The sequence below is a fragment of the Pituophis catenifer genome, unplaced genomic scaffold (genome assembly GCF_029215685.1).
Source record: "Pituophis catenifer annectens isolate HBS135680 unplaced genomic scaffold, rPitCat1.0.hap2 SCAF_2, whole genome shotgun sequence".
Taxonomy (NCBI): domain Eukaryota; kingdom Metazoa; phylum Chordata; class Lepidosauria; order Squamata; family Colubridae; genus Pituophis; species Pituophis catenifer.
In genome coordinates this window covers 70,667,402-70,955,759 of record NW_027256882.1, presented here as the reverse complement: position 1 = coordinate 70,955,759, position 288,358 = coordinate 70,667,402, and the positions used below count along the sequence as shown (strand labels likewise).

At 38.7% G+C, this 288,358-nt stretch overlaps 3 protein-coding genes across 5 annotated transcripts; 1 reads left to right on the top strand and 2 right to left on the bottom strand.

Moving 5' to 3' along the window:
* Window positions 1–21,401: 21,401 nt before the first annotated feature.
* SEC61A1 (SEC61 translocon subunit alpha 1) lies at window positions 21,402–33,852 on the bottom strand. Its single transcript, XM_070936915.1, has 12 exons — window positions 33,826–33,852; window positions 31,077–31,144; window positions 29,997–30,062; window positions 29,826–29,904; window positions 28,368–28,499; window positions 27,983–28,092; window positions 27,365–27,518; window positions 25,495–25,655; window positions 24,792–24,989; window positions 24,165–24,356; window positions 23,495–23,571; window positions 21,402–21,978 (listed from the first exon to the last, which is right to left on the bottom strand). The coding sequence occupies exons 1-12, from the start codon at window positions 33,830–33,832 to the stop codon at window positions 21,792–21,794; spliced, it is 1,431 nt and encodes a 476-aa protein (XP_070793016.1). The 5' UTR covers window positions 33,833–33,852; the 3' UTR covers window positions 21,402–21,791.
* Window positions 33,853–71,009: 37,157 nt separating this feature from the next.
* KBTBD12 (kelch repeat and BTB domain containing 12) lies at window positions 71,010–171,134 on the bottom strand. 3 transcript variants are annotated; one of them, XM_070936912.1, is made up of 7 exons: window positions 171,060–171,134; window positions 147,524–147,607; window positions 121,590–122,763; window positions 119,563–119,833; window positions 108,942–109,092; window positions 95,388–95,585; window positions 71,010–71,596 (listed from the first exon to the last, which is right to left on the bottom strand). In XM_070936912.1, the coding sequence occupies exons 3-7, from the start codon at window positions 122,657–122,659 to the stop codon at window positions 71,427–71,429; spliced, it is 1,860 nt and encodes a 619-aa protein (XP_070793013.1). In that variant the 5' UTR covers window positions 122,660–122,763; window positions 147,524–147,607; window positions 171,060–171,134; the 3' UTR covers window positions 71,010–71,426. The 3 variants fall into 3 exon arrangements, with proteins under 3 accessions (XP_070793013.1, XP_070793014.1, XP_070793012.1); XM_070936913.1 differs by lacking the exon at window positions 147,524–147,607 and having other exon boundaries at window positions 171,060–171,079; XM_070936911.1 differs by lacking the exons at window positions 147,524–147,607; window positions 171,060–171,134 and adding an exon at window positions 146,211–146,328.
* Window positions 171,135–171,624: 490 nt separating this feature from the next.
* Window positions 171,625–275,607, top strand: MGLL (monoglyceride lipase). Its single transcript, XM_070936914.1, has 8 exons — window positions 171,625–171,687; window positions 172,312–172,450; window positions 196,903–197,009; window positions 248,833–248,969; window positions 253,254–253,364; window positions 257,434–257,523; window positions 268,026–268,241; window positions 270,559–275,607. The coding sequence occupies exons 1-8, from the start codon at window positions 171,678–171,680 to the stop codon at window positions 270,691–270,693; spliced, it is 945 nt and encodes a 314-aa protein (XP_070793015.1). The 5' UTR covers window positions 171,625–171,677; the 3' UTR covers window positions 270,694–275,607.
* Window positions 275,608–288,358: the final 12,751 nt, after the last annotated feature.

The following is a 288,358-nucleotide window of genomic DNA, read 5'->3' as shown; positions in this document are numbered from 1 at the left end:
TGCCCCTTTTTTCCATACAAGGGATGCTTATACACCTCGGTCATGTTCCCTCATCCCCAAACCAATCATTTTTGAAACTGTTGACTTTCTAATTGTTTGTCATAGAAGAAATATCCAAGCCTCCGGATCATTTTTTCTTGCTTTCTTCAGCAATATTTCCAGCTCTGTTTATATCCTTTCAAATGAGATGAGAACGGTACCATATGTTCTAGATGCAGATGTACCATAGATGCTCCGTAGAGCACTGTAATATTGGCAGTCAGATTTCAGTTTCCCTCCAAATGATACCTAACACAGGATTTGCTTTTTCATAATGCTGCACATTGAATCAACATATTCACTAAATTGTCTAATTATTACCTCCAAATATTTTTCCCAATTTCAAACCATGTCACGATATAAATGAAGTTTGGGACTTTTGCCCATGTGCAATATCTATTAAATTCACACATTTAAACTGAATTGTAGTTGGTTTGATTGCTTGTTCATCCATTTTAAAACAATCCTGCTGGAGATCCTGAGAAACATTTTCAGTTTTCACTTCTCCACCCAGTTTGGTATCATCTGTAAACTCAGCCAGCTCATTGCATATCCCTAAATAAACAACATTTATAATTAACTTAAAAATCACTGATCCTAGCATAGATCCTTTGAGGACTTTATTTCTTAATCCTTCTACTGAGGAATTTGCTTTTTCAGTTCCTTGTGTTGCTTTCTATTTTCAAGTGTTAGCAATCGATAAAAGGACAATGTCTCTTATCCCACAATCATTGTTTACTCAAGAGCCTTTGATTAAAAAAAAGTCTAAAAAGTGACTTGAAAGTCCAAGAAGACAAATACAACAGAGTCATCTCCATACACGTAACTGTTTTTTTAATGCTTCCACCATTTTGCTTTAAACAAATATTTTAAAACTTTTAAAAAATTGGAGTCACAATACAGTAAATATCTTACTCTCTCTCCCCGCCCCCCCCCCCCCCTTAGTACTGCAATGTATATTTGCTACGAAGTCAGCAATTTCAGCAATAATTTGGGTTGAAGGACTCTTGGTTACATGCCATTAGGGAACCACGAGGTAATACTTTGTAGATTCTGAAGTTGCCTGAGAATATCTTCACTCTTTACCTCAATCTGCATTTTCTTTCTTCTGATTCCCTCCTTGGAATGCATTTCAGCATACAATCAGTGCATTCAAGGTATGTATCCTGTAGCTTCTGTTGAGAAGACATACAAAAAGAAATTTTTCAGTTTCTCGATTATCCTTGTATCCTCCTTCAACAGCTCTTTCATTCTTTATCATCTGATGGACTGCTTTCGTTTTCTGCTTTGCATATACAATGTATATATTTTTGAAAAAGATCTGTTTTATATTTTATATATATATTTATATATATTTATATATAAATATTTATATATATATATATTGAAAAAGATTTGTTTTCCTTTTCTTTCCTTTTTTTTTTTTTTTTGCCATACACTAATCTTTTTTTTTTTCATGCTTTATTATCACCTTATATTTTTTCCTCCAATGCATGCATCATTCCATTTTCTGGCTGAAGGAAACCCCTTTTACTTTTCAGTTATTTTCCCAGCGCTTGCTGGTGTTTTCCTGGAGATGGGTGTTCTTTTGTGGTATGCTTTCCAATTGATGCTCAATTATTGCAATTTTAAATAATCTAAGGCACGGGTGTCAAACTCACCGCGTCACGTTGCCGTCACATGACATTTCACAATGTTTTTCCCATTTGTGGAGCTGGGGTGGGCATGGCCTGCACATGACACATCCAGCCCACAGGCCACCAGTTTGACACCCCTGATCTAAGGCAGGGGTGGGCAACTGTGGCCCTTTTACAACCTGTGGACTTCAACTCCCAGAATTCCTGAGACAAGCTGTCTCAGGAATTCTGGAGTTTTATTTTATTTTATTTATTTTATTTTATTTCGAATTTATATACCGCACCTTCTCCCGAGGGACTCAGGGCGGTGTACAGCCAGATAAAAACATACAATACAAACATTAAAAACAATTAAAAGGATATATATTAATTTGGCCCCAATTTAAAATGACAAACCAGTTAAAAATGTTTTTTAAAAATGTTATGTTAAGCCAGCCCAGCTTCCTGGAAAAAGAAAGTTTTAAGGGCACGGCGGAAGGCACCGAGGTCTTGAATTCTCCTTATCTCTGGGGGCAGCTGATTCCAGGGGGTAGGTGCCCCCACAGAGAAGGCCCTCCCTCTGGGGGTCACCAGCCTACATTGTTTGGCTCATGGCACCCTGAGGAGGCCCTCTCTGTGGGAGCGCACAGGTCGGTGGGAGGTCATTGGTAGCAGCAGGCGGTCTCGAAGATAACTAGGTCCTATGCCATGGAGCGCTTTAAAGGTGGTGACCAACACCTTGAAGCGCACCCAGAAGTCCACAGGTTGTAAAAGGGCCACAGTTGCCCACCCCTGATCTAAGGCATTGTGAACAGATTTCCTTTCATTGTTTTCTACCTCAGCTCTCACTTTTTCTCCTCTTAGATGGGACTCTTTGGATCCTACTGACTCCCTCCTATTTATATGCATGTTGAATAAAACATCACAATGGCCCGCATCAATTCCACAATACTCCATCCCTCAGCAGATGACCATTTAGGATTAAATCTACGATTGTCTCTAATCTGGTCTGTGCAAGACCGCTATTCTAAGGCAGAGACAGTGTTAGAAATTTGTTCTCTCCTGAATGTGAATGACTTACACAGTCATAAAATAATCTTCAGCATTTTGTTTAGCGGGTTGGTGGTAGCATTTTTAATGCATGTTTGTGGCCAAATATTGTCTTCCAAAGGAAGTCTAGGAAGAAATCTGGACTTCCAGAGTTTTCTATAGGGCAAAGTGAAACATATATTGTATCCCAAATGTAGGAATAACGATATAGAATCTGCAATTGCTAAACTATCAAAGCATAATTTATCTTTTCATTTAGTCTTAACGTACAGGTAGTCCTTGACTTAAAATCGTTTAGTGATCGTTCAAAGTTACAACAGCACTGAAAAAAAAAATTATGACTGTTTTTCATACTTACAACTGTTGCAGCATCCGCATGGTCATGTGATCAAAACTCAGATGCTTGGCAACTGGTTCATATTTATGATAGTTGCAGTGTCCCAGGGTCATGTGATCAACTTTTGCGACTTTCTGATAAGCAAAGTCAATGGAGAAGCCGCATTCACTTAACAACTGGTTTACTAACTGAACAATTGCAATGATTCACTTACCAACTGTGGCAAGAAAGGTCATAAAATGGGGCGAAACTCACTTAACGAATGTATCATTTAGCAACATAAATTTTGGGCTCAGTTGTCGTAAGTCGAGGACTACCTCTCTATATATTGTCTATGTGCCAAGGAGACACTCAACTCAGCTAACAACAAAAATGCACCAAAATATGAGCTTTTCTAACTATTAAACAAACCCAAGCCCTAAATGACAAACTATTGTTCACCAAAAGTAGCACTTTACATGGAAATTAAACTTCAGAGATCACTGCGATGATGGGGCTGAACATTTGGAATAACATTTGCCAAGAGGAAGCAAGGCACAGATGTTGAAGAGAAGGCATTCTTTCTTGCTGGACATTGCTCAACCATCATTATGAATTACAGAAAAGAAGCCAAAGAGAAAAGAATGGTCTTATGGTCAGAATCCAATTTGTATCGCAATTTGGGGAGCTACTGCATAATCTGCTCCCCATCAAGTATTTCTTAGATTATTTTGAATAATTGCTTCTCCAAACAGAAGAAAAATGAAGTTTGCAAAGTTGATACATTCAAGAAGTGGAAGGAGACCGTCACTCTTTCCTCCCTACCAGGGGATCATCAGTGTGGGGTGGCCCAAACATGACAGGAAGTTTAAGCCCTAAGGTCCACCTGCAGGCACCCAGGCACCCCTCACACCACGTACTGATGGTGCCGTCACTCCCAGACGCTACCATCACCTCCGGCTTCACTTTTTGATTAATGTTCTTCCAAACTTTCCTTGGCTCGCTTCGCTCCCACTTTCTGTCACCCTTCTCATTATGAATGTATCTTTGCATCGAGAAAAGCGGGAGGAAAAATTGTTCTTTCAGGGTGACAGCTGAGCGAGGGCTATATTATTAAAGGTACCAATCATAGGTGCCCAGCTATCATCTCACGATGAATGCACTTGTCAGGAGACCGAGGCAACCGAGGGGGGGGCGAGGAAGGAAAGAGAGAAAGACGGTGGTGGGACTGCCTGCTTGCCTTCGCGCTCCTCTCACTCCCCCCACCTACCCCGCTTCTCTTTCTCCTTTAATGCTGGCCACCTCTGCTAGTCTGAACTTGGACCTTCAGCGGCGACAATTTCTCTGGCCTCGACAGCACGATTAATTTCTCCTGCCCTCCGCAGGGCCTGTGAGTGCTGTGGAAGTCCAGCTGGCCTGCTGCTGATAAGATGTACCTTTTGATTTGTTTTGTCTTTGATTGCCTTTTCTGTCACCTACAATGGCTGGCCGCCTAGAGACCTTCACATTGCCTGACTGACGGATCTATTTATCTGTAGGCCTCTCCCAGCTTCTCCTGTCTGGCTCTTTTCTCCCCCCTCCCCCCAGGCTCCCCCCTTTCCAAACCTCCACCTCCCTCTTTTTCCTTCTCTTCCCCCCTCCCCCTCCCAAACCACCACCTTGTACCACTGAAGTCCTAGCCTAATAGAAGCTGTGAAGGCTCATCCACCATAAAATACATCTGCCATCCTCCTTCTCTCCAAGATAAAAGCCTGTCAGTGTTACTTTCCAATTCCAGGCAGCTTGATTAATGGTGAAAAGCCACTGCGAGATCGACTTCTGGTTTTTACAAGCGCTGTCAGCTGGCCCAGGGTTACGCGAAACACACACTCATACAAAACAAAACAAAATGAGAAAAGGTTGGGTGGGGAGGATAGAAAGCTGGGGAGGAGGTGGAGGGGGGGCAGAAATGTAACCAAATCATATGAGGTTCAAAACTAAATAAAGTAGAAGCCTAGAGAGCCATCAAATGCCTGTCACCCAAGTACAGAAATATGTTCGCTGGCTCATTGTATCAAGGCAAATTATGCCAATAATAAATCATTGTTGAAGGAAGATGCTTGATAAATTTCAGAAGGTGGCATGCAGCGTGGGTACTAGGACACCTGCTACTGGGCTCAGCATGGGCCTGGAGAGATTATTAGTCTGTCATTCACACAATGCAAAGAAGAGATAGAGACGGTGGGCCTGGAATTAACAAGTATAGAAAGAAGGAGTTTGGAAAGAAAAACTACTGTTTAAAATAATAAAGCCGATATGAAGGTGTTTTCTACAGCAATGGCTTGGAGGAGATCTTTTAGTATTAGAAACTAGACCGATGTTTACTTTTGAAGAGGCTCTCTAATGCTGTGTTTCTAAGCCTAAAAACCCAATTTGAAAGCTAGATTCAATCCCTCTATAAATTTGAATCCCGCCCTTTAAATCATCTGCACCAATAGCTTTTGTCTTGCCTCAGTGGATCAACTGTCCAATATTTTTACTGGCTTACCCAAGTCCTAATATTATGTAATATTCAAGTCATGCTAAACTTCTGATGACCTCACAGGCACATCTATGTTGCTTTCTTGATAACATGGAAATAGTTTGTATTCTACCTTTTTTTCTCCCACCCTAACCTACAGCAGTAGTATTTCTTGATAATCTTCCATCTACCTATTAACCAACTTCAAAACTGCTTGCTATATTGTGAGAGAGAGGAAGGGGACACGGGGGAGGGACAAAATCTCTACTGACTTTCTTCCATTTGTATGTCTTTCTCAAATTATAAACTTTCCAAACGATTTCATCTTTCCAGAATAGGAAAAATATACTGTGTTTATCTTTATTTTGGTTTTTTCTCTTCATTTTTCAGAATTCGATACTTTTGGAAGAGGAGCAGAAACATACACTCATTTTCACGTATATTGCCAGGTCTTGTTGTTATATACTTTGCCTATTTTTTTTTCTTTTCATGTGGTGGCCATAAAATACTTTGCTTTGCTATGTCTCTTTTCTGTACTTTATTTGGATCTTTCTTGTACTAGCATCTTCTTCACTGTCCTTCAGATATTTTTCCAATGCCCTTTTTATTCCTTCAACTGTCTGGGCTACTTGCTCTTTGGTAAGTAGGTCAGTGAAGTTTTCTGCATGGATGAAAAACATAATTTATTGTCATTATTTTTCTGGTTTTCCTATCCAGAGCTTTTAGTTCTGCTTGATGCCAGATCACTATTCCAATTGTGTATCTAATGACTGGAATAGCCTAGGAGTTAATTGCCTTGATGGCATTTCCTCCACTGAATTTAGACATTAAGATCTTCTTTACTCTCACAATGTATTCACTTCTAATCTTCCTTACTTCAGTATGCTTCATTTGTGAGCTTGAAGGATGCCCAGATGTTTGCAGTGATTAAACATCACTATTTGATCATCAATAGCTCATCTAGACTCTTGTTGTTATTTTCATTGGTCACCTTGATTCATTCTGTTTTCACTATTTCCCCCAACTGAGGGTGGCACATTTGTCCAGCCCAAACTCCACTGTAGTATTTTGGCTGTACAGACATTGTTGAACAGCATGACTATTTCAGATGGTGTTTTTCCATAAGGCTTCCGATCATCCATGTAGATGAGGTGAGATAACTTGGCAGATGTTATTATTAATGCTGTAAGCAGTATTGTAATTTGTTCTGAGAATGGAAGGCAATTTGCTATAAAATAATAAGTTTTATCTTCCTATATTGGAAACCATGTCTGCTTTCAGGATCTTTGAATGTATCCATTGTTCCTTCTTTCTCTACATCTAATGTAGCCCTTATTATTCTTTTTGGTCCATCTGCCTCTATCAGCTTCTGTAATCTAAAATTTTCCTGCTCCTTAAAAGTCTTTCATTTTCTTTCCTTCTTTCCTATGCCACATTTATGAAACTGCCTGCCAGGATTCTAGCATAAGCCATCTTCTCATACTTTTTTCAAATTCTTAAACCTTCACTGTTTTCAATGAGCATTTGTTCATACAGATAGTTCCCAAGTCTTGCTACAATTAAAGTTAACAACAAAGCTCACCCCCTCTACTGTATACATGAAACAACCGAAGCAATTTTAAGAGTGTAAGGGTTTTTAACTAGCAATTTATAATCAACAAATTGCCATACATACTGTATTAGTTTCATAAATTCTATTTCTAGCCACCTGTCAAGATTTCTTTCTTGGAACCTTTTCTTCAATCTTCCAAACATTCATAGTTGTATTGAGACAGGCAGAATGTTAAGTCTCTGTTTACCACTGGGAATACATGACACCTGCCCCGACTCCACAAAGCACCTGGAACATTCATGCAAAGAACATTTATATGAAAGTATGACTTCTAAAAAAGTGTTCAGTGTGAATGCACATCCTATGTATTTGCCTCAGATAAAATAATTGAATTCCATTCTTCTGAGCCCATAGATTTGCAATACTAATCTCTCTGGCTATTTCATCCCAATGGACTCTGGAGGGTCCTTTTTAAGTTCTTCCTCATTTACTTGCTTAATCCAAAAGTGCCGATGTCATGATGCCCCTTGAACTAACTCAGTTGGGGCTGTGACTGATAAAAATCTTTTATTCCTTCCATATTAGTATGAACAGCTCGAATCTGCAGAGAACTGGAGAATGGTGAGTAAAGAAAAAGTGAATTAAAATAACCATTTATTAAAGATAGAATTGAGGTTGTCAGTTCATATGATACTGAAATTTTGAAAGGAAACATTGTTAGAGATGTTCCTACTACTGAAGTGAAAGATGGGAAATGGAAGATATAGCCAGAAGAAAGAAGGAACAGGATGAAAAAGGGAAGGGCCAGCACAGAGGTCTTCAAACTTGGCAGCTTTAAGATTTGTGGACTTCAACTCCCAGAATTGAAGTCTTAAAGCTGCCAAGTTTGAAGACCTCTGAGCTAAATGATAACAGCCCACCATATTTTTTAATCTCCTTCCAAATTTTCTGAAATTAAGACAACAATTCTTGGAAGAGAATTAAAGTAGTAGGAATAGTGGCAGTCGGAGGTAAAACCTACAAGATACCATTTCTTCCACCATTGGAGACAGTAGCTACCAAGAGCAATAGGCCAATGGGAGGTTATTTATTTCACTTTATAAAATAAAACTGTTATGCCAAGAATAGTTTACAAAAGGACTAAGTAAAGGACTCTTACTTTAGTAAGAGCTATCTAAAATAAACCAGCAGTAAGACGAACCATCCTTAAATCCATACATATTTTTAAAAATCCCAAAAAATAAAACAAGACAGTCTTAAAGGCACTCTAAAGTGGCTGCACGAACAAGTATGTTTTCAGTTTTAATCTCAAAACAAACTGGCATGGCAGTCAATAGACACATTACCTTTAGAAGGCAGTTCCCTTAACAGGTCCTCTTCCACTGAGATATTCTACCTTTGACTACCCCACTGTAAGTAGGGTAGTAGAGTTGTTATGTCTTGGACAGCATTAGGGAAAATTACCTGTTAAATTCCTAGGTCCTAGATCCTAAAATTTCTAGATCCTAAATCCTAAATCACTTAGGCCTTTATAGACTTAATGCCAACATCTTATATAATGGGTCCATTACTGTATTTAATAGGCAGTCTGGACAGTCCTTTCAGGATTATGATCTCACTTTTTAAATGTGGAAATTTTAAATTTTTAAATTTTAAATTCGTCTTATTTATAGGGGCATGGGTAAGGCGTTTTAAATTGGGGAGCCATTTTGGATTTAATTCTGTTTTAAACGTATTTTTAATGTTTATATTGTATGTTTTTTAATTTTGGCTGTTCACCGCCCCGAGTCCTTTGGGAGGGGGCGGTATAAAAATCTAATAAATAATAATAATAATAAATAATAATAATAATAATGATCTCACTTAGTTGTCCCACTTAAACATTTGGATAAATTGCAACTTTGAGGCCATCTTCAGGGGCAGCCTCCTTCACTATTGCAAACATGAGATTATTAGGTTATGGATCACTGGGGTTAGACAATTATCTTCCAGGTAAAGTCATGACTGGCTCACCAGTCAAAGCAGCCACTTGTGCCTTTGGACACAGACTGGACCAGGGGAAATTCCAGTGTGGCTGTTCCTTTCAGAAGAAAAGCTACCTTGTCCATTGAATGATGGTCCAGTTTGAAACAATCTTAAAGGAGGAAGAGTACGTGGCTGAAATGATCAAATTAAGCCTTAACAGTTGAAAAAATAGGAAATCACAAGATAAAAAGAATTATGTGGCAGAAAGGGAAAGGGAATTTTGTACCCCAAATATCAACATAAAAATCAACCATGGATATAATGTATTCAAGTGTAGCTCCAGATCATTAGATTGTTGAATGTTCCTGAATGTTCCTAACTCTGAAGAGAGCTATGTAGACCAATACTTATGAGCTACAGATGAAACTTGCTTTAGCTATAAAGATCCTCCTTGTGTGCTTTCAGATTCATTAGAAACTCTGCATCTAACAGCCTATTCTTCAAACTGAGTGTTATTGTTATTCACTTAGCTTCAGTCATGTGATCTGACATATTGTAAGTTGTTTTAGTGATTCTTTGTTCATGACTATAGGCTATATCCAACTGCCTGTTGCAGCTCTGGAGGGAAATGGGGCCCTTCACATCCGTTGACAAGGAAAGGGTAGTTTTGACTTTGTACCCTCTCTCGCACATAGATGAGAAAATACAGCATAATGGCTCTCATTGTCAGAAAACTCTTGATCTTCCTGAGATGAATACAAATGAGGACGACAGTTTGGCAATAGCTACTGCACTGGGATTGTGCTGTAACCTACACAGAGTTAAGGAAGGATAAAGACTGGAAAAAAGCTAGAGAGGTACAAACATTTGTTTTCCCTATAAAATGGGAATCATTAAAGCAGCCGCCTTTTGAACCAAATTGCTTGTTGAATAGAGATAAACAGAAGTAAGAAGCTTCAAGCATCCTGGAAAATCACAAACATACCATGGATTGGATTAATGCAGACTAGAGTAAAAGATGAAGAAAATACTATTAATTATAATAATATAGTGACACTGTCAGGTTCACATTAGCTCGACATGTATTGCATCTCTTTCCAAGTTTGGCCTTTTCAGCAAGTCAGGTTTAAGATTTTATGACAGAGCAATTAGCAAGACTAGTCATTATTCCTGGGATATTAAAAAATCCTTCTTTTGTGCAACTCTGGGGGCCTACTTAGAGATTCTGTAACTTTGGCTTTATTTTCAGTAATTACAGTAGCTTAGGCCTATATTGAAACTGTATCAGTCTTAAAAACTGCTGTACCTGTTCTAAGAGGTTGCAGGTTATTTGGAGAACTACACATTCTACCAACAAACATGTTTTTTCCCCAAACAAGTGGGAGAGATGTACAGTAGGTGGGTTTTACGTTGATGCTCCCCCAATTTCTGAATATCCTTTTTAACAAATCCTTCGCTTTTGCTGGCCAGTTTGTGATGAAGTACACTTGTCACTAGGTAGGGCAAAACTATTTTACTTAGCTTGGAAGCACAATGGAGCAAGTTAGTTTTACTGGTCTCAGAGTAACTAAGAGCAAGTGTTCACAAGTGTATTATTACAGCACAGCAAAACTTCTAGATTAGAAATTGTCATTGATGAATTGTGGTGACTCAATGGTTAGAATGCAATATTGCAAGCTAACTTTGCTCACTGCCAGGAGTTTGATTCCTTTGATCCTGACCGGCTCAAGGTTGACTCAGCTTTCCATCCTTCCGAGATCAATAAAATGGGGACCCACATTGATAGGGGCAATATGCTGATTCTGTAAACTGCTTAGAAATGGCTGTAAAGCTCAGTGAAGCAGTATATAAGTCTTAAGTGCAATTTCTATTGTTATTTTATATGAAAAATCTAAATCTGCAAATTGTATTAGAGTCAATCAGTCAAGAAACAAAACATCCTTACATTTTTCACTTTCCTTGGTAACAATTCATGATTTTTCAAGTCATTAAAAATTGGCACTCAGGGACTTCCGGTTTGCCTTCCGGTCCCGTTTTTGGACCGCCAGCCCCGCTGCCTGTTAGAGCCGCTTCGATCAAGAGAAGTGGCTCGGAAGTTCCAGGATCCTGCAGGAATCTTGGAAGAGAGTGGGTGAGAAGCAGGTTGAGCCCCTGTGAGCCCCCAGAAAGCTACTGTTTGCTTCTGGGGAGGAAACAGGCGCGGCTCCCTTTCAGCTTGCCGAGACTCCGGACAGCATGGGACGAGTCTGCCTAGAGCAGAACAAGGTGTCAAGAGCAACTTCTTTTTACTGAAAATAAAGCGATCCAAATTACCAGGGTGGAAGAACAACTTGAACCTCAAAACTGCAAGTATTACTAGCCCTGTGTTTCACTTTAAAAACGGAAGAGTGAGTGAAAGTCCTTTGAAAATGGCGCCTGGCTTCAGCGTTAACGAGCTGAGAGTGAGAGTGGATTTCAACTAGTTACAAAGTTGCAGTGTCTGCAATAAGTGGAGGAAGAGAGAAGAAAACTTTCTTTAAAATAAGTTTGATCTTGCTTTAACTTCACCCTTATTTTGATTAAACCTGGGGGAATTTTTTAGAGGACTTTGTGGTGGAAGAAAGGGAAAAAGGATTTCTTTTTTTGGAAAAGCCAGCTTACGTGGCAGGATGGCTTCCAAGCAGACCAAACAGGAAGGAAAGGCGGCAGGGGGGGGATCCCCCACACATAAGCCGGAACAGCAGCCTCCTAGCCAGCAGAGCCAGAAAAAAGAATTTGATTTTGAAAGCCTAAAGGATTTTATTACCCAGGTTTTGGATGAAAAATTTAAAGAATCACAACAGGAAATCAAGCAGGAGATTAAAGAAATTAAAGAGGTGGTGCAAGAAAAGTATGATAAGGTGACTAACAAATTAATGACAGTGGTGACTGGATTATCAGAGGCAATTATTAAAACGGATGCTAAGGTGGAACAATTTAAATTGGAAATGGATGTCAAAATGAAGGAGACTGATTATAAAATTTATGATGCTGATAATAAAATGCAGAGATTTGAAAATGAAATTACAATGATGCAGTTCAGGTCAATGGAATTTGCCATAAGGCTGAGAGGCATAAGAGAGAATGATAGACAAGATTTGAGACAGATTTGCTCTGATGCTCTTGCTGTGCTTTTAAAGATTAGTCCTGAAGAGATTTTTTGCAAAATTGATAAAATTTACAGAGTGAATTCGTGGGTGGCCAGACAAAGACAACTGCCTAGAGATGTGGTAATATACTTTACAGACAGAAGAATGAGAAATGATATTCTGCAAAAGTCTTTTCTCTCTGCTGTGCAAGTGGAGGGATCGCAGATTGGAGTTTATAAAGAGCTACCACCTAAGATGTTAAAAGATAGAAAAGATTTTGGATTTCTAGTGAATGATTTAAAAAAAACAACAAATTCCATTTCGGTGGGATGCTCCAACTGGCATAATTCTGAGGTACAATGGAGAAAGATATCGATTAAACACTGTTGAGAAGGCGGAAGAATTTTACTCTAATGTCTTTAAAAAGAGTTCACCATCCCCACGTACATCTACTGTGTTGGAGATAAAGGAGAGTGACAAAGACAAGCAATTTCAGAAAGAGATGGAAGATCAGCTTAAGCAGGTGGAGCCAGAGGTAATGGAAATGCAGGGAGCTATAGGAGGTTTTCTGGAGGAGCCCCTGCTAGACCCTCCTATGAAAATTGCGACTGACCCACTTAAGACTACAAGAGATGTGGCTTTGGACCTAGCCCGGATGGCTGAAGCTAAAGACTAGCGTGTAACTCGAGCAATTTCTAAGCAACTTAAAGAAAAACAACAACAGGAAAGGCCCAAGCCACAACAATATAAGAAAGGAGCCAAGAGCTATATACAAGAATGTGAAGCCATGGGGGGAGCGAAGCCGAAGACCACCGAATCGGAAGATCTTCGGCAATTTTGCTTGTCGCTTCAAAAAAGTGTACATGACGATTAAGATTTTATCTTGGAATGTGAATGGACTGAACTCACCACAGAAAAGGAAGAAATTATCTACATACCTGAGACAATTTAATAATGATATAATCTGTTTACAAGAAACTCATGTTAAAACACAAGATCAAAAATATCTGATAAATTCAAGATTAGGAATACATTTTATAGCTTCAAGTCTGGAAAAAAAGAATGGTGTGGTTATTTATATAAATAAAAGACTGTCAGCTAAAATTATAGAAGCAGATGAAGGTGGTAGGTTTATAGCAATTGAACTGCACACAGCAAGTGGCCCAATCTTAGTGATTGGAATTTATGCTCCTAATCAACAACAGGATAATTTTTACAAAACTTTGCATTCTAAAATATTGCAATGGGACTATAGATCTATCTTAATCATGGGAGATTGGAATGGAGTAATCGACTCAAAAATTGATAAAAAGAGTTTGGCGAAGTCAAGGATTAAACTGCCACAGACTTTCTTTGATATGAAAGAAGATTTGGAATTAAAAGATATTTGGAGAATACATAACCCAAAGGAATTGGATTTTACTTTCTTCTCAGATAGACATAGATCCTTCTCTAGGATTGATTTTATTTTATTATCAACCGATCTACTTGTAAAAACAAAAAGAACAAAGATTTTTCCAAGGACTTTAACTGACCATAGCCTGGTATGGATAGAAATTGAGCTGGAAAAGAGTGAGAGAAGATCATGGAGATTAAATGAAAATTTGTTTAGATATGAAAAAAATATAACAGAACTCAAAAAGCAGATGAAAGAATTTTTTGAAATTAATTTGAATAAGGGTACCCCTATTGAAATTGTGTGGGATGCGAGCAAAGCGCATATGAGAGGGGTACTCATTCATATGAACTCTAAACACAAATTGAACAGACAAAAGAAAAGATCTGAAATCGAATTAGAAATAAAGAATAAAGAACAGCTACTTATAAAAAACCCAACAGATGAAAGAATACGAGGAGCTATAAAACTTTTGAAAGATCAATTTCAAATGCTTATGGCGGAACAAACAGCAACAAATTTACAATTTGCGAAACATAACACATTTTGCAACGCCAATAAACCGGGCAGATGGTTGTCTTATACATTAAGGAAGAAGCAGAGTACACGGATTATTGATAGTATTGATATTGGAGGGAAGGAAATTACTCAGCAAAAATTAATTAAAGAAGTTTTTGTAGATTATTACACCAAATTATATGCTAAAAATGACACACAGAATGGACTTATAGAAAAATATTTAGAAAATAAAAGAGTAACAAAAATTACCAATCAACAAAAGGAGAGAATGAATTATCCTATAACAGCTGAGGAGATTATTGTTGCAATTAAACAATTGAAAACAGCTAAAGCTCCTGGGACGGACGGTCTAACGGCGGTGCACTATAAAACTTTACAAGCAGAAATGACTGAACATCTTAAAGACTTATTTTCTAGTATACAACAAGGGGGTAAAATACCCCCATCATGGAAAACAGCTTATATTTCATTGATACCGAAAGAGCAAATAGGTCCTAAAAAACCTGAGAATTTTAGACCAATATCTCTTCTGAATAATGACTATAAAATATTTGCAAAAGTATTATCCAATAGGTTGATGCCAGTTATTCAAGAGGTGATTCATAGTGATCAAGCGGGATTTATAGAAGGCAGATACATGAAGGATAATGTAAGGCAAGTTATAGATTTATTGGAATATCTTGAGAAGAATAAACAGATCCCTGTAGTGCTGGTCTTCTTGGATGCGGAGAAGGCCTTTGATAGAGTGGATTGGAATTTTCTATTAAAGACTTTTAAAAAGATGGACTTTGGGAATCAATTTATACAGGCGGTTTCAGCAATTTATCAAGAACAAAAGGCACAGATTATTATTAATGGAAGTTTGACAACAGATTTTAATATTGAAAAAGGGACAAGACAAGGTTGTCCGTTATCCCCATTGTTATTTATTTTAACATTAGAAGTCTTGTTGAATACAATATGGGACTCAAGCACCTTGAAAGGAATAGTGATAAGGCAAGAGGATTACAGAATAAGGCATTTGCAGATGATCTGGTTGTTACCCTAACACAGCCGATGGAATCAATAATCCAGATGAAAGACATTATAAAAGATTATGGTACAGTATCAGGATTTAGATTGAACCAGAAAAAAACTAAGATGATAGTCAAAAATATGACACAAGATCGAAAACACGAACTTGAAAGCAAGGCAGGTTTTGAGATAGTACCAAAGGTTAAATATCTAGGAGTTCAGGTTGCAGAATCAAATATGAAACTGTTTCAAAATAATTATGAGGTGTTGTGGCAAGATGTACAGAAAGATATGGAGACTTGGAAAAAACTGCAGCTGTCTTTACTTGGAAGAATAGCAGCAGTTAAGATGAACATTTTGCCAAGATTTCTTTTTTTGTTTCAAATGATTCCGGTGCTTAAAAGTGATAAACAATTGAAAGAATGGCAAAGTGGACTGAATAAGTTAGTCTGGAACGAGAAAAAACCGAGAGTGAAATTGAAAATTATGCAAGATGTTCCAGAAAGGGGAGGTCTTAAACTTCTAAACCTACAATTATATTATGAAGCAGCAGCTTTGACCCAAGCAAGTGATTGGTTTGGAAGGAAAAAGACTGGAATATTGAATATAGAAAGTTTTGATCTTGAATTTGGTTGGCATGCTTACTTATTTTATGAGAACAAAGTGGATAAAGTATTTAAAAGCCACATACTTAGAGACTCTTTGATGAGAGTCTGGAAGAAGCACCGACTCAAATGGGATTATAAAATACCGCTATGGCTGGATCTTGGTCATATCATGTGGAATACAAATATAATGTCACTCGGGGGGGGGGTTATATAAAGAAGTTCTTTTTGCAGATGCGGGCAGATGGCAACTGAAGACCTTAGAAATGCTGTTGGAAGAAGGGATTAATTTAACTTGGTTACAGTATAATCAACTTCAACTGAGGTGGAAAGAGGACCAAAAAACTGGTATAATGATGCATGAGGAGGAATTGGTTAGGCATATAAAAGAGAAAGGTCCAATGCATATTAAAAGGCTTTATAATGTTTTGTTAGAAAGGGATTCAGAAACTGAATTGGTTAAAGATTGCATGATTAAGTGGGCACAAAATTTTGCAGAACCAGTGATGTTGGAAACATGGGAAAAATATGGGTTCAGAATGTTAAATTTACAGTTGCAGAATTTGAGGGAAAATTTTTATAAAATGTTTTATAGATGGCATTTAGATCCTAAGAAATTGTCGTGCATGTACCCTAATGTTCAACCAAAATGTTGGAGATGTGAATGCTTAGATGCTACATATTATGTGTGGTGGACTTGTAAGAAAGTGAAGACTTTTTGGATAAAAATTTGGTGGGTTATGCAGAATGTTTTAAAGAAAAAAATTCAGTTTTCTCCACAATTGTTTTTATTGGGTATAGTCAAGGGTTTTACATTGGGTGAAACAAAGTTGATATTGTATATGGTGACAGCAGCGAGATTACTGATAGGTCAATATTGGAAAAATGAAGCTATGCCTACTATTGAGGAATGGACTTTGAAGATGGCCAGCTTTGCAGAGATGGCGAAGATTTCAGCATATCTAAAAGATCGCTCACAAGAGACTTATGAATGGGAGTGGAAAAAGTGGATAGATTATGTGCAGAATAAATATCAAACTAGGAAATATCAGATAGCTTTTAATTGAAAGTACTATATAAAGATAGAATACTTGAATTTTGTGAAGGTGTGAAAAATATACAGGGGGTGGAGGGGTTCAAGTTTTATAAAAAGGGGATTTAGATTTGGATTATATTCTGTGGAAGTCCGGGGGGGAGGGGTGGGCTGGGGGGGGTTAGGGAGGGTTAGGGAGGGTTGGGGGGGGGAAATTGGGGAGAAAATGTAATTGTAAAACTTTTTCAATAAAAAAAAAATGGGCACTCAGGGTAGCTTCTTTGCCCTTATTAATGGTTGTCATTGGTTAATTCATGCATACAATTAATTGATGAATATGATCAAGAATTCCTCAGGCTCAGAAAATATTTTGTTCATTAAATGCCAACTTGCTTAGATCTGTGTAAACAATGGCATAGCTGGTAGTAGCATTTGACTGATCTTGTTCAGTTTGAACATATTTTTTCCTCTTTCTAGGAAATAGAAGACATTTCTCGGTAATAGTTGTGCTTAAATGAAAGTTTGCGTTGGGTAAGCTTTTAGCGAATTCACTTACTGACTGCAATTGGGTTTGGCAACTGTCACTAAGCGACATGGTTATAAGGTGACAAGTCGTTTCTACATAGGAACTGTAAAACAACTGAACTAGAACTCATCAACAGATTTAATACTACATCTGAGTGATTAAACAGATTTCTGTTTATATTACAATGGTAAGTTATGAAAAAACTTATGTTTGCATATTTGCATTAAATCCAATAATGCTATCAATGATCAGGATTTCCCCCCCTGCCCACTCTTTCCCCAGCAACAGTAGGTGGCTTACACATTTTATGCGCCCCTCACTCAGAAGTATTCTGTATATCTTATAAACCTTTATTCAGAAGGGCTATGCAACAATGCTTTTGCTTGCTTGAAAGATTTTGTAGAAAACAAAGAAGTACTTTTGTGGCAACTATTCCAAATATATATTTAAAACTACAGGATAAAAGTTCAAGTACATATCATAGGATGTCTAGTATTTTTCCATATGTAACTTCTATGCAAAAATAACTGCATACGGTTGACAAGTTACTTTAATTCAAATAGCTTAGATCTGCAATAAACAGCATCCTCTAGTGGATACTTAAGTGTTGCAATTTGAAAGTTTCTTTCATGAATACATTCTTAAACCATGTTTACTGTATTCCCTTTTCTGAGGTACTGAGTGGGAAAAAAAGGGAGACCACTAAAAGTACTGCTTATTGAATGTTTGTTGGTGATCTTTCTCTCTGTGCCTTTATGAGATGAATGAATCTTTAAACTCATTGGGCAAGTTTGTGGGGGCAATAAATTGACTTTGTATAAATATACAAAAGTATGAAGGCTATTGCTTAACGCATTGTAAGCCGCCCTGAATTTCTGGAGAAGGGCAGCATATAAATCAAATTAAAAAAAAAAACATAAACATGGGATTTTATCTGGAAACAAAACATGAAGCAGGCACACATTTCAGTCACAATGTACCATAAAAGATATTAAGAACATTTAAAGTATCTTCTATCCTAGGAAAAATTAAAACATGTAGGTTTTGTTTTTTAAAAAAACACTTTTTTAAAACTGAAAACTAGAAGCACCAGAAACTGGCAAAAAAAAATCTAAAATCAGTCATATGACCATGGGATGCTGCAAATGGCTATAAAGGTGAGTCAATTGCCAAGCTCCAAAATGCAATCATGTGTCTGGAATGTGGTGGTGCAGGTGTCGTAACTTCAAAATTGGGTTGTAAGTTTTGTATGATTCCATTGTAATTTTGGTCACTAAATTTGTAAATCGAGGACTACCTATAATTCAAAATGCTACATAAACCCAGAAATGACCATTTTAATTTTTGTTATAGTTTTAAGAGTTTTGTTCTGGTGATAAACAGAATATTTTACTTATCATGGCAACCAAGCCTGGAAATGGATTTGTAGCTAAAGCCATTTTATAGCACACTTTTCAATCCACTGAGGCTTAAACTATTAGCTTCTGATACAGCATTTAAAATGATATTTCATATCTAAGGCCAATGGAGTCTCTTCCAACTGACAAGTGAAGAGTGTGAGCACATGTATGTATTCATATATACCCTCTCAGGTAACCAGTAACCATGGCAAGTGTGTCAGCAAATGAATCCCAATTAACTGCTGTATGTCAATATGTCTAAATACAGATTTTACATTTTCATGTTTAAATATGCATTGTTTTTTATGTTATAAGCCACCCAGTTGTCACTTTTCGTGACATGGGCAGCCATATATGCTTGATTAATCAGTGGAGCATTCAATTAAAAGAAAACCTTGCCCACTTTTTTTTTTTTTTTTTGCCTTTCAAAGAAAGGCTAGATTAAATTACAAAAGGATTCATCTCAGATCACCATAGCTTATCTCTACTAAGAACAACTGAACCAAGTAGCAAAAGGAAACAATTTTATTCTGAAGTTAAAATGTTATTCAACTGAAATAGAAGAGGGACAGTGGTGGACATCTTAATTTTTTATTGCCTGTGCAAATAAAAATAACGGGACTTGTCTGTAGTGCATAAAGTTAATGGTATGTTAATACCATCAATTAAAATACTGGTTTGGCAGTCATCTTTCAAAAGTGAGGCAAAACCTACAATATTTGATGCAATCCTTGAAGAATGCTTTATGGACAAACAAGATACTTTTGTTTCAAACCAAAATTCAGTTCAAACTCTGCGATATGGCTATGCAAATCAGATTAAGTGGTCCACAATTTGTAAATTACAGCCGAGGTTTGGGGGAGGGGGGGATAGTTTCAGTAATGCACACAATCTATCCAAAGGTTCTGATCTGACATTTCAAATCACTTCAATTTGATGCTTTGCTGTTCCAGTTCTGAAATTGAATGGAACCTTCTTTGATTCCTTTAGTACATAGGATAAAATGTATAGGAAGGGATGGATAAAAATGCAATATACAATTTAATATTCACCTATGAGTTACCTTTAGAAAGTTTTATATTTCATGAAGTTAAGGATCGATTTGCAAGTATTTTCAAAAGGAGTACTAATAAAAAATGCCTTGTAAATTCAGATTTGCAATTGATCCAGAACACAACTTTTTCCTTGAGCTTTGCCTGCTAGAAGACTATACAAATAAATTGCACTACAGCACCATAAGATATGTTTTTCACTTGTTTTGGAATTAAAAATAGCCCAAAATATATCCATATCACAGCAGCGTATTAACTGAAGAACCCACTCCAGCAAAGCTGGGTTTGGAGACCATATCAGTCAGATTTCCTTAGTATCTACCAATTCTCCCATCTGTATCTGCTGTTGTATCTGATCCTATGCTTTTTTCCAATTTTACTGAATTACACTCAGCTTCTTCCATGCGGTTATTATTTGCATTTTCTTGGTACTGGGATTTTGTTTCAAATTGCTGGGTAAAATGGCAGAACTGCCAGAGGTTTGGCACTTCCATCTCAGTACTAGTTTTTGACCTGATTTCAATATACGATATGTGGTGTCTTTGTCAAGGCATATATTTCTACATTTTGAAACTGAGAAAGACAACTGGCCAGTAATGTGGTCCCAGGACTTCATTGCTCTTTTCAAGAGCCAATACGACCAGTAATTCTATCTGCATGCTTCTCATTATACCATGTTTTAATTTGCTCTGTACAATACACAAAACACCTTACAACCAATGATATATCTCAACAGATGTCAAGCCTTCAAGGAATTTTATAAGAAGTGGATCACCCTTAAAAATGTTATGGCTACTTGTCCTATTTGGTAGGTGTTACCCTGAAAGCAATGGCTACTTGGTATTTAAAGAAACACCCTCACCTCAGCTTCGAAAAACATATGAAACTATCTGGAGATAAAGGGGGTCCCCCTTAGGCAGACAAGAATTTGCATGGCTTGTAGTCACTATTCCAGAGCAATTGGTGAGGAGACAATTAAGCATTTGAATCAATATGCAGGTTCTACTGTAACTGGCTTCCATATACTTATCAAGCAGTAATTTAATAGTTAACATCATATCTCCTAGCTTAGAATTTATTTTGATCTCATGACAATTAAAACTTGTTAGGAGTACAGTAACTTCCAAGAGAAATACTGCATTCAACACTTGTCAAGAGATAAAAATAATAAATACAAGAGAAACTATAAGCATCCATTTGTAAGAAATTTCAGGCTTCCTTTATGGCACTGTTTGCTGCCTCTGTTCAGTACAGCATTGCAAGACATGATCTTAATTCTTCCATTGGAGCAGGGGTGTCAAACTCAAGTCGTCATGTGACGTATCAGGACTTTTCCCCTTTCGCTAAACCGGGCGTGGACGTGGCCAGCACGTGACGCATCCGATCTGTGGGCCGGGAGTTTGACAGCCCTGCTGTAGAGTAACATGACCTGAGATTTCTATCAACAGATGGAGCCTATTATCATCCCAGGCAGAAGTAAAGAAACAGTCAAATGGCAGTAGTCAGCACTGAAAACAGACTCTGCTTGACTAGATATCTGGATGTTCTAAGTGTGGTATCCTAAAGGGAGAAATAATGTATGTGCTTATCAAAAGAACTCCCCCGCCCCCCAAGTAATGGATAATTTGGGTGGTGATTTTGAGAAGGGGGGAAGAGTCTCAATTTCCCCACCCCGCTCCAGGGAAAGAGACAAATATCACACTGCAACAAATAACTGTCCACTCTTCATTTAAATAATGAACCAAAAAACCTTCAAGCAACTTACGGACAAAATTCTGCAGTTTAAAGTAGGGAAAAAAGGCTCTCAGATTAAGCCAATTTAGAGAATTGCTTCAAACAATAAAAAAGAACAGAAGACCTTTTTTTCTAAAAATGTTTTTTTTACACATTTTCCAGCTATTTATAAAACAGCAACTAAATACCAATAAAGTCTGAACCGAAGGAATGTGCTTCAGAAAAAAATTCACACATTTAAAAGAAGTGTTTCTATTAATGCAGTATGCCCATGTGTTTTTGTGTAACTGTTAATCTCTTTCACCTGATTTTTAAAAACTTAAAAACACTCTTCGCAGGTCCCTAGGTCCATGAGACAATATTGCATTTAGAAGAGAAGTGCTCCCATGCTGCCAACTTCACTCTGCTCTTTTACGAAGATTTCAAAATATTGGTAAATGATGGTGACAGCCAACAAGATTCCCGTGCCTGATCCTATTGCCCCAAGGAAGTCTGCCAGCACAGAGAGGGCACCAATGCAGAGGCCACCAAAGGCGGCAGCTGTTGGAATGTATCTAAAAAAGGAGGAGCAACAAAATACAAGTTAGGCCAAAAGATTTAACGGAAATTGTCTACTGCAGAAAATACTTGGGCAAACTACAGGCAATCCTCAATTTATGACAGTAATTGAGCCTGCCCTTTACACTCTTACATCATTGCAATCATTAAGCAAGGTGCCCATGTGATTGTCTTGCTCAACAACTGCTCTCTCAGCCCTCTCAGGTGCAGCTGCTAAGAGATTGTGTAGGTTAGTGGTCCCCAACCTTTCTGGCTCCTTGGAGAGGTGGTAGGGGGAGGAGGGGATGGTTTTACACATGCAACCTAATTTCACGATTTGCATGCGTGTACGGCCTGCAGACCCCCCTGGTGTAGGTTGTTAAATGAATAAAGCAAAAAAACTGCTTGCCAAGAGAGCAGGTAGCTCTCCTCCATGTGCAGAAGGGAATTCCTGTGCAGACCTTCCCCTCCCCTGCATGTGAGAGGGAACCCATGTGCTGCGCTGGAGAAGGGAAGTTCAGATCCCGATGATCTAAGGGCCCCATCTGCATGCAGACTAAGCTTTTAGTTTCCATCCGGGCGAAAAGTGTTTGAGCAACCCTGGGGCGGTTGGAAATGGAGCGAATTGTTCTGTTTCCAACAGTCCCAGGGTCGCTCAAACAATTTTCGCCTTAAGACTGGAAACTTCTGGGGTCATGGTCTCTCGTGACTTCAGGCACCCATCTGCTTTTGCAGAGAATGGGTGCTGGACATCCCGCGAGATCAGGGCACCCAGAAGGTTCCAGTCTTTGGGGGAAAAGTGTTTGCACCCTAATGAGAGGCCTGAAGTGACGCAGGTTTGCTGCCCCAAAGCCTCACCTGGAAGCCTTTGGAGAAGACTCACCGAGGCTGCCCACCCCTCCAGAAGTGGCAGGCAGCCTCTTGTCCTGGAGAGGAGACACCTCACTAGCTCTTCGAAAGGTGAGTCTTCACAGGCTTGCCTGTGGAGACCCGACAGGGGGAGGGAATAGGCAGGACGAATATTGCAGTGCCTCTGCAGTCATTCATAAGGGTGAACGACGGCCTCATAACTTCGGGACTGGATCTTAAGTACTTGTGGGGGGGGGGGGGTGGCGGCTACGTCTTAACTTCAAATGGTTGCTAAGTGAACTGTCATAACACGGGCATTACCTTTATAAGCATTCTTGTATTCAACTAAAGTACAACCCAGGCTGCATGTACATTTTATTTCTGTGTTACATACATGAAAGAGATTATTTACTTCTTTTAACATCAGCATCAGTAGTGAAAAAAGTTGCCTTTTTAAAATAAGCAAACCATGAGGTTTATTGCCTTTGCCTTACCAAATAAAGCAAGCATTCTCAGGAATATTATGGAGAACATTTTCTAAGGCTAGAATTTCAGTAACAAGGATAGAGCACAGCAAGGGCATTAAATCTGCAAGGTACTTTATTTCCAGTTCTGCTTCTCTGAAACAAATGAAAGCTCAAATAGCAACACAGATTACAATAACGCTACAGATTTATAACTCACCTGTTGAGTTCATGAACCATGGAGGTTTCTCTGTGACCCCTCATAACCATCTGTTGCTCCTTCAGTTGTTTAGCAACCTGTACTCCAAAATAAGTAAAATTTTAGCATTTTGTGAAGAGAATCACTACATTTGGTTGCTATAAAAATGTAAGAACCTCAATAGTTTTTAAAATTAGAAATAGTACAAGGATATGGCAACTAAACAGAAAAAAAGATTTAACTTATTAAGGCATATTGCCATCTTCTCAAGTAACCCCAGGGAATAATTTCTAGAAAGGAGTTATAAATGTTTATAAAGTCATACATGAGATATTTTGGTGCCCTGAGAAGAATGAATGGCTATACAATGAGCACCCAAGATTTGGCAGGATGGGGGGGGGGGGGTTGGAGGGTATTTTGGATGTTAAGTAACCAAGGGTAAGCCTATTTTCTAGCAGATATTCAGCAAGAGACCCAGATTAAATCCATAGCATCTCCAGATGCACAGGGGAAAGTGCTTGGAATGCCACAGTCTAAACAATGCCAAATTTAATAGAGCAGCAGTGTGACTTGCTATGAGGCATATCCTATAGTTCTGATTGAATTTGACCTTTCCGTGAATTTTTTCTTCAAGTGCTTATGGCAGCATGTTGATGCATCTAAAGATGTGAGATTTACGCGATTTACTTACGTCTTTTGCAGATGAGCCAGAGACTTCAATCCAGGTTTTGGAAAAGAAAGCACAGGAACCCAACATAAACACAATATAAACAACTGCATGAACAGGATCATCTAAAACTGATGTAAAAGACTCAGGAGGCGACAGGTAATAACAAAGACCACCAACAGGATATGAACGGGCAGGACCTCCAGTTGATGTATCCTACAATGAAAACAGATTGCTTTCAGCAAAATTGGATTAAACTTTCTTGAGTGAATAAGTATTACACAATTGCTAGCAGCCAATTTAGTCAATTTAGCCAATAATAGTGATGAGTCTTTTGTTGTATTGCAAAGATGTTTGCATGCATTGTTAGCATAATATAATAAAATATACTAAAGCTAATATAATATGAAGGAACTGGTAATAAGACAAAAAATTAAGTAAGGCTCAATATGAAAGGCCATCTCACTTTTAAGACAAATCATAAGTAAAAAAAAAATACAATGCAATTCTGTATGTGTCTACTTAGAAGACAGAAGTAGAGAAATTATCAAGTTTTTAAAAGTATAGTACTGTAAATCGGTCTTCTCTGGGGTGCCTTTGCTAGAAGAATTTTTAAGTACAGTTATAGAGAAGAACTTTCAAAATACTTACAGACCAAGTACCCAGAAGGCTAACCAATATGTTGCCACTAAAACGAGCAGAGAGCATCTGAGAAATTACATACAAGTTGGAAACCAATGCAGACTGAAGAATAATGGGAATATTGGAGGTATAGAATAATTTGATTGGATAGGTATTGTACTGGCCACGGTAGCGAGCAGATTTTATAGGGAGGTCCACTCTAAATCCCTGTGAATCACAAAGGGAAAGAAATTAAAATGTAAACACAAAGAAATTGTAATTCACAGAAGTACTTGCCCCAAGGGTCAATCAAATCAAGGTTATTTTTAAAAAAGTAATCTCAAACAATAAAATGTTATTTTTTTCTCTTTATTAGGTAATCCCTCTTTAGCGACCACAATTAGGACCAACAACTTGGTTAAGTGAAGTGGTCACCAAGTGAAACCACAATTCTGATTATGATCTTATTTCTGCTGGCAGGAAATATCCAGTGTTTCAATTAGCTTTAAACCAAGATAAAAGGATAACTCACATTAACAGAGTATCACTTCTAATCTATGGTACATCTTATATTTTGCCAATAAACCTTATAGAAATATTCAAACTTCATATTTTGGTGATGTATTTAATAAGCATTTCATCAGAAATTATATGGCCTTAAACATCTTCCCAGGCCTGAATAGAATATGAAAATATGTTAAACTCTAAATCGTCATTCTATACTTCTACATACCTGGAAATAAATGACAACAGCAAAGACAAATATGGTGGAAATCAAGTTCATAAGGTTGGGGAGATTCTGCCGATAGAAGGCTTCCCTGAGAGCTCTAACTTTGTCTGTGCGAGTAGCTAGCAGATGGAACAGGGCAATGATGGCGCCTTCAAACTCCATGCCTTTTAATGAACATTAAGAAGAAATTATTAACTACTATATGAAAAGCTGTTGATGCTTTACAGTCCTTGCCTTTGAAAGCTGGCAGTTATCCCGTATATTCCAATTACTCCTAAGGTTATTGATTCATGCTCTAAAACTGAGATTAAACCCCATCATTTCCTTCTTCTTAGTCATGTGACTACTAGTATTAATGTAAATTACACTGTAAAGATAGCAGTAATTTATTAAATTTATTTTATAATATCAGATTACAAGGACAGTAAGAAATTAGCTAAAACTGATAAAACAAAAATATGTTAAGAATTATATATAAAACAGAGAGAAAATAAATAAAATGGCAACAATTTTAACAATAATAATAAAAAGCAACCAAAGGTCTATAAAGCTACATTAATCATTGTCTGCTAATTCTAATCATACAGAAATAAACAGCCCCTCTGTGAAGGACTGAAAAAGAACTATAAACATATATGGAGATAAATTCCCTGATTGAAGGGAATGTTTTTCAAGCATTCCTGATCCACACAGAATTGGTTTGCTGCATACAGCTAACAATTTTCTGAAAAAACAACCTGGTTGTTTTAAAATTAAAACAGCATACAATAATATACTGTGCATATCTTGGTTCACTGCCATATATGAAACTAGCTGTGGTTTGAGGATTCTATGTGAAATAGGCCACAATTACCTTTTCAATAAATTACAATTAAAACAAACTACAGTTTAATCTAATATATTAAGAGCTGCGGTGGTGCAGTGGTTAGAGTGCAGTACTATAGGCTACTTCTGCTGATCACCGACTGCCAGCAGTTTGGCAGATCGAATTTCACCAGGCTCAAGGTTGACTCAGCCTTTCATCCTTCCGAGGTAGGTCAAATGAGGACCCAGATTGTTGGGGGCAATATGCTGACTCTGTAAACCGCTTAGAGAGGCCTGTAAAGCACTATGAAGCGGTATATAAGTCTAAGTGCTATTGCTATTAAGTCTGCAATATATGCATTACCAAAGAGTCTCATTTGCACAAGTGCTGGGGAAATACCTTTGAAAAAACCAGTCATGCTGAAGTGTAATATACAAAATAGTCAATAAGGAGTCAACATTATTAGCACTATGCTATGTCTGCTCAACAGAATGGAGTTTCCTTACATGCAAATATAAATATAACACCCAAGTTTGCATTATAATGTATTTCTTGTTTCTGGGCTATATTTTTTAAAATCTTTCCATAAGCACTTTTAAAGATCAACAGTGCAAATTATAAGATGAATTGTTCAGGACCTTCATAGAAGTAACTACTGGATTTAAATTGCAGAAAAAAATGCTTTGCTGCATGGTTTTCCATTCACTCACTTAAAACTCCCTGGGTTTCCTATTAGTTCTGCTGATAATGAGATACAAGCTTTCCTACTCAGCCAATTCTTGCATGAATTGCCAAACAAGTGAAATTTACCACAATACACACATTTTCACAGAGGTATTCAGGGTTCCAGGCAGCCATGTTTCCCTAAAGATAGCATAACACATAAAAACTCAAGCAAACCAGTACACTGCTCCTTATCCTTAGTAACTTGCAATTTTTCTTTTTCAGGTGATACTCAACATACTATGCCAGTATGCCTGTGGATATTGGACAAATAAGAAGATCTTAGATTTTTTTTTCTTGTTTCCTTCCAAAGGATTGATATACATCTCTTTAGAGAATGATTACCTCGGCCAGTGTTCACTGTAGTTGGGCTGAATGCCTTCCATACAATTGTCTCACAGATATTAGTAGCAATGAAGAGAGAAATGCCAGAGCCAAGACCGTAGCCTTTTTGCAGAAGTTCATCCAACAGAAGAACTATCAAACCGGCAACAAAAAGCTGCAAGGAGAAATGTATATCAATCAGTTCAATTAAAAATTACTAATTAAAAACAATACCAAAACAATTAAATAGGCACAGCAATTTCTATAAATCCTTGTCTGTGGAGATCTCTTATTAAGGAGGGCAGCCCTTTGGGGTACTATGTTTCTGTGTCAGCTTCATCCAAGTTGATTAAGTGTCTAACCTTTTCAATAGTATTACTGGACGGGTAAACATACAGTTATGAAATGTCAGTTCTTTGGTTGTGAAATTAATATACCCAGAAGAACCTTCCATAGTAAATTTCCTGCCTAAGAAGGAAGCTTCCAGGTGACTGTCAAGAGCATTTAACATTCTTGCAGAGAAAGGGCTGGGCAAGTTTGCAAAAGGGCCCAATTTCGATCTTTTAAATTTTAAATATTTACAGATCCTAAATATCTACAGATAAACATCCAGAAGAGTTTTAATAACTTAAAAGTTACCTGAATGGTGATAAGGAGACAGATTCCTGCTCCCATCTCTGATGGGTCTCCATACATTCCAGTCATTACATAAACAATAGACTGTCCAATAGTAATAATCATGCCAAACACTGGAAAAGAATTACAGGACAAAAAAAGTGAATGCAATTTAACATTCCAAATTTCCTGAGAGGTCAATTTATATTGTCCACTGTCTATATCTGCACGAACTAGAACATGGGGGTCAAACTTGCTGCGTCATGTTACCGTCACGTGACGTTTCACAACATTCTTGTTTGCGGAGCTGGAGTGGGCATGGCCTGCACATGATGCATCTGGCCCACAGGCCGCCAGTTTGATACCCCTGAACTAGAATAAAAATTGTTTAAAATTTCTTGTTCCTTACATTTCTGTGCCCCATTGAAGAGAGCTCTGTCTTTTGGCGTATCCCCAACTTCAATTATTTTGGCACCAGCCAGTAACTGCATGATGAGACCAGATGTGACAATGGGAGAAATGCCTAGTTCCATCAGTGTGCCTGTTGGAAATTAAAAATAGAGTGAAAGACAGGATCTACCAATTCTTTCCTGCTCAGCCCTACACAGATAACTGGCCATCTCAAGACATTATAAAGATATAAATAGAGATTTAAATTTTCAATGGAACTTTATTCTTTGCCATTTTGCAAAAAATGATCATTCTGTTATATTATCAAATTAGGAGAACCTGCTTTAGCAAGGCAAGCTGAAACTACAGTTCATTTAGAAGAGGCTTTAAAAGCCTCATCCTTTAGAAACAGCATTTTCCAACCTATTGAAGCATAATAATTTGACAGAACTTTTTAAACATACAAAAAATGCTGGTTGTAAAGATTTTGCACATATGCTATTATTTCCAGGTAAATCAAAATTTATAAGAATAATCAAAAGAATTCTGAACTTTTGAAATTTGAATTATGCTTTTTATCTTTGTCCCTGTGTATAAATTTGCATTGCCAACTAGTAACAAAAAGTGGGAGTACAAATTTAAAAAATAAAACGTTCAAGATGATATTTGTTTAAATGACCTGCAGAACAGAGTTAAAATATATGAACTAGTATTATTCTAGCATTACCAACTTTCCCTGTATGCATGTTCAAACTGCAGAGAAGAGAGCTTTACCAGATTATGTGAGCTAAAAGGTGCTGGTTTTCAGCAGTTCATCAAATTAAGGGTGGGGAAATAAAAGGAAAACATGACCTCTTTTAGCTCTGCTAAGACACCAGTAACTTCTGATTCATTCTCTCGTTCAATTCCAGGCAGTCCATTTAGCTATTAACATATAGCACTCTGCATGCGCATGTACACACACACACCTTCAAGTCAAGAGTGACTGGCCCAATGTCAACCAGCTTGCTTTTTGCCTAAGAAAGAACTAGAATTCACAATATCATGGTTTCTATCCTGGTGCCTTAACTATTATACAAAACTGACTCTCCTATAACATTGAGTTGACACAAAGTAATGGAAATCCCCAATCCTTTTTTATACTTAAATCAATCAATTTCTCAGCCTCAGTCCCAAAGGTAAAATTAGTGAAATAATATATGTGAACTGCTTTAAAATCACCAAAAATATGCTTCTATCTTCTGTATTTGTAATGACAGCATCATTATGGCCAAGCCACAAAACCCCATTTTACAATCACAATATACAAACCAAAATAATGCATATTTAAATCCTACTGATTAGATGGAATATTATTACTGAAGTCAGTGGGAATGCAAAGTGCTTAACTCACTTAAAGAAGAAACCCAGTTTGCTATATGATAGACAGAAATGAAATTTAGCAAAAAAAATAAATTATTAAGGTGAATTTCAATACCTCTGTTGGAAGCCAGAATTACTCTTATCCAATAAAAGGGATCAGCTGAATCCGATGACATAATACCAAAAAGGGGAATCTGTGTTTAAAAAAAAATAAGCAAAATTATCATAGGTTTGGCTCTCTAGCTTTGGTTTTAAAGAAAGGCTTCAAAGAATAAACAGAAAATACCTGGCAGCAGACCAAAAAGATGAAGAGAGTGATAGCTGTCCATAGCACTTTTTCTTTAAACTGGATCTACAGTAAGAGATGAAATTGTTAAAATAATTGTCATTGCCAACATTTGGCTAGAACAAGCATGACATTTCCATGAGAAATACAGCTAATATTATACATGACTTTCAAGAAACTCAATCCTTCTTTCCCTCTTTTCCCTGACAACTCTCCAAAAATGCTAAATAGAAGGCTGAGGGACCCTCCAATTGCTGTGATACAGGATTATATCTGTTACTGTAATTTGGAAACCAGAAATGGAATATGTTTAATATATTTAAATTTCCAACATTTCCACACTACTTTTACTAAAACACACACACACAACATGAGCAGAACTTTAGTAAAAACAAAGCTTTCCAGTTAAAAGTATCCTTTAGTTAACCCCAAAGAAATTACTGGTATCATAAATTCCTATATTCACCCAGTTAGAAATCACAAGTAGAGGCTTGTGATAGTAATGCTAATATCTTTAAGTAAAATGCTATGTATGGTAGTAAATGTTATCAAAAGTGATAGCCAGCACATTTCCCACATATACTAACTAGGCAAGGACCACTGTAAGAACAGTTCTCTGATGCCTTTCAGGCAGGATATTATGGCAAAATGAAAACCAACTAATCCCATTTATTGAGGAGGGGACCATTTTAAGAAACAGTTTGTTTTCTCTTCCTTTTTTAGAAGCAACATTTAATTCTGCCAGTTGGACTGGCAGCTGGACTGTCGAAATGAGAAAATTGTATCTTGCATTCTGCCATCAAGCAAATGATGCATCATTTTATTCAAGCTAGAGAATAAACACATTATATTTTAGTTAATCACACTATCATTCGCCCGACAGATACTCCTTTCTGCCTTCCATTCAAACCCTACAATTTTGTTCCTTTAAAAAAAGATGTTAAAAGGGTTTAGAGGTTTAACTGAATAATTTTGGAATACATTAAAAAAAAAAAATAGGGAAAAGGACAAAAATGTTTTTTCCTATTAATCTTTTATAAATATTCTGCCAAAACTATAATTCTATAATGCATACATTACCTTCCTTTCTGGTTTTTGAATTTCTGGCAAGATAACGCAGAAGGGCTTGATTACTTCAAGAAATTTAACTGTGAAGAAAATTTTGAGAAATTAAGCAGACATTCATCAATTAACAAAGATTCATCAAAAAGAAAAAACTTAGCTTGTTCAAAATCTACTAATTGCTAATCTATACAGTTATCTATGCAATTCTTTATATTTTGGGGGTTGGACTAGAAGACCTCCCATGTCTCTTCCAACCCTATGATTCTATGATCTTGAACAAATCAAATATAGAAAATGATCTGGGCAGATAGACACATAATCTGGGAGTCCTTCTGGATACGCAGCTGTCCTTGGAGGAGCATCTGACGGCTGTGGCCAGGAGGACTTTTTGTCAGGTTCCCCTGATACGCCAGTTGCGGCCCTTTCTTGATCGGGATTCCCTGCGCACAGTCACTCATGTCCTCGTCACCTCTTGCCTGGACTACTGCAATGCTCTCTACATGGGGCTCCCCTTGAGGGGCACCTGGAGGCTCCAACTGGTCCAGAATGCGGCCACGCGGGTAGTTATGGGAGCTGCATGGCGCTCCCATACAACACCTCTCCTGCGTGAGCTGCATGGCTCCCAGTGGTCTTTCGGGTGTGCTTCAAGGTGTTGGTTATCACCTTTAAAGCGCTCCATGGCATAGGACCTAGATATCTTCGAGACCACCTGCTGCTACCGACGGCCTCCCATCGACCTGTGCACTCCCACAGAGAAGGCCTCCTCGGGATGCCATCAGCCAAACAATGTAGGCTGGTGACCCCCAGGGGGAGGGCCTTCTCTGTGGGGGCACTTACCCTCTGGAACCAACTGCCCCCCAAGATAAGGAGAATCCAAGACCTCGGTGCCTTCCGCCGTGCCCTTAAAACTTTCTTTTTTCAGCAAGCCGGGCTGGCTTAACACTTTTAAATGTTTTTAATTGGTTTGTCATTGTTTTTTTTTTTAATTACGGGGCCAAATTTATATATATCTTTTTAATAGTATTTTAATGTTTGTAGTCTATGTTTTTATTTGGCTGTACACCGCCCTGAGTCCTCAGGGAGAAGGGTGGTATATAAATTTGATATAAAATAAAATAAAAATAAATAAATGTTTAGTCCTGTTTGAAGAAAAATAAATTGAAGACCATCACATCATATACAAATTAAATAGCTACCTCTACTAAATCTGTGTTCTGAAGTCAAAGACAATCAAAACAGGGAGTCTGTAATAACAATGGCATACCTAATTTGCATTCCCTTTAATTTCCCAACAAGAACAATTGGTAAGAGAGCACTGTGATGATTGCTGTTGATTTCAGCATTACCTGCGATGTTCCACAAATATTAAAACTACAGGGCTTCCTTCAGGTCACCTTGTGCTTATCATGCAATTACAAATGCATTGCTGGTAATATCAATCTACATGAGGCATGTTAAGATTATTTTTTATCTGCTTCTAAATATCTTAAAAGGAAGCCAGTAAGGGGAAAAAAACAAATGCAGATTAAAATCCTAACAAATTGTAAGAAAGAACATAAGGTAATATTTAGGACTAATCAACATCTTTCATGCTAGCTGTGGTCTAATAGGTTTGGATGTCTGTTATGAGAATGGGCCAAGAAGATTATAACAGTTCACATCCACTGATGGGATTCAAGTAATTTAACAACCAGTTCTCTGCCCTAATGATTTATTCCAATAACCAGTTTGCCAAACTGCTCAGAAAGTTAACCACCGGTTCTCCCGAAGTGGTGCGAACTGGCTGAATCCCACCACTGTTCACATCAAATGCTCAAATACAACCCATGGGGGAGGGAGGGACTGTAGCTTGTCTCAAAACATTGTCAGAGGGGAACTTAAGAAGCGCATTTCGTGTGGGATCTAGGTTTTCTGAAACAAGCACAAGACTGACAGCAGTTGTAGATGGTCGATCAGGATGACCATGGTATCATTTTCTGTGGATAATTGCCTTTTAACTTGCAAAAAAAAGTTATAATCGGATGCAGTTCGGTTTGCAACTACAACCAGCTCCCCCCCCCAAACACAAGAGTCAACCCCATGTCTATTTGTTGTTATGAAAGCATCCCCCGACAAAGCAGCGAATTTTATTTGTGATTTCCACAAAACGTTTCAGATTTGACCTCCGAGAATCTCTGGTGAATAGGCTCCTTTGAAAATCCGAACCTAGTCCGAATTTCGGGGTTTTTTTTTATTTGTTGTTGTTTCGTACTTCCCATTTTTGCAAGGTAAAGGACACTTAGCCTCAAACTGTTCCACCTATTGACGGACGGACCTCGAAGACCTCACCTGAACTATTTTTGAATAGTTAACTGTCTCGGGATAGTCGCCCTTCAATCACCAAGAAATGACCCCGATACCACCTGTCTCGCCAACCCACCCACCCCTCACGAGCCCGATAGCCTAAGCGGGCGCACACGGCGACCACCATTCAGAGAAGTGATCCCTCAGCTCCACAGCCTTCCCGTCCGTCCCCCCAAGACCACCACCGTCTTCCCGCATCTCCAGGCCAAGGACACCCGTTACCTCCTCCGAGCCGCCATTTCGCGTCTTTCACCCTCAACTTCCCCACCCCGTAACTGGTCGTCTCCTCCCAGCAGCTTCTCCGTTCCTCCTCGAGACCATCTCGACGAACGGCCGACTCCCTCCCGCTTTCCCTCGCCCGCTACTCCGCTCCACAACCGTCTCCCGCCAGCGCCCTACACCGCCGTCCAGCGATACTTACTCCCCATCTCGGCGCCCTCAACGCGGAAAAGGAAGGGCCGAGCAGCAGCAACAGCAACTCCAACTCTCCCCTCAGAAAGACACGTCAGTTGATGGAAGCCCCGCCCTCCGGCTTCCTTCCGGTTCCTGCCACGCACTGGTAACCGCTACCGAAGCCTTGTGCGTCCGCGCAAGCGCACTGAGGCTTTTTTGTTTTTAAATCTACCTGCTGAATATACTTTTCTCTAGGACTACAATTCCCAAGAGCCCTTGGAGAACGGGACAGGCTCTCTGGAGAAAACGGGTACGGCGGTCTCAAGTTCGTATTGACGGGATGCAGGGAATACTTTCCCACTTGTTCGCGCTTTATACCGCGAGCGAAGAAGCAAAAGTGGTTTGCTTCCTGGTCGCCAACGTGGCTTGAAAAGGGTTGGTTTTTTGTTTTTTTTTTTTGGTTTTGGGTTGGTTTGGGTTTTTTTTTACAGTATTTGGGTCTACGAAGAGTTAATTTGCCACGTGTTATTCACAGTCGGCAACTTTTTGTGTGTGTGAAGCCGTTATAAAACAAAATGAACCAGATGGATAAATTGGATGGAGAGGGAGAGAGAAAGAGAAAGAGAAGCAAATATTTTAGAGATGACGCAGCTAATTCAAAATACTGAAAACTGTAGGTAGAGGATCAGATCTGCAAGAATTGGAATTATTCTGTTGGAGTTATTCAGCGCTTTCTGGAAGGGCTGGTGGGCAGAAAGCCAGCTTTCTTCCTAGTCCTGCTAATGTGAATGATGTAGGAATAGTAGAGGGTCAGCTATATGAACACTGAAGGACCCTCCTTATTCACATTATTATAAGAAAGAAATGTGCTTGTTTAGAGATTACACTAAGTCAGCTAAATTCCATTCTTGGTAATATATATCTTCTGAGGGGCCTAGTTGTCAAGAATGCAAGGACATCCATATGAAACAAAAGTTACTTATTATCCAAAGCAGCCATGAATCTACGCATCAGCAATCACAGAACTGAGGAAGGTTGTTTAGCTAAGATAATCTTATGAACTGGAAAATAATGTAGGAATTTAGTAATTTAGAAAGTATCAATTATCATGTAACAAATATATGTTAACCATATATGGAAAACTACTGTGCTCACAAAATCCTTTGTCTTGGATATGTATAAAAGCAGTTGTATCAAAGCTCTTCTTGGTTCAGAATTGCAGATACAAATCTGATTCTGAAACTGCGCAATAAACTGTCTCTGGCTGACTCAGGAATGTTGTTCAGTTTCATCATTCCATAACACTGCAGCAGAACTTTGCCAGGCAATGCTGCACATTTTTGAGCGTCCTGCCTATTCCCCTGGATTTATAAATTGGTAAATCAAATGCCATGTGATCTCTTGTGTTTTCTGCAACAGCACCCACAGACCTTTCTTTGAGGAGAAAACTGGAAAAAAAAAAACAAATCTTTCTGCCAAGAGTCAACATACAGAGGCAAAAACATAGCGGTTTAGTTTATACATTGCACTAAGCCATGTTTCCTTCTTACCATAATTTATGAACTCTGCATACATCACATAAAACCAAAGCAAATGACATTAAGCTGGTTAATACAGTTCATTAAACTAAAATGTGATTAGCCTTTCTATGTCTTAGCATGTATGAAGTTAGTTATTCTGATTTGCAAACTTTGGCTTAGTTCGGGGGTGTCAAATTTGATTTCCACATCAGGATTGTGTTTGACCTGGGGTGTGGTGGCCAGTGGGCATAGCCATTTTTTAAAATATATTATTAAATAATTTTATTAATAATACAATTAAAAACATTGGACATGGTGTCCAATGTTTAGACATTTCCATCAAGTTTTATCTTGCAACAAATACAGTTCCCTTTTTGCTATACAAGTATATACCATCTATCACAGTGGTGAAATGTAAAATTTGTTATTACCGGTTCTGTGGGCGTGGCTTGGTGGTGGTGGAGGGTAATGTGACTGAGTGGGCATGGCCAGCTTTTTTTTTTTTTTTTACTTTTAAAAGCATTTTTTCCACAACCTTAGGAGAAGAGGTTGTAGAAAAAATGCTTTTAAAAGCCTCTGACGATCCCAGCTGAGCTGCGCGATCATCAGAGGCTTTTTTTTTTAACTTTTAAAAGCATTTTTTTGGCCGAAGAGGTTATAGAAAAAATGCTTTTAAAAGTAAAAAAAAAAGCCTCTGATGATCGCGCGGCTCAGCTGGGCGGGGGGGTGGCAAGGGATTTTTGCTACCGGTTTTCTGAACCACGCGCCGCCATCGCTACTGGATCAGACGATCCGGTCCGAACTGGGAACATTTAACCCCTGATCTATCACAATTCAAACACGTAAATTCTTTCATATATAAAAGTTACATCAATACCAATTTCATTCCTATCTATTGCAGAAAACTAACAAAGATTTCTAAACTTTCAACTCATCAATGATGCTTTATCCCAGCATTCCTCCTCCTCTCCAGCCAATAATACAATTTATTCCAGATTTCGTAGTATTCTGTTTCGCTCTTTGAGTTCCAAAGTCAACCTGTCCATTTCAGCACAAGTTAATATCTTAGCTAATACTTCTTCTTCTGAGGGGGTCTCTTTATTTTTCCAGTTTTGTGCAAAGGCCAATCTTGCTGCCGTTAGAATATGTAACATCAGAGATATTGTTCCCTTGTCATATTTGTCCACTGTAATACCCAGTAAGAAAAGTTCTGGCTTTAACTCTATATTTTGCGTTAATATTCCTTCCAGCCATTGTTTTATCTGATGCCAAATGTCTCTTTCGGGCATTCCCACCACATACGATAAAAAGTCCCTGGCATTGCCTCACATTTCCAACACATTGGTGAATGATTTTTGCTCATTTTGGCTAGTCTTGTGGGTGGGAAGGGGCATGGCCAGCTTGATGTCACTCGTGTCATGGGTACCTGTGGTGGCCTGGGCGGGACTGGGTAATCCATTGTCTCCAATGGAGGAAGGCAAGACCAGGGAGAGCTCAGTTTTCAACTGCGATGGCCTCCTGCAGCCCTCTGCCAGCGAACATGGAACTCCACTTTCGCTGGCAGAGGCACTGTGAGCCGGTCCTTCTCTGTTTCCAGGGTGGTCCTGTGGGCCAGATCTATGCACCCCGTGGGCCATGAGTTTAACACCCTTGGCTTAGTTTATGCAAACCTTGCTGGGAAATTCTGAGAGATGAAGTCCACAAGTCTTAAAATTGCCAAGGTTGGAGACTGATGGTCTAGACAAACTGAAACATACTTTGTTTAAACCATAGTTTATTGGATTAGCTATCACATTTTGCAAAACTTTAATATATTTTGTTGGCTTAGTACAATGTGTAAATCCAGTTTGTAGGCATGGTTAAACTAAGGGCAACCATAGGGTGGCTGCCCTCACCGAATAGGATATTGCAGAGCTGTCAAACTCAAGGCCCACGAGCTGGATGCATCACACGCTGGCCATGCCCACAGCCAGTTTAGTGAAGGGGGGAAAAGTCCCAACACGTCATGTGATTCCACCGTGACAACGGGAGTTTGAAACCCCCGGGATATTGGATAGATTCTGTATTTGTGGAAAATAAAAGCACTTGTTCTTCCTAAGATACAATTGCAAGAATGCAGAAAAGCGCTTAAAAAACTCTGGGCAATTCTCTTTTGCATTTTAACTGTTACAGCAAAGAGTAGTCAAGTAGTCCTTGACTTATAACCTTTCAATTAGTAACCATTTCAGCACTGAAAAAACTTACAAGCAGTCCTTGCACTTACGTCCATTGTTGCATCCCCACAGTCACATGATCAAAATTTAGGCACTTGGTCAGTGGTGGGATTCAAATAATTTAACAACCAGTTCGCTCAGGGTCAGGTTGACTATTGTGGAAGGTGTGGCCCATCCCCATCCTCCAGCTTTGCCGCACATGCAGGACGAGCCTCTTGCGACAGCCAACCTGACCCTGGGTGAACCGGTTGTTAAATTTCCACCCTTTGCCAAAAGGCTGTTTCCGAGGGTGCTTGTCTGTACATTGGTCCCACAGCTGTTTCAGCCTTCTGGGCGTGGCTCCTTTAAAAGGCGAGGTTTCCAAGGAATGAGGAGGGGGGGTACTATAGAGACAAGGAGTTGATGCTCCCGAGAGATCACGTGGGAAAGTGAAGAATTAGGGGGAAGTGGAGGGAGGGATCCCCTCCCCTCCTCTTTGCATGGAGCTGCGTGCAGGGGGTGTTGGTCCGTCTGCGGGTAAAAGTGAGAGGGGTGAGGAACTAAGTTGGCAGCACTATCGAAGCTGGGTCCAACGTAGGGAAAACTGGGGGGTTAGTTTGGCCAGGCAAATTATTACCCCTCTATTATCTAAGTGGATCCTGGGCGCTGTGCTGCACTGCACTGAAACGGATAACGGAGCAACCAGCATGAGGGAAGGAGGAGGAGCAGGGAGAAGAAAGAGAGAAAGCGGCCTTCTCCTTCCCTTGCACCGGCCGCTCTGTTGACCAATTCTCCATTGCAGCGCAGCACCCAGGATCCACTTTGATAGCGTCTCTCTCTCTCTCTCTCTCTCTCTCTCTCTCTCTCTCTCTCTCTCTCTCTCTCTCTCTCTCTCTCTCTCTCTCTCTGTGTGTGTGTGTGTGTGTGTGTAAGTGTAATTTAACAACCAGTTCGACTGAACCAGTGCGAACTGGCTGAATCCCACCACTGCACTTGGTGTGCTATCCCACTCACACACACACATAACCATAATTTAGTGGGTTTATAAATATTTCCCAGCAATCCCCTTCACCAAAACCCCAGAAACGTCCCAATTAAGTCCAGCCACAAGAAGACCAATGCTAGTCCACAGAGTAATGACCAATGAGTCCACAAGGTACTTGAAAATTTCCCAATCAAAATAAACCCACCAGGCAAAATTAAATCCACAACACAAGAGAGTTCACAAGACATGATGCAAGTCAAGGCATGGTGTCAATTCAAAGCGAGGAAGGAATCACAATGACCAGAAAACACACAGTTAGGAAATGAACATATTGTTCCCAGCATCACCTCCATCTGTCTACTGAACTAAATAGCTTCTAGTGCAGTCCATCAAGAAGGGCGAGGCTGACCTTTACTGCACCAGCCTTTTCTCTGCCATACATGTTCTTGGATCAGGTGCAGAAGGCAGTTCCTTTTCATCATCCCTGACTGGCTGCAGCTACATGCTTTCCCCATCTGACAGCTCAGGGCTGTCCTGCTGCAGCTGTGCTTCAGCCAAGTCACTCTCAGATGGCTACTTGGAGCCATTGACCAATTCCCCTCCTGACATGCCAGGAACTGGTTCATCCTCCCCCAGCTCACATCTGAAGAGGTGTCTGGGGGAGTCATCACACTTTGCAATTGGCATCTATTTATTTATGATGCTTGCAGATCACACGATCGCTTTGTGATTTTCTCAGCCAGATTCCAACAAGCAAGGTTAACTGGGTTCACTTAACAATTATGTGATTCAATTAACAACTGTGCTTTGCTTAACGATCACAGCAAAAATGATTATAAAATCGGGCGTGACTCATTTAACAATTGTCTTGCTTAGTGATGCAACTCTAGTCTGAATTATGGTTATAAGCTGAGGACTACCTGTATTGCTTGTGTTTTACCCTCCTCTCACCCAAAATGTAATTTTTGTAAAAGAGCAACCTAGGGAGCTTCATACATCCAGGCTATGATCCTGTAAAGGTTAAGTCTTTGTGTTGAAGCTGAATGCTAGCCCTTGTCAACAAAAACCTTGCCATGTGCAAGGATCACTGTTTACTCCATATGCAGAAAACAGAAGAGAGGAATAGAAGGACAATTCAAGCAACAATATTTGGAAGACACATAGAGCAAATGCAGTGCTAAAGGGATGGAAACAAACAGCAGCTATGCATTGCCACCTGATTATTATTTATTAGTTTTTATGGCAGTTTACAATTAAAAGACAAAATCAAAATAACCAAATTAACACCAGACGTATTAAAGATGTAATGACATCGTCAGTACTTAAAACACATTCAACAACTGTGCTTTTAAGTCTTTGTTAAAAATGAAGAGTTGGAATCCCTCAAGAACTAGGGCATTTACAGAAGAGAAGTTTCAATCATGAGTTGCCTTTCCCTTCCTTGTCCATTTGCTATTTTCGCGCAGCTCTAGCTGAGATAGTATTTAAGATTAATAGCAATTGCCTTATGTTTTCATCTCTCATTCTTCTTCATTGGGAGCCAGCTTCATACTACTGAGAGGCTCAGAAGCAGAGGATTTGATAAATTGATAAATATTGTGTATGAAGAGGGAACTTCATTGTATACTTATTCTCCATTAATAGGTAGATGCAATGGTCTTGGAGATGATCCCTAAAAAAACATCCAGTGTTCAGAGTCAATGATGTGTGGAATAGTTTGAACAATTAGAGAACTGGAGGATGAAATAGTCAATGAACATAAAAAAATGGCACTCTTCAATTTCAATAATAAGCCTATCAGAGTTTCCTTGAACCATTAGATGAGCAGCATATAAATTTCATAAATAATATCTAAATAATGCTATTTGTTCTACAATAAAAAAACATAAACAGTTGAAGTGAAAGCCTCATCAGATCATGGCTTACTGAAGTAAACAAACAGTATCTGTTGTTTCTTAAGAACATATAGAATATGCTGTTACGTGTTGTCCAGTATCTGAAGGAAGGTGTGTACATCTGGTACTGATTGAACGGTTCTCTCTTTGACACTATATCCATGTGTTGCTTGAACACATGGATACAGTGCCGCCATATAGTCATTCAAGAAATTCTCTCTGCTAATAACTGCACTCCTTGTGCACAAAGACAATGATCTACAATTGACAGTGAACAAATTCTTCAATGCTGCTATGCTGTATCGCAGGGGTATCAAACTTGCAGCCTGTGGGCCTAATGTGTCACATGCTGGCCATGACCACCGCCAGTTTAGCGAAGGGGAAAGTTGTGATACGTCATCTGATGACAACATGTCATCACAAGTTTGATACCCTGCTCTATGGCATCACCCTCAGCCTGAAAAAGACTGAACCCCTGCCAGACACCAGGTCCATAGAACCAAAAATCCCTGTTAACAACACCCAACTGACAAATTTAAACAGCTTCAAATACTTGGGAAGCATCATCTCAAGTAATGGGTGGTCTTTGGACAAAGAAATTGACTCCAGAATCAGCAAGGCCACCCAGGCACTGGGGCAGCTGTGTACTAGATAACTCAACACAACGTATCTTCACAAAGCTGAAACTCTACAGAGCTGGGATTTGGATTTCATCCCTGATTATCCCTTCTGTCCTATGAATATGAATCCTAAATTCTGTACTGAAAGCACATCAAGCAGCTGGAGAAATTTCACATGTGCACTCTCTGCTCCATCCTCAGCATTTGTTGGCAAGGCTATGTCTCCAACACAGAAGTCTTGGATTGAGTCCCTGATGATCACAGCCCACATGAGATGGGTGGGACATGCCATCAGGACAGATGACTATTGTATGCCTTGCCAGTTGGTCTATAATGTACTGGAGTCTGGGAAGAGATATTGAAAGCTACAAAGACACTGAAAGGAACACTACAACACTGTGATATCCAGCCAAGGGAACTAGAAACTGCAACTGCTGAAAGAATTTGCTGGCTTGCCCTGTGCTATGACACCAGCTTTGAAGACAGGCACCACCAAAAACTCATGGAAAATCCTGAGTGCCACCCACTGTTACCAAAACAATGGACTTCCTGGGTCCCCATTGTACTAGATACTGCACTTCCAGCCTGGGTCTGCAGGGCCAACTCCATGTGCACAGATGAACTACACAAGTGTCTTATTTGAATCTGAAAGACTTACCATATCTAACATTTCTGCTTCCTGCAAGTAATATGGGCAAATAGATGATTTCAATTTTTGAGACTTGAACAGAAAAAGAACTTCTAGGTTCTTCTTTAGGTCCTAACTCAACTGTGAAAGATGATTGTTTTTCCCTCAAGAAGTGCAGCTCCTTCGTTCAAACTTTCTTTTGTTTCTTTTCAGATGGTTTACACCAGTGTCCCATTTCTTCTGTACTTGGGCTTCTTTTTTTCTCTCTCTCTCTCAGAAGTGGTTTCCTGCTTCCTAAGGCTGAGGGAAAGTCATTGGCCCAAGGTGACCCAGCTAGTTTTATGCCCAAAGTGGGACTATATTCCATTTCTGGGTTTCCCGCCTGAAGTCTTAACCACTGCACCAAATTGGCTCTCAGCATGATATTACCAGTTCTGAAATGACAAGGGCTGCCAATTCCTCTTTAAGGGCCATGGCGAACCTATGGCCAGGGCCATGATGGCGAACCTATGGCATGCGTGTCACAGGTGGCATGCGGAGCCCTATCGGTGGGCACGTGAGCATTGCCCTAGGTGGGCACGCTAGCGTTGCCCTAGAATATCAGTGGGCATGCAAGCGTTGCCTAGGGCAATGCTCACGTGCCCACTGGGCATGCGTGCGCCGGCCAGCTGATTTTCGGGCCTTCCGGAAGTTGGCAAACGGGCTGTTTCCAGCCTCCAGAGGGCCTCCTGGGGGGGGAGGCTGTTTTCGCCCTCCCCAAGCTCCTAGAAAGGCTCTGGAGCCTGGGGAGAGTGAAAAACGGGCTTTCCGGTCCCACCATGCCATCGCGTGCCAAAAGCAAGGGGAGCACAGGGGGTCATACACACATGTGCAGGGTGTGTGTGTGGTGCATTGAATTATGGGTGCGGGCACATGTGTGCACATGACCCCCCGAGCTCCCCCACACTTTTGGCACACAATGGCAAAAAGGTTAGCCATCACTGGCCTAGGGATATATCAACATTGCCACTGCATCAGAAACTCCGGTGTCAGATTATCTGTACAGAGCTCATCTGACACAAATTTTATTTATTCATTAAATATATACATTGCTGATTTTGCATTTTGAAGTGATTCCTGGGTGGCAACTTAATAAAACTTACACATATAAAAATCATTATAAATATAAAAAACAGATTCCATAAGTTTGGGGCAGAGAAGTGTGGATGCCTTCTTTGTTACTGCACCAGCCACCCCCAGCCAACAATTTCTCCTTTAGAGCCCCATGCCAACTAGCATAGCTAAATATGGCCAGATATTGCAGCTGTACTTTATCTAAAATACATCAAGAGGACAGTGATGATGATCAGAAATAAACAGAAAAGAATCAGAGTGGAATAACTCTGGATTAACATGTCAGATTCAGAAAGAATGCAAACTAAGCTATTAAAGGAGCTACAGATAGGGGAAAACACTGGCTATGTGTGAGCTCTAATGTAATTAAAATATTGGGAGTAGGAGTTAATAATGAATAAAATTACAGATAGGAGCCATAATTGGAAAACTGGTAAAAATAAAACAACTGCTTTATTCAAATTCGCTGAACAAAAACATGCCAGTCTCTTTAAAATAAATTGAAGCTTATGTAGTTTCACGCCCACTGAGGCACACAGACTTTTTCACACATCATGTTAAGTTGTGATTTATTTAACTAAAAGTTGTTGAGTAAGTTACAATGTCTGGGTTCACACATTGTGTTAGGTTGTAAGTCATAGTTTACAAATCACAAAGGCTGGTTCACACATTACACTCAGCCAAATTACACTCAGGGCAATGTGTAAACTCAATGATACATATAGGACAGCTATTTTTCTTGCTCCTAACAATGGCTATCACAAAACAACTCTTGCTTAAGAAGCACCATACGACAAGCATTTTTCATTTTTCCTACAATATATCTGGCCCAGGGGTGAAATCCAGCAGGTTCTGACAGGTTCTGGAGAACCGGTAGCAGAAATTTTGAATAGTTCAGAGAACCAGTAGTGGAAATTTTGAATAGTTCAGAGAACCGACAAATGTCACCTCTGGCTGGCCCCAGAGTGGGGTGGGAATGGAGATTTTGCACTATCCTTCCCCTGGAGTGGGGTGGCAATGGAGATTTTGCACTATCCTTCCCCTGCCACGCCCACCAAACCACGTCCACAGAACCAGTAGTAAAAAAATGTGGATTTCACCACTGATCTGGCCTTTGTGTCCTACCTATATAATTTTATTGGATATAAGACATTAATAAAGCTTTTTGTTTCTTTTGCTGGTAAGATGCATACAATACTGAAGCTTTAATTATAGGTGTGGAACTATATAATTAATTTCACTATGTACTGTAAGTACGCTGATAAAACACTTTAAATATTATATGCATCAAGTCCGCGTCAGTTCTTAGCTATCATATAGATCAGCGGTCCCTAAACTTTCCTGCTCTGTGGACCAATGGCGGTGGCAGCGGCGGTGGGGGTAGGTGGGGAGAGGGGATGGTTTCATGTGTGCATCTGCCACTTGCATAAACAGAGTTTCGCACGCTCGCATGTTTGCCTCCTATTTGCACAGCCTGGTTCCCAAGGGGCTGTGACCTGATACTGGGCCATGGACTGGGGTTGGAGACCCCTGATATAAATAATTTTTCCCAAGAAGATCTGTTCCCAGGCTGGCCTTTTCAATGATGTTGAAATTAAATCCATTCATTTGATGCTTGTTGTTCTCCTTTTCTCTTTTCTGCTCTCTATCCTAGCCGTGGTGGCACAGTGGTTAGAGTGCAATACTCTTCCAGGCTACTTCTGCTGACTGCCAGTTGCCTGCAATTTGGCAGTTCGAATCTCACCAGGCTCAAGGCTGACTCAGCCTTCCATCCTTCTGAGATGGGTAAAATGAGGACCCAGATTGTTGGGGGCAATATGCTGACTCTGTAAAACCGTTAAGAGAGGGCTGTAAAGCACTGTGAAGCGGTATATAAGTTCTAAGTGCTATTGCTATTATAGATGCCTCAAAAGAACTAGGTCTTCATTAATCTGTCCAAAATATGTTAATTTGAGCCTGGACATCCAAGGCCCTTTGGATGGTCTGCTTTAACTAACTTATTCAATAATTCATTTGTTTGTTTTCTTGGGTATTCAAAAGCATCAATATTCTTTTTGTTCTGCTTCTAAAGTGTGTGCACACACACAAAGGAGATTATGCCAGTTCAGAATTTTGTTATTATAATTATTTATTACTTTGATATTTATATTTATTGCTCCAATTAAAAATAAGATTATTAGTTAAGCATTCTATGTAATATACGTTAGGAGTAAACTACTTAGTATAAAACTCTTAGAAGTAATATTTAATTTAGCCACCAGGTGGGAGAACTGTTTAACTTATGAATTCATCTTACTAAATCTTAGCAGATTGTACAATTATTAGCATATTCAGGTTACTCTAATTAAAAATGCAAAATGATGGCATCCAGTGAGCCATACATATAAGCCTGAATTTTCAAGAAGCAAACTTCATATAGGAAGTTGAGGTTTTTTCACTGAGTATTCACAACTGTGTTGAGAGGGAGTCACAGAAAATTCAAGGTAAAGACACACAAGAAGGAAAAATATGTGTTTTGTGTTTTTCAAGTCCCTGTTCTTTGCTTTGTTCAAATTATAATTTATGTCTCTCCCCATTATTATATATACCCCTTTATGTATGTAGTTTTAAACTTCAGATTGAAAATCAATGCAAACTAAAAGCAGTTTAAAAATCATTCTTAAAATACCGAAGATTACTATTTAACTGAGTGCAAGCATTTAAAAGAAATATGTCAACTATCATAATAACTGGTTCCTGGATAAGAGCATTAATAATTACTATAACACGAAAGGTTTAACATGATGAGTGAATGATTTATTCAACAAAATATACTTAAACAAAAGGTTGGAACTGAGTCTGCATAAACTAAGCCAATATTTTAAAATAAGCGAGTATTTTAAAATTATAGTGGCTAAGTTCAGATAGTAAAGTAAGCCAATATTAACCAAACCACATTAGGATTTACAGTAGTGGGCCAATACTGTCAATCACTAGAACAAGTTAAGATATTGGGCTCATTAATAGGTGCGCTTTTCATATAACATTTAGTTAGGGCTATGACATTTTGCTTACCAAAATCCATATGATATTGCTCAATGACAGCAAAGAAATACATACAACGAACTCCTTCCTGTCATCTAGAGGCCATAGAGATTTTTGCAGCCAAGTCTTGTAACCAAGTCTAGACAAAAGGAAATGGAATCTGTGATCCTCCAGAGATGCGAGCAGCACCTCTCCTCATTCATTGTATCAGGTTCCCTGATTCTGATCTGGACATTATTCTGAAAGGTTGCAGCTGTGTTCATTCTTCACACCCATATGATGAACTAAACTCCAGTTTCATTGAATTTACTCAGATTTGCTTCCGAACATGCTATACATTGCAATTGCACAATTGCAATTGTAGCCTTTTAAAGAAATTTTCCTTTTTTAGGAATATGACCACCAGCAAATTATATATATTCATTTATATAAATATGTTCCTTGAAAGGCTTTAGAGGTGAAATATTCACAGAAAACAATGTGCCTTCAGAAACTTCTTTTGGTATGCCTAAGACTCCTTGCCCCACCCCATCTTTAATTTTTAAGAAATAAATAGCAAGCTGGTGTATTGCAAAGCAAAGCACTGCACTCTAGCATCACAGTTGCTTGTTTTAATGACTTTGGGTCTCAGAAGAGTCCCACTGAGAAGATACAGAACATCCTGGTGGGCTAATTAGTCTTCTGGTAAATGGATGCTTTGTGATAGCTTGCCCACAATACCTGCCATTTTCTGAATAGGCAATATCCCCATGGCAACCACTTTATGACTATGTCCACCAAATGTTTTCAAAATTCACCACTGCCCCCTCCCTCCCCAAAGCACATTCCTGTGTTATCAACTAGGAGAGCAAGTAATTTAAAACCTCACCCAGAAATCTTTTGCTTATGAGTGATTGTCATCTATCAAGCTGACCTTAGGCCTTTTACCTAAAAATCACATATTGTCTGACTTGTTTACTGTCTTGATTTTATTAATTAATTAATTAATTAATTAATTAATTAATTAATTAATGACTGTTTTCACAACAATAATCATTGAAAGTTTGGTGTATTGTGACCTTGTAAATGTACTGCTTCTTTCTTTCCCTTGTTCATTGTCAGAGTTGATAACTTAGATTTATGTTATTTAATTTATTTCCTGATTCCAGGAATTGGCTATAATTCAGACTCTTCAAGTCTATGATCACTATAGAGATAGTCCTCACTTATTGACTGTAATTGGGACTGGCAACCGCATTGCTAAGTAGCCCAGGCATAAAGTGAAAAATCATGTGACCACATCTGACTTACAGTATCAGTTCTGGCTGCAGCAGCCAATAAGGAAATCACTCTGTTCATTAAGTGGGAGGTTGTGTCACTAAAAATTGTGACTTCCTGCCAGATTCCTCATACACTTTGCTTACAGGAAGCTGACTGCAGAGATGGTTGTGAATAGTGATCCTCCAACTGTGAGAACTGCAACTGTTATAAGTGTACACCGGTTGCCAAGTGCCCAAATTGTAATCATGTGACCATGGCGACTCTACAACAACTACCAGTTCAAGAACCATGCATCTCCTTTTTTTCAGTGGTGTGACTCTGAATGATCCCTGTCAGCAGTCAGCAAGCAAAGGCTACCTGTAGTCTTTAGATCACATGACTCATATGTTTATACGATGAAATTTGAAAAGCATGACATCATCACTTCTATGTTGCTAGCATATGTTCTTGAAAATAAAGCTTTTGTTGGAAAATATCGTGATTGAAAAACCAGTCTTTCTATGGCTGGAAAACGTAATTTCATATACGTCTAAACCTAAGTACCTTTTTTTTTTGCAGTTTCTTACTGTAATTTCTGTCACTGATGCTAAAATTAAATATTTTGCGTGTCCTCCTGTCCTCCATTTGTTTTCTTTTCCAGTTGTCTCTACCTTCCTTTCAGTGGTGAAATCCATTTTTTTTTTACTACTGGTTCTGTGGGCGTGGCTTGGTAGGTGTGGCAGGGGAAGAATACTGCAAAATCTCCATTCCCACCCCACTCCAGGGGAAGGATACTAAAAAATCTCCATTCCCTCCCCACTCCTGGAGAAGGATATTACAAAATCTTCATTCCCAACCCACTCTGGGAACAGCCAGAGGTGGTATTTTCCGGTTCTCCGAACTGCTCCAAATTTCCACTACCAGTTCTCCAGAACCTGTTGGAACCTGCTGGATTTCACCCCTGCTGTACATATATCAGGGTTTCTTTTTGTCTTCAACCTCTTCTTCCTTTCCCCCCATTCCTTCGATCTTGCCTTTGACCATTGTCACTGAATTCATTTTTTAATGAAATCTTTTCTTGATTTGCCCAGTCAAACAAAAGGATTCTCTGATGACCTAATGAGAAAATCCAGCAAATAAGAAATTATCTGGTTGATGAACCTCCTTCCTGAAGATCCTGTGGCTGAATAATAAAGATGCCAATTAGTTTTTATCACTATTGTCTTTGAATACAGGGATTATAAGCAAGGATTCTTGTGGGAAATAAAAGTTGAAATTGGTTGATCTATTACATTTACTCCCCTGTGAATGGGTTTAAATTCACTGTTATCATATTTCACTCTGGCTATTTCAACTTCCTTTTAAAATACTTTCTTGGGACTCTCTTGCGATACAACAAAAATAATATTGGATTTCTTTCCGTCTCTGTTGGGTTCTTAAAAGGCATTTGATATAGCAGGAAATCTTATTTCCACAATGTGCCGATATGGTCTAAATATCTCTTTGTATTGATTTAGATTTAGGCTTAAGTTAAAGAAAGTCAAATGGAATATTTGGCTAGCTAATTACCATCTGGTTTTTTCCTGATAATTATGAATGCTTAGCATAGATCAAAAGGCCGGCATTAAAAGTTAAATTACTTGCCAGTAACAGGAACTTGATTTTGGAAATGGAGGGCTATAGTACTTTAAAGTTGTAAACAGACTTCCTGTTTGTAGGGCTTATGACACATTGCATCTGCAGTGATATACTCAGATCAGGGAGAAAAAAGTACCTGTTTCTTCATCAAATGTAGACATTCCAAAAATAGCTGATAAGAATTCATTAGATACATCAAGACTAGGTAGATATTGTGCTAAGCTTTATATATCAGTAATATGATTTGTTTGGTTTAGGGTTTGCCTGTTATATAAACCCAGTCATTGCAGATTTTGTAAACCAAGAATTTTACTTTTGTGCCAAGTGTAATTCTACCCATTATAGCTTATTCAACAAAGCATAATATATTGGAATGCCCTTCTCTGCCCCAGCTGCTTGCAAAATGATATCTGTACCATAATGTACAAGGCACAATACATGTACTAGATTTTGCTTGAACCACATTTATATTTCCTAAACTAATGAATGGGTTTGAATAAAATTTCTCTTCAGATTGTCCACAGCTTTGATGATGCTGTGGCTGGGACAACTTTATCTGTCAAGGTACATGGAAAAGTAAATTTCAAGTAAAATAAAATATATTTGGAAATATGTACTGTAGGAGAAAATTCATTCAGAAACCATGGTACTCACTGCATTTTCTTGTCTGAGGTTGGAGGGAGAAATCCAATTTCAGATTTCCCATCTCACTTCCTCATGAACATCTGATAGCTGTTTTTATGACTAGAGGTCCTCAGAGCTGGTCAGCACTGCTTGATAATAAGCCTCCCAAACTTCTATTCTTCTCCAGATGCTGAGTAAATTTATACCAGCTTTAGTGGTGATATAAAATGATTCCCATATATATTGCTCATAAAGGGAGGAAATACTTTCATGTGCACACCCATGTACGAATAGCATTTTTTTTCCTTTTCATTTCTAAAAAATGTATGCCCCTCCTTAACATCAAAGAACAAAGGTTTGTTTAGGGCACCCTACTTTTCTAATTAAGGGACGCGCTGGCTCAGTGGTTAAAACGCTGAGCTTGTTGATTGAAAAGTCGGCAGTTGAGCGGTTCAAATCCCGAGTGCCGCCTAACGAGGTGAGTTCCCGTTACTTGTCCCAGCTTCTGCCAACCTAGCAGTTCGAAAGCACATAAAAAATGAAAGTAGAAAAATAGGGACCACCTTTGGTGGGAAGGTAACAGCATTCCGTGTACCTTTGGCATTTAGTCATGCCAGCCACATGACCACGGAGATGTCTTCGGACAGCGCTGGCTCTTCGGCTTTGAAACAGAGATGAGCACTGCCCCCTAGAGTTGGGAATGACTAGCACATATGTGCGAGGGGAACCTTTACCTTTACCTTACTTTTCTAATTAGATCCCACTACAGGAGTCCTTTGGAAATGACCTTAGGGCAAAAAGAGAGACGCTGTCTTACAATTTAGAAAACACTGGAGGAAACATTTATAAGTAGGCCTCAACTTTCAACAGTTAGCTTAGTGGCCATTTGAAGTTATAGCAGCACTGAAAAAGGTGACTTATGGCCATTTTTCACATTGACAACCGTTGCAGCATCCCTATGGTCATGTGATCAAAACTCAGACGCTTGGCAACTGGTTAATATTTATAATGGTTGCAGTGTCCCAGGGTTATGTGATCATCTTCTATGATCTTCTGACAAGCAAAGTCAACGGGGGAACCAGATTCACTTAAAAATCATGTTAGTAACTTAAGAACTGTAGTGATTCACTTACCAATCATAAAATGGGGCAAAACTCACTTAGTAATTATCTTGCTTAGCAACAGAAATTTTGGGCTCAATTGTAGTCGTAAGTCAAGGACTACCTGTATTCAGATACTGTGCCCCCTCCACCCCACATGAAGGCTTCATAGGTTAATACATCTTAAATTGGGATTGGACATGCACTGAGAACTGGGGAAGGTCATGGTATCATATGCTCATATGTAATGCCTAATTTCAGTCAGTTCTCTGTTGCTATAGAATTGAGCTGTCCTAATTATGCTGTATTTAAGAGAACATCTATATTTATTTGCCTATACGTGAATTTTCTGTAGGAAAATTTTCTTTCATGCAAAAATGGGAGGGACTGGAGCTGTGAATGAAAATGTATATGCACTAAATGGAATCAACTATTTATTCCAATAAGCCCCGAGGGGATTGTTTGCTAATATTTGCTTTATGTTAATTGAACATAAACATCCTTTTATTTTCCAGAGATGTTTTTGCAACTTTTATATGTTTGGGGTAATGTTTTCAAGTAGAGGAGTATGAATTACATATTAAAACTGAGATCATTCAGTTAAAATCACTGGTAGTAAACCAAAGAAGTTAGAGAATGGTAGCGATTAATGTTCTTTCTCCTGCCTCATTAGGTTTAAATCAGGTGACTGTATGGTCACTGGGCTAATTATGTAAATCTCCCCTCCTTCAAATCTGCTCCCATTTAAACTAAAGCATCTGGTGATCATATTATAGACCAGCAAATTTAATCTCGTAGGGTTTATATAGGCAGGTCCTTTTATTTTCAAAAACTCCTTTGCCACAAGTGGATAACATAACCTTCCTGTTTTTTAAACAAAAATCTAGTGTCATTCAGAATGAATTAAGCACTCCCAGTTTATGATTCATTTTAGCTGTTGTCTATTCACTGCAGAATGAAGGCTTCTTCCACATGTTTCCAGTCAATACAGTCCTGAGCTTTCTTTTGCCAATTGGGCCTGCAATACTTGCTGATGTTTTCCATCCATCTTGTTTTAGGTCTCTTTAGCTGGATGCTTTTTATTAAGTTTAGGGTCTCCTGCTTGAGCATGGGGCGGGTTGGACTAGATGACCTATAAGGTCCCTTCCACCTCTGTTAATTTGTTAATCTGTTAAAGTGCCATCAGCTCTTCTTGCTATGTGACCAGCCCATTTTATGATTATGATTAAAATACACAGTATTTCAAGTATCAGGAATTGATGCATAAAAATTCAGAATAGTATTTATAGAGCTATGACCTTTCCCCTCCATCTTCCAGGGTTCTGGAGGATCAGTATCACATTATTGCCACTACTATAAACTTGTGTTCAAATATTTGATGGGTCAAAATACATTTGTGTGATGAAGGAATGTGGGGTTTCCCTCCATTAACACCTTTGATTAAAGACTGCCCCCAAACCCACTTATCAATGTCGCTTATCTATGAGGTTAACCTAGTTTTTCCCCCCAGCCAGCTTAGTCCACTATTTTCTGTACTGCTAAACCTCAGATTCTTCTTCCTTAAACCATCATGATCCTTTATCCCACAACAAGCAGAATTCATTTTCTGCACCTTTTGGGGAAATTGCATTCAGGCCTGTTCTGACCTAGGCTTCTTGAGACAGTAAAAAGCACACAATTAATCCCAAAAATCCTATTTTTATTTCAACCGCTGTGAATTCTATTCATTCACCCACCTTTATCTCCCTTGACACGCTGCCAAAGACCTAACTGGCAATTAGCTTTGCAAGGCCATACAGAGTCAAAACAGAGCTTTAGAATTTAAACCGGCCAGAATGAACAAAGTTGCTTCCTGCAAAGACTCATGTGCCTTTGCTCCTCCTTTATGTCTTATGGGAGGGGCCAATCATCTCCAAGCCTTACTCCCAAGTCGCCCTTTTTGTCTTAACTATTCTTGCCTTCTGGCAGCTCTGCGCAAGCGTGCACTGGGAACAGGCTCCCCCTGTTCCTCTGCCTCGCTGATGTCAGACTCTGGAAGCTCAAGAGACAGCACATAACTCCCAGATGGCCCTGACCCCATCTCTGCCTCTGACTCAGAGCCCTCATCCAAGCCTTCCTCAGACTCCAGGACTGGCCCATGTTCCTCCCCAGCCTCCTCACTGTCTGACTCTGCTGCCAGCTCTGCAGGCTGGCAGGACCACAACAAGGCCCAGCCTTAATTGTGAAGAGTAGATTCCAGCATCAAGATGATAGCACTGTAAGAAATATGGTTATGGAGTTGGCTATTTGATCTGCCAATCAGCCCTCTCAAAATATTCATCTCCCCATCTATGCTATTAACTAGCTGCCAAATTCATAGGATAACAACAGGAGTCATCAGATAATAAGAAATTATCTTACTACAATAAGGTAGGCTACTTGGTCTAATGACAGCAATCCGTATGACCCCAGGAGGGCAAATGCTTTCTGTATAATTTTGTTGCAGCCAAAAAGATAGCCATAATAGAGCCAGATTGGTCTAGTGGTTAAGGCACCAAGGTATACACCAGGAGACTGTGACTTCTAGTTTTGCCTTGGGAATAAAAGTTGGCTGGGTGACTTTAGCCCAGTCATTCTCAGCCCAACCCATCTCAGAATTGTTGTGAGGAAAAGGAGCATTAGGAATGTTTGCTACTTGAGTAATTTATAAAAATAACAAAGGTGGGAAGTAAATAAATAACTAAGTAATAAGCTATGTTACCAAGGAAAGTCTGTTTATATCTTTCCTACCTCTAGCAATAGTTTTTTCAATCAAGATATTCCCCTTTAGCCCATTCAGTGGAGGCCCCTTCCTCCTCATGTAGTAATATTCCTTAAGCAAATAAACTAATATTAAGCATAGGGCATTGGTACAAATTATGCCGGTATCACAATGTTCTCTTTCTTTCTTTCTTTCTTTCTTTCTTTCTTTCTTTCTTTCTTTCTTTCTTTCTTTCTTTCTTTCTTTCTTTCTTTCTTTCTTTCTTTCTTTCTCTTTCTTTCTTTCTTTCTTTCTTTCTTTCTTTCTTTCTTTCCTTCCTTCCTTTTCCTTCCTTTCCTTCCTTCCTTTTCCTTCCTTCCTTCCTTTCCCCACCGTTATTGTTTTTATAAATCATACAAACGTTACAAACATATTTAATGCTCCTTCCTATTTTTGCCATAAAAACAACCCTGCGAGGTAGGTTGGGCTGAGAGAGAATAACTAGCCCAAAGTCACCCAGCTGGCTTCCAGAGTAGAAGAGTAGAACTCCATGGTTTCTAGCTTAGTGCATCAAACATTAGAGTAAACTGGCTCTCAAATAATGACAAAAATATGTCAGTTGAATGCCATTCCTTGCCCTCCTGAGGCCCCTCCATGGTATTCCATTGTGGCTTATGTAACAATTTGTAATTCTGCTTTGTTTTGGCTTAGTATGTAGGATGAAATCAGCTACTGTGGTTATAAATCATGGATGATGATTTCATGTGCTTGCTAAATTGTTGCTTAATCTCCAAGTCAAGATTGATAAAAAGTCCATGTCAATCTTGGCTGTACTGTATTGTGGACTGGGTATTTCCTTGTAGAGTAACAAAGTCATATGTGATCACTAAGAGTTGATAATAACTTGATGGCATCTAATCATCATAATCATCAACAAAGTCCTACCAGTATGTGAGAAGGACCTCATGTATTTAAGTGATACAGCAAATTCTTTTTCTTTGATGTCCTCCTATTTGCAAAGCAACTAATGGAAAATTCTATTTAAATTTCAAGTGGAATGGGCTCCAGTCTCTAGTTTAGAAATTTCTGTCTAGGCTAGGGTCTGAAAATTACATTATCCTATCAATTAAAAAGAAAAAAAACCTGTAATAGTCTGTCCTGATAAAGAGTGACTACCTCTTTATTTGATTGTCTGTGGAGATTTAGAACTCAGATTGTGAAACAGATCAGCTGACAAATGAGTTTACAAATTTACTTGAACAAATGCTCTAAATCCCTTTTGTTTCTGAAGGAATTAGCAGCCAGGAATTGAGGAGTTTTTGCTCAGCCACAAGAATATACTCACGTATTGGTAGACATTTCAGAACACTTGAGGTACTGTAAAAGCTTCCTTACTGGTTACTATTTTATTAACAACAGAATTGAAAGCATTTCAGGGAATTGCAAGTGAGAAAGATGGAATTCCGTTCTGCAATTCATTTCATAGCCGCTGCTGTTGGCTGTAATTTTGACTGAAGTAGGGGCAGCCAGGAGGGAAGGACTCCCCAGCTGAATTCCTTCCCCACAAGTTGCCTTTGGCCATCCTTACAATGAAAGGGGAGAAATACCAACGATCCCAGCACGGATTTCCATTCATCCTTCTCTGACAAGTAATTATGATTCCACAGGCAGCATTTAAAATCACTTAACAAGCATTATATTTTTCTTCTACAAGGATTGTGGTTTTTATTGCTTATCTTGGATAGTAGAGTATTCTGTTGACAGAGGTATATGATAAGAATTAATTTGGTGTTTCATTTTAGATCCAGCTTTAGATTTATATTGACTTTACCAACTGAATTTCACACAAATCAAGAACAGGGAATAGCTTCCTGGACTGACAGTTGAAGCTCTCAAAGTGACTGTGTAAAGAAGATGCTGTGGAAAAGGCACAGATCTCCAGGCTTAAAAGCCCCCCCACCCCCCTGAAATTAAAACTACTTTTTCTTTCCCCAAATGATCCCATATAACTCTTTGACCCAGTTCTTCCTTCCTGCTTCTAGTCCAGTTCTGTGGCCAGTAGCAGAAAACAGAATCTTGTCACTCTTACTACACAAAATATTCAACAGCATCTGAATTTTAATTTGCTGCCCTCAAGTTTAAGTAAACCAAAACTGCAATGAATATTTCCCCCAGGTCAAAAGTCCAGAATCGATCTGGTTGATTCTGCTGATTAAATGTTCTACTTAGTAAATTCAAACTTTATCAAAAGCTTCCTAGAATGAATGACTTTCAACATATGAACTTTTGCTTTCAGTTGTGCTTTGATCCTGTTTCCAGGAGTTGATGGGAGGCTATGGTATCAGTCTGAAGGATACATGATTGGGGAAAATTTTGAGTACTGCAATGTGCTCTACATGGGGCTGCCCTTGAAAAGTATCTGGAAGCTTCACTTAGTTCAAAATGTGGCAGCCCACATGGTTTGTGCAGGTCTAGATTTGCAAATAGGTCACCTCTCTTATGGAAACTGCATTGGTTGCTGATTTGCTTCCAGGTCCAATTCAAGATGTTGCTTATCACCTTTATAGCCCTACATGGCCTGGGGCCAGGTTAGTTGAAGGACCATCTCTTTTTCTGTTATATCTACCTCATCCACCAGAGTGAGGAGGCAAGGAATGTTATGCATCTATTGGGGCCAAGAAGAAGGACCTTCTTTCCAGTGGCACCTTCCCTTTGGCACATCATCTCCACAGTAATAATATTGGCCGCCACTTTTGAATGGCCCCTAATTTTACCAGCAGTCATAGAACACCAGAGTGATATGGACCCCTTCAAGTCGTTTATTTGATTGTTGTCACCCTGGGGTGGGGGTGGAGGAAATGAGGGCTTCTTAGGTTTTGCATTTGATGTTTACTTCTGTAAGCCATTAGAGTCATCATAAATGAGTTGGGCTGTCTTACAGGGGTGGGCTTCAAAAATTTTAGCAAGGGGTACTCTTCCCTGTTGCTGGGTGGGCATGGCCATGGTGGGTGTGGTTTAGTCAGCCTCCTGCACCATGGGGGGGGGAGGTTTGCCCTCCCTGGGCTCTGGAGGCTTTCCTCGAGCTTCCAGGAGGGTGAAAATGGCCTCCCCAAACTCCGAAGGCCCTCTGGAGGCTGGAAATAGACCTGTTTCTGGCCTTCCCGAACTTCCAGTAGGCCCGTTTTTTGCCCTCCCTGAGCCTCCATGCACACCCTGCACTTACCTGCATCAAAAACAGGCTGCGTGGGGATTCCTGGGAGGAGCGAGGCAGGGTGAGCGGGGCCAGCCAGTAGTGGGATTTGGGGGTTCTCCAAACTGCACAAAATCTTAGCTAGAGGTTCTCCCGAACCCCTGAAAACCCCCAGCAGCCCACCCCTGTTGTCATATAAATTTTCTAAACCAATAAGTTTTAATTGAAAATCTGTTCTGCCTGCCTAGTATCAGATTATGTTTGACAGAAGCATAAAGTGACAGAAATAAATTGGAAAAGACTCTCTTAATGAAAGAGGTCTCATATCTGAGATTCCCACCATCCTTTGATAGAATGGTTGAATATAGCATCAAATCTGTTAGCACCTCTGCTTACAAGGATGTTTTAGGTCTTATAGCTGATGTAATGTTTGTTTTACATACAGTATGCATTATATTAATCAGTCCCCCCAATTGCTTCTCAGTTCATTTGCCTTTTATTCTTATTGAAAAGACACCTCTTAATCTTATGACTATATTCACAAAAGATATAGAAAGGCAAAGCAATCAGCCATATTTTAGGCACGTGTCTGATTTATGGTTCAAGCGGGCCATGTAGTCCCTGAACATTAAAGTTAAGTAGCACAGCCATTGTTTTATGTAGGAACTGCTCCATTTATTTTATTGCAGTTGAGTTCTCATCCGTTTAGTAAGAAAAGGGTATTACCATTTGGGCCAGATCCTTTACCTGGGAGAAGACACTGATCTGACATTATAATAAATAATCTTCATGCTATTTACTAATATGCTTAGTTTTTAATTTGTTCCTCTTCTCAAAGAATCTTAAATGACAAGGCACTGTTTCTTTTTATCTTTTCTTTTGCAATGGAGGGGAGATGAAGACACTGAGCTATAGAGTTTTTGATTTAACATAAGACAACCAGTCTTCCCCTACTTGGACCAAAACACAGCACAAGTGCGGGAGGACAATATCTCTTCCCCCACCCCACCCCAACACTTGCTGTACTCATAGGACATCAGCTTCATCTTACTCCCAGCTTCTGAGTGAGAGATGGCCATATGTTGTCCTTAGTTGTACTCATGTTCAAGTATCAGATAGTCCTTGACTTACAACCATAGTTAGGACAAGAATTTCCATTGTTAAGCAAAGCACTTGTTAAGTGGGTTGTGCCCACTTAATTATAGTTCATTTTACAGCCTTTTGTTTTTTTTTTGCCATGTTAAGTAAATTGCTGCATTTGTTAAGTGAATCACATGATTGTTAAGCAAATCCAGCTTCCCCCCCCCCATTGATTTCGTTAGAGGTCAGCTGAGAAAGGTCACAGATGGTGACCGCATGACCCTGGGATACTGCAACTGTTGTAAGTACACGCCAGTTGCCAAGTCCCCAAGTTTTGATCACATGACTGGGGGGGGTGATGGTCCAATGGTTGTAAGTTACTTTTTTTCGGTATCATTGGAACTTTGAATGGTTGCTAAATGAATGGTTGTAATCGAGGACTATCTGTAGTCATTCTGACACCATCTAAGGGCAGCCAGAAGGTCATCAGTTGGCCTTTGTCACCCATTGGTTTGAAGTAAAATCAGATGACAGCAGGGACTTCACCCAGAGGCAACGGAGGCAGGATCAACAAGGGGGGTTGGGGACAGTAAATTGCCTATGGGTATAATGTAGCTTTCTTCTGACTCAAGGATGAATGGAAAGTAGTTCAGCTCAGTAGTGGCAAAAGGCCCATGTTTTTCTCTATGGCTGAACTCCATCTGAGCCCTACTTAATACTCTCAACCCACTGTTAGCATCTACAGTTATACTGATGCAGCTTTATGCCACTATTAGGCCTTGAATATTCACAGACATCCAGCAGCCTTGAATTTACAAGTATCCCTAATAAACTGCCATTATTCTGTGAGAGTACATACAGAGAAAGATACTGTGAATTTCAAATTCAGCTACTTGAAAAGTCCCATTTTCATGTTTAAACATCAAAATTGTAGTGTTAAAGTATGTGGATTGATTGATGCTGTGTGAGAATATAGGGATATATGGTAAAACAGAGGTTAGCATAGCTAGGAAGGGAAGTTTTCTATCATATGGTGCAGGTGTAATTCAATAAACAAACAGAACACCCCCTTTGTTATGAAATTTAATTATTAAGTGCAAACGCTGTGTGGAAAAAACTGAAAGAATGGTTTGGGAAAGCATATTTGCTTGTTTAATTGTGTGCTCGCTCGCTTATTTATTCCCTGCATTTGTATCGTGCTGCAATCCAATGACTCTTGTCAGGAGACTGAAGGATAAAAAGGGAATCAACATTTGGGAGGCAAGAAAAGGAAGCCCCAGGAATGGCTATGCTCAAAAAAAGAGCAGCGTAGCAGATAAGGAGAAGCAGAAAGGAGATATTAAAATGCATGGGAGCTATGTGGAAGCATGAACCCAAGAAAAGGTTGAATATTATTAGCCGGAGGAAAAGCAGCCTGGGGAAGGACCAGAAAGTCAGATCAGCTTCAAAAGAAAGAACTGGAAAAACAATGTCTGGTGGGGATTTGGACAGTAACAGGATGTGCCCAGGAGATACTGAGTGAAGAGGGTTGGCGAAAGAAACAAAGGGTAGAAATGCTATAAGTAGATAAAGAGAGGTAGGCTTAAGATGCAGACTTCTGCTGTTTAAGAATTATGACAGAAGGAGTTTGCCAGTTCTGGTTTCTCTCTTCCTCTTCCCCTTAGGCAGCCATGAGGGCCTAATCAACAGGGGGTACAGGGGGCGCTGCATTCCCCACCTGCTGATTAGGAATGAACCAGCTGACCTTCTAGCTTCCTTCCTCCTCCTCCTCCTCCTCCTCCTCCTCTTCTTTTTCTTCCTGCAAGTTAGGCTCACATATGTTCCCAATTCCTTTTCAAGAAAGGAAACCGAACAAGAAAGAGGATTTCCTAATTAAGATCAAATAAGCCTTGTTCGGTAATCCCCTCTTTCTATTTATTCCTGTAAACAGCCAGAAAATAGATGAGGCAATTCGCTTTTGTTTTTATTAAAAGTTTTTTTTAACTGTACAGTCTTTGTGGGTAAGGCTGGAGCTTGTAAACCCCAGAAATGTCTGCCTTTTACAGTTCCTCAGACTGCACAGCCCACATTTAGCAACCAAAAGTTCTACTTAAGCTGGGGCAAAGACAGGATGGAAAAATTCCCCTGTGGTGCTTCAATGAACAAGGGGCGGTAGATGTTTTAAAACCTCACACTGCCTCACAAGTGCTCTTTGCACAAATGTCTAAGTCCCAGCAGTGGGTAGATTAGGAAGTCTACAAGTATGTATTTCTCAGGGAATTTCCAGGAGACTTTCACCATCTGCTTTCTTAATCAAAGCTGAAGTAGCACGTAAACTACATTAAGCTCAGGTATCTCTTAACCATCTGTGCCTGCTACGTTTCTACAAACCAGTTTCTGGTTTCTGTCTATTACAAAGAATCGGTTCCTGCCCCTATATATTATTATGGAATCTTAAAAGTCAAGGGACCTTGACATATAGAGAGAGCATACCCTGCTGGATACTGGATTGCCACAGGGAGGTTGGATCAACTGTAGATTGTCCACTTTCTGCTTGAAGAATGAACGCAAGGGAGTATCATCACGTAGTAATGTTAGCAATCGGCTGTGTTATCGAATTATTATAACTGTCAAGTAGTTTTCTCAAGGATCAACTGAAATCTATGTCCCAGAGGTGGGTTTCAGCAGGTTCTGACCAGTTCTGGAGAACCGGTAGCGGAAATTTTGAGTAGTTCGGAGAACCGGTAGTAAAAATTCTGACTGGCCCCGCCCCCATCTATTCTCTGCCTCCCGAGTCCCAGCTGATTGGGAGGAAATGGGGATTTTACAGTATCCTTCCCCTGCCACGCCCACCAAGCCATGCCCATCAAGCCATGCCCACCAAGCCATATCACGCCCACCAAGCCACACCCACAGAACCGATAGTAAAAAATTTTTGAAACCCACCACTGCTATGTCCTCTTGTTTAAACCAGTAAGTATCAACCTGTTCTCTATAGTACAGTAATAGGACAAATTTTCGGTGTAATGGAAATCCAAATCTCATAAGAGCGCTACAGGTAGTCCTTGATTTACAACAGTTCATTTAGTGACCATTCAAAGTTACAACAGCACTTAAAAACATAACTTATGATCATTTTTCACACTAACGACCGTCGCAATATCCCATAGTCCCATGATCAAAATTTGGATGCTTGACAACTGACTCCTCTTTATGACTGTTGCAGTGTCTGGGGGGGGTCATGGCATCCCCTTTGCGAACTTCTGACAAACCAAGTCAATGGGGAAGCCAGATTCGGTTAACAAGCATGTCACTAACTTAACAACTTCAGGGATTCACTTAACAACTGTGGCTCAGAAGATCGTAAAATGGAGCAAAATTCACTTAACAAACATTTCACTTACCAACAAAAATTTTGGAGACAATTGTGGTCGTAAGTCGAGGACTACCTGTATAGAGCCCCAATGTGGTATTCTCTTATCCAAACAAAGCATAATAGCTCCTTCAGTATTTCTTTATAGGAACCATTTCCCTTCTTTTCTGTCCTCATCTAATCCATCTGAATTGGCCTACATTTTTTTTGTAAAGTTCAGGTCCCCAAACTGCACATAATCATCAAAGGGTGTCATCTTCTTTCTTACTGAATATGTTGTTTTCAATAATTTTTAATATTCGATGCTGCCTAGAAGCATTATGGTGGTTTTAGAAATGTGACAAATAAATAACATTCTTTTTAAAATAGAACTAATAGATACATATTCATTATTTTCTTCTAAAAGGAGAAGAATTACATTATAATTTTTAATCAGACGTTACATTATAATTATAATTATAATGTAATGTCTGATTAAGAATATCATAGGCATGCTGATAGATGCTTTCTTTAGCTTGGATCAAGCTGGTGGACGCTGCAGGAAAGCACATTGGGATGGAAATTCAGTTGAACTTTTTATTTTTATTTGTTTATTAAATTTGTTTGCCACTCATCTCACCACAAAATTTAAGGATTGTCTTTAGCAATGTATCCGTTCATCCCTCACTACACATTGGCATTGGCATTGGCATCCTTCAGTCTCAAAAGACTATGGTATCTGAAAAGAGGTCCTAAAACAGCATCTAGTGTGACTAAAAAGGCCAATTTGAGAGTGGCAATCCTTTCCACACTGAGGACAGATACATTCTGTCCCCTGTCCAGCCCCCAGACTGCCTCTTTGCCTCAGCCTGCCGAACAAGTGTCTCTTCGAATTGGAGAAGGCCATGCTGTGTCTTTAGCCTCCAAGCTGAACGATCAGAGGTCAAGGTTTCCCAGTTGTTAATGTCCATTCCCAGGGCCTTTAAGCCCCTCTTGCAGATATCCTTATATCACAGCTGTGGTCTCCCTCTGAGGTGCTTTCTCTGCACTAATTCTCCATACAGGAGATCTTTCGGAATCTGACCATCAGCCATTCTTACGACATGCCCAAGCCAGCGTAGACGTTGCTGTTTCAATAGTGTATACATGCTAGAAATTCCAGTACGTTCCAAGACTGCGCTATTTGGAACTCTATCCTGCCAGGTGATGCCAAGAATACGTCGGAGACAGCGCATATGAAAGGTGTTCAACTTTCTCTCCTGCCATGTGTAAAGGGTCCAAGACTCAGTGCAGTACAAGAGTGTGCTCAGGACACAGGCTCTATAGACCTGGATCTTTGTATGTTCCGTCAGCTTCTTATAGCTGGACGTCACTAGACATCCTCAAGGCTTTGTGTAATGCAGTTGTATAGATAACAACGACCCCCTTCCCAGATCCTGTTTTGCATAGATTTGTGTGCAAGACAACCAAGCAATAAATTCTAATAAGGAATTAAATATATGTATATTTTTATATCCATAGAGCTGTATGGATTATATCCTAATCTAGTTATGTAATTTGGGGATGATAGGATTTAGAATTCAGTAATCTGTTATGAGAGATGTACAGAACAGTTTAGAGAGGTCTGCCCGAATCTAGACATAAAAATACAATATAGAAGAGGAAAAAAATAATATATATCTTCTGAATGAAAGGTTTCAGTATTTATTGGGTCACCATTATGTATCATAGTACACAAACATTATTTTTGTAATTTAGAAGTTCTGTATTCATAGAGTCTCAGACCATGAAGTGGAAACCAGTTAAAAAATACAAGCCAATGGAAATAAAGGAGATGAACCAAAAGACACAATACATATATATTTGCCAGGAAATGTTATAAACACTTTTTCTATTTCCAGGTTTAGAAGGATGATAAAATGTTAGCCAGTCAGCTCCAGCTGAGCACAGTGGTAAATGAATGGCATCTATTTGAAAAGCATTGAAAACAATCACACACCTACTTAAAACTTGCTGAGAAGCTTCAGAGATGCAAGAGAAAAGAAATATCTCTTCAGGGTTCTGGCCCACTGGGGGCTTAACAGTGTCTTGTTCTAGTGTGAGGAAGGCCTATTATACCGTAGTGTGCAAACTCACTTCTTATGGCTCTCCATTGTGTACGAAGCAAGCCACTGTGTGTCTTTCAATAAATCATAAGGTAAAAACCCTGGTTTAGATTATATGTAAATCCTCATGCCAGTATATGGAACTTTAGCTTTTCTCTCTTTTTACATAGATACTTACATTACACCTGCAGTGGGAGACATACTACTTATTTATTAAATGAGTTTGTCACCCATCTCTCTACCAAACAAATCTGGGTGGTTTAAAGGTAAAGGTTCCCTTCGCACATATGTGCTAGTCATTCCCAACTCTAGGGGGCGGCACTCATCTCGGTTTCAAAACCGAAGAGCCAACACTGTCCGAAGATGTCTCCATGGTCATTTGGCCGGCATGACTAAATGCCAAAGGCACCCGCTGTTACCTGCACACCAAAGGTGGTCCCTATTTTTTTACTTGCATTTTTTTACGTGCTTTTGAACTGCAAGGTTGGCAGAAGGTGGGACAAGTAATGGGAGCTCACCCCATTATGCGGCACTAGGGATTTGAACCACTGAACTGCCGACCTTTCGATCGACAAGCTCAGCGTCTTAGCCACTGAGCCACCGCGTCCCTGTACTGGGTGGTTTACGATAACATAAACAATAGGATAAAACAATTACAGAATTAAAACATTAGGGCATCAGATATTCAAAGTTAAAACATTAAAATTAATATTACAACAATGAAAAAGAACGAATGTGTGAACTGGTAGAGATGGGGTCTTCCAGTAATCTATTAACTACCTCCAAAATACAACGTCCCTTTTGGGAATATTAAAGTGAGGTTTTCAGACTCAAGAAGATGGGGATGTATCTCACTTCAAGGGTGATGATAGTCCAAATGCAGGAGCCATGGCAGCAAAGACTCTTTTCCTGGATGCCACCAGATACAATTTCTTGGCCGATGGGATCCAGACCATGCTCTTTCTTCCAGAGCAAGTGGGACTGGCTAATATCATTGGGATGAGATGGTTCTTTAGGTAACCTGGAGGAATTTATTTTTCTTCCTACTGTTGGAAGAAATATCCATCTGGTTCAGTTCCAAGCAGGGAGAAAGACACTGGAAACAGAGAGGCTGATCGGAAATATGGTTTAATGAAGCAGAACCATCAAGCACATGGTCCTGGTGCAGTTGAACACATGGAGTGAAGAGTGAGGGTTATTTATACCCTCTCTTGGGCCATGCTCTTGAGCTTCCTGTTCCTGTGCAAGAAATGCATTCTGTTGGCTGTAGTCAAGCTCCCATGGGGCCATGTGGGGTCAAGTTTGTCTGAATCAAGTTTGGTTGAAGCCTGGAGGGTGATGCAATGTCTCCAGGTGATTTTGCAATGCAGTGAGCTCTGTTGATAGATAATCCTATTATATCCTGGAGGATTATGTCTTAATCCCATCACCCTGGAGCTGAAGGTCTTTTGTCTTGTAGATAGGCTGGCCCAGTCCTTCATAATAGGCACCAAATATCTGCGGGGGGCAGGGAGATGAAACTCTGAGTTTCTGTCTCTGTTAAGATTTCTCTTTTAGGGGAAATATAATATTCTGCCTTTTTAGTATTTCCTAAAATATTTCATTCTTCTAGGAGAGGTGGGTGCTAACTTTCTACACTATTCAAAATATCCCTTTGTGGCCTTGAATAAAAAAACAATAATTTAAACATCCTCCATAGAAAGTTATAACTTAAAGCTCTTAACACTTCTTCGTGATACATGGAAGGGTAAGATTGGGTAAGATTCAGGGGTGAAATGCTCCCGGTTTGAACCGGCTTGGGCGAATAGGTAGCGATAGCAGCGGGCAGTTCGGAGAACCGGTAGCAAAAATCCCTGCCCCCGCCCCCCATGCCCAGCTGAGCCCCGCGATCATCAGAGCCTTTTTTTCCTTTTAAATGTCACTGACCAGCCAAGCTCTGACATCCCAGCTGAGTTGCCTGCTAATCAGGCAACTCAACTTGGATCCCAGAGCCATGTAAAAGAAAAAAAGTTTCTTTTTTTCTCCTCCCCCCCCCTCCCAGCCTCCAGCTTGCTTACCTTAGCTGCTGATCGCATGACGATCGCAATCCATGCAAGCAACTGAATCTCCCTGCCTGCAATCAAGCTTGTCGGTCAGCAGCTCTTTCTGCCTGCCTGCCTGCCTTCCTGCCTAGACCTGTAGACTTCAACTCCCAGCAAAGCTGACTGAGGAATTCTGGAAGTTGAAGTCCACAAGTCTTAAAGTTGCCAAGGTTGGAGACCCCTGTTCTATTGGATAAGTTTTTTTCCCCTTTGGGAAAAAAATAGTTAATTGGTGTTTTTTTTTAGTTGTTCTTTTTTTTAGACCTAGCCATTTAAAGTTTAGGAAATTTTAAATTTAGCTGCTTTTATATAAAAATAAAAATAAATTAAAATAAAATAATATTTGTGCTGCTTTCTGAGATTTAGTGTGTTTCTGTAGTATTTCACTCTAACTACACAAACACACAAAATCTCACAAAGCTGTATGTGGAATTTTGTGTGTGTAAAGTGTGAAAGTTGGTTTTTTGGGCTTTTTGTGGCTGTGTGAGGTTCCTGCTTATTGCAGGGGCAATTTTGGGTCTAGCACAACTGCTTTTACATTGTGGGTGAGCCAGTTGTGTTGTGTTGTGTTGTGTTGTGTTGTGTTGTGTTTTGTAGGTTAAAAAAGGACAAAGAAGTGACATTGACTTGGCCACGCCCACCCAGTCACCTTACCACCAAGCCCCGCCCATTAATTAAGCCATGCCCACAGAACCGGTAGCAAAAAATTTTAGATTTCACCCCTGTTAAGATTTGATAAGATATGGAAGGGTGGCTATATCTGGACTTTTTCTCAAGAAAATATCAGCTTCAGAGATCACAGTCATGAGCCTTTTCAGATATGGCCCCACTTCTTTCAAACAGCATTTCCCCTGAAATTAAATTGGCCTACATCCTGTTGGTGTTTTCGAAAGCCATCAAATCATAGTTATTCCAGAGATTATCAAGAGCAGAAACCTTGAGAGGCAAATCCTCCTGTCTTGTTCTTTGTCTGATGTCTGGTGATTCCTCACTGCTATGGTTGTGGTTCCGATTGTTTTGTAGGTTAAATCTTTTTAAATTTTTAAAAATCTTATTGCTTTTAAATCTTATTGCTGCTATAGGGGGGAATATAAGTCATTCAGAGGCCTTTTACCTTGAAACAGCATATCAACCTTAATAAAAAATTGGTTAGGAAATGCCTTAAGACAGCTCTTCTCAATTTCATTTCCTCCAGGTCCACCAAATTGATCAGGAATTCTAGTAGATGCAGCCAACAATTTGAAGGAGATTTGTTCAGAAGTACATTCCCAGACATCTGATTAGAAACCTAAACTTAAACACCTCTGTGTAGAGACATGGATTATGTCTTTTTATAAAATCATATAAAAAGATGGCCAGCCTTGCTATCAGAATGATTTGTGCAATACAGTCACATGTTAAGGCCAGTTTGTTGGCATGCAAAGCAAATAAACAAACAAACCACATTGGCTAGTAACACAACCAGAATATGCATGTTATTTTCCCTTTTCATATAGCTGAGCTAGCCCAGATGTTCTTAATCTTATATCCCCAGTTGTGCAGGTCCAACGCCCATAATACCCAGCCACAGTGGTGAAATCTAAAATTTGTTACTACCGGTTCTGTGGGCGTGGCTTGGTGTGGGGGGGTAATGTGACTGGGTGGGCTTGGCCAATTTTATTTTTTTATTTTTACTTTTAAAACCATTTTTTCTACAACCTCTTCGGAGGAGGTTGTAAAAAAATGCTTTCAAAAGGCTCTGACGATCCCAGCTGAATTGCCTGATCAGCAGAGGCTTTTTAAAAAATCCTCGGCTGATCAGGCAACTCAGCTTGGATTGTCAGAGGCATTTAAAAGAAAAAAAGGGGTTTTTTTCTTTTAAAAGCCTTTGTGATCCCAGCTGAGCCGCGCGATCATCAGAGGCTTTTTTTTTTTACTTTTAAAGCATTTTTTTCAGTTGAAGAGGTTGTAGAAAAAATGCTTTTAAAAGTAAAAAAAAAAAAGCCTCTGATGATTGTGCGGTTCAGCTGGGCATGGGGGCGGGAGCAGGGATTTTTGCTACCAGTTCTCCGAACCACCCGCCTCCATCACTACCGGATCGGGCGATCTGAACCGGGAGTATTTCACCCCTGCCCAGCCAGTGTGACTGGGCTAACTATACTGTATACCATCTCAAGGAATTTTGGAGTCCTAAGGCTTTGTTTTATTTTGTTTCAGCTTGATTCATTCTTTTGTAAAAACATATTGGTTTCATTATTTTTAAAACTTTGGTTATTAGGCAGATGTAGGTTATGTTAACTTGTCTGTAATGACAAGAATTCAGATCAAATTAATTGGTATTCTTATCAATGAAATATACATTTTCACACTAATTTCTATAAATCCTAGTTTAATTCAAAAATGCTGATGAAACTGCTAGTTCAAATGGGGAAAAAACATTGAAAATAACACGTTTCTGAGTATGTCTTATGGGTTTCTGAAGAAAAAAATTGCATTGCATTTGAAGACAAAGTTGTGATAAAGTCTGTCTCCATCCTGTGCACAAGATAGTTTTCACAAGCTATTTCTCCACTTGTAACTTAAAGCAACTCCGTAACATCACCAACCACTGATCAAATAATAGACAATCTAACCTCATTACTATTATTTTTGCCACAAAAATAGTTGAATGACTGTAGAAAGTGCTGTAAATTGCTAGTGGGGAAATAATCACTGGCACCAATTCCACTGGGGCGAAGGTTAAGTGGAAGATGTTTTTGTGCCCACTAGATCCTTGGAAATGATCTCTACTGCACTCCACATGTACGTGATTTGAGCCAGAGATATGAAATACTGCATTTGAGAACTTTGAAAATTTTGTCCTCTAATAAATAGGTTCCCCAAGAAAAAAATTGTTTTAAACTTCCCTATTTTTTTCAGAGTTGAATATTCTGTTGTTTGTATGGTTCTCCAAGAACTGGGGTTTTGCTGTTTGTTTTTCAAAAAAAAAAAGCATGAAAAATAGAATGTTGCAGAGAAAGATGACTTGAGATCATGAAACAGACAGTTGTATGGAAAGCCCCCCGTTTACTGAACAGAAATTTTTCCTCCATTGAATTATTGGGGTGGGGGTTGCAGTAAACCACTAAATCTTCCTCAGTGCCATAACTCAAGAATTACACATAACAATGGAAATCTTCAGTTATGGCAACACTTCTCCCTTTCTCTCTCTCTCAAAATGGGAAATTGTTGCAGGAAATACAGAAGATCATATGCATCATTTCATAATAGAAAGCCAGATTCCACAAACGTGGCTGGCAGTTATTCAAGTGATGACAACTTGGAGGTGGAGAGAGAGCTAGAATACACAAGAAAAATTAAGAAATATATACTAAGCCATGTTAATTATAGACTCATGGAAATCATGCTCAGATTGCAAAGGTTCATGAGAAAGTATTGTGAAGGAAGGGGCACTGGAGGAGCAATGGGGGAAAATTTTGGCCAAAGCTTCCCCAAAGAGAGGCCTAGAATAAGAGACTGTGCTGTCCCAAGTTTAATGGGGAAGAGGTTCAGGATAGCCAATCCTAGAAAGGGCACCAGGATAGATCTGCTAGATTAGAAGGTTAAAGGTTTAAGAGGAGGAGGAGGAGGAGGAGGAGGAGGAGGAGGAGGAGGAGGAGGAGGAGGAAAGAGAAGAAGAAGAAGAAGAAGAAGAAGAAGAAGAAGAAGAAGAAGAAGAAGAAGAAGAAGAAGAAGAAGAAGAAGAAGACTTCTACAATATGACTAGTTGCGTTACTGCAGAATACAAGGACTGTAGGTTTTTGCTGCACCAGATACATTTTTATATATCTCTTTGGGAAGACAGCACTGGAAATGTATGTTGTTTCTAAATATCTGATTATTTCCAAACATACAGATGCCTCATGAAAGAAAGAAAGAAAGAAAGAAAGAAAGAAAGAAAGAAAGAAAGAAAGAAGGAAAATTATTCCGGAGCATCCTCGGAACCTCTATTTCAATCTTGTTGGCTTGTCCCTGTCCAAAGCAGACCTAACAGATCAGTTCTCCACCTCCTTTGTTCCCTACTGGTGGGCGTGAGTTGACCACATAAATGGCTGAGGTGAGCTGCTGCCTTGATCGCTCATTAGAGCCCATAGTTAAATTTGGAAAGAAGATTGCTATTACCAGGGTACCATGGAAACAAACCTCTCTGCTAATGGAGGACACTCCCTCTTTCTCCCTGATTTGGGAGGGGAGTGAATGGGGGAACAGTGAAAAAAAGCATGGGGGAGAGAGAAACAATCTGGGGGGGAATAATGTAGCAAGGAATGTGTGTGTGTGTGTGTTTTGTACAGGTCTATACAAAAGACATCAAAGAACTGTTCCGTATTTCCTAGTGACTTGGAAAGTCACTTGGAACTTATGTAAACAGTTTTTATTTAGAACTGAAAAGCACACTGATAGCGATACATGGGCTTAATGAATGCTTCTTGGAAAAATAAAAATACTTTTCCTTTTTTATCTATTTATTTGCTACAATTCATCTTGCATATAGGACAAATTTTATTTTAAATACATCAAAAAGGAGGCTAAGAATACTGTGGCTTTGATTGGATGAATCAATAAATTACTGGTATCAAACTTAGAATATTTATTGAAGGAGGCATTGGGGGAGAAAATTCTCAAATGCTGTTGATTCACCTGAATACTTCAATAGAACAAATGAAGTGCATACATTTCATACATCTCAATGCTGGGAGCCTTTTCAGGACACAAGAACAAAGATTCTATGCTATTGTCTGAAGTGTCATTTTCTGCAATACAGGCTAAATGGTAGGTTTTCTGGTATGGACAGTACAAAACTTATATGTACAAATACATCTAATTGTATACGATGCCAAAAATATTCTGTTTAGGAAGCATGAAGAAAAAGTAAGGTTTATGACAACCAGTCTGCTAAAGATCTATGAGTAATGTACAAAGTAATTCAATCTTAGAATTTGTTTCAAGAAAATTCTACTGCTTCTTGTGCAGCCTTTATTATGTTCTTTCTAGATCTTTTTATCCCTTTATTATTTTTTATAAATAACTTAGGTTGGAATACATACCCAATACTTTTTCCTACTCCTATTTTCCCCACAACAATCCTGTAAGGTTAGTTGGGCTAAACATGAGTGACTGGCCCAAGGTAACTCAGCTAGATTTTGTGCCTAGAATTCCCAGTCTCTTGGTTTCTAGCCTGGTGCCTTAATTAATAGACCAAACTGGCATATTTGATATTTAATGAAAGTTTGATATTTCAGTATAACTTTGATAAGTCATCCAAAGTGTATTTAAAAAAACCTTTTAGTTTTCCAAAAGATTTGTATTATTCATTTTAGGCCTTTCCATTTATATGCTTTCTTAACTACTTCCTTTCCTTCGATCGCATCACCACTTTTCTTTATTCTTCCATGGCCCCTGTTGATTCTACATCTGCCATAACAATTCCTCATTTTCTCTTTTTTTCTGTGTTGGCACAAATATTCAAATTTTCCAATAGATAAAAGAAATAGCAATGGCATTTCTCCTCAATACACTGATATTATATTATAGGAGATATCATGGGCCAAGAGAGGAGTAGTAGATCAATTTTGGGGGAAAGTTATTAAAATCTGGGAGAAAAACAACAATTTTGAAAGACGGGTGAAAATCTCTCAGTTTGAACATATTTAGCAGCTCAGTGAAGCACACAAAGTAGAAAATGTACTTTGTGGCATCTCCAGGTGGGTTTGAAAAAGATAATTTTGTTAAGCAGTGGACAGTTGCAGCCATTACTTTATCCAATTGAGAGTAAACAATACTGAGTTAGATAAATCAATGCAGCTAGACCTTTATAATGCTTCATTTAACCTGTTAAAGTATATTCTAAGATCCCAAATAAAACCAAGCTTTGGGGATTTGAGATAATCAGACCAGAGCATCAAGGGGCAATTGGAGAGTACATGCTGATAGTCCTTCTATATCTGATCTAGATTTAATTTCACATCTGGATTAATTTGAATCTGCAAAAGACCACAAAACAAAAGAAGAAGAAGAAAAGATTCTTATCTGCCAATAATACACAATCAGCTATATGATTGTTCAAGCCAGTTTAATGAGATTAAGGCTATGTTTTATTTTCCCTTTTGCATTCCATTAAAAAAACAAATAGGTTCCATGGTATTCATGTCAGTACAGAATCAAATATTTAAATTATTTCATTTTTAAATACTTACTATTGCTCTGTCTTACTTTTAATGCCATAAGCAACATTTTTAGCATTCCTATTTTGCAAGGTAAATTGAGTTTTTACTCTTGAATAGAAGAAAGAAACAGTTTGGCACACAGAATAAATTATTATGAGAAGTTGTGGAAAAGAAAAACATTGCATAATCTTTGAATTACTGCAGTAGGAATTTGCTATGTTGAAGCCAAGCTGTATGTCATCTTTCAAAAATTCATTATATGGAATTCTCTTTTCTAACCATCCATTGAAATTGCCACATATCAACATACCGTACTTGTATTCCATTCAGCTGGCTTATTTATTTTCCATTAAAATTGCACACCTATTGTTCCATTAAATCAGAAGGAGGAGGGATGAGATCTCTTGGATTCAACTGAGCAACAAGACAGACATCATAGCTGTCGTGCATGAGGGCTTTGATTGCAACAACATTCCAATTATTTTCCCAAGTGTCCAGCTCTAGGATCTCTTTGGTGATAACTTCATGCCGAGCTGAAATAAAAAAAGAATAAGGCTGGAGTATAAATCAGATGAGCTCAGATAAAAGCCAGCAAAGGAATCTAGAAATTCAGTTCTGTCTGTAAGCAACATTTCAAAAATAATTTGGTGCTGTATTTAGATGAAAAAGAGAGATGGCTATAGTTAAAGCCCAGTGCCCTGCCTCTCCTGGAGTATTTCTCTTTGGAAGAAGGCATCATCCAAGGCAGGCATGATTCCTCACTTGATATTACAAAATATACAGCTATGTATAAAATTTCTATAAAATAGAAATTCTATTCTGTGTTGATTAGGTGGACTTCCATAGGCCATTCCCCTCCACTGTCCACTCATCTGGCAACACAAAATAATGCGCTCATAATATTTGTTATCCTGATGGCCAATCCCTATCCTTCCTGTAGTGCATCTGTCTTAACTCACTGCCAAATAGGGGAGTTGTCTCGATCTGGGAGCACAGTATTTGTATCATCCTAGATGTGTTTCTTTGCTAGATTTACATCCTGCCTTTTCTCCAGGAGCTCAAACAATGTAATAGCATTTCTTGCACACATTTTGCCCAGAATTACAACTTTGCCAGACAGATTGGGCTGAAAAAGAACAATTGGTCCAAAATTACACAGGAAGTTTTCATGGCTGTAATGGATTCCTTCACTACCCCAGATCTCCATCTGGTTTTGCTGCCCTTCCCCCTTCAGCAGATCACCAGCCAGTGTGAAAAACATCCACCAATTTGGGCATCACAATAGGAATGGGATCATTTTATTAAACTGGTTTATTTTCCCTTTTCCTCACTTCCAGCTTGGATATTGCACAAGTTAAATTTATGTAAAATAAAATTATCCATAGGGAAATATCCAGAAAGTAATAGCCACTCTCAGAGAAGAGAGAGATGGACCCTAACTAAATCAGCCGTGTAGACCCAGCAACTGAACTCTGACCAGCTGCTGGGCAACCATGTTGACTTAAAACTGCAAGTAATAAACAACAACAGCCCAATTCAGTATTTCTCATTATTTTCCACCCACTGCTACGAGGAAAAGCAGGAGTGCTGCATCTTATAGTAAAGATAACTTTTTCAAAAATATTGTAAAAGTGGATTAGCACAAAGGCTAAACTTCTTCCCCAGTGGGAAGTCTATTTTTCTTCCTGTATGCTGTTGAAAAGATGTAGTAAAAAACAGATGACAGATATGAAAGCACTTCAAGAAACAAAGTGGTCAGAGAGGACAAAAGCTGGGAAGGAAATGGCTGCAGTGGAGGCTGGCTAGCGATTGGGTGGAGGGCCATGCCCAATTTCCCCAACACTTCCAAAATATGTATACTCTGATCACAGCCACTGATGGTTTTCTGACTTCACCTCTGAGGTGATGGGCGGGAAATTATTTATACTTGGGGCTACCCCTGGAGGGTATCAGAATAAGTGAGAAAATACTATTATACCTTACAGCTCATTAAGTCATAGCATTGCTTGACTCATGGACTGGAGATGAGACAACATAATCAGGTCATGGGGGAAATTTTGTGCTATTAAAGCATGATTTCTTTTTATTTATTTAGTTATATTTCTTCAATTTATATCCTCCCAGGAGCTCATAGTGGCCTACATAGCATTAACACTTTCACTACACTTATGGTCCCCACAATTCTTTGATACAGTTGTACTAAGAGACAGCAATTGTCCCAGTGAACCTCCACAGCTAAGGGGTGACTTGAACATGGATCTCCCTGGCCATGCTCTAGTACTTTCACTGGGGGATGACACTGCCTACAAATCATGGCTAAGTGAAAGGTAAGAAGAGCTTTAGGAGTCTTCTGTCAGTCATATTAAAGCAACCAAAAGTGCACAACATACAAAGAAGAAATTTCATTAAGACTTTTAAAGGACATCTTTGCATCTTTGTTTTTATGCATCACACTTCCCAACATGCCCAGAAAGTTTTAAAAACAGAGGAGGACAACACAAAACACAATTAAGATGAATGACCTAGTACTCAGAGCATTTGGAAAGTTACCGTATTTTTCAGACTATAAGATGCACCGGTGTATAAGACGCACCAAGATTTCAAAGAGGTAAGTAAGAAAAAAAAAGAAGATTTTGCCCTCCCTGGCCCTCAAGAGCACTCTGCAAGCCTCCCAAACCCTCTGCGTGCCCCCTTTTTTTGCAAAAACAGGCAAAAAATGGACTGTTTTTCGCCCGTTTTTGCAAAAAAATGAGGCGCGCAGAGGATTTGGGAGGCTTGCAGAGTGCTGGGGGCTGGGGGAGGGTAAAAACACCCCGGTTTTTGCAAAAGGGCGAAAAACGGGCTTGTTTTTTGCAAAAATGGAACAAGCAGGGCGGGGCTTCAGGAGGTCAAAAATGGCTGTATTTGGTGTATAAGACGCACCAACATTTCCACCCTCCTTTAGGTTCATCTTATACTCCAAAAAATACGGTAAGTGGCAAAAGATAGCAAATCTATAGAAAAGGGTTAATATGGAAAGACAACTTGAAACAAAGTTGCAGTTCTGTAATATAAATGTATTTTATATGTACTTGATATGACATTTTATCTTTTTTATGTTTAATAAAGTTTTTTTTTTTTTAAAAAAAGGGAAAGACAACTTGAAATTAAAAAATGTTTGCATTTGTCTTCCAAATGGATGTATTTACTTTCATACTCACTTATAAATATTGTTTGCAAGTTAAGTCATCATCTAACATTAGTCATATGTATAGTAATGAAACAAATATGATGTTATATTTACTACATGTAAAATTCCTGAGTTCCTTAACTATACCACAAGAAGAATCTAGTTCATGTTTCTCAAGAAAGATTCCCTCTGAATGTGGTTGTCTTGTCATTCTGACTATATTTTTGTATCTTTTCAACTGTTTTTCCACAGTAGGTTGTTCAGCTTTGTACACTGTAATTAAATTGTTTCTTTTAGGAGAAGAACTTCAAGAAATGGGAACATGAAAAAAAAAAGTGTGACTGCGGCTAAGATTAATAACTTTGTAGAAAGCAGCAAACCACACAGAACTGAAGCAATGAGAATATTAGTATTAGACTTGGTGCAGAGTCGAAAAAGTCATTTGGCTTCATTATGATGGCATTTAAATATTCTGATCATCTTACAATTTTTATTTTTCATACATGGGGCTACATTACTTTAAATTCACTTCAAATGTAATTTTAGAATTTACATTGTTAAACATATCTATTCAATTTATTTTCAAATTTCTGTCTAGAAATAACAGCAAGGAAACAATAGAGGCTATGCATGTTTTTAGGGCAAATAAGAAAACGCCCTCCAGGCTTCAGGAAATGCTTTAAAGCAAACAGCAGTTTAATTCCTCTCTTGTAAGTTTCCCTGTTTGGAACAAGTAATGAATGTAGAAGAAGCCGTTCCATTCAAGCAAGCCTACGAAATCAAAGCCAAGACTTCACAATAAGCGGCTTTTAACGAAGGCTGTAAAACTGTGCAGTAACTGAACCATCAAACAAGACAGAATTTTGGTTCAGAATCCCTTTTTTTCTTCTTGTAAAGATGGAGAAATGGAAGAATTGTTGATTTGAGCTTTCTGAAACCTTTTACAAAACATCAAGTTCTTTGCTGTAAATGAGAAGTTGCTTTCATTTCCCCTATTTGTTCCTTTTTCTTTTTAATGTTTCCCCCCCAACCAATGAAAACCTTGAGGCTGAATGTTTCTTACTGTTAAGAGAAATAGATAATTTTCCATTTTTTCTACACACACTGTGGGATCTCTAAATACTCTTATTGAATCTTGAGAGCCTGTAGGGCGAGAAGGAACAAAACTATAACCCAAAACTTGTTCACATCTTACTGAACTATATAGTTGCCTTTGTGTTTTGTCCCAATTCAAGAACTAGGCTCCTGATTGACGCACACTTCCATTATCAGTCTGGACATAGTTTTGACAAAACTTCGTATCATAAAACTGTTTTTATGTAAGCAAAATTGATAATTTTTTGTCAGCTTCATTCTCAAGGTTTAAATCATGGAGATAATCATGCTTGGTTTGTTGTTTTCTTCTTTATCCTTTATGGAGGAGCTTCTGCTGGATCTTTTTCTTGATGAAGGCCCAGCTGGGATAACCACACATCCCGAGGGCTTCCTTGAAAGAGGGAGGGCTTGAAAGAGGAGGCTTGAAAGAGGGGCTTGAAAGAGGAGTAAAAGAGGCCATCACTGGCTCTTAAATTTAAGAGCCATCTCTCAACAGAGGGGAAGGGATATGACACCACCTATCTCCTGTCTAGAATACAGTCCTTTCAGCAGTTCCAAGAAGGTTCCACACCCATTTGCACTCTGATTCAGGTGACCCTGAAGTAGTGGTGCGATTCAAATAATTTAACAACTGGTTCTGTGCCCTAATGACCAGCTGGGTGGGCGTGGCCATGATGGGCATGGCCAGGGGGTGTGACAGGCAGCACTTGGCCTCATGCACTCCCCTGGGAGCAAAAACGGGCCACGCGGGGCATTTTGAGCCTAGGAGGCTTCCCTGAAGCCTCCTGGAAGCAAAAATGGGTCGCATCACACCATCCCCCCTGCAGCCCATTTTGGGCCTAGGAGGCCTCTCTGCACTTACCTGGGAGGCAAAATGGGGCACATGGGGACTCCTGGAAGGGGTGGGGCAGGAAGGGGCAGGGCAGGAAGGGGCAGGACCAGTCAGCAATTTAACTACCACCTGAACCAGCCTGAACAGGCTGAATCCCACCATTGCCCTGAAGGTACAGATAAACCCCAAGTGGCCTCAATGACTCTCAGAGAGCTTCAGTGTGCTAACGACCCAATGACTGCAAAGAATATAAATCCTTCCATTCCCCATCATTCAGTCAGAACTGAAGAAGCTTCATAGATGCAAAGTCCAGTTGCCTTTTGAAAAGCACCTTTGAGACAGCTATGACCTGGATGTTTGAGAATCTCCATAGATTGGCTAGATGTCTCAGTTTAGCTTTTTCCATTTCTGTGTACTCTGTCTCTAAAATGAGAATGGGAGACCTGGCCAATGTGGCAACTATTGGAAATGCTATATGTTATAGTCCAAATCCTTCTGGAAGACCATAGCCAGCCTACATCTTTTACAATATAGTCCAGTCTCCTTAAGAACCATACAATTGTAATATAAAAGCAAATGATTCAGTGCCAGTTAAGATCAGGGAAAGCTCAAATCCTTATTAAATCCATCGTAGCTAGTCTTCCAATTTAAAAGCAGAGCCACTAGCTTCTAGGGGGTTTTTGGAGAAAATTTCAGGGCCTCCCCAAATGACTTTGCTGAATGACTTGTGTCAGTTTCTCAACTTAACCCACATCACAGGATGGCTGCAAAGATGAAAAGGGGAACCCATTTCTCTTACCATTCCTGAGTGACCAAAATGAGAGCAAGATTCTTCCTGTTTTTTCTGGATTGTTTGGGCCCAAGAGAGAGGCACGGGAAGCAGCAGCAGCAGAAACCAAGTGGGTCATTTAGGGAGGCCCTGGAATCTTCTCCAAGCTAGTGGGGGGTCTGCTTTTAAATCGGAAGACTAGCTTTGTGCCATTGAGACAATGGCACAAAGCAAGTTGCTTCCTCTTTAAAAAATTATATCGTTTCTTGTCTTGCCGCAACTCTAGCGAAAATAATCTCCCCTGAAACTGTATTAGCCCCAGGGAAGAAAACTCTCTGGCATTTTGGTATCTGGCATTATTGTAAGCTCTTCCATTTTTGCAGCCTAATCTATCCAGCGCTACTAATGAGCTCTCCACAAGACGCGCTTTTAAATATCGCAAGGCGTTCATAAACCTCCACCTATTTTTGCCATTCAGCCATAAAAATGGGCTGGGGTTTGCTGTTAATGTTGTGTGACTTCTGTAGTTTACCTGACACCATATTGCCCTTTGCATGCACAGGCTGACAGATTGCTTTAGGGTATAGAATAAATATTTAATCTGTTTTTCTATTTGTTTTAAAATTGCATTTTATATATGGTAGAGTTAACAATCATCCCTGTGCTTCTGTATACTGATTGCTTCTTCTTACTCCATTTTTTTAAAATGGCAAGATGCAATTTTCAATAAAGATAATTTTGATTTAAAAAAAAAAACAACCCTTCAAGGTTTCCTTAATTCTAGTCAACTGTCTGCATATTATGCTTAGGGTTTATATAAATATTTATATATTTATATACTGTTTTCATTTCAAATGAATAGGAAATAATGGTGATTAAAACATGAATTTTTAAAAAAGTTTTATATCTGAGCTAGGTGGCTGCTTTCAGATTCCTATCTGGTGAAAAGAAAGCAATTTTTTTAAAAAAGCTCAGGTTGTCAAAAAAACTTGGATATAATGATGTTTAAGTATGCCATTGAAAGAATTGTACTATAAAGATTGTCTATGAGAAGGGAATGGGAAATTATATGGGAAATTATAACTGAAAACGATTAGCTCTAGTTCTTAAACCGCTGAAATATTCTGTTTCTATACGACCAGTCAAATAGCCCCCTTCCTCTTTGAGGTTTATTATTTTGTCTTATCTCCCCATCTGATTGACCCATTTTTTCCTTGGCATAGGGGTTGTAAGGAAGGCAGTCCTGGAGCAGTGGTGGGTTTCAAAAAATTTTACTACCATTTCTGTGGGTGTGGCTTGGTGGGCGTGGTGTGGCTTGGTGGGCATGACTTGGTGGGCATGGCAGGGGAAGGATACTGTAAAATCTCCATTCCCTCCCCAATCCAGGGAAAGGTTACTGCAAAATCCCCATTTCCTCCTGATCAGCTGGGATTTGGGAGGCAGAGAATAGATGGGGGTGGAGCCAGTCAGAATTTTTACTACCAGTTCTCTAAACTACTCAAAATTTCCGCTACTGGTTCTCCAGAACTGGTCAGAACCTGCTGAATCCCGCCTCTGCCCTGGAGTCTCACTGCTAACAAAACTCTATTAGTGAAGGCTGAGAAGAAACCATAATTTGGCTCAGACGTATGTAGGTGTTCTTCTTGTATACTGCTCAGAAAGAGTTAGCACTGTGCTGTACCTTCTGGCTGCTGTTTATACCCCGATACAGGCTACCAGAACAAACAAAGAGCATTTGAAGTCCTAACATGGGAGGACAAATATGATATCCTTTCATCATATGGGTGATAGTTTTGGAAATGTTTAATTAATTAAATGATTAATTAAATGATTAATTTTTAAGAAAACAGATTTAGGAGAAAGGGAAAGGGTGTTAATAGCAATTTCACTTAGACTTATATACCACTTCATAGTGCTTTCCAGCCCCCACTAAGCGATTTACAAAGTCAGCACATTGCCCCCAACAATCTGGGCCCTCATTTTACCGACCTCGGAAGGATGGAAGGCTGAGCCAACCTTGAACCAGTCAGGATCAAACTCCTGGAGTGAACAGTGAATTAGCTTGCAGTACTGCATTCTAACCACTGTGCCACCATGGCTCTTATCTGTGCTACCACGGCTCTTATCTGTAAACTGTACACATGTTAAGCTGTATATAGAGGAAAAAAATGTATAGAAATTCAGGAATCAGAGCATGAAAATTCTTATTGAGAGTGTTTGGGTAAGAATAAAGGGAGGGGAACTGATATTGTTATAAGAGTTTATTATGGACTGTCAGAAGAAGCATAAGATATGGATGAGGTCTTCCTATGTCAAATGAACATATTTCCACTTCACACTATAGTAACACTAGATTTCAGTCATGCCAACTTCTGCTAGAATTCTAACTCTTCAAAGAATTAGAAGCCCAATTAATTAATTTTTTCCCCAGCTGAGAGTTTCGTTTTACAAAAAGTAGAAGAAAAAGGAACTTTGATCTAGAAATGTGACCTTTGCCACAGTTGTCTTGCCATATAGGTCACATGGGGTGCATTGATTTCCCGACAAATTTGTAGATGAGCTGCAGAAATCATCTGCCATCCTCAGAGTGCCTTCCAAGAGGCACTCTTAAGGTGGATGATATTGAATTTGAGAACCATCTGCTGATACTTCTTTCTTTTCCTCCTTCCTTTCCATCTCATAGATACTTTTAATAATCCTCCACAATACATTCCTGAGCTTTGTAAGAATTTTAAATGAATATCCTTTCTTGATAGCCTGAAAAGCTAAATAGTTCAGCAGTCATGGTAACAAAGGAAATTGGCGAGGACACTGATTGAGTTTGCAGTGACCAAAAAACATCTAGAATGGTGTCTAAAACTCAAGAATGCCACAAGAAGAAAATATCTGGATTTCACATGCACACAGAATGCAGTGTATATGCCATGTGATTCAGGATCCAGAATCTAACAGCACATCTTTTGTGTGGGGTTTGCCATGGGGATTACATTCAGCTAATGCTGTGAAAATAGTATTGGGGTTTCCCCCCCCCCTGATTTTGCCTTAAGTTTCCCAAATTCAAGGTGTCAGCTTTGACTCTGAAACTCAATGAACTTAGTCCCAGGAAATCTTGGGCAGCAATTCCCTTTTGCCTTGTTTCTCAATGAATAAGAGTTTGTTGTGGCCCGCCAGTGAGGAGGTTTGGGAGGAACGTGGGCCAATCCTGGAGTCTGGATCCAGGCTTGGATGAGGGCTCTGAGTTGGAGGCAGAGAGGGGGCCAAGACCATCTGGTAGTTCTTTGCTGCCTCTGGAGTCTCCGGAGTCTGACGTCAGTGAGGCAGAAGAACAACATGTGCCTGTTCCCAGTGTGCATATGCGCAGAGCTGCTAGAAGACAGGAACAATTAAGAAAACAGGGTCGACTTGGGAGTAAGGCTTGGAGATGATTGGCCTCTCCCATAAGACATAAAAGAGAAGCGAACGGGACGTGAGCTTTTGCAGGATGCAATTAGTACATCTGGTCAGTAAAAGCTCTGGAAAAAATTCTGTTTGACTCTGTGCTAAGTTTGGCCTTGCTTTGCGTGTGGCAATTAGTTCTCTGGCAGCATTCCAAGGGAGATAAAGTGAGTGTTTGTAAACACTCCCCAGACAGACTGTTTGAGGAGCCTTTCGGACTGGGAATGACAATAATTCACAGCCATTTGAATAAAAGAAGTTTGCCGGGACTAAGATTGTGCTGTATACTTTCTAAGGAAGCCTAGGTCAGAACACAGTTGCCCAGGGGAAGTTTTGCTTCAAGTGTTAAAGCTCTTAGTGAGATAAAATGCAGGTTTTCAGAGATACACTATACAGGTGAAACTCAAAAAATTAGAATATCATGCAAAAGTTCATTTATTTCAGTAATGCAACTTAAAAGGTGAAACTATTATATGAGATAGACTCATTACATGCAAAGCGAGATAGTTCGCTTGATTTGTCAAAATTTTGATGATTATGGCTTACAGCTCATGAAAACCCCAAATTCACAATCTCAGAAAATTAGAATATTACATGAAATCAATAAAACAAGGATTGTACATAGAACTATACCGGACCTCTGAAAAGTATAAGCATGCATATGTACTCAGTACTTGGTTTGGGCCCCTTTTGCATCAATTACTGTCTCAATGCAGCGTGACATGGATGCTATCAGCCTGTGGCACTGCTGAGGTGTTATGGAAGACCAGGATGCTTCAATAGCGGCCTTCAGCTCTTCTGCATTGTTCGGTCTCATGTCTCTCATCTTTCTCTTGGCAATTCCCCATAGATTCTCTTTGGGGCTCAGGTCAGGCGAATTTGCTGGCCAATCAAGCACAGTAATCCCATGGTCATCGAACCAGGTTTTGGTACTTTTGACAGTGTGGGCAGGTGCCAAGTCCTGCTGGAAAATGAAGTCAGCATCCCCATAAAGCTTGTCTGCAGAAGGAAGCATGAAGTGCTCCAAAATCTCCTGATAGACGGCTGCATTGACCCTGGACTTAATGAAGCACAGTGGACCAACACCAGTAGATGACATGGCTCCCCAAATCAACACAGACTGTGGAAACTTCACACTGGACTTCAAACATCTTGCAGTGTGTGCCTCTCCATTCTTCCTCCAGACTCTGGGTCCTTGGTTTCCAAATGAGATGCAAAAGTTGCTCTCATCAGAAAAGAGGACTTTGGACCACTGAACAACAGACCAGTTCTTTTTTTCTTTAGTCCAGGTAAGATGCTTCTGACGTTGTTTGTTGTTCAGGAGCAACTTGATAAGAGGAATACGATATTTGAAGCCCATGTCCAGGATCCATCTGTGTGTGGTGGCTCTTGATGCACTGACTCCAGCCTCAGTCCACTCCTTGTGAAAGTCCCCAACACTTTTGAATGGCCTTTTCCTGACAATCCTCTCCAGGCTGCAGTCATCCCTGCTGCTTGTGCACCTTTTTCTTCCACAATTTTCCCTTCCACATAACTTTCTATTAATGTGCTTTGATACAGCACTTTGGGAACATCCAACTTCTTTTGCAATTACCTTTTGAGGTTTTCCCTCCTTATGGAGGGTGTCAATGATGGTTTTCTGCACAACTGTCAGGTCAGCAGTCTTTCCCATGATTGTGATTCCTACTGAACCAGACTGAGAGACCATTTAAAGGCTCAGGAACCCTTTGCAGGTGTTATGGCTTAATTAGCTGATTAGAGTGGGACACTTTGAGCCTAGAATATTGAACCTTTTCACAATATTCTAATTTTCTGAGATTGTGAATTTGGGGTTTTCATGAGCTGTAAGCCATAATCATCAAAATTATGACAAATCAAGGCTTGAATTATCTCACTTTGCATGTAATGAGTCTATCTCATATATTAGTTTCACCTTTTAAGTTGCATTATTGAAATAAATGAACTTTTGCACGATATTCTAATATTTCGAGTTTCACCTGTATATGAGTAATTTCAAGTTTTGGCACCAATATGCATCACTTTACTTTTACACTTGCTCATATTGAATGATATTCACCATTTGATGGTCACTCTCCTAATGTGCAGAGGTCCCTCTGGAGATCTTCACAGTCCTTTTTTGTTTTATCACTCTGAAAAATTTAGTGTCACAAGTATTCCACCTACGGTAGTTATGCTGATTCCACATCTAAAGCTAGTGCTTTTTATTTCCTACAGAGATAAATGCTAAATGTATAGCTTGAAGTAAGCCACCATACTCAACAAGGTCTCTTTAGGGTTTAGTTCAGGGGTGAAATCCAGCAGGTTCTAACAGGTTCTGGAGAACCAGTAGCAGAAATTTAGAGTAGTTCGGAGAACTGGCAAATACCACCTCTGGCTGGCCCCAGAGTGGGGTGGGAATGGAGATTTTGCAATATCTTTCCCCCAGGAGTGGGGAGGGAATGGGGATTTTGCAGTATCCTTCCCCTGCCATGTCCACCAAGCCACACCCACAGAACCGGTAGGGAAAAATTTTGGATTTCACCCCTGGTTTAGTTTGATAGGAAAAGGCATCTATAATACCTGTATACTGCCAATCAACAACATTTGACTTATCAGTAGATTCATGCCAAAAGCTTAATAACACAGCCTATAGGAAAACCACAGGTGACACTTGCTTACTTATACATAGTTCTGGAAGTTCATTTTAAGAAAACTGCTTCTCAGGGTAATAAGACCGCATACTACAAAGTGGATTGACACAAAGATGCAAATACAAAACAGGATTGCTGAAATTTTCATGGGTGAACAAGATTACTATCAACTGGAGAAGATCAGTACTTGTGATACCAGGCTGTAATTGGGAAGTAAGATGAATAAGGAAATGGGGAGAATTTCATCTTGCATTAATGTTATCATTAACCCAATATTAGCAGAATCAGCACACTTAAGAGGCAAATTGTTGCCTGACTGCTTTGATGGGGGAAGCCTTGCCTGGTTATCAGCAGATTGGCAAAAGGAGGTTAGCTCTTTATAATGAGCTCTCTTGATGCTCATTATGATTAGCTTGAAGGGAGCAATATTAAGAAGTAAATTAAGGACAAAACTTCATGATTGCAGCCACTTGAGTTCCAGGAACAGCTTCATGCTTAGCGTCAACTGGGTCTCAAATCTCTCTAACTATATTACCCCAATTTTGCTTTAGGGAGTTATTTAAGAAGTCATATCTTCCTTTCTGAAATGGACTTCAGAAGTAATTCTGACATGGGACCATCAGATAACATTTCTTACTAAAGAAGTTGTCCTTCTACTTCAGAAACGAATAATAAAAGTCTTTCCTGATTGCAGTATTGTAAAATGTAATTTATGTTTTTATCAGGATTAGATTGGAGAAAACCCTTCCAGAATTTGAAATGGGCAAAACTGGATTAAGATAGGAAGCAACAATATCATTTGCAACCAGTTCCTTTTGAAAAATTTTCCTCAAAATATTGTGTGCGGTTTTAGCTAAGAAGCCAATACAAAATTTTAATTTGGAGGGAAGGAAGAAAATGTGAAGTTTTTTTGGGTAAGCTCATCAGACCTTTCTCCAGAGAATTCAGACTTTGAGAGACCAGTTCAAGGTTTAGCAGGCTGCCAAATAAATTCTCGACTTCAGTATAAGCAGAAACGTTATTCTCTACTTAAATGTGAAATTTATCTGAATATAACATTCTGTAGCTCCAGCCTGAACTTAAGTATTCCAGCAAATTTGAAGATCCTCCACTTCCACCTGCCAAGATGTAGCATGGTGGATGGGAGAAAGGGAGGAGGAAGAAAGTGATCAAATTCAGGAAAAGGAGAAGAGAGTCATCCCAAGTAACCCATCTCTCTTGCTTTCACTATTTATATATATACCTGATTTTCTTTCACCAGCAAAATATTTGCTTTTTACCAACTCTTTCACTTTAGAATTACTCTTCATTTTAATTTAGTCTTTCACATTGCTTGTATGGCATTTTCTCTACCAGGCCATATTTCTTTTCTTTTCTTTTCTTTTGTTTTCTTTTGTTTTCTTTTGTTTTCTTTTCTTTTGTTTTGTTTTGTTTTGTTTTGTTTTGTTTTGTTTTGTTTTCTTTTGTTTTGTTTTGTTTTGTTTTCTTTTTTCTTTTCTTTTCTTTTCTTTCTTTCTTTCTTTCCTTTATCAAACATGTATGAGATAACAGGAATAAGTATAAATAAGTATAAATAATTTATATAAATATAAATAAGTATAAATCTTGTTTTCAAAGGTTTTAAAAATGACCTTTGGGATTTTTGAACCAGTGTCCAATATTCTTTTGCAATACTGTGGGTAGATGGTGAATAGAAAATTAGGTCAAATATATAAAACTTAAAATAACTGGCACAATTTAATTGCTATTGTTCACATTATTTTGCCCAGACAGGTTCAAAGAAAAGCCAGCAAAAAAACCCGCAAACAGTTCCATTGTTCATTCTTTTAATGTGAATTTGCAACTCTGAAACTGCCTAGAGAGAATCCTTGTAGTTATTTGCTGGCTAAAGGGAATAATAAAATTAATTTAAATTTAAATCTGTGCAATTCTTGATGTCAAGTTCATAGTTTTGGAAAATTTTGATGACAATTTCACACCATCCTTTCTCATATGCCAGTCAAGAGGCACAAAACAAAACAAAAAAAATCACCAAAACCTCCACTGGGGTAGTAGCAAAAAAGTGGAAAAAAGCTGGTGTAAATTGAACAATGAAAAGCAAAATGTTTTGCTTCTTTAAGCTTTTAAGTGATTTTCATACCAACTTCATTTGCCGTGGGTTTAATTATAGTTCTATAATTAAACACAGTTCTATCATTATAGAACTGTGAAAAAACAATATGAAACTTGGCCCTTTCCTTTATCTCCATATTCTTTCAGGTGCTACTCAAGGAAAGGATTAAACTGAGCAATCCAGTCCAGTGTTCCAATGGAGATGATCTGGTAATCACCAGAGAATGCTTGCTGTCTGGCTTTCACTGTTCACTATGTTTCTGCAACAAAATTTAAAATGGCAATAATATGCTTCAATACATCTTTCCAGTATTTGATTTCTGGCTCTCAGTACATTCATTTATTGTACTGTACATGCATCATTCTTCTGTAAAAAGTCATGCTCTTTTGGTGTTGGGTATTTTCTTTTTTCATGCTTCTTGACATTTTGTTCATATTTATTCCAGTCTGAAAAAAAATACTTTGCATATCCATGGATAAATGAAAGCTTACAGGCAAAGCAGAAAATATTTCCTGCTAATACAGATTTCCAACTGTATATATCTCCATTGGATAATGCGCTGAAGCTTCCTTGTTTTCATTAATGTTCTGAAAATATTCATTTCCTCTGTCTGTTGATATAGTTGAAGGATATTTTCCAGTAAATTTTGAAAGTCCTCCTGTCTATAAAGGAGTAATAGGGTAAAGAGGTCTGTTGGTATATTAAATTCTTTGTTGGTCTTAGATTGAGAGCTGAGCTAGAAGCAAGTACCTGATTTTAAGAGGATGATGACTCTGATGGAATCCTGATGGAAATTAGAGATTTAATCTGTAACTATTGTTACTTTGTTTTTCTGAGTCTGGCAATGAAAACAAGTGTATAAGTTTAGATTGTGTTTTTATGGCTTCCTTTCCTTACCTTCTGTCTTTGATGGGGGAGCTGCCTCTGGGGTATAATAACTACACTGTTTCTGCATTGCCCTTTTTGGATCTAATGGGCTACTAGGGTTGTATTGTTGTAATGCTAATGGGTAACATTTATTCCTGCATGACATTTATGGAATGAATTGCCACCTATCACCACAGCAACAAGACAATTACAGAAGCCCAATAACTGGAAACAATACTGATATTGTTTGTTGTTATTGACAGGTTAGTATGTTTGTTCTGTTGCCTGATTCAGTGCAGGCAGAGGCAGTCAATCAAATGTCAACTAGGATTTGTCAGAGGTGTTGCAAAGAATATGTGGCACAATAAGAATGAATAAATATACTTTATCCAGGAACTAAACCTGAACTAAAATCTACTTCATCTAAGGCAGGGATGTCAAATTCATGGCCTGCGGATCAGATGCGTCCACACCTGGGTTAGCGGGGGGGTGGGAGTCACGATGCGTCACGTAATGCCACCATGATGACGTGAGTTTGACACCCCCCCATCTAAGGAGTGAGTGAAAGAACTAGAATCACAGAATCTATAATATCTATAACTCCCTAGGCTAGCTTTTTTTACACCTCAGAGCAAAAAGATAGAGTTGTTTATGATGGAAGAACTAATAGCTTTTTTAATTGCAAAATTATTGGAGGATTTGATTTCATCTACAATCTTTCCTGATTTGCACCAAATCACAACACAAATGTGCCCATATTTTTTTTAGCCATGTTTCCATGACATTGGCTTATCTCACCTCCAGTCCATGAAAGATACTTAAGTAGTCCTTAATTTCCCCAGAGTTAAATGTAGTGCTTCTCCTCTTCAGCTAAAGCTTCATCAATAGCTGAAAGAGGTATAAAATTGATTATGCTTTTCTCTTATTTAAAGCAAAGAGGTGACCAGGTTGGAGAAGAGACAAGGGGACGGGAAAAGATCACAGAAGGGTGTCTTGTCCATTTCAGGGTGACTTTGGGCATGGCTGTCCCTTCTGGTGTCAGGTTTATCTGTTGTCATTCTTCTAAATAACATTTAAAGAATGCTAAAGATTTTAGACAAGTCTTTTTTTTCCTAGCAACTCTGCTTTTGTTGCATGTAAACAATTCAGCATCTTCAGTATCTACTAAGAAGATACGTGCCACAGGTTAGAAAATCAATGATGCTCCAGAAGACTAAGGAGAGCAAATGTTCAAAAAGGGGAAGGAGGAAGACTGGGAAAACTTTAGATCTCTCAGTTTGACATATATACTGGGTAATGTCCTTGAACAGATTATCAAGCAGCATGTTTGTGAGTACTTGGATAGGCATGTTACAATTGACAGGACCCAGTGTGGATTTGTCACATACAAACGATGCCATACTAAGCTGATCTTCTTCTTTTGTAATAGTATTTAGCTCAGCAGGTCAGGGGAATGCTGTAAAGATAGCATACCCGGACTTCAAAAAATTTTTGACAGAGCTTTTCATGGTATTCTCCCTAATAAAATGGTAAAGTATGTCAGTTAGACTTACAGTGGACTGAAAAAGTACATGTAAAGAGTGCTCATTAACGGCTCTACTTTAGCTTAGAGGCAAATATTGAGTAGAGTTACAGAAGGCTCCTTCTTGTTCCTTGAACTATTCAACATTTTTTTTAAATCAATGATTGGAGGAGGGAGTTAAGGGAATTTTTAGATAATCTTCAGATAACATAAAGCTAGGAGGCTGGATAAAATGTTAGATAATAGAAGATTCAAAAGGATATAGGGAAGCTTGAGCTAAAATGAATAACATTTAATGTAGAGGAAAAAATATTCAGTACTGTATTGGATAGGAAACCTATAAGGTATTTGTATAGGATGGGGAAGATCTGGCTTGGCAGGAGGGATCTGAATATATTTGTCAGCCACATGTCCTAACAGTGTGATGCAGCTGCTAAAAAGTCAAGTGCTTTCTTGGGGCACATTAATAGATGCATTGAATCCAGATTATGGGATATAATTGTTTCACGATACTCTGTCCCAGGGAGATCCCATTTGGAGTACTGGATCCAGATCTGAGCCCCAGAGTTCTAGTACAACAGTAGCAAATTGGAACAAGTTCAGAGAAGTACTACCAAGATTGTAAGGAATCTGGAAACCAAGCCATGTGAAGGACAGTTAAAGGATTAGGGTATGTTTAGCCTACAGGAAAAAAAAACCTGAGGGGAGATATAATAGCAGTCAACAAAAATCTGAAGGGTTATCCCAGGAGAAGAAATGGACTTATTCTACATTGCCAGGGGACTGGACCAGAACCAATTGTTAAAATTATGAGGAAGCAACTTCAGATTAGAAATCTGGAGGAATTGCCTGATAGTGCAAGCCGTGCGGAATGGACTAGCACATGAAATAGTGAATTCTCTTTTCTAGAGGTATTTAATCACAGGCTGGATTGGCAGCTGTCAGAGATGTTTACTGGATCCTGTGCTGCTCAGGAAGATTGGGCTAGATGTTATTCAAGATATCTTCCAACTCTATGATTCTATCTCAAATAATGGATTATATTTTCATGCAGTTCTCCATGTGTGCAGTCCAGGACAATCCTCCTCTAAATCAGACACACAGGCAAATAAATTAATGTATTTCTGAATAGCCCAAAGGCAGAGTAGGAAATGAATTCGGTCTGTGCTGAATGGGTTACACCATCTCTCAACTTGCCAGTTACGGCTCTTCTGAATCCATCCGTGAGCATATCTCAGCAGGGAGCAGGAATGTTTTTGCCTTGCTGGTACATTACATATGCCTCTTAATGGAAATAGTCATTTTAATCATACTGACACATGCTTGGAATGTTTTAACATATTCTCAGTAAACTGATTTTGGATTTAGACACTTCGGCTGCCCCAGAATGTTGGTGGCCAAGTCAGTCTAGCAATCAGGAGTAATTATAGAAATCACATGATCTCTTTGTCAAAATAATTCCAGTGGCTACTGGTCTGTTAAAATACATGATTCAGAATCCTGGTTCTATATATATCCTCATACTATTTGGGATTCTTATTTGAGAAGCCAACTTTTCCAGGCTGTATAATTGTCTGGATCTTGATCTTATCAGCACTGAAGGAATATTTGAGGAAATTTGAAAAAAAGGTCCCGTGACTTTTTGAAACATCCTTTCGCAGTTTGGAGCTAACAGCCAAGGGGACTCAAAACTATTTCCCTCTCTGCTATCTAGCATTCCTGGCAGGCAAAATGTTTTTATTTAGTCTGCCCTGCAATAGTTGACTGTTGAGTCAAGTCTGCTCTATTAATATATCTTATGATGTGTATTAAGATCTTTTCTGAATTTGATTTTAATCTCATCAGTTGTAAGTTACTTTGAATTGTAGGCTGTTTTATTAAACTCTAACTAAATAAACTGGGAAGCAACAGTCAAGGACTTTGGCCCTGTTTTGGTGACTCTGCAGTGCAAACACCTAATGAATCTTGTACGTTCATGCAAATATTGTGGTCCTCAGACGCATCCAGCACTAATTCAGATACTAGTCAATTTATTACTGCACTGTGTACATTAAGTGCAACAGATTGCAATACTTTTATGCTGGTATCACAGATTTAAATAAAATCAAACGCTGATGGAGAAAACAAGAAAGAAAAGAGTCAATATGTTTCAGATGACCAATCTTTTGGAATGTGCAGCATATAAACGAAGTAAGTAACTTTTCTACTTTGGAATCACCTTCACTATCTTCCCAGAGTTGGAAAGGGGTTGAAAACTATCTACTGTAATAGTGCAATATTGTTTACTAATAAGACTTCTAGTGATCATTTAGAACATAGGTGAGTAGGCGAAGAAAAGGAATGGGAAATTGTAATAGCTCTGCATTTTCCCCCTGCAAACCACTGATTTTAGTTTTACTGAAATCCTATGGACATTTGTGAAAGCTATGTATTTATAGTCTACAAATTTTCCAAGAACAACATGTAATTTACAGACTGAAGGAATGTTTTCATGAAGGATGTCCTTCAAAGGAGATATTCCAGAAATGAAAAGACGGGTGCAGAAGTGAAAGCTGACTGCAGAATGGAGAAATCAATAAGGAATTCAAGAGTTCCTTCAATAACTTTCAGTAGTACATTTGGAGAGTTTATTTTCTTACTTTAAAGTATTCTTTTTTCCAGAGGAAAAACTCTTTCAGGTAACTGGAAAACAGGCCCTTCGCACACATTTGAGTTATGCCAATCTGAGCTATGGGCCACATTCCTAAATCACCATGATGCTCTCAACCTCATGGATATCTATAGCAACTAAGTTTTGGTGCACAGTCAATGTCACAAAAACAATATTGTGATTCTTGTTGTAGGGCTGTGAGGCAGATAGTTTTCCACAGGGAATCTCTTACTTTGTCTGTCTCTCAGATCCTTAGATCGTGCCCTGTAGTGAAGGAAGGCATTGCTGTGCTTTAATCCCATTTTTCGTCTTGCTCACTGGGTTTTGGAGGTAGCATTTTTGCTCTAATGCACTATAATCCTTTTTCACCCCTCGCTAAGAAAAAACCAAATGCAGCAACAAGAACAGTAAGAACAGAATACTGGTGGAGCACCGATTTTTGTTACATTCCCTTGGACACTGGGTAATTTCTCAGGAACAGTGGGGAAGTTTGGTGGGAAAGCAAAAACACTAGCCTGTCGAAGTAGCCAGTTTGGACACAACATTAACCAGAATCCAGGACTGTACAATAAATGTCTAAATGATGTGAAATTCAGATGACATATAGGATAGCAGGAATCATTGCTGAAGAAAATATGTAAAATTTAAAGCGTTTGTGACCAAATCGTCTAACCTAACCTGAAACTTGTTGGTGCAAGACAATTTACCTTCCAGAGATTTCTATTAAGGGCATGTCAAAAAAGTTGATATGGCAGCCACATGATCAAAGTCACTCTCCTTTTTCTCCATGGACTTCAGGTACTAAGCTTTGATACGCACACAGGGGGAAACACACTGGACCTGGTTTTTGTCTCTGGACAGTGGTTGAGTGATCTTGAGATAGGGGATATAGTCATCGAGCCCTTGTCATGATCGGATCACTCTCTCCTTCACCTTGACCTTCGAACCGTGGCACCCCGCCGCAGGGAGGCGGAACCAATAAGATGGTACCGCCCCAGGCGCCTGATGGAACCTGATAGGTTCCAGACAGAGCTTGGGCCAATTCCGGAGGTTCCGGGATAGGGTGGCCACTGGAGCTCTGGATCGAGTCGTGCCTTTGCGGCCTCTGACCGGCGCCGATCTCGCCTGGCTCCTTGGTTCACCGAGGAGCTGAGGGAGATGAAGCGCCAGAAAAGACGCCTAGAGAGTAGTTGGAGGGCTAGTCTTTCTGAATCGGACTGGACACTGGTAACATCTCATATTAGGAATTATCTAGTGGCGATAAAAGCAGCAAAATGTGCTCATTTTGCTGCTCTTATTGCGTCATCAGATAATCGCCCCGGCCGCCCTGTTTAGGGTGACCCGCTCCCTGCTCCACCAGAAAGTGCGGGAGGACCCCTTGGAGGGAAGAGTCGAGGATTTTGTTCAGTATCTGCATGACAAAATCACTCAGATTCGGGAAGGCCTGGACTCTGACTGGGTAGATCCAGCAGGGATGACGGAGGCAGGTCTTGAGACTGTTATCTGGGATGAGTTTGATCCTGTGACCCCAGATGACGTGGACAGGATTCTGGGTAGATTGAATGCGACCACATGTTTGTTGGACCCGTGTCCCTCCTGGTTAGTGCTGGCTTCCCGGGAGGTGACGCGAGGCTGGCTCCAGGGGATTATAAATGCTTCACTGGGTGAGGGTGTCTTCCCCGCCGCCCTTAAGGAGGCGGTGGTGAGGGCCCTCCTCAAGAAGCCTTCCCTGGACCCAGCAATATTGGCTAATTATCATCCAGTCTCCAACCTTCGTTTTGTAGCGAAGGTTGTTGAGAGTGTGGTTGCGGGACAGCTTCCCCGGTACCTGGATGAAGCGTCATATCTGGATCCATTCCAGTCAGGTTTCAGGCCTGGGTACAGCACGGAAACGGCATTGGTCGCGTTGGTTGATGATCTCTGGAGGGCTCGGGACAGGGGTTGCTCCTCTGTCCTGGTCCTGTTAGATCTCTCAGCGGCTTTTGATACCATCGACCATAGTATCATGCTGCACCAGTTGGAAGAGTTGGGGTTGGGAGGCACCGTACTAAGGTGGTTCTCCTCCTTTCTCTCTGACCAGTCGCAGACTGTGTTGACAGGGGGGCAGAGGTCGACCCCAAGGCCCCTTATATGTGGGGTGCCGCAGGGATCGGTCCTCTCACCCCTTTTGTTCAACATTTATGTAAAGCCGCTGGGTGAGATCATCCGTGGTTTCGGGGTGAAGTACCATCAGTACGCTGACGACACCCAGCTGTAAATCTCCACCCCGGACCACCCCAACGATGCCCTTGAAGTGATGTCCCAGTGCCTGGAGGCCGTACGGATCTGGATGGGGAGGAACAGGCTCAGGCTCAACCCATCCAAGACTGAGTGGCTGTGGTTTCCGACGTCCCGATATAGTCAGCTGGTGCCATCGCTAACTATTGGGGGCGAATCATTGGCCCCCACGGATAGGGCTCGCAACTTGGGCGTCCTCCTGGATTCACGGCTGTCTTTAGAAGAGCATTTGACGGCCGTGACCGGGAGGATTTTTCATCAGGTTCGCCTGATCCGCCAGTTGCGTCCCTTTCTAGATTGGGACTCCCTACACACAGTCACTCATGCCCTCGTTACCTCTCGGCTGGACTATTGCAATGCTGGGGGCTCCCCTTGAGGTGCACTCGGAGACTCCAACTGGCGCAGAGTGTGGCCGCGTGGGTGGTTATGGGAGCGACGTGGAGTTCCCATGTAACACCTCTCCTGCGCGAGCTGCACTGGCTCCCGGTGGTCTTCCGGGTGCGCTTCAAGTTTCTGGTTATCACCTTTAAAGCGCTCCATGGCTTAGGACCTGGTTATTTACGGGACCGCCTGCTACCACCAATAGCCTCCCACCGGCCAGTACGCTCCCATAGAGAGGGGCTCCTCCAGGTGCCGTCGGCCAAACAATGTCGGCTCTCGGCCCCTAGGGGGAGAGCCTTCTCTGTGGGGGCACCTACGATCTGGAACGAGCTTCCCCCGGAGATACGGAGGATCCCGGATCTGCACACATTCCGCCGCGTGCTTAAGACTCTTCTATTTCATCAAGCCGGCCTGGCCTAAATCTTCCCCCTTTTAAATGTGGAAATTTTAAATTTGTTTTAATTATAGGGTTATGGGTAAGGCGTTTTAAATTGGGGAGCCATTTTGGATTTAATTTTTCTTTTAAATGTATTTTAATGTTTATATTATATGTTCTTTAATCTTGGCTGTTCACCGCCCCGAGTCCTTCGGGAGAGGGGGCGGTATAAAAATTTAATAAATAAATAAATAAATAAATAAATAAATAAATAAATAAATAAATAAATAAATAAATTGGCTGCCATCTTGACTGTTTGAAACCTCTTCTTGACTGCCTTTTTCTGATATCAATTGTCATTATAAATGAACATGTATCAATAACATGGTCCGTACCCCAAACATCTAGAACTATAATGTTGACACTAACACCTGAAACTGCTCGATTTTTTTAAAGTAAGCATCAAATACAAATATACTGCTGCTTTAGTAAAGTAAGGACAATAATTGGTTCTATTGTTGCTGCTGTGACTCTGAAAATGCAAAATAGTGGGCTGATTGCTCCATATTGTTTGTTGTTTGATGGGAAAAGCTTTCCGTGGAGGACTATGGACTAAGATTTAGAGAAATAGGAATATATTGCCCTTAAGTGATCATTAACGTGTTAAGATATTTAATGTAATAGCTGGAAAAATAAAGTGTATAATGGGTCAGATCACACAGTTGTAATTGATTGGTTGGAGAGTGTGGGCTCCTGCATGAAGCAATCTACGTTATGATTGGTTGCTGGATGAGAAGGGGGAGTTTTCTTTTCCCCCACCTTTTTCTTCTGTGTGCCCTGTATGGTGTTCTGTGATTTACCTGACGATTTACCTCATGATGAAGTGATGTGCCTGACTAACTTGTTTGCCATAAATATAAATGTAAAATATATTTATTTATATAACACTACAAATTTGTATCAGTGTCTCTGACTCCATTTGGACACCGGCTGTGCAATTCCCTGACATAATGTTGTCCTATCTCTGAAAACATGAATGCTGTCCTATTTCATGAGCAAATTTACATCCAATTCTGCAGTTGTTTGTACATATATGCAAAGAAAACTGTTATTTGTGATAAAGAAAATTGAAGTTGGGAAATACCCAACCAGGAAGGGAGGAGGACTCAAGCAAGGAATTAGCCTTGAAACTTTGTGTAGAGATTCTTTACAAAGATTCTGAATCTTTGCAAGAGATTCAGAAGTGAGTCATCCCCCCACCCACCCAAGCTTCATGGAGTATTATCTATCTGTTTCCAAGAAAAAACAAGCAGTCAGGGAAGATTCCTGTATTATAGGAAGACTATAATAAAGTAGCTAGCTTCAACTCAGCACATGTGGATCTTGTGGCTTGTGCCTGGCAATTGGTACACAGATTATAAAGTAGCACTGATATTGGCGATATCCCTAACCCCACATAAAGCTTTTTAATTAACTTTTTCCATAATGTTAGTCTAACCTATGACATTGTTCTGATGATAAAATTAAGGGGGGGGGAAGAAAACCATATACGATGCAAAAAATTCTCTGAAGGAAAAGTGGAATTGTAAATGTAGATAATAAATTAAAGGGACTGAGACAATAAGCATACCGAAGAATTTATATCATGGTCAAAGTTGTTTAATCATAATTGCTATATGATTATAAGGATCTATTTCCAGAAATGTATGAGACTTTGAACTTTTTCAGTAAACTGATATAAATTTGAGATATTCTCAGTTACTATCACATAGGACAAGTAGAGGTAGAGGTCCTATAAAACTAAGTTTTTTGTCAAAATGATGATAGATAGATAGATAGATAGATAGATAGATAGGTAGATAGATAGATAGATAGATACCCCTGATAGATAACCCTGAAATAAGCGCTTGGCCTTTATTGCCATGCGCTCAAGAGCCCGATTGGGCTTATTATCGGGGATGTCTTATTTTGGGGAAAACAGGGTAGATAGATAGATAGATAGATAGATAGATAGATAGATAGATGGATGGATGGATGGATGGATGGATGGATGGATGGATGGATAGATAGATAGATACAAAAATTCAAATAGGGATGGGATGCAATTTAAGTTAGGATAGTGATATTTACAGTGATTTTTGAAGCACATTGCAAACATAACAACATTGTCTTTGGATTTCTCCAGACCTGTTCCACGAAATCCTCCGCAGACATAGAGTTTTCCTTCCACAGCACCAGCACAGGTAGAGTTGGTTCTTAGGGAAAGAAGAGGGTAAGGCATAGGTGGTCCTTCTCGCCAATAGTTCCCATCAGGGTTATAGATCTCCACGACATCAAGACATTGCCGTGCTTGTCCTCTGTCACGCTCAAGGCAGCCAATTCCACCTGCAGAGGGAGAGAGAAAGAGAGATTCCAAAGAGAATAAAAATGGCTCATCAGAATGAGTCTTCTCACTTTCTGGGAGCTAAGTTATCTTTTTCTCTCCAATGTCACTGCTTCAATGTTTTTTGCTGTTTTGCAATGTTTTGCAAAAAGAAATAATCCAATATTCTATGAGGAAGGAATAATCGTGCATATTGGAAAAAAATCCCCTTCCCCTTAGAAAAACATTCTAAATTTGTATTCCAAAGCAGAAGACTCTCTAAAGCAGGGGTGTCAAACTTGCGGCCTGCAGGCTGGATGCGTCAAGCTCTGGCCACACCCACCTCAGTTTAGCAAAGGGGGAAAAAGTCACCATACATCACATGACGACAGCATGATACCGCAAGTTTGACACCTCTGCTCTAAGGTATTCAAGATTAATAAATAAATAAACTAGAATCACAAAATGATGGAAAATAAAATGGAAAAAATTGAAAAATCTCTTTGAATATTTAATTTCTGGGAAATGCAGACTCTGAGGAATCCATTTATCAGGATCGCATTCCTCCTCATTGTCATATAAAAACAATGAACGTGTTATCTCTCTCATTTTCACAGATACAGAATAATGTGGTTTTATCTTGTAAAATATGATATCTGCAGAACAGACGTGAATTGGAGGATGTGATTCTCATGCCATGGGGCAAAAAATAAAAGGACATTTGTCACACACACATACACACAGAATTTGTTTTTCAAAATTGTTAATTAAACATAAGAACAAAAGAACTCACTGCTTCCCTGTCAGAAACTTCCTACAATCCTTTGACAACTGCAGCTAAAGCAAGAAGTTTCTTTAGAAAACAACAGAAATAAACAATTTTTTAGGGTGTACTTAAAACATTCATCCAAGCTGCTCAGATGATAACTTAGAACTGCCTCCTGGGATAAAAAGGGGAAAAGAACCTTAATGGTTATACATTATTAAACTCTCCTAACATCAATAGAGGGACCTAGATGGTTACGCTATGTACTTGGGTCATATATGAATTCCCACAATTCTATAGAAGAATTTCATAGGATTATGTACTTTGAAATCACATCCAAGGACGAATACAAACATTTTTGTATTTTTCTCAGGAAAAGTTGCACATAACCCTTTCCAGAATATCCTAGTTTTAGATAGAGAGTTAATTTGGAAAAGAAAATGAGCATATACCTTATCTAGTTTTTTTACAGATACATTTCAATCCCTAGTAAATGTAATTAATGTTCACACCGCCTACAAACATAGTAATTGTGAGTTGCGACTTATCATTAAGGGAAACAAGCCATTTTTTGTCACACCCCTAAATTCCATCTTGCACCCCCTGGGGGTTCGGGGACATCAGGTTGGGAATCCCTGACCTAGTTGGAAGAATGGGTGTCACATTCATTGTAATGGATGAGCTAACTTATGACTTCTTCTATTGGAAAGAGCAGGACTTGGAAAGAATCTTGAGATTAAAACAATATCCTTGAAAAACATGTGTATGTATAGTAAAATCCTCAGCAGCAATAGTTTTAACTAGCTTACGAAACACTTTTTTCATATTTGCTGCTGGGGTACAGAATTCATCTCCCATATCAAAACACAGACAGATTTGAGTTAGGATGGAAGGAAATGTATTTCGTGGAATATTTGCACAAAAAATGCATTTATGTCAAATGGGAATTATCTGTGTGAGCATTTGGTCTAACAAAATGCTTGATGAAACATTATTTGGACTTGGATTATAATACTTCTCCATCTATAAAATTCTCATTTTGATGGAAGCCATGTGTAAAACTTGCTACTTGGTTACCCAGAAATGCACAAGAAATGAAATTTCTGATAAATCCTTTGCAAATGTTCATATAATGAAATAAGGATAAATGTTTATGTACTGTAATCAGAACCAGCAGCAAAACTTTTAACTGATTCTGTTACTTTGGGCCAGTCGCAGGCTCTGATCTTTCAAATAATTCACCGGAACTGATGCTCACAGATTATAATGATATTCAATTTGAAGTATGTACAGTATAGGAATCTAAAGTTATAAATACTGTGCAATTGGATGATGTCTTAATTCCTGTGGTTAGATTATCATAGCTATCACAAAATGGCAGCTATATTAGATATGGAGAATTAAAGGAAAATAATTGGTAAAATATTAAAGTTGTTCCTGGTCACCCATTTTAAGCCTCCCACCCTCCATATCACCCAACCATCCCAATTATTTTTATTTTGTTTTTTTGCGGCAGTTGGACAAACATCTAAAGAAAATGTTGAAGTATAGTCTTTGCCAATCCCACAGTTATTTTTTTTTAAACTTTGGGTTTTTTTTGTATTAAAATATGCTACTTTTTTATTAATTAAAAATACATGATAGTTTTCTTTAAAAGACAAGTAGTGTATAACAGGTAAAATAGAGAATCTGACAGGCTCTAGAAGTTCCTCAGGCACTTTGATATTTAAAATGCCATTCTAGAGACTCCACGTTTGAAAGAGGAATGGATATATTCATGGCCATGGTTTGTGCCTCATAACCTTCCCTAACTTTGCTCCTTCCAGACATGCTCAGATTGCAGCTCAGGTTGCTGGGAATCGTAGAAGTTATACTTTTGATACATGTGCAAGCCCAGTCCATTTAGCTGGAAAGTTTAAACAAGTTTAAAATCCAAGATTGAAGGATATTGCCAAGCCCTTCAATTCTTTGCGAATGAGAGCTATTATAGTATAGGACCTATTTATCAGAGAACTAGAGAACTATTTGTGAAAATTATTACAGTATACTGTAGGACTCAAATAAAGTATGATGCTATTACATTTTTAAATTTTATTTTACTTAATGACCTTTATATTTTATTTTCTCTAGCTGGCCCTTATGACTCTCGGAACACCAAAATATGATAAAGCTAAGATCAAGTCTACCTATCTAATTATTTAAATCAGATTTTTAGGCCAGGGGCTGATGACTATGTGTTGTAAAAATTCTTCTTTGTATCCAACAGGCTTTCGGCTTGCCCTGATTTTTTTTAATGTTTCCCTCATTTAAAAATACATACATACATACATACTATATATTCATCGATATACAGAATTTTGCCCCATTTTACGACCTTTCTTGCCACAGTTGTTAAGTGAATCCCAGCAGTTATTAAGTTAGTAACATGGTTGTTAAATGAATCCAACTTCCCCATTAACTTTGCTTGTCAGAAGGTTGCAAAAGTTGATCGTATGACCCTGGGACACTGCAACCTTCATAAATATGAGGCAGTTGCCAAGCATCTGAATTTTGATCACATGATCTTGGGGTTGCTGCAATGGTCATAAGTGTGAAAAATGGTTATAAGTCACTTTTTCAGTGCCATTGTAACTTCTAACAGTCACTAAATGAACTGTTGTAAGTTGAGGATTACTTGTATTACAGACTGTATATGGAAGAATCCACAGTAGTAGGCAGGGATTTCTAGGGTGGCAGCAGAGGTGGGTTTCAGCAGGTTCTGATCAGTTCTGGAGAACCGGTAGCGGACATTTTGAGTAGTTCAGAGAACCGGTAGTAAAAATTCTGACTGGCCCTGCCCCCATCTATTCTTTGCCTCCCAAGTCCCAGCTGATTGGGAGGAAATGGGGATTGCAGTAACCTTCCCCTGGAGTGGGGAGGGAATGGAGATTTTATAGTATCCTTCCCCTGCCACGTCCACCAAGCTACGCCCACCAAGCCATGCCACACCCACCAAGCCACACCCACAGAATTGATGGTAAAAATTGTTGAAACCCACCACTGGGGGGCGGAGGGCGGCGGCGTTGATTTGGGTTAAAGCCCTTGCATTTAGAAGCTCTTCCTAACCCAAGATCTTTAATGTGTATGTGTGTGTGTGAGACACTAGAAAGTGACCTTTGTAAATGTGGGTACACAGTTCTGCACTAAGCATTTATATGCATAGCTGTACCATTGACCTACAGCCTTTCCTCTGCTAATACAAGCAATTTAACCATGCTTCGGAATGTATGTTTCCGGATTCTCTGTGCATGTCCTGAGATAATGAAAGTTGTGTCATTTGACAACTCCACACTAAATCTGACATAACAATATTTCTGAATTGTTTCAGCAGTTCAGTAAATGCTAATTGGCATCCTCGTTATAATTCTCTTGACAAAAGGAAACTCTACCAATTATAAATGTACTGAGAGGCCTTAGTTGTGTGTCTTGACATTGATTGGTTTAGCATCCCAGGGGTACCTTAGTTAAACTTATGTTGTGCCTTGTTTGGAGTAGAATGTCTCATAAGGCATCCAGATTCTCATAGGTACCTACAAATTTCTCCAGGACAGAATCTGCTATAAAGCTTTTCCCTTTCAAAACTTTAGTGATCCATCCTTTCCACATACCCATTCAGATTCCAAAAATATATTCCTGGATTTTGATCCCACAATAGGTAAGTTCATATATTTTTGCACAATTATTCATGCAATTATTCATGCATTGATTCAACTTTGTTTTAAGATTTGTTTTTTGGAGGACAGGAAGACAATGCCAACACAGTCATTTCTTTGTGGTGCAAGACTGAGATCTCTATCTTCATAGATTCTACTTGATTTCCCTGTCATAGTGTTCTGTACCCAATTTTTATTTGTTTAGCTGAGAAACATTTTTCAATCCAAAGCAACTTCAGTTATTTATTTAAAATGTCTCTGCATTACATCTGAGCCACTTAACATTCCCCTTCCCCAAAAGCAATTAAAAAGTTTGCAGGGGATGTGAGTGGACAGTGGAAGATGGAGAATGACAGTAGGTTGGGAATGTTGGGAAAGTGATGATGGGAAAAGGAGAAGCGAAAGACTTCCGGGAAAGGAATGGAGGACTGAAGAAAAGCTCCATGTTTATCAGAGCCAAAGACCAAAGTAGAACAAGGAGTTGGGGACTCATCAATATTCCTCTCTGTATAAAGAGATCAACCTGGGATCACCCCCAAATGCTTCATACAAAGGCTCCCTACAAGGAGACAATGACAATTAATTTACAGATAAATAAAATGGACATTTACTTGGTTTAGGTTAAAATATAAATGTTGTAATTGCTGGTAAGTCTTAATGGACTTTTGCTAATTAGGACCAAATGGTGAGGCTTTAAAATTTGATAGATAGATAGATAGATAGATAGATAGATAGATAGATAGATAGATGATATAGAATGAATGAATATGGGAGAGAGAGATTTTTTATTTTTATTACAATATTAAACAAATGTGATAAGTTCCAAAACTGTTTATTTTGATAAAGGGAGAAATCATTTTTACATATCTTTTTTCTTTTTTAATTACTTTTTTACTATATACTTTTATTTCTATTTCTGCACTTTTTATTTTATTTTATTACTTTTTTATTTCTTTAATTTGCATTAGTTTTTTATCCTTATAACTATAATACAAATTAATATGAAAAAAGGAAAGGGAGAAGGGAGAAAGATGGGGGACAGGGTGTGCATGTGAAGTGATTTATTGAAAGAAACAACAGGATCCCATGAGTAGCTTTATGTTCTCAGATTCAGATTCTACCTTTGTTGTGTTATTGTGTTCTCAGGATGAGATTCTGCCTCTTTTCTGGTACTCAGTTGCTTGTGCAAGTTACTTGGTGGAGGTATTGTTCTCCCACAGAAGTACATTTTATCAATAGTCTCATCCACACAGTAGCCATTTTCTCACAGGCCATCATGCCAATTAGAGTTATACATATTAAGTTAATGGAACTCTTAAATCATCTGCATGTTTTTCAGGCTTACGAGGAAATTTGAATAAAGATTTGTGCACTTTCATGAGATGCCATGTTTATATAAGGTGGGATGATTTTCATAACACAGGCCTAGAAAATGTCGAATTAAGTCTAATTTCACAATGTGTTCGAGATCAGATTGTAGAACTCTGACACATTTTTTTCCTATAAATTACGTAGATAATTTGAAATCTTTAAATCATGCTGTACATGACCCAGAAGCTCTTGTATCTATATTACTAGAAAAAAATATGCAAAGAGCCAACCAAGAGCTGACAATGATCAGTGGTCAGTTTTAAATGTTAATTGACAGACAAGTTCTCAGTTGGCTTCAGCAAGGCCAGAAAATCAACAGGTCGTCAAATGTGTTTCTATTTAGTAGATCACACATTTTGGGTGAAAACAAAGCAGAAGGTTATTCATCATTGTCTGCAAATATTGTAAGCAGAAAGAGGCCTAGCAAATAAATAGTGTGCATACTGTAGATTCAGAGAAAATACAGACTCACTTTTCAGAATCAACTTATTTTCTCTCAGTAAGAACTATTGCACATTTACAATTAAAAATAGATTTATTCTTTAATTAAGTTCAACAGCATATGGTGATCTTCAGTTTTAATTTAAAACCCTCATACAAATATTCTCATTTATATATCCATATTCTACCCATCCTCCTGAGAAACTTACATAATAGGTAAAGAAACTGTTTTCTTATGCATCTTTGCTTTTTAATTGTGATGATTTGTGCTGGAGCTGCCTCTTCAATGCAATGTTTTCTGATTTTTAATAGCTTTCTCTGAACTCTAATAATGCAATGAATTCTAAGAGTTTGCAAAATTATTTAAATGAGATGGGTAATAAGTACATAATTATGAAATCAAATTATGGGTAATAGGTGTTTATTTTAATGATAGTATTATATAACATTGAGAGTAGAACATATATGTCCCAAAAAGTTATAGAAAAGACTTGTTTATTTGTTTTGTGAAGAACTTCAAGCCACCAAACTTCAATCTGGTGAGCTGATAGCTTAGGCAGAACCTCCCGCCTGTTTTACTACCGGTTCTATAGAACCAATGCGAACCGGGGGCAACCCACCACTGATATATACACAATAAATAAATAAATAGTCTAGTTTATCCAGCTTATTCCACTGATTGTTTTGTGTTGATTGATTTAGAGTATAATCATAAAGCTCCATTTTTTTCAGTTCCAGACATTGTTCATGGCTTTGTCAGTGAATATATCTGCATATAATCATAATCTAGAGGTCAGGGACAGAAGCTGGATAATTGCTTTGCATGTGCAAAGCTTACTCAAAATGTAATTTGGTTTTAATAATAAAGTTTAGCAATCACACAAACGCACACCTGGACTATAATCCTAGTCTATCAGCAATGGCACTTAACTTTCTTTAAGAATTGACAGATGCAAAATATCATCCAAGAGATCTGATTTGTGCTTTTGGGTCCCTGTAAACAAGCATACTGCACACACATATACATACAGAGGTTCAAGTATGACTTCAATATTCTTATATTTTCCTTTTTACTTCCATGTGAGAGAGGAACATGATACAATATAGTGCTGGTGTACTAGGAGTTAGGAGAACTAGTCTCAAATCAGTGCTTTTTTATTATATAAGAGGGCTTTTTGATAATAACATGTGGAATATGTTAAAACACAATTAGGTCGTATATTTTAGGGCTCCATTCAAGGTCATTTAGTGTTCAACAAATTTATAAATGACTTGGATGTCAACTTTGCAGATAAATAATAAAGGGAGTAACAAACAATGCAGAATGATGGCAGAAACCAGCAAAATTAATTTCAACAAAGACTAATGCATTTAAGTAAGAAAAATCAAAGACACTGATATAGAATAAAAAAGCATATTGGGCAGCGGTACATGAAAAGGGGGTCTTGATCAATCACAAGCTGAACATGAACCAGGCAAATGTAATCAAGATCAAGAGAAGTCAACATTCCTCTGTACTATGTGGTCACACCTAGGAAATTAAATCCAGTACTGGTCATTTAATATAGGAAGGATATTGACAAACTGGAGGAGGCCCAGAAAACAGCAACCAAGCTAAGAAGAAGCTGATTTTTTTTTTTAGGAACAATGTTTGAAGGAGCTAGTATGATTAGCCCAGAAAAAAGAAGACTGTGGGAAGAAGTGATATCTGTCTTCAAATATCTGGGTAGTACAGAAATATGAAAAATAAATAAGAATAAATCTGAATGGCTATTGTGTAGAAGAGAACAGAATTGTTAAGATTTTTTTACCAAAGAAAATACTGTAGGGATTTTACAGTATAATAAAAAAACTAGATTTTGGCAGAATACTGGGTAGACCTTTCCTAACAGTAAGAGCTGTTCAACCATAGAAAGATTGCCTCAGGAGATGATGGAGTCTCCTTCATTGGAGGTTTTTAAAGAGAGGCTAGATGGCCATCTGTTAGGAATACAGTTGTAATGGATAATTTTACTGAGCAGGCAGATTCACCTGATGATCTGTATAGTATCTTTCAAACTTTACATTCTATGATACTCTGAAAGTACTTAAGTATTTTTGCTGGGTTGAAAAAAAAACTATGAGATGGAGACTAGTTGTCTGAAAGAGCCAAATAATATCCACACTCATATCCACATTCGTTTCCCTGCTAATAATGGACTGGACATGTGAAGTAAAAATGTTATGGAGAGGTATCTATCTTTTTCTGTCCTAACACATGTAGCATTCTAAGTCAACCTGCCACATAGCTGCTCTAGTGCAGGGGTGTCAAACTTGTGGTGTCACAATGGCATCATGTGATGTATTGGGACTTTTTTTCCCCTTCACTAAACCAGGCGGGGGTGGAGCCAGCATGTGACACATCTGGCCCGCAGACTGCAAGTTTGACACCCCTGCTCTAGTGCTACATCATCTGAGAAAATATATTATCTGAAACAGTAGTGGGTTTCAATTTTGTTTCCTACTGGTTCGCTTGCAGGTACGAGCGCGCTTGCACGCATGTGCAGAGACATCCCGGAAGGTGGGCGGAACCTCCCACCGCCACCGCTACTGGTTTGTCTGATCCGGGGCAAACCGGTAGCAACCCACCACTGGTCTGAAAGCAACTTTGATTGGAGAGAAGTGGATTTTATACCCAGAGTCTTAAAATGCAATCCCAATGTTCAATAATACAAGTGTAATATTATTTTGTTTCCTCAAAATATATGTTAGGAAATGGCTTGTTGGAGAATATCTTTGCATTAAAACCTCCACTCATTTGGAAACTTTGTAGGTCAGTAGAAATAACGGAGGAATAATGCTAGGAAAAAGAAGTGATATATCACAATTATATGCCTAATTTGCCTAATATGACCCAAATAGTTTTTAAAGATGTAACCCATATCAGTTCCTAGAATTCTTAACTAAATTGTAGTAGTTAGGAATTCTAGGAATTGGAGTTCAAGAACATCTGGAGCATACAGGGAAGGGAATGTAATGTATCTTCTATTTGAAGGTACTGTTTTATTTTTCCAAATTTAACTCTTATAATATTACTGACTCATTATCAGAACTGAGCTGATTTCTCTTCATTCTTTAAGAACCCTGAAAAATCTAGGAATCAGTTTATTTTAGGTGTGTAATTAATTCAAAATAACTCTTCAGGCTAAAGTAATGTGGCTTTTAAAAGTCTCTTCCTGTGTCCTCCCTATTCTACTGTTTTTTTTCACAGAGCTCCTTTGGTACCCCTTCAATAAGTATTTTATGAAGGTGATTTTCAGAATTTAATTGAACCTCACTTAACTGCTTAAAACTTTGTAAAAAGCTCTCAGCCAGAGCTGTGGAGAAAACACATTTTTAATGAGATGGAATTCCAGACTGAGAAAGATAAACAGAGATTCTTTGATATTCCAAATCTTTTATAATAGGATTTCTCGTTTAATGCTGCCTGCATGTTCTTATTTATAAAAATCAGGGATTACATAACAGACGAATAATGTTGCAGGAACACCCTTCTTAGATAGGCTATTTCCCTTGCTGAAGTCTTATATTTCACAGAGTACTATTCTTCTGGAAGAGTTTGAGCTGGTGCCCTTGGCAAAGCCTCTTCTAATTTGCCAATTGTTGGTAATGAATTTCCAGAGATTCAGCTGTGAAGGATTTTTGCCTTTTCTTTTTAATGCAAGAGATTAAAATGCATGACCTCAAATGGTGCCTTCCCCATCTGGTTTTCTTCCAAAAGTAGCTGAATTCAATGGGCTCTGTCATTAGGAACACAATACCACTCTTTCTTGGGCTTCTGAACAAATATAGTTATGTTCCTGGGAAAATATGGGGAGAAACAGCTAAGATCAGTCAAATACTGTGAGTAGAATAAAGAATTGAGATCCTCAGGAAATGTCTTGGTTCTTCAAAAGATTATTTATCATTTAAGTAGCAAGGGCGTCTCAAGAAGTTTTAACTAGGGCATCAAATCATGATGTGATGACTGTTGGGGGGAAAAAAAGAGTGGGCAATTTTTGGGAAAAACAACTAATTCCAGTTTTCTTCTTATCCTTTTTCTTTGCAATGGCACAAAATCTAAACTACATGATATGGTAGATCTGCAGCTTGCAGCTGACCCACCATTTTTTCCCTACCAATATGTCCTAAGGCCTGCAACACCTCTGTGGTCTTCCTTAAAGCAACCTGACTTCTTTTGGACTTCTGTGTGAGTTTGGGAAAAAGTGGTTCCTGCTTTAAGATTCTATAAATGGCTCATTTTATTTTCGCAAGGCACTTTTGATAAAAGCCTGAAAAAGTTAAGCTACTTTAATGAGGACCAAAATGATGCTATAAGACCCCTGTTGGAATTCTTCCAAATAGCTTTCAACTGTGCAGGGCCTATTGGAGTTATTCATTGAATATATTTTCCTTTTTCTTCTGAGGTCTTGCTCTTGTATGTTAGATTATGTTAAGCAGGCTTTATTCTGCAGGTATTGTTGTTAGAATTTCAAGACAGAAATTCTATCTTGGCCTGGAAACCTACTGTTCTTTTCTTGCCAGAAATAGACTGAAATATCACCTCCTAGGTCCTAGGCTGTACACATTTAATAAATCTTACTTCACTTGTATGTACACATATACATACATCCACATGAAAAATAAGGGCTTTGAAAACAGATTTTCTTCCAGTTCCTTGCATTTCTCTTTTTGGCTCATAAACTGTCTCCTAGCTCTCTTGATATTTAGCTTAGAATTAAAAAGCCACCAATAGCTAGTGTTTACCCTCCAAAATTAAATTCCTTTAATTCCTTCACCTCTCAATTCCAAATCAAAATGATAGAAAACCCATTCTTTTTTCCTTTTGCTAGAACATCGTGAGTATGTATGCATTTGATAAAATAGATGTAAATTGATGACTGTGACCACACAAACCTATGCCCCCCCTTTTTTTAACCCTTCACCACCAACACCCCTTGAATGTTTGCAACAGCAGGATCTTCCAAACAGAAAAAGCTTTTTCTTACTGGAATCCAACAAATAGAAATAATGCCTCAAATACCTAGAAATAGAATTAGGATAGAGTTGGAAGGGACTTTGGAGGTCTTCTAGTCCAGCCCTCTGTTCTGGCAGGAGACCCTATACCCGTGATGGCGAACCTATGGCATGGGTGCCACAGGTGGCATGCGGAGCCATATTGGTGGGCACACGAGTGTTGCCCTAGCTCAGCTCCAGCGTACATGCGCGCAACAGCCAACTGATTTTCAGGCTTTCCGGTCCCACTGGAAGTCGGGAAACTGGCTGTTTTCGGCCTCTGGAAGGCCTCTAGGAGGATGGGGAAAGCTGTTTTTGCCCTCCCCACTAGAAAGCCTCTGGAGTCTGGGGAGGGGGAAAAACAGGCCTACCGGGCCCACTGTGCCATCACGTGCCAGAAGCAGGGGGAAGTGGGGGGGGGTCACATGCCATGGGCGGGAAGGCGGGGCACATTTAATTATGGATGTGGGCACCAGCGACCCCCCGCTCTCCCCACTTTTGGCACGCGACGGCAAAAAGGTTAGCCATCATTGCCCTATACCATTTCAGATAGTGGTTGTCCAGCCTTTTCTTAAAAACCACCAGTGATGAAGCCCCTACGATTTCTGGAGGCAAGCTATTCCACTGGTTAATTGTCCTCACTGTTAGGAAGTTTCTCCTTAATTACAGGTTGCTTCTCCCTTTGATTAGTTTCCAACCATTGTTTCTTATCCTGGTCTCTGGTGCTTTGGAGAATAATTTGACCCCTCTTCTTTGTGGCAGTCCTGCAAATATTGAAAGCTCTGGCATAGGCCTTTACTGTCATTCTGAGTTCATGACTGGTCAATGGATTAAATAATAAATTACTGAGCAGGGCTGTCAATTATTTTCCCCCTCCCCTGTTTATCCTCCATTGGTTTTTTATATGCAGAGATTATTTCTGAATCCTTTTCCTGTATCTTTAAGGAGAAAAAACTGTGGGAACTTTTGTATGAGGGAAGTTGTTTGCTAGCTTCACAAAGGTTCAGGAGGGACAATGATCAAAATAGAAAATCTGAGCAAATATACAACAGAGGTCCTAGATAATAATGTTTTCATGTACTCGAGTAGCCTCAGCTTCATTCTCAGAAGACCATTAGGGCAATCGTACTGAATTGCAAAGTCTGAAGCATTGAGACTAAGATGCTGAAAATGCCACAGAGACCAGAGAGATAATTTAATGATTCCGCACACATTAATAAAGATAATTAATTTTCTTGTGGCCATCCTGCCAACATTTGAAGATAAGAATAAATTTCTGCAGTAGTTTCCTGCCATAGAGACTAGAGGAAAAAAATGACAAAACATGTCATGGTGTTATAATATAAACCATCTAACTCATACACTTGTGTTCAATTTGGGACATAAATATCAAAGCCATAGATTCACGCTGGGATGTTGCAATGCACATTTCTTCTATGTTTCTATATTTACACTTTGTACTGGATTCCTGTGGTGGCTGAGCTTTAGATCAATATTGTACCTAGTATTCTTATGTGTGTAAATTGACCTGGAACGACATACCTATGTTGACATCCCATTTAGTCATAACAATTTAATCTGCAGAGAGATTTGTAATGTACTATTGCAGACTATTTCCAACATACCACCTTTACCCTCCAGGTAGTTCTGCAATTCCCAGAATTTTCCAATCAGCATACTAATCAAAAACAGAGACTGCACTGGCTATATTGTTGTTTTGTTAAAATTAAAAAATAGCAGAACCAAATTATGCACCCTGATTAGTAAGTAAGAATGCAGTTTCCAGAGTGATGCAGGAAATAAACCAAGGAAAAGTGTAATACAATAAGTGTATAAAATGGAGATGTTCTTTGCCAGTTATTTCATACTGTTTTCTTTACTAATAAAAAAAGTTTGCTCATCCTTAGTTCATTGGCAAAGCAATACTTCTTATATATATATTCTCCCTGTTCCTTTTCTCTAACTTACAAGAAAGAGAGTGGTAGGGGAATGAAATATTTCATTTCATAGAATCAAATTGCTAGGAAAAAATAAAAAGTGGCCCCTCTATCTCTTAAAAATCTGTTTGCTCTTACCCAGGACATAAATCTCATGGTTGACTACAGCTGTGCTGAAGCGGTATTTCGAATACTTCATCGGCGCACACTCCGTCCATTTGTCTTGGCTTGGGTTATACTGCAACGTTCGGTTGCTTAATCGATCAGGCTCATCATCGGGAAGATCAATCTGTGTGAAATATGACAGCCATATAATAATACAGCATTTGGAGCCCTCTATACATGCCTGCATGCTATTAATCATGGAGGACAGCTGAGCAGATAAATAAAACAAAGACATCAATTATAGCTGCAAAGTGATTCATACCAACTAGTGGAACCTATGACTTGTGGCTTAGAAGTACATTGAAGAAGACACAGGAATAACAACACATATATATTCTGCAGCAAGGAAGTTGAGGATCTGGGTAATAATAAACCATCTATAGACCCAGCTGTGACAGCACATAGCTCTTTTTACAAGGATGCCGTGAAGTCTCAAAGAAGAAAGTCAAAAACTACTTATTTCCCCCTTGAGATCAAATTTTGATTTAGCTTCTTATTTGATTAGGCCACAACTTCCCAGAGGGAGTTTGAAGATTTATCTACTAATGCTTTAGGCGAAATAAGATTACATAACAGTAAAAACTAAACTCTGCTCTTCTTTTCTTTTTGAATGGATTTTGAACTCATCTTTAGTATGCCACCCCCCATTTTTCTTTTTCTATTGTCATCAGGGAAGGGAGGGGAAGGGAAAATAATTATTAGACCTGATTGTAGGAATAATATTATCTCCATTTATATCAGTGTGGGTTTCAAATTTTTTTAGTACCGGTTCTGTGAGCGTGGCTTAGTGGGCATGGTGTGGCTTGGTGGGCGTGGCTTGGTGGGTGTGGCAGGGGAAGGATACTGTAAAATCTCCATTCCCACCCCACACCAGGGGAAGGATACTGTGAAATCTCCATTCCTCTCCAATCCAGGGGAAGGTTACTGCAAAATCCCTATTTCCTCCTGATCAGCTGGGACTCAGGAGGCAGAGAATAGATGGGGGCAGGGCCAGTCAGAATTTTTACTACTGATTCTCCAAACTACTCAAAATTTCCGCTACCGGTTCTTCAGAACTGGTCAGAACCTGCTGAAACCGACCTCTGATTTATATGTATATTCAAACTGCTACATGCATGTATGTCAAGATAGATATACTGTAAGAAATTTGAATTTAGTTTATTCACTAAGTTTTAATAAACTGAAAACAATGGCTATTTAACTAGAAGGAAAATGTACAAGTTTAAAAATACATATTTTCTTTTTAGCACCCATATTCATACCTGTTATAAAAGAGATCAGCAGCTAGATTATTATTTTAGCACATGGGCTGGTAGGTTAGTAGTAACAGTCTTAATGCAAAGTTATAAATGGAGGCAAACAAATTAATATTGGCCAAATAAAGTTTGGGAAAGAGATGCAATGGAAATTGCAGGGCAAGTTTAGAAAAGCTATATGGGCAAAGCTCAGAAATGGTTATTGCAATTGTGTATGGAGTTAAAATAGAGATTATAATTTCAATTGTGGCAAATATCTGTAGGATGAAGGTGGAGGTTCATTCTCCGAATTTGTAGGTTGGTTTCTAAACATTTCATTACCAGACTAGGTTATAATGTGGTCAGTAGGTCTTGTGATGGGAGGGTCACGTCAGGTGAAGGTCTTGTGATGGATCAGGTGTGGGTCACATAAAGTGAGGGTCTTCTGATGGGTCTAGTGATGGGTCAGGTGTGGGTCACATCAGGTGAGGGTACTTGATGTCTTTCTCTGTAACAGCTATCCGAAAAACTTTATATTCTGACACACAGCACTCAAACCACAACGCACCATGCAAAAACTAACCCTACCATATACAAAAGAGGTGTTAGAAATGACAGCCAGAATTCTCCAACTTCTAGGAATAACAATAGCCCACAAACCCACAGCCACACACTGCCAGGAATTATCCAGAACCAAAGACAAGATACAGGAGGATGAAAAGAACAATGTAATTTACAAAATCAACTGTAACAATTGCAGCTAATTCTATGTGGAACAAACATTAATTGAAAACCAGAATCCATGAACACCAGCTGGCAGTCAATCACCACGATCCCAAATCCCTAATTTCTACCCACACTGACACCAAACAGCACCAAGTCAATTGGACCAATATAAGAATTATGGGCCAGTCACATGAGTTTATTGAAGCCTGGCACTCTGGAAGCAATTACATCAATAGACATATCAACCTACAACCAGCCTACAAACCCCTCAAAATTCAAATCAACAGCACAAGCAACCAGCAACGGCACTGAACCTCAACCAACCCAAGCAGCCCCATCCCACCCCCAAAATAGCACTTCACCTCCCAATGACCCTCACCTGATGTGACCCTCCTATCACAAGACCTACTGACCAAATCCAGTCCTTATAAGCAGAAGAACACCCACAATGACATTCCCTAAATTCCACTGAAGATGTTACCTACCGGTAATCTGGTAACAAAATGTTCAGAAACCAACCCACAACTTTGGAGAATGAACCTCCATCCTCGGAGATTATAATTGTTCTGTTCCAGTGTAACAGAACCTCAACAAAACTCATAAATATTTACCGGGATATATTTTTTTAGTTTTATAAATACAAATATAATAGACAAAGGCATCTTTCAGATGTTACAGCATTTAGGTACAGTAGCTGTAAACAGAATTATAAATGGAACTTTGCCTTCAAGATCAAATGATTGGAGAATGCATTAAGAAACTTGATCAAGATAAGAAGAAATAACTAAAAAAAAAAAATTCCAAATTTTGAAATGTGATTAGATATTTGTTCTTGAGTCTCTAGATTCCCTGCCTCACTACCAGCACTAAACTCATTATTATCAACATACAGAGAATGGGAAAGCTGTGTGAGAAGCAAAATTAAAGAAGGAGCTGCAGTTAATATTTAGAAATAGGTTTAAGATCAATGGGTAATAAAACATCCTTTTTCTTTTATTCTTTTTCTTATTACACAAAGCAATAAAGTAATTTAAAAAAAGGATTAGAAGAAATCTAGATGGATAAGAGCCAGAGTAAAATGGGCATGGCATTAGGAGGCCAAGAACATTTTGATCTAATTTTTGGTTTTCTGAGCCTGGTCTCACCAACTATTATAAAAGAAAGCAAGATCAAAGATACAAGAAAGTTTTACATGGGGCTGCCTGTGTATTTCAGTAGTTGCAGCTGGTGCAGAATGCAACCATATGAGCAGTCTCGAACACCTCTAGGATTACACCTGTAACACCTCTGCTGTGTGCACCCTACATTGGGTGCCAGCTTGCTTCTGGGTCCTGTCAAAAGTGTTGTTATCACCTTTAAAGCCATTCATGGAATGGGGCCAGTTTACCTGAGGAACGGTCTTGTCCCAATTATATCAACCCATCCCACCCGGTTAGGCATGGAGAGTACGTTATAGAACCTGTTGGTTAAAAAATTTTGACTGGCAGGGTCTAGGAGAATTTTGACTGGCAGGGTCCTTCTCTGCTGTTGCCCCCACCCTATGGAATATCTTGCCCCCAGAGGTGTGGTTGGCTCCCTCTTATTTAGCCTTCCTCTCTCTCTTTCTCTCTGCCTTTTTAAAAAACGCTTTAACTTGTCTTTTTAGCTTTTCTCTTATTTTATTTTTCTATTTTCACTTTATTTTTAATTATATTTCTTTTATATGGTTTGTATTTGCAAACTGCCCAGAATAATTTGGGTAGTGAGATGGGAGGTTTCTAAACCTGATAATAAAAATAAATAAAATAGTCTTGAAGAAACCAAAACAGCAGAAATTCTTGAGGGATAGGCCTAGGATGGTATATAGAATGTAAGATGTTGGATACAGAGTGATTTTAGGGATTGAAAGAAAACCTTAGGAAACTTCTTGGCTCCTTGACCAAGTGAAACCTAATTAACCTAAACCATAAAATAGCCATACCACAGGATACTGCTGAATTCTGTCACACATAGGTAATTTATAGTGTGTGAGAAACTCTCACATCTCTGCTTGAAACCCAGCAGCCTATCTTTTCAAGGAGTCACAAGTTCTCATATTCTGCAAGCACTAGAAATGAGATTCCATGTCTTCTGCTACAAAAAGTTCATGCAGTCATGCATCTCCCAAACGTTTTCATGTTGGACATACTGACTTCTAGGTACACTCACTACCTCCTAGCTACACATCACAATATATCAGTGGGAATACAGGCAGACCTCAACTTACAATCACAATAGGGGCCAGAATTTCCTTTGCTAAGCAAGGCAGTTGTTAAGCAAGTTACAATTTTACGACCTTTTTTTGCAGTGGTTGTTAAGTAAATCTCTGCAGTTGTAAATCATGTGGTTGCTAAATGAATCCAGCTTCCCCCATTGACTTTACCCATCAGAAGCTGGAAGGTCACAAATAGCAATCACATGATCTCAGGACACTGCAATCGTCATAGATACAGCCAGTTTGCCATGTGCCCTAATTCTGATCATGTGAGTATGGGAATGCTGCGATGGTCTTAAGTGCAAGGACCGTAAATCATTATTTTAGTGATGTTGTAACTTCAAACAGTCGCTAAACTACAACATAGTTCTTTCAATGGTTCTAAGAAGGCTCCACACCAATTTCCACCACTCAGATGACCCTGATGACACAGATAAATTAAGGTGACCTTAATACTCTCTAAAAGAATGCAAATGACCAGCTGTCTGCAAGGAGTATAAATCTTTCCATTCCCCACCATCCGGTCAGAGCTGAAGAAGCATCTTGGATGAGAAGTGAAACATCTTCAAAGAAAAACCAGAAAAATCTGGTTGCCTCTTGAAAAAAGCACCTTTGGGACAACCATGGATGACTGAGAATCTCCATAGACAGTCGCTAAACAAATAATTGTAAGTCTAGGACCACTGGTAACATAGATGGTCAGCTGGTCAAGTTTGTTCCCCATTAGGGACACCCTGCATGCCAAACAGGTTGTACTGTGGTAAGTCTAATAAAAGCTAAGAAAAAGTAATACTGTCAGTGTTCCAGAAAACCCCCCAGCTCCAAGTAAAGACTCTGAAGCAAGCATTTTCAAAGTTCCATTTACTAAAATAGATAAACTGGCATATCTGGGAAAACCCAAATCTGAGAAGTCCGGGTGTTCCCTCAGTAAATCAAAACCCCCAAAACCATCCCCTCACTTCTCAGTCGATCACATGCTCCAATCACCTTCCGTCCCATCTCAAGACAGCACTCCGACCACTCCTTCTCCAGATGCAGGATTGACCTGACCTTGACCGACAGGAAGAATGCTATTATGTCTACAGACAACCCCTCTACTAAATCCCCCCTCCTACTTTCCCACACATGAGAAGGTGGCAGCATGGAAACTTCCGGCCTAATACGGCTTCCAAAGCAGACAATACTTTCAAGAACAGGAATATGTCCTTCCAAGGGCTGGTGAATTTAAAGGTACTCTCACAGATTAGTTAACTAGGCTGTGACCAGCGATTATGTATGCATACTGTATATCTGCAGCTTCATGAGAACAATTACCTTTAATCAGCAGAGGAAGTACAGAGACAATGAGACTTTGATCCCTTTGCAACCATCTGTAATTTTGTTTTTTTTCCTTTTCATTCTTGGCAGCTTTCAAACCTCTGGCTCTGCCGCCTTCTTTGAAACAAATAGATTCTTTGGTCAAATGCCAGGATGATGCCAGTGGAAATATAATTCACAAACTACATACATAAAGAAAATTAACATGTCTGGATTCTTCAGTAAAAATGTTAACAAGATTGGATGGGCAAGTGGAGTGGTGTTCATGGAGCCATATGTTGCTACTAAATCATGAATCTCCCAAAAACTAAAACAGATGAATAAAGCCTACTAGAAAGTCTCCATTTTAAGTCTCTAGCAAATGCTTCCCCTACAGAGTTACTGCAATGATTACTATACAGTGTGGTCATTCTTTGCAGTCAGCTATGGTCAGCTAAGCAAAAGAGGGTAAAACAGGGTTGCATTCTCTGTAGCCACTCAATTCCACTCAGCAGTGCCAATGGTAGGAGTTGATGGGGACTGTAGTTCAATAATAGCTGGTGGGCTACTCGTTCCTCATTATTTTCTTTTAATTCTGGAAAAATCACCACAAGGGATATACATACATACATACATACATACATACATACATACATACATACATACATACATACATATATTTGGTGATGCTGAATTTAACTGGATTTGCACATTGTGAGCTGCTTTTTGCCGCATTACAGTAATGAGTGCGTGATCATGATAGCCAGTGTGGTAAAGGAGTTTGACTATTCTGGGGATAGATTCAAGTCCACCCCCACCTACGGAAGTCCACACAAGGCAAGCTGAGACTAATTAGTCTCTTTTAGCCCAACCTACTTCACAAGGCTGTTAATGCAGGGGAAATGGGAGGAAAGATTATGAATGCCACTTTGAGCTCTTAAATGGAAGGCATCAGATAAGCAAATAATCTGGAATATGATTTTACATTCAACATTCAATGTTTGTTTGTTTGTTTGTTTGTTTATCAGATTTCTGTACTGCATCTCTCACCTAAGTGACTCTGGTAACTAGCAATAGCACTTAGACTTACCCAGTGGTGAAATCCAATTTTTTTTACTGCTGGTTCTGTGGGCGTGGCTTGGTGGGCATGGCATGGTGGGTGTGGCAGGGGAAGGATATTGCAAAATCTCCATTCCTACCCCACTCTGGGGCCAGCCAGAGGTGGTATTTGCCGGTTCTCTGAACTGCTCAAAATTTCCGCTACCGGTTCTCCAGAACCTGTCAGAACCTGCTGGATTTCACCCCTGGACTTACCGTAGATACAGCTTCATATGCTTTACACCTCTCTCTAAGAGGTTTACAGAGTCATCATACTTCCCCCAACAATCTGGGTCCTTATTTTATCAACCTTGGAAGAATGGTAGGCTGAGTCAACCTTGAGCTGGTCAGGATCGAACTCCTGGCAGTCAGCAGAATTAGCCTGCAATACTGCATTCTAACCACTGTGCCACCAGGGCTCTTAGGTAGGTAGGTAGGTAGGTAGGTAGGTAGGTAGGTAGTCAATGCTTATAAATATTACTACACTACGAATATACAGAAGACTACAGAATATACAAAGGTTCTTCCTTGTAGGCTGAATAGTAGAAGGTAGAAATTAAAATTCTGCCTGAAGTGCCTGAAGAAGAAGTTTGGGAACTGGAGTGCTATTGTTGGGAAAGTGACACTGCTTGTGGGTTATTTTCTACTTGCTCAGCCTACACACATGTAAGTAAGCCTGATTCTATCATTCTTCTGACAAATTCTCCCCTCCAAAGGAACTTTTCCATAAAAGATTGAGATATAATTTGTAGAATTATGAGGTTAAGGAACAGGTACTTTTATACAAACCATCCTATCATATAAGAATTAAGCACCTACAAAAATTCTTGTAGGATTTGCTCAGGTGAACTTTATATGTAGTTTTTCATGTAGAGAAACAAACAAATAACTTACTGCATACTTTTTCCCATTCCCAAATTCCTCATGTGATACTTCCAACTCCACCCCACCCCCAATCTAATCTTGCAATTTAGCCTGGGATGGTTGCCCATGTAACAACCTTGCTTTTTTCAGTTTCTGGTTTCTGTCCTCCCTCCATAACCTTGGTTAGATACGTGGCTCCAAATAGTCTTGCAATTTTTGACTACAATTTCCTCAGCATAGAAAAATGAACTTGGTCTAGCAAAAGTTAGTCTAATATATTTGCCTCATGAGGTAGATAGCAAAATGACCAAATCTACATTGGGAAGTGCAGCACAGACTGGGCACAACACACTCTAATATTTTGTCCCTTCTGCAGCATCTAATATCTGAGACAACTGACTCATTTTGTCTAAAGGGAGGGCTAGTTCCTGTCTCAAGTTTTCACAATATACTATTAACTTAATATAGTAGCTAACATAAACTTCATAATCCATTTTAAGATCTAAAAGTTTCTAGAAAGACTACCCAGAACTGGGCTTCTTACATTAACCTTTCTCAAAAAAGAAATATTTGCAGACCTCAAATTTTTTTCTCAATGTAGCAGTTTTTGTATTGATATGTCAGCAACCCTTTTTGCTCTCTGAAAGTGATTTGGCTGTCACTACTGTAATTTATTGCCTCATCTGCAATCCAATCCTCTCTAATCAGAAATAAATCTTATTAAATGGAATTAGTCCAAGTTAGGTTTACAAATAGCTAAAGAACCCAACAGTCTCCAGGCTTTATTTTCCTGAATTAAGCTAGTTTTATATTGACCTAACATTTCTATATGATTTTTCTTTTCTTACATCAGAGACTAATGCCATAATAAAATATAATTATTTGAATTGATTATTTTGTATTTTTTGAGTTCTTCAGATAGAAACATCAGTATGCCTCATAGCAGAATACCCAAACTCAAATTGCAACCCTATCACATATTAGTTTTTCACAAATTCAAATAAAATGCTTCCTGCTGATCTTCCATATGTATAGTAGCGCCATATTCAGAAATTATACATCACATTTTCATATCTAAGATAGAAAATACAAACAGAGCTCACTTTCAGCTGTAAAAGTACAATATAGAAATAATACTTCTGTCCAATGTTTGGTGAGGTAATGCAAGCTGCACTCACTTTTCAGAGGGAAGTTAGTACCACTTCATCATCCACTAATTACATTTTAGATTTTCCCTGTGGAAAATATAAACCGTAAAAAAGTCTGGGTATTTTTCAGAAGAAAATGCTGTAGATGCTGTTATTGCTATACCTTCATCCTTTTTGAAAGACGTTTTAAAGTGAACAGCAGGTGTTCTGGCTAACTGATCTTTGTTAACTCCCTCACTGCTACCACTCAGAAAGACTCAGTAAGGCTCTGTAACACGAGTGCCAGTTTGGTCTACTGGTTAAAGCACCAGACTAGACACCAGGAGACTGTGAGTTCTAGTCTCACCTTAGACATGAAAGTCAGTTGGGTGACTTTGGGCGAGACTTGGCCCTCAACATCAGCTTGGGTGACAAGCCAGTTAGTCTACTCCTATCATAACCAATGAAAAAAAGTGAACCATGCACTTGTAGGAAAACACTAGGATGCAACATAATACCAAGTGTGTGGACATTTATAATGGCTTTCATATAAAGATTATGGGGTTTTCTTTGCCTGCGTTGCCATAATCATGATTGCAATCAGTGAAGACTATAGCTCTCACCCTGGTTATAGAGTTTCTGTGACCCAAGGACATTCATTTAAATTTTTAAACATCAATCTTCCCTCACCCTCACTTTTCACAGAACAGTATTAGAAATCACTTGGCAAAATGTGGACTAATAAAATACATGTATTATGAGTGGAGAGGAGGTGGCTAGTAAGTTACTCAATTTTTGTGGCAAAAAGATGAACAGATTTTTATTACTTCACACTGCATAATTGCAGTGAAACAGTGTTTGATGTTTTCTGACAATTTTAGACAAATAAAAATATAGACATGTTCATGATTATGTTGTTAGGAATATCAGCATATATTTGAAAAGATACAAATGACTCAGAAGTATTCAGAATTTATTTCAATATAAATGACAAAGAAAAAATAGTTAGCTTGGCAGTCTGGCAAGCCTCATATAAAAATAGCAGTATTCTCAATAGTGTGTAAAATGTATTGTAAATCAACTTCTAATTTACCACAGAAGAGTAATCAGTGAGCAGCACTAGAAACCACCTGTCTAGAAGAAACCAGAATAATTTTTAATTTGTTTTATGTGGTTTTTCCCCCTTTTCCATTCAATTGTGTTCAAATCACGGAGACAGTGTGGACAAGTCACTGCTCTCTTCTTGGCAAAGTTTTTCAGAAGGTTTGCCATTACGCCTTTCCTAGGGCTGAGAGAAAGTGACTGGCCAAAGATGGGACTAGAACTCATGGCCTCCTGATTTCTAGTCCGATGCCTTAACCATTATACCAGACTGGCTCTCCTGCTTTCTCTATAATGAGTCTCAAAGTCTGCCATTAAAGGCAGATTATCTTTTCTTGTCCATCAATAAGGTCACAACAAGTGCTGACAAAAATATTGGTCTGGTATAATGTGTGGTACACAGACCACATTTCCCTCCCTCCCTCAGTGACATTCAAACCAAAGTAATTTTTCTCTTCTAAAATTGGAATTGATGTGTTGCATTAGTCAAGAGAACGAACTGTCCAGGAAAGTCCAGTTAAAATCTCATTTTCCTTCTAAATAATAACTGTTTGATCTTGAGCAAGTCAGAATTCTTCAGCCTCAGAGGCAGCCAGTGGCAAACATCATCTGGAGAGAGCTGAAAAGTCTTTACCAATTACAGCAGACAGTAACTGCATTAACTGAATGCACAGACTGATCCAGCATGTGCACTAAGACCCAAAAGCCAAAAGGATTTTTTTAAAAAAAGGCAAGAGAAAAGAGGTATTACCCTACTGCCTGAAAGCAAGCATATCCATCAGCAGCAGCTTTTGTAGTTTTTCTGAATGGCAATGATTGCAGTTACATTCCAACTGTGAAGGCTGCTTTAACAAGCACAGACAATGGCAGCAGAGACCACTCTATGTCCTGAAACGCTTAGCAACGTTTCTTACCTGTGGGGTCCATCCTCCGATGACATAAAGCCTGTTTTTCACAGCAACGACTGCATGGCAAGCCAACGGCACTGGGAGCGGGGCCAAAGTTCTCCAGTTCTCCTGCTCCATGGAGTACTTCTCCACAATATTGGTAATTTGATATTGGTTTTTCAGTTTCATTTGACCTCCTATGATGTATAAATCACAATGGATGGTGCCTAAAGCATACAGTTCACGAAACTGCGCTGTGCACAGGCTTTCCCAAAATCGATTTCCATGACCCTCATACCTGTAATGAATCCTCATATTAGAATTTCCTTAATCACAGTTTACCTATATATTTGTACCTACCGCTATTATTCTTAAGTGGGATCAACATGAGGTATAAAAAGAATTTTAATTTTCACTAAAGTCCAATGGCAAAAATTGGCACATCTTTTCAAATGCTATGATATTATAGAAGTAATTTTTCTGAATATTATCCTGTTTCCCCCTCCATCTTCCTGCTCAGTTTAGAGACATAATTGCCCGCTTTCCCCAATTATTTTAGCCTTGATCAGTCATTATTGTCATAAAGGTACCTGAATATTAGAAGTACAACAGAAAATGTCTTTCGCTATTGGCTAAACAGTTTCCACTCACCATCCTCAAAATATTCTGTTTGCCTCCTATCGTCTCTCTAGCACTAGCACTAGCACTTAGGCTTATATACCGCTTCACAGTGCTTTACAGCCCTCTCTAAGTGGTTTATAGAGTCAGCATTTTGCCCCCAAAATCTGGGACCTCATTTTATCCACCGTGAAAGGATGGAAGGCTGAGTCAACCTTGACCCTGATGAGATTCGATCTGCCAAACTGCTGGCAGCCAGTGATCAGCAGAAGTAGCCTGCAGTACTGCACTCTAACCACTGCGCCACCACGGCTCATGTGAATATTCACTCTCCATGTGAATAAATATGTTAATTAACCAGAGCAGCAACAGTCAGGTTAACCCAACAAGATCTTATGTCACCACAGTAAGAGCTGAATTATGCTAAAAGTTTTCTGTTAAAAAAAATCATTCAACCTTGGGGCATAACTAGGGGCATTTAGAAATTGAATGAAGTCAGGAAAGGAAATTTCTTGCTAGAAAACCTGTCTGTTACTACTACTACTATTATTATTAAATTTATTTGCTGCCCATCTTGCGGTTCGAAGTGACTATTCCCTTTGCTTGCTACTTTCCCCCATAAAAAGGCAAAATCTGACTTAGTAATGCATATGTATATTCTTAGAAGCTCAATCCTAACCAAATGTATTTCAAGCAATTTTCCTACAGTTTAGTGGGATCTATGGCAAGGACTTATACTTTTCATTTTCCTTCAATATGAGCAGAGGCAGCACAGAATGAAAGCACTACAGATATACGTTTCTTTTGCCCTGAATAAGGGCAAAAATAACTCCAGAAGGAAAGAACCTGCTTATAGCATTATATCTGGCACCTAGAGGGCACTATAGACCTTGTCATTGTGTCATTAATGAATGAGCAAACACCTAATTGCTTCGTACACAACCTGAAATAACTCTGCTTGAGAGACCTGTTTTAAATATGTAGCTATAATATATGCTGTATTCAGTCAATTTAGAAGCCAATGGAATGTTTATAAAACAATAGTGCAAAATTCCATCCAACCTTTAAAAATATTCCACAAGAACTTCATCCCTTCACAATGGCTTTTAACTGTGCAAACATAATTTATAAAGTTGGATGATGATTTAGAATTGTCCAAAAAATTTTTCAATTTAGTTAAGATTGTCTTCCATTATCATAACTGATCTAGAAAAGGACCCAAAGGAAGATTCTTCATTGGTTAACATTGATATTAGTAGTTCTATCATAGGCTTAAAGGAAAAGTTTTAAATCATACAGCACTGAATAATTCTTGGGGAGTGCCACTTAAATCTTTCCTTCTATTTGGCCCTTTGTAATTTTAGGTGCTGGGGAGTGGAAATGATATAAGAATATTTTGTGTCTTAGTGCCCCCCTTCCCCCCCGCCGATACAAACCTATAAATTTCAATGTTCCTGGTCTTTTGTCTAGACATCTTGGTAGCACTCGCCTCCCCTGCAACAACAATACTGTTGTTCTCAGTAACCACACCGGTGTATATACTGCCAAGGCCTTCTGCATATTTTGGAGAGGAAATGAAGTAGGTCTTTTGCGTTAGAGGTGCGTAACAGAAGCTGGCCTCAGCGTAATTACCTTTCCTTGATCGGATCCCCCCTGAGTTATTGCCAATGCAAAGGAGAAGTGTAGTGGTCTCCATGCCATACCGAAGGCTGAGGGAAGGTTGATTGGATTTTTTAATTGTTTCTAAGGCTCCCTCAATCATGTCAATACACTGAGAATTACTCAGAAGCACTGTGTTCCTTTTCCGAGCTTCCACTAGGAATGAAGGACTTACAAGTACCAGCCTTACTTGCTTCAGGAGCTCAATGAGATGATCTGCACGCAACTTCCGACTGTGGTTAACCCATCTGAGGACTAAGTCCAAGATGCTCTCTTCTCTGGATACATTCAGATCATCGGATCTGATCAGGCTTAGCAGTTGCTGAGCTTCTACCTCTAATATTTCTTCTTGCTGGCTCACCTCAGTAAAGTGCTGATACAAATATTTCCTGGCCCGTTCAGATAGTTCTTCTGCCCCAATGTGCTTTGCAAAATAATAGATCCCTATAGAGTTGGAAGCTTCAATGTGATCCATCATGTAGGTTTGACATTGACTAAACACATCTTCCATCTGCATAAAAAAGGCAGCAATGGCCACATTTTGAACATTACAATTGGTGAGATACAATTCAGAGGTGTACATGTAGTGCAGGAGAACAGATACGCTTTCAGCTGCTATGTCGTGTAGCACAACTTCTCTCTGTGCGCATTCCATCAACCCACAAGTAAACATTGCTTTGAAATAGGGGCTAAAAGCTGCCAGGATCAATTTGTGGCAAGGGAATTTTTTTTCTTCAGCCACTAACACCACATCAATCATTTCAGTTAAATCTTTCATGCATTTTATTTGATCCAGTAAATTCAAACTATGCTGCTGCTTCCTTTTACCTCCAGCCTTGTAATCCATGATGGAATATATTTTAAAGTATTTTCTGGTGCTTATTGGACTTTTGAAACAGCTATTTGTACATCTGAGAGCTCTCAGAATGAAATTCCTTCATCATTTTATTCCTAGAAAAGAGAAAGAAAAACATATAATTTGCTATATGAACACATATTTAAAATTCTGACAGTCAAATCATATAGTTATGGTCCACAGGCAGTAAATATTTTGAGCAAATGCATCAGAAATATATACTAATGTGGATATACTAGAACAGAAAATCCATCCAATGGTTGGAACACTGCCCCAGAGATATGAAATTAAGTTGTTTGGGTCTCTATATACCAAATTCCTTGCACCCAGAGATTTATGAAGCCCGTTCCCTATTGGCAATTGGTGAAGTCATCAAAACAGCAGTACCTACCATGTTTTTAATCAGAACAAATGTTTAATAGTGGCCATTAAACCTTTTTTTAAAAAATTAATTGTATTGTTTTATTTTGTTTTTGTTTTTAATTTAACATTTTTATTCTATTATATGCTACCCAGTGTCTGTGGCTTGGAATGGGTTACAAAAGTTGTGGAATGAATGAATGAATGAATGAATGAATGAATGAATGAATGAATGACTTTATTTTCCAACTGAACAACAATTATTGAGAAGATAGTGTATTTTCTACTATAGAGCTTAATATCAAAGAATATTTTGATTCTGCAGCTGGTTTATTTTTAATATTTCTGCCTAATTTCTAATGGTACTATAATGTCTACAATGACATACACAATATTCATTATAGAAATGCTAATAATTCATGCAATGTTGGATACATTGTAGTGTTTACATACTATTAAAAGTTTCATAAAAGAAACTTTGCAATCTTTTACCACCAAAATTCTTACGTATAGTCTAATGTAATTAAATGATGCTGTAACTTTCTTTAAACAGTCCAGTAAGAATCTTTTGAGAAGCCAATCACCACTTCTATGCTGTACAGATAGATAAATGCTAATGCTGTTATTTGAGAAATCCATCTGTTAAAATCCCACATTAAGCTTTTCACAAGAACATTTTTCCTCTAGTTAACAATGTTTTCAACATTAAAAGAGGAGCATCACTAGATTCCATTCCCCCTCATCAAAACCTGGATATGATTCTCAAACCAACTCTTAATGCATAGAAGACTCCCACTGAAATAACATTTTAATAACATTTTGAATTACTGTAGACATTCTGGTCTGAAGAAGTCAGCATGGTGTTTTGGTTTAGATGCTGAACTAAGAGCAGGAAAACCTGAGTTCAATTCCTCCCTTTGGCATGGAAGCTCACTGTGCACTCCATCTGCAACAAGCCAGCTGGAAAACAAAAACCCTCATTGCATCATGCATTGATAGCTTTGCTGTGAGGACGAGGTAAGCACAATGCAAAAACAAGCAGATGCTGCAACCAAGTGGGATAAACACTAAGAACAAAAGTAGCAGACAACCTTGTTTGACAGAGCTCCCTAGGTAGAGCTGTGAATCTAACAGTTCACAGGGAACACAAAGAGGAGGCAAGAAAGAACATCATCTCTTTTTGTTAGATCCTAATAGCTTATCAGAAAGGCTTTACTTATCGGGGATAAGTAAAACATACTATTTTATTCCTGGACATATAGGTTGCCATGGGAGACCAAACACTTGAAAAGATGTGAGCTCAACTTCCTGCAGAACGCCTGGCTTGTACAGTGTTAAGAACAGTGAAATTCCGATATTCCTTCAGCGCCCCATCCTAAAATACTCCTGGCAACTTGCACCCTGCCCTGTGCATAATCACTTACAGGGTTCAGCGATCTATTCACTTCAATGACGCAGCCCAAATATTAGAGGGTAGATCTTTCTTCTCCCACAAAGCAGGATGTTTTACAAGGTCGCACAATAAAGCTAGCCTTCAATTAATCTGTTCTGAAATTCCAGTCTCATTAGGCATGCTGACCACAAATTTTGAGACACAGATTATTTGTTAAAGCCGAATGCCACCCATGTTAAAGCCTCTTCATTACAACTTTGGGATAGGTTGAGTGACAACTATTGCGGCCATTTTAAAAGTATAGCTTACTGTACTCACAATCCTTGGGGAAAATGTCCTTGTCAAGGCTGTTCTGCTGCCAGTGAGGCCCCACAATTTTGCTCTTAGCTTTCCCTCTCTGCTCACTAATCAGCAAGCAAAAGACCAGGCTTGAGAAAATGATTTGATGGCTGGGTGGGATGATGATTATACTATATCATCCCACAGCCAACATTCCAGAAGATACGCTTAAGATACAGAAGGATCTTGACAGACTTGAACATTGGGCGCTAGCTAACAAAATGCAATTCAACGGTGAAAAAAGTAAGGTTCTACATTTAGGCAAAAAACCCGAAATTCATAGGTACAGTATATGTGGTACCTTGCTCAATAGTAGTAACTGTGAGAGGGATCTTGGAGTCCTAGTGGACAACCATTTAAATAGGACCCAGCAGTGTACAGCAGCTGCCAAAAAAGCCAACACAGTTCTAAGCTGCATAAATAGAGGGATAGAATCAAGATCATATGAAGTGTTAATATCATTTTATAATGCCTTGGAAAGGCCAAACTTGGAATACTGCATTCAGTTTTGGTCGCCACAATGTAAAAAAGATGTGGAAACTCGAGAAAGAGTGCAGAGAAGAGCAACAAAGATGATTAGGGGACTGGAGGCTAAAACATATGAAGAACGGTTGCAGGAACTGGGTATGTCTAGTTTAATGAAAAGAAGAACCAGTGGTGACATGATAGCAGTGTTCCAATATCTCAGGGGCTGCCACAAAGAAGAGGGAGTCAAGCTATTCTCCAAAGCACCTGAGGGTAAAACAAGGAGCAATGGGTGGAAACTAATCATGGAGAGAAGCAACTTAGAACTAAGGAGAAATTTCCTGACAGTTAGAACAATTAATTAGTGGAACAACTTGCCTCCAGAAGTTGTGAATGCTCCAACACTGGAAATTTTGAAGAAGATGTTGGATAACCATTTATCTGAAGTGGTGTAGGGTTTCCTGCCTAAGCAGGGGGTTGGACTAGAAGACCTCCAAGGTCCCTTCCAACTCGGTTATTATATTATTTATATTTTTATATATATTACATTTTATATAACTCAAGGCTAATCCTCCTGTCTCCTTTTTACCCCACGACAACAACTCTGTTAGGTTGATTGGAATGAGAGAGAGAGGAAGCAGCCCGAAGACATCCACCTGCCTAAAAGAAGTCTTACCAGCTCCTAGTGTCTAGTCAGCACCTTCACCACTACACCAAACTGTCTCTCTAGTGGGTTGGTTATTCTTATTATGATTTTAATAAACATATAATTAAAAGACCTGGCAGAACAGGAAAGTCTTAATTATTTCCCTGGCAATGGGAACAGGCAGAGAGCTAAGGGCAATTTTCAAGGGAGTCTGTTCCACGGCTTGGAGTCCTTCACTTGTACCGGCAACAAATAGGCCTTTGAAAAGGCTTAAGTGGGCCTTTCTTGTTGATCTTGAAGGCTGGGGAGGTTAAAGTTGAGATAGGCCGTCTTGCGTAATCGGCTTTGAAGCTATCTTGAGATTTAAAAGTTTAAAACAGTGTAGGTCTTTCAGCACAAAGAGAATATGATCCCTGGATTATGTGACGTGTAGCAGCCTCTTTGCTGCATTTTTACATCAGATGAAGCTTCTGGACTCTCTTCAGGGATCACTGTGTGAGGAATGCAATTCAGGTAGTCTAATTATGATATCACTAAGATATAGATGACTGTTTTGAAATACTGCAACTCTAAGATTTGATGTGATATTCTATTAATTTTAATACATATTAATTTACAAAGATAGTAGTTCTAATGGACAGAATAGTAGTAGAGTTCTAAAAAAAATAGGGGCTGTGTTTTTGTGACTTGATAAAATGGGTGAAATCCATGATTAATATCATATCAGAATTAAAATCTCATGTCTGATATTGGTAAAAAATAGCACAAAGTTATGACTATGAAGATGCTTACTCTGTAACATCATCTAACCTGCAATAACTGGAAACATGTAGGCTGTGTATATGCAAGGCTGTTTTTTTTACAACAATATTGTAAGTACATTGTCTTTATGAATTATTTAATTTAAACAAATGAAACTGAATTAGGAAATTCCATTGTTTTATTTTTATATCATGTTCTTATATTTCTGTTTATGTTTCTACTTTTAATTAGCTACTTAGCATAGCTGTCATTCAATTTTCAAATCTCTTTGTGAATATTCTTTCTAACAATACCCATCTGGGAATACCACTGCAAATTTTACTTTTTTGAAATGCTATGTTTATTGGAAATATTATTATTATTATTATTATTATTATTATTATTATTATTATTATTATTATTATTATTATTATTTATTTATTTATTTATTTATTTATTTATTTTATATACTGCCCTTCTCCCGAAGAACTCGGGGCGGTGAACAGCCAGCAGATAAAATACAGAAAATACAAAAATTAAAACAATATTAAAAAAAACAATTAAATTAATTTGGCCCACAGTTAAAACACCACCATATTAAAACCCCATAATTTAGCAATTTAAAATTAAAAGCAACTTAAAAAATATGATCAGGTCAGCCCTGCTTGATAAAACAAAAACGTCTTTAAGGCACGGTGGAAAGTGTGCAGATCCGGGATCCGCCGTATCTCCAGGGGCAACTCGTTCCAGAGGGTCGGTGCTCCCACCGAGAAGGCTCTCCCCCGGGGGCCGCCAGCCGACATTGTTTGGCCGACGTAACCCTGAGGAGCCCCTCTCTGTGGGAGCGTACTGGTCAGTGGGAGGCTACTGGCGGCAGAAGGCGGTCTCGTAAATACCCGGGCCCTAAGCCATGGAGCGCTCTAAAGGTGGTAACCAATACCTTGAAGCGCACCCGGAAGACCACTGGGAGCTAGTGCAGCTCGCACAGGAGAGGTGTTACATGGGAGCGCCGAGTCGCCCCCATCACCACTTGCGCGGCCGCATTCTGGACCAGCTGGAGCTTCCGGGTGTTCCTCAAGGGGAGCCCCATGTAGAGAGCATTACAGTAGTCCAAGCAGGACGTGACGAGGGCATGAGTGACCGTGCGTAAGGCATCCCGATCCAGAAAGTGACGCAACTGGTGGATCAGGCAAACCTGATAAAAAGCCCCCCTGGCCACAGCTGTCATATGCTCTTCCAAAGACAGCCATGTATCCAGGAGGACACCCAAGTTGCGGGCCCTCTCTGTGGGGGCCAACGACTTGCCCCCAAAAGTCAGCGATGGTACCAACTGACTATATTGGGATGCTGGAAGCCACAGCCACTCGGTCTTGGACGGGTTGAGCCTGAGCCTGTTTCTCCCCATCCAGATCTGCACAGCATCTGGTACCGGGACATCACATCAAGGGCATCGTTGGGGTGGTCCGGGGTAAAGATGTACAGCTGAGTATCATCAGCTGTACATCAGCTGTACAATAGTTGTCTTTAATGCTGGAAAGTGAACTAAATATCTTAAATTTTATTAAGGTAGACAATCTAAACATAGAAAGAGTATTTGAGTTCCAGAGAGTTATCTTTTAATTTTCTTGAATTACAGATTAGTTCTGTAGAGATACAATATTTGCAGCCATTCATTTTTTCATGGTTAGATAGCAGTGGAGACTGCTTTGAGTCCCATTACTATGAGAAATAATAGGAGTGGATATAACTACAGGTATCCTCTGTGGGAGTTTCTTCCATGGAAAAGCCTTCTCTGGAGAACATTGTCCTCATTTTCATGTCTGTCTGGAAGATGCTAAAAACCCTGCTTTTTTGGAAGTCATTTGGGGATTCACTATGGAATTATTGTCATTGTTATTTTTATTTACTGCATTATTATTATTGTATTTTACCATTCGTATCAATATATCTCAAGTCCATTAGCAGATGACTTCTGTAAATATAAGTGATTTTCATTTGAAAAAAAATGACAACACTCTGTTAAATATAAATTGATAAGGAAGCAGGCTACTGATTTCTAATGAATATTTTAATTTAATTGCATTGTTGTATTTCTATGCTTCGTCTATGAATAGCATAATAAGTTTGGGCTAATCATTTGTAAGAATGATGTGGCTGATGAGTCAAAAAACAATTTCCAATCCACTTTAAGTTCAACCTATGTGTTTCTCAACTATGCAGACCACTGACACATGGAACAGAAGAAACATGAGCATTTAAATCTGAATCTTGAAGGCAAACCGGGGTGAAATCCAAATTTTTTCCCTACCGGTTCTGTGGGTGTGGCTTGGTGGGCATGGCAGGGGAAGGATATTGTAAAATCCCCATTCCCACCCCACTCCAGGGGAAGGATACTGCAAAATCTCCATTCCCTTCCCTCTGGGGAAAGGATATTGCAAAATCTCCATCCCAACCAGCCAGAGGTGGTATTTGCTGGTTCTCCGAACTACTCAAAATTTCCGCTACCGGTTCTCCAGAACCTGTTAGAACCTGCTGGATTTCACCCCTGAAGCAAACGCTTATAATATTCACTTCTTTTTATAGGCAGCACTTTCAACCCAACTTAGCTCAGTCCGAGCAGAATAAACCAATCCTCATTCATTGTCTCCAGTTTAAACTACCCAATCACTTACTACATTCATTGAGATTTCTGAGCTCCTGAAATAACAAGTAGTCTTTTCTCTTCCATTTGTAAAAAAAGAAGTTAAAAGCTTCAAACATTATCCCCCCACCCGCCCAAAAAGATTAAACAGATGTTCATCTACAGGTCTTTGGTGGTTTGCAAAAGCCTTCCTCTTGAGAGGCTACAACAGAGCTGTTGTAAGGAAAGATAGAAACTATTGCCAAATCCAGAGGAGTGGTAATTCTTCCTTTCAGTATGTCAAAAAAAAAGGTCCTGAAAAGTACATTAACTCCTATCATATGCATATATGCAATAAAAACATCCTTTGCAACATGTTCCTGCATGTTGGCACCTTGCTACGGACATTGAAACAGATGTGTGCTAAGAATCATTACGTGGTAGGGCTTTTATTCTTTGGAGCAGACTTTGGTTGTGAAAGGATTGTTTCTTAATGGGAGAAGTTGTGGGAAGATTGAGAAAAGAATGGGAAACATAGCAGTGGGTAAGTCACTAACAGATAATCTCATAAAGGGCAATTCAGCCTGGTTGCGGGGGGGGGGGGGGGAGAAATCTGGGGAAAGCATTTTATAGTGAAGATAAGTGCCTTCATTAACTTACTATAAAGAATGGTGGGAAATTCCTATTGCCATATTCAAATTCTGTATTTAGCATTAAGAATATCTTAACTGAAATTTGAGGGATTCTTGCTTCCTTGGTCTTGCCCACATTTTTGAGGGGTCTGTCTCTGATTGCTTCTACCCATATCCTTGTCTACTAAGGCTGCTCTTCCTGGTGGACTGACAGTATAGAACCAGTGGCTGAGATTCAGTATAAACTTCAGTAGTTTTAGAATAAGTATTGCAGGTTAGTTCTGCCCACTGCCAGCAGTTTGATCCTCACTGGCTCAAGGTTGATTCAGCCTTCCTTCTTTCTGAGGTCGGTAAAATGACGACCCAGATTGTTGGGGGCAATATGCTGACTCTGTAAACTGCTTAGAGAGGGCTGTAAAGCACCATGAAGCGGTATATGTCTAAATACTATTGCTATTGTCTTCAAGAGGCTGTTTGGTTCTGAAAGGCTGACCTAGTACTTACATCAGATGCCATATCTTCAAATCCTTTCCAAGCCTCAATGGCATATTGTATGCCCTGTTTCTGTATGTCCTTTGTGTATTAGCCATATGTGTCTGTAAGCAGAAGCATGCTTGCATATCTTTATTTCAAAATACAAATTCTTAGGCTTCTCTTTGTAATAATCCAAATTGTGCTAGGATTCATCCAGATGCCTTATTTCCTCACAATTGAAATAAACAAAGGAGAGAGAAGGAGGCTTGGCTTTGTGGAGACTAGCAGAATGCATTTCTTCTAAATTTGTTTTGGATTTTCTTTGATAAATTAATAATTTCTTCACATGTGAATATAGTACAGTGCCAGAATGCATAATAAAAATCCTTCTCCCCGTCTAATGAAATATTTAATAAAATTAACAATAGATTAGGAAACTGTGTCAGTTGTATTTAACCTGCAACTCTGCTCCAGTTCTACAATTTCTCTAATTGCTAAGTTTTGAATAGCTTATTAAATCTTTAGTAGGTTGCTGCAAATAATAGAAACAGCATTAAACTCTGAATACACGGGAAAAAAATACAGACTACAAGCTTCTTTTTCATTGCATCTGTTGGTTGCCTTTTTTAATCTTCAGTAACTCTTGCTTAAATTTAGTAATTATTAGGGTAGTTAACACAGCAGGTTTTCACATTCTTTAACAAAATTCTAGCAATTGTGCTATAAGAGCATCCTGTATATCTGTTGTGTCTAGTTGTTTTAGAAAATACTCAAACCATGTAGAGAAATACAAAAATAATTGTTTATAAAAGTTTAATCCTGTATGGGCCTATTTAACAGACTTAGCCTTATTTACTCAACACACTAATTCCTGAGTAAATAATAGTCTATGTCAGGAGTGTCAAACTTGATTTCATTGAGGGCCGAATCAGGATTTTTGTTGCCCTCGGTGGGCTGGGGTAGTTGTGGCTGGTGGTCATAGCTGACTGGGTGGGTGTGGCTGGGGTGGACATGGCCAGCTCAAGATCGCTTATGTCGAGGGCAGGACCAGGGCAGGCACTGAGGCCTGATCCACCGGAGGAGCTTCTTGGGCCGTGCATCCTCCCCCCCCGGATGGCAGCATGGCTGCCTGGGTCCCTGAGCAGCGGATGCCCTACCCTTGAGCTCTTCCTGCTACTTCATATCTAGTCATATATTCACGACAATGATTATCGTGTGCAGATGCCATGTGTCTGTAATAATGTTGGTGCAAGTTTTTTCTTCGCATGGAGGAGCACTAGTCATAAGACTAGCGGATAGATTTTTGGTTCAAATCTACATTCAAGTATGATGCTTATTAAATTAGCTTGGATCAGTCATTTCTCAGCCCAATTGTGGAAATAAATTTGGACAGGATGAAATATGTGGCTTGCATTATTCTGAGCACCTTGGAAAAAGTGACACTAAAAATAATACATATCTGTTGCTTTCTGTTACTAGAGAAGAATTATCTCATCTTGTTAGTGCCTTTTCTGGACACTTGTTGTTTCTTATTAGTGGATTTCTCTACAAAACCTATACTGTACCCCTACAATGCAAAATTACTATTACAGGCAAAATGATAGTAATAGGTACCTGTTCCTGAATTGAGACTCATAACCTAAATAGAGAACAATATGGTTAATGACTAAGATGCTGGACGGTAAGTGGAGAAACTCAACTTCAAATCTATTTGTAACCACTAAGCAATAGCAATTTTGGGCTCAGTTGTGATCTTCAGTTGAAGACTGTATATTCTATTCTTGTCTATAATAAAGTGCTTTTCATGCAGTATTTACCACAGTGGCCCCCAACCTTTTGGGCACCAGAGAGAGAGGTTTTTCCGTGGACTGGAGGGGGTTTCATGTGCTGCCTGCATCCTATGTATGGGGCTTCATTTGTTTGCATGGCCCAGTTTCTGGTATGCCGTGGATCCATGAACTGGAGGTTGGGGACCCCTGATCTACAGTATTCATGTTGGTGATTCAAATGAACCTGATGTTGATATGTGTGCATGTTTTTTAAGAAAGCACCTGAAGAATCTGTGAGACTCTGAATTAGTCTTGTCCTCTCTACCATTATGTTTGACAGTTACTGTAGTTACTCATTAATTATAGTACATATGAAAAAGTCCATGAAACAAGTAAATTGAATGTTGATACAATTCATCCATATAGGATCTCCCTACGGAGATGGATTTTTTAAAAGACTATACATTACAAAATGGTTTGAACTTCTGTAGAAGGAAGCACAATGTATAAACACACAACACACACAAACACACATCTCTGTGCATATACAAATATATTTCTGACTGCAGATGCGACACCACTCCTTTCCAACATAACATACACCCCAGAGGTGGGTTTCCACAGGTTCTGACCAGTTCTGGAGAACCAGTAGTGGAAATTTTGAGTAGCTCAGAAACTGGTAGTAAAAATTCTGACTGGCCCCATCCCCATCTATTCTCTGCCTCCCAAGTCCCAGCTGATTGGGAGGAAATGGGGATTTTGCAGTAACCTTCCCCTGGAGTGGGGTGGGAATGGAGATTTTACAATATCCTTCCCCTGCCATGCCCACCAAGCCATGCCTACCAAACCACGCCTGCCATGCCATGCCATGCCATGCCATGCCATGCCACACCCACAGAACCGGTAGTAAAAAAATTTGAAACCCACCACTGATACACCCTTTATATTCTGCATGAGGGAGTGGGCTGTTCTCCAGTTAGAGGGATTCTAAAGATTCTAAAACTCAGCTTCCAGAATCAGTCACAGATAAACAGCCATCCACAGAAAATTGGAGAAAAGTGTGTGTATGTATACAGGTAGTCCTCAAGTTATTACCACAATTGATCCCAAAATTTCTGTTGCTGAGTGAAAAATGTGTCAAGTGAGTTTTTCCCCATTTTATAACCTTTCTTTCCAGAGTTGTTAAGTGAATCAGTATTGCTGTTAAATTAGTAACACAGTTGTTAAGTGAATCTGACATTCCCATTGATTATGCTTGTCAGAAGGTCACAAAAGGTGATCACATGACTCCGGGACACTGCAACTGTCATAAATATGAGTCAGTTGCCAAGCGTCTAAAGTTTAATCACGTGACCAAGGCAGGGGTGAAATTCATCCGGTTCCTATTGGATCGCGCGATATAGTAGGGCCGATTGCGCGAAGCCCTGCCCACCTGCATGGACGTCATGACGTCCCTTTTTTGCGACAATTTTCAGCCTCTGCACATGCGCAGAAGGCGCACACACATTTGTGAACTGGTAGGGAAGGTAAGTGAATTTCACCCCTAGATCAAGGGGATACTGCAACTGTTGTAAGTGTGAAAAATTGTCATAAGTCACTTTTCTGAGTGCTGTTGTAACTTTGAATGGTCACTAAATGAACTGTTGTAAGGCAAGACTATCTGTATAAGATATTCAAGCAGCTCATTTCCATGTGAGAAATTCACAGATTCTGGTACTTCCCCCTGTGTAGAGATCTTTGCAGATTTGTGATATCAAGTTTATTTACACATTTACACAGGCTGTTCACATTCCCACACATCAACATCAACATTCTAGAAGAACCCACAACATCACAGTTTTTTTTGCAAGATGACAGTTAAATTCTGTCTTTCGTTCCTACTCATTCCCAGCACTAATTCCTGCCATGTGCACATCTTGCTTGCTTCTTCCTCTTGGCTATTGGGAGGAAAAAGATGGGTTATCTTCAATCATCAGCTTTATTTTCTTAGGGCAGCATACCTCTTTTCTAAGTACATCAGCATAATTTAATTTGGAACTTTTTGTCAGGTCTCAAGAGGTTTTGCCTCAGAGCACATTGATAGCTGTAGTTAATGAACGATTTATAGAATTACCAGGGATCCTATGATGTCATTATGAACCACCCACACATCTCATAACAGCTGGATGCATATGGGTCTGTAGGGAATTCTGTGCAATCACGTGTGTGCCGGCTTTAGATCATCCCACTCTGCATTTATTGACATTGTGGTGAAAGAGGAACAACAGAGCAAAGAACTGTCTGTGATTAAATGAAAACATGAAGAGGAAATTGGAATAAAACCAATACTTTCCCCTTAAGCATAAAAAGTTCATCCACCAAACAACAATATTTTTCCTTTGTCAGATTGTATCACTCTTGTTGGATGGCTCTGGCAAAGTGCTATTGTTATGGAACACACTAATATATAATTATACAATTATGCTATTCTCTTATTTTTGCCTCACTCTAGAAAGGAGAAAAAAAAATCACTCCACATTTCTAATCCTACATAATACTACAGGTAGTCCTTGAGTTGCGAGTTGCAACAGCAATGGGGACTGGAAGCATCTGTAGTCCTCCTTGCTGTCATTAAACAAGGGTCATGGGTTGTTAAGCAAGCACGTTCTTGCAACTTCCCCCTAGCTTCCATCAACCAAAGTCAGTGGGCATAGCATGCGGCAAATCTGAGGCAGTTTGCAAACAAGGCTGGCAATCACAGAAGTGGCTGCTGCCGGATGAGAGAGGGAGGGAGGGGGCACATGGGTGGTCATGGAGATGTGAGCACAAATAAGCTTGGAGTGGCCACTGCCACGTGGAGAAGAGTGCACAAGTGGTTAAGGAGATGCGCTGCGAGTGTAGCAGGGCACAGGATGAGTGCACAAGAGTGCATGTGTGGCCGGAAAGGTGTGGCATGAACACAAGGCTCAGAGAAGAAGCACTAATAGTGAGGAGAAGTACAGTGTGAGGAGCTCAGCGAGGATCAGGGAAGGTACGCAAGTGGCTGAGGAGGCATAGAGCGAGTATAGCAAGATGGGAGAGGTTGTGCAAGGGTGTGTGGGTAACTGGCAAGGTGCAAGGCAAAGGGGGTGGGGGAGGATGAATGGGTAGGAGACACTTATCTGAGGAACTTGCGAAATTCCCTGCTGCCTTCCCCATTGATTTTGGCTTGTGGAAGGTTGCAGGGTAAGTTATAAGCCACAGTCATGTGGAATCATGTGGGGTACTTGCAACCATGGGATGTTGCAACTACCATAAGCATGAGCAGATTGCCAAGTGTCCAGATCATGATGAAGAAATAATAAAGGCAGGATATAAAATATGACCACGAGCTGCTGGAAGAGCTGGAATTTCAAGAACTCATTGTAATCACTGCTCATTCAGAGGCCGGTGTAATTTCAAACAGTTGCTGAACAAGTGGTTGTTAGCCAAGAATTACTTGTATGGAGTATGGACGAGAAACTGGAACAGTACTGAAAAAATATTTATTATTGTCAGATGTAAATGCCTTATTCTCTAATGTGTAAATAGTATATGAATGGGGTATCAGGGGTTAACTTATTCTTCACTTCTTAATGTATTCATAATTCACCACTCCCATATCTAGCTCCACCCATTGTATATATAAGGAGCTGTATGCACCCACTTCCTTGCTTCTATCTGTGAATATTCAGTGAATATAGAATGCCTAATGTAAATAAAAGAAGATATATTTAAACCTTTAACTCTTGCTAAATTTATTGAGTCTGATCCTGAAAATATTGCAACAAGCTGGTAGCAGAGGATGGTTAATTGACTCAATAAATACTTAAAAATGTCTAAGAAAGATAGGCCTTTGCATACAGCAAAGAAATGGAAACAGAACAAGAAATAATCAACGAATCCACAAACGCGATTTCGAGAGAATCCGAAGAATACACCACTGAAGACGAAGAAATAATAGATGAAAATGATGATCAGGAGGAAATCGAAATAGAGAATAACGAACTCAGGTCAGAGATATTAAAACTATTGAAGAGCCAGAAGAATGATGAAAGCCTCATCGCGAACCTCCAAGATATGCTGAAGAACAGCGGAGCAGCGAGAGAGAAGTACATCACTAATGAAAAATCAAAAGACCCAAAAATAGTGAGTGATATGACTGCAGAAAAAATTGTTGTGAAGAAGAAAAACGGTGATCCCGCGCGAAATTTTGAATGGCAGCCATCTTGGTTTCAACAGACCTCCAGGGTGAGCGAAGCAGAGCCAATCAGAAAACTCAATTCAAAATTTCTGGCGCGAAAAACATTATCAGACAACGAAAACGAAAAAGAAGATTCAAACACCTCAGAAGAATCAGAATCAGAAAGTGAAGGTGATTCAACAAACAATCAAATAAAATCAGCAATGAAAACGCTTTTTGCTGCATTTGGGCCAAAACTAAGAATTACTAAAAAGCTAACGAAGAAGCGAACGAGCAAGCCAATGCATCAAGACCTGCCCGCTCCCATCCTGACTACGAGAACGCCGACGCCCGAACCCAGAGAGCCTTGCCGATACCGCCCCACGCCACAGACCGAAGCAAACACCAACGCACTCAAAAGAAGAGGAAGAGCAGCCGCCATCGTCAGGACTCCCAAGATCCAGCCAGAGACCGATTCGTCTGAGGAGGAGCAGAACGAGCGAGCCGCAACGAGGAGAACCTCTCACGACGACTCCAGGGAAGAAATGAACAACACGCATGCGCAAGACTACGCAGACGATCCGGGAAGACATGAATTGACGAGAAGACCATGCAGGCTCGTTGCGAGCATCCCCACGCCGTTTTGTAACTTTCTGCATTTACGAGACCACGGACTACCTCAGGTTGTAAGTAATGGAACTAATAATGTCGGAAATTTACCCAGTGACTTCCCAAAGCTAAGGATAGATGGCATTAATTTACAAGAATGGTATCAGCAGCTCCAGGTTGTCTTTATGAAGGAAAACTTACTGTTTTTTATCACTAGTCCCCCAAAAAGACCTTGGACTCTAAAAATAGACTGTTTACACCATAGAGCATTTTTCTTATTAATATCTAGTGTATCTCCTGCAATGTATCACAGCATTAAGCAAAATCTGACTGTTTCAGAAATTATTCAATGCATGTTCAATTTGTTTCACAGTGACAGTGTAGCTACCACCACAAGGATGTCTAAAGATTTCTTTTCATCTAGGATAAAACCAGGGGTTTCCGTAAGTGAGCACTTAATATCTTTAAACAAAATAAGAGCTGAACTGCATTTAAGGGGGGAGGTGATTTCAGACCAAACAATGAAAAGTGTTATTATCAACTCACTTGATCCATCATGGGACAATTATATGTCACATTTAGACACAATCAATCTAGGATACTTATCCATAGAAAGTCTATCCAATAAATTAATAGCAGAAGACAATTCAAGAAGGGATCGTTCTAACAAACACATAGAACACAAACCATATAGGAAAGTAGCTTTCCAAGAAAAATATAATGAAACATTTAAATGTCATAACTGTGGATCCAGGGAACACAATAGAAGAGATTGCCCCAAAACTTCAAAAGAAAGACATAGGTCTGAATATAGAAACAAATACAATTATAGACAGTCTTCCATGGATAGACATAGATATAGAAGCCCACCAAATTACAAAGAGAATAGAGGGGGCAGAGATAATTCAAAGGATAGAAAATCTGGTTCACTGAATGGATTAAATAAACAAGACAACACTAACATACAGCAGAATGAGAACAATAATTGGCTTATTGATTCTGGAGCAACTAATCACACCACTAATAACAAAAATATATTGTCTTCATTTGTAGAAGATAAATTTGTAATAAAGGTAGCTAACCAAGAAAAGGTTCAAGTATTAGGTAGAGGGAATGTAACCTTGCCTGGTCTAGGAAAAATAGAGGGGGTATTGCTAATACCTGAAATACCTCATAACATACTAAGTGTCATAAAACTAAGTAGAGATTCTGATATTAACATTGTTTTTTCTAAAGGAAAGGCGACTTTGGAGAAAAATAAAATAGATATAGGCACTGTGATGATTAAAGGAGGCCTACCTTATCTGATAACAAAGGAAAAATGGTTGCATAACATTGATTCAAATATGGAAGATTGTATTGAAGTAGATGATGGAAACATTAGCAACAGTGACAATGATGAATGTAAAATATCTCATGATCACAAAGATGCACACAATGAAAAAAAACCAAAAATAGGTAAGCCAATTCATGATGAGTGTGCTCACATCTTACATAGGAAGTTAGGACATGCCAGTTTTCCTGTAGTACAAAAAATGACTGAACACGCAGAAGGTGTTAAAATAAAAAATTGTGAAAACTATTTGGAATGCTCAGTATGTAAATCCACAAAACTAAAAACTAGCCCCAGGCCAAGAAAATCTACTAGATCAACCAACAAAATTTTTGATTTAGTACACATGGACTTAGTTGGTCCACTAACTCCATCAATCACTTATAGAAAACGTTACTTCTTGACCATAGTAGACGATTATAGCCGCTATGGATTTGTTTATACATTAAAACACAAAGATGAAACCTTTCAAAAATTTAAAGAATTTTATAAACGCATAGAAACACAACACAATATCAAAATAAAACAAATCATGACAGATAGGGGATGTGAATTCATATCTAAAGAATTCTCCCAATGGTTAAAGGACAGAAGAATGTTACATTACACATCTAGTCCATTTTCTGCGTTCCAGAACGGGATTGTAGAGAGAAAGAACTCAACATTACAAACCATGATTAGATGCACATTGGAAGATGCTGGCTTAAGCAAACAATTCTGGTCAGAAGCCCTACATTATTCCAATTACACACAGAATAGAACCTGGTCCAGCATTGTAAATAAGACACCATATGAAGTGATGTATAATAGGAAACCAAAATTGGCACACATGCACATATTCGGAGTCACTGCAGACGTACACATACCTAAGCAATTAAGAAGAAAGGGAGAGAACGTGTCCAGAAGACTCAGATTTATGGGATATGAGACAGGCACTAAAGGGTACAGATTCATTGATAATAATAACAAATTTATAGTCTCCAGAACAGCTGTGTTCCATGAACAGGCCAACTGGTCTAAAATACATCTTAATGAAATATTTCCAAGTAACAACAAAGATACAAAATCTCAAGAGAAAGGGACTATAGAAAAGCAAAATACCAACAAATATAAAAACAAAACCAAAACATGGATAAATAGCCAACACAAAATAAAGACAGACACACTAACAAAAAAGGAAGCAAGATATTTGCATGATAACAATAGTAAACCTGAAAAAACAATTAGAAACACCAGAAATCAGATGCCTAATAAATACAAGGATTATATAATGCATATGGATGGTGAGTCAACGACACCTAATACATATGAGGAAGTGTTAAAGCTCCCTCGTAAAGAAAAGGAAAAATGGGAATTAGCAATGAAAAAAGAGATGGAAAGCTTACAAGGATTAAATGTATTTACACCTGCAGTTGCACCAAAAGATAAAACAATTATTGGTACCAGGTGGATATATAAAATTAAGAACTTAGAGGGAGGCAATACCCTATACAAAGCTAGACTAGTTGCACAAGGTTATGCACAGAAATATCCGGAGGACTATACTGACACGTATTCCCCCACAGTAAGAACTGAGAGTGTCAAAACAGCTCTAGTGGTAGCATCAGCACTCAATCTCGATGTATTCCAATATGACATACAGACTGCGTATCTACACGCAAAACTAGATAAGGAAATATATGTAAGAGCACCTCACAGTCAATACACAAACAAGAATGAGACATGGTTGTTAAACAAGAGTTTATACGGGTTAAAACAATCTGGTAAACGATGGTATGATTGTTTAGTAAAAGTACTTAAAACCATGGACTTTAATGCCACCACTGCTGATAACTGTTTCTTTGTCAAAAAGGGTGATGATTACATAGAATTTGTATTGATCTATGTGGATGACATTTTATACATAGGAAAACATAAAGAGAGAAGAGAAACTTTTGTGACTAAGCTAAGTGAACATTTCTCATTGAAATCTTTAGGCAAAGTAAACAAATATCTTGGTGTTCAAATTAATAAGACTAAAAGAGGATTCAAACTTACTCAGAGAGATAAGATCATAGAGCTCTTAAACAAATGCAATCTAAGTGATGCCAAACCTTGTGATACTCCTATGCAGACTGATTTTCTAAGAAATGCTGATGAATCATCCCCTGAATTTAAAGATAACACATTTTATAGATCAGTCATAGGTTCACTTCTTTATATATCTAATTGGACAAGACCAGATATCGCTTTACCCCTCAATTTATTATCCAGACATGTCAGCAAGCCAACAATGTACCATTGGGAAGCTGTTAAAAGAATATTAAGATATCTGAAAAATACACTAGACTTTTGTTTAATGTTGGAACCTAACGATAATAAAGAACCAAAGCTTACATGTTACGCAGATGCGGACTGGGCTGGAGACACCTCATGTAGAAAAAGCACATCTGGTTATATATTCCTCTTAAATGACTGTCCAGTTTACTGGTACACTGGTAAACAAGAATTAGTGGCCACTTCAACGACAGAAGCAGAATATGTTTGTTTATCTAAAGCTGCAAATAACCTTGTATGGTTTAATGATTTGATTTCAGATGTTTGGAAAAAACCTGCTTTGCCTTTTGTTATGCATGAAGACAATAAGGCAGCTATTGAAATTTCTAGATCTGACGCCATTGGACAAAGGTCCAGACACATAAATATAAAATTTAAACATGTGAGACAATTATCTCAAGATGGATTTATTAAAGCAGTGCATTGTGAAACTTCAGAACAATTAGCTGACATATTGACAAAACCTTTACCTTCTAAGCAGCATAAATACTTAACTTCTAAGTTGTATGTTTTGTACTGTCCTGAATCTGAATGTAATTGGTGTTGCATAACGAATCGGCATTTAGAGGGGGATTTGTCAGATGTAAATGCCTTATTCTCTAATGTGTAAATAGTATATGAACGGGGTATCAGGGGTTAACTTATTCTTCACTTCTTAATGTATTCATAATTCACCACTCCCATATCTAGCTCCACCCATTGTATATATAAGGAGCTGTATGCACCCACTTCCTTGCTTCTATCTGTGAATATTCAGTGAAAATAGAATGCCTAATGTAAATAAAAGAAGATATATTTAAACCTTTAACTCTTGCTAAATTTATTGAGTCTGATCCTGAAAATATTGCAACAAGCATGTTATATTTTATTTAAATTCAGGAAGGTATTTAAATATTATTTAGAATAATTATAAAGTTTTGCAGCAGCCCAACCATAATTTATTTACCATGTTGCATTTCTTCTGGGTTTAAGAGAAGCAGCATTATGGTTACAATGATAGACGGCATGCTTTGCATGCAAAAGACATGCATGCTCCATTGAGCACCCTTTTCATTTTATTAAATTTATTTGCTGCCCATCAGGGAACTTTGACCTTCAATTAAAGGTTTTCAATTGTCCGGTCAGAGATACACTGTTGAGACCTCTAGTCATTTTTAGAAATCTCTAGTGGGAACGCAGACATTTTATGAGCCATGATGAAATCATCAACTGGAGGAGAAACCAAACATCATGGGATGCAGCTATTATATATTTGCCACACAGGTTCCCTCCCTTATAAACATCATTATCCCTTACTACAAACTCTCCTTTGGTTCTTTGTAGTTAGTTAGGTTAATACGATAAACACTGTAAAGAAGGGCCAGAGAGAGAAACACTAGAGTTTTTCTCATGTAAATCTGGAACCTATAAATCCTAAGGATCATTGTTCTTAATTATCATGACACTTTGGTTGTCTTATCATAGCAACAGTATTTTATCTTATCAGCTCTCATCCTCTCTCTGCATTAAACCTAGTAATTCTTCAATGAACAAATCACACCGGAAAGCATAAATCTTTCTGTCTTGCTAGCCACACATTCTAATTTAAACCATATCTTGATACCCTCTCTTTCTTGAAAAGAAAGGCCTGGGCCAGGAACAGTTTGAATTGTATCTTGTTCTGCTTTAATACTGACTGTAATGTAGCTATAGTCTGCACTAGATAGGTAGCTAGATATAAGGAGGCAATTTTATGTAAATACCCATAACCCTTCCCTTGCTGACCATCTCAGAAATACAAAAATGCATCTTTTGATCAAAAAAATAATACCGAGCTTTCTCTGCTGCTTAGGAAAGTACTACCTACCAGCATCCTATGCAGCAATATTTTTAGGCCCCACAAATAGAAAGGTTTCTGAGTGATGATTTGCTTTCTGGTAAATTATGTTTACCAGTTTTGTCAGTGTAACCATTTTCTGAGTTGATAAGTCTACTCAATACTCAGATAGTGTCGTCAAATTATGAATAAACTCACACCCGTCCATGTGTGCTCTGGATCTCCTTTTCTCTTTGAATTTGGGTTGCTGCACAGGCAAATTACAAAACTATTGTGCAATGTTAGGATATGATAATATGTAGGAAAAATTCTGAATAGAAATATTATTCTATGAGTACGAGCAGTAACGTGCTCAGGATTTAGCGACTTGCAAATCATCTTGTCTATGCCAATAAAGTGAACAAACATGAACAGTGTCAAATGAACACTAGCCCCATCTTACACTATTATAATGAAAAACGGGCATCAGGAATCTCAAATTTATAATAAGAATATGTATTTCTACCTCAGGTTTAGCTCAAGTTTCCCCCAACTTCCCATTCCATAATAAGTTCCAAGCCAGCAAAGTTGACTAACCATCTTGATTGATAACTGTTTACTCCTTTTTGGTACTAAGTTTCACTGAACTCATGGACTAACTTCTGTGTCCACATGCAAAAGGCAGGAATTGTTTTTTTTTTTTTTTAAATAATTCTTTATGCCAAATAAAACAAAAACTAACTTCCAATTCCATAAAGATGCGCTCAGTAAAAAAATCAATATATTTTAAATAAAATGCAAAGTATGGAATGATCATCCAGATTGTCCTTCAGCTAACTCATTCAAAGTATAAGTAGTTCTCGACTTAACAACCATTCATTTAGTGATCATTCAAAGATATAATAGCATTGAAAAAAAATGACTTTGGACCATTTTTCACACTTAAAACCATTGGAGCGTCCCTGAGGTCATGTAATCAAACTTTGGCCGCTTAGCAACAGGCATGTATTTATGATGATTGCAGTGTCCCAGGTCATGTGATCACCTTTTGTGGCTTTCTGACAAGGAAAATCAATGGGGGAGCCAGATACAATTAACAGCCATGTTACTAACTGCAGTGATTCACTTAACAACTATGCCAAGAAAGGTCCTAAAGTGGGGCAAAACTAACTTAACATCTGTCTTGCTTAGCAACAAAAAATTTGGGCTCAATTGTGGTTATAAGTCGAGGATTACTTGTACTCTTTACTGATTGAATATATTATCTTGATATTTTGGTATATTTCTAGCATATTACTTTCTACTCTTACTTGGGAGTAAACCCCAAACACAACAGATTTCCAATGTCATAGCATTAAAACAAGATTAAGCATGATTCAAATGTAAGGGAACGCTTTAAGGTTCTACTCTTTTAATTCAATCATAGCGCAGCCGATTAATTTTGAAACGTTAAGTCTTTTTGTAGCTATTGAAGACTTGATGATCTGGTTTGCATTCAAATCAAAGATCTGACACACTGAAGTAAATTTATTGACAGGGATAAAAGTCCAAGGAGAGGTATAGATTGTTGCTGCTCTTATCTTAGGCGTCAAAATTTTTCTGGTACTGCTGTACTGATAAAAAATAATCATTAATCCATTCAGTTGAATTAATGAAAATTCAATCTTTCTTTTTCATGAACTTATAATGATGTTGGGTCACAATTCTGGCAGTCTAATCATCTGTCAAAATGTTTGGATAGGAAAACAAACAAGCCAAGTGAAAAGCTCAGCAAAACAATGTGCCAACAGAAAGGGGCAATCACTGACTAATTTTTCCAGTACTTCATAGTACTGGAAAAATTTCTGAAACATAATGAACCTTCAGCTCACTATTGTATTAAATGTTATTCTTTTATTGCTGATTGCTGATAATGTGTACTGTTAACAGTATTTATTTATTCTTATTTTTCACATTTATAAACTGCCCATCTCTCTCAAAGATGGAGATTTGTATACTACAGGACTTCCATGACTGAGCAGTTCACAAATAGAATAAAATTAAAATGAATAAAACAATATAATGATATCTAAGAACAAGGAATAAAAGAAAACAAGCCAAATAGGTGCAAAAAAACCCCCCACATCACTTAAAAAGGATTTCACTTTTGGACAAGGCCCTTCAAATACCAGCAGGCGGGGTCCAACCAGATTTGGTGGGAAACCTTGGGTTATGGCAGTAAGTCAAGGACACCTGTAATCAGACCCTATACTATGTAGGGCTTTATTGGTAACCAACATTTAGAATCACTGCTAAACTTTAGCAAACTGACAATCCATAAAGCTCACAAAGCAAGGTGTTACATGGGCATACCAAAGCATGCCCATCCCTGTCCACATCACTACATTCTGGACCAGTTGAAGCTTCTATCTAGGTGATCTTCAGGGGCAGCTCCATTGCAAGGTTGAGCTGTGAAATGGTTAGAGGACAAGTGACTTTCTGAAAGCCCTCCCAATCAAGGAAGGGGCACAATTGATGTACCAGATAAGGTTGTGCAAAAGCTTCCTGATCATAGCTTCCATTTACTCATCAAACAAGAGCTGGGAGTGCAAGAAGACCTCTAAATTGCACATCACTCTTAAATGAAGAAATGCTACCCCATCCAAGGTTAGACAAAACATCCCCAGTTCTGGACAGCCCAAACACTCACAACCACTTGGTAGAAGCTTATCAAAGAGAGATCCAGCCTAGAATTAAACAGAAGTTTCCAGTTGAGAACAATTTGGAATATCTCCAGAAGTTGTGGTACTCTATCACTGGAAGTTTTTAAGAAGACATTGAACAGCTATTTGTCCAGAATGGTGAAGAGTCTCCTGCTTCAGCAGAGGGTTGGATTGGAAGACCTCCAAGGTCCCTTCCAACTCTGTTGTTCTGTATTTTTGGGAGGACTGAGTTGAAAACAGTTTCTCTTATCCCAAACCCACACAACCTCCAGGCATTGGCATAAAATCTTGAAAATCTCACTTGACTGATCCAGGGTTGAAAGACATAATTGAGCATTATTAAGCTACAAATGATTCTGAACCTCCAACTGGCTGATGACCTCACTCAATTCATAAAGGCGCTGAAAAGGAGGGGGAAAAGAATACAACCCTACATCTCCTCATAAAACAGGGACCAGGAAACAATCTCCCCCCCCTCAACCAATACCAGCTGAAACCAGCTTTAAGGGAAAAAAAGAACCCCATTGTGTGGTTCTTTGTGGTCCCCATTTTGTAGGTTACTCTAATTATTTTAGCGGTATTAAATAATCTTCATACAATTTACACTCTCAGCAATTTAACAATTAATGCTATGTCACATTTACAATTTACATTGTAATCTTTACCTTACAGAGTTATGGTTCAAATTATAGTCATAACTTCATGGTCATGATTGATTTTTTTTCTCTCTCAGAGCATGACTTATGAAAATAATGCCCGTTTCCTAACCTTCCAACCTGCTTCTTTGTTTGAAACCTTTTTCTACAGGGAACAAGTTCTCCTTAGTTTAATATTTCTTCAGCCTCATAGAGGCACAGATAATGACCTATTATAGGCAACTGGCAACATTTAAAGGGCAATGCTAATGTGTATTTATGTACAATGAAATAATTTAGTGCTAAGAACCCCATAATAGATGTCAAGCCAACAACACTCTTATTCTTGAAAAAAAAATGCAAACTCTTACCTCTAAGTATTCCTAAGGCCTACCTAAAGCCTCCTACTCCCAACTTATGTAACAATATCACACAGTCACCCAACTTAATATTCAGCTTCACAGCCATCCCGTGAATCCTGAGCTGCCCCCTGATCATTTGATATATATATATATATTTAAAGGCAGATTTACCTGTTTCGTCCTCTCTTCTGTTTTTGTGGTTTATGAATCTTAGGGAAGTGAGACAAGAGGGAGAGCAGTGCAAATGGAGGTAAAATCAAAGGCAAAGCAGTATTTTCTCTGTTAGAGTCTCATGTGGATCTGGTGAAAGGAGTTATAAATAGGTCTGGCTCAATATTATTTAACTTGGCTCTATGTGAGACTTGTAATAGTGTCATGTGTCAGGGGCACACTGGAGCTCAGTGAGACCTTAACTGATGGCTGGCATTTCTGATTTTCCTGCCTGGGTTGACATGTATTTATAAAAATAGCTTTGGGGAAATAATTTAAAGAGATTCAATCAGAACTGCAACAAGGAACTTGACTGGGATAACTAATGCAAATTAGGGATGGTACTATACAGTTGCCAGAATTAGGATGGCACAGGGCAAAAGATGGCAGCAGCCTCATTTTTTTTTAACAGAAGAGGAACAGCCAATGATAGAGCCCACTGGACAAACTCGCTCCACTGGCTAAAATGCCATCTGCTGCATTAACGTGAAAGGGCTAAGAGCCCTGCCTTCTTGTGAATCTGATTCCCCTTGTCCCTGCTTCACACCCAAATCCAATTTTTTTGCCCTGATTTGATTTTTGAGTTAATGCTTTGACTGTGTATGTTTTTTTTACTTGATTGCAAATATAAACTAAATCTAGAAAGGGTGAGAGGAGTGGCAACTGAGTCACCGTTAAAAATTCCCATTGTCCCATTGGTATTATGTTCAGGTACATTAATTTTGTACACTCTTTGCTTAAATCAACTCGGCTTCCTTCCCTCTTCAATAAGATGGGAAAAATCCCACCACAGGCATGCATTAAAATCTTGCTGGGAAACTGGAAATGGCTTACTGTGTTTAATAAATTTGCTATCTGCCAACAAGAGAGGAAGTGCACAGTATTTTACAAAAGGCGTCTTCCATTTGAAGAGCCAGCTGCAGACAGCCCGATGTTTGAAACAGTCTGATTAAAGAAGAAATCTAAGGATGGATTGGAGGCCCTGAGTTTGCTCATGAACAGTAAACATCCAGAGAACAGACAGAAACTTATACAGGTCATCTTATGGTAGTCTTCCCCACGATTAGGAGATTATTGTATTTGTAATTGCAGTAATTATAGTAATTATTTCTAAATTTGTGCAACTCTGTATAAATTAGTATATGCAAATGTTACATGTAAATTTGCAGCCCTTTATGCCTTCCTCTTCAGTGAAATGTTAGTGCTTGCATTGCTATCAAGGGGGCTTAATCAGGTAATGTTGATTCTTCATGTTTATAAACGGATTTACTTACTGCCGTGAGTGACTGCAAATGATGACCGTGGGGAGAATATTCTCCGGAGCTATGAAACTCATTGTGGATTACTGCCTTGGGTCTCTGAAATACAAGTCAAGGGTACATATTAGAGATGTGCAATGCTTTAATAAGTCTGAAATGGTGTTTTGGGCATCAGGTAGCAATTCTCTAAAACAATCACCTTTTCCTAGAGTTGCAAGGGTGCTATGAAGTAACATTTAGAATCAAATCCAAAGAAGGCAAATTCTTACAATGTCAAATCAACAGATTGATATTAGTTTATATTAACTGTCTCCACCCTGGCACCCATCATTCATAACAGTAGTTTAAAACACATGAAATGAATCCTGTTCCCCTGCCCCACCCATGTATCTTTTTGTCTCATTTCTTATTTTGCAGATTCTTGTGAGCTCTTCAGCTGGTTTTGTTTTTCATCACACTTACAAATTTAGAGCTTTTGCTGAAAGCTGTAAAATCAGTTAACAAAAAAGCCCTACTGGTTTTTGTAAGCCTAGATACCTATTATAACTAGAATATACTGTATGTATTAATAGAAATATATCCATGGTAGACATTATTTATTCATTGAATAGAAAATCAAACAGACCTGTGGGTGGAACTGGTATTCTAAGATATCTATAGCTTTGAGTAGGAGCTGCGAGTCCAGGATGACCCATCCCGAGTTATCGCCACAGGACTAGCATAGCCGGAGTCTAACTTTGAACAGATCCAACTAAATTTGTACAACACTTTGCATAATCCTCCCAACAGGCCCACAAAGTTTTCCAAGAAGGGGGCCACGTCAGCTAGAACATAGTCTCTGGATAGTTATCTGCAGTAAAGACATGTTTATAATAAGCATGTTTTCCTATCCTTATTGCCACAAGGTAGCCTTTAATACAGGCTTATTTCTGTGCTCAGTTGAACTCGCTCTTTGTCTTCCTCCGGCAAATGTTTTCAACATCTCTTGCATTGCTTCATTTCCATGAGCTGTTCCAAAAAAACAAGGGGCCTCCAGGATCCAAGAACACAAAGAGGTGCTATAGGGTTAGAGTTAGGGTGGTTATAATGCAGTACTGCATGCTACTTCTGCTGACTGCTGTCTGCCATCAGTTTGGCAATTCGAGTCCCATTAGTCAAGGTTGACTCAGCCTTCCATCCTTCCAAACTTGGTAAAATGAGGACCCAGATTGTTGGGGGCAATATGTTGATTCTGTAAATTGCTTAGAGAGGGTGTAAAGCACTGTGAAGCGGTATATAAGTCTAAGTGCTATTGTTATAGACATGATCTGAACTAAGTCTACCACAGGGGTGAAATCCAGCAGGTTCTAACAGGTTCTGGAGAACCGGTAGCGGAAATTTTGAGTAGTTCAGAGAACCGGCAAATACCACTTCTGGCTGGCCCCAGAGTGGGGTGGGAATGGAGATTTTGCAGTATCCTTCCCCTGCCACGCCCACCAAGTCAAGCCCACAGAACTGGTAGGGAAAAATTTTGGATTTCACCCCTGGTCTACCATCACATGCTCATTGTGCGAGCTGCACTGGCTCCCGGTGGTTTTCCGAGTGCGCTTCAAGGTTCTGGTTATCACCTTTAAAGCGCTCCATGGCTTAGGACCTGGTTATCTACGGGACCGCCTGCTACCATCAATAGCCTCCCACCGGCCAGTATGCTCCCATAGAGAGGGGCTCCTCCAGGTGCCGGCGGCCAAACAATGTCGACTGGCGGCCCCTAGGGGGAGAGCCTTCTCTGTGGGGGCACCTACGATCTGGAACGAGCTCTCCCCGGAGATACGGAGGATCCCGGATCTGCGCACCTTCCGTCGCGTGCTTAAGACCTTTTTATTTCATCAAGCTGGCCTGGCCTAAATCTTCTCCCCTTTTTAAATGTAAATTTTAATTTGTTTTTAAATTATGGGGTATTTTAAATTTGTTCAGCCAAATTATTTAATTTGTTTTTATTCTATTTTAAATTTTTGTATTTATGTGTTTTATCTTGTGGCTGTTCACCGCCCTGAGTCCTTCGGGAGTAGGGTGGTATAGAAATTTAATAAAAGAAATAAAATAAAATAAATTGCGAGATTCAAGTAAAGGCACAGTTGAAAGAGGTGGAACCAGAACGCCTGCATGTCTCTCTTTCTAAAATCGGGCAACAGATTAGGTGCTGCTAATCCAATATGTAGAAAGTGTACGAAACATGAAGTCAGTGTCATGTTGGACTGTTTGATGTGCCTTGAATAAAAGACTGTAACATCTGTAACTTCAGGGATATAATTACACCCGAGCTAAGCAATTAAAAATGTATCAGCTTGCACCTGTTTGTAATGTTTTTTTTTAATCTTCTGCATAACAAAAAAGATTATAACTGGAATACTATCTAAAGAGAATGACTTGCCACAATATACATCATGGCTAAAGATAACGTAATACCTGGACTTCACCTGAACTCATTTATCATTCTCATTATTACATGTTATTGGCAGAAGGATAACTTGATTGCTTTGTTGTTGTTATCTAGAGTTGGGATGGAGTGTTCATTTGTTTTTTGCCTAAATTAAAATGGAGAACCAAGACTTCAGCCTAGTAAGAAATTACAACAGCCCTTCTAGGCCATCTCTGTTGAGAGATTATGTGAGCCATCTACCTAACCCCTGTGGTGAGAACTACTAAGAATAATTGGATTAAGATCTTGCTCTTACAGAGATGCAATTGAAGACAATAAAAAGATGATAAAAATTCTTGCAAGTGGCTTTAGAAAGAAAAGTATTGTTATTAGGTTCAATTTTCTCATTGCAGTTTAATTAGGCTGATTAATCAGTACCAACACTATTGAGCTGACTTCAGTGATTAAATATTTTTTTTTCTTTTAACTATTTTCTGCCAATTATTTATCAATTTATCTTTAGATGCATTTTTCATTAAGGATAATAATAATAATAATAATAATAATAATAATAATAATAATAATAATAATAATAATAATAATAATAATAATAATAATAATAATTTTATTTCTATACCGCCCTTCTCCCGAAGGACTCAGGGCGGTGTACAGCCTATTTAAAAACACAAGACAAAACAGTGATTAAAATTTAAAATAATTAAATAGATTTGGCTCAATTTAAAACCCCAGAAATTTAAATACCCCAATTTAAAACTATTATGTTGATAGGAAAGAGGGTAGATCCTCTTTCCACAGATTTTTATACACTTGGAGGGTAAAAACCACAGTATCCTATATGACCCCAAAATACAGAATAACAGTTGGAAAAAACCTTGAAGGTTTTCATCCAACCCCCTGTTTAAGCAGGAGACCCTATACCAGTGACAGATTTTTATTTATTTTATTTTATTTTATATTGGATTTCTATACCGCCCTTCTCCCTGAGGACTCAGGGCGGTGTACAGCCAGATTAAAAAACATGCAGAACAAATATTAAAAACAATTAAAAGATATATAAATTTGGCCCAATTAAAACTCATTTACCAATTAAAAACGTTTAAAACATTTAAAAAACAGTTAAAAATTTCATCTTAAGCCAGCCCGGCTTGTTTAAATAAATGGGTTTTAAGGGCACGACGGAAGGCACTGAGGTCTTGGATTCTCCTTATCTCTGGGGGGAGCTGATTCCAGAGGGTAGGTGCCCCCACAGAGAAGGCTCTCCCCCTGGGGGTCACCAGCCTACACTGTCTGGCTGATGGCACCCCGAGGAGGCCCTCTCTGTGGGAGCGCACGGGTCGATGGGAGGTCGTTGGTAGCAGCAGGCGGTCTCGAAGATAGCTAGGCCCTATGCCATGGAGCGCTTTAAAGGTGATAACCAACACCTTGATGCGCACCCGGAAGACAACTGGGAGCCAGTACAGCTCGCGCAGGAGCGGTGTTACATGGGAGCGCCATGCTGCTCCCGTCACTACCCGCGCTGCTGTGTTCTGGACCAGCTGGAGCCTCCGGGTGCTCCTCAAGGGGAGCCCCATGTAGAGAGCGTTGCAATAGTCAAGGCGAGAGGTGACGAGGGCGTGAGTGACTGTGCACAGGGAATCCCGATCAAGAAAGGGCCGCAACTGGCGAATCAGGCGAACCTGACAAAAGGTCCCCTGGTTACAGCCGTCAGATGTTCCTCCAAGGACAGCTGCATATCCAGGAGGACTCCCAGATTGCGAGCCCTCTCTGTGGGGGCCAATGACTCGCCCCCAATAGTCAGTGATGGAGTCAACTGACTATATCGGGATGCCGGGAGCCACAGCCACTCAGTCTTGGAAGGGTTGAGCTTGAGCCTGTTCCTCCCCATCCAGATCCGTACAGCCTCCAGGCACTGGGACATCACTTCAAGGGCATCGTTGGGGTGGCCTGGGGTGGAGATTTACAGCTGGGTGTCATCAGCGTACTGGTGGTATCTCACCCCAAAGCCACGGATGATCTCACCCAGCGGCTTCACATAAATGTTGAACAGGAGAGGCGAGAGGACCGATCCCTGCGGCACTCCACAAATGAGAGGCCTCGAGGTCGACCTCTGCCCCCCTGCCAACACAAACTGCGACCGGTCGGAGAGAAAGGAGGAGAACCACCGCAACACGGTGCCTCCCACCCCCAACTCTTCCAGCCGGTGCAGCATGATACCATGGTCGATGGTATCAAAAGCCGCTGAGAGATCTAACAGGACCAGAACAGAGGAACAACCCCTGTCCCGAGCCCTCCAGAGATCATCAACCAACGCGACCAATGCCGTTTCTGTGCTGTGCCCAGACCTGAAACCCGACTGGAACGGATCTAGATAAGATGTTTCCTCCAGGAATTGCGGAAACTGTCGTGCGACCACACTCTCAACAACCTTCGCCATAAAGCGAAGGTTGGAGACAGGACGATAGTTGGCCAATATTGCCGGATCCAGGGACGGCTTCTTGAGGAGAGGCCTCACCACCGCCTCTTTCAAGGCGGTGGGGAAGTAACCCTCACTCAACGAAGCGTTGATAACACCCTGGAGCCAGCTTCGTGTAACCTCCCGGGAAGCCAGTACCAACCAGGAGGGACACGGGTCCAGTAAACATGTGGCCGCACTAAGTCTCCCCAAAATCCTGTCCACATCATCAGGAGTCACAGCATCAAACTCCTCCCAGATAAGCTTTTCAGCACTGAGTGCCAAAACTGGAGTGCACGCCGGAGCGCCGGAACCTGGAAGAGAGCAGCTGTTCGGTGCACATGCTCACGACAGAACTCGGAAGGGCAGCTGGCCGCTGCATCCATGTCCACAGAGAGGACTCTGCATGCCACCTCTAGCATGCATGTCATAGGTTTGCCATCGCGGCCCAATACCATTTCAGATAAATGGCTATTCAATTTCTTTTTAAGAATCTCCAGTGTTGGAGCACCCACAACTTCTGAAGGCAAGCTGTTCCACTGATTAATTGTTCTCGGTGTCAGGAAATTTCTTCTTCATTCTTGGTTGGATATCTTTTTGATAAGTTTCCACCCATTAGTTCTTGTCTTGCTCTCAGGCGCTTTGGAGAATATGATGTCCCTTTGTTTGTGATAGCTTCTCAAATATTTGGAGTCTTCTATAATATTACCCTTAGTCCTTCTCTATGTTAAACTAGACATACCCAGCTTCTCCAACCATATATCATGTTTTAGCCTCCAACATCTAATCATCTTTGTTGCTCTTCTTTGCACTCTTTCTAGAGTCTTTTTTGTATTATGGTGGATGCAGTATTCCAAGTGTGGTCTTACCAGTGCAGTATATAGCAGTACTAATACTTCACATAATTTTGATACCAGGGATGGGTTCTACTTACCTTTACTACCGGTTCGCAATGGGATCGCATGCGCAGATCGCTTCTGATGACATCAGGGTCAGTGGGTGGAGCCTCCCGCTGGGTTTACTACCGGTTCTATAGAACCGGTCCGAACTGGGGGCAACCCACCACTGCTTGATACTGTTCCTCTTTTGATGCAGGCTAAGACTGCATCAGTAGTGGGTTGCCCCCGGTTCGCACCGGTTCTATAGAACCGATAGTAAAACCAGCGGGAGGCTCCGCCCACTGACCCTGATGTCATGAAAATGTCTGCGTTTTCATGACGTCAGGCGTCATGGCATTTTCTGCGCTTGCGCGTGGCCCCATTGCAAACCAGTAGTAAAGGTAAGTAGAACCCACCCCTGGACTGCATTGGCTTTTTTGGCAACTGCAGCACACCGTGAGCTCATACTTAAGTGGTTGTTCACTAGAACTCCTAGATCCCTCTCACAGTTACTGCTATTGAGCCAAGTACCACCCATTCTATTTGCTTTTTCCTGCCTAAGTGTACTTTCCTTGATCACAGAGTTGCACTCTAATTCTCTTAGCTACCACAAACCTTGATCTCTAATATAATAGTCTATGGAGTCCTTCTTTGTGCTGCTTTCTCATCCTACTCTTGTGCAGGGCTTCCAACAGGACTTTCAGCAATTCTTGCAGCTTTTCTCAAGATGCTCATGGGCTTTTGTGGCCTTGGCTGGGATGGGGAGTATGTGTGGGAAGGCCAAACTTTGTTCCTTAGAATTCCCAAGGTCTCCTTCCCACATCTATCCCAGGAGCAGGGAAGGGTCAAGGGGTCTGAAGTGGGAACTGAAGCCCCCAGCTTGTTCTGCTGTTCCAGGAAACAGAGAGGAGAAATAAAAGGTCCTTGTTTTAAAAAAGGAAGCATGGCATTGTTTTGCTGCTGACTGGGCTACGTTCCCCCCTTCTCCTGCTGCAGCTTTCCGGTGTTTATTGAAGGAAGAGAAGCTGCCAGAAGATGAAAGAAAATCCCAGCCAGAAGCAAGACTCTCTTTCCAGCTAAAGGCTTTCCTTTCTCTTGATCTGCTTCCTCTCTTCAGAGGGAGGAAAAGGCAAGGGGAAAATTTTCAAGCAGTTCTAGGTTGATAATCTGCCAGAGTAACTATAGCTTCTTAAATCAGAAGTGCCTGCTTTCTCCCTACGCAACTATTTTATGTAACCATTTTCTTAAAGATTTTCTGACTGTGCTGAATCTACCAGCAATGGGTAAATTAGAACAAGTTAGACTGAGGAATGCAGACTGTTTTCACAGAACAGTAGTTGGTAACGTGGTGCATATTTGACCCATATTATAAGCACAAAAGACACCTCCATAATGGCGAAACCTCATAATTATCTAATTTTAAAATATATATCGTATATATATAATGTCTAGCAAGATTGACATTATAGAGCCATGGTGGTGCAGTGGTTAGAGTGCAGTAGTGCAGGCTATTTCTGCTGATCACCGGCTGCCAGCAGTTTGGCAGATTGAATCTCACCAGGCTCAAGGTTGACTCAGCTTCCCATCCTTCTGAGGTGGGTAAAATGAGGGCCCAGATTGTTGGGGGCAATAGGCTGACTCTGTAAGCCACTTACTGTAAAGCACTGTGAAGCAGTATATAAGTCTAAGTGCTATTGCTATTATTATGGAAGTCTGAGACCTAAAAAAACATGGATCAACAGCATCAGCAAGTACTGCAGGCCCAACTTTTTTTTTATTTTTTATTTTATTATTCATATTTCTATGCCGCCCACTCTCCGAGGACTCTGGGCGGCTTACACCAAAGACAGTATACTAAATAGCATATTGCCCCCAACAATCTGGGTCCTCATTTTACCCATCTCGGAAGGATGGAAGGCTGAGTCAACCTTGAGCCAGTGAGATTTGATCCGCTGATCTGCTGAACTAGCAGTGAGCTGAAGTAGCTGCAGTACTGCACCCTAACCACTGCGCCACCTCGGCAAAAGGAAACTCAGAACCATATGGGTTGAAAACGTATGGAAGAGGCCTTCATGCTGTAATGGATAGACAATGGCTAAAATGGTGATGATGATAATGATGATGTCATCACAAGACACTGAGAGTGAAGATGCTCACCAGACAAATTGAGCCAAAATGTTGCAGTTTTGATACTAAAAAAAAAATTGCCTAAAAGGATTGCTGACCTCACCTTAATGTACAAGATGTCCCCCCCCATAGGCATTTCAATAAAACAGCTGATTTACCCACTGTGATTTTATCAATGTATGGGTCCCAGTGCTGTAGCTGAGCATGTTTAGGAGAATTAGAACAAGATGGCTGTGAAATATGAGCAATTGAGCCCTTGGCCTGACAAATTGGTGATGAGCCTTCAAATAAGAATTATGACTTGGAGCTGAAGTACAATGTTGGGTGATAGATCAACAAAATTACACTGCTGAAAGTGGTCATCAGCTGTTCCTTTAATGAAATTGTAAATGGGTTGCAGAACATTTTGCTGCTAATGAAATGACTGACAGAGACTCAGGATTCACAAGGTCAGTTCACAGTAGCGAGGGAATTGCCATCAAAGAACAGATCTATTGAGTATGTTTTCTGTATTCACAATGAAGAGATTAAGATCTCACTTGCACGCACTTCCGGTTAGTCCTGCCCTCCTCTACAGGCCACTCCCTTTCCCTGCAATTGGGACAGGGTGGAGGTGCTTACTGTCTCAACCAGGAAGTTTCTGCAAATCAGTTTAAAAGCCTTTGATGGGAAAGGAAATGCAAGGAAAAGCACAAGGGAGGTGTATAAAAACACACTCTTGAAGATTGTAGATGATTGATACCCTTGACAAGGTGAAATTATTATTCTGCCCTCTAGTGCTCAAACCTTAGTAGTGGCAGAGTTTCCCTCTGTACTACAACTATAGTACATTTTGGATGGGGAAGAATGCCATGAACAAACCATAGAAAAATAACCCAAGACGGTATTGCCTACCATCAGATTGGGGAAGATTGTATTGAAAAATCCTTGAAATTGCTACATTAGCTTTCTTTGCAGAAGTCTAATTAAAATTGTTTGGAATTGGACAAGATCACATTCCAACTCATTTGAACTAAACAAGCTAAGCTAATATTTGATAGAAATACCTTTACTGAAGTAAATGATAACATTACTTCTGTTAATTCCAGTCAAGGATATATAAATAACCCCAATCTAAAAGTAAGTTAAATATTAAATATTGTTTAATATTAACAGGTAGAAAAATGAAACATACATCACAATAGAAATACATTATTTGGGCAAGTGTGTGTATGTACTTCTATTTCATTCACAAAATTTGTAACAATATATTTACTCAATATATCAAGTGTTTTTGAAAGTGTTCTGAACTATGTTTCAAGCAGAATGGATGACTGCTGAAGTTGATCCTTTGTCACTCATTCTATTTTTCAGTCCCTGCCAGATTTGTTACCACTACTGGCCAATCTTCTGAAAGTGGAAATGAACAGATCTTTCTAAAGAATCTTGGCTGTCTCCTTACCATTTTCCAGTTCAATGCAGTTTTGTTGAATATGTACTTATTCGTGTGCGTTGATTGATGGGAAAATTAAGGTCAAAGGGAAACCTGTTTTTCTACAAGAACAACTCATTGGCCTTAATTCCACACACATGTATAGAATGGATGCTGACATATAAGTATTCATCAACTAAGAGCAAATGTGACAACAGGGCATCTCACTGCTTTTGGACATCACCTTCTATCAGAAGTGCTATCTTAAGTGGCCAATTTTCATTTCCCAAGAAGGGGATGGAAGTGCTGGGAGTTGAGGCTAGTGGGACTAATGGAGCCAAGGCAGCTTCCCTCAGTCTTTATCTCTCTCTCTCTGTGTGTGTGTGTGTGTGTGTGTGTGTGTGTGTGTGTGTGTGTGCGCGCTTGCCTTCCGGTAGTTTTCTGATGGGTGGGGGAACCTTTGACTGGCAGTTTTCATTCTGACTTGATATTTTCCATATTTGATAATATTGCTGCTGGTGCTGCTTCTTTTCTCATTGCTGCTGTTATGATCAGTGAAGCAGATCTTCCAAGAGCCTATTCCGCAAAATTGCAAATGGCTTGCCACATACATCTGATTAAGCCCACTTCAGAAATCAAATTACCTCTTTGCAATTAAACAGGCTGCTTCAGTGAACTACAGCAGAAGGATCTTGCCTAGTCTATTTATCCATGAATGTCAAAATGAAATAATCCCCCTGCTATTAAAGCAAACTGAGGAGCATTGTCTTTGTCCTTGGAAGATCCTCAGTCCATCCCTTATTCCCACTTCCCCGTTGCTTTCCCAATTTCTGCCGAACACCCCTCCCCCCACATTAAATAAGTGGCTATTTTCAGTTGAATAAGAGTGTTCCTTCCCTTTGACTTCATTATTTCATCACATACAAATTTAATTCACTGCAGTTGTACAAATATAGTGAGATTAAGGTGTGTTGTTTATATGCATGAAAGAATTTGGATCTGCAAGATGAAGTGTGTGGTAAATTCATCTCAATTCCACAGAGCATTCAATCTGCTAACACACTCACACAACACCATTATGAGTGGTTCCACTTGTACCTTTTAAATAGTCTAAAATACTTAGCTGAATTTCTCTTTACACTCATTTTGCTCATAACAAGGCAGGTACTTTTATTTATTAATTGGCAGCAGATGAACCTAGTCATAAAGATTTACATACTTTTTTCCTTTTTTGTTTTGAATATTCCATTTAGGATAAATAGTTTTTCACATTCATAGTCATAATCATTTTTTATTTTTTTATTAGTTTTAACCAAACAAATCAGATAATTACATGAATCAAAGATACATCAAAGAGAAAACAAACAGAAAAAATATGGAAAATATCAAGGAAATCTATTGTTATGTAATAGAGGTACTATATATATGAAAATTATATAAATTACAGCAGATTATAGTCCATTGAGATAAACTATAAAATCCATCCACAATTTTGATAAAATTGTAGTTCTGCCTCTGATGTCTCATTAATTTAAGCTTGAAATTTTTTAAATGTAGCAATTGAAGAGGATTTATTAATCCACAATTCAGTTGGTATGTTAGCTAATGTTTTCCAATGTTGCAGAATTAGTCTTTTGACAGCTAAAATTAAATAAATAAGTTTCTTATTTTTAAGCTTCCAATTTGGTCCTATAAATAAATGCAGTAAGCCTAGCTCTGGGGAGTATTTAATTCTTTTTTTAGAGATGGTACTTATCTTCCCAAAACTTTTATGCCAAAAGGGTGTAACTTTATCACATAACCACGACAAATGAAAAAATAAATCTTTTTTTTTTTTTTTTTTTACAATTTCTCCAACATTTGGAAGAACAATTTTCCCTAACAGGAGTCAAATACCAACAATATGTAAACTTCCACTGCATTTCTTGTAGTTGTACTGAAGTTGAAGTGAATCCACCCATTTTCTGTAACTTCTGCCAATTTATCTCCTGTATGGGATTACCAAAATCAGTTACCCAAGCTTCGCTTAAACCACACGGTGGATCCCTTATTTGTGATTTCAAGAATAACCTAAACATTTTTGAAATTGTTCTTTTTGGTTGTTTTAAATAATGAACTGTTAAATTATTGAAATTGATATTGGATCATGTTGCTGAATCTCTTAATATTTCTATTCCAAAAGATATTTAAAGATATGCCCAAAAGATATTTAAGTTGATTCCAGCAGAGGTAACTTATCATCAATTCATTGCTCAATCTAATTTTTATTAAAAGGTTCCCTATTACTAGAAAAATCTTTTAGTCTATAAAAGCTATAATCCTAAAAAGATTTTATTTTAGCCAAACCATTATAATCATCCTAATACATGTTACAGGTAGTCCTTGATTTATGACTACAATTGAGCCCAAAATTTTGGTTGCTAAGTGAGACATTTATTAAGTGAATTTTGCTCCATTTTACAACCTTTCTTCCCACAATTGTTACTTTAGTAACATGGTTGTTAAGTAAATCACTTCCACATTGACTTTGTTTGTCAGAAGATCGCAAAAGGTGGATCACATGATCCCAAGACACTGAAACCATCATAAAGTATGAGTCAGTTGCCAAGCTTCAGAACTCTGATCATGTGACCATGGGGATGCTGCAACGGTCATAAGTGTGAAAAATGGCCATATGTCACTTTTTTCAGTGCTGTTGTAACTTTGAATGGTTATTAAATGAACTGTTGTAAGTCACGGACTACCTGTATTAGAAGAGTTAGGTCAGTTTGACTAGCTGCTCTGGTAAAAATATTTTCAATCTGTTTTATTCTAGAAAAAATATTTTGGGTGAAAAAAACCACTGATTTATAAACTTATCTGGCTCTAACATAGTTAAAATATGAATCCATTCTTTAGAAGACTCTTCCATAATAAATGGAATCATATACTCTAACTGTGCTGCTTGATGATATATTAACAAATTGAGCATGCCCAGCTTCCTGTTTCTGAGGTCTATATTAAATCCTTTTATTTACTGCCAGTTTTTGTGCATGGAAACAGAAGCTTTCTATTTTTCTTTGCCAATGTGTTAAAGCATGATCTGAAATTACTACTGGGAGGCATTGAAATTAAAAGTTAAGCCATGCAAAAATGTACATTTTAACCACAGCAAATTGCCCTAAAATATTGAAATGTTTTGAAGCCCTTTTTTTTCATTACCATATTTAATTTCTTCCCAGTTAGTACACAATTATTTATAAGATTTTATTAATACTTTAGTTATGGTAATGCCTTATTCTTATCTAGAATATTCTTAATGTGCAAAAGGTTTAAATGGTATTGGAATCCTAAAACTGGAAATCTCCTTTTGAATGTTTGTATCTAAAATATTAAATAGTCACAATCATTACAATGAGAAAACAATGAGTATTTTATTTGATTTTTGTATTATCCCATCAGTCCTGCAGTGAGCACAAGGTGGATTATGTAATTTACTTCATTTGTTTTGGTTTCATAGTACCTTTGTGAGGTACTATCTGACAGATTTATAATCTTTACTTGATTTTGAATATATTTTATATTTTATGAATTCTCAAGCCCAAACTATTTTTTCCTCAGTGAGAATAACATGTAGCACAGCAATGAACTTAGAACAGGAAAATGCCATCTTCCCTCTATGCTGTTTAAGACTTTTTTTTAAAAAAAGAAAAAAAGTAAGACATTCGAATATCTGATAAAGAATATTTCATTCAACCAATAGATTAGCATCAAACTGGAGAAGACACATATGTATGTTAGAGGTCTATGTGTAATCTGATTTTTGAGTGAAATTAATTGCTGCTAGTATTACTACAAGCCCAGTGGTGGGATTCAAGTAATTTAACAAACCGTTTCTCTGCCCTAATGATTTCTTCCAACAACCAGTTTGCCAAACTGCACAGAAAGTTAACAACTGGTTCTCCCGAAGTGGTACGAACTGGCTGAATCCCACCACTGTACAAGCCTATATGCTGTTGGTAAGTTAGAGTTTATACAGGATGATAGAAGACAAGATATTTGCTCTATTGTCTCTAGTTTTGGATGCCAATTCCCATTTTCAAAATAAATGTTAAAGAGTTAGACAATGAAGTACTTTTGAGTACCCTAAATGTAACACTAAACAGTATTTGCAGAACTGGAAATAAAGAATCTGCCTTACATTATAGTAACAAGTAATATAAAGATTTTCAGAGAGGATTAAATAATAGGCAGCAGTGCATGACTTTTTTGGAAATCCTTGTGAAAATATTGTATCTTTCATGTAACATAGGACCAAGAACACAAGAAGTGCGGCTCTCTTATGCATCATTACAGACCAATATTTTACTGTTGTACTCATTTGTACAACATAACGAGGTAAACAAAATAAAACTGATTTATTTAACTTTTAATATATACATTCTCTCATGTAGTTTAACTTTAACAAGAATGGCAAGTCCAATGTATTTTAGGAGGCATTTGTATTGTAGTTACACTAGGAAACCAAATTTCTGTCCATGGTAAATTAAGAGGAACATATCACTCAATTAAACATATTATATGCAAACATGCCATTTCTGAACTGAAAATGTTCTTTTTTTAGCATTGAGATTCCGCAAAGTCCATAATTGGAAGAACATGTAATCTATCTGTTGTTCTTGGCACATAGCTGTTTGGAATTCTGAGTATGCAACTATGTCTGACCTGAATATCTATGTTTTGACTTGACCTTGCACCGTTGATATTACTCACTTCTTCCTCAGGTGGTCTTTTTGTTTCAAGATTTAAATCAGAATGAATAGCAGACTGTCAGTCATTTGCTTCTTATTAATTTCATCTACATTTAAGCCAAAGAATAAAAGTTGTATCTGCAAGAGAGTTAATCAAAAGTACACAAAATCTAATTTTTACATTCCTTGCATGCCCAGGATTCTTAAGAAGGGTAAGAGGGTTACATAGGGTGAGCAAAGATGCAAAAAAATAAAATAAAATTGAATATTGTTATTTGGCTAGCCATAAAATATAACATATTGAGTGAAAAACAGGTAAATGCAGGAGAATATTAATGCAACATATTTTGGTCAGGGTACATTGAGATAATGATTTGTATAATAAATCTAATCTAATACTTGTATTTTTGCATTATAATTACTACATTTATCCTAAAATGTACAATCTTATATAAAACTTTTGCCTCCATTGTTCAAACTCAAAAGGGAAACTCTTACTCAGTGTGTTTTTCTTTTTTAACATTTGTAGCACAATGTTACTTACATGATATATTCAATGGGAATCCATATACAGCATTCCATATGGTTACATTATTTTTTAAAACGTTTGCCCAACAAAAATTAAGTATATGCTTGAATATTCCAGATGCTTATGGAAACTCAAAAGGACATATAGTCAATAGTCCAGCTGCTATCCAATGAAACACTACAAAATTGTAGGGAGATTGGCAACCATCACATTTAATGATACTGTAATACATTCCATAATTTGAGTTCTAGTACTGTAAAATAGGGCAAAACTTCCTATTTACTTTATCCACACTATGCATAATTTTATATACTTCTGTCTTATCCCATTACGTTGTCAGACTGTTTCTCAACTCCCCTTGGGGGTTTTATGGTTTTTCGGTTTTATAATTACCATTTGGAGGTGTAGTGGCCAGAATTACACACAGCGACTCAAGATTAATTTTATTTTTTAACTTATTTTTCAGATTTATATATTACACAATCATAATCCCTAGCATTTTCTGTCTGTATGAAAAATTAGCATGTGTATGAGTATATATGTGCACTCATGCACACAGGCATGTACGTCCCTATACAAAATTACTTCAATGTTCTTCACTGTGGAGATAATTTTCTATTTCCTGTCAATTTATGCATTTGGAATTTTTGGTATTCCCATTTTGTTACTGAATAATTTGGTGGTATAGGAACTGATGACAAATACACACTGTAATTTTAAATTTCATCACACATTTTATGTAAATGCAAAAAGTCTTCTGGTACTCCCTTTAATTGTAATTGCTTAGTTTAATAGCATATTACCTAATTATTACTTATTTATAAAGTATTGATATTGTAAGCCACCCAGAGTTATCCTGGTAAGACAGGCAGCCAATAAATTTAATAAATAAATAAATATTTTTTTAAAAAAATATTGCACACTTCCATCTTGCTTATTACAGAAAATCTAAAAACTCCTGAAGCTTTACAATATATGAAATCACATAATTCTGCTTTTAACAATTTATTTGTAAATTTAAAAATTCTTATATGTGAACTACTATAAAAGATGAAAATCTGTTTTGGAATATTTATTAAGTTGGGAGTACTTTCTGCATTTATTGTATAGCTGTTAACACTATTTTCATTTCCTCTCTTTGGCTATTGTTCTTTGTTTGCAATCTACCAGGGTACAGTGCTTTGTTTTTCAATTTCTTTATCTATTTTACTTAGTTCTTAAGGTATCAGAAGTTGCTGGATTTTGATAGGCATCTGAAAACAAAACCAAAGATTACATTATGACAAAGTTGGAAAAGTTTGTGTTTACATTTCTTCAGTATGTTGTACAAAAAGCACTTTTTAAAAAACATAGTTAAATTTTTAGGATGCAACAGGGGACCAGTTTGAAACACACAAATGTGCCCCCTATATTTAATCCACGCATGTACCTTTATGATTGCTCTCTCATGGATCATTTCAGCTTTCAAATGCAATAAACAGTTTTCACCAAGCAGTTATGTGCTCCAGAAGTTTCTAAATCAAAATATACTTACATAATTCTGGCTGGAAAGACCAGTGTTGTAACTTTGGAAGATTTTCTGAGGAAATGAGTTCACAGTAGGAGTGACAGCATATTATTTCTGCTTTCTGCATTCTCATAAAAAAATGCCATAAAATTGTTTTTGGTAGAATGTTCTGACAGAATCAGATGAAAAAGAGCCACAATTGATTGAGAAGACTGAGTAAATTTATACTTGAGCCTTGGCAAAATGGAGCTGCTCTGCTGAAAAATAAGTAGATTTTTTTTCCCTATGGAAATAGTATCATGTTCAACCTCTTCTGGTAATTTTGCATATTCTCTCTCAGGACAGATTCAGAGCTTGGTGCTTTTTCTAGATTTATCATGATTGTAAGAGGCTCAAGTGGTAGCATGAGATGCTTTAATCAATTAAATCAGTAAAGAGCAAGCTAACATTTTGAAAAGGCTGATATTAGTAGTTATTAGTAGAACTGTAACATATATATAGGCAAAGGAATTTTGGAAATTTGTTTTTAACTCCAATATGCCTATTTAAGAGCTTACTGTAGGGTTTTCCTATATTTCAACCACAGAGTGACAGAAATTCAGCTGTCAGGGTTTTTTAGAAATTAAACAGATCTGACTTTTACTTTTAAAGCAACTGAAGCTTGGCTTCAAACATCTAAAGGCATTTTTATTTTCTAGTTATTCCTTAGAAATATTGTCAAGGATTTTCTCCATTTGTCTGACAAATCATCTAAAGGGCTTTCTTGCTTCCCAAAAGAAATAGGCCATGCTCCTGTTGTCTATCATTTCTATGCCAGCAAAAATATTTTCATCCAGACATTTTAATATTTATTATAGTAATTCTGATTTAATTTATTCATTCTTGTAATAATTTCTATGTTGGTGTTCCTGAAGGATTTACCCTGCTTTGATACCTAGCTTGATATCATGGTTAAGAGTGGTATAAAAAAAGTTTTACATTTCTTAATTTTCTTCTAAATCATTGTAAAGCGTTTATATTTCAGAGATAACTCATGTACTCCTAGTGTAGTTATTATTGAAGCTATGTATTCTATTTATATCTCACCGTTATTTCTTATAGTTCAAGGTGACATACAAAATGTCCCCTGCTCCTATTTTCCACACAGCAAACATCCTGTGAGGTGGGTTGAGATGAGAGTGCGCGACTGGCCCTAAGGCACCCAGCCAGATTTGACATCAGATGCCACTTTCCTAGTTTCCTAGTACCAAGTCCAGCACCTTAACCATGAGACCATGGGTCTTTTTAGCAATGGGTATGAGTTGTCAATCTACTCTTCAGATATTCTACCTGAATATCATATTAACCACATAATAATATTAGTTTTATTAAGGCAGCATTTTTCTCCTTCTGATAAATGTAAACAATGCAATATAATTTGATAGAAAATCAGAGTACAAATTGCTTTCTATTACTTCTCCTCTTTAAAAAGACATGTAAACCCAAAGATAGCCTTTCACTGTTCTATTTCCTCATTGGTAAAAGAAAATTTGTTCGTCTAAATTACTAGTGGTACTTTATGGGTCCTAATCTAAGAAAGCAGAGAAAACAAGAAAAACCTCTTGCTGGTATTGGTTTATTTAAAGTCATATACCAGCTGTCAATAGAATACACAATTCTATTCCAAACGAAAAGAGAACACAGACAATTTAAAAGAAAAAGGGAAAAAACCCTTGGCTCCTTATCACACTAAAAGCTTGTTTCTATGTTTTACAACTTTTGGAATGTCTGTATTTATGCAGATAAAACCTTTATTGGAAAATTTGAATTAATGTTTTAAAGATTTGCATAAATGTTTGATACTTTAAGAACAAAGGCTGGTAACCAAAAAGCATATGAAACCAGAATTATTCACCTTGAAAATTCCAATAAAAATTTGTAACAGATGTGGCAAATGTTCTGAAAATCAATCAAATTCTTCGGGATGATATGACCTGTTGAATTCTTGTGGTCTCAAGAAGTTAATTGTTGCAGGTTCATTTGAATTAAAATAATAGCAGTCTTTTTATGTCTTTTATTTTTTTTAACTATTTAGATTGAGCAGGCTTGGGAGTAGTGTTTCTGTACTATAATTTCAGTACAATCCACCCAAGAATCCCAGTCGGTTTTTCAGTTGTTTGTTTTCTTTTTTTAATGTTTCTTCTTACTTTATATAAATATCTTTTTCCTTCTCTCTGTGGTATTGAAGGTCATTTAAAGATCAAGGAAGAGCAGATAAATATATCACCCCTTTTCTGATCCTGCCAGAGGTTTTCAACTAGTGCAATCAATGTTGTTTCATCAGTCTAGCCAGACCTGGAACCCAACAAGAAGGCACCCAAATAATCAATTTCCTACATCGTCTCTAAAGCTACAACCCAGCCACTTTTACAATAAACTTCCCTAGAAATGAAAAACTGGAGATAGATTTTCCAACATAGTAGATTCATCAATGGCTACTTTATGAAAGGATAGACCACTGCCTCACACTTCATTCAAGGATGAAATCCACACCATTTACACAAGCCTTGGCTTCAAGGATCTGTTCACTTTCTTAGGAATAACAGGCTCAAGCTGCCCCAAATAATCACACTAGAATGTAACTCAGCCAATTCAATGGGACCTGTGTAATTCAGTCAAAACAAATCCAAGCAAATTTATCACTAGCACTGATGATGTTACCTAGTTTGGGTAATGAAATATCTGCAAGAAAACAACCTCAGAGAGCTCCAAGGGCCCTTCATTTCAACCCTGAGCTACAAATATTCTCCTTTATAGGTATCCCATATGGGCATCAAATGCTTCAGAAAGCACGCAAATGAGAAAAAAATTGCCTCCAGGCACACTTCCACCAAGGAACAACTTTTCTCCCTGCATGAATGCCTACAACAGCATGCCCTACCTACCAGTGTCAAATACAAACCTCCCATCAACTGCATAGCTGGATGGAAAGTAGTCCAAGAAAGCGGGTGAAAAATGATACAACTCATGATCACAGATGCACACCTCAGATTAAACAGATATCTGCACACCATAGCAAATCTCAAGGAACAGCTGGAACAGACCATCACACCAGAGTATATGGAGAGACTAGCCACTACCATCATGAGCACTTCCCAGAGACATTCCAGAAAAAGAAAAACTAAACTGCAAACCAAACTCCTCAAACTCAGAATCAGAGGCACCCGAGCCTGAATAGATGGTCAACATGTCCAGTGTCCAGTATGCATTGCAGAACACAGGATACTGCAACAAGAAATATACTTGATAGGAGCCTCAAATAGTCCTTCTAATCACCCTGTAAATGGTTTTCTGACTCTAAGAGGGACCAGAAGATCAGATAAACTTCTTGGAGTCAGAGGTAGGAACTCTAAACAAGGGTGCTGGATGGCAATCTGTAAATGCAGTAAAAGCAGCACAGTAATTACATTTTGTGGCTTTGATTGTCATAGATTTGCTATTTGTCTTTCTATAAAACCACTCTATGAAACTCTTCTGCTGTTTCATCACTCAAGAGTTCCTCTGAAAACCAAATCCTCTGATCTAAGATCCAAGTGCAGAGAGAAGTCCATGTCCTCATGTGAAACTTATATACAAGTCAGGTAGCTGTATATGGTACAGACAGAACATGTCAAAATGGCAGGCTCCAGATTAGCAAAGGAGTTAGGTAAAGCCATATACTCTCTGCTCATGTATTCAGCCTACACGCTAAATATATATTAAGGAAAGTTGGCTTGGAAAATGAACATGGGACCTGTGCTATGCTGATGACATTACTCTGATAGTCAAAAACATAAAACATCCGCAAGCTCTTGTGATAAAAATCAAGGGATGCTTGATAAAAATGGAACTAAAATGAAATACTGTATAAAGACAAACTAGTGACAACAGGTACAATCAGCCTTAGAATTAACGATGAAGATACTGAAGAAGTGAATAGCTTCTGCCTTTTAGGATCAGCCATTAGCAGTAAAGGAACAAGCAATCAAGAAATATGCCGCAGATTGGCACTTCATAAAACAGCCATGAAGGCCTTGGAAAAGATATTTGGATGTCTTGATGTGACTATGACTACAAAGATTAGAACAGTGCCAGGAATGGTATTTCCTGTGACACTCAATAGAAGTGAAGTCCATAAAGTCTACCCAATCGGTCTTTGAAGGAGCAAGATAGAAAGAGTACTGACGCTTTTGAACTTTAGTGTTGGAAGACTCCTTAATAAAACAAACAAGTGGATGACTGAACAAATCAACCTAGAGTTCTCATTTAAGGCACAAATGATTAGGCTCAAATTATTCTATTTCAGACACATTTTACAAAGACTTAGCTCTCTGGAGAAGGCTACAGCACAGGGAAAGTTGGAAGAAAAAGACTATTAAGAGCAAGGTGGATAGACAGTAGCAATCCCAGAACCTACCTTAATAAAAAATTTTTACCTGAGATTATCTTGGAGCATGCCTCTGAAAACCACAATGGTCTTCCAGATGGCATTAGCCTCTCCCCATTCCTGCCCAGGGGTTGCAGCTGATGTGACATCTACTATGTATGTCCCCAGCTGTTAGGTCAGGTCCATAATTTTACTGGTGGACCTGAACTCTGGAGTTGCCCCCACTCCCCAGCTCAAAATTAGTCAGGGAGAAGATTAAAATTTCCAATAAGCCTTCAGATTCTAGCAAAGTGTTGCTTGATATAACTTGGTGTTGCGCCATGTAGGACTTTAAAGGTTAAAAACAGCACTTTGAACTAGCCACAGAAGCCTAATGATAATCTACACAATGAGTTTAAGATAAGTTTTATTTTTGACTGGCAGAGTTGTCTCAGTAGTGAATCTCCCTAACAGAACTTTGGACTAGCCAAAAGCAGCCACATGTAAATTGTTACAGTACCCCCTACCACCTCCTTAACCGCACGATGATCAAGTTTAATTATTTATTTTTCAGTTATTTCAAACATCTAAAACTCTTATTGGACCACTATTTATTTTTTGCTGGGCATAATCAGCACATTCTGTGATATACAATCCAATTGAATATATCTTGTATTTAATAGTGAGTTGTGCTGAATATTAAGTACAGTATGTATTAGAGACAATATCCTGCATTAACTGGGTGTCAGTGGGAAGTCTGCAAACAGGATGAGGTTAGAAGAACCTACCTTATGTTCTTCAAAACCCATATTGAGAGGCCTGCTGCCTCTGAGAGTGAAGATCGAAGCAACTTACATGGCTGGCATCAATAGACTTAATTCTCTATGTATTTGTTTAATCCTCCCAGAAGGCTAAACAGGTTCATTGCCATTATAACATCTTGTACTGTCATAGAGAATTCACTTGAGTGAATTGCTATTAATCCCGTCCCACCTCAGCTTAATAGCTGAGCCTGGTTACACAATTATGGGAGAAAGAAGATTCCCTAGCTGCTTTTTTAAAACTATGAGTAATTTTATACCTTTTTATTATATTCCAATTTGTTTGCCATTTTTTTAATAAGTGAAATATCCCCAGATTGTGCTACCTTTCCTTAAAGGGATCGTGCTCAAGTTCTGTTACCATTTTGATTGCCAAGTAATGTCCAGAACTGAATACACCATTTTAATTGTGATAAAACCTCAATTGTGTCATCAATTGTATACATACATTGCCTTTGTGAACACCCTCTTTCTTTCAGGACAAGAACATCTTCTCAATTTTTGTGAAATAAAAATTTCAGGTAATTTTGTGTAATTTTCCAGAAATTCTTATTTCACAAAGATAGAGATGTTCATGTCCTGAAACAAAGAGGCTTTTCACATTCTCAAACTTTTAATCTTAATTAGATGCAAAATTCCACTCACACTTAAATATTATGATCTCTCTTCTGCACTAGCAATTTATAGTGTCACACAGTGAGCACTGGGGCCTTTACACCTACCTTGTTGGGGGAAAATATTTCCACAGGGACGGGGATGGGTCAGATATTCTATAAATTGCCAGCAAAATAATATTTATTTTCAGCCCAACTCAACCTCGTAGGGTTGTGGGGAAAATAGGAGGAAAGAGTACAGGTAGCCCTGGACTTACAACCCACAACAGAGCCGAAAAATTCTGTTGCTAAGCAAGATAGATGTTAAGTGAGTGTTGCCCCATTTCATGACCTTTCTTGGCAGAGTTGTTAAGCGAATCACTGAAGTTGTTAAGTTAGTAACATGGTTCTTAAGGGAATCTGGCTTCCCCATTGATTTTGCTGGTCAGAAGGTCACAAAAGGTGATCACGTGACCCCAGGTCACTGCAACGGTCAAAAATATGAACCAGTTGCCAGGCGCCCAAATTTTGATCACTTGACCATGGCCCCGCTGCGACAGTTGTAAGTGTGAGACGGTCCAAAGTCACTTTTTTCAGTGCCGTTGTAACTTCAAACACACACTAAACGAATGGTTTTGAGTCGAGGACTATCTGTATTGGCATATTGACCAATTATATATGAAAAAAGTGGGATAAAAATCTGAAAAGAAAATGTTTAATAATGAACGAGTAAAGCCCCCCCACCCTTCTCCTCAGTGGTTCAGCAATAGTCTTCTCCTCCTGGGCAGAGAAGCTATAAAGCTGTCTGGCTTTATGTAGCTGGGGACAGAGGGCAGCTGTTCGCTTCCCAGGATCCATTTCCAACTGAAGCACCGGGACTGAACCAGCAGCAGCAATAGCAGCAGAAGCAGAAGCGCGCACCGAGCTCTTTCAACTCCTCCAGAGGCGCGCGTCGACGCTGTTGCACGAACGCCCGTCCCGCTCAGTACCGGGGCCCTCGCTGCCAGGGCCAAAAAAGACCTGCCCGGGCTGCCCCTGTACCTAAGGAAACCATCTGGCCGCGAGTTTGGCGTGCAAGAAAGGTCAGCGCGGCCACAAGTGAGCGCCGCTGGGGAGCGGCTGCCGCTCCTCCTCCCTTTCGGCGCGCCTGCCCTCCCTGACACGAAAACATGTATTTTATTATTATTATTATTATTATTATTATTATTATTTGCTTGCGCTTTAGAATAAAACCTCCAGGGCTTCGGCCGGTCTGATTAACAGGCGTGTGAACGAAGGAGCGCTTCGGCGCCTGGCAGCACCAGCTCTCGCAGGGGCGGCAAGCGCAACTCCTCCCAGCACCTGGTCACCAAGCCCTTCCCTCCTCCCGGCTTGCCTCCATTGCCCCAGCCCAGAGCAGGCAGCGTGCGCTTCCATTGGGCACGGCTCGCGTTTCCCTTTGCTTGCGCGGCTCGCGGGCGGCCAGAGCTTTGGCTGGCTGCTCCTTTTCAAAGCCCGCGAGCACCGTTTTGTGCGCGAGGCGCGCAAGACCTGAACCCCAAGCACAGCCTTGTGTGTGTGTTTTTTAAATAAACTCCTCGGTTCTTCTTGGATTTCAACCCGGGATATTTTCGCGCAACCCCTTCTACAAGGTAGTGGAAGGATACCCAGATATTTCCCCGGGGGAGGGGGGAAGAGAAATCCCTCCTCCCGTTCCTTACCGTTCAGCTCATCCCTCTGCTACTTGCATTTAGTTTGAAAGCAACCTGCAGCCAGCCTCGCCTGGGAAGTTTCCGTTCAGCTGCCTCGCCGCTTAGTGCGTTCAAGGTGCCTTTGATAAGTCTCTCTGGGTGTGTTTTCCTGTAAGCCGCTGCTAGGAATCGGACTGTTGCTTTCCCAGCTCTTCATCACAGGCAATCCCCCCCCCTTCCCGCCACCTTCCTCTTCCAGCCCACATACCCGATTTGCTGGAGATGAAGGGGAGGGAGTGATGAAATGAACGAGAAGCGGTTACATTGATTAAGACTAGTTTCCTCTTCAAACGGCGGCTCGGGAGAGAAAGAAAGCGCAGAGCGAAAGGCGATCCGAGGCGGCAGCCCAAAGAGCTTGGGGAAGAAGGGGTGGTGGAGGGGAGGGGTGGGGGAGATCAGAGCCTTGCTGTTGGCAGCGGCGAAGCTTTTGCTGCCTTTTTTGCAACGGCGAAGGATTGCTTCTAAGCGCTAGGGGTGCTGGCTGTTAGGGCGCTTCTGCAGTTCGCCGTCAACATGCACGCGCGCTCTATCTGACTGCATTTGACTTATAATGCCGGCTTCTCTTTGGAATGCAAAACCGTGCACAGGATGAAATCAGGTTTGTTATGACTATTCTTTGTGTGTGCGTGTGACCATATTTGAAAAGAAAAAAAAAACATTCCCCGCGTTTCAAACCCCCCCCCCCAGATGTCAGAAAGGATCATAGCAACAAGACAGTGGCAGCCTCAGTGGCACCCTCATTACAGGGTGTCTCGTGCTCATCTTTTGATATGTTCTTTTAAAAAAAAAAAAAAGATGATGAATCTTTTATGCAGCTGGCTTCTTGGAACCATCCAGGAGCATCCCAATTTGCAGTACATTGCTGTTTAGAAGAAATGCAGTTTTTTAAAAAACCTGTAAGATCCCCTTCTTTAACGACAGAAAATAAACATAGGTGGGAAGGAGGGTAAAAGGCAGTGAGGAGCCTATGTGGTAAAGTGTTTTTTTTTCTTGCTTTGCCCCCACCTCTTGAGAATCCCCCCCTCCTGCCCCCCAGTTCTTTGCCTCACACAGTGAGTCTTCCATCTGAAAAGCAGCTGCCTGGGTTTCTGTATCTTTGAAAAGTAAAACAGGTTAAGTTATGGGTTAACTCCTCTCCTTCTACTAAGTAGATTCTTTCAATAACAGTCCTTCCACCTGTTCTGTTCAAAAGCATGTCTTGATTTCTTTCCATGTTTTGCAGGTCACTCTGCCAGAATGCCAGAAGAAAATTCCCCACGGTCCACTCCCCAGAAAATCCCATATCAGGAGCTTCCTCACTTGGTCAATGCTGATGGGCAGTATCTTTTCTGCAGGTACTGGAAGCCAGCTGCTGCTCCAAGGTGAGCACTGTTTAACAATGCATTTGTTGTCTGTGATAAATACACCATTCATTCAGTTCCACGGTTGTTTGTTCAATGGTCCATGGAATAATAGAAATGTCCTTGCCCCAAACAATCTCTTAGCAAAAGAAACCTTGATCCTTTAGCATTTGCACTAAACTAAAGCAGTAGGTTGAAATCTTGCTTTGAGTAACGGTTCCTAAACCCACCCAAGTGCCTGTATATTTCAGCAATAAGAGAAGAACTGGTTATTAATCATTCAGCCTCCTACTCATGAGAATAGGACTTGTTACATGCATAAGTAAAAGCAACTCAGATGAGTAAGGTTTGATAATTCGGATAATTCTCTCTTTCTGTCTTTCTCTTTTAGTTCAATGAAATGAAACAGTGAACCCTGTGTTTTGGCATTGAAATAGGTATTTTAATTGGGCGGTATTGCATTCAAAAGATATGTGAAGCTTAGTCTAAGTTATTTAGGTATCAGTTACAATTTGTCATTTGCTGTGACATTCTTCTACTGTATTTTGGCTATAGGCTTATGAGGGCCTCTAGTACACAAAATATACTTACAGTAATTTAAGAAGTAAATGATTAGCCATTAGGTAATCCTATTTTCATAATGCCATATGAAATAATGTGTTTGTCCCTGTAATTTATAATTCAGAAAGGCTGTGATACTCTGAATGAAGATACTATTTGGATTTTCTCTCCCCCCCCCCATTCTATTTGTGGAGTAGAGTAATGCACATAAAAAGGTGATTTTGTTGTTCAGAATAATCTTTTTTACTGTTATATTGCAAAGAAATCTCCAATTTTAGAAAATAATTACTCCAAAGCAATTCTTCTATTTTAGTAGATGTTAAAGCATTCTGGCTTGAGAAGTTAATAAACTTTGTATGATGCGCTAAATGATTCATCAGAGGATAAAGAGAGAAAGACAAGTCAAATCAGGGCTCCACTTAACTTACTTTTCTAAAAAGAAGAGTGGCAGTGTGACAAACATGGTGCAACATCTTCTGCATGGTCATCTCCAGTTTTCATACTAGGTTTTTTGGGCAGGTGGGTCAGTTCATTCTTGTGAATTTATGGACAGGTTGCAAGACACAGTGAACTATTGAATTTAACTACCAGTATGCGGATGTTTTACGAAAGCTTGTGGTATCAGTTACTCAGTGGTATGTGACATTTATAAACCACAGAAGTTAAAGACCAAACAAAGTGCTCCTTTCAACAAAATAGGTTCTTTCCCAATTACTTGAGGGGTTTTTTTTTACCATAATGTACTGTTTCCCATATCATTCATGTATGATTCACTTAAAAATCCATTCATCTAATTCAGGGCCCATCTTAAGCCTCTGACCTTTCACCTAGAAACCAAACCTGAAGAATCTTTGTGCTTTGTTCCCTTCAGCACCCAAAGTTACCCTCCAAAATAGAACTTCAGAGTCATTTCAAAAGCATTGCTTCAGCAGCTCGTGCCTTTTTTCCTGGCTTTGTGAGCTTTGGATGTATGCATTGAGGGGCTTTTTTCTAAGGCCTGCTAAGGCCAGGGGACAAAGGTAACATGATTTGGGACTGCCTTTGAAGCATCTCTTTGGGTCTGACTCTGAGTACATGTTTCATAAAAGTAACTTCACCAAGCCCAGTGGAAAACTTTTGGGCGATACTTGTAATGAGAGACCTGGCATCTTCCTAAAGATTTCAGCTATTGAACCAATGCATTCTTAAAACAAGCTGCTTCTATGAAAATTATCCTGTTCCTATTATAATGCTAATTAATCATTAACTGCCTACAGTGTTCTTCGATGAGTTGCTGAATCGCATTCCCCATTTTGTGTTTAATTTCTAAGCGAATTAGTGTAGTTCACATGAGTCTTTGATCAAGAAATGAAAGGATGGTAAAGAAGTGAAAGTTAGAATTTGGCATTTCAGGCCTCTGGTAGCTTGTCTTGTTAGAGCTCTGCATACCCCAAGTGGTTAATTGATAGCAAGAGTGTCCTGGTTTTCTGACAACAAAGTAAACACGATCAGTTCTGTTCACTTACAAGTGGCTCTTAACTGTGTGGAACCATTTATTTTTAGCCTCTATTGTATTGTGCTGGCAGGGTTTGAGAGGGAGATTATAGGTTGCTGGAGAATAATTTGTCAACTGCAGCCAACTTTCATGGGACAGTCTTGAAATACATGGAGAAAGAGATTCCTCATTGTCTTCTACTATGTGGTAGATTTTCATGACTCATCTGTGGAAGCGCTGAAGATTTGCTAGGTTTTAAATGATGAATGGCATGAGTTGGGGGACAGCTTTGAATCATTTTTACAGTACTATTAATCTGACAGAATTTCAGATACTGAAGACAAATCAGTTGCAGTTTCGTTAGCTATAACACAAGAGATTCACATTTATGTTTCTCCTCTTGAGTATAGGTTTGGACTGAACAGGCCACTGGAATTTGTAAGAAAAACACTAAGAGCTGCTAGACTTCCTGTAGTGTGAAAACTTTTGGACTTTCCCTATGCAAAAGTTGTTTCATACACATACCTCCTTGCATGAAGAGGAACAAAAAAAAAAAAAAAGCCAGCACATGTAAGCTTTATCAACATGCTTGTTCTCTCATTCACAATGTTATATTTGCCAAAAGCAGTTCTGATTGTGTATGCATCCTGTCTCCAAATTTCATTTATTTTTCCTAAGAAGGAAAAGCAATACATTTGAAATAACCACATAGACTATTTTTGAATAAATAGTTTAGAACTTTTTCTCTCTCTGGCACATTCTGTTGGGATTTTTAAAATACATGCATACATACGGCTGTCTGTGTGTGTATACACACCTACCAAAATTATTCCTAGATATCCTCTAGTAGGGATGCCAATTTACTGCATATTGTAGGATAATCTTTTATCCCAGTTCTCATAGAAAATTAGATTTTATCATCCAGGTCAATTAATGTTAAAAACAGGTACTGGAAAGCAGGTGATATTAGAGTGAAAATCTGTTAAACATACAGACAAGAATAATGACTATTCCCTAAATTCAGTTTACATTTACATAAGTGCCCCCATCACTTGTATGTTTTCTGTTCAGGCACCTTTTGCACATATTCACTTTTTTTTCTATGGCTACAGTGAGTGGGAAAAAAAGATCCTGGTAACTATCCCACAATCATTCTTAACGTATAGAACTACATGGTGATTAATAAACTCATGTCTCCCTGTCGGATTTCCTTTGGCTTAGCAGATGGGATTAATTTAATAAAATTGATCCTGCATTTGGTAAGTAAGGAAGGGGTAGATAGCAGAAGGTGCAAAAGTATTTGGATTTCATATTAAGGAAGCGGAATGAAGAAAGACTGAATTTTTGAGAAGTGACAACTTGTTGCTGAACTACTGTCCAGTAGAACCAGGACAAAACTCTAAGCTGAGTTGTGGAAAAGAAAGAAAGGGAAGGGGGGAAGTGGTTGGGTGGGTTTTTTTTTCCAGGATTGTGGTAGGGCCCCTTTTCTAAGGTTAATCTTGAGTGCAGAGTAGACTTATTATGTCATTTCCTATTTCCTAGGTATAGATAAGCAATCTGAGACCTCCAGTTCTTTTGAATCTCGCTTCCCTATCAGGCACAGTCAACATGGCCACCTTAAAATGATTATAGGAGCTATAATCCAAAATTTGGATCTGAAGTCCTAGGTTGCTTATCATCGTCCTAGTAAGTGTAAACTAGAAACATGGAAGCCAGTGTGACACACTAAGTAAACCAGTTGTGCTTTGGTTAAAGTGACAAGTAGATCATACACCACCTGTTATACTGTGGGGTAGACTAAAATTTTTTCATGATTTATTTTAGGATGTGCATTTTATTCAGTACATGGCGGAATGTGTGGGATTTTTTCCTTCTACAATAATTGGATATTGAGGTAAAGCAGTGCAGCTGTGCCTCTCCACCTGCAGAAGCATTTCAACTTATTGAACGTGATTTGTGTGAACTGTGATTAAGTCCTTTTAAAATGCAAATCATTTTGATATATAATATGGGTTGGGGTAACTGAGTCATTTCTCATAACAAGAAAAAAATGTTTGTTTTAAGGCTGTGATCAGATCTCTGGTACTAAGCAAGATAGTAATGTATAATTTAAGTTATAGCTGTACCGTAGAAGAATAAGTTCAGAACAGTTCAACATTGTTTGGAAAACTGGATAATCATTAAACCGAATATCTACCTTTTAAATACAATCAGTATGCAGCTGTACATTTTCACCATGGTTAAACCTAGTCTTTCCTATAAGATCTTTAAAACTACAACCCTAGGCCCATTTACTTGGAAGTAAGCCACACTGAACTCATTGAAATTTACTTCTAAGTTCCTCCGTGTGAATAAATCTATTTCAGTTTTGCTGACTGCCCGTCCAATGGCTGTCTTTCAAAGCTTCTTAAATACATACATTTTTATTTTCCATGTATGGTTGCATAAAGCATCTGACTCTGTTGAGGTAAAAGCATGCTTATTACTTCTGTGTATCTGAGACTGACTCTTGTGTTTAAAAACTAATAAATGGCCTTCCCTATGTTTGAATACACACACGCCATTTAAGGAAGATGCTCATGCATACCATTTAAGGAAGATGCTTACTTTGAGTTCCATAGACAAAAGAGAATTGCATCATATGCTATTTTTCTGGAGGAAAAAATGATGCTTGCTTTATCTACACACTGTTTTCTGGAACTCCATCTATATGTGAGTATTACACACATACAGACCATTTTCCAAACTGTAGCCAAACAACTGAAAAATCCTCTCTTTCTCCCTCGCTCTCTCTCTCTCTCCCTCCCTCCCTCCCCCTCTCCCTCCCTTCTTCCCTCTCCCTCCCTCCCTCCTAATTATTTCAGCTAAAATTATTCAATTAACTAGCTGTTATATGATATATTGTTACATTAAAATATATATTTTACATTCATGGAAGTTTATATCTGACCCTTGAAACACATATCAGATGATATAACAATGGTGACTATTCATGGGCCAGCCTGCTTGTCCTCATGCAACTTTCCTGCTGCAAAACCAAGATAAAAATGATCAGATTAATGAGTCCTGTGTTTCTAAAATGAGACAAGGAGAACCTCTACAGAATCTATCTTCTTATTTAAAATTAGTTTATTATCCCTTGCTTTGCTGTTCTTTGAGGTGATAAAAGAATCACAAAAGATGTGCTGTTAACATTTAGTAAGAGGATCACTGTGTTTCAGCAGAATTCAGAACAGTCAGTGAAATAAAAACTTGAAACCTGTTTGCAAACAGTGAAACAGAATTATCCCAGTCCCTTAGGTGCCATCTATGATGATCTCCTAAAGTTATTACCAAATTGTAATTTTAAAAATTAAAACAAGAAGATGAATTTATTAAATATCCCTGACTGTACTAAATGTACATGAAATCAAATTCAGTTTTTGACTTCTCCCTGCCCGTTACTGTTCGGAATGCAGCCCCTGGGGACAGTGCAAAGGCCAAGGGGTACCATTGGCACTGAGAAGGTTGTGCATCCCCGGCACCAAAGTACCAGAGGATGGTTTTCTTGGCATTAAGAGTTTTCTTTATCAGCACGGATGGCCTGTTCCCAGAACCTGCTGTGCTTCAAGAAATAACCCAGTAGAGCAGAGAGTATGGTTTTCTCTACCATATTCCTGTTAGAGTTAATAGTCCTCGCTAGTGATGAGCACCATTAATTCAAGTTCTGCTAGTTTATTTATTACAGATGAATTAGAATTTTTGACTCTGTAGCAGTTATGTATGATGACATGCAGATCTTAATCTTGGGTTACAGATGTAGTGCCTAGAGAGAGTTTTAACCCTACCAATGTGCATTTGAATCTAATACGTTTAGAGTATACGTAACAGTCAAAACTATTGAGTCAGCTCCATTCTTCATAATAAGTAGTATGTATATGAGATAGATAGATACACACATACACACACACACACATCCCATACTGTGTTTTAGTATGATTTAAAATCTTTTGCACCAGAATATACTTATCTTGATGTTATAAAAAATGCTTCAAATGAAAGTTACTTTGTGGCATGATATTAATTCTTAGAAAATGCTATTATCAAATTTACAAACTGTACCTAGTTGGGAATCTAACAGGCACAGTATATCAGGTTTAACTATTTCAGGCCATAGAAATTTTAAAAATAACCAAAAAAATCCTAAATAGATAATAGAAGTAAACTACTTATAATAGATGCAGAATAATATCTCCAATGTATAAAAATACAACTTCAATTTTATAATTACTTGGATGATTATAAATTTGTGTTCTGTGCCTGATATGTGATTGCTTTTCCTTGGTTAAAAGTTCAGCATTTGAAACGATTGCTGCTAGTTGTGAGCAAAGATAATCTTCTATATTTAGCTTATTTCTATACTTGTTTTTGTTGCTGCATATAAAGGGAAGATTGTCTCACAAAAGCATGTTGGTGCAAGTGACATAAGATATTTCAAGCTCCACTGGTAATTACAAGATATTCTTTTAAAAGCTCTATCCAGAACTTTATAAGTTCTACACAAGGAAATGTTGTTTGTAAAATGAAACCAGACAAATTTAATTTCTCAAAACCTATTCCATAAGTAGCAGCAGTAACAACAGTATTGAATTTTGTCTTTCCTTTTCTGTTTTTATCTTTTTCTATACTATGTTGATGGCATGGATTTTTTTTTTCCATTGTAAATGTCTGGCTGATGTCACCTTGATTATTAAGCAGAGTTGGGGACATGCATGCGCATACGGAAAAATATGTCTGCAGTGTGGAAAGTGAAGAAGCAGGAAAGGGTCCACCAAGATTGCTCTTGCAGCATTAAAAATGAGGTAGGCAGAGCATCGAGTTTCGTGTGAATGCACTCAGCAAGAGAAAGGCAGCCAGTTGCCTTGTTCATGAGGCACGTGCAAACACTGGTAATATACAGCCAGTGAGAGGTGAAGAGTACCGTAGAATCAAGGCAGCAGTAGGTGACTGAATGTGTTTGAAGTTTAGTGATTTTTTTCGACCCTTAGTCATTTTTGAAGGACGTTTTCCTCCCCTTAGTCTTGGTTTGAAAAGCCCTATCTTAGAAAACAATATCAACATTTAAGAATCTCTGGAACAATGGGCAGAAAACAGGAAAATGTCAGTTTCCACATTTGGATTGGAAAAATTAAAGGCAGGTATAGGATAATGGGAAAGCAGTACATGTGAAAGAAAAATAGGTATCTTGATCATTGCAAAAACCAGTGCAATCTTAGGTTGCATAAACAAGTATAGCATCAAAATCAAGGGAAATTGTCATTTCTCTATTCTGTGCTGGTCTTACCACACCTAAAATAGTTCTGGGCCATGCATTTTAGAAAGGACATTAACAAACTGGAATATGTGTAGAGGATAAAAACCAAGATGATAAGGGATAAGACCTGGGAGGGAAAATTTAAGAGGAACAAGTAGAGGCATAGTACACGAAGAAAATTTAAAAAGGTGCGGGGAGGAGCATGTAAAAGATGGGCAGAATTGTTTGTTGTTTTTCAAGAAGACACAATTAGTACATTTTAAATTAGGAAATAGATTTCAATTGGACAACATAAAAATATCTTAACGATAAGAGCTCTTCAGCAAAGGAACAACTACTTCAGGAGGTGGTAGGCTCTCCACTGGAGACTGGATGGCTGTTTGTCAGAGGTTACAAGTAAAATGGATTTTTGTACAAGGCAAGGATTGGACTAGGTATCTCCAAAGTCCTTTCCAATCCTTGTATTACATGATAGAAGAAGTAGACATCTGTCCATGGAGAGATGCTAAATTTACAGAAAACAAATACTTATTAAAAGGAACTCAAATAAAAATCACAAAATGATACCAAATGTTCCTTTTATGCTTTAGTTAAAATGAATGCATAATAATGCTGATCATGCAATGGAATAAAATGTGCAACATTTTAAGAGCAGACTGTTGACTTAAGAATTCAATTTTATTTTGAATTTCTAATGTTCGTAACAAATCCATTTGTATGAAAATACTATCCTCTCTTTAAATAGCGATGCCCAGGTAAGGTGAAAGCAAATCACATTATTTTAAGTATGAGGATAAGTGATAATTCCCTTAAGGGAAAAACTCAGACCTAGCAAACAATGACTATTGTTCAATTTTCCAGAATTCTCAAGCTTACAGAAAATGAAATGTAATCCTATCCAAATATGGAGAGCAAAGATGATTTACTCCTCAATACTTTTAGTCAATTTTAGGACAGTATTACAAGATGTTAATTATGCATTCCCTGTCACTTCAGTAGCATTTTAGATTTCTCCATAGTATTGATGGGAGAGTCCAGGATGGGTTGCTCTAGCCTCGTAGCTCTATGGACTGAGTTGAATTTCTGAGGACACGAGGCGTGTCCTGGTAATATTCCCCAGTTTTTCAACTCAGTCTCATCTTATGGACGCTATTTTCTCAGCTCCATAGGGCTTCTGAGCTGAACTTAAATTTGGCTGTTTAAGGAATCCCTGTAATTCTTCCTTTTTTCTAAACAAGCCACCGGCTAGAATCAACCTTGGACTCTTCCATCAGGTACTTAGGGCTCTCTGCGGCAACGGATTAGAGCCTGGGATGGCTGCCCACTTTGCCCCTCCCCCCCCGACAGAGATCAATTTGAGTTTTTGGTGTGCTGCGCCCATCAGCTGTGCAGCGGCGGCTCTCCACGGCGGCGGATCAGAGCCTGGAACCACTTGGACCATACCAGCCTCAGAAGCCTTGGCGCGATCCCGTTACTTGCAAAACTTTGCTGTGGCGATTTGGCGCGCTCTGCCTTGCATGGAGCAGCGGTTTGAGGCTTTCACATTTTGCCATACTGTGCCTATCAGCTGTGCGGCGGGGCTCTCTGCAGCGGCGGATGGGAGCCTCAGCTGCTTGACACCGCGGCTATTTGCAGCCAAGCCCTTATCAGGCTCCTCTGCTTGAGGACGGGCCCAGAGTTCTTTAGACACTTCAGCGGCCCCTTGGCACTCCACGGCGGCTGATAGCACTCTGGAGGGGTCGGCCATTTTGGCGCCATCTTCGCGCGCGAACAACACGATCGCCATTGCTGATTCAGGCCAGTATCATTGGCGCAGGCCCAGAGTTCGTGGAACAGGGCGCAGAGAGGCCTGGAGTCCCTGACCACTTAGCGGTCATACTCTCCTTGACAGAGCCGTGGCAGCTGTGTTATAGCATAAGCCTGCCACTGCTGGAGTAACAGCTCTGGGATTCTGGCCTAGTAGCTTCTGATCCTTCAACAGAGCTGCATTCGGAGAGAGAGTCACTGGTCGCCCATTCAGCCACACTCTTGACCTCTGCAGTCACCGCGGCAGCAGCGAATTGCGTAAGACTGCCCAGAATTTAGCGGCGAAGTCAGCGTATGTGTGCAAGCCTGGCTTTTCTCCAGCTTACTTGCAGATCCTATTTAGCTTAAAAGCCCTCGAGGTCCGAGGGTCATCCGTGATTGCAGTGGGCCTGTACTCCTGTTAGGAGTTGACACAATGCTGAGCTGGCAGCAGAGCTTTTGAACACATCTGCCCAGATTCCAGGCCTGCAAAGACAAGATGGAGGACAATAGAGCAGGCTCTGGCCTAGTGCATGGAGGGACATGGTCTCCCCAAGCCTCAGATAGGGCTGGCAGAGCCCCAGTCAAACCAAGATCTGCCAGCCTAGCGGCAGTGGCAGAAATTAAAGCCAAGACTCAGGCCCACAAAAAGTCCTCCAGAGCAGAGGAAAGGACAGCACAACAGAGGCAGGAGGCCTTGCATAAAGAATTCGAGAAAGCAAAGGAGGATCCATTAGGCGAAGCCACTCCTCTCACAAAATGGTGGATGGTCCTGTGACGTGTCACTCTCCTTACCCAGCCGTGCAACAAGGGCAGCAGGCAGAACACCAGGGAATACTGCTACTACCTGGTCTCCAGAGACCTTAGTGACCAGCCAGGGCGACCCTTCTGGAACTGCACAAAAGGCTGGACTCTTGACTCATTTGCTGTCACAAGACCCCGGTGTTGCCAGTGACAGGGGATTGGCCATAGGGGGGCACATACATGTCCCAGAGGCAACCTTTCCCCAACTGCGGTGTCTGGTGGGGAGGAGTCACAGGAGCAGGATATGCCTCCATTTATGAGGCATTGGATATCACTGGTGATCAGAGAGGAGATTGCTGAGGGACTACAGCAGTGTCAGCAATTACCCGCACCAGTGACAGACCCTGCAATGTATATGGGGTCCAGCAGGGGACGAGACAAGCTATCAGGGACCTGGTTCTCCAGAACATTCCATCCAGTCACTCTTCCCTATCTACTCCAGGAGTTAGATCGACTCATGGACCATAACAGCAACAATAGATTTCAGAGTTAAGAACTGATTTTCAATTTCAAACTAATTTCAAAAAGGAGTAGAGAAAAGTTCAACTAGGAAAACCACCATGCACTTTTAAAAAAAAGTTAGCATTTTAAAAGTATCCTGCCATTTTCATGTAATATATCCATGCTGTTCATATTTTTCATTTTCATAAATAATGAGAGGTGAAATATTAAAAGATAATTGGCAAACTCTTGATCCGTTTTATGAACTTATCATGAAAATTCCACCCACTGTTAATTACACTCTGCAAATTAAAATAATGCATAATGGATACATATTGAAATGGTTCAGTATCGATAAAATTAGTAGAATATGTAGCCCAGTGCTTTCTCTCAATTCAGATATAAGGCCCATTGAATTTGCTGAAACCAATTCATAAGAGAAATTTGTTTTATTTACTTTAATAAAAACTTAGCTACCGGTAATTTGCATTTTTCAGATTGAATAAATCAAAATGCAGTTGAAATTAAAATTAATTAATTTCAATAACAGAATTAGTTCTGTTATTGAAATGATTGACACAAAGGTCTGTATGTTAAAGTTAAGAGAAAGAGAAAAGTTGTTAATTAGGTAAAATAGCATGTCAAAATCCATTATGCTACAGAAATGTCAGGAAAATGTAGGTATTAGGAGAAACGTGCTAAAAATATTTGTGACTTTTGGTGAAAGTTCTACCAAAAATGGCAGATTCATGCTATAATGGATTTTATACTTTTAAAAAATTGAAAGACTGATACTTTTACATTTATCGAAGTAAGTATAGATTTTAAGTGTACACTTCAATAGAAGAGAATATACAGCTCAGGGTTGAAATATGAAGTCTTTTTGAACTTGGTTGTTTGCTTGCAAACATTTACTACTTGGGTAATGAAATGTCTGCATGCAAACAACAAAGTTCAGAGAGCACAAAAAAACTCCAAAGTGTATATTTTTATATATTCAGTGTGTGGTTAGCACTTTCCATTCCAACTTGCTGGCTTCCTATTCTGAGCCATATAACACCACCAGTTTTATGAAGGGAAAATGCACTAGTGAAAGAATACAGAAAAATTATGAACCATTCACTCCTATCGGTGCATGCCAACCTTCCTCATTTATCACCTGGAAGACTCAAATTCAGGAAGCCCCCACTGGTACTTGCACAACATCTGCCCAACAATTTTGGAAAGCCAAGTGGGTCACTGAACGCCCAGACACAGGAAAACATATGAATGACACCACAAAAAAGGTCCTAGGCTTTGAACTATCACATCAGCAACGAACAATCTTGAATAGGATTTGCATCTCACATGGCGTGCTAAGGCTCTCTGTATAAATGGGGCATAGTATCCTCCCCTCATGTGCTGTTCAGTGCTGTTGTAACAGTCACTAAGTGAACTGTTGTAAGTTGACTATTATGACAGAAGCACATCTGGGGCCTCAGAACACTAATCAAGAAGCTTGTTTTTGATTCTGGGATGTGCTGGGATGTATTTATAAAGTACTAGAATTGGAAAAAATTAAAGTTTTTCTAGTTGGTATCCAACCTTTTGGTATGTAGCAGGTCCATCTGCTCAGATCAGCTCAAGCAATCCAGTGCAGAGTGTGCACCATGCATTGGGAGAAGCTGGGTTTAGGCAACTAGAAGGAATACTATCTGCTGGAGACCTATTTTGAAACATTTTAAATCCATGGCTAGGAAGGTCCCCTCCATTATTTAGTTTTAGTCATACTCTGGCCTTCTCCCTTCTCTGTTTCTCTTATTTAAAAATAAACAGGCATTAGACAATCCATCTAGTTAAGTGTCCTGTTTTGGAAAGCACATCTGCAGGCTCCCTAGACTGTCTCTGCTGGTGGCCAAATTATTATACTGCGGTACCCTGGTATAGAATCACCCAGTAAGCAGAAGGCTTTGTAGAAAATAGCCTTGAGGAAATCTATAGCTCAGTATAGAGTGCAGATTTAGAACCTTGAAGATAGAACTGGAACAGAATAATTAAAAAATCTAGGCGAACTCCTTCTAGTCATGAACAATACAAAATAATGGTCTGACTCATTATAACCAGCATTTTATGTCTACATGTTATGATGACAATGGTTATAATCCATGAACTTTTATTTCTTGTTGAATAGAATAGGAGTGGACAATCCAGAGGGCAGAAGTAACCCTCAAACATCCTTTTTTATGGTCCCTGGAATCCTCTGAAATTACATAGCCAAAATTTGGCAGTAACTTTCCAAACAATAAAAGATTGATATCCCACTAGTTTGTGATAGAAAAAGGAAACAAAAGGAAATTTTAATATCAGGTAGGTTTAAGCAAACCTAAAATTGTAGAAAAACTCACTTCAGTTCCTCGTGTTCTTTCAGTTCCACACAATCCAGGAAATTTCATAAATATCCACACATGTGGTATTTATTTTTCCAACACTTTGTTCACTCATCCATTATACATACAAATACACATATACACTTGAAAAGTTTCCCACTGCTGAATTAGAATGTGGCATACATATTTATTTATTTATTTATTTATTTATTTTTATTTCTATACCGCCCTTCTCCTGCAGGACTCAGGGCGGTGCACAGCCAAAAATAAAACATTGTATACAAAATTTAAAAAACAATTAAATAATTTTGACCCAAATAATTTAAAACAACCCAAATTAAAACCGAATCAATTAAAACTGAGAGGACAGGATCAAGCCAGCCCAGCTAGATGGAATAAGTGTGTTTTTAGGGCCCGACGAAAAGTCCGGAGGTCTGATACCGTGCGTATCTCAGGGGGTAGGTCGTTCCAGAGGGCTGGTGCTGCCACAGAGAAGGCTCTCCCCCTGGGGGTCTCCAGCCGGCACTGTCTGGCCGACGGCACCTGAGGAGGCCCTCTCTGTGCGAGCGAACCGGCCGGTGGGAGGCTATTGGTGGCAGAAGGCGGTCTCCCAAATACCCCGGCCCTAAGCCATGGAGCGCCTTAAAGGTGATCACCAACACCTTGAAGCGCACCCGGAAGACCACAGGAAGCCAGTGCAGCTCGCGCAGGAGAGGTGTCACATGGGAGCGCCCCGTCGCTCCCATAATCCCCTGCGCGGCCGCATTCTGGACCAACTGCAGCCTCCGGGTGCACCCCAAGGGGAGCCCCATGTAGAGAACATTGCAGTAGTCCAGGCGGGAAGTGACGAGTGCTTGAGTGACCCTGCGTAGGGAGTCCCGATCCAGAAAGGGACGCAACTGGCATATCAGGCGAACCTGATAGAAAGCCCCCCTGGCCACGGCCGTCATATGCTCTTCTAAAGACAGCCGTGCATCCAGGAGGACGCCTAAATTGTGAGCCCTCTCCATGGGGGCCAATGATTTGCCCCCAATAGCCAGCGATGGCACCAGCTGGCTATATCGGGACGCATAGTCCCGATGGTGGGCACATATCTACGAGGGGCACTCCCCCCTCCTGGCCCAACCAGGTCTCCATGATACCTGCCAGGTCCGCTCCCCCCTCCTGAATAAGATCGCAGATGAGGGGGGCTTTATTTACCACGGACCTGGCATTACATAACAACAGCCGAAGGCTCGGGCCCTGAGAGTCTGAACAGCCTGGGGTGCGAGAAGGGCTTTGGGGACCGGGGCGCACCACCGCTCGAAGATAGCGAGTGTGTACCCCCACCACATGATACGGCCCCCTGCTCCCGCCATATCTGCCCCTCCCACTCAGCTTAATATGCATTAAGTTCAGTCTGGTAGTAATACTTTTTCCTGAAAAAATACCTGTAAAAATGTGAGTATATTTCATATACAAATTACACGGTCGTTTACTGATGGAAAGGCCTTTGCAGTCTTATTTTTTTATTTGCAGTCTGATGATTGACAGAGCCTTCAGAAGAAAGTTCAGGAGATGTTAGAGATGCAGGAAAGAAGGACCGAAGAGAAATTACCGTTGCATAAACAAAAATTCAGTTCTGTGTATACTTGGGTATCCCTTCTATGGTACATAAGTAATGATTTCTTTTTATGTGTATAGGTAGGTGTATATAAAAACATAACTATGATTCTTAATATAAAATTGATCTTGATAGAATAATAGCTATAAGATTCAGCATAGGCATGGTTATAATTAGCTCTTAGGCATTTGAGTCTTTGGTAAAGTACCTTTCAAATGTGTTATAATTTTCTATCTTTAATAAAGAAGAACACACATAAAGAATATTCTCCTGTAAATGAATAACAGCTTGAGGCTTAAACTAGAGTTGTTTTTTGGCATTGCTGTAGATGTACATGTATGTTTTGGTTTGGCAGTTGCCAGCTATGCTACAAATGAGGGTTGGTTTCCTTTTCTATTTTCAATTCGGGTGCAAAAATAAATTTCAGCATTCTATGACTTTTGAAGGGTTTTTTTTTTTTCTTTCTCACTGTCGTTCTTTGTACAGTAGCTTTGACCCATTTAGTGATACCATCTGAGAGGCAGGTCAGTTTAATTTTTCCTGAAAAATTAATGAACACAAGAACAAGAGTTCACAACCATCATGCTGTGTTGCATAAAGGCACTGATACCAAAAGAGTTTAAAGTCAGTGAAAACATCCAGCTTCCTTTTTTCTTTGGCCCCTAACTTATTTTCTTTAGTTGACAAGTCATTTGCTTTCTCAACATAAAAGTTAAAGAAGTACAAGCTGATATTATTTGAAAAGTCCAGGAAGATAAAATATACTCACTTAGAATTCCATGGAATTCCATAAGATAGATAAAGAATTCATATACTGTAAATGTTTTGGATGTATTAAAATGTACAAATATAGTTTAATTTATATCAGGTTTTGGGACTGTGAATCAGACCAGATAGGTTGAAAAGCTGTGGATAGACAGAGTATCTAGTTAGGAAAAAAATGCTGAATTAGTTATACCTTTTAAATCAACACAAAATCATGACTCACATTAAAGCACATGTTATATTAATTATTGACTCAGCAATACAGTGTGCAGCTTCTGTAGTTCAAGAAACACACCCACTTTGGCATGAGACATGGACAGTACAATTTCTAGCGGCCCAGTTTTTGGAGTGGTTGAGAGATGTTAAGACTTAAGGCATTTATTTTCTTATTAAAACATTTGCAGCCTCCCTAAAATTAATTGTTTCTTTGATTTTTTTTCCACTCTGGGAGAATTGTATAGGTTGCAAAAGCAATCCAGTTTGCACCTGGTTGGTGGATTGTTTATGGCCCTTTGAGAGGATGGGTGTATGTCCTGTTACAGTGTTTACTCTTCACTTGTAAGAATATTTAACAGAATAACAGAGTTGGAAAGAATCTTGGAGGTCTTATAGTTCACACAGGAAACCCTAAAGCATTTCAGACAAATGATTGTTCAACCTCTTCTTTAAAAACTTCCAGTGTTGAAGCACCCACAAATGGTGTCTCTGCAGTGAATATGTGAAGGACATCTACAATTACTTGAAGGTTCCTGAGGGTCAGCAATCAGTGAGAACAAACTACCTGGTAGTCAGGAAATTACTGGAAATATGCAAACCATCTTAATTGACTGGCTTGTGCAAATTCAGATGAAATTCAAACTCCTGAAAAAAACCATGCCCATGATTGTTGTCAAAATTGATTGGTTTCTGCAGAATAACACAGTAGCTAAGAGGATGTGACAACTGGTTGGTGTAACAGCCATGTTCATTGCTAGCAAATATGAAGCAACATTTCCACCAGAAATTGGGGCCTTTGCTTTTGTGACAAATCATACTTATTCCAAACTACAAATCAGGTAAATGGAAATGGAAATCTTACAATCACTGAATTTTAACCTTGATTGCCCTCTTCCACTGCACTTCCTAAGGAGGGCATCAAAATTAGGAGAGACAAATATAAATCAGCATGCATTGACAAAAATCTGATGGAACTCGTGTTGGTGGATTATAAAATGGTACATTATAAATTTGTACACTCTTCTGTAAAATGTAGAGCACTGGAAAAATGAATCATGATTAAGATTCCAAGTTCATGCTTTTCCTTTGACTCACAAAAAAATCCCCCAAAGTGTATTTCATTCCGTTTTCACAGCAGTCACAAAGTGTAGCATCCAAGAATGCTAGAGTAGACACTCTTCCATATGCTGAATAAGATTGCTGTTCATATACGTGATTAATGTATGTAATCTCCATTGGCAATTTAAAAATGCATAATAGCCTTTCTCTTCAGAAATAAATTAAAACTTGACATTCAATGTTTGTCAGAAAAGATTTCAAGATTATGCCTTTGCTCCCTGTGATACTAAAGTAAAAATTCAGTACTCTGACCCCCAGACTGCTAGTTATGTAGACATGAAAGTTGGTTCTCCAGATAGCACTAATTTATACTCACTAAGCTCAGCAACCTGTCTGAAAATAGCTCTAAAAACTTTTTTAGTTGAACATGAACTGAAAATATAAAGATGAAAAAAAAAAAACTAGTTCAGAACCATGAGATATTCTGGCAATATCCTACATTCTAGGGCATTGTCAAGATTTTAAATTTATTTAGTAAGCCAGGGAGAGCTATTTTTTTCACAGCCATGCCTGCATATCCTTTAAAAAATGGTTTCCAGCCTCCAGAGTATTGCAAAGATCGTTGCACTGACCCACTGAAGTAACTTGAATAGGGAAGGCTGAAATTTTTAACTCTTCTAACAATACATTTTATAATGTTTAGGGATGTTTTAAGGCAAAGGTGCTTAAAGAAGAATTAACATGGATTTTATTTTTAAAAACACTCGGTGGTGGTGGTGGTGGGGGAAATCACCCTACCAGATTTTGGCCGCACAATCTTGTAATGGCTTTAGGGCTGTTCGGTTTTTAAAAAATGGAGCTGGAAGAGTTGCAGTCCATAGGATGCATGTTGCTTGCTTGTGACTTACATATCCTAGGTTCTGAGCTAGGGTGGCTGAAACTACATTGTTCTAATATTGTTGTTTCTGTGTTGTTGCCTGGACACACCATCTTATTTAAAATCATCTCTTTAGGCTGTTTTCCTTTTAAATTGATTTCTTATGCTGTGGGCTACCCTGAGTCAGAAGTTGGGTAGCACTGGAATTGAATAAATAAACAACCATTGACAATTGGGTTAAGACTTCCCTCCAAAATGTGTTCCATCTTTGTTGGGAAGCACCCTACATATAATACAAAAAATAATTGGAAGCCCTTCCAATTTGCCTTTTGAATTTTTCAGAGCTTTGCATCATAATCCCTTTGCCCCTTCGACACTGTCTTAGTGGGTGGGCAGAGAATATGTAATGGAATGTGATGCCTTTATAATGAACAGCATTCAATAGTTGGTCCAGCTGTGCAGTGCTAGCAGTTGTGTGATGTCTTGCCTCTCTCTGTAGCAAGCAAAACTGTACCAGATGAAAATCTGGTAAACCACGTTACATTAATTACATGAGACCTGCCATCATTCCAATGCTCTGTCCTTTGTTTTTGTTTCATTTTGGTTTTTTTTACATTCACTTTTTTACATTTGCTTGTCTCTGCTCAATTTAATTGGCTGTAATGTGCAGGAGGATGGCCAGGAAAATGTAGAGTGCGATGTCACATTGCTTATCTTTACTGGGAGATGTGGGTGGCAGCCATGTGTTTTAGATCGCATGGAATTTAGTCACAAGCTTCTAGTAGAATGTTGATGTTGCGGCTTGGTAGCTATTGTAACCCCACCCCATTCTCATGATTCAGAAATGGATGACTCCCAACTTCCAAAAAGAACAATCCATGAAGATATGTCTGGTGTTAAAGCTGGTGTAGAAAGTACCCACATTGATTACACATGTGATGAAAACATTTGGTACTCAATAAGATGGCTTGCAAGCCATTTCCACGATTTGTGCTGATAGTCATATAATACATGAATTTGGTTCTGCATGGCTTTGCAGTGGACCCTCACATGAGTTAGGTTACAATGTAAATTTGCTTCAAGTCATTCTCAGTTTTTATTAAGTGATCCTTGCACACATGGAGCATATCTGGAGGCATTTAATTTTTAAGTGCTCAAACTAAGGGAATCAGTAATTGTGTTCTTAGGAGCCTTGAATTTTTTACACTGAAACTTCAAATACATATTGTAGCATATTAATAAGCTTAGAGAATAAATACTATGACCTAAAATGCAGATTAGTTTCTTTGTTCATAAATTTTGCATGGCTTTATTCAGAAAAAAAATTAAAATTGCTAATTTCATGACATTTTTATATAAATCTATTGTATGATTTCAGAACAACCTGCTTTTATGAGCTAGATGACAATGTAGAATATATTCTTCTTAATCATGGCCCATTTATCTCTGAACTCAAATGTTTCCAATGGTTCTTCCTCCAACATTCTGTAGAGAATGCTTAAAAAGGGCCTTAAAATGTTGCCTATCCTTGTCTTTTGTTGTTATTTGATTCTACTGCTATCTTTGGTTTAGATTGCTGATTGCTTCATTTGTTGATGATTACATATATATCCTTTTGGTAGCTGCTGCATGAATCCCTGTAATTAAGAGGCAGGTTATAAATAGTGAATTGGATCCAAACTTATCATTCGTAGAGTAGACTCATTGGAAACTGAGAGATTTGAATAAGTCATGACTAATTTAAGTCCTTTTTATTTCAATTGGCCCAAGTTAAGCATGACTAGCAATGGCTGGAGGTGGGGGACTTCGGGGGAGGTAGGCAGAATGATTGCAATGTCACAAAACTAGCTCTATCCCTTTTGTATATGCAATTTGAAGAGGCAAAACTTGGATCATAATATAATTTTTGTCCATATGACAAAAGCAAAATGCTCCTGCAGATATCACTGGGCTTGTATGCATATCCACCTTGCCATTTAGGAGGATATCTGACTGTTTATTAAGGACATTAATGCACAGTATTGTTGCCTCATTTTTCCTGGCCAGTGTTTTATAAATCACTTACTGGGAGATTAACAGGTTTTTCCTATGAAAATTGGTGGTTGATGTTGGATTGGAATGGTGAGACTGAATAGAACTTCTGAAAAAAAAATAGTGAAATTACTGAAAACAAATTACCATTTTCTTTAATCTGATGGACAATTTAGGGCTAGTTGGTATTTGGAAATAGAAAAATAGCAATCCAAAAAAAATATACTTACTTTTTTGAAAGACGTAGATCTTCGATTTGAAACAATTTGGCCACTAAGGTTTCAAAGTAAAGATATTACCAAAGACTTTTTCGGGTCATAATCATATTTTGTAATGATGATCTTTTTTGTAATGTGGTGACCAAAACTGGATGTAGTATTCCAGGTGCGGTCTTACTAAGGCTTTATAAAGCAGTACTAATACTTCATGTGAGTACTAATACTATGTGGGATTCCCATATAGAAGCATGTGTGTCAATGTCATTATGACTCCTGTAATGCCATTTTTGCCTATCCCATGCAAAGCTTCCAGATGCTTTGCCACTTTCTACCAGCATTTCTTTGCAACATTTATCAGGGATAGTGTAATGCTGGGGTGGGGGTGAAATTGAAAAAAAGTCATTTCGCTTCCTTTGCTAACCAAAAGTACAGGAAAAACTGCAAAACAGTCTATTAGTCTTTTGTAAGACTGGTAATTTCTGTCCAGAAATAGTCCAGGTGACAGGTCGGTGGGCTAGAAGATGGCTGTTCCCATCAGTCTTCTAGCGTACTAGTCAGCTAGAATTGACAAGAGAAGATTTTTCAAGCCTTCTGCTAACAGTACCCAGTACGATTCACGGTATTCTCTACCTTTCCTTTCTTTCAACCTCATCTGCCCTTGTGTGGATATGATTTGGGACAGAGAGAGAAAAGGAGCTGGAAGAACTACCACAAATTCTTTAAGCTAGCATACTTCAAGGCTGATCCTGTACTGGATAACAATACTTTAGTACTACCGGTACGTTGCAGAAAGGTCTTAGGCTGGATGTAGAGAAGCTATAGGAAGGACTTGAAAAGCCTCAATAAACCAAATTACTTCATCTCTGTAAGGTCAGTAGTGTCAACCTCACATATTGAAACCGATTGTGGCCACCTGTCTGCCCCACTAGAAAGATGATAATAGGAAATCAACTCCACAGGAAGGCTAATACTTTTACTGAGACAGATTATCATAACAGAATCTTGCAAGTCTGTGAGGTACAGTTTCCCCTATTTATACCCATATGAATTAAGGAGGTGAGACACTTACCTGCTTGTTTTAGACTTAAGATACCCTTTGCTTTGATACTGTATCTCACCCATCTCTGTCAATATCATCTTCCTCGTTTTCTATGACAATATGCTTCTCCCACCCCCAAAGTATAATGGCCTTTCCTTTGGCATATGGTCATGATAACGAACCTATGGCACGTGTGCCGGAAGTGGGACGCAGAGCCATCTCCCCGGGCACGCCAGCTGTCACCCGTTGTTCTTCTGGGTTCTGGCGTGCTAGCCAGCTTGTCTTCACATGTGCAGGAGCGCTGGAAACCGGAAGAGCAGCTGCCTGGTGCACATGTACACGCCAGGAAGATGATCTTCCGGTTTCCGGCATGCGCATGTGCACCGGCCACCTGGTCTTTCAGTTTCTGGTGCGCATGATGCGTGAAGACCAGCTGGCCAGTGCATATGCACACGCCAGAACCTGGAAGATCATCTTCCCCGCGCACGCATGCGTACTGGGTGGCTGCTCTTCTGGTTTCTGGTGCACTCCCATTTAGCACTTGGTGCTGAAAAGGTTCGCCAACACAGGCATATGGCAATCTTGGGACGTAGAGGTAGAATACAGAAACATTTTTCTAGAGTTCCCATAACACTGGAACTTGAGAAATGGGTTGGCAGTGGTTTTGGCAATAACTAAAAAGTAACAGGTTATTTTTATATAATAAGTGCAATATGCCATTTACTAATTAACTAGCAGAATACTTGTGCTCCACTACGAAACTATGTGATGGGGCTTGATAAATTGACAGTTAAAGCTTGAAAATTAACATGTAGTTACGATTGGCCCCTGCACTCCCCTTCTCTCCCTCAGCCTTGCCCTACAGAACCTATCCTATCCTATCCCCTTCTCTCCTTCAGCCTTGCCCCACAGAAGCCTCCCCTATCCTATCCCCTCCTCTCCCTCAGCCTTGCCCCACAGAAGCTTATCCTATCCGATCCCCCTTTCTCCCTCAGGCTTGTCCCAAAGAAGCCTCCCCTATCCTATCCCCTGCTTGCTGCTGTGAAAGTAAAACTGAAACTGAAACTCCTCTGCTTGTGTTTTGCATTTGGAACATATTTCTTTTCAGGTGGGATGGGGGAGTAGAACTCCTTAGCATCAGAGCATGTTAATAATAATATAGGAAATACTAATGCTCTGATGGTCATTTTGAAAAATCCTTTCTTAGTGAGCACCTAGAAGCCAAGAGGAACATACGTGGCAAATTTCAAGTTTGTAGGTTTTAGGGTTCTGGAGATTTCGTGATGATGCGTGAGTGGTATTTCGCTTTTATATATATAGATTATTTCAACAATTTAGGGTTTGTTTACATGGGAATAAAAAAATAGTGCAATTTATGCCTATAAGAATCACCAGAAATTTGCAGATTTACCAGGATTTTGGTTTTTTATACCTGATACTGGGAGAGCGGTAAAAAAATGAGGGAAGGAAAAATCCTGTTCCTTCAATATTCTATTTGATCAATTATCCTAAACTGGGAACTTCGATAGGCCAAAAGCAATTTTTGAGGAAGTTTAAAGGCTTCTAGCTATGCATTATTGGACACTGATGGTGGCTATTACAATGTGTGATAACCATACGATTGCAAATGAGTTTCTATAGCACAGCCTTGGCCTAGAAATTCTTTATGCTAGTAAGCGCCTCCAAAGTGCTAAAAAGAGAGTTTTAATCAAAAAGCATTTGCTTTAATAGTTCTTCCAAAGAAAAACAGAATTTCAGATGCATTCTCTTGGGTAGAGTATGATGTTCTTGCTCTTTTTTAGTGATGAAATGCCAAGAAGTGTGTATCCCGGTTTTCAGTGCAAAATAATTTCTCCAGTGGTCTATAGATGCCAGACTCCTTGTGCCGTTATTAAGCTCCAAGGAAATATGTCGCAAGGAACTTGTCTTACAATTTTTTTTTTTTAAATAGTGGCAGTGTTGTCACTACTGAGGGAATTCCTTTCTTGATACTGTTTATGAAATTTCTCCATTTCCTTGGGGACATTCTGAGAAATCATCCATCCAATTTCTCTGCTCAAAAATATGGGGAGAATTTTGAAAGGTCATATTTGTCTATTTCTAATTGTTACCTATTAAAGCTGGTACTCCATGGATGCATTTTTACATGGCTGTCTTAATATTGAATTGGTTCTCAGCCAAAACAATATTAATCTCAATATTAATAATTTTTATTAATAATTTTGACAGGCTAATAGATTTTTCAGACCAGACCTAATACAAAACCTAAAGGTAACAAACAAATAGTGATGTCATTTCAAGGCCTCTTTTGTGAGTTAAGGGCAGGTCATTTGTTTTCTTTCTTGCTTAAAATCATTATAATTGCTTAATAAACTTGCTAATGGTGTGTTGTCTGTAGGTTGTTTGTCACATTGCTGTAATCAGGTTATTAGATTATCATGAAACCCATTTTCCAAATTGGATTCATTAGAACTCATTTTCAAGCCAATGTGTACCAAATTGCAGTCAAAAGGATTTACCAATAGCCTGTCAGCCACTAGTAGGTGTGGTAAACCATTTTGTAGTAGCAACTGCAGGTTATACATGCAGAACCTGTTTTCAAATATGCAGAGATCACCTCAGCTCAGATATTCCCAAGAGGCTTTTGTGCACTTACTTTGATTACAGCATATTCAGAAAAAGCCTTACGTATTTTCTGCTCAGGTTTCTTTTTGGAACATAGCTGAAGAATCTTGCCAGCAGTATTATAGTATCTGGGGTTGAAAATAAACAATAGAATGAGCTCCTAAAGAACAGAGCTGTGGTCCTAGTACAGACTTCCCAATCTGGTACACTTCAGATATGTTGGATTTCTTACATGGAAGTTGATTGTCTGACAAACAGAACTGTTTGGTGGACTTTCTTCCCAACTTTGGATTGTTTAAAAAATAATATAAAAATACATCATATTCTGCGGACCTGACAGTCCCCACTAAAGCAGTGATGGGCCAGCAATGATCTGATGTCACACTTATACATTAATCACATTTTCGCAGTTGTTCTAAATGGTGGATGTGCTACTGAACCATAATACTCTGCCGGATGTATTTCTTCACTGTTAATCTTTGGAAGTTCAGTCAAAACGTGGTTATTTAAGTAGGCATTTGGAGGATTTGAATAGAGAATGTAGATAACTAAGAATGTTGTGTGTGCTAGTAATGTTATTACATTATGATTCTATAGATGTGGTTTATTAATGAGAAGTACTTTATAATTTATTGTAGATCTTTTTTAATGAAGCACATAAAAGCTGTTTCAATAATACATAATGTTATTTATAAATGTTTTATAATAAATAAGTCCCAAGCAAAAAGTAATGAAAGGACTATGGATTTTCATTTGGTGTCTTCGTAGGTAAGAAAGATACATTAGTTAATCATTGCTCTGTATCTCCTATCACAGAGTAAACTGGATTCAAATTCCTAGCTACCTAGCTTGATCTATCCCCCTAAGCCAGTACACATTGTTTGTTTATATCCCATACCTTTTAATCTGAGAGTTATTAGAGCAGTTAACAATATAAAGCATTAAAACTAATACCAGTATAAACATCAAAAGAAAAATTATACTTGTTTTTAAATTGGAAGAGAAAGAAAAGTAAGTTTTGACTTGATTCCTTAAATATATCAGTATAGTCTCCAGATTAGCTTCTGCAAAGCAGGCGTTCAGAGAGAAAAATGGGTATCAGTAAAAACTTTTATTTCTGTCAGTTCTGTATGAGGGTATCTAGAGAGATTAACAGTGGTGGAGGGTTTGCTTGTCTTCTGAATGGTTGGACTGCAGAGACAAGAAACATCTAGGATGTTCATTCTGAAGATTAAACCAGGACTTGTAAATAACCACAGTTTGTTTGATGTTTCCTGAGTGCTAATTTTATGTTTTTGTGTTAATGCTCTGTTTAGGGGCCTGGTGTTTGTTGTTCATGGTGCTGGAGAACACTGCTGTCGCTATGATGACTTGGCCAAGATGCTGACAGGAATCAACTTTTTCGTGTTTGCCCATGACCATGGTGAGTGCCTTTGGAAAAAATTGTATGGGGATAAGATTAAAGGGGAATAAGTATGATATTGTAGTAGATGAAGTATAGGGCGAGGTCTGTGAATATTCAGGATCAAGTGCACCCTTGCCTATGGAAATTCACTCAATAACTTTCAACTAGTCACTCATTCCTAGTCCAGCCTATTTTACATAATGACTGCAGATGAAATGAAGAATTGCACGTAAGCAAATGTGAGCTTCTGAAGGGAAGGTGGAATATAAATTGAATAAATAAAAAGCAAAAAGAGCTTTAGGGATAATAAGGTAATCTAATTCTTGATTGTTGTAACTAGTGATGTTCTGTCCATATGTGAGACTTTTGTCTAACTGTCAAGGAAAAAGTAATATGAAGGCTAACTGAGATAATCAGATAGGCTTATTGATTGGAATCCTGTTTATATTATCTCAGATGAACATAGAATTACCTCTGCATATTTTTAAGGAATGCAGAATAAAAAACATGCTGTGGAAGGTGAAATAATTCAATAGTTTAATCTGAAAATACTAATTTCTGTTAGTAGTCAAAAACCAGTTCTGAGAAATAATATGCAAGAAGAAATCCTTTGAAGTGTCAGAAAAACATGTCTTTTAAGTCTTTCATGTCTTAGATAATTAAAACAAACAGGAAACATTTTGAAAATTTTTTAATTATTTTTCTTCCAAATGGTTGAAACATTATGGAAGAAAATATTGCTTTCTTTCAAGGACACGACAAGTGTCTTCTTATTAAAAAAAAGTAATTGAACTAATTAAATAAATGAGAAGTCTTGGATTAGAACATGAATAATATTCTTCCCATGTTCTGATTCATTTCCTTATATTTTTAAAATTTTCCTTCTGTTTTCCATGTGGACACAGAGAGAGAGAGAGAGAGAGAGAAATATATATATATATATTTCAAAAAGCTTGAAATAGATCTATATTAGTCTCCCTTTATTTCTTTATCAGCAAAATATAAATTTGGTATAAAATGGTTTGTCGTGAATGCGATTGCTTGAGGGTTCCTGGATTATATACACACTATTTCTTTCTTCTATTATCAACTTTAACATTTCTTTGGGAAAACTTTCAACTGGTTATAAGTTTAAGGAAAACATATGGATTATTATGTTCCTGTGTTTATTTACCAAGAAACTACAATTATTTTGTAGATGATTTCTGCTGGAGTCATACAGTTGAAGCAATTAAGTGCATAATTCCTTTTAAAGACCATCTGGGAGTGTGCACTTCAGTTGCATCTCTTCTAGCTCGCCATACTATGGTAATAGCACTTAATGATAGCTAATGTTTCAAATTCTGTTTCTAGGTCCATCAGAAACCTACAGGCACAGATGTAGCTATTAGTTTGTTTCTGTTACTTTTTCTATCATTAAAAGAAATTGTAATGAGAATTACTTCATTGGGTTTTGGCACTATATATATAGTGTAAATTTTCAAAACACAAGTTTGAACCTCAGTGGGGGGGTTGTTTTCAGAAGAAGGTGGCATTTTAAAAACAACATTCAGTATGTCACACAAAACATCTCTGGGATTTCTGAAACCCACAGCTCTGTATGAAAACCAGGAGAAATACAATAAATAGTGATGCTAGTCAGGTTTCACTTGGAATCTTTACATTAAAGTATCTTAATAAGCAAAGACACAGTTAAATGCCTTCTCTACATCTACATTTCTTTCTTCATCTGTGCCGGCAAACAAATCTCTTGGCATGGTTCTCAACAGAAAGATGATGGATTAACTCTATGGAAAGACAGAGATATGGCCAATTATGTGTACATTAAATTAAACTACTTATTTAGTGTATTTTATTAGTGATCTTATATTATGTTCATAATTTTGTTAGTATTTTAAAGATTTTTAAGCCGTGTTAAAAATCAGACATTGGCAGCATAATATCTATTTTGACTTTGAGCTCCCTTCCTTATTCTTCCTATTATTGTATAATTATTATACAATACTCCTATTATAGGAGTTTATTTGTATAAACTCCTATACAAAAACCTTAGAAATAGAAACTCTGTGGAATATCTATTTTTAAAAAAATATTAATTTCAGTGGTAGCTATCTCATTGTATGCTCATTCTGATGTCATGAATTTTAGTTTTAGATCATGCCTAAGTAATTGTCAAAGTTGAAGAAAGAATGTATTAAAGAGGTATCCAAAACTAATCCCAATTGCATAAACTTTGGCAGGTTTTCGGATGTATTAATGAAAGATATGTGTCTGGATATTTACAACCAGAAAACTGATTTTCTAACCTAGTAGCCACAGCAGGTCTTCTTTTGAAGGCTTATAGACAGGAAGGTCCCCATCCCCCCCCCTTTAGTTCTAGATGAGAACTAATAGAAGCTCTTAATCCACAAATGGAAAAGATGTACTCCAGCATCCAGTGGTTGATTCCACACACTGCACTAAAATCACAATGTGTTTCAGTTTTGCTTCACATCACTTATTTTAAATTATATTTGGGGCTGTTTAATTACCTGAAGCTTTCAGAAGGTTAGATGAAATTACTGAACCTGCAAACTGCTTCATTTTTATTCTAACCCATGGTGATTAGTTCAACTAGGGAGGTATTGAAATTGGTTTAATGTGTTTTTGATACAAATACTAATTTCATATTTTAACTACTCCAAGCAAAGCTTAGTTAAAAATTCATAAATCTCTAAATTTTGCAAAGCAAAAACTTAAAATTTTACAATGCAATAATTAAATTTTACAGCAAAAGATTTCCCTAAAAGGCAATATATGTGAAAGAATGCATTGTATTTAAGATATTAGCAAAAACTGAATAGAAAGGAAGAATTGCTTGTATGGAAAAATGTACATAAAATATAAACAGGCTTTAATACAAACTGAGCAAAATTCTGAAGTTTTCAAAAGCCTGAACATATTTACAAAACTAGGAAATCAAAGACTGAACTTGACGTATTTACAGAAATGAGGAGTGACAAAAACCAACATTGACAGAGCTGTGTATCCCAAATTGAAACATTGTTCACGTGGGGATTCATTGTGATTTCCTAACAGACTGCATGTCCAAAAAAGCTAAAAGAAAGATAATTTCTGCCTATATGCTAAAAGAGTAGAGATTTGCTATAATTCCTATTTCGGACAGCGCTGGCTCTTTGGCTTTGAAACGGAGATGAGCACCGCCCCCTAGTGTCAGGAACGACTAGCACATACGTGCGAGGGTAACATTTATCTTTACCTTTACCTTCTCAGTAGGATATGTGTATAAGAATCATTTTAAAAGATTGTATGGACCTGTAGTATACATACCAGGGGTGAAATGCTCCCGGTTTGGACCGGATCGCCTGATCCGGTAGTGATGGAGGCGGGTGGTTCGGAGAACCAGTAGCAAAAATCCCTGCCCACCTCCCAATTGCCCAGCTGAGCAGCGCAATCATCAGAGGTGCTTTTTTTTTATTTTTAAAAGCATTTTTTCTACAACCTCTTTGGCCGAAAAAATGCTTTTAAAAGTAAAAAAAGAAAAGCCTCTGATGTTCGTGCGGCTCAGCTGGGATCATCAGAGGTTTTTAAAAGCCGAAGAGGTTATAGAAAAAATGTTTTTAAAAGGAAAAAAGCCTCTGCCGATCAGGCAAGTCAGCTGGGATAATCAGAGGCTTTAAAAAAAAAAAAGCTTCTGCCGATCAGGCAAGTCAGCTGGGATCGTAACAGGCTTTAAAAAAAAAAAGAAAGCCTCTGCCAATCAGGCAAGTCAGCTGGGGTCGTCAGAGGCTTTAAAAGCATTTTTTTACAACCTCTTCAGCCGAAGAGGTTGTAGAAAAAATGGTTTTAGAAGTTAAAAAAAAAAGTTGGCCATGCCCACTCAGTCATATTACCCCCCCTCCCCCACCAAGCCACAACCACAGAACCGGTAGTAACAAATTTTACATTTCACCACTGGTACATACCTTTGTACACTTCAGATGTTTTGGACTTAAGTTTCAATAAAGCCCAGCTAATAAGTCTTTAATGTAAGAAATTAGAGTGGTTACAGAACAAACAAGAGGATGAAGTGTCCCAAAGGTGCTTTTTCAAAAGGCAACTGGACTTGTTTTCCAGGAAAAACAAGTCTAGTTTCCTTTTGAAGAAGCACCTTTGGGACAACCATGACTTGGATGAATGAGAATCTCCATAGACAAGAGGATCTTGATATTTCTTTGAATGAGGTTCTCATCAAGACAAAGAATAATTCAAATATTAAAGGCAACTGAAGTCCTATGAAATTGCTGTAAAATGATTTAGCATGTATCAGCATTGCATAGCGGAACAGTAACATTTGTATGATTAATATGAGATGCATGTTTTGGTTTGATACTTTCTACTTGAAGAATAGGATTTTGAAATTAACTCCCCAAAAAGCCTTTGGATACATTTTCTCTTTGGTCATTGTTTGAATGCAGGTTCTCCTTCTGTGCTTTGGGTTCAAGGTTGGGTTGCTCCTTTCAAGACTCCCAAGTATGTTCAGTTTGAAACATACTTCCAAGAATTCGGAGGCAAAGTAACAGTCATGTTTTAATTAGAGGCTTAGAAAAATTGTAATATCTGGAAATTGTGGAATGTAATGAATAGAAGCAAGAAACTTATGGTACACTGCACAATGAGATGTGTGTTATTTTTGTACATTTTATACTAAAGAATAATGCATGGGTTTTTGCTTTTTTGTTTTGCCAAAGACAATTTCACAATTTTTAAAGCTTCCTTTTAGTTAACAGTTTCTGTTAATAGACTGCACCTGGCAAAGTTATTCCATTCAGTAGTTTGTGTGAGAAAAATGTACAACATTATCAAGGAATTATATTCTTGGAGTATGTTTGCAGAATGTACTATGTAGGTAGATTTTCCCAGATTGAACTTCCGGTCTGGAGCCACGGCGCCACAGTCGGGGAAATAGCGGGCTCTAAGGAGCCCGCGAAAACCCCAACTGACAAATCACCGTCTGATCGGTCTTTGGACCGTCCCTCATCTTGTAGGGATGGGGGGTGAAGAGGAGCGCCTCGGTGTGCCAAAAGGAACAGGCAAGTTCCTCGGAGGCCAGAGGGAATCCTCAAAGTCGGCGGTGGGGGTAGGCAGCCATGGCGGCTGCCACAAAGCCGCGGCAGACCGGGACACAAGATCCTGGTGTGCAGGAGAGAAGAAGAAGAAAGAGCAAATATCTTGAAGCCGGGTGAGTGACACCAACCCAGGACTATTTGGCTTTTTTTTTTGAAAAAAATAAGACCCCAACTTTAAATAGCGGCTACAGATCTGTGGGGCTTGAAGATCAAAAGGAAAAAAAATGGAAATAAAGACCCAAAACAAACTTTGTTTTAGTAAATTTGGAAAAATTGGCTTTTAATAATTTAGAAAAGTGACTTTTTTTTTTTCCTTATTTGGAGTGGATTGGAGAAATGTATCTTTGGGAGTTTACACCTTTGAAAGTTAACGAAGCTAATGAAGAAAGACAGACGGATGGCTACATAATTGCCATGGAGTCTGCGGTGACTAAGCAGGAGAGTGGATTGAAAAGATTTCCCTCTCCCTTTCTGTTTGGAAAAGAAACTTTTTAAGTGGCTTTTTACTTTGGATTACTTTGAAATTAACATTAGATCTATGGAATTTGGAGACCTTTATTCTGTCCTGGATGATTTCAAGAAGAAAGAAGGAACATTTTGGACATTTGACAATGGAAATTAACAAGCTTAGGAAAAAAAATTAGGTGTGCCGTAGGAAGAAAAGACAGGAAGTTGATACATCACACATGGAACAGACATTATAAAGCATTAAAGGGACATACAAAAATTTTTAACTTGAACAGATGAACTTTGAAATGGAATATTTATGGACAGACAGAAAAAGGAAAAAAAGAAATAAAGTAGATAAATTGAAATGTAACTAAATTGAAATGTAAAGTTTAAAAGCCTAAAGGTATATATGATTTTTGGATAAAAACAGGAGGGTTTTTGGAGTAATAAAAATAGAAAATAAGGGATAGCAATTAAAATAGAGGATGATATATGGGTGGTTAAAAACAATAAAGAAAAGTATATTTTAATGTGAGACAACTTTAAGAAAATTTACTGTTTGATGTAATATGTTTTAATTTTAATATGCAAACAAATGCTAGAATGGTGATTATGTTTGATTAAGGTTTTATTGAACAAACTATAAGATACACAGATTTTAGCAACAAACTGTGATTTAATTTAATATATGCTGGAAATGATGATTACTATGAAATATATTGAAAATTAATTTGAAAGAGCATGTTGGGAAACTGACACAAAATAGATAACTATATTGTAAGAGAAAATTAAAATAAGAGAGATGGATACCAACTAGATAAGAGTTTGAGACTTGGAGGAAATACGTTGGAAACTAGTTAAAATGCTGGGAATCAGCCAAACAAGAGTGGGAGCCCTGGAGGGGACTATGCTGGAAATCAGCCAAACAATATGCTGGAGATCAGCCAATAAAATGCTGGAAATCAGCCAAACAAATAGGTGGAGAGTTGGAGGAGATTATGCTGGAAAATATGCTGGAAATTAGCTAATAATGGTGGTAGGCTTGGAGGAGACTATACTGGAAATTAGCCAAAAATAGTTGGTGTTTTGGAGGAGACTATGCTGGGAATCAGCCAAACATAATATGCTGGAAAACAGCCAAACAATAGAGGGAGGTATGGAAGAAAATATGCTAGAAATTAGTTTAAATAAAACATGTTTTTGTGATAAATCTGTGTAACATGGAAATTGTAGTAGATGCTAAGTGTTTTTAAGTGTGTTTAAGATACTAAGATTCGAGGAAAAGGGTCAAGAGATTAAGAATTAGATAGAATTTTGTTTTAGAAACTGTAATAAAAATGGAGTTGTATTGAACTTGAAATTAAGATTTGTGGTGATAAAATTGTAAGGTAAATAATTGGAATAAGAGGTTAGAATATTGTTAAAAATTATTTTGACACTGATGGTAAAAGATACAAGGTTTGGAAGAACAAGATAAAATCAGGATTGACATATAGATATAAAAATGAGCGAAAGTTAGTTTGAAAGTAAAATTGTATTGATATAATGGATTTGTTTAGGTGGAGATGCTAGACTTTATGTTAAAATTTGTTTTTTTTATGTTTTGAATTTCTATCCGCAAAAGATGTAATGGGAAATTGAATGGAACTTGTTAAAGGAATGTAAGCGTGGTAACCATCTATGACCGGATCGAGACTTTGTTCTTAAAAGTTATATTTTATGTTTATGTTTGGAAAAAAATAAAATAAAAAATATTTACAAAAAAAAAAAAAGAAAGAAAAGTCATGTAAAAGAAAATAGAGGAAGATTGCCTCATTTTGCTGTACATGTGCTTTAAAATCACAGTTATTTTATATTTTAAATAAAACTTTTGAAAGAGGGAATGCTCTTCTGTTTCTCATTCTTTGATTCAGTTAAGCATTGAAGATCCTTTTCCTATTTCTGATTTCCTTTTGAGGGTCATAGAGTTAATTCAGTGTTGTTTGGACAACTTTGGACCCTTTTTCCTTGAGTCAACTACCTTACAGGTAGTCCTTGACTTAGCCACTATTCCAAATTACAACAGCTCTGAAAAAGTAACTTACAACCACTCCTCAGAGTTAAGACCACAGCATCCCCATGGTCACATGTTCAACATTCGGGTGCTTGGTAACCAAGCATGTATTTACTATGGTTGCAGTTGCAATCAAAAATGTGACTATCATTTGTGACTTTTCCAGCTGGCGTCTGACAGGCTAAAACAATGGATTAATCCATATTCACTTAACAAATGCAGCACTTCACTTAACAATCGTAGCAAAATCTGGTGTGACTCACTTAACTGCCCTGCTTAACAATGAAAATTCTGGTTTCAACTTTAGGATTACCTGTATTCCTATCTGGCCACTACTGCTGAAAATTGGCCACTTGGTTTCTCACCTTTTTGTGAAAGAAACCACATTGGAAAGTGGAATATAAGCTCTAAAGTACAATAAAATAATTCTCACACATACCCAGGGGTGAAATGTAAAATTTGTTGCTTACCGGTTCTGTGGGTGTGGCTTGGTGGGGGGTTAATGTGACTGGGTGGGCGTGGCCAACTTTAAAAAAAAAACTTTTCAAAGCATTTTTTCTAATGCTTTGAAAAGCCTCTGCCAATCAGGCAACTCAGCTAGGATCGTCAGAGAGACATTTTAAAAAATACTTCTCTGCCAATCAGGCAACTCAGCTAGGATCGTCAGAGAGGCATTTTAAAAAATACCTCTCTGCCGATCAGGGAACTCAGCTGGGAGTTGCCAGAGACTTTTCAAAGCATTTTTTTTTACCACCTATTCGGCCAAGAGGTTGCAGAAAAAAATGCTTTGAAAAGCCTCTGATGATCCCAGCTGAGCCGCGCGATCATCAGAGGCTTTTTTTTTTTTTTTTTACTTTTAAAAGTATTTTTTCTCCGAAAGAGATTGTAGAAAAAATGCTTTTAAAAGTTAAAAAAAAAAAAAGCTTCTGATGATCAGAGGCTCAGCTGGGCATGGTGGGGAGGGGGGGAGGGATTTTTGCTACCGGTTCTCCGAACCACCCGCTGCCATCGCTACCGGATCAGGCGATCCGGTCCGAACCGGGAGCATTTCACCCCTGCACATACCCAAATATTCATTAGCAAAACCCAGCTGGAAAAATATCAAATATTTTAGATTCATATGTGTAATATAGCCTCACAATTTATTCATTATTGTCTCTGACACCAAAAGTTTGTTTACCCCACTCTAAAATTGCAGGTGTGGGCATTGCTTGTTATTCTGTTGCCTTCACCGCTTTATACAGGGATGAAATTTAAAAATCTGTGGGCGTCATAAAAAGAAACTCAAAAGAATGCAAGTTGTCAGGCAGCTGAATGATGAGTCCATATGCTCTAAACACCTTTCAGCTACTATGAGATCACTGGAAATGTGAACAAGATACATTTTACCCTGTTTTTCTGTTGTAAAAATCAGAATAGTTTTAATGAAATTGTATGAATGATTTTCACTGTCATGAAACTATCCCTTCCTTCCTTCCGTGGAGCTCCATTACTGAGGCCTAGATTACTTGTTGTATATACTGGTAGCTGTATTCCTTACTAGGTCTTTAAATATAAGCATGTAAAGTCCCATGAGAAGCAATCAAAGGAGATAGTCAAACATACACTGAAGTCCTTTTGCCACTTTTTGATAACCATGGCAAATATATAACCTAGTAGCCTCTTTTTTTGTCTTGAGTCCAAACGATGCTTCCTTCATCTTATCCTCTAACAAGCATTTTTCTCATACCTTCTGGCTGCTAGATGATGTTGGATGCAGTCTGCCAGTTTTCTACCTGGACTTCTGCATAGTATCTACGTATTACAGTCCTTATATTGTAAGTTGTAGGGGGCTTCTGTTTTTTTTTTTTTTCTTGATTAATGGGTCTTTTGTTCTTTTAGAGGAATTTTGTAGGTTTTGTGCTACAGAGATTCCAAGCAGTTGTAGTCTATTGGTTGTCTCAGAGATATTTTGATATACGGGAGTATTATCCTTTTTATAGGTTGTACTGGTTGAGTTGCAGTGGATTGTGTAGTCAAAAATATTTAGATGAAGTTGTATTGATATCTGCTATGTTGGAAAATATTGTATAAATGGTCCGTATCCTTTTTTTCAGCGTTTTGAGTTACTGCAGAGTTGTTGTACTTGTTTGAGTAATGTTTTTATACAGTTCTCATTTAGGAAGTTGGGTTGCTGCTTGATTAGTGTGCACTTGATTAGTGTGACTTGTTTTTCAATAGAGCCTTGGTAGTACAAGGGTTTGAGGCACCCTGTTATTAAGCTGCTTAAGACCAGCTGCCTGCAATTACTGCAGGGTTCGAATCTCACCAGGCTCAAGGTTGACTCAGCCTTCCATCCTTTCTAAGGTAGGTGAAATGAGGACCCAGTTTGTGGGGGCAATAAGCTGACTTTGTATAAATATACAAAAGGATGAAGGCTATTGCTGAGCACATTGTAAGCCGCCCTGAGTTTTCGGAGAAGGGCGGCATATAAATCAAATTAAAAATAAATAAATAAATAAACTTGGGTCTCCAATTTGTCTTCGTTTCATCTGCTAATGAGGATACATAGGAAGACACCCACACTTTGGAATATAATCCCCCCCCCCCAAGGTAAGATTGGCTTCATCCATATTAGTCTTCTGGAAGATCCTTAAAACTTGGTTCTGTCATCAGGCCTGGCAAGCCTAGCAAAAGATTTTGAAATGGTTGCATTGCATTTAGAATGCATTCTCCCTTGTCTTTTTGTTATTGTGTTTTTTTAAAAAACGTTTAAACTGCATTCTAAAGTTTTTGTTTTAATTCTATTAATTGTTGGGCTTTGTGTTTTTAATTGTGTGCACAACCTGTCACAAGCAAGAGATGGGCAGCTAAATAAATAAATGGGTAGGGCATTGTTGTTTTTTTCTTCACTTAGGAATATTCTTCCTTTATAGATGTTGATTGACTAATGTGTCTTCTCCAATTGTTCCTTTTATAAATTATGACAAAGGGTGTCATCTACATAAATGGGTTCTGTGCGTGGGAGTGTTATTGTAGGGATTAAGGAAGATGACCTTGATGGAGATATGCAGGAGCTGTTACCTAGGCAAAAGTGTCTGAATCATTTTTTTAACCTCCAGGATTGTTCTGCTTGGGGCAGCAGGAGGGTTAATCCTTTGAAACTAGGCTCTTTCCTGCCAGATTTCTGCACCAATCCTACACAAAGACGAAGACTGAAGTGAATAAATATTAGGTACACATGGTAGGCTTCAATATGAAACGAGAGAAAGAGGGAGATTACTTTCTCTCTGTTTATTTACAGAGGTAGGGGAATGACAGATTCCCCTACCTCCCCATGCCAATCAGGGATTGTTTGAACTGCTTTTTAAGATGAGTTTAGGATTGTTCTGAACGTAGAGTGAAAAAAGCTGATGGGTGTAAGAAATTGAAGAATGGACTTTCCCACTTAACCATACAATATCCCTCATGTGCCTGTAGGTTCTTACTGAAAGACAGAGGTCTTCAGCTAGTGGTACTAATATATTTTACTTGGACTTAAGTAAGGCATTTGACAAAGTAGACCATAACCTACTACTTGATAAAATAGAAAAATGTGGGTTAGACAGCATCACCACTAGAGGGATTCATAACTGGCTGACTAACTGCACTCAATGGGTAGTCCTCAATGGAACTGCATCTACATGGAGGGAGGTATGCAGTGGGGTACCCCAGGGCTCTGTTTTAGGCCCAATACTCTTCAACATATTTATCAATGATTTGGACGAGGGGATAGATGGGGAACTCATCAAATTTGCAAACGACACCAAGCTAGCAGGAATAGCCAACACTCCGGAAGATAGGCTTAAGATACAGAAGGATCTTGACAGACTTAAATATTGGGCGCTATCTAATATAGATTTCCATACTAGCTTGAAACTATGAGCCAGCAATGTGCAGCAGCTGCCAAAAAAGCCAACACAGTTCTAGGCTGCATAAACAGGGATAGAATCAAGATCACATGAAGTATTAATACCACTTTATAATGCCTTGGTAAGGTCACACTTGGAATATTGAATTCAGTTTTGGTCGCCATGATGTAAAAAAGATGTTGAGACTCTAGAAAGAGTGCAGAGAAGAGCAACAAAGATGATTAGGGGACTTGAGGATAAAACATATGAAGAACGGTTGCAGGAACTGGGTATGTCTAATTTAATGAAAAGAAGGACTAGGGGTGACATGATAGCAGTGTTCCGATATCTCAGGAATTGCCACGAAGAGGGAGTCAAGCTATTCTCCAAAGCACCTGAGGGTGGAACAAGAAGTAATGGGTGGAAACTAATCAAGGAGAGAAGCAACTTAGAACTAAGGAAAAATTTCCTGACAGTAAGAACAATTAATCAGTGGAACAACTTGCCTCCAGAAGTTGTAAATGCTCCAACGCTGGAAGTTTTTAAGAAGAGATTAAATAACCATTTGTCTGAAGTGGTGTAGGGTTTTCTGCCTAAGCATGGGGTTGGACTAGAAGATCTCCAAGGTCCCTTCCAACTCTGTTATTCTAAGATATTATCAGTTATTTTATGTATTAGGCATTAATACATTAACTTTATTCTTCATGAATTTATCCAAAGTCTTTCTAAAGCAGTCAAACTGGTTACAATCATCATTGAAGGAATTGCATTCTACATGAAATATGTGATATACACGGAATTATCTGAAGTTTTTATTTTACTTAGTTATTTTTTTTTTTGCTCCCTCACATAATTCTTTGTTATCATTTGATTGATTATGTGCCAAAAAGCACTTTGTGATCTGTTCCACAGTCAACACCTGGCCATGCTTTTGATGCTCTAATTGAGCTCTTACACTTAGTTTTAGCAATAATATAATCAATTTCATTTCTGCATACTTCATCTGGTGATGTTCATATATATAGGTGTTGTTTTGGTTGCATGAAGACAAGGTTAGCCCTGAAGAAATAATTGGAGTAAAAGAAATGGAAAAGTTGGTCTCCTTTTTCATTTCAATTTCCTAAGCCATACAATTCAACTACATTTTCCTTTTTAGTGTTTCCAAAGTGTCTCCAACTTTGGCATTACAGTCTTAACTCATAAGCAGGACATCTTGCTTGCATGGTTTATACATTTCAAAATTGATCTTGGTCATAAAACTCACCAACCTCCTCTTCAGCATGGGTAGTTGCGGCATACACTTGAATGATTGTCATATTAAAGTGTCACAAAGTCTAATCACTAGTATCTGATTTGATTACATTGATTACATTATGGTCAAAAAATATTCTCGCTATACCTTTCCTAACTAAAGGCAATGAGGTTCCTTCTTTGTTTTTTATAAACAGTGTGAACTTATGACTGAAGTGTCCAATCCTTCACAATTTGCTGCTGCCTAAAATATCAATTTTCCTTTCATCTTAGAGAAGTCCCTCATTGTCAATAGTTTTGTATACTCAAAGTTGTGGTTCTGCCATACAAGTCAAATAAATAAATAGATCCACAAATCCTTTCTGGGCAGATCATTTTAGGTGTTTCTCTCATTTTGGCAGGATAAAAAGATAGGAATATTTTTCAAAATATTTCATTATGATTATTACATGATGATTTTAGATTGAAATACATAAAATATATATTTAAAAACTTTTTCCTCTTTCTATTGCTGGCAACAGAAATATGTCACCCACACAGTCTTCAGGATTATAACCTTCTGCTTCATTTCCCCCCCACACCATCAAACCTCTGGTAGCCTGTAACCATCATTTCGTTTTAATGGCATTTGTGTAGGAGTCCTTCACAACCAATGAAATAGTGGAATAAGTGCTAAGGGTTACATGGTTTCAAAACAAGACTTGTCAATTTTCTGAGAATTAAATCTATCAACACATATTGGTCCTGAGAGCTAAATGTAATTCCCATGGCTAAGCCACTATATTACCTGATTATTAGATACTTAGGAACAACCAGCAGTGGCCTTATACTTGAGAGCACCTGGAGACACCTGTATAGTTGTTGAAAATTAAATACGGAACTTGATTACTATGAAAACAGCAAGGCCATTTTGAGGAGCAGTCAGTGTATAGTAGCAGGATTTATGTAAACATTCTCCTATTGGCTGTCACGGCAGTCAGGCATGGGTGTGACATCGGTTGCTGATACGTAGGACCGAGTCTACTGGAAGCTTAAGGACCGCCTCTTCCTACTTGGCTCCAGTTTTTCGACTCGGTCTGTCAGGACTAGTCGTGTCTATAGAGTTCTCTGCCTCTTTTACAAAGAATTATCAGTTATCTGACTTCGGAACGGATTGGTTACTCTCTTCTTGCTCCTTTGGCTTAGTTTAATAGTTACTTAGCTGCGCTGAGTTCTGACAGCTAAATTGGGCGTGAACACGAGTTCGCTCTGCCGCGCTCCCCGGCTTTCCCGCAAGGTTCCTTGATTGCGGAGGTACTTATTACAGCCCCATTCAAGCATCTAATTGGGGTCTGTTCCGGGCTAATCCCCTTCTGTAATCAGCGGCGGCGTGCTGCGATCGAGCCTTCAGCTCTGCAGCTACTTTCGCACAAGCCCTACTCCGCGCCTCGAGCGGCTTCTCAGCGATCGCCCTCCTCGAGCGCAAGTTGCGTTTGTAGCCCTTGGGCTAGCGACTTCTGCAAGGACTCTCCTTCGTGGATCGGTTTCCAACCTCAACAGCAAGTAATCGGGGGGTTCTCCCTCTCTAACTGCCTAAGCAGGCCCTTTGAACCGCGCGGCTAGTATCCAAGATGGCGGACGTATCTAAATCGCGTTATTCCTGCCAGACCCGTGACAAGGGAAAAAGGCCCCAGGTGAAGGATCCTGAAGAGGGGACTTCCAAGGGACGCCCCAGCAAGTCCAGGGCCTTAAGCGCAGGGACCTCTTCCCGGCCCAGCTCTTCCAAGCCGTCGCGGGAGGAGGAGAGGTGCCATAAGGCCATCGAAAAGGCCTTCCACAAGGCCCAAACAGCTTCTGGCCTACAGAACACCACTAGCCAGGTTGAGGCCTCTACCAGCGCCCCATCCTCAGCCAAGGCCTCTTCCAACCTACCTCTGCAGAGGCCCACTCCAGCCTTATCCCCAGACAGATCAGTTGTTGGGGACACCGCCTGCCACACAGAGACTGCTTCAGTCTTCCCTGTGGCCCATGAGGTCTCTCCTTCTCCAGGGCCTGAGATCCAAGCTTCACAGAGTCCTCCTGTTCAGGCTCCTAATCAGGTCCCTCAATCCTTACCTGACATACCTCCTGCATTAGCTGCAATAATCTCAGAGGCCATTTGTCAGGGCATTTCTCAAGGTCTCCAACAAAAATGTGCCTCACCGTCTGAAGCTTCTGTTCATTCCAGTCAACATCACCACTCCGGGGGTCTTTCCGGCCAGGATGAAATTGAGGGTGTCACTGAGACCTGTGATGTTGAGGATTCAGTTAGCCAAGATTCCCTTTCAGAGGGCGAAATTGTGGCTGATCAGGATCTCTCAGATGATGAGGGCCTGGAAGCTGACCAACCCGCATTCATTGGCCTCTTCCAGCCACAAATGTTTCACTCGTTAATTCACAAGGCCCAAAATGTCACTGGTCTTGGGATGGCTTCCTTCTCTTCTGTTTCTTCTGCAGATGCTGCTATTTCATTTTCCATGGATGCGGCCAATTCGCTATTCCAGGAACCTTCGGTTCAGAAGGAAGTGGTGCCTGCTCCGAAATTGTTTTCGGATGTTGTTCTCAGACAATGGTCCTTTCCAGGTTCTGGACCGGTCCCCAATAATCTGGACAAACGCCTTTTTAACATGGCTCACGATTTTTCTCATCTATTGCAGATTCCTTCAGTTGACGCTCCTGTTTTGGCGCTGTCTTCTTCTCCTTTCACAGGCCCTCCTGAGGAGTGTTTGCGCCCAGAGGAAAAGAAGGCTGAGTAAACCTCGATTAAAGGGCATCAGGCCTCGGCATGGTTGGTGCAGGCCTCTTCTGCAGCGTCGTTTTTTAATAGAGCGACTATTCTCTGGCTGAGGCAACTGCAGGCTCGTTTACCGGCTTCAGATCATCGTTCTCACCAGGATCTGAATAAGATCTTAGCAGCCGTAGAATTTTCTGCCGACGCCACCCTCAGCGCGGCCCGCTTCTCTGCCAAGGCCATAGGATCTGCGGTCAACTCACGTCGCCTTTTGTGGCTCCGTAACTGGCAAGCTGACATCAGAAGCAAGTGGCGCTTGGCATCTTCCCCGTTTTCTGGCGAGAAACTTTTTGGTTCTCAACTGGATCCACTCCTCGTTGAAACTAAGGATCACTGCAAGGTTCTTCCTTCCCTGAATCATCGCCCGGATAACAGGGCTCAACCCTTTTTCGTTCTTCTTCCTTTCGCAGCCCAGAGTCTTCCTTCACCGCCCAGCGACGTCAATGTGCCTATTCCTCCAGAGGCTCTTCCCACCAGGACAACCAGGTTAGACACGGGACCAGATTTGGGTTTAAGCGGCCCTTTCGAGGGGGTAGGGGTCAACCCTTCCGCAGGACCCGATAGGTCTTCCCTAAATCTCTCAATAGGGGGCCGACTTTCCAGATTTGCTGATAAATGGGACACCACCGTCACAGATGTCTGGGTCAGGTCCACCATTCGTTTTGGGCTTTCCTTGGAGTTCCGATCTACCCCTCCAAAATTCTTCTTGCGATGTCCTCCCTCTCGGGATCACGTCAAGATCACTTGCATCAATTCGGCTATCCAACACCTCTTAGATATTAAGGCCATTGAGCCTGTCTCCCCCGCAGAGCAGTCACAAGGCTTCTATTCCCGTCTATTTCTAGTTCCCAAATCATCGGGGGGTTGGAGGGCCATACTTGACTTAAAATCCTTAAACCGGCACTCGTATTTATGACTCCACGTGGAAATCCTTCCTTCGTTGGAGTGCTAGATGTCATCTAGATCCGTCATCAGTTTCTGTGGCTCAACTGGTGGATTTCCTACAGGAAGGTTTTGTCTCGGGCCTCTCATCCAACACTCTGCGCCGCCAGGTGGCAGCATTGTCATCGGTTCTGTCCTTCGGGCCTGAAGTCCCTCTCTCCAAGGAGCCTCTCATGTGGGCATTTTTACGAGGCGCCACTAATCTACGCCCTCCGGTAATTCACAGGTTCCCTACCTGGGACCTGAACAAGGTTCTCACTGCCCTCACAAAACCTCCCTTCGAGCCACACCGGGAGGTCAACCTGAAATTTCTATCCTTCAAGGTCTCCTTTTTGGTGGCTATTACCTCCGCACGCCGTATATTGGAATTGGCATCCCTTTCAGTTCGCTCTGACCTCTGCATCTTCCACAAAGACAGGGTCATGCTCCACTTGGATCCAGCCTTCATTCCGAAGGTTAATTCCACCTTTCATAGGTCTCAGGAGCTCATCCTGCCAAATTTTTGTCCTCAACCCAGTCATCACTTGGAAAAAGTCTGGCACACCCTGGATGTGCGCAGGGCTCTAAAAATATACTTATCCCGTACTTCTTCCTTCTGGAGGACTGAAGCCCTCTTCATCTCCTTCCAGCCGTCGACCATGGGTGCTCGTATCTCGGCTTCCACAGTAGGCCGTTGGTTATGGGCTACCATCGCTACAGCATATGAGTCGCAGTCCTTACCTGTTCCATGGCATATCACGGCGCATTCCACCAGAAGTGCCACCATATCCGCGGCGTGGCCTACCCAGGCTCCGCTGGAGGAGGTCTGTCGGGCAGCTACGTGGACTTCAGTGACCCCGTTTATCCGGCATTACCGCCTGGACACATGCATCCGCTGACGCCGCTTTCGGCAGGAGAGTGCTACAACGGGTCCGACCGGAACCCACCCTATAGGACAAGAGCTTTGGTATGTCCCATGCCTGACTGCCGTGACAGCCAATAGGAGAATGGGTGTTGTACTTACCTGATACGCCCCTTCTCTGTTCCGCTGTCACGACAGTCAGCCCCACCCTGGTCGGTACCAGGGGAGTTCTGGGGGTGGGAAGTCTTTTCATTTCTTTCTTTTTATCTCTATAGACACGCCAGTCTACTGAAAACCTTCGCCTCAAAACTGGAGCCAAGCAGGAAGAGGCGGTCCTTAAGCTTCCAGTAGACTTGGTCCTACGTATCAGCAACCAATGTCACACCCATGCCTGACTGCCGTGACAGCGGAACAGAGAAGGTGCGTATCAGGTAAGTACAACGCCCATTTTCACCATTATTTTGGTGTATTCTTTATGTAATTTATTCACTGTTTATATAAACGAATTTATCCTTATTGTGGTTGGAAGAATTAACTGGAATTAAAAAGAAAACATGATAAATGGGGATATTTAGCTGTCTTTTTATCTGAGGAGGAGATAATATGTTCAGTTTCTTGATCAAAATATTAGCTACAGCATTGTAGTAAAGCTCCTGTTGGGCTATCTCGGCTTCCCTGTTCTTGACATATTTTGCAGATTACTGTTTCTTTTTCCTGTTTGCCTGATTTCTATTTCTTGATTTTGTTCATAATACTGTGCTTCCTTGACCTTGTTCAGTTTAGTCTGTAATAACTGCCACTGCTTTTGTATTATATAAACTTTGCTTGAACTTCTATTGAATCTGCTAAGAAAAATCAGTCTTTTGTACTTTGGATTACACTTTCCAAACATTTTTAAATGAAGATGATACCTAGTTCAGATTAGCAGGTCATAAACTTTTTCTCTATATATTTCAAATTAACCTTTGGACAATCTGAGGTTATTGCAGCAGCATTTGGGCCTTTCTTCATGCTGTGCATCACAGCAAGATGGATGAATGAAATAATAATGTTATCCTTAGTTTTTACGTTGCTATTAAGGATTCACAACAGGGATCTTCTAAACCAAGCAGTGGTAATTAGTATATTTTATCAGCAAAGGAAGCTTCTCAGGCAATTCACAAGCATCCCAGTAGTTTTATGAAAACTGCGGAAGGTATTCTAAGCTTTTGGGAATTCTCGCCAGTACCTTGTGTTTATAAGAAGAGGGGAGAAAGCAATTACAAGCATTTACTTTCTTTTGATACAAATGAAAGATTAAAGAATACAGGATAACGTCAACTACCACCCTCTTTAGATTGCCACAGGGAAATGTTTTTTTTTCATTTGTTAGTTTTTCTTAAATTGCCCTCCCTCCCTCCCTCCCTCCCTGCCTGCCTGCCTGCCATCCATCCATCCATCCATCCATCCATCCATCCATCCATCCAGTATTTCCTCTTCTAACAAAAGGATTCCAAAGCATACATCTTATATGTTGCATTGCCCTGCCAAGAAAAGTTAGAGACAAACAGAAGGTCCCTTCAAAAATTAGCTAGGAACAAATTCCCATGAAAGGCTACCAGATGACTATACAGATTGTGCAAAACTAGTTCTCACCTTCCAAATAGTTTCACAAGTGCATGCACTCAAATACTGTACTGATTGCTTAATAAAGCACTTTATAACAGTCTGGATAGAAATTCCAATTGTATCTCCTTTAAGATTTCAAAGCGCAGATAGGTAGGTAATATATCACTTTCCTACAGAAATATTGCAAAATCAGGAATAGAAATTTCAGTCTTCTATTTTGTACCAATTCCAGTTTTGTCTTGTGAATGAGTTCCTGGTGTGGCTCTATAGGACAAATAAGTTAAGCTCTTTCTCATTGTGGAGTTTCACATCCTGTTTTCAGTGTGTTTAGCATCCCCATAAAATAATTAGGAGAGGTTGGCCAGTGATTTGAAATACAGTGTCAATACTTAATCTGTCCAGTTCCATTTGTCAAGAGCCTTGATAGTACAGTGGTTTAGTGCACCCTGTTATTAACACAGCTGCCTGCAATTTCTGCTGGTTCGAATTTCTCCAAAGCTCAAGGTTGACTCAGCCTTCCATCCTTTCTAAGGTAGGTGAAATGAGGACCCAGTTTGTGGGGGCAATAAGCTGACTTTGTATAAAATATACAAAAGAATGAAGGCTATTGCTTAACGCATTGTAAGCCGCCCTGAGTCTCCGGAGAAGGGCGGCATATAAATCAAATTAAATATATATATATATATATATATAGGATGACAATGAAAGTTCTGGACTGGGTAAGTTGTGATGGACTAGATGTCAGAAACAAGCCGAAACTTAATTCAGGTAAAACAGAATTAAAATCTAAATGCAAGAATAACTCAAACTAAGTAGAAGGCAGTATTCACGATGGACTAAACTTTCTTCCCTAAACTTCCTTGTGGAAGAAAATCAAATTTCCCACATCAGAAACAAAAAGGTAGCAGAAGCCAAAATGGCCACAGAGAACAGTGATTGGACAGGGAAGATATTCCCACAGCAGACTTAAAAGGCCTGTACTGTATGAGCTGGACAGACCCCGCCATTGACTGTATTATTACCAAGGTTGTTTAAATGATGACAGAAAATACATTTTAATGACAGATCAATTAAAAATGACTTCAGGGTGTTTCCATAGCAGTGTGGGAATAAAACCGAGACATGTCCCTTAAAAATGATAGGGAGGTGTATTCATGCTATGGTTAGAGAAATGTAAACATAACCTTTGAGTAACTTTGTTAATAGGTTCCAGCAATAAGTATGAGGTTCTTCCTCACTGTATAGCAATAGCAGTTAGACTTATTGTATAATACTGCTTCAAAGTGCTTTACAGCCCTCTCTAAGCAGTTTACAGAGTCAGCATATTGCCCCCAACAATCTGGTTCCTCATTTTACTGACCTCAGAAGGATGAAGGGCTGAGTCAACCTTGAGCTGGTCAGGATCAAACTGCTGGCAGTCAGCAGAATTAGCCTGCAGTACTGCATTCTAACCTCTGTGCCACCACTGTTCTTATATCAGAATTTTTCTCCCACTTTTTACTGTGTTAATTTTACTGTGTTAAGGAAAAAAATAACTGAATTATGTTAGGTTTGTCAAGTTCAGTAAGCAACTGTCACACTAAAATTGATACCTATCAATTAAGGTTATTTCTTTGCACTTTTGTGTTTTGTTAGAAATAAGTATGAGCTATTGCAAGTTCTCTGCTCCTTGTTTTAAAACAGGAAATACCTTTATTTTCAAATGCAGCCAATCTGTAGATTTCTAATACTGTATGCCCTCCAACATTTTCTAGATGTAAATTCAGGACAGTGGATATGAGGGTGGCTGAAGACATTGGGATAATATCCATCCTTCACTGCCTATTTTTGAAGTGTCTTAAAAGCTTCAAAAATAGATAGTATCTGTGGCTATTACTTGTGAAATATGGATATTAGTTGTGAAATATTGATGAGAAATAGAGAAGCACAGTTCAGGCTTGCCTTTTAACAAATTAATTTTAAACAAACTTTATTTTTAAATTCAGTAACACTCTCAAAAGACAGTCAATAGGAAATGGTAGGGTGAAAATCATGTGGCAGAATTTACTACAGTAGCTGAATGAAGAAGACAACTCAGTATTGGAAAGCAACTGGAATTATTTCTGAGTAAATACGCATAGATCTAATCCAAAAACATGCAGTTTGTGAAGAGCCAGAAGCAAGCATATTTACATGAGAAGGGTGGTTTTTTTTTTTTTTTTTTTTTTGGCAGATTGTCAAGTACCCGGGCTGGCTCTTGTGAACTTCAAAAAGAGCCACTTTGGGGTTTTCCTCTGAATAATGTTAAACAGATGTTAGCCACTGTACCCTGAGATGCAAGGCTGGCATGCACCATCCTGACATTTGGAAATATTTGATTACTTTTTTCTCAGTATAAGGAAACTTAACATAGGGAGAGGGGGGTTAGAGTTCTCTTTTCCTGTGGAAAAAGGCTGGTAGCAGGAAAACACTGAAGTTAGACTTGAAGACAGAATTGCTGACTTTCTCTCACTCTGAAAAATGCTTCCCAACTATGCCTTTTTCTCACCATATGCAATGTTCCCACGAGGTTTGATGGATCTGCACTATCAAGTTAGGAAGCAGCTGGACCACACAGAACTAAAAAAAAACAAAACAACAACAACAATGAAGTGTCACATAGAGCCTGTGCAGTTAAAATCATGATGAATTATCCAAAAACATTCAGGCTTGAATTACTGAATTACTTAGAGGTATTAGTTCACTATTCTAGGTACTAATGAAAAGAATTCAGTTATAAATTTTATAAATTCCCTGTTGAAATTACAATATTGGGAGAACATTTTTATTCTCTGATCCAGCTTGGAGCTTCTGGCATATACTCAAGTACCTGTTGAAGTTTCTAGGTAAAAATAAGTCTAATCCACATAGAAGCAGTGAGGACCTTCCTGATTTCCACACTAGCTTGAAACTATGAGCCAGCAGTGTGCAGCAGCTACCAAAAAAGCCAACACAGTTCTAGGCTGCATAAACAGAGAGATAGAATCAAGATCACATGAAGTATTAATACCACTTTATAATGCCTTGGTAAGGTCACACTTGGAATATTGAATTCAGTTTTGGTCGCCATGATGTAAAAAAGATGTTGAGACTCTAGAAAGAGTGCAGAGAAGAGCAACAAAGATGATTAGGGGACTTGAGGATAAAACATATGAAGAACGGTTGCAGGAACTGGGTATGTCTAATTTAATGAAAAGAAGGACTAGGGGAGACATGATAGCAGTGTTCCAATATCTCAGGGGCTGCCACAAAGAAGAGGGAGTCAAGCCAGGGGTGAAATGCTCCCGGTTCGGACCAGATCGCCTGATCTGGTAGCAATGGTGGCGGGTGGTTCGGAGAACTGGTAGCAAAAATCCCTGCCCCCCCCCGCCCCCACCATGCCCAGCTGAGCCGCACGATCATCAGAGGCTTTTTTTTTTTTACTTTTAAAAGCATTTTTTCCTCAACCTCTTACGACGAGAAAATGTTCTTAAAAGTAAAAAAAAAAAGGCCTCTGATGATCGCGCGGCTCAGCTGGGATCGTCAGAGGCTTTTCAAAGCAATTTTTTCTGCAACCTCTTGGCCGAAGAGGTGGTAAAAAAAATGCTTTGAAAAGTCTCTGACGATCCCAGCTGAGTTGCCTGATCGGCAGAGAGGTATTCTTTAAAAAGCCTCTCTGAGGATCCCAGCTGAGTTGCCTGATCGGCAGAGGCTTTCCAAAGCATTAGAAAAAATGCTTTGAAAAGTTTAAAAAAAAAGTTGGCCACGCCCACCCAGTCACATTACCAACCCCCCCAGCAAGCCACGCCCACAGAACCAGTAGTAACAAATTTTACATTTCACCCCTAAATCAAGCTATTCTCCAAAGCACCTGAGGGTAGAACAAGAAGCAACAGGTGGAAACTAATCAAGGAGAGAAGCAACTTAGAACTAAGGAGAAATTTCCTGACAGTAAGAACAATTAATCAGTGAAACAACTTGCCTCTAGAAGTTGTGAATGCACCAACACTGGAAATTTTTAAGAAGATGTTGGATAACCATTTGTCTGAAGTGGTGTAGGGTTTTCTGCCTAAGCAGGGAGTTGGACTGGAAGACCTCCAAGGTCCCTTCCAACTCTGTTATTCTATTTTCTAATAAGGCCCAGAGTCAGGAATGATAGGACTAGTAATTTTAGTGACATTTTGCAGCACATAGTTTCTTCTTTCATAGTGGGATCTGTGGATATTGAGACGGAATGACATAGGAGAACCCAGCCAACATTAATATGTTTTTCAATTTGGAATGGTTTTTCCCATTTAGGGTTGTAAAGTTCTGCTTTGGAAGAAGAATATGATCACTATTGCAAAGGTAGAAGGAAGAGGAAGAAGAAATTAGAAGTGTTGAGAAGTTTGTAAAGAAAATGTACACCCCCCGCCCCCAGCAATCCCTGTATGCAGAGATGCTTCAAGCTAGGCCTAATATTGTTAAATTTTAAATTAGAATTTGATGGCTACACTCTGTTTCGGTTATATCCCTCACTGTGCTGAAAAGGTGCAGTGCCATCCCTTTTTTCTTGCTTGTTGGAATATATAAATAGAAATGTTTCTAAGGTAGATTATACAGGCTATTTTAGACTTATCTTTCAATCTCATATCGGCCTTTGAATAAATTCCTAAAATGCAAAAAAAAAAAAAAAATCCCATCATATTTTATGGGCTCATTTCATTGGCTAAAACAGTAGTTTATTTTAGAATATCATGCTTTGTCTTCTTTGGCTGATACCATGAAATTAGGATCTGAACTCTTTTCTAGCATTTATGATGATCAAGTTAAATCATACTCTGTAGGTCATAAGCAAATACTGACAACTAGTTAAGGAAATAAGCTTTTCTCTGCAGATTATTTTTTCTTAAACTAAATGTTAAAAGACATAGGCTTGGGGATATTAAACACTGATTCATAATAAATAAAAACTTTGTGTTCTCCAGAGGCTTGCTAAACTCTTCGTTCTAAGGAACTCCATACAAATATCCTGATTTGAATTTGTCATACAATCACACTGCTCTGCTCCCAGAAAATTTAAAAGGTATAAAGAGTGGAATAGTTAGGCAAGCAATGCCTTCTGTTGCACTGGGAGTTTTCTGTTTGGTGGCACCCTATGTCTCTATTCAAGGCCTAGGCAAAACAGACAAACAAATAAACCAGAAAGACGGTCTATTTGTTCTCTAGGAAGGTAGCATTGTCTTTCGTTAACTCTCATTTAGCCCTGAGAGATCCAACAGTTATAACTTTCTAAAAAAGAAAAAGAAAAAAAGAAAGTGGATTCCAAAAAGGCAGAAACAAATAGGAAGGGGAGTTTTGGACCTAGAGTCATAGGGCCAAGTTAAAGTGTCCCTGTGAGGTTTATGTGAATTTATGCAAGTCATTATCTGGCATAAGTGACCTAGCCTACAGAGAACTGGAAATAATAGTACTGTAATTTGGCCATGGCAGTAATGGAAAAGTCATGATGATAATTGCACGAGGTACCAAGGAGAAATAAGATTTACTTGGCTTATTCACTCTTCTTCTTGCCTTCCTTTCATCCTTTTGCAAGGAAATGTCAGGATTGAAAGCTGATCCCTTAGAGAAAGTATTAAAATACAAAAGAAAGAAACAGGGGGAGGGGAGGAATTGTTCCTTTTTTGAAGCCCAGTCCTGTCAAAACTAATTCTTAGCCCAGTGTTGGCATATTCTGAAAGAAAGTGTCACCTGAAGGAAGTTCACCTCTATTAAGAGCTGTTGTTTGAAGAGGAGAAACAGCAGTACACCCGGGTCTCTTGGGACAATCTTTGTTGTTCATTTAATTCATCTTTCCAATAGCTTCTGTTTCAAAGCTGGCCTGCTTTAACAGCAGCAGTGGGAGAAAGAAATGACAGACTGTTAGGTCTGGCTGGTCTCCTAGTGTTTTTTATAATTATTCTGCTCTCATGCATGTATCTAGAGGCAAGAGTCCAAGGATTGTTTTATGAGGTAAACTATCCAACCGCCAGCTGTTAGTTGGCCAGTTTTCCTCTTGTTTCACTGGCTTTTTCAAAGGAGTACCTTGAAGATATAGTACCAGACATCAACAAATGAGAAAGGCAACCATGCAGCTTTTTGATTTTTTTTTGCATTGCTCTGTGAGCACAGTTCCTAGGTTGCCAGAGCCAACAGTCAGTTGAAATGGACCCTTTGATACAGCAAGGGAAGAACCTACGTTCCACGGTGTATCTGAAAAAAAATGCCGCACATGCTTCAAAGTAAGGTTAGTGGTCCAAAGATTGCTACTTCAGACTGAATCTGTAACCTGCAGAAGACAGTAAGGAGAAATAGAAGGAAGGCCATTAGTTGGCAGAGATCAGGGCTAAAATCCAGCAAGTTCTAACAGGTTCTGTTAGAAGGACAGAAGTGGTGGGTTGCTCCTGGTTCACACCAGTTTGCAAGAACCGGTAGTAAAAATTTATAGTAGTTCGGAGAACCAGTAATAACATTGGCTGGCTGCGCCCCCGAACCAGTCCCTGGCCAGGTTGCCGCTCGCTTACCCTGCCCACCTCATCAGAGGCTTTTTTTTTTTATCTTTAAAAGCATTTTTTCTACAACCTCTTCGGCCGAAAAAGGTTGTAGAAAAAAAATGCCTTTAAAAGCCTCTGGCGATGTCAGCTGAGTTGCCTGATCATCAGAGGCTTCTAAAAACATTTTTTTTGCAACCTCTTAAGGTTGTAGAAAAAATGTTTTTAAAAGTAAAAAAAAAAAAGTTGGCCAGGCCACTCAGTCACATTACCCCCCCCCCCCAGCCATGCCCACAAAATAAGCCACCCCCACAGAACCAGTAGTAAAAAATTTTAGAACCCACCCCTGTTCTGGAGAATCGGTAGCAGAAATTTTGAGCAGTTTGGAGAACCAACAAATACCACCTCTGGCTGGCCCCAGAGCGGGGTGGGAATGGAGATTTTGTAATATCTTTCCCCCAGGAGTGGGGAGGGAATGGGGATTTTGCAGTATCCTTCCCCTGGAGTGGGGTGGGAATGGAGATTTTGCAGTATCCTTCTCCTGCCATGCCCACCAAGTCACACTACGCCCACCAAGCCACGCCCACAGAACCGGTAGTAAAAAAAAATTGTATTTCACCACTGGCAGAGATGCTTTTTTTTTAAATACAGAAGATTAATAGAAGACATGCTGTTGACAATCTGATTTTGGAAATGCCACCCCCAAGTTTTGTTAAGCTGTTTAGATAGAAACATGATCTTGTACCAACCTATTCCCTGAGAGTTTGTCTCCTCTTGCTATCCAATACAAACTGCCCATTCACTTGCTTTCATTTTGTAGGTGCCATTTCATCACTGCCCGGAAAAGGACAAAGTTAGTAGAAACTATTACTTTCTTTTCATATGTTTGAAACTTGGCTGCTTGTTCTGAGGTTCATATTATTCCTGCCTAATTGATAATGGCACTAATGGCTTTAAAAAAAAAGCAAATAGCTAATAGGGACAAAAGTATACTATACAGCGATGCAACATAGAGCTCTGAGCTGAATGGGCCCCAAGAATCAAAATGACTTTCTTCCAAATTGAAAGGTTCATGTAGATAGGAAAGGACTATTGATAATTGAAAGATTTCCATCCCTTTGGCAGCGGAAAATGTAATAGGCCATAATACTGTAATATGCAATTAAGCATCATTGCCTTTGCATCATTTTCAGTGATAATGTAAGGCAGATGTTTTTATAGTATGGAGATAAATTAGTAAATTAGGTAAGTCAGTGTTCCTAAAAAATTAATTATGATCACATTAGAGACTCGGTATAGCATAATGGTTGCATCAGTGTTGCATTATGATGGGAGAGCCAGATTTAAAAAAATCCATCTTTGCCTTTGAAGATCAGTGTAGAACTGAGCTAGTCGCTCTCAGTCAGCCCAATCTATCCCATTGGGTTGTTGTGGAAAAAGTAGGGAGGAATAGGCTACCTTGAGTTCTGGAGGAAAGTTAAAATACTGAATATGCAAATTAAGCTACACTGTACTTCACCTTCAGTTACAGACCTGGAAAAATTGTAAATTGTAAATGCAAAAATTGGTCACAAAGTTTTAATTCATCATCACCATTGTAACCAAACTGCTCTCACCAAATGAGGTAGTTGCTAAATAAGTGATAACAGCTTCATATGGTGCCCCTATTCTGAAAATGTGGGAAAAATAAAACAGAATGTGAAAGTGCCCACATACTTTCTTCAATAGAGATTTGTCAGTCAAATTTGGTTTCTGATTTTGCCTTCATTTCTGTTACAGCTCATTGAAGTTGAAACAAATAAATTTATACAACTAAAAATATTAGGAAGGTTACCTCAAAATTACACTTGTTGAGGCATATAATTTTCAACCAAATAGAGACTTTTTGTTAGATAAAGCTTTTGCAAAATACTTACGGGGGGGGGGGGGGAGGGGTCACTTACCTTGTTATACAGTGCATGCATTATGTACTATTTTGGACAGCAAATTGAATTTTTTCATTCAGTTTCATTAGATACCATTTAAATGCATAGGACTTGAAAAGAACTTATCTGTGACCAGTTTGTTGCTGTTATTATTGTCATTATCTCCATCGAAGGATAGAATATACATCAAGCAAATAAATATATATTGTCATTCTTATATGTAGGCACATTGCCTTCATTCTTTTCAAAGTAGTCCACAAAATAGAAAAAATATTAATGTTTTGATGGCTCTATTGAGATCTCTTAAACCAGAATAAAAGCTTTGCAGAAGAAGACTGCCTACAATGAAGATTCTGATTTACACTCTTTCTTTAGTCCCAGGCTCTTGTAAGATAAATATCAGTGCAATCAAGCAGAGAAAGAAACAACTAAAATTGTGTAAAATGGTAGAATAAACTAGATGGTAAATTCACAAATATTTAAAACATAGTAGAGCAGGTGACAAGCAAGGTTGTCTGAGGAATGGGTGTCATCACCATGCAACCATATAACTCCCTCTCTTTGATCCCCACCGTAAGGGAAGGTATGCAAGTAAGATATTGGCTGCTAGGAAGATAGAAGTCATGACACTTTCCTTATTTTTCAGTTGTGGTAGGAGGGATAATAGATCCCAATGTTGGAATCTCAGACTTCTGCTTTTTAAGTCAATTATGGTTACATCCATGGTCTGTTGCCTTACCTATTTGCATATGGTAAAGATACGTTGATATCAATCAGAAGTAGGTCAAGGAGTACCCTAAGTATCACTGAACCAACAATACTTTCTGCAAATTGTATAACACGGGAATACTTTATTACATTCTAAAACTTTTAGCTTAAAACGTACACTTTTGCTAGAAAGATGTCAAATATTGCTGACATAAATCACACTTGGAGTTTAAATGAGGCAGTCTTCCTTCAGGTATGTGTAGAAAACTCCCTTATTATTCCTTTACTGTTGTGACTCAAAACTTTCTCTGTTGAATAATGGCAAAACTATTAATATAAAATTAATATGTTTGAAGTAGTTATGGTGAACAAACTAGCAAAGTTTTAATAGTTGCTAGATTAGTGAATTTTACCATTCTTTCTCCTTCCATTTAATCCTGCTTGACTTGAATACTAATTTATTCTAGCAAGAAGCATAATATCTTTACTTTATATACCACATTGTTTGGTCTGGATTATTTCATTTGTAATGCTTCATCCTTGTGGTGGTGTGATGCTTAAAATCTGTACGCTGATGACACTCAGCTGTACATCTCCACCCCAGACCACCCCAACGATGCCCTTGAAGTGATGTCCCCGTGCCTGGAGGCTGTGAGGGTCTGGATGGGGAGGAACAGGCTCTGACTCAACCCCTCCAAGACCGAGTGGCTGTGGTTGCCGGTGTCCCGATATAGCCAGCTGGCTATTGGGGGTGAGTCATTGGCCCCCACGGAGAAGGCTCGTAGCTCCTGGATGCACGGCTGTCTTTAGAAGAGCATATGACGGCCGTGGCCAGGGGGGCTTTTTATCAGGTTCGCCTGATACGCCAGTTGCAGCCCTTTCTGGATCAGGACTTCTTATGCACGGTCACTCACGCCCTCGTCACTTCTCGCCTGGACTACTGCAATGCTCTCTACATGGGGCTCCCCTTGAGGAGCACCCGGAGGCTCCAGCTGGTCCAGAATGCGGCTGCGAGGGTAATTATGGGGGTAACATGGTGCTCCCATGTAACACCTCTCCTGCGCGAGCTGCACTGGCTCCCGGTGGTCTTCCGGGTGCGCTTCAAGGTATTGGTTCTCATCTTTAAAGCGCTCCATGGCTTAGGGCCTGGGTACTTACGAGACCACCTTCTGCCACCGATAACCTCCCACCGGCCAATTCGCTCCCACAGAGAGGGTCTCCTCAGGGTGCCATCGGTCAAGCAATGTCGACTGACGACCCCCAGGGGGAGAGCCTTCTCTGTGGGGGCACCCGCCCTCTGGAACGAACTACCCCCAGGAATACGACTGATCCCGGACCTCCGTACTTTCCGCCCAACATTAAAGACCTTCTTATTCCAGAAAGCCGGGCTGGCTTAAAATTTTAATGGGTTATTTTATGGGGAAAGGGTTTTAAAATTTAGGGAAGCCAAACTGATTTAATTCTGTTTTAATTCTTTTTAATTTTTATACTGTATGTGTTTTAAATTTTGGCTGTTCACCGCCCTGAGTCCTTCAGGAGAAGGGCGGTATACAAATTTAAATAATTAATAAATAAATAAATAAATAAATAAATAAATAAATAAATAAATAAATAAATAAATAAAATAACAGCATTCATAGAATAAAGCAATTTCTAAAGAAAAATAAAATACTTGTATGCCCATGGTGGTCAATTTATTTTATTTTTCTCTTATCATGTTTATAAAATTAATGTTTTTAACGGCTCCTTGCTTTCTAACAAAATAAGTCTTGTTTGTTTCAGGAATTACATTGCCTGTTTCTTTACAAGAAGTCCTCGACTTATGACCCACAATTGAGCCCCAAATTTATGTTGCTAAGCAAAACATTTGTTAAATGAGTTTTGCCCCATTTTACAACTTTTCTTGCCACAGTTGTTAAGTGAATCATTGCAATTGTTAAATTAGCAACATTGTTGTTACATGAATCTGCCTTCTCCATTGTCTGCTTGTCAGAAGGGATCACATGACTGCAGGACACTGCAATCATAAAGGCATGCCAGCTGCCAAATTTTGATCACGTGACTATGGGGATACTGCAGGGGTCATAAATTGTAATTTTGAATGGTCGCTAAATGAACTGTTGTAAATCGAGGATTACCTGTATTGTACATCAGCAAAGGAGAACTACTGGGCACCATTCTGATTATTACTTTCATAGGAGCCGTACTATGTTAGCCATGAGGAAGTACTGTTGCCCTTTCATATGTTTAATTTAATTTACATCAGCCAGATCACACTGAAATAATATGATTTATTAAAGTAATTTTGTGCATCAATGTCAGTAATGAAAGGAATCTGTTATTTCCCATCGTTTTCAGATAGAAAGCTCCATGAAAAATAATGCATGTGTGGAGAAATTGCACAAAAATTAGTATGTATTTTGGTTACATTAAAAAACATCCTAAACATTAGTGTCACCTACAGTGCATTTCAGTTTAGTAAGCATAATAAAATAATGTCCTTTAGAGGGAAAAGATCTTATTACCATTCATGAAAAAACAATAAAGTAAACCTCAATTTATGACCACAATTAGGCACAAAATTTTGGTCATAAGTCATTGTGGTTGAATCCATGACTGGATTCAATTTAATGACTATTTTTACGATGGTTGTTATGTGAGTCACCTTGGTCATTACGTAAATTATCATAAGTCTAAAATCCAGCTTATCCAAATTGTGGTCTTTGCAGTTGCCAAGTGCCCAAAATGCAATCATATGATCACGGAGCTGGTTCAGTCGTAACTTTGAGGACAGGTTATAAGTAACATTTTTGGAGTCCATCATAATTTTGAACAGCTGTTAAGCAACTGGTCATAAGTGGAAGATTACATGTATAGTATATAACCCTAAATGTTTGTTGGCATTATCCTGTTCTCATGAGGTATGAATCTGAAATGTCACTCAAAGAACATTAAAGTTGTGTTTTCAAATAGTTCAAATAAGCTTCTTGTTTTTTAGCAAAGATAAGCTAGCATGCAGTTGAAATGCAAACAAAATTCCTTTAACTTTAAAGCAGAACGTCGTTGCAGAGAAATGGTGAGATTGTGAAATGATAATAGATCGTAAAGCAAGATAAACTGAAAAGAAGTTATAGCTTAGCTTTGTGGTTGCTAAGTTATAACTCTGTAACTTAGAATTGCTGGTATCAGGTCATTACATTTTAATAATGGATGATCTGGCAGCTGGTATAAACAGAGCAACCTGGGGTCCATTTATTCCAAGGCCTGACTACTTGACAAAAGACTTCAGTATTAAGTCACTGAAATGATTGTTTACAACTATTAGCATGAAGAAGGTAATCTGTACTAAGGAAGATAGAGAGTCTGATGTAAATGAAGACTAAAGTATTTGGGGCAGGACATTGTGTGTTTTGTTCCTTACAAGGAACATAAGAAATAAATTAGACTACCTGCTTCCTGCATAACACCTAACATAAACAGAGATATCCAGATTTGTTCAACCATGCGCACTGGTGAAAGCAGCCAGTCAAAAAGCAGCACGCTATTTATTCATGATGATAATACTTTCCTGTAATTTTACATTTTCAGGAAAAGGGAATCTGAAAGCTAAGAATATACAGCATGTATCTGTGCTTGGAAATTAGCTGCATCATTAAACTTTAAAATAATGGAAACTAAATGAAACATATATTGTATCAAGACTATGATGTATCTTTTTTTGAAAAACAAAACTTCAGGAAAGTTGCGTTTTTGTCTTTACTGTACATTCATGATATTGTTCTTTTCCATAGGAACATAGCAGCTCTTTTATTTACATATCAAGAATTCCTGATTTGAAAAGTTTCTTGTTGATGGCTGCATGACGTGCATTGAAATGCATCCTTTTAGCATAGGAAAAACTCTGGCTTTGTTGGGGGACAAAAAAAAAGGGAAATTAAGGCTGCTATCTGCATTCCCCGAATGTGAGCCCATTTTCCTCAGTGAGGAAATTACTGCTGAATAGTTATATTTGCTGAAAGAGTACAAGAATCAGATTATTTACAAAGGCACAAGCACAATTATACTGTATGTTTAATAGGCAGTGGGTGTTTCAGATTTAGCTCCAAAGAGAGACTTCAGAGCAGCAGGTGCAGAGCACCTGGCTACAGCTCCTTAAAGTAGCAGTGCCATGCAACTTTGTGATCACAGTAGATTAAAAGATACAGCTGCAGTCAGGTATTAAGTTCATGCCCCCAGCACATTTTTGGAATGAAAATCTAAGTGCTGGATAGCCCTAATGTCTGATTGATCAATTCCTCTGTCTGTTACAGTGTGCAAAACAAATGTAACAGAACATAATGGCTTAGCATGATACTTTTACACCCTGAATGTAGTGATTTAATGTGACCCACTAGCTCAGGAGTGTCAAACTTGATATCATTGAGGGCTGCATCAGGGTTGTGTTTGACCTTAGGGGGTGCGGGTGGCTGGGGTGGGCATGACCAGGGTGGGTGTGGCCAGCTTGATGTCACTCATTGAGGCTCTGTTTTTGGCTGTGAAGGCCTCCTGCAGCCCTCTGCCAGCGAAAACAGCGTCTCGTCCCGGCTGTGTTTTCGCTGGCAGAGGGCTGCAGGAGGCCGTCACAGCCGAAAACAGAGCCTGGGATCCTTTTGATGTACATTTTCGTTGGCACAGGCACTGCAGGCCAGTCCTTCACTGCGGGCCAGATCTAAGCACCTCGCGGGCCACATCCAGCCTCCGGCCCTTGAGTTTGACACCCCTGCACTAGCTTCTTAAGACAGGCAGCACCAAATCAAATTAATTAGATAAACTCCAGCCCATTCTGAAATACCATAGTTTATTATTTATTTATTATTATTATTTTATTATTGCAAAATAAAAATAAAACATGAAACTGAAAACTGGCATATCTGGTTATAAATTTTTTAATCAATATCTTTAAGTAGTTCTCATTGTGAATTAAGTTTTAATGAAGAAGTATGTGTTTATTAACAGTTAATGAAAAGCAGACTCTTTGTTGCCATCAAGTGGTCGTCTGCATTTTTGTATTTCACATAGACCCCTGATTGTGACATTATGGGATGGAGAACCAACCTAGAACTAAGGAGAAATTTACTTACAGTTAGAACGATTAATCAGTGGAATGACTTTCCCCTAGAAACTGTGAGTGCTCCAACACTGGAGGTTTTTAAGAAAAAATTGGACAACCATTTATCTGAAATGATACCCTGTTTCCCCCAAAATAAGACATCCCCTGATAATAAGCCCAATTGGGCTTTTGAGCGCATGGCAATAAGGCCAAGCGCTTATTTCAGGGTTCAAAAAAAAAATAAGACAGGTTCTTATTTTCGGGGAAACACGGTACACTATAAGACCTCCAAGGTCACTTCCAACTCTGTTATTCTGTTAAAAATCTATTGTGCATGCACGCATGCACACAGGGCTGTGATTGAGTTAAATATTAGTACACTTTGTGTACTAATAAGTAAAGTATAAGTAAAGACAAAGAGGCTAAGATTCATGCTTGAATCATTATTTTTAAAATGTCAAGACAAAATAGTTATAGAAAAAACAACTTAAGTTAATGTGATGACGCTGTTCATTCAGTCCTGTCAGATTCTTGGCAATTCTATGGATCTGCTCTCTTAGCATTTTCCAATCTTGTACAACTTTTTTCGTTTGTTTTATGTTATGGCTGATGTCAGCTTTGTTGGTATTCAGCCACAATGTTTTTTAGCAGCCTTGTTTCCTTTTGCCACTAACCATTCCTACCATAATTGTTTTTTCCAATAAGCTTGATCATGTGACATGACAAAAAAATAAGACACATGATAAGAATGTTGTGATTTTGCCTTCTAGTTATATATCTGGTTTTATATGTTCCAGTTACTTGTTTGTCACCTTTGTTGTCCAGGGAATGCTCAGGAGCCTTCTTCAATGCCACAGCTCAAACGAATTGATTTTTCTCCATGGTCCAACTTTTGCAGCCATGCATAGAAACACAATAGTGCAGACTTATCTGCATTTAGTTGCCAGGCTGATGTCCTTGCTTTTCCATACTCAATTCATGGTTGCTGTGATGTTTTATTTCTGGACTGCGTTCACTGTTTTGATCAGTCTGTGATCCTAGGAAAGTAAATTCTTGCTATGTATCTGATTTCTTCACTGTCAATTATTATTTTTATATATTTAAAATAAAAAACATTGCAAAATGAAGCTCCAGCTGGAGTTTTTATTAGGAAACAGCTGAAGCTAATGTAGCAGCTGAGAAAGTAACTGGATAATGCACAGGTACATGACATAATTCACAAAGGAAAATGGCTGCACTATTGCGGTGAAAGGAATCAACAGACAGGTTTTCTCGGTATCTGGATCAACAGACAAGATCAGCCCACACAGATATCGCAGAAATCTGAAATAATTATAAGGTGCCCCAACAGCACACTTTTATCTTATATAACAATGCTGTACTCCCTCATACTGCTTCTTCGTACTGAATTACATTAGAGTTGCACAACATTTTTCTGCCCAAAGGAGTGTCTGTTGCTCTTCATATTCTCACACTGCACATCAAAAAATTAAAGGGTAGGGCAAAGTAAAAAACAAAACAAAACTAATTGTTACTTCATTTGCTTTTAAGATTAAATAAAGCAGAGATTGGTTAACATTTGTTTCTAGCCGTGTGTGTCATAACTTTCCTTTTCAATCCACCTGCAGTCAACCTTTAGAAGTCCTTGGGGCTCAAGCCGTACACCTCTGCCTTATTCCTTTCTTCTCCCTTTGCTTGTTATGATCAGTCTGAGCCTTCAGAGGTCAGAAACTGAAGAGCATCAATAGAATGGGCCTCGGGAATTAGCAGAAGACAATGCCCCTGAGGTGTAGGCTGAGTCAGCTGACTTAGAGCCTGAATTAGGGAAAATCCCAAGACTGCAACACGTCACAAATTACAAAGAAAAATCAAAGGAAGTCAAGCTCTCTACTTGAAAGAAAAAAATAGGATTTGGAAGACTTTAGTCATGCTAATAGGACTATATTAAAAAGGTGGCAATTATTCCTGGCTCTTTGTGGCAAAAACTGTACTGATTTCCTATCTGTGATATTCGGTGTATGCTGCTGTTGGATTACTTGAAACCTTGAATTATTCTCAGATCTTGTGTCTTTTTCTATACAGAAAGCTTTGAGACTGCAGGATGCTTAGGATTACTTTGGTGAAAGATTTACAATTGCAGTAAATATTTTTAAGTTTATTATCAAAAATACTGTGTGTGTGCATGTGTAAGAACATTGCTTTCATCTATTTTCAGACTTCCATTTAAGAATTAAGTCTCCCTAAGTTCTGTAGTTCTAAACACTTACTTAATTTCAAGTTGATATTAGTTCCAGGAATAATCAATCTCCTGTTTCTCTATTTCTATTTCCCTGCTTTTTTCTTTCTCCATGCTTTTTCCTGTAGTGAATTTTAAGTTGTAAGCGTTTCTCGCAATTGGTAAAGCATAGTGCACATTTAATAATAATAATTATCAAGTTGGCATTGATTCTCTAGTCTAAAGAAGAAAGTGCTTCTCATTAAGCTCCTAATAATGCTATATTATTTAATATATAAATGGTGATGAGGAATGTGATGGTAAATATTCTTACCACAACAGCATCATACTTTAGGAGGAAAGTACTATGAGGCCTGACTCCAAAACTAGATAGGCCAAGCTATTAATGAAATTTGATATAATTTTGCTTTAACTTAAAGAAATGTGTTATGCCATTACTCCCCATTCTTAGATGTCTTTGTCACATTAAAACCTGGATTTGTTTGCAACATTGGCAAAGACTTTGGAAACTATGCCAAAGGCTTGAAAAGGCTCTCGTTTAATTTTAAAGCCTTGAAAGCCTTATAGGTGATTGGGCATTGGTGTCTATCTAAGAATTATAATAAAGAACCAGACTGATGCTTTTGACTTCATTTGCCGTCTAACCACTCTTTTACCCTTTGGATACTCAAGAAAAAAATAGCAAGTGCTTTCTGTAGGTAGTCACTCCTTTGCCCGACTCTTTTCTGCTGCATTGCAGTTTCAATGTGAAGAAGAGTAAACCGCTTATTCTCTTGAAATCCCTTTCTCCAATCCTTCTGCTCCAAGGAAATGGGAGAGGAAAAGAAAAAAACTGACTATATTCAATGTAGTGAATTTATTATAATACCAGTAATTATTTAGTTGTGACAAAGGGAATGCTTTGAGGAGAATTTTGGTCTTGTTTGCACTAAAAATAATATAAAATATTAAGGGCAGCGCACAAATAATCAAAATCAAGAGTGTTCTAGTTGTTTCTCAAAGACAACTCTCTATAATTACTTTCAAGGTACTAGCAGAAACTAGATTACTTTGAAAAAAAAGTGGGGGGGGGGAGAATTCTGTGGCTGGGGGGAGGTAGGGTTTTTAAAAATATTCATGCTTTGTTTCTACATATAAACTAAATGTAAAAGAATTCTTAACTAAGCCTTTGCAGTAAACCTTCTCCTTGCAGCATAACTAATTCTAAAGAAAGGGCAGTCAATTCAATTTGAAAAAAGAACTTTTATGCAGAGGGAACAAAACCCTGATAAAGAACAGGAAATAGGTGAAGATTTTGAAAAGAACTGTTCTCCAATCAAACAAGCAGCTGTTTGAGTTTGAATAGTGCCTCTGTGTTCTAAAGCACAATCATATGGATTAAGACACTAAAGCAGGTGGTGTGCTCATCAACAGGTAACTTACAACAAAGTAATGTGGTTTTGTGCTTCAGCTTGGAAAAACAGACTACAGGGGTTCCTTTTTCAAGTTGTTATTCTGTGCAATCTGAAGCTACTATAGTCATCAAAAGCTTATGCTCTAATATGTAGCTTATGATGTGCCGTGGTTCTTTGGTGTTCTTAAAAGCACTGAATTATTAAAGATAAATATAATAGTTCTCTCTCCTTTTTTGCCTCAGGTGGGTAAAAGTTTTGATGCTGTAAGAAAACATTTCTTTTTCTAAAAGTGTTCCTTTTTTCTTTCTCTTCCCTCACTGACAGCGTGCTAGGTTAAAAATAATGGGGACACAAAGTGTCATCTTGTTAAACATGAGACATATCATAAAAAATACTTGTGTGAAATTTAATTTCTAACAATGGCTATGTTGGCCACCCTAAAGCTATAAAAATTTCTTCAATCAGTTCAACTGTCACACTAACCAGCATATAAAATTAGTAATATAAATCCTAACAGTGCTTTCTCATTTCCTAATTAAATTTAAAATTAGTAGCTAATCTAGCTAAAAGTGGTAAGAATGTTTGTTCTTTAGAGGACTTTGCAGATACTTTCATGAAGCTTATTACCTTATAAAAAGGAATTAGATGAAATGTAGCCCATAACCCCATGTGGCATGTCTGTAATTTGAAAAAAATAAAGACACCCTCACCATCTTCCCCCAAGTATTGTGGTATTCACTTTACACTACAGGTTTCTGATATATCTAAGAACCTTCAATTGTGTTAAATGACAATATATGTGGAAATAAAGGACAGCACTCTAAGGATAAGCTGGAATTCAAGAGTTTTCTCGTTCATAGGTGCTTCACTATATTCTTGGAAATAAGATCCCAAGTTTATAAAAAAGAGGATGGTCAGGACACAGTTTTTTTTCTAGTTATGGAATAGCAGCCTATTTCTTTTTCCTGCCTAGAAATGCTTTTGGCTATAAATGCCACAGCTTCTACCTTGGCTATAAATTATCTTGATAGCTTTTTTGGCCTTCTTCCTCCCTCTCCCCCCCCCCCATCCAGTTCTTCATCTATGGTCCTCCTTGTAATCAACACTTTTCTGATCCATCAAAATACCCTGTGCAACTATTCTGTATTTTTCTTATCAGTAAATATTTCAAGAAAGAAAACTTTAGTTCAGGAGCTGTAGCCTATAGTAAGGTAAACTTGGAGATGGCTTTTCCCAGAAATACTGGAGACCTTAGTATTGTTCAAAATTAGAGGGCCTCCAGATGTTACTGAAGTACATGTCCTAACATCTTTTGCTCTTTACCATGCTAATATCACTACTGGGAGTTATAATTCATCAGCATCCAAAGAACAAAGGGCTCTCTCTCTAATGCCACCATGGGCCTGAATTGATATGAGACAACTTCTAGAATGACTCACTATGTATTTAATTTAAAAAATGTATTTCAAAATAATATTAATACAAACCCAACATACCACTTTGTTCAGCCATATCACTACCAGGGGTCCAACATAACTATAGATCTTACTAAAAAAAGAAGAAAAAAAAACATCTCAAATTTGGGAGCAAATATTCTGTCAAGTCATCATTATAGTACCTTCAGAAAATCAAGGACCTAAGAACAAAACAGGATGAAATTATGGTTTCGCTTGATGTCACAAAACTCTTCACATCCATAGATCCAGAATTATCAGTACAATCCATTACAGCATTACTCCAGAATATACCTATCCTAACAAAATAAACTAAGACTTAAATACCCAGATTCATGGAATTCATTGACATTTGCCCCACCACCTAATTTCAGTTCAAAGGACAAATATACCAGTTAATTGAGGAACACAAAGGATTCATAGCCACAACTCATGCAACATGAAATACATATCAAGTGCTTTACTACCAAACCCACAACCCAACTGCTTACAAGAGAAACTATAAAAACATTATTCAGATGAGCACTCTGCAATAATCCGAAAGACTAAAAAGAGGAACCATTTATGCAACATTTTTCAACACAGCAGATACCCATGCAATTTCACCAAAAAAATGCTTGATTATACAATCCATCGCAACACAACCAGTATAACCAGTCTGAATCTAGTTTCTAAGTTTGGGAGAGTTTATGTTTGGGACATTAGAGTCTACTACGGGGGTAGGTTTTACCTACCTCTACTACCGGTTCGCAACGGGGCCACATGCACGCGTCCATTTTGCTCACGCACACATATGCTCTTCTGCGCATTGCCAGAAATATTCTGATGACGTCGGGGTCAGTGGGCGGAGCCTCCCGACAGTTTTACTACCGCTTCTATAGAACCGGTCCGAACTGGTGGCAACCCACCATTGGTCTACTATCTAGTTAGATTTGGGAAAGTCTGGTAGTTTCTATGTTAAAATTAAACAGCCTTCTCTCAACCAAGGGGAGGGGGGGATAGTACACCACCTATCTTCTGTCTACAACACAGTCCTTTCAGCAGCTCCAAAAAGGTTCCATGCTCATTTACACTCTGGTTCAGGTGACCCGAAGGTACAGATAAACTCCCAAATGGCCTCAACTATTCTCAGAGAGCTAACGACCGATCTTCAGAGTGCTAATGACTAAATGACTGCAAAGAATATAAATCCTTCCATTCTGCACCATTCAGTCAGAACTGAAGAAGTTTCTTGGATGAGAAGCGAAACATCTTCAAGGAAAAAAAACAAAAGCAAGTGAAAAGCACCTTTGGGACAACCATGACCTGGATGACTGAGAATCTCCATAGACAAAGCCTAGAAATCAGACCAACAGTCTAGAATTCATCTTCTCTAGCAGCCCACTTCCAGGTAACCAAGAAACCAATACCTGAATGAAGGAATTATCAAAGATACCATAACCCCACCAAGACTGGTAGATCAAGGTGCTATATATATATAAAGAGCCAGCACCCCACTTTCCCTCACATTGATATTACTTAGCCTGGTAATAAAAAAAAAAAACCCTGCAAGAAAACTATCAAGCTCAAAGAGTGTCAAGTACCCAACTCTTACCTTTCACTATCACGACTTACTGAAAGAATTTGATTTGGTTTTGTATTTTTTTAGTTCAGATTTAATGTTTCTTTGCCAAGAAAATTACTGGCATGAAGAGTGAAACTCATCTGGAGAAAGACCTAGTGTTATTTGGGTATTTGATTGGAGAGTCTATTGGTACAAATAGATAGGTTAAGAAAAATATTACTCAGAATAATATGACTGATGCCTCAAATCTGAATTTGGATCTCCAAAAGGATAGAAATATGAAAAGAAAAACTTTTCTTCCCAATTATGTTGATTAGTGGGAATAAATGCATCCTCCACCATCAGGGATCATTTTGCTAAGCACTGGCAGAAAATCATGCAACAGACTTACCATACCCAAGGCTTGCTGCTTCGCAGAAATAAGGCAGAAATAATTTTAGCTTAGAAAATTGTTTTTCTTTTTGTCTCTCCTTTTCCCCCCCCTAACAAAACAATAATGTGTTGTGCAAGCTAGTCTAAAAATATCTTTGCTCTTCAAAAATATGTACTGGGAGGGAGGAGATTCTTTTCTGAGAATTATACTCTGGGTTGAGGAAAGAAACATATTCATGAGAACAGTGACAAGAACTAGATATCAATCATACCAGAAACAAAAATATTGTGTATTCTAATATACATTTGCAGTTTAAAAAAATAACTCTGATCCATATTTTTATTAAAAATAAAAGATAAACTCAATCCATCAAGCTGCAAGTAAAAGCTATCTTGTGCTTGCTTCCAACAATATAACTGTAGTGTGGTAGCTGTCGTCAATGTGTTGATGTGATCCAGTATTAGGACATTAATCCTAAATGTGGGTTAAACACAGCAGGCTGAGAACAGAATCTAACAGATTCTGGTGAATTTTTACAAGAATCTTAGCCTTGGTTGAGATTACTTTCTTTGAGTTGCCACAGGCAGAGGGGTCATAAAAACAAGCTTGGTTCCTTCATGCATGGAGATGGTTAGGAGACATTCAGCTTATATATTCCTCCACTGACAATTCCCTGCTGCTGTGGAATTTAGCAACTGTGGAAAGTATGCTGTTTTGATCTGGTCTTTGCAGTATTCCCATTGCTCAAAGGTGGAAGTCAGCCATACAGATTGCACAATTATGAATTTACAGAAATCCCAACAAATCAAATAAACTGGCAGAGTACAGTGGGCAATAGAGTGCATATTTCAGAGAGACTGTGGTGTAGGGAAACTCTAATAGTAAGAGTTTTGCATGCAACTAATTCCTGAGACAGAAATTTAGCTCCTTTTGCTAGATGTCTCAAACAAAGACTAGGCATGAGGTGCTTTAATCCTGTAGTCCAAAAGGGTGGACTCAGTTGGCCCAATGGTCCTTTCCAATTCTATGATTTTGTGAGGCGCAAGAATTTGAAATGCTACATGCACTAATTAATACATATTTGAATATTAGTTATGTATACATTGCCTTCCACATAGGAAGCTTTTGAAACCGTCTCTATTGCCTGTGCTGCTCTGTGTCAGTGGAAACCTCGGGAACTAATATGATAGGATTACCTCTGCAGAGGTCAGGTCAGTCTCCCTTGGGTGTAAAAACTAATTATCCGCATTTTGTGTTAGCTCTCCTCAACAAAAGATGAAATTTAGGTAATGGAATTCTTTAAGGATACAAACTGAATTACTAGAGCAAGGTTGAGTGGATTCTTGGCATCTGGTGTCTCCTTTCATAGAGTTTTGTATAAAGTAGATGTGTGTATTTTTCTTTAATGATAGGCATGTTTCCTTTTTTACATACACTGGTTTAACTGGGAAGCAATAGATAAAACTTCAAAAAAAGAAACGTTTTTTAAGGTCTCCAAGTTCAATGTTAAACAGATTTTATGAACCATGTGTCCTTGTGGTTGTTTCTATTTGGCGTGCACCCTGTGCTCTATAAGAGTGATTTAGAATCTAGGTACTATACGTACATAGTAGCTACGTACTATAGAAAAAATAGAATACAAAGGTAAAGAGGTATATCAACAAAATATGATTTAAAAAGCTTTTTTAGAATTCTATACAAAGTTATATGCTAGTGATACCGTTCAAGATATAGACAGATATTTACAGGAGGAGAATATCCCTGTAATTACACCAGAGCAAAGGGAAGGACTGAACCAACCAATAACTTCGGAAGAAATTATTTTAGCAATTAAACAGTTAAAGGGGGGTAAAGCTCCAGGCACAGATGGATTGACAGCTGTTTATTATAAAAATTTGCAGTTAGAAATGGTAGAACCGCTTAAGGAACTATTTTGTAAGATTCAAGCCGGAGGAGATGTACCCCCTTCTTGGAGAACAGCTTTTATTTCATTGATTCCAAAGGAGGATCAAGACTGTAGTCAACCTAAGAATTATAGGCCAATATCACTTTTAAATACTGATTATAAGATTTTTGCTAAAATATTAGCAAATAGTTAATGGTAATCATGCAACAAATGATTCACAATGACCAATCTGGATTTATAAGTGGGAGACAAATGAAGTGTAATGTAAGACAAATTGTAAACTTATTGGAATATTTGGAAAGGAACAACCAAGTCCCTGCAGCGCTTATCTTTTTGGATGCGGAGAAGGCATTTGATCAATTGAATTGGCAATTTTATTGAAAATAATAGAAAAGATGCAGTTTGGAGAATACACAATCTATTAGAGCAATATATCAGAGACAAACAGCACAAATAATAATTAATGGTGGTTTAACAGAAACTTTTAAAATTGAAAAAGGAACAAGACAGGGATGCCCTCTATCACCATTATTGTTTATTTTAACTTTGGAACCTTTATTGAATAAAATATGAGGGTCAAATAAAATAAAGGGAATTAAAATTAGACATCATGATTATAGATTAAGAGCATTTGCAGACGACTTGGTTGTTACTTTAACTCAACCAGTACAATCAGCTACAGGTTTAATGAATATAATTAGCCAATATGGACAAATGTCTGGATTTAAAATAAATAAACAAAAAACAAAGATAATAACTAAAAACATGACGGTAAAGCAAAAAGAATAACTAGAAAGACTAACAGGATTTGAAATAGTAAAAAAGGTTAAATATCTAGGGGTATATATCACAGCCTCAAATGTAAAATTATATAAAAATAATTATGAATTGTTATGACAAAAAATACAGAAAGAGATGGAGAATTGGGGAAAACTACAATTATCTCTATTGGGAAGAATAGCAGCAATAAAAATGAATGTTTTGCCTAGGTTTCTATTTTTTGTTCCAAATGATACCAATACTCAAGAAAAATGAAAATTTGAGGGAATGGCAGAAGGGTATTAATAATTCTGTTTGGGCAGGGAAAAGACCGAGAATAAAGTTAAAAATAAAGCAAGATATACGTGAAAGAGGAGGTCTTAAAATGCCTAATCTAAGATTATACTATGAAGCAGCTGTCCTAACAATAATTAGTGATTGGATTAACTCAACAGAAGAAAGAATATTGAACATTGAAGGATATGATTTGTTATATGGCTGGCATGCTTACTTATTATATGATAAAAAGGTGGATAAGACCTTTAAAAGCCCTATACTAAGGAATGCCTTGTTACGAGTTTGGAAAAAGTATCAATATAAGTTAAATTATAAAATACCCATATGGGCAATACCCAGACATGCAATAGAGAATATAAGTGTAGAACAAAAGCAAGAGGTGATTACTTATAAAGAGCTTCTTAAAATGGAAGGGGGTGTATTGCAGTTAAAATCTTTAAATGCATTAAAAGAAGAAAGAATAATTCAAACTTGGTTTCAGTATGGTCAGTTGCAAGCTAGATGGAAAGAAGATCAGAGAATTGGTATCATGCAGAACGAGGAAAATTTGGTAAAACAAATTAGAGACCAAGGTCAAATGCATATAAAAAGTTTATATAATGTATTGATAGAAATAGATTCAGAAATGGAATTAGTTAAGGATTGTATGATAAAATGGGCACAAAACATTCAGGAACCAATAATGATGGAAATTTAGGAAAAAATATGGGTTAGAAATGTAAAATTTACGCAAGCGCAAAATTTAAGAGAAAATTTTTATAAAATGTTTTATAGATGGCATTTAGATCCTAAAAAGTTGGCTTGTATGTATCCGAATTTACAATCTAAGTGTTGGAGATGTGATTGTGATGATGCTACTTATCATCATATATGGTGGACTTTGGATTAAAGCATTTTGGATTAAAATATGGTGGATTATTCAAAATATTTTTAAAAAGAAGATAAGGTTTACTCCACAATTGTTTTTGCTGGGTATAATTACAGATTGTATGGTTATAGAGACTAAATTGATTTTAAATTTAATAACTGCAGCTAGACTTTTGGTGGCGCAATATTGGAAGAAGGAAGATTTGCCTACTATTGAAGAATGGACATTAAAAGTAGCGAATCTGGCAGAAATGGCGAAGATTTCAGCATATTTGAAAGATCACTCACAAGAAAGATATATATCGGAATGGAGAAGATGGACTGATTATATTCAAAACAAATATCGGACTAAAATGTATCAAATAGCTTATGAATGAATAGAAAAATTAAGAGTATTTCTATTTAGTTAAGTAAAAGGGGAGTTAAAGTGTGAAGGGGGGATAGGAATCCTTAGTTAATTAGCTTAGTTTAGCATATGATTGTTAATTGTTATACCCTGTATTTTGTTCTGAGAAGTTCGGGGGGTGGTGGTAAGGAAGGGAGGGGGGGGAGGGGAAATATTTGTAAAAAAAAAATTTTTCTCTTTTTGTAAAACTCTTTAATTAAAAAAAAAAAGAGTGATTTAGAATCTTTAGATATTCAAAGGAACTGAAACCTCGACTTTCCTCAGGTCATGGGAATATGCCCCATCTTTGACACTCAAGCCACCTTGGATGTGACAATTGAACTAGTCATCTTGCTACTAAGTACTTACATACCATGTGTTTCATTTGTACAATCTCACGTACAAGCCACGCTCCTCCCATAAAAATTCTTTCTTGAATTTGTATCTATTTGCTTGGCACTTTGCAATCGGTTAGTTAGAGCATTTTCTGAGCCAAAATATTTAAAAACTGTGAATAGGTTTCCTTTTCTCCCCTTTTTATGAACTTCAGTTTCCCAACTTAATCCACCATCATTGTGTATGTTTTCCTAATAGTCAATTTTAACATGATCCTAAGGAATCACTAAACTCTTGTTTATCCAAACTGTTCATTATCCAAATACTTCGAATGGTTCCCAGGCCATCAGAAAGAGAGGTTACATTATCCATATGCATTTTACTCCTCTATTTAAATTTAACATAAACATCTACAGTATATGGACAGAAGATAATAGAGCAGAAGAGCTTATTTTCTGCCTAATAGATTAGGCTGAACTTTTACTTATTTATCGAATTTATTTACCACCCAATTTGTGGTTCAGGCAGCTCTGAGCAGCTTTCTCATTCCTAATTTTCCCTTAGTTGTAGTGTAGATGTACCCTTCCATTTCAAACAATTCTGACTTTTAGTTTATTCATATCTTTTTTTAGTTTATTCATATCTTGTTATCAGTAAAGTGTGATGAACTGATACTACCAGTTCAGTAACAATTTACTTGCGATGGAAAATAATGCAAATAATATGTTCTATGTATCTGTGGTCTGGATAATGATTAAAATTATACAGAAGTGAATATATGCATGAGAAGAATCCTACTTGATGATACCAAATTGCATGTAGTCCACTATGCTTTCAGATACTCGCAAGACTTCATCTGCATGCAAAGGTATACTGCCTCTGAATCTGGGCATTATACAGATGTATAATCCGTATCAGGTCTTATTACCATTCTCTGTGAATTTGTCCAATTTCTTTGCATCAACTTTTTTAACACTGACATTCTTTGGTAGAATGGTTTATTATTAAACTTTTGCAGCCCCCCCTCAGTTTCTGTAATTCCTTGTATGAAAATTCCATTATATTAAATCAGTAGTGATATTTGTATTCTTTACCATTTAAAATAAAACTTTCCCTCTGTGAAGTACCAAGGTGTCTGTTATAAAAGATAAGCTTCTTGAAAGCCTCTAGATCATACACAATGGTAATTTAGGGAGGGTAACCTCAAGAGTGAGGAAGGGGGCGTTAACTGATGTTTATCTTAAGGGTGTTTTCACTGTAGCTTTAACCTTGAAATTTCACAGTTATGATCAGAAATATTTCCAAAGACTTCATGAAAGGGAGTTGCGAGTTATATGTAACTCTAATAGTGTCTAATGAAAGCATATCTTCTTATTGGGAAGCCATGAATTTCCTTATCTGTGAATTTTATCTAGTGAGAAATACACTTTGACGATGTTGATTAATTGACTGACTAGCTGTGGTTCAAAAGTTCTAGCCTTTTTTTGGTTGAACTTTCAGCCCTTCCTAACTTCAGCTAGCAAGCTCAGCTCTTAGTGAGTCCCCTCACTTGTTCACCTCTGCCTAAATTAAACTATTTAAATCATCACCATTTTCTGCTTTATAACTCTATAGTATATAATATATTGTACTACAAAAATTGTCTGTCAGTATATCTACTTTAACTTGATTTGTCCAGTCTTGTGGCATCATTCAAAATAAATGAAAAGGTCACTGTTACAGTTTTCAGCTATTTCACAAACACACAAAAATTGCACTAGAACTTCCACTAAAAAGTATTCACATTCTCCTTCAAGAAAATTGACCATATGAGATTACTTAAAAGCTGGACAATTTTTTTTCTTTATTTTTCTCATATTCTGTATTAAGAGGAAAAATCCAGTATTACTGATAGTTGCCATATTAAGTTAAACCTAAGAGAGTTTGCCTTATTTACAGCTTGCCACTACCATTACATGAGGGAGGTAAGAATGTATTCCTTTTCTTGATCATGTCAGAATGAACATTGCTCCTGTTACTCTTGCAGGAAAAGAATAGAATTGTTTTAAGTGTTATTCATTTAGACCAGGTCTAAAAAATTCTTCTCACAAAATTCTTCAAAGCTTTAAGAAGTTACTTTTAAAATACAATATACGAAAGTTATCCAGTCACTCTTGGGTTTGTTATTTGTACATCCCTTTTAATTATTAAGACATTAGCTGGTTTCATATGTAGATCCAGTGTAGGACATTTTTCATATCATTCTTAAAGCCTGTCTTTTTTTAAATCCACTTGCACATCAATCTCAGTCTGTCCAGTAAAACTTGTTCCTCTTCCATAACATCTGTAAACACAATCTATCTATAGTGATAGATATTCTTAAAATTATTTTCTAAGTCCAAAACTTCTTTCAGTATATTCAGTGTTAAAATAGTTTGCTCCATTCTGTATTAGTAAGTCAAACTTAAGTGTTTTTCTCTTTTCATTTTAAGTGAAGAGTTTGAATTCTCCATTGTGGGTGGAGACAGCAGCCAGGCATGGATTTCACTCGTCTGTTCAGATTGAAGGACTGAGTCTGTCATAGTCTTTAAATTCCGCCCCGTTGCTAGGGGCTCCCAGCTTTTGACTCAGTCCTTCAGACTGGACAGGCATGTGGGACTGTTTCTCTGGCTTCAGTCACCTTTCTTCTCACTTCTCCTTACCTTGGACTTTAGATATCTGGACTGTTTTGACTCTTCTACTTGTGACAGGGCGCTTTCTACATTTTGTGGGTTGGCCTTTCCTGGCAGTTGACTTCGGCTTGCCTGCTAAGGGCTTTGTTCTCAGCTCCCTGTTAATTCCTTCTGACTTCTCATTATCTCCGTTGGACTGGCAAGCGTTCCGGAGCATGGTGGAGCTTCACGCTCCCGGGGGGAGCTGGAGATTTGAATTGTGTGGAGGTTCGCGCTCCCGGCAGCTCTTGTTTTAAAGAGAATTAAAAAAAAAGCATTTTCCATGGATTCTTATAAATAATTCCAAAATCTTATTTCAAATTCATCTGGATCCTTAGCCCATTTGTATCATTCCAAAATCAAAGATCTAATCAGTGTTTTGCTATTTTACTGAGCCGCAATGGTTAGAGTGCAGTACTGCAGGCTACTTCTGGTGATCACTGACTGCCAGAGTTTGGCAGATCAAATCTCCCCAGGTTCAGTCTTCCATCCTTCTGAGGTGGGTAAAATGAGGACCCAGATTGTTGGGGGCTGACTCTGTGAACCGCTTAGAGAGGGCTGTAAAAGCACTATGAAGTGATATATTAATCTTAAATGCTATTGCTATTGCTAGTGCTATTTATTCCAAAGTATTTTTTTAAATTCTTAAACACCTATTCAAAACTTTCTCTAAGAATTGAAGGAGACTCACCTGATGCTGTAACACCTGTTGATTCAAAAGTTCCAATATTTGAAAAGCCATTAAGAAGCCATTTCCAAAGGCAATTAGAAAAGGAAATATGAAAACCCAGTGTCTTTCCTTAAGGCACTGACTGTGGTTTGAGCAAAAAACAAACAAACCCCACAATATTCTCTCATTTCTTAGATCTCTAAACCTACCAGAGACTGTTGATTTGCAGTGTTATTGTAAGTAGCAACTATATGTAACTATAGCTAATTACAAAAAGGCAGTTAATTTGCTGGCCCTTCATTCTGCTGTACCCATTATTCTACTTTTTAATGATGCTGTCTTCAGTTTGCTGTTTCTTGTCTGGAAAGCTGCTGTTAGTTTTCCATTAGTTGATTGGAAATGATCAAATCTACTTAGTTTAGTTTATCCATGAATATATGTCATTTGGTTTACTTGAGACTTGGCAACTTAAAATATGAAGAAATAACAATCCTAAACAAGGATTTTTAGTTTTGTTGAACATAGCTTAATTCACACATAATGGACGGATTCACACACAGAAACCTATCAGCCACATTATAGCTTAACTAGGGCCATATGTAAAGCAATATGAAGCAACAACTCATCCATAGATGATTGTTGGAGATACAAAAACAAACATAATAGCAGCTAAAAGTAATTTTTTCAAAAAGCGTATGGGAAAAACTTCTTTCACAGCACTCAATAATAAAGGAGCGTTAAGTAGAAATTCTAAACATTTTGTCATTTATTTATGCTAGTCTTTCTCAAGCTGGTGCCCTCTTGATGTATTTGGGGCTACAAATTCCAGAACGGCTGGAAGCTGTTTTCTGAACACATCTGCTAGGCATCATGTTAGAGAAGGCTGGTTTATATTATCACTACTAACCCAGTCTGTGCACGTTTAGACTTAAGTTTGTACTTACTAAGCTCAATTTTTGTTAATTCCACATAGACATATTTGGAAAGAATAAATCCAAATTAATTTGCTGAATTCTTGATTATCTTCTGATCCACCTATTTAAATTTGAGAAAAAGGCATCAACAACTTTAGAGTTTAGATCTCCTTTTATGTTACATACTTAGACCAGTTTTATATATTTGTTTCCTATCCACATACTTTTTTTTTTTAATTCTTGGGAACTGTAGTTGTGATGTATTGCAATTTCTCTATAAGATTTACCCATTTCCTCTTAAGAAGTATAAGGACAAAGAATTGTTGAATTGTGTTAGAATCTAACACATTAAAACTTACATATATTAAATTAAGTTTGTTTTATATCAATATTATATATATTATATTATATATAATATTTATATTATTATATTGCAAAGAGATCCATTTTTTAAAAAAAGCTAGTTGTAATTCAAGAATATATATATGCCATATACTCACCAGAAGCATTTACAGGGAATCCTGTAAAGTTATGATCATATTGACTCCCTCAATTATGATTGTATGTTGTGACATTCGTAAAGTGGGTCACTATGTGACTGGACCCATTTTACAACTTTTTGCAGTGATCATTAAATACTGCCGTAGTTAGGCGAAGCCAATTGTTTGCTACGGGGCAAGTTTTGCCAGAATCCAGAAGTAAATGCTGGTTTTGGGCAAAAATGCTCTAAGTTAGACACATGATGATGAGGCAATGCAAACAGCCATAAATGTGGAGTGGTTACCCAAAAAGTAGTCATATGGCTGCGGGGGTGGGTGTACAAACAGATGACTGTTTGTAAATCATCTATATCAAAATTGAACAACCCTCTCTCAACAGAGGGAAAGGGATACAACATCATCTATCTCCAATCTACAATACAATCCTTTCAACACTTCCAGGAAGGCTCCACACACATTTGCACCACTCAGGTGACCTTGATGACACAGATGGTCTTAACAACTGGCTAAAAGAATGCAAATGACTAGCTGTCTGCAAGGAGTATAAATCCTTCCATTCTCTACCATTCGGTCAGAGCTGAAGAAGCTTCTTGGTTAAGAAGCGAAACATCTTCAAAGAAAGTCCAGTTGCCTCTTGAAAAAGCACCTTTGGGACATTCTTATTCTTATTTCCCCCCTCTTTTTGTGTATATATGTCTTTCTCAACTTGAGACCTGATGACTTTGATCATTTTCCAGCCATCAAATACTGTAGGGCATCAGGATGAATACCAATGTTGAAGAAGCATTTACAGGGCAGAAATCTGGATTAAAAGGCAAGAAAACATGCAGCTGAGTAATGTCAGAAATCTCTGCATTTCTTTACCCTCTAATCTTAAACTTGGCTATTCAGCATTTTTTTTCCTTTTAGGAATCAAAGCTGCAATGATTACTGAGTTATAATTTTGGTTCAATCATATGGCAGTGGGATATATCTTGTCAGATCAGCTGATCATCAGTTCTATTTTATGAGGGATAATTATGATGAATTTCAATAGCATATGAAATAAACAGCCCTTCCCTGGAAATAGATAAGGAGGGAGGTAATAATTATTTTCTGCTTTTAACTGTGTAAGCCTTAGTCCCATAGCCTGCAATCATTTCTTATTCAGGCTGTGAATATAAGACCCATCTCTTGTTGAATCAGACTGAAGTCCATCTAGTAGTGCATCATCCTATTTCTGAAAAGGTTTAGAATTCTACACTTATTTCCTCATAAGAGTGTTATAAAACCAGGCCACATTGGAAGCCTCTTAAGGACACCCAACTATGTAGGGATCGTAATCATGTATAGCCTCTGGCAATCTCAGTTGTGGAACATGAAAGTTCTACTTCCATGACTTGGTGTTACCTTTGATTCTCAACAGGTTAGCATCAGTGGTGAAATTCAGATTTTTTTACTACCGGTTCTGTGGGCGTGGCTTGATGGGCGTGGCAGGGGAAGGATACTGGAAAATCCCCATTCCCTCCCCACTCCTGGGGGAAGGATATTCCAAAATCTCCATTCCCACCCCACTCTGGGGCCAGCCAGAGATGGTATTTGCCAGTTCTTCGAACTATTCAATATTTCCGCCACCAGTTCTCCAGAACCTGCTGGATTTCACCCCTGGTAAACATTCCCCAGACAAAGGTGATATATAGTTTGTGGCTCCCCCTGTTTTCATTGCTTTTGTGGATTTAGAGCCCTTTGCACACTAATGATGTTATTTACATTGGATATAAAACCAGACACATCACTGGAAGCTAAAATCATAAGGCAAAAGTCCAATTTACTTTGGCCATGCTGTGCGCGCGAATTCATTGGGAGAAGGCAATGGTATTAGGAATGGTTAGTCGACAAAGAAGAAGGGGCAAGCAAAGAACACGCTAAGGAGTCCTTGGCGCTCTCTGAACTTGCTTGTTTTCTTACAGATGTTTCAAAATAGATAACCTCATCAGTGGCTTGATAACATCAAATCTGATGCAAAGTTGAATAAAAAACAACTGAAAGAAGCTATGCTTGACAGGGTAGCATAGAGAGCAAGTAAAGTCACCAAGAGTTGGACATGACTAAATGGTTAATACCAACAGCGTATTATATTGTAAATGCAATATAATTTTTCTTAAATTGGTGACTGCCAAATGCGTTGGACCTCAGTTCCAATAGGCCCTGCACACATCTCGATGGTGCCATGTGAGAGAAAACTATAACAGAATATAATTTTTGTGTCTAGGTTGGGTTTCATAGGTAAGTCTGAGAAGAGCCAAAGTATGAACTACTTCTGGTATGGCAGGTCACTTTTCCTTTTCCCTTTTACAGTTGGCCATGGGCAAAGTGAAGGAGACCGTATGGTTATATCGGATTTTCACGTGTTTGTCAGAGACAGCTTGCAGCACATAGATCTCATGAAGAAGGATCATCCAGGCATTCCTGTGTTTCTTCTGGGGCACTCTATGGTAAGAACACTATCCTTCCTCATGGAGCCTTGGCCTCCTATAGAGCAGCAGACGCTGTTTATTTTGGGTTAGGCTTCTGAAGTCTAACAATTAATACTGGTGCCAGAAGGTTTTTTTTTAATCATAGCCTTTTCTGTTTTCTTTCCCTGCTTCCTCTCCTCTTTTTGTTTCTGTTTTTCTTTTATTTTCACAAAAAGCAGTGGCTATGTTATTGGAGTTATGGGTAAACAGCTGCCCACCTAAATGTAAACTGCACAGTTGCTAGTTCTAATGTGAAATTACAGATGTACACGCCATTCATTCCCAAGGCTTATTTCCAATATTGAAGAGCTATGAAGTAGAATTTCTAGAAACGCAAGTGAAAAAATGACCTTCTTATTTTTGCCAAAAAGGAATGTGATCTGAATGTATGTATTTATGTATATATGAGAAAGATAAAAGACAAAACGTTTTGGAGATTCTCTTATGCCCTAATAGACTTTACATGGATTATTGTTCTCACAATTTTCATAAAAAGACATAAACAAGTGAAGAGGTTTTTTTTCAGACAGATAAGCACAGAGATAGATGATAGATAGATAGATAGATAGATAGATAGATAGATAGATAGATAGATAGATAGGCAGGCAGGCAGGCAGGCAGGCAGGCAGGCAGGCAGGCAGGCAGATAGATCCCCTTATTCATGTTGGTTAAAATGTTTCTATACCAGTTAAGGACGTTATTTCTTTTAAGAGTGAGTTTCCCCATTTTCTGAGATTCTCAAGTGTTGTTAAAGGGAAGAATGAATATGCCATTGCTATACATTTTTGCGGTGAGAAGGAAAGGAAAGGAAATGTGCAAAATGAAAGCCAAACTTGAACTTCTGTGTTGGGGGCCACAACTTAGCTTTCCAATTCTACAGGCTACAGAAAATCTTTTGATGGTGAAATAAAAGAGCCTTGGTAGTACAGGGGTTTAAGGCACCCTGTTATTAAGCTTATTAAGACCAGCTGCCTGCAATTACTGCAGGGTTCGAATCTCGCCAAGGCTCAAGGTTGACTCAGCCTTCCATCCTTTCTAAGGTAGGTGAAATGAGGACCCAGTTTGTGGGGGCAATAAGCTGACTTTGTATAAATATACAAAAGGATGAAGGCTATTGCTGAGCACATTGTAAGCCGCCCTGAGTCTTCGGAGAAGGGCGGCATATAAATCAAATTAAAAAAAAAAAAAAAAAAAACCACAAAAGGGGGCAGGCTCCAAAGTTCCAATTCAGAGAGGCTGGTTGGATGAGAAAAGGGGTATTTTGCATCTTGAGGCTTTATACTCCCATTAGGGGATGCATTGGCAAGTGGCTTAATGATCCTGGAACTGCCACCTAAAACAGATGAAAGAATACTGTAGGTGGACAATTCAACCAGGATAATGCCTAGAGGTATTGTCAAGAACTAGGGTGGACATTGAACAAGCTTGTGATACGGGAATGGATACATCATTACTCATCAACTCTGAATCATTTAATCATTGAATACAAGAATAAACCATGTAAAATAAAACATCCCCAAAGTTATGTTATGGTTTACTCATAATACATGTAATATTCTATGATTTAGACTTTGTGCTACCTTACAATAGAATTTTTATTTTTACTACAAAGGATGTACAGCCCCAATCATAGCTTGTTCTGAAAGTTTTAAGCTAACTAACAACGGTTAAGAAGGCTCAGGGATGAAAATGCAAAAGGTTGCGTGTGTGAGTCAGTTGTCATTCACTTCAAAGGAATGGTTTATCATCTCTGAACTTTAATACAGCTATAGAATGTATCAGTGACAGCTTGTATTCTGGATGCGTATTCAATTCTCATTCTATTCCTTTTAGTTATCAACAGAATTCGGGTTTTTGAAGGCAAAAAAACCCCACTGAAAGCTAGGAAAGAAATTGCTATGATCTACTTTACATACATACACAAGCATACACACACACAATTTTTTTTTCTTCTTGTATACAACCAAGGCATTAGCTATCATTATATCCCATGGCCACATGCAATAGATGTTACACTGTAGAAAATTACATTGTCTATTCCTTTTTTTAAAGTTATATAAAATGCATTTTCATTAAATTAGAAGAAAGTTGTACAACCATTTGAGATTACAACATGAAATCTGTAATTCTAAATCTTACTCTATTTTGGCTTTGAATTCATATAAAGATCAAAGTGGAAATTCCTGTTAATGCTCCCATTTATCTTGCTCATGCTCGGTTAATCATTTCCAGTTCCAATATGCTTCTTTCAGAGACTTCCTTCTTTTCCAAAATTTATTCTAGGTTTATAAAAGAGCATTGAATAATAGCGATGGGGACTTGCATGAAAAAATTAAACTTTTTTTGCTGAGTATCTTCAAAGAAATCTCAAAACAAAAAAAGTGGGCTTTGAAACAAAGTTAAGGTGAGCATAGCCATCTCTTATCAGAAGTTAAGAAGGTGATGTCTGATTTGAAGTTCACGGTAAACCTTTAAAACAAAAAGCATAAGCTGAAATTGAAGTTACCCAAATAGTCCTCATATTCATGTACACACAAATTTATTCCTGCAAGTAAACAGAATGATGTATCTTTAATACAGTTCTCCAAGGATTTCCCATGGCAACTATTTGTGAATCACACTGAACTCTCCTGCTTACTGAGGTTGGGATACATACTTTTGGCTTGAAAAGAGAGCATTTTAGCTTGTAGTCCCAAACTGGCTTGGCATTCAGTGTTTTTTTTTAAATGACTATGCCAATTAATAGTCAATAAATCCTTCCAAAACTGGAATAATCAGTCCAGTTTTAAGAGTCCAGTTTTTATGCCTTCAAATTCCTTTGTTTCTTACATATAGCCAGGTTATCCAAAACTTCAAAAAACATGGCCCTAAAATTTGCTTCCCAAACAGCTATTATTCTTTTCTGTAAGAAAAAATAAAACGTATTTATCGTTCTTTGTTTTAATAGTACTTAGCAATAGCACTTAGACTTATATACCCCTTCATAATACTTTACCGCTTACGTGTCTAAGACGTAAACAGCTTACGTCTCTAAGCTGTTTACAGAGTCAGCATATTCCCCCCAACAATCTGGGTCCTCATTTTACCAACCTCAGAAAGATGGAAATTTGTGTCAACCTTGAGCCAGTGAGAATCGAACTGCCGAACTGCAGGCAGCTGGCAGGCAGCAGAAATAGCCTGCAGTACTGCATTCTAACCACTGCGCCATCACGGCTCATTAAATCATACATTTTTAATGCAAGCACGTATTGATGATTTATTAATCTAATTTGGGGATATAGTTTGACTTTGACTTTCCCTTTGGCTTCTGTTTCATCCCACAGCTTGATCAGACTCTTTACTTGCCATTCCCTTCTTTCTAGATGCATCATTCCTTAACTCACTATGAATTTCTTGATTTACTCCTGTCTGCTTCTCCTTCTCTTCCATTTTTGGTCCTTTATGGACATGCTGGGAGCCATTTTTTTCCATACCGCTGGAAAAATGCTGTCTTTCCTCTTGCATTTTGTAAAAATCTGATTGTAGTTTGAGGGAGTAGGGACAGTAATTTACATTTCTTTTCTTTTTTTGGCATTTTTGGTTTTTCTTGTAAAGGAATAATATATATGAGTTTAATATATAAATAAAGAAAAACATTCTTTAACAAGCACCTAATAGCTGTATTGTGATTCCTAGGATGATTTCTTTGTGCAGTTGTATTTCTGGATATTCCAGTGTTGTACAATGCCTGGAAGTGGTATCGAAACACCTTTTGAATCACTGCCATGAGGCTCTGCTGCCAATGTGGGTGAATTGCACACTTGGTGATACATGCTTGCATTCATTACATAAGTTCTGAAATTATCACCTCCACAGTTCCTTTGAAGTTTTTTGTCTGTTATTGCTGGTTGGAATCAGTGGTACATAATAATGGAATTGATCTAAATTTGTCTTTTTCTCGGTGCAGAAGGAAATTGAATATAGTTGTGGCCATTGCCACAATAAGGCATTGCCAGTATAAATTGGCAAGGTTCTCAAGATAGTAACCTTGATAATGTACCTGCCCATAAGTGCTTGTCATCTCTTTGCTATATGACCGGGGGGGGGGGGGGGGTTGGCAAGCATGACAGGTATTTCTAAATTCCAATTCAGCTGCAACTCTAGTCAGCATGCCAATGGTAAGACATGCTGGGAGTTGTAGTGTTGTACAAACTTCTCATCTCTGCTTTACTGAGATCAATAGTCTTAGCAATCATCAACCCATTGCTTGCTTTTTCATTTCAGGGAGGAGCCATTGCCATCCTCACCGCGTGCGAAAGACCAAATGACTTTTCAGGCATGGTATTAATTTCTCCTTTAGTAGTTGCAAGTCCTGATGTAGCGACACCGATCAAGGTAAAAAAAAAAGGTGTTCATTTAATTCCAGGCACACTATCTAAATGTCAGCTAAAAATCTTACTGTCTTGAGATAATAGCCCTTTCTTTCACCAGCCTAACCTCTCTATATGTGGTAGAGCACTATTTTCTTTTTCTTTTCTTTTTTTTAAATACATGAATGTAAGACTTTTCCTAAAATTGAATGTAAAAAGGTTTGTGGCCAGTGCAAAATCTGTAGGATTAAATACATATTATAATAAATGAAGATGCCCTTTTTCTCACAAAAATCAGAATTGTAATTTAGAGCAAGAACTTTGAACTAACCTTTTCCTTTTCCTGTAGATTTAGTTTGACAAATCTCTCTTCCCAAGCTGCTTTTGTTCCCTCAGTTTCCAGATGCATGATCTCTGGCTAAGTTCCCATGCTATGCTATGCCTTAATGCAGTTTGCTTAGCCTGGTGTGTGAACTCTTTGTGGTTTGTAAACCATGATATTTGAGTGATGAAGGCCTGTGACATGTTCAGAAGGCATGGTTAAAACAATTCATAACTTAGCACAGAATGTCAGCTTTCTCTGGGCAGAAAGCCACTCTTAAACTTTGAATAGTATTCCCAGGGCTGCACTCCAAAATGGAATTGGTGGGTCCAAGACAAAAATTTATTTCCACAATTGAATGCAGTTTAATAGGATTGCTCTCCTCTCCTGTATTTAATCAGCTTCCCCTTTCAGTCATATTAAAAATGCAATCTGGTAACAGTTTTTGGAGGTGTCTTAGAACCATCGAGATTTCAGCTTCTGTACCAATCTCTATTGGGTTGACTAGAGTAATGAATATTGGGGGGGGGGTTGTTTCAAATTATTTTAGCTTCATTTCTAACAGACAGTTCTAAAAATAATTATTTTAAATAGGTGAGGCTTAAACTTTATTAAGCTTGGCAAGGAAAATTAACAACCAGCTCCACAGCTAGTCTATGGACTCATTCATGGAGTTTATTCTCAGCCAACAATAATTTCCTCCCCTTGATAGTTTATGAACAATCATGTATGCCACATACCATATACTATCATCTTATCTGATATTGTACAATGTGATGAATCAGATCAAGTAAGCAGACCTGACAAGAGTATTGTATGCCAATAGTTCTCAACTTATGACTACAATTGAGCCCAAAATTTATGTTGCTAAGTGAGAAATTTGTTAAGTGAGTTTTGCCCCATTTATGACTTCTTGCCGTATTTGTTAAGTGAATAATTGCATTTGTTAAATTAGTGACACGTTTGTTAAGTGAATATGGTTTTCCCATTGACTTTGCTTGTCAAAAGGTTGCAAAAGGGGAATCACATGACTCTTGGGCACTGCAACCATCATAAGTGTGAAAAATGGTCATAAGTCACTTTTTTCCAGTGTTGCTGTAACTTCGAACAGTCACTGAATAAACTTCCATAAGTCAAGGACTACCTGTGTTCTTTTTCCCTAGACCTTTATTTATTAAACCATGTGCTGCAAAAACTTGTAAAACTCTCTTGGGTCAATGATTCTCATTACAGCTCTCTCTTGTTAGCAACTCTTTAAAGTAGCTGAACTTTTCCTGGGCTCATGAAAAACCTTCTTTAAAGGATTGCTGAAAGGAGCTACATTTCCGGCCTGCTCCTAATTTGGAATGTTGCCCCATAAATTATGTAGGTAACAGCTGCAGCGATAACAACAGCAACAACCTGGGTGTACAGCCAGACAGTCTTATTCAGCACTTTACCAAGCTTTAGTGAAAACTGCTTGCTTAGGAGAGGTTCGGATGAATGCAATTCAAAGCAAATTGTTATGTAATAACTGCTACGACTACTTACAATTAGAGCATTAAATTAGCTGCTGATCTTGCTTTTTCAAGAGGTAACTAACAAAGGAAGGCAGATGGGACTGAGGATTAGCAATATCTTTATCTCACAGATACGATTGGCTAAGTTTTAAAAAGTTGAATTTTACAGAGTCTGTTTTTCAAACATTCCATTAATAAGATAGTTTTGGAGAAAAGGGCTTCTCTCCAATATAGATAATTGTCATTAATTTGTGAGGTATTTAATAAAGCATCTTTTCTATCAGCCTGACTCCTAATATTTTCGGATAGGGTATATTAGCAATCAGAAGATAAGAATTAAACTACTTATATTCTGAAAAATTCAAAAATTAATAGACAATATTTGTACATTAAAACATCAGTTTAATAGACCATTAGACAGGAGAGCATGTCCATTAAGCCTGAATGTCCATTAAATCCAAATTTATGTCACTTATATAATAATGCCAATTATATAATTTGTCATTTGTGTCAGTTCATGTCATTAGGCTTATCATATAATGATGTAAATTCACACAAATTATGGTAATTTAACTAAATCATCTGCATTACTTCAGGTAAAAGTTCTGTTCATTGCCTTCAAAGTCCACTAAACTGGGGTACAATAAAATGAAGTTTCACTGTATTAGGAACAGAACTCTTCATTAGCTTAAATATTCAGCAAAATGGAAGAAAAAAGATTGGAGGTATTAAACCAACAAAATCTAATTTGGTGAAAAGTTGAAGAGTCCTAGGGGGAATATTAGATGCTACAGCTGCACTTCACAACATAGCCCTCTGCAGACTGGGGCAATGTCATTTTCGTTTCCTGTAAATGCCTCTGAAATCGGAATGGGACAACTCGCTGCAGCCAACTTGCCACGGGAAAATTCCCCGTGGCCAACTTGCCACAAGACAACTCACTGTGGAACAATTCAACAATTCAATTTAACTATTTAAAATAATTTTTAAAATATTTTAATTTTTGACATTCGCATTTCATTTTGTCCTTTCTTTGGCATCCTTTCTTTGGATCATCTAGAATCATCTTCGTGATTCTATTCCACTATTTCTCTATATTAGTCTAACTCTTGTCCCGCAGCGAGTTGTCCCGTGGTGAGTTGACCGTGGCGAGTTAGCCTCAGCAAGTTGGCTACGGCGAGTTGGCCATGGTGAGACGACTATGGAGACTTGGCTGTGGTGAGCTGTCATAGACCCCTCTGAAATCGTGTCACTTTGAAACTTTCTATTCTGGGAAAACTTTTAGTTTATTTTTTTAACATTAATACAATATATTTTTCCCACAGTCCGTAGCAATCTTTGATGCAGGAGGATCAGAGAATGTTATGGATATTATTACATTTAATAGATTCATAGAAAATCAAGGTCACAGATTTCATTTTACATTTTCCAGGAAACATTATTGCATGCAGTAATGAATGTGTCCTTAAAATAGACCTGGCAAAGTATTTTCTTGGCTATCGTTGTTTTTAAGTGATGACCACTTAATTAGAATGTAATCTACAGAAGATCAGAGATTATTCAGCATTGGGATCAGTTATAGAATCCTATTAGTGGAATTTTTTGAAGTATTTTCTTTTTATTTATTTATTTATTTATTTATTCATTTGATTTATATGCCACCCTTCTCCGGAGACTCAGGGCGGCTTACAATGCTTTTCTTCTTTTAGCATCTTTATATTTTTGTATTTAACTCCCAGAAATTAGCTGTGCAATAGATCTCTCTAGTCAATGTCTACACATTTTTCTCTTTATTTGTATCCCTGCTACAGAATGTGTTTACCATGTTTAAAGAACTATACTGTAAATCACATAAGTTACAATTGTCACTGTAGGAAACTAAAATACAAAGTGAATAGCAACAAGAAGGAACCCTGGCAAACAACCCTCGAAGAGGGGAAAAGCTGGCTTTCTCTCAACTTCTTCAGCCAGGATTCCTTCCCTTTTTTGTTGTCAGGAAGAAATTTAAGAGTCCTAAAGTTGGACAAAGAGGTTTTGGGGAATAACACCAGTTGCATCAAGCTTTCCCTTATAAATAGTCCTGAGAATCTTTTCGGCCTTCCTGATACATTTGGAATAAATCCATTTGTTGGCATTCAGGAGCAGATCTTCAGCTGGAATGCAGTAACAATGTAGTGGTTAAGCTAAAAAAAAAAGTTTCTGCCATCTGCAAAACTGACTTCTATAATTCTCTTCTTGCCTTCCAAGATATTAATTATATTTTTCTCCCTCAGGTATTTGCAGCTAAAATACTTAACTTTGTCCTGCCAAACTTGTCTCTGGGATCTATCGATCCAAATGTCATTTCCCGGAATAAGAAAGAGGTGAGAATTGTATTGCCCTAAAAATCAATGTATTCCCTTGTGATAGTTTGGCTCTTTCCCATTCAGTATAACTAGATCATAAGTGAGCAATTCCATCTTGGTACAAATCAAAGAAATATAACAAGAGGGAATAGAACATACCTACAATACAGGTAGTCCTCGACTTACGACCACAATTGAGCCCAAAATTTAAGTTGCTAAATGAGACATTTTTTAAGTGAGCTTTGCCCCATTTTATGATCTTCCTTGCCACAGTTGTTAAGTGAATCACTACAACTGTTAAATTAGTAGCCCGGTTATTAAGTGAATCTGGTGTCCCCATTGACTTTGCTTATCAGAAGGTTGCAAAAAGTGATCACCTGACCCCAGGACACTGCATATCATCATAAATATGAAATAATTGCCAAGCAATTGAATTTTGATCACGTGACCATGGGTCCTAAATAAATAAAAAAAAAAAAAACCTCATAAGTCACTTTTTTCAGTGCCATTGTAACTTTTAATGGCCACTAAACAAATGTTTGTAAGTGGAGGACTACCTGTATTACGGAGACTGAAATGGCCTCCTCTCCAGATATTTTTATCAGCAGTCTGAAGTAAGGAAGAGAAATCACAGAAAGGATTGTCTGTACTGGTTGATGGATTTGTGTAAAATCTGTGAGGTACATCTGATTCTTTCAGTCTGTGTCACCTTACCTTCCATCTTTCATTTATGCTAGAGGTAAGTGTTTTGATGAGAGTGAAGAAAAAAACATAAGATGAATCATTACAACAATAATGTTTTTGCCATGACTGTTTTGAAGGAAGAAAAGATAGGGTGTTTAGCTTGCTGTAGAAGCATTACAATACATTTAAATGATTTAGGTCTCTCTGACACAAGTGAGTATATGATTGGCAGATGTTAATTTATCCTTGCATTTTAATTTATTTATCAGTCTTGTATGCTGCTGCAGCTGCAAGTACCAGAGTCTCAATAGCTAACCAAATATAAAAATACATGCAGATTTTAAAAATGCCACTTTGTCAGTAGTCATGAAGTATATATAGTTGAGTACATATCCTCTTTGGCCATTTTTTTCTATTTTTTTTAAATTTTTTATTCTACTGACTATGTAAGTCCCATTAAAGATTAATGTATGCTGATGAAATTCTGATGTTGGTAATGTTGAGAGGAAGTATGACATCCGTATAGAAACAAAATACCACAAATGCAGTAATAATAAAATGCTCAAACATGTTCAGCCCATTATATTTAATACATATGTTTAACGTGAAGGTCAAAACATTAGTTTCAGGAAGATAAGTTAAAACACTTGGAGGGGGGGAATATTATCACAGATTTAGTTGCATGGATAAATCTGTCTTGGACCGTGTTCTGAACAATGGCCTGTTGATGTGGAATAAAAGGAAGGCAGGAGCATTCTGCCTCCCAACAAATTAGCTGAAGGACAGAGGCATAGTAATCCATGTACCAGAAATAAGTCATCTTAGAATAGAATAGAATTCTTTATGGGCCAAGTATGATTGGACACGCAAGGAATTTGTCTTTGGTGCATATTCTCTCAGCGTATATAAAAGGACAAGATACGCTCGTCAAGAATCATAAGGTACAACACTTAATGATAGTCATAGAGAACAAATAAGCAATCAGGAAACAAACAATATCAAGGATGCAAGCAACAAAGTTACAGTCATGCAGTCATAATGGGAGGAGATGGGTGATAGGAACAGTGAGAAGACTAATAGTAATAGTAATGCAGCCTTATTGAATAGTTTGACTGTGTTGAGGGAATTATTTGTTTAGCAGAGTGATGGCGTTCGGGGAAAAACAGTTCTTGTGTCTAGTTGTCTTGGTGTGCAGTGCTCTATAGCATCTGCTATATAACACTATTGTCATCAGTATCTAGGAACTCAGAAAATGCCATGACTGCTATTTATTCTCAGTAGAGATCGTTTAATAGAAATCAGTCCTTTGTTTTACTACTGTTATTATCTCAGACTTTCACGGTAGCTACTGTGAGGTTGAACGACTGCATAGATATGCAGGCTCTGGTCCATTCTCAACTGGGTCACTTTGTCTAGCCATACTTTCAGTCCAATCTACTTCACAGGGTGGGTTATTAGGAAGAGGGAGTTTGTATCCTGATGCTCCTGAATGAAAAGCAGGTTAACGGTTTAAAATTAATGCAGGAAATACAGAACTATGGAGAAGTGGCGGGCCTTAAACTTAATAGGAAAAAACCTAAAATAATAGTGAAAAATATGACAGACTCACAAAAAAAGGAAGTGGAAGACTTATTAGGCCTCCAGGTAGCTAAGAAAATAAAATATTTAGGAATATGGATCACTGCGAGATTCTCATCATTAAAAGAAGACAATTATATCCCTCTATTGCAAAAAATATATCAGGACCTAGAAAGATGGAAAAGGCTAAAACTGTCTCTGATTGGTAAAATAGCAGCAATCAAAATGAACATCCTACCTAAAATTCTGTTCCTATTTCAAAATATTCCGATAACCTTAGATAAAAAATTCTTTCTGGACCTGAACAAACATATTAGAAACTTCTTATGGGAGGGTAAGAAATCGAGGATCTCCTTCAAGATACTGCAAGGAAAAAGAAATTTGAGAGGATTCGGGCTCCCCGATTGGGAAAGGCGGCGAAAATAATTTGGATTAAGGAGTGGATCACGTTACGAAATAGGAGAATCCTGACATTAGAAGGACATGACCTATCAGAAGAATGGCATGCTCACCTGTGGGACACAAAGAACAAGAAAAAATCCTACTTTCATAAACATAAAATTAGGGAGACACTTATACGCACGTGGGAGGAAATTAGACAGAGGATTTATACTAAGGTACCTAACTGGCTTTCTATTATGGAAGCGTTGGCGGCCCCAAACAGGAGAGATGACTATAAGTTGGGCATGTATAAAGATATTCTTGATGAAAAGGGGAAGCTCAAATCTTTGGATTTATTGAGGGACCAGGGTTTCAACTTGGATTGGTGGAACTACCTGCAGATTAATTCAAGATTTCAAAAAGACAGAAACCAATTTGGTATAGAAGCCAAGCATGGAAATTTTGATAAAATTATTTGGGGAGTAGACAAGAAAATGCTAGCAAAAATATATAACTTCTTACTAAATGAGGATAGGGCAGAGATTATAGCAAAAATTCAGTTAAATATTTGGGAAAAAAACTTGGGATACAGATTAAATTTTTAACGACTGGGAGATGGCCTGGAATAGGAACTATAAAATGACGAAATCGGTAACATTCAGAGAAAACCATTATAAAATGCTACACAGGTGGTATCTAGCGCCAGCTAGGTTAGCGAAAATGTTTCCCAATCTCTCAGCCACGTGTTGGAAATGTGGAAAAGCGGTCGGCACCTTCTATCATCTATGGTGGACCTGTCCAGAGACCAAAAGGTTCTGGTCAAAAATTCGATATTGGCTATGTGAAATAACGGGACAGGAGATAATTTTATCTCCAGAAATCTTCCTTCTGGGTATAATCGGAGACGGCCTCAACAACAACAAAACTCAACTCATAATCCAGATTACAACAGCGGCTAGACTAGCCTTGCGAAATACTGGAAAAAATAAAACCATACCCTCAGAAGAAATACTAATAAACATAATCCTAGAGTTTGCAGAAATGGCAAAATTGACGAGTGAGATAAATAATGAGGAGAAATCTAAATATTATGAAGTATGGGGAAATTGGTACAATTGGTTGAAGAACAAGACAAAAACATGATTTTAGGATATGATTTGTTATGCACTTGAAGTACGAGCTATATTGCATAGAATATTGAACAGCTAAGGATGAAGTTTATTTGACGTATGATTTCGTAAATTGTATAAACACTGTGCCTCTGAAGGAGATAGAGATTGTATATTCTTTTATAACGGAAAAATTTAATAAAGTATATTAAAAAAAAAAAGAAAAGCAGGTTAAATAATATGACACACATAGTGACAAATTCTGCCTTTACTTTCCACATCTGGTGAAAGAATGTCAGTTGTCAGATTTCTGTTACAATACCTATTCTCACAAGGTCCCCTTCCTCTGTTTTACTCCTGAGGAGACCTTTATATTACGAGACTCAATGCCTTCAGGATATTAGGGAAGTTGTCCAATGAGCCTAATGATGTTGCCTTTATATAAGGCTTAGCTGTATATTTTTCTATGCTAGTATGAAAATTTAGATAAATTGCCATGCCAAAATGCCCAAGAAATTATATATGCAGTCAAAGCCAAATGATGTAATAAAATGATTCTGGATGCATCTTTTAAACAGATTAGTAAATGAACTGCTGTATTGTGTTTCTAGTAGCCATTCAACTTGAGATACATTCCTACTATACAGAGCAGCTTTTCAGACATTTAAGAACCTAAATTTTGACCTGGATTGTAACACCATGTTATTTTATCTGCTACTTTTAGTTTTCTTCTAAAAAGCAATATGTAAAAAGATCTGCAGTTTGACAGAAATAAGTCTCCAGCTTCATAATATCACCCACATTCAATTTTGCAGAATACAAGTTCAGATTGTGCTGGGAACAGCCACTATTTACATGTTGAATATATTCATCAGGCAGACCAATTTCTAGGCTCTATAAATATCATTGGGATAGTCTCCAAGAATTTCCTGATTTGTTTGTGTTCATAGCAGTTTGGTTTTTAAAGCACAAACTGAAATGTAGAATGATTTGAGACATTTTAGGTTTTCTTCCCCCTTCTGGTTAGTTAAATCAGATGCATAATTCAAAATCTCAATTCTTTTGTTATGTGCTGGAGAAGTGTTCCCCAACCTGGTGCCTTCCATAATTCTTTGGCTACTAATAAGGTTCAAATAAGATGGAACTCCTTAGAGTTGAAGTGTGAAACATCTGGAAGACAGTAGACCCCAAAAATAGGCCATATAAAAGATAAGGCAGCATTACTGTTCAACACAATTATTTTTGGTCTTGCCTCCCTTAAGGAAACATCTCCTTTATTGTAGTTTCAGTTGTAAACTGAAGATTGTGATCCTATTTCTATTTGAATCAAGATACAAACAGATGACTAGGTGGCTCAGTGGCTAAGACACTGAGCTTTTTGATCAGAAAGTTCGGCAGTTCTCCATAATGTATCGATGGGAGGTGCCAGGATGGGTTATTCTAGGCTCTAGCTCTATGGACTGAGTTGAATTTTCTGATGTTCCATCTCCCTGGTGACGTTCCTCAGTTTTTTCAACTCAGTCTCAGCTTATGGATGCTTTTTTGCTTCGCTCCAGAGCTTGTGAGCTGAGCCTTGGAAAACCCCCTGGACTTCTGTCAGATTATTTTGACTTTTTACTTGTAGTTTCTGTATTGGACTATGTTTCTTTGCAGCTGGGGAGGGCTCCGTAGCTATGGATTTGAGCCGGGGGGTGGCCCACATCGGCGCCTCCCACCCCCCAAGGTCCCTTCCAAGTCGGTTACTGTTAAATGGTTAAATGAACTTGCATTGTGACTACAGTACATGTGGGCATTCTGAATCAAGCCTTCTTCCCCACAATGAGGGCCTCTTCTTAGCTGGAAAAATATCTGAAAAACGTCATTAGTACACCAAATTTGAACATGGGGAACAGCCAAGATATAGTTCCTACACTGTGAATATAAGGTGGAATAATTTAAGACGTTATGCTTGGCTTTTTATATCACAGCAACCCATATCCAAGCTTTAATCCAGTCACAAGATGATGTAGAATAAGCACCATAGGTATAACAACCACATGGGAACAGCTAAGATGGTACTCTAAGAAGAGTTTTATTTGTTTTCTTTTGTTAAGAGTATATAGATCTATCAGACAATTAAATATTATTAATGATACATTTATATTGTATTTCTACAAGCAATACGATAAAAATCCTATAATATGAAATAATGTCCAGTACAATTGGAAATAAACTCTATGAAAAGTTATCATGACACCAAAGATGATTAAAATCATGGTAAAGACCTCTTGATCTTTTTTTGGGTCTCACATACAATAAATCAAAGATACTATATTATCTTCTGTTTATTTAATTTATATATTGCATCTCACATGTGTGTCTCTGAGTGGCTTACAAAATAAAAAAAAATTATACAGTAAAAAACAATAGTAAGAAAAATAAATAAAAAACAAATTAAAGCAATTAAAAACAAATGTAAAATATGGGAGAGTACCAATCAACAGCTTATATAATCGTTTCATCTGTTCCATACCTCAACGGGATTGCTATACTGATACAGAGCCACTATAGAAAGCTAATGCTCTATTAACAGTTTTTAATTCAAGACAATTCTCATAATCTACATCAGTGAAGTCCAAAGGACACAACTAATTTGGATTTGCAGGGCAAATATGGTCTGATGTTACTGAGGAGTATCAGAGTGAAAAAGTTTTATTAGCTCAAAAGTGATAATAGGACCTAAAGAGGTTCTTAGAAATCTCCAAAACAAAATCTGAAAGTATTTTATGAAAAGAAAATAATAAAGCGTACAGAAGTTATTTTAAAGACTGGGTGGAAGTCAACTATTTCCACATACATGTTTGCACACATACAGATATATATTGCACTCCACACTGGTTCATACTAAGCTTGAGGTAGTAATTTGTAAATATATGCTGAAGGCAGAAACTACTGTATACATTAGAAATCTTCAAACAACTATGACAAATACTGGGATAAATCTATTCCCCATTTAGCAACTATGTCATTGAGCAAACGTTTTTACAAATGTTAAAAAAAAAACATTTTCAGACCAATGTGCATTTACAATCAAATTTTGTGCGCTTTGCAACACAAGGTTTCAGTGTGAAACTAATTAAGATCCGATCACTTTCAGGCAGCAGCACAGCCTGATATAAGGTTCTAATGAACTAATTAAGGTTGCAGAGCTGAGCTTGTTAACTTGCTTGCTTAAGCAATCTCTATCCTGTGCAGAGGGAAAGGACTGATCAGGTGCAGGACTCTGTCCAAAAGAACTTTATCTAAATGACAGGGCAGCAACCATGATCTTCCCAGCCTGTCCCTTGAAAGCCACATGTTCATTTAGCAACCATTTAATTCCTTGTTTAAAGGCGAGGGTGTAATGCATATGAGCTTAGCTTAGAGCAGGGGTGCCAAACTTGCGTTGTCATGTTGTCATCACGTGATGTGACTTTTTTTCCCTTCGCTAAAACAGGGATGGGGGTAGCCAGCATGTGACACATTCAACCCGCAGGCCACGAGTTTGACACCCCTGATTTAGAGGGAACATTGAAGTGTTGCATAAATTCTAAAAATTATTAGTATTTCCAGGTCAAGAAGCAGAATTATATTAGCATTACAGTTATTGTATCCAAACTGGGAAAAAAACCAAGTGCCTGCCAGATTGTAATGAGGAGTCATATCTGTTTGCTGTCACCTAGCGGTAGCCCAGATTTTTATAACTTAGATATAGCAATTCTATAATTGGCAAAGTAATCAAAAACAGAAAATGTGATAATAGCAGTGAAACCACAGCAACCATATATGCTTTTCTGGAATTAAACATGGTGTAATTACCCAAAATAGAATCCAGATAACAGAAATTTTAACTGGAGATTTTCATTTGCTGGGCTACAGCAACAACAACAATAAAATCCAGATTGGATATTAAAAGAAATTTATGTAAATAAATTAATGGATGGAGTCACATTTAAAATATAGTACAGTTCTGATTATTTCATTCTTAAGTATAAATGTCAGTGATAATAGCCAATAACTACAGGTAATCCTTTGTTTAGCTACCACAGTTGGGACCAGCACACCTGTGAAGATCATAAATGTGAGGCTTAGTTGCAAAGTTACTTTTTCTTCGCAATCTTTGTATAAAGTTGCAGATTGATTGCAGTCACTGTACAGGGCACTCATTAAATAAGAACTGCCTGTACTGTAAATAGATTTTAAACGAAGCTTACACATAGGTGTAGTATTCAACGCTTCTGTAGAAACACTAAGGGGTAACTTCTGTACACAAAGCATGGATATCACCATTAAGTTATTCCGTTCTTCTCAATATCCTGCCTTTAAAGGTGGTTGGATGAAGAGAGAATCTGTGGTTCTGAGGTTTTTTTTAAAGTTATAAAAAACTTCAATGAAAAATCTTGACTGTGTTCGTTAATAGTATGCAAAACTGGGCAAACGATGCTTAGAGAAATTAATCAATGCAGACTGAATACTGGAAAAGAAGAAATGTAATAAAAAAGAAAGCTCTTTGACTTGTTCTTTCTTGCCTTTCTGCATCCCTCATTAAAATCATCATTATCTTCCACAGCCTTTCTCCAAAAGCTCTCCATTTGCAACACCTCGCTGACTCTTTCAAATATGTTCATATTTACGCTAAATCAGAGTTTAAAAACCAGGTGTAATCTCTAGCTATTTTTCTTCTGTTCTTTCACTGTGTCCCCAGTCATGTAATGTCATACTTGGATCAGTAATTTTCAAAAGTTGCACATCTTTTGAGTCTCTTGTATTTCTAGGAGTTTTTAAAATATCAGTATAATATCAGGGTTAGGGGTCAAGAACAAACAAAAAAAAAGCCCATCTCCTAGCATTTGTGGCTTTGTACTGGAGTGGCGAAGGGAGTATGTCATACCAGTTTATATCATTTTACTCTGTGGGAAGGGAACGTCTGTCAATTCAACCACCCACTCCTTTGTGATTTTTTTTTTCCTTTCAAGAGTGCTTCAAACTGCTGCTTTTTAGTAAGTGAAACAGCTTAGAGTTATGTTGCCTCTGTGTATGAGATGCTGTGGAACAGCACCAAACAACTGGGCAGTTTTTAGGCTAGAGTTAGTTGCTAAGTAGCTGGAACAACCCAGCACTTATGTGTAAATTGGAAAAGAAAAGGCAAATGGATTTGGGTGAAAATGTCAGGGCTGCTATGAAAAATGTCAGGCTGCTGCAAAAAAAAGAGTTTACACTTTTTCTGTTAGCATAATTTTATTTATTTATTTATTTATTTATTTATTTATTTATTTATTTATTTATTATTGTATTTATATGCCGCCCTTCTCCCATAGGACTCAGGGCGGCTCACAAGATAAAACAACACGACAATAAAATGATATTAAAATAATCCAATTTAAAATCCCCAAGCAATTAAAACTCCCAGCAGATCAGGGAATTTGCTGAAAAAGCCATGTCTTCAGGTCGCCGTGGAAAGTGCGGAGGTCGGGGGCCGTCCGGAGTCCAGTGGGTAACTCATTCCAGAGGGTCGGTGCGACCACAGAGAATGCCCTCATCCTGGGCACCACCAGCCGACATTGGCCGATGGCACCCAGAGGAGGGCAATCCTATGTGAGCGCACTGGGCAGTGGGAGGCCAATAGGTGGTGGTCCTGCAAGTATCCCGGGCCCATGCCATGAAAGGCTTTATAGGTAAGCACCAGCACCTTGAAGCGGATCCGAAGGACCACTGGCAACCAGTGCAGCTCGCGCAGGAGTGGTGTTACACGGGAGTAACAGGAAGCTCCCGTAACAACCCGCGCGGCTGCATTCTGGACCAGCTGGAGCCTCCAGGTGCACCCCAAGGGCAGCCCTATGTAGAGGGCATTGCAGTAACGAAGGGCATCCCTGTCTAGGAAAGGGTGCAACTGGCGCACCAGGCGAACCTGTGCAAAGGCCCCCTTTGTCACGGCTGTCAGATGGTCCACCAAGGACAGCTGTGAGTCAAGGAGGACGTTAAGATTGTGAACCCTTTCAGAGGGAGTAAGTAACTCCCCTCCCATCCAAAGTGATGGGGACACTAGATCATGAGAAGCCAGCATCCACAGCCATTCGATCTTGGAGGGGTTGAGTCTGAGCCTTTCCTACCCATCCAGACCCGCACCGCCTCCAGGAAAGGGCATCCCTTTCTTTCTTTCTCCCTTGCCCCTTCCCTGACCACGTGTGTGCAAAATAAAATCCTTCTAAACAAGGGGTGTCAAACTCGCAGTGGGCCAGATGTGTCACACACTGGCCACACCCACCCCTGTTTTAACAAAGGGAAAGCCGCAATATGTCACATGACAACAACGTGACAACATGAGTTTGACACCCCTGTTCTAAACCAAATGTCTTCCCTTCCTCATCAGTTCTGGGAGTTAAAGTCAACAAGTCATAAAAGGGCCATAGTTCCCCACCCCTGATCTAGAGAGTTAGATTCCCTTCTGCCATTTACCAGTGGGCACTCGTCTTTTGGCCATTCGTAGTAGTCTGTGTACTGTGAATTGCTTGGACAGAGTTCTTTGTCAGACATTGACATACATTTGAAATAAGATTAAAAATTAAGTTTCAAATCTGAACTCAAAGGGGAAGAGCATTTATTTTCAATCTAATCAAATGTGAAAGGGTATGTGACTATTAAAATGTATCCTCTTTAAAAATATTTCTTCCAAAATGGCAGAAAAAGTGTTTATCAGAAGTTGATTATTTGCTGGCTAAAATGTCTGACATGTCATTTTACTCCCAACAGGTTGAAAATTACCGTTCAGACCCCCTGGTCTATCATGGCGGCATGAAAGTCTCCTTTGTCATTCAGCTACTGAATGCTATTGCCAAAATCGAACGCTCTCTCCCTAAACTGTTTCTCCCCATCTTGGTGTTCCATGGTTCACCGGACAAACTCTGCGACATCAGAGGGTCTTACTTGTTGATGGATACTGCCCCAAGTCAGGATAAAACATTCAAGGTTAATTTATTTAATTTTTGCAGGATCAAACAAGTATTGTTTCTAAAGTTGTGTTCTGTTCAATGATTCAGATGTATTGTCTAAGCAGATATTTTACAAAATTATCTAGACCTAGGCATGATTTAGTTTTTCAGGTACTGAGAAGGCTCGGATGAAATAAATTTTGGGATGATATTCAAGTAAAACTTTCAATTTCTTCCATTCACCATAATTCAAAGCCGATTTACTAACTAAGAGATTGATTAATCCCATTGCTTTTAGCAGGACTTAAACATGAGATACATTCACTCAAAAATAGCAAGTACAATGGCTGTTTATAAAAATCTCACTTCTATAAAAATGCCCAGAAGAATACATAAAAGAAGCAAGTTGCATTTCAGGAGATAGAATGAATCAGTTTTCGTTAGCACATAATTTTTAAATCAGAAATAGATATAAGAATCCTCCAAAACTGCACATGGAAATAGCATAGAACAACAACATCAAAAAGGATTATTTAAAATGCATGATCCATCCCCTTGGCTATTTCAAATTTGTGTATTGCCAATAGACAAATACCGTATTTTTCAGAGTATAAGACGTACCTTTTTCCCCAAAAAAAGAGGGTGAAAATCTGGGTGCATTTTATACTCCGAATGTAGCCCCACCCAGCTTTTCAAACAGAGGTTTCCAAGGCTGAAAAAAGCATCAGAAAAGAAGCCCCAAACAGAGCTTCAGAGGCTTTTTTTCTGAAGCTCTGTTTCGGAGGCTTTCAGAGACAGGAAAAAAAGTTTCTGAAACAGAGTTTCAGAAGTTCAGAGGCAAAAAAAAAAGCAAGGCACAGAGCTCACAACCAAGGAACCTGTTGCTAAAATTCACCGCTGGGAACAGCTGGGGTATTCCGGAAAGCCGATCCATCTGCTAATCAGCTTTTTTCTTATTTTCCTCCCCAAAAACTAAGATGTGTCTTATACTCTGGTGCGTCTTATACTCCAAAAAATACGGTAACCGGTTGTCTAAAATGGTATAATTTTTCCTACTAGAAGAACTCCAAAGTCCCTTCCAACTCCCTTGTTCTCTTCTCTGTTAAAGACTGTTAAATCCAGTCTCTACTGCAGCAACTGGACACATTGAAAACATCACAGTGAATATATTTAGGAATTTTCCTTAGGATTTCTCTTGTGTATACTGTAAATTCTGAAACGTGATTAGAAGTTCCTCATGCCATCCTTTACTATTTATAAGAAGTATTTATAGATTTGAGTTGGTGGAACAATGTACATTTTAAAGACAGTATTATTACTTGACAGTAGACGTTTATGGATGAGATGACTGAATTCTAACATAACAGATGACATGTAAATTAAAAAATGGTGCATTCTTTACTTAATATTAGAGATTAGCAAAAGATAGTTTCTACTTGAAATTTGCGAATAAAAAGAGATTATATAAGAAGACAGGGTGATGAGTGTAACTAAGTATATAAAAAATATTAAATGTATTGTGTAGATAAGGAACAGATTAGGTTATTTTTCATAGAGTCACTGGGCATAGAGGGTTATTGTGAGTATACTGAGTAAATGGGCATTCAGACAGGAAATTCCAAATCAGAAGAGAAAATAATGGAGGTATTAGGAAAAAAACCACATTGTGGCTGGAGATAAATAAAGGCACAGGACTAAAACAGATGGAAGGAATGAAAAAGTGTTGTAGATGTAACATTTTAAAAGTTGATTATCTTTTTCTTGGTGTCATACATAAGAGGAAGAATATACAGAGCAGGCAAAATAGGGCATGAAATACTTAATGGTATTTCAATGAATAAAAATATTTCAATAACACTTGATTAATCAGATATTTGAGATGTTTACCAGCAAATGTCTTCTAGCAAATGAGCAGGATTTTCTAAGCTGTTACTAAAAGTTTTATAAATATAAACATAAATATGTATGAAAGGAGCAATCTTCAGTGAAATTCCTGCATCTATGCCCCAATGTGTTTAACTCATGGACACTAAAAGTATTGGAATGGAGAAAGTGTCTCTGTTAGTGCTGCTTAGCAGTGTTATACAACACATCTGAGCATTAAGGGAAAGTATGTGATTAAAATATTCTAAGGTACTAACCACCTTCCTAATAAGCAAAAATTTACAAATACAAAACTCAAGATTGCTCACTAATTAAAGATAATACTTCAAAAATTGGGTTAATTAAATAGCTATAGGACAAGATGTGGCCAGATTTGCAAATTAAAATGGCACAAAAGGCATATATTAGAAGAATGGTCTATCAGAAGTAATTTGCAATGTGCCTTCAACTTCCTTTCTTGCATTCTGCAGGTATATGACGAAGCCTTCCATGCTCTCCACAAAGAGCTTCCTGATGTGACTACTTCTGTTTTTAAAGAAATAGAAACATGGATTGGCCAGAGAGCAGCTGAGGAAGCCCACCAATCTAAGCAAAAGCCACTCTGAAACCCTATGTCTGGTGGTTGGGGTATACTGGGAAGGGAAGTTCTTTTTCTTTTAACAGCCTCTCTTTGAGGGGAAAGGTCTTATAGGGGCTCCTGAATTAACTTATTTTTTTACAAGAAATTGCTGTGTAACCCGGCGTGGGATGGGAGGAGAATGCCATGCTCCATTTAAAGCCCTTACTCTACAGAGGAAAGAGCTAGCAAAGACATTAGTATGGACATCCCAGCTGGGAGTGCCATTGTATTAAAGGACTTTGTCCAGTCTTTCACCAAACCTAGTTTTCGGTTTTCCCAAGGAGTTCCTGAGGTGCTGAGGTAATTTTTTATATTGCAATAATTTTTGGAATGTTTCAAAGTTTGGCATCTTCCACAGCATTCTATTTTTACTCTTGCCAGATTTTAATTCTTCCCTCCTGTTCTTTGAAATTTTTCAAGCCTTCTAATAGGACAAGTCTATGACAGACAGAGATAGGACTAGGAGGCTGAGGAATTTAGAACATGTCACAACATTCTAATATGTATTCCAGTTAATCTGGCCAAAGGATTTCTCCCCATACAAACCCCAATAGCCCTTGAAAGAAGAGACCATTTGATAATAGAAACGGCACAGTTTTGCACTTTGAAAGGGTGTAGTTTGTACTCAGACCATTAACATTTAGCCCCAGAGTTGATACCATGGAGAAATGAGAGTTTGTAAAATAATGTATCTAGAAGACTTAAAAGCATTGAAAATATGCTGCTGCTTCCAGAAGCCAAATCGTTTTTCAGTGCAAGAAGTGTAAATACTTGGGCTGCTTTTTTGTTACCTGTGCTACAGATAACTTAAAAGTATAAAACTGAAAGTTATATTTAAGAGAGAAATAATAAAAAAATAATATATAAAGTTTCTGTAGGTTTTCAAAGATATCTTAAGGAGGAGTGAAGGAGTACAATATGGAATAGATGCCAAGGCTGCCATTCCTTTGCCTAATAGCTTTTATGCCTGAGAACTGCCTTGTTATATATAGAAGGCCATTCATTGCCACTTGAAGGTTAGGAAATAATTCCTTTGTTCTCAAATTCCTGCTCCTACTCTGACTTAGAAGTTGGCGAGCCATTAGTGACTCTTGGAAGGCAAGGAAACCAAAGAGAAAGAAGAAAGAGTGGGCCTAACCTAACTGTGCTGCAAGAATCCAAATAGATACAGATAATTCTAACTCTCTACTGCCATCTAGAAGCTATTTGAACTTTTGCAGCAAGAAAATAGTAGGTAGGCTGAAAAAAAGGGCTATTTCAGCAGCCACAGGCAAAATTCCAAATAGCACTTAATCAGCAGAGAAGGTTACTGCTGAAAATTGTTGTGGAAAGCCAATTATTATATAGGATATACAGTGAAAAGAATAAGATGTGCATGAAGGAATTTAATTAGGGCTTCTAGATCTTGGCAACCTTTAAAAGGCTGCACACAGAGAGAGAGAGAGAGAGAGAGTTTTCTGAATCTCTTTGCTTCCATCTACTGGTCATTTTAGAGTTTTGCAACCTAGACATAAAGGTTTGGTGCACTTATGAATGGGACAAGGCAGCCGTGCACTCTCAATTTTATCTGATGTTGAGGTTTCAGCCTTAATTGTGACTAACTACTTAATTAATGCATAACAGCAACATTAGAAAACATGAGGGAGCTGCCCATTGTAATCAAATATTTGCTATGCAGCAAGTAGCATTTTCATGAGTTCTTTTGGTGGAAGAAATTCTATATTATCTCTTGTAAAATAGTCTTTTCTTATCATCCATTTTTTTAATTGTAATTCCCTACACTTTTATTCATGAGAGGATTCAGTACAATTTACAGGCTACTTCTAAATCTGAATTTCCTGTGTAGAAAGCCTGATGTTCTACAGAACTAGGCAGCTATTTTTCCCCAAGAAGCAGTAATCCCATTTGCAAACATCAGGCATGTATTCTCATAATTTTGTTGCCTGCATGTGCTTTCTGTGTAGGAAAGATGTAATATTTGAAGTCTCCTTCAAATATTCCAGTTGATGTGGTCAGTGTGAATTGGAAAGGAAAATATGGCCTAATAGATGCTAGGATATAACATTAGTAAAAACATGAGATTTCCATAGTTCTTAATTACCAAAATTAGGATGGATGAGATGAGAAGCTGAAGGAGAGAGAATGGTTTACTTTCCAATATAACAAAGCTTTAATATCTGGTTATTTGGATGCAATTGTTACTCATCCTAGAAATCAAGTAAGTGGCTGATTCATAAGCGCAGATTCATTAATTAATTAGAACATCAGAGCTTGGTAGGTAGTAGAGATGCTAATATCGCTAGTAAGTAACCCAAAGTCGGGGGGGGGGAATCTGCTTTCTAACCGGTGCTTCAATTTTTAATAAGATCTTTCTAAGGCATTGCAGAAAAAATACTACACACAGTCCTGAAAATAAGGTGTCTTTCTGGAAACCAGCTCTTACACTAAAGACTATACCAATGGTGCAGTTTCGCAATTCTTAGAATGTACTCTCTGGCTAATCTTCCAGTTTGGAAGTGGGAGAATCACACAGTATCATTATTAGAGGTTTTTAACTGAGCCCATGTAAAACAGAGTTGCGCAGATTAAAACAGTTTGACATTCCACCTTGAAAAATAATTTTGTATTTTCATGGGCAGCTCCAAATCTATTTTTTAAGAATAGTAGTTGGGATGAAAAAATGCAAATGACTATTAGATGGCAGCAAAATAATAACAGCTTTTTGCTGTTGTACAGTGATCATTTTGCATTTCTGCAATCCAGATATGTTTTAATAGGTTCTATTCCTTCCTCTAGTAAAAATGCAAGTACTAGATGCTTAATAGGGCTTGCAGAGATCTGGAGTTGATGGGTAAAATTTGGAGCACGTGATGGTGTCATGCGCTGAATCACATTTTGCCTTTCACATATGGCTCTCTACACAGCCGTAATTCCAGATATAATAATCTGCAAACAAAGCTTGGTAGGAATAACAGTTGCCTGCTTTGTGCCTCTGTGTGCAAATCATTAAGGTGCCTAAAGTGACAAGCCTAAATTAATTCTTGGTAGCATGGATTTTATGGATCATTCCATAGCACAAAAGAAAGATCCTGCCCACCACATATGGGAAGCTACTGTAACTTGAGATGTCCTTTTCCCATTCCATGAGCAGGACTGAGGATGACAAAAAGTGTCTCTTCAGGGTGTGTGTGTGGGGGGGGAAGATAGGCCTTAAAAAAGGGGGAGACTTGCTATACTATGGAGCTAGCAAGAGGTGTATAGATATGGAAACAAGGATTCAAGGCAATCATCATAGAAATTATTCCAAAGATGAACAATTTAGTTTAAGTCTTAACCTGTCCAAGTATATTGGGATTTCAGCTATGGTGAAATATATCTAGACCAGGACTACTTGTTCTGGACCGCAAACATTTAAAAACGGAAACACCTATACATAAGGCAAGATATGACTTTACTGGTTCCTTCTTACAGTCAGAAGTTTGAAGATCAGTGCCTTTGAATAACTTTGTTGAGGGAGTATCTGCTGCAACTCCTGAGTTCTGAAGCAATATAGAAAGAAGAATTAGAAATTATATTCCGCTTTCAGCAGAGTTGTGTGGACTAGAGGGATAGATTTGAAATAAGAGTCTGAATCATAAGGAAAGTGGGAGTTACCTTTCAGTTATTTTAGAAGAGACATATTTGTTGGGGCAGTCGGAATACTGTCCATTGTCCCAGAGTCCCTAATCCTGTAGGCTTCTTCGGCTTTTCTCTCCCAAGAAGCTTGGGAAAGAGCAATTGATTTTTGCCAAGTTAGATCTTACCCCTACTGTATGTGAAATCTTACAGTTTTACTTTTTTTTTAAAAAAAAAAACTTAAATAATTACAATTTCTTAAGATTGAATGTAAAAGTGGCATTTGTTTGAAAATTAAGTTCAGGTTCTTATGTAAAACTGCAGCTTTTTCAGCTGAAGTTAAACTTACTAATTATAAGCTAGTTTAAATAAGGAATTGGAGAATTTGCTATAGAAAGGTGATAATAGACTTTTAACTTGGGGAGTGGCTGTTAGGTTGCCTCCCTAAATATTCCTTGCCACCCTTCTTGGCATATATTCAATAAGTTTTCTGTCTTTCTTTCTTTCCTCCCCCCTTCCCATCCTTTCAAGGCAGTTCTGAACAGAACCAGAGGTGGCTATGTTAAGACTTACACGGGACCAAAAGAAAAACATACTTTAAATCTGCTTTAAAGCAGCTGAAGCAAACTGATACTGTCCTGATTTAGAGCTGCACAATTTCTGTTCTACCAAATGGTAGTATAGCCCATAAAGTGCTTGACATATTTTATATTTCTACAGTCCTGTAAATCTATAAGTCTCTTTGATGGACCTTTATACATAGAGACAGGTGAATTGAATTTGGATAGGTAGGGTATAAATTCTATAGGTTGAATCTACTGTAAAATCTACTTGCACTGGAAACAAAAGAGGTTAACAGAAGCAGCTAGAGAGCTGTATGTTTGAATGCAGACAGAGTCTGAAGACAAGGTTAGAATTGTATCAGCTCCAAGTCACTGCTGATACATCAACAGTTTCCCCTTGAGAGCATAATTCCTCTGACAGCAATAGTTGTGTGTAACTAATGTATATCACTACTATATGCAACAAATGTGGCATGACAATTTACCTATTCATAACATGTCTGGAACCATGTTTTATAATGAGCCTGCTCTTTTTATATTAGTCACACTATCACTTTGATGACATGACCTTATCAAGATACTTATTTTTCCAAGTAATTTCTGATTACTGTTTCTTCTTGTTTTGTTTCTGTGCTCCAGTTTATTCAGTACTATACACTCATATATATACACACATTTGAAATACTTGTACTTAAAGCAAGGGTATGTATAACTTAGATACTTTTGAGGAAAAAAAATATATGAAGATTAATAATAAAAGATAAGTTTTCTGAATATGGCTTATTTGATATTATTTCTATTCATTTAGTTACTGTCATTGGCATCCTTCAGTCTCAAAGGACTATGGTATCGTGCTCTGGAAAGAGGTCCTAAAACAGCATCTAGTGTGACTAAAAAGGCCAATTTGAGAGTGGCAATCTCTTCCACACCGAGGGCAGATACATTCTGTCCCCTGCCCAGCCCCCAGATTTTACTGGTTCCGGGTCTGCCTCTTTGCCTCAGCCTGCCATACAAGTATCTCTTCGAATTGGAGAAGGCCATGCTGCATCTTTAGCCTCCAAGCTGAACCATTGGAGGTCAAGATTTCCCAGTTGTTAATGTCCATTCCCAAGGCCTTTAGATCCCCCTTGCAAATATTCTTATATCGCAGCTATGGTCTCCCTATTACAGTATCAATTACAGTAGGAAGTTCAGAAATAAAGCTTTTTTCACACAGAACAATAGCCATGCGTTGCACCAATCTATTTTTCATACATAAAACCCAAAGTCTGCACCAGGCATGCCTAGAACAGAATCCACAGCAATATATTTTTCCCTAATACCATGTTATGTGCTTTGGCTTCCTAGCAAAACTGTTTTGAAAAGCAGGATGGAATAATAAGGAATTGACCTGGTCTGGAGAACTATAACTGTGTGTTTGAAAAGAAAGTCTATAAAAGTTGAACTTAATTTTCCATACAATATGGAACTTGTTATTTCTAAGGTTATCAGAAGTTCCACATCCATCCCTATTTTAAAAATGTTGAATACATCTACAGTTTTTATTGACTCCATACTTTTCCCAGCATTCACACCATAATGTGCTTGTTTATACAATTTTTATATCGTCCACAGATCGCTATAGATGCCATCTATTCTATTAACATGCATAATATAAAAAACACAGCAGCCAAGATCATAAAATAACCAGCAATAAAGCCAAAAGGCGAACCTTCACACACCCGAGGCCCAGGCACAAAGCCAAATTTTCGGAAGGCCAGTAGGGCTGGGAGTAATCTAATCTCGGTGGGAAGGATGATCCAAAGGATAGAGCCAGAGCAAAAACGAGTCTCCTGGACCCCACAATGTGACATCCAGCAGGCAGCTCTCCTACTGGACCAGTTCCTGCCTGTGAAACTTTTTTATTCTTAAATACTTTTGGAATTGCTTGGGGAATTATTATTATTATCCACCTACATTCCAAGCAATTTGGAATGATACATGTAATGAATTTAATTTAATTACTGAAGAATAAAAAGACACCAGCTATTGCAAGTCTGAGTTCCAAAAAGCTTGACAAAATGAGTCTCAATGAACCAAACTATGGTCCAGCTTTGTGCTCACTCTCATACATCATAACTATACAAATAAGAAAGGGAAACATGAAAAGGCAAGCACCTGCTTCAGCCCTTCCTTCCCAAATGCCAGATATGTGGTTTGTCAGGTACAGATTTTCTTGGCACTGACCGTGTGACCTGAAAATAATGATAACATTTCAGATACCCATTTCATCATTTATATGACAAAGTCCAAGAGAACAGGAGGGAAATAACTTGATATGTATACACACTGCCTCAGCAACTCTATAGAATAATTACTATCCTGTTAAAAAAAAAGCCATTTTACTCAACATTCCATGTTTTTTAAAATTGATTGTGAGATACAAAAAAATATATTGAACATCATCCAAAGTGATTTTGCCTGTTGGTCCAGAGGCAGACTAGTATAGGCGGATGCATCCCCTGATTCAGTGCAGAAAAAAAAATATTTTTGTAACTGAAATATATAGACGTGCAGTCTTACAATCACTGTGGGAAATCTATGCATAAATATTGAAAAATGCCAAATTCAACTCTGATCTGTTCCCACTAGAAACAAATGCAATTGCATAATAATCAAACAAATGCTAGCAGGAAGCATCTTTTGCCCTCTGTTCTTCCAGCTTGCTCATTGTTTTTCTTCCCCAACTGGGATAGTTTTTCTATCCAGAAATATTGTATAAGATGTGTTGAGACTGAAGCATGGAAGCCAGTACTGTATTTTAAGCAGCTTTAATCAAATGCAGTTTAACTATGTTAAAATAGTTTGTTTCATCCTTTGAGGTGACCACATGCTACTTTCATCTGGCATTTCTTGAATAGCAAAAAATATTTTGATGAAGAACTAAAAAACCCGGCCTACCAACATTTATTATTTATTTATTTATTTATTTATTTATTTATTTATTTATTTATTTATTTATTTATTTATTTATTTATTTATTTATTCAATTTGTATGGCGCCCCTCTCCAAAGACTCAGGGCGGCTCACAATGCATTTAAAATCATTTTAAAAAACATTTAAAAATTAAAAACATTAAAACTCATTCACACCATTCATGGCCGGATCTCGCCAGATCGCAAGAGCGAGATCAACAGCCCCAGGCCTGCTATAAAAAAAATTATAGTTTTACTATGCATAATGCATCCAACTCCTTCAGCCATTCTTGATTTCCCCTTATTTTTTAGCTGATCTTATCAACAGCCTTACATTTTCATATACTATGTAAGAGATCATGATGCAGGCATTTTTCTCTAAGCTATATATCAATTACCCCTGAAGAAAATTTGCTATACAAAATGACACGAAGTATTTCACATACTAATGCCTGATAGTTCACACCAGTTTTTGGACACATTTTGAACATTTCTATTTAGAATGAGTCTGCAGCTCTAAGAAATCTGGCTTTAATTTACTTCACGTTTGTTTCTGAGCATTCAGAGCAGCTTACAGAAAGTCGTCTCTATGCGCTTTCTGTCATTTCTGAGAGTCAAGGAGAGCTGAGAGTGATGCACCCAAAGGAACCTACTGAACTTGGGACCAGGTAGGTATTACCAACTTCAGTTTCCTGGTCCAACACCTATACCCAAATGATGGCGAACCTATGGCATGCCTGCTCAAAGTGGCACACAAAGCCATGTCTGGGTTGTGGTCCGCCAGCAGTCTGCGGAGCTGGCAGCAGAGTCAGACTGTGAGGAGGCTGAGGAAGAACATGGGCCAGTCCTGGAGGCTGGGGAAGGCCCGGATGAGGGCTCTGCGTCAGAAGCAGAGATGGGGCCAGGGCCATCTGGGAGTGATGTGCAGACTCCGGAGCCTCCAGAGGCTGACAGCAGAGAGGCAGAGGAACAGGAGGAGCCTGTTCCTAGTGCACGCATGAGAAGAGCTGCCAGAAGGCAAGAGCAGCTAAAGCATGAGAAGAGCTGCCAGAAGGCAAGAGCAGCTAAAGCAAAAAGGACAACTCAGGAGTAGGGACAAGAAATGATTGGCCCCTCCCATAAGGCTTAAAAGACCAGCAACAGCTCTTGGGCTCTTTGTCTGCATTTATTTCTTGTCAGCGTCTTCTGCTTCTGAACTTTTGCCAAGAAAAGCCTTTGGCAGGTTGCCTAATTAGACCAAGGTTGGTGATAAGGCTGAAGAATTGTGCTCTGAAGACTTTGTTTTGAATTAGTTTGGACTATGCTGAGAATGAGTTAATTCTCAGCTGTTTTAATAGTCTGTTTGTTTTCGAACTGATTGCATCTGATAATACCTACTTGGGCCTGGTCACAACAATGTCGCCCGGCATCCATGGCCTTGCCTGTTTGTCTTCCAGGTTTCTGGCACGCATGCACATGCAACAATCAGCTGTCCTTCGAGCGTGCAGCAGTGCTGAAAATGGGTGCCAGCTGATCGTTGGGCGTGCATGTGTGCTAGAACCCGGAGGTTTGGCTTTTCCAGAGTGCAGCCTTGAGCATGCACACGCGACATTTCCGTGCCAAAAAGGTTCGCCATAACCCCCCTATACCACTATAGTACATCTTGGTGTATAGTTTGCAGGACCACCAAACTCTCTATAGTTCCATGCTGTCCTATTGATATGCCAATATGAACAATAAAAATGCAGCATTGTGGAATTATTTTAATGAGGGAAAATAGTCCCCATTTTCTTCATACCAATCTTCCTAGAATTTAGGGTGTAGGTAAGAGGATGATGAATACATATACATAGCATACATATGCCTGTTGGTGTGCAAGCAACTTTGCAGTGCCCCCACCCCCCATCCTTCAGGGTCCAAAATCCTGCAGTTTTCAATCAACAGATAACAATCTCAGACTTTGAATGTCAGCAGTGCCTGATACAGGATGGCTCGTTCTGTCCTGCAGCAGCCATGATGCCTCAAAGTCAGATGAATAGGTGCATACATTGAATGAATGAATGAATGAATGAATGAATGAATGAATGAATGAAGGAAGGAAGGAAGGAAGGAAGGAAGGAATGGGTGAGTGGGTGGATGGATGGATGGATGGATGGATGGAGCTGGGAAGCTGTCCTTTTCATCCCCACTTCTCTTGTACAGTATACATAAAAGCTCAAAACCAGCACTGGTGGCACTTTTAATTGTGAAGGGGGGCAATGAAAAGTACACAGGAGAAAAACGACAGGCTCTGTTTTTGCAGCTTCCCAGACTCTGGGAAGTCATTTGCATGGTAGAGAGAATTAAATAAGTAAGGGGAATTAACTTAAACCCAACCAAACTCAGGTCTTCTGAGGACTAAATCCAGCCTCTTCTTGACTAATAAAGAAAAACCACCAGATTCTCCAGCCTCTGGGCCCAATTCAGTACATGGTACCAATGGGACTTGTATCTTCCTTCAGCTGGATCAGGCCTACGCTTGATTTAGTCCAACAGTTTGTCCTCAGTCAGCAGCCAGATGGTCCTGGCAAGTTCCTAACATGCAGAGCAGGCTGGTAATGGGCTTTTCTCCTCTATATTCACTGCCCCCAAAACCCGCCCCAGCAGCTGGTACTCAGGAGTCTGCTGCATCTAAAAAGAAAAATCCAGATTTTAGCCATCAAGATTAATGGACATTGATTGACCTTCCCTTATGTTTTTAAAACTACTTCAAGTAGCTAGCATCATCGTATTTTGTGCTGATGAATTCCATAAATTAATTATGCATTATGGGAATATGTAATCTCCTTTCATTTTTTACAGACTTGCTATGGATCAATTTAATTAGGTGGCCTGAACTAGGAGGACGGCAAAGCCCACATTTTGTTCAAGGCAAAAATGGATAGTTACATTGGTTCCCATTTTTATCCAGACAAACCATATCTACTCTTAATATATTCATATTTCCCTAAACCTTTAATCTTATCTAGAACTTTTCCCACACTTTTGTAGATTTCTGTATTACAGGCAGTGAGAAAAGATTGTTGGCTTCAGAAAATATTCTGAGGAAAGCCCTCTCTATAACTTAGAAAGTTTAGCCATAGGGCCTCTAACCCAACTAACATAAAGGGTCTCTCTTTGAGGAAGAAGGGTGGTTCGGAAATGTGAAAAATAAATAAACAAACATGTGCCTCCTTCTCTAATATTTCAGAGCACTTTTTCCTATGCTGAGCCCTGCTGACAAAGTGGTCACTGAGAACTAACATGCAAGCATGTTTACAAAAATGCAGAGGTATTCCTTCGCAGAACCTAAAAGGAAATAAGTAGATCGCTATAATCTCATTTGCATATTTTAAGTGTCCTAAGGAAGGAAAATAATTGACTGCAAAGCTGAGTGCATTGAACTCCTGCCAAGTGTAAAAGGAATTAATAGCCATAACTAAACATTTAGTACTTGCTAAGAGATCATTCCTAGTCAGCAGAAGAAAAATGCTTTTCAGCATTTCGCTTACAAAGCTTTTTAACCCTGAACTAATCCCAAGTCTTGTTCAAGTGCTAGTCCATAACAGTTGATAGCAGAAAAAGTCTGACCTTATATTGGCCTTTGTGATACCCAAAGCAGTAGCTGCTAGATTAAGAGTGATTTCCTTAACATGTGAAGCTGTCTACACCCTTAAAAAGTCGAGAAGGTTAGGGTTAGGGTAATATAATAATATTACTATGCTAAACCAGAAGTTATTATATAATGTTATAGTAGAATCTTTTTTTGAAATGTATAGTAAAAGGGGGATATAATAATATTATTAGAAAGAAAGGGTCAGTATTTGGGGGATGGAGTAAGGGGATGGTAAAGTATTATATAATCTGTTATGAATTTGGATTTTACTTTGAAGAAGTCACAGGGGGAGGGGTGGAGAAGGGGGGGTTAGGGAGGAGGGGGGAGAAAAAAGGGGGAAAAATCTGTATTTGAAAAACTTTTTCAATAAAAAAAAAGTCGAGAAGGTTTTGCCATGGCTGGGCTGCTGCTACTTGATTCTCTTCAAAATCAGTTTTCATCATCACGAAATAAGTGTGTTAATTGGCTCTCCTTGACCCACCACAGGCCAGCTCTCTCAATCAGTTTTAGCAGTTTAGAATGGAATATTTAATCTGCAAAAATCTGGATACAGAGCACTTCTCACAGGCTACAGGACAGAATCAGCTACAATTGTTTTGGTACCTGCCTATGGTTGATGGGCTCTCAGAGATTTCCTAAAACAACAGCAGCAGCCAACAGCATTATTAAGAGTGGTGGATCAGAACCCTGCCTGATTATGACACAGTTGAAAAAAGATATGAACATCTGTGGTCTGTTTGTGAATACACACACACTTCCCCCAACAGACACTCTATTTCTAGAGTTCCTGACCTACGGTATGTGTGTGCAATGAACAAGGGATGCTCCATTCTGTTTCCCCATTTTACCACTGTTTTGACAAACAAATGTGGATTTAAAGAAGTCTTTCTGTATTTTCACATGTGTGTCTCTCTCACACACAGGCACAACTGTTCGCCTGTAATATTGCTGTCCCAGTTGACACCATCTGCCAGTGAGGATTTTTTTTTTAAAAAAAAAATCTCACTGCTGCTTATTTGCCCTGAATGGCTCCAACACTGCCAATCACTATGATGCCCAACATAAATTCCTGAGGAACAGCAGCTTGACTAATTTGAGAAAGAGATAAAGCCCATCTAGCCTAATGTTGGTTTCATAGTATATAGTGTGAGACCCCAGGGGATAGAACATGATCAGTTTTGGAGTGTTTGCCTACAGCTTATGTGAGGGATCTCACGAAGATCGATGGTTCGTTGAGGGCGCTTCCAAGAAAAGGCAGCACGCAAGGATGCAATCAAGTTAAATCTTTATTTAGAAATAAAGTAGGTAAAATGAGTTCCCTGGCATGGAGGCATCCATGCCTGGATTGAGCCCATAGTTCAGTCCTGTAGGAAGTTAGAACAAGAGCAGAAAGAGTAGCCCCTGTGCAGGGGTTCTTATAAGAGCCCCTGGCCCCTCCCTTACCAATGTGTGAGGGGACTGGAGGGCCATTAACTCTCCCCAATGGGGCTGCAGAGGCTGGAGCCCCTTGACCCACCAGTGGGATCAAAGGTTCCTCTTTGCTCCCATCTGGTGGCCTTTTAAGAAACTGCCATGGCTGGCACAAGACATCTAACAGCTTAGACAAACTCAGTCTAATGACTCTGGCCTGGAGGTGAGGTAAAAGAAGGCTAGACGTTCACAGATGCCATCTAATTATAGAAATAACAAAATTTCTGCCATCTCTAATGACAAAAAAACAAACAAACAAAAAGCAAAGACCCTAGACCATGGCTGGCTGAAGAATTCTGGAAGATGAAGGCCACACATCTTAAAATTGCCAACTTTGAGAAACACTGCTTCAGCTCTCTAGACTTAGGCGATAGGTGGGCAACTATGCCAACTTTATAACCGTGGATTTCAACCCACACAATTCCTGAGTCAGTATGGCTGCCATAGATAGCGCCTCTAAAAGCAATGATTGCTCAGTAAATACCATTGCCATTTTTGGAAAGAGTGGTAATACTGGATAACTGGAAATGACCTGTTTCTGGTATTGCACCCTCCTCTTTGCTGCATTCCTGCCCATTAAAGCTATTTTTCCCAGAACTTCTCCATTAATTACCAGGATAGCCCTCCCATTTGGCAAAGGGGATTCTCACCCTTTTGTAGACCTGCCCTGTGCTTCCATAATCTGGACTGCAAAGATCCAGTCAACCACAATTGTCAACTATCTGCCTTTAGCTGTTGTCTAGAATTTTGCATCCAGTTATGGTAGCCTTGGCCAGAAGTATCTTTGGATAACCTTGTGTTATCAAATAGTACAGAAGAAGGACACCATCACAATGATCTACTTCCTGTTATTCTATTCAGAGTGCAGAGTGGTGCTATCATTTTTGATACACATGCAAACGAGCATTAAATGTATTGGCACCATCCCAACCCCCTATGCATTTCTAGTTGCTTTAATTCAGTGGGTGAAGGTGCAAACACACACATTTCCCTTCCTTTATGTGACAGCATGTAATAAGGAGAGCCAGGAAAATGTAAGAATAATATTTCATATCCAGACTTCAAGTGCCAGACTCCTTGTGAGCAAATATGGGTGTGTATGTGTGTTTAAATCATTTTTCTTCAGGGTGAAGAAATCTAACTTGATTTTCTAGGATGCAAACTTAATAGGAATCAGTAACAGAAAGAGCTTCTATGCCAGGGGCGTCAAACTCGCTTCGTCACCGTGGCGTCACATGACATATCGGGACTTTTTTCCTCCTTTGCTAAACTGGACGTGGTCAGCACATGATGCATCTGGCCCACGGTCCACAAGTTTGACAGCCCTGATCTATGTAGTCAAGGGTTGCATTGGTAGCCAGTTTACATATATCAATTGAGTCTGCCAGTGTGGCTTGGGACTGCTCCATGATCTCCCAAACAAGAGGCAAGGACTTGAGGTATCTGGGGTCTGAGACCAGCAGCCTTTCGTACAGCAGCCAGGCACTGCCATCTTCTGGATCCTGCAAGAAGGTAGCAATGAAGAGGGGTGGCTAATGCCACTTGAGCTTGTTTTCTTGCAGATGTTTCATTACCAAATGTTATTCCAGTGCTGATGTTACCTAGTTTGGGTAATAAAACATCTGTAAGAAAACAACCAAGCTCAGAGAGCACCAAAGACCCATCATTTCAACCCTGAGTTATAAATATTCTCCTTTATTGATTTCCCAAGTCTGTGGTATAGCAATCATTCCTGCTTGGCAACGTCTCCTTATGAGTTCGTTCCACATGGCCTCATGAGAACATCCATCTGCCCTGTAAATCACACAAGTAGTTGTGTTTCAAAATAGTTGGAATCGGTGGCCAAGGAAATACTTCCCACAGGTACACTTCCCAATCCCAACCCTGAATACCTGTTTAAGCCAAAACTGTTGAACAAATAGCATTATGAATTAATCTTTGATGGATGGTCTCTTTCCATTCAACATGCAAGCAAATTATTAACATGTAGCTTCAAGAGGAAAAAAAAGTAAGTAAGGCAGGATGTTTCTAGCAAGCAAGTGAACTTTTGAATTATCTGGTTATATTTTAAACAAAATGGAAGAACAGGGAAAGTTATGTTATTTCATGCTGAAGCCACGAAATTTACCTTTAATCTTGGCTTGAAGATAACATGCAGAAGAAATAGATAGTAATCACAAACATTCAGACTTGTGCCCTAATAAGTGACTTGCACGTTAAGATCTTAGGACTTTTAGAATAATGATTGCACCTCTCCTTTTGAAAATAAAATCAAAGAGTTGCCATTGTGTGGATTTTAGAATCCTTTTATGTAGTAGTTTCTGCTATATATTTTAGCACAAAGAAGCATCTATTGATACCCCTTTTTATTATAGGTTTTTGTTTCACCAAGTTTAAGTAGCTGAGCTACAGAATAACTATAAAATTTGCACTCAGATCAAGACAAAAGAGATGAAAATCCATATGACTGTGTAAAATCTCTCTTTACTTGCTAAATTGGTCATATGTCATATATCCAGAGCATAGAAGAATGTGGATGAAATATGCTTTCACCTTCCCAGAATCATTGGAATCTGGTGGCACATAAATTTAATAGATTATTATTGCTATTGCTAATATTATTCTAACTGCTATTGCTATTATTTCTTGCCTCTTATTCCTTTTTGGGGGGAGGGCTACTACTAGTATTAATGTTGCGTCCAAGCAATATTTAACTGAGGTGGACATGATTCATTAGGTGTCATTCATGCTGTGATTACATGTTGGTAAATGCATCTGTCAACCATCTATTGATAATCCTAACCCTAACCTTCAACCACTGTGTGTGTGTGTGTGTGTGTGTGTGTGTGTGTGTATGTGTGTAATTGTGAGAGACAGCCAAAATAAGTGGATGTGAAAAACTAATTGACAGGCTAAAAAGAAATAAGACCAGGGGTGGGCTGCTGGGGATTCGCAGGGGTTCAGGAGAACCTCTAGCTAAGACTCTGTGCAGTTCGGAGAACCCCCAAATCCCACTCCTGGCTGACCTCGCCCACCCCACCCCTCCCAGGAGTCTCCACGTGGCCTGTTTTGGATGCAGGTAAGTGCAGGGCACATGCGGAGGCTTGGGGAGGGCGAAAAACATGCCTATTGGAAGTTTGGGAAGGCTGGAAACGGGCCCATTTCTGGCCTCCAGAAGCATGGGGAGGCTGTTTTCGCCCTCCCAGAGGCTCGGGCAAAAACACCCCCTACCCCCCGCTGTGATGCAAGAGGCTGACTAGGCCATGCCCACCATGGCCATAACCACCCAGCAACCAGGCAGAGAACCCCTTGCTAAAATTTTTGAAGCCTACCCCTGAATAAGACCCCCTTTCTTTAAAAAAAAATCATGAATACATGGAATCTGAGGCTGTAGCCCTTTGAAATAACCAATATTCTTTTATTCTGACACAGATCTATTTTGATAGTAAATCATGTGATAATGTTTATTAGAACCAACAAACTGTATGAACCTGAGTTTTGTAACACCGATAAAGAGCTCAAGAGAACTCAAAATCTTGCTTGTTCTTCGATGTCATTTTGGTTGTTACTAATAAAGTTATTTCCCAGCTACAGTGTTTGGATTTCTTTTTCTCATGGACTAAATTGTTTTTTACATGACTGGACAAATATATTGTGTATCTCTTTAAAACCCCGATCATTTTTGCCCTTCAAAGAAGTACTGACATTTACAAACAATCATCTGGATTTGGAAAAGGCAACTCTTTCTGTGTCTGATGAAATAGCCCATATTCCATGAAAGCCTATGCTGTTAAAATTTGTCTACTCCGTAGAGTACACAAGAGTACTATACTTCTTTTGTAACTACAGGCAATCCTCGACTCATGACCACAATTGAGCCCAAAATTTATGTTGCTAAGTGAAACATTTGTTAAGTGAGTTTTGCCCCATTTTACAACCTTTCTTGCCATAGTTGTTAAGTGAATCACTGCAGTTGATAAGTTAGTAACCCGATTCTTAAATGAATCTGGCTTCCCCATTGACTTTGCTTGTCAGAAGATCACAAACGGGGATCACATGAACCTGGGATACAGCAACGGTCATAAATATGAATCAGTTGCCAAGCACCAGAATTTTCATCAGCTGGTTATAGGGATGCTGCAAAGGTCATAACTGTGAAAAATGATCATAAGTCACATCTTTCAGTGCTGTTGTGACTTTGAACACTCACTAAACAAACTGTTGTATGTCAAGCTGTAAGACTAGCTGTATTACCAAAGGAAATTAGATAATTTAGACTGAAAATTATTATTTTGAGGTCAAAATGCTAATGGCAAAAACAGGAATTCAAAATCCATTTTTCAGACCAATCTACTATATTTTAAAATCTTTAGAATATTTATTTATCAGTTGAAAAAAATAATTCAGTTGTTCTATCTATCCCATTATAATTTTTCAATCGCTTAATTTTCCCTAACCCTTTTTTACTAAATAAAAACCCCTTTCTGCAAATGTTTCATTGCATTAATAAATAGCTAGAAGTTGCTAAGGCTCAAAAACACTTATAGGTGTCAGTCTTGCCACTTCTCTGCGTTAACAATTCTATATTTAGTTCAGCAGTAGAAAATCCTCTTTGCACATTCTATCAATCCAGTTTCGTTGTTAACCAATTGGATAAAAGGTATGAAAAAGTCTTTTAAGAATGGAAGAAGAATATCCCCTCCACACACAAACAACTGGAATAACTGGAACCTATTACATTTTTAGGAACAGCAGGCTAGTTGTCCTCTTGTTAATAACCCCCCAAAGGCACCACAACTCTGGAAGGTTTACATACGTTGCCATTGCTAATACAAAGTCAGTCTGCTCTCTCTAGCTGTCAATCACAGACTAGAACATTAGTAACCACTAATGAGTCAATAATATCAGTGGTGTTAAGGTTGCCTTTAAAAGATGTGTTTTAGACAGCATGTGCTTCTTCTTGCCAGCCTTCAGAGAAAATGCATAAAATGAATTTTGGTAATGAAGGGCAAGGAGTCACTGATTTGGATTCACGTGCTGTTGCTATTATGATGATTGGAGCATCTTACATGAATGTCATGCTGTACCAGAGACAATGAGAATGCAGAGCCAGCGTTATATAATTAAGGTAAAAACTTAAGATAAGAGCCTTGATAGTACAGTGGTTTAATGCACCCTGTTATTAACACAGCTGCCTGCAATTTCTGCTGGTTCGAATCTCTCCAAGGCTCAAGGTTGACTCAGCCTTCCATCCTTTCTAAGGTAGGTGAAATGAGGACCCAGTTTGTGGGGGCAATAAACTGACTTTGTATAAAATATACAAAAGAATGAAGGCTATTGCTTAACGCATTGTAAGCCGCCCTGAGTCTCCGGAGAAGGGCGGCATATAAATCAAATTTTTAAAAAAAAAACAAAAAAAAAAACCTACTTTCATCA

Coding starts and splice junctions, on each gene's coding strand:
- MGLL (XM_070936914.1), top strand. Junction 172,451..196,902: donor AAGCCAGCTGCTGCTCCAAG/GTGAGCACTGTT, acceptor TGCTCTGTTTAG/GGGCCTGGTGTTTGTTGTTC. Junction 248,970..253,253: donor TTCTTCTGGGGCACTCTATG/GTAAGAACACTA, acceptor TTTTCATTTCAG/GGAGGAGCCATTGCCATCCT.
- SEC61A1 (XM_070936915.1), bottom strand. Junction 28,093..28,367: donor CTTCAATGGGGCACAGAAAT/GTAAGGAACAAG, acceptor ATTCTTTTCCAG/TGTTTGGCATGATTATTACT. Junction 25,656..27,364: donor TACAGTGAACACTGGCCGAG/GTAATCATTCTC, acceptor GTTCATTAAAAG/GCATGGAGTTTGAAGGCGCC.
- KBTBD12 (XM_070936912.1), bottom strand. CDS start 122,659: ATGGATTACAAGGCTGGAGGTAAAAGGAAGCAGCAGCATAGTTTGAAT. Junction 95,586..108,941: donor CCATGAGATTTATGTCCTGG/GTAAGAGCAAAC, acceptor CTCCCTCTGCAG/GTGGAATTGGCTGCCTTGAG. Junction 71,597..95,387: donor CGGAGGATTTCGTGGAACAG/GTCTGGAGAAAT, acceptor TTTTTATTTCAG/CTCGGCATGAAGTTATCACC.